This window comes from Onychostoma macrolepis, chromosome 10, assembly GCF_012432095.1.
Source record: "Onychostoma macrolepis isolate SWU-2019 chromosome 10, ASM1243209v1, whole genome shotgun sequence".
In the NCBI taxonomy this organism is placed as follows: domain Eukaryota; kingdom Metazoa; phylum Chordata; class Actinopteri; order Cypriniformes; family Cyprinidae; genus Onychostoma; species Onychostoma macrolepis.
The window spans coordinates 19,490,823-19,759,239 of NC_081164.1; the positions used below are offsets into that span (position 1 = coordinate 19,490,823).

A 268,417-nucleotide genomic window follows, 5' to 3' on the forward strand; every position below is an offset into this window, starting at 1 on the left:
TAACATTTACACAATAAAGACTGGTTTTGATTAAAATATAGAACTTTGGCAGGCCGGCCCCTAGTAATAGGTTATTTAAGGATTTGTGAATGTAAACAGGATGACAGAAGAACATCCTGTCATTTCCCCAGTGCTCATTGTGTATATACAGTACATATGAATTCTACATTATTGTTATATATAGACATACATAAAGTCAGTACATTTTTTTATTTTTATAAAGAAATCAATACTTTTATTCAGCAAGGAGTCATTAACGGATCATTTAATGTCGTAAAACATTTTAAATATTTTATAAATACTATAAAACAATATAATAAAATGATTTTATATATTATAGCCTGACAATCTTTAGTTTCTAAGAAGTTCTTTTAAACTATCTTATCATAAAAAAGAATCCAAAAAAAGTATCAGGTTTCCACAAAAATGTTTAGCAGCGCAAATGTTTTCAAGATTGATAATTATAAAAGTTCAGTACTTATACACATAATATTTGAGCAGTAAGTAATTGACAACTTCAGTAAAGTAAGTAAAGTAACTTAAGCAACCTCTTTCCAGAGAAGATAAGTAAATAAAAGGGCAGAAATGCGGTCGTTTCAGGATCTACAGTGATGAAATAACTCTCTCGATTTCCCTTTTTGTTCACGGCAGTTAATCAGTGAATGTCAGTCTGGTTAAATCTCAAGCTATGTGGATCTAACAACATGACGAAACACATTAAGCAGCGAATCAGAAAAGAAACCCTGACAACTGAAGCGAGCAGCATTCTTTCCACATTGATGCCTGAGGAATGCCAGCGCCATCAGCTGCGTTTTCACTGATCTTTACAATGTGGCCTGGAGGCGTATACTTTGATGATCTGTGCTGATAATGGTTTGAGTCTTTGAACAGTGTCATGTTAGATGTTAAGGAGAAGCGGCCCGTTCGGCCCACATGCAGCTAATGAGACCTGCTTCATCACGTCTTAATGTTAGAAACTAGATATGCAATCGATTTTAATATACAAAATTTATGAAATTCTTCCAAACCAAATTACCTGAGATCTGCTATTTACATTATAACTCCACACTGCACTCTTACTGCAGGTCAACAGTTTCTCCTTAGATAATTAATAAATACATTTTGTAATACTGTACCTCACTATATTTAGTAAGGTTTAAGCTTAAAACAAACAAAAGAAAAAAGTGCTGTTAGAAACATATACTTTTATTTGTAGACTTGTAATTAGCTGAAGCAATGGTTTAAAGTTAAAAACATCTTAATGGATTAATCTTATTTGTTTCTTACAAATATGCCCCTTTTCACTTCTCAAGATGGTAATTGATGGACTGGAGTGGTGTGAATTACTGTAATGTTTTTATTAGCTGTTTGAACTCTTATTCTGACGGCACCCATTCACTGCAGAGGATCCATTGGTGAGCAAGCCAAGTCTAAATTTCTGTAAACATTAAGAAATGTTTTTGCAGCACTGAGAGAAGGACACTTACATGAAACATTATTGAGATCCCTCAGAGTCTCCTGAGCTTTAAAAGAGCAACTTCTAACTCTATGCAATAAAATGTTCCTCTGGGATTCTTTATGCATTCCAGTGCTTCATGTTTGTACAACAGTGATATAAAGAAGAGAAAGATACATAGCATATTAGTTTAGTGCATAAAGTCTGTCTAATGTTTTTTTTTTTTTTTTGTTCGTTTTTTTATGAGGACATAGAAATCATAACGCATGCTTTATGCCCAACTAGACAGATAAAATCTCTGTTTTGTCTGCTGTCCGCTTGCAGGCCAAGACACGACCCACTAAAACGTGGCACACAGAGGAGAGAGGGAGGAGAGATTGATGGGGTGGGGGTGGAAGTAGAACAATGTCTTAGCTTCTTATTTTTACCGTTACTTTTCTAATATACTTTGCATTTTCTGAACAAATTATGAAAATAATAATAATAAAATGTAACTTAAAAAATCAAGTATTAATACTAGGTTTTAGACTAAATTAGTTTACTTCTTACAATGATATTTTTTAAATTTGATTTAATGTTAATCAGTAAATCTGGTGTCCATATTTCTGAATTACATCCACCTTTTTTTTATACTCACCTTTTTCCTTGCATGAAAAAGCACTTTAGTTTAGCCATTGTGTGAGTGTGCGAGAAGGAAAGGGGTCAGTTCCTGCTGCCTTTAGGACCTTGAGGAGAGAATTCAGTTCCCACAGTAACTAGATCTGGGGGAGGTCTCACAGAAAAACTGAACCATTATAATACTCCTTTCCCTACTTCCAGAAGTTTCTTTTCCAGACTATAAAGTCTGCATGAAGGATTTGGTGTCAGGGGAAGCCGACGGATCCGAGAGGCTGCAGAAATTTTTGGGAGCTCTGAGAGGTGAGTAACAGATAACGTTACAGCTGTGAAAACTTTGCATTCAGGCTTCATCAGCTAAAAATATGTGGCATTCCATAACAGAATCCTTCTTTTTAAATTTTGAAATGTAAAACAGAAGCTTTGTATAAGACTTTGTAACTTTAAAGTTTTATTCAAAGGTGAAAAGATGCTTATAAGCAGCTAAGTGCTTTGATTTACCGTGTTTGTGTGATGATTCAAAAGGTTTTTGGCAGACACCACAGTTCCAAATGTTCTCCATTGCTCCTTCAGGCTCTGACATGTAGGCATAATAAAAGGCCATTCATTGAGAGGGTGTGGGATATGGTGCATTTTGCATGTCCGAAGGCGACATTTTGGGCTGTTCACTGGTAGAGGGGTGGGGAAAAGCTGCATAAACTAGTCTGAAGTCTGCTGTTCCCACACTAGTGTCAGAACTTCCTGCCATCCTGGCAGTGCTGATTGGATAACAGTTATCCGGCGTAAGATGACTCCGGGAGCCGTGAAATCTGTATATGTGGCTGCACAGCTTTTTTTCCGTGAAAAGTTATGTGATATACACAACTGTTTAAAAGTTTGGGGGTCAGCACATTTTTATTTTTTGAAAGAAAATATATTTTTATTCAGCAAAGATTCATTAAATTGATCAAAAGTGACAGTAAAGACATTTATAATGTTACAAAAGATTTCTATACCAAATAAATGCTGTTCTATTCAACAAATATAAAGTTGATAATAATAAATGTTTCTTGAGTATCAAATCAGCATATTAGAATGATTTCTGATGGATCATGTGACACTGAAGACTGGAGTAATGATGCTGAAATTTCAGCTTTGCCATCAGAAAAATACATTTAATTTAAAGATATTAAAATAGAAAAGAGTTGTAATATTATTTCACAATATTACAGGTTTTACTGTATTTTTGATCAAATAAATGCAGCTTTGGTGAGCATAAGATACTTCTTTCAAAAACATTAACAAATCTTACCAACCCCAAACATTTGAATGGTAGTGTAAACAGTTGAAACATTCTTTAACATATTTTTTTTATGTTCAGCAAGCAATAAGCAAAAATATGTTATGATAAAGAGAGCTTAGTGAGCTGTGTGCACGTGGCAGTTATGTAACATTAAATGTGTGCTGCTGGACCTCCTTTAGCATAGCAGGCCTGTAATTAAAGGCTATGGGAATTTAAAATGACAGCTCTAATATATCTTGGCGCTACTCTCAGTTCTGTGGTTAGGAACTGAAACACAGTCTACAGCTCTACACATAAAGAAAACCATCTCATATTTATCTTAAATAACTGACTAAACTTTTCTACCTATATAGGCTGTAAACTTACCACCTCCGAAATCATGTTGGTGTCAAACGTGGTTCTCCTGTGCTTACTGGCTACTGTGAGTGGGGACAAGACCCTCAGCAGCCATGCCTCCATCCTGGCAGACAACAGCGCCAATTTGGCCTTCAACCTGTACCACAACCTGGCAAAAGAGAAGGACATCGAGAACATCCTGATTTCCCCTGTGGTTGTGGCCTCCTCGTTGGGTTTGGTGGCTCTCGGAGGGAAATCCAACACTGCTTCTCAGGTCAAAACCGTCCTGAGCGCCACTACGGTGAAGGATGAGCAGCTGCACTCTGGGCTGTCGGAGCTTCTCACCGAGGTCAGTAACTCAACAGCACGTAATGTCACCTGGAAGATCAGCAACCGTTTGTATGGGCCCAGCTCTGTGAGCTTCGTCGACAACTTTCTGAAGAGCAGCAAGAAGCATTATAACTATGAGCACTCCAAAATAAACTTCCGTGACAAGCGCAGTGCGGTGAAGGCCATCAACGAATGGGCCTCAAAGTCCACCGACGGCAAGCTGCCCGAGGTGACCAAAGATGTGGAGAAGACAGATGGAGCCATGATCATCAATGCCATGTTTTATAAACGTAAGTCTTGGATACCTTTAGAATTAGGAGCAATTTGTAGATTCTTTAACTAATACGTGGCTCTGTTTTCTCTCCAGCACACTGGGATGAGCAGTTCCATCATAAGATGGTGGATAATCGTGGTTTCTTAGTGCATCGCTCCTACACCGTCTCTGTACCCATGATGCATCGCACAGGTGAGGCCATGGTTAAAGCAGATGTGATTCCTGAAACACAAAATTATGTGTAGCTTAGTGGTTTTTGTGTTGTTTTTTGCAGTTTGACAAAAATATCCCTTACATTTAGCCATTATTACTACATATTGATTAATTTTAGTCAATTTATCTCAATGAAATGGCATGTAATTTTACTCAACGAAAATAAGATGATTTAAATTAAACAACAAAATTAAACTAACAATTCAAATACTTATTTATTTTATTATAATTTATAAATATTTTATATATTTAAATAAATAACAATAATATATTAGTTTTTGTGATGACAATGTCCTATAAATTTAGTCAGTATTTTCTCATCTCGTATTCTTTCATTTTAAAAAATATATTTGTATTTATCTTAAAGAATATGTTAAATGAACATGTTCCATTTTACTCTGACTAAAATGACATGTAATTTCAGTCAACAAAAACGACATTCATTTACAAAAAAATGTAATACATTTTTTTTTTTAAATATCAATATTTTGTTAGATATATTTTACATATAAAATATTTAGTTAAATTTAGTTTTAAAATGTTTTTTTTATTATTTAAATGTTTTATCTTAATTTTCATTGGCATTGGCAAGTACATAAAAAATTATAATAATAATAAAAATCTGTGTTCAAAACTCACTTACCTACAATCACTTACATCCAAAACTGCTGTTTGCTTTGACACGAAAGTTTAGGCTTCCATCATTTGCCTTTACACATTTACATCATATGTTCATGCTGTCTTTCAGGCATATATGGCTTTTTTGATGACACAACCAACAACCTTTTATTGCTGGACATGGCACTGGCCCATAAGATGTCGTCTGTGGTGTTCATCATGCCGTACCACGTAGAATCCCTGGAGAGAGTGGAGAAACTGTTGACACGTCAACAACTCAACACCTGGATCAGTAAAATGGAACAGAGGGCAGTTGCGGTGTCACTGCCTAAGGTCAGCGTGGAGGTCAGCCACAACCTGCAGGTACAGACAATCTGCAATTCTAGCAAGCTATTATATTATTCTAAATCTAAACTCACCTGTGAATTCAGTTACTAATGTAACGGCTTGCTTTCTTGCAGAAACATCTCGCTGATCTGGGTCTGACTGAAGCTGTGGACAAGGCCAAAGCTGATCTGTCCAACATCTCAGGGAAGAAAGACCTCTATCTGTCCAACGTATTCCACGCCTCCGCCATGGAGTGGGACACGGAGGGAAATCCACCCGATACTAGCATCTTTGGTACCGACAAACTCAAGAACCCCAAACTCTTCTACGCTGACCATCCCTTCATCTTCCTGGTGAAGGACAAGAAGACAAACTCAATCCTTTTCATGGGCCGACTGGTCCGACCGAAGGGTGATAAAATGAGGGATGAATTGTAATTTGCTAATTTAAATGTGATTGTATGTGGTTAATGACTGTGTATGTATGGAGATTTATGGATGTGTGTAAATGGTACACCTGAGTTCGTTCCATTAGATCTGTGGACCACCATGTGCTATCCGTTACGTTTACTTTGAAAAGTGACATTTAAGTGCATCGTGTTTTTTTGTTTTAAAAAATGCAAATGCACTTGACAAAGTATCGTAATTTTACACCTGAACCGGTTTCTGAGAAGTGCAGCATGCTTATATTAAGTATGATCTCCATGAAATTTGCTATAAATCCACACGAACAGCATTTTTGCTCAGGGGTTTTATCGTTTTCGCGTTTCGATTGCTGGAGCGCATTACTCACTATGCCAATAGTGATTTCTAAAAAAGTCTGTGGATTTTGTTACACAAAGTGTCTGCGAGTTCACCACGCCATGCTGAAACATTCCTCTCAGAAGTGCACACTTGTGTCTGCACTGAATACTGTGTCTACACTAGACAGCATGTGATATGAGCCCTCATCTGTACCATTTTAAAGCTTGTATTCACATTGTACCAAACACGGTTGTCTAAAAATGTTTGTTTGTTCCTCATTTTTTCAATAAAATCAGCATCACTGAGAGAGAACGTGTGTGGGTTTTTTATTTACACCGTACTTCTTTTATGGTCAAATAGTTTGTGGTTATGCATACTACACATATTATTTCTGAAGTATAAAGTATGTATAATGTACACAGAATGCAGATGCCAAAATATTCAGTATACAATTGACCTTAAACGCCATATTGAATTTAACGTGGATGAAAACGAGGCTCTGAAGGATAAACTATCAGCCTTTACAATGGCATGCACTGTATAAAGTATTTATTTTGTATTTTATATTATTACTTTTTTTTTTTTTTTTTTACAGCTTGGAGACTTTGTCTACTGATTTAATTTTTTTTCTTTCCTCAGAAAGAGTTAGGGTTAGGGTGCTGAGACAATGACACGTTGTTAAACAACACTACAATCCATTGAACGTACTTAACTAGAGTCTCTCACAGCCTCGTTTTCATTCCTGTCAAAACTTAAATTTGGCGCGACCCTTACTGGTCTATTTCAAACATTTTTCAAGATTTTTTATATGAATTACGCCACGTTGACTTTGTTTTTGGCATACAAACTTTAGTCTTTTGGTCTGCACAAAGCTCTGGCGACATCTAGCGTGATTCGCTGAAACGACATGTACTGATATGGGAATGTGAAGCAACAGCAATCATGATCCGGATTTATATGGTTAGAAAGAGAATCGGTTCCGCCGTACACCGAAAACTAATTTATTTATCGTTCCTTCAAGTTTTTGTCGAGACTTTATATTCAAAAGAAACAGGTTTGTCTGTATTCTTTCTCACACATGTGAACTCTTGTTATCTGATTGTGTACAACTGCACACCTATGTTTTGCCTTCAACCCACAAAAAATGATCGATGTCGTGATAAAACACCTGCATTGTGGGTAAAAGCTGATAAAATACAGAATACAGAACAGTCTAATGTTCAAGGAAAACAGCTAAAATTTCCCATGTGATATTGGCTATATATTTCTAATAGATTTCAATTTAAGGTAACACTTTATTTTAAGGTGTCCATAATACAGAGTAATTACCTAATTAAGTACTTAGTAGTAGCAGTTGTACTTACATGAAACAAAATGTACTTACCATGTAACTAAGTTATGGAACAGCCTGTACTTGCAGTTTGTAATTATGTAGATGTAATAGGCAGCTACTGTTACACATATGAGTCTGTTACACAGCTACTTATGTAACCAAAAGATTGTTACATATGTGTTGCAGACTTTATACAACGTAATTATAAAAGTACACAAACATAAGCTACTTAAAATAAAGTGTATCAAGACTGTACTTAAGTGTACTTCATGTGTATCAATACTGTACACCTTATCCAGCTGCACCTTAGTTTGATTTAACCCACCAGTGCACAGCTTAAATACATGTAGTACCTTTCTAATTACATTAAAATTACAGAATATTACACAGGCATAAGCTACTTAAAATAAAGTGTATCAAGATTGTACTTAAGTGTACAAGTAGCTGTGTAACAGACTCGGTCTGTTACATGTGTGTAACAGTAGCTGCCTATTACATCTACATAATTACAAACTGCAATTACAGGCTGTTCCATAACTTAGTTACATGGTAAGTACATTTTATGTTATGCAAGTACAACAGCTACTACTAAGTACTTAATTAGGTAATTACTCTGTATTATGACACCTTAAAATAAAGGTGTTACCAAATTTTATTTTATTTATTGGCCAATATGTATTTCTCTCAGTTTACCAATAGTAAAATGCTAATTTTGCATGTTATGATAGGTCAACAGTTTATGCTGTTACGTTCCCAATTAGATTTCTAGGGGCAAAAGGGAAGTAACATCTTAAAGTAAAGGTTTGAACCGTTCTCAGTCCCAGCACTCAGTACACAAAGTAAGATGCCAGTAAATTTATTTAAAATAAACAAACGACATAGATACAGTGCAAAAATTATCTCCAAGCAAACAATTTCAACATAAAGAGAAGCATCTCTTCAGGAGTGGGTAAAGCCAAAACAAACAAGATTACTACCTGTAAAAAAAAAAAAAAAAAAGGGGGATTGGAGGAGTCTAGCTAACCTCTAAAGATAGAAACAAATACAAATAAACAACATAATTCTTACCTGACTTCCTAACTCACAAAAACAGGAGAAAACAAGGACAAAAGAAAATGGCACCCGACTCCCTACTGCTCCAATACTAAAACAAAACAGGCAAAGAACTCAAAGCAGTGCACTACAGCCAAATCACATTTGAGTTTGGTTTTAAATTTAAGCTTAACACAAAACTGCACACTACAGCCATAACACCAATATTAAGCTTAAAACACACCAACAAGAGCAACACTCTGGGACTGGGACTGGGACTGGGACTGGGACTGGGACTGGGACTGGGACTGGCGACTTCTCAACACACTCATGCTCTTGGAAAGAGGAACCTCTCACCAGCTCACTCTCTTCATCTTCTTAAATACTGGTTCCTCTTGACATTAACTAGGAGCAGCTGGTAGGTCCAATCACCTAGTTTAGGACAGGGAGGAGCACAGAAAATAGGACAAAACATACAGCAAAAACTACAACTCCCAGAAGGCCATTGAGTCCACTGGCAGCACATCATGAATGACATACACCATGATAAAACACAAATTCATACGTAACAATGTACATTGGAAATATCATTATACTTTCGATGTTCACGAACTATTCTTCAATATGTATACATTTTATGTATTTACATAGCAGTAAGCTGTCCTTTCAAAGTGCACTAAACTAGAGCAACGATTACTCCGTTATATTGAGTTACAGAAGGCTATTGTTTGTAGTGTAACTGTTATCGCACGTAGGCCCGTTCAGATTGGATGGCGCTCTGGATCCGTTACCGTACAGGACACTCCTCCCTCCGCCTGTCAGACCTATCTGATCTCCCTCTCATCATGGCTCCGGCGGCGGACAGGCCGGGCTACTGGGGAACACCGACCTCAACTCTCGACTGGTGCGAGGAGAATTATGTGGTCTCGTATTACATCGCGGAATTCTGTAAGTACATTTTAACGGTGGGCTTGTGTTCGGTACATGCGGTCCATCGTCGTGTAGGACAGTAAACACGGATGTTAAAACGGGAGAGAGGAGCATTATCGAATCCTACTATGAGAAGACTTAATACGTAATATTCATGAGGCAAACATTCGCTATTGGACGGTTACGAGGCGTCGTCAGCATAAGCCTAATTAATATTGATAAGGCAGTTCTTCTCCATTGGAAGGATTCGAAGCAACGTCACAGTGGCGTAATTAATATTTAAAAGCCACGCCTTGTTCGTAGCGAAGTTAAAAAGCGACGTCAGCGTAACCTAATTAAAATTCATAAGCATTAGCCATAGTAGGATTCGTAACTTGGCTGTCGAGGCCAGCGACCCTCTGTCCGCGTTTAACTTGTGTCATAAACCTCAATGACAAACGACATTCAAACAAGTGACCGGAAAGGGAATGTATCATGAGACCCAGTGTTTGGCCATATTTGAGGAGGAGCTCGAGACGACGATACTAGAGTGTGAACAGAAATCATTCTTCATTTCCCACCACGTAGATGTTTTCTTATGTTAATCGTTCTTTAATTTGCTTTAATTATAAACAGACTATGAGTGTATGGTCTGAAAATGTGAGCAGTGACTCGAGTCAGAGCTGCTAGTAAGAAGTACAGTCAGTTGAACATGGTTATAAAGAACAGTGTAACCAGCAACATAACTTGTACTGTAAATATGCATGCCAGATTTAGTGAAGTTTTATAGGCTACTTGAACATTCTACTCATACTTACTATAATACTACAATAATTGCGTGGAGTTTCGTTGGTCCCTGCTGACAGAAAAACATTACCAACTGAAAATGGTTTGCAGGTCTTAGCTGGTACATTTGGTCTGATCCCAAATATGAATTAAAAATTGTGATGTCAACAAAATAATTTTAACAAATATATTTCTAACAAAAATAATGAAGAATATTTTTTCGGCATGGCCAATATGAAGTATTTATAGGCAGCATTTGTTTCCATTTTCTTTTGTTTTGTTTTGTTTCTTTCAGACATACTCATTAACTTAACAATTTAAAAATGTTCATTACCATTAATATAATTAAAATGAGAAATCATATAATGAAGGAAAGAAAAGAAAACAGCATTAAACACTAAGATGGTTTTCTGATCTAGTTGGTCCTCTCGTCTGATCAGCCAAAAAGTACCCAAAGCCACTGAACCGTGAATGTATGATACAGTATGCATTAAAGTACTATCAGTATATTTTTGTAAGAATAATATAATATTTAAACTGTTAAATTACATTGCTTTCACAATACAGACCTTTAACTGAGAGAAGTACTTAGATTTCTATGATTGCCATATTTGGAACTTTAGTTTGACTGCTGATTATATACCATATATGACAGTATGGTAGGACACAGAGTATGTAGCCATTACATCTCCATGTTGTTTGCTGCAGTAGATTTCAGGTCACTCTGTTAAGTTGGTCAAAGGGCACAAAGTGATAGTTAACACATGAGAACATGAATGCTAATAGAGCTTAAATTTCCTCTGTAATTTCCTTTGGGGTTTTAGGATAGTGGTTTTTGATTTAAGAACGAAATAGTCTGATTATTTGAGTCTCATTTTACAACATAAATGACATATTTCAAACATATGTTTAATTGCTGCTAGAACCAACAGGAATTTCAGTTTCAGATCAGAGGGGCCTTTGCTGTCCAGCGGAAACCTTTTGCCTTGTGAAGGAATGTGCTATGTTCAGTATGACGAGCCGTATATCCAAACAGTGAAACAATAGGCCTGTACACACCGTGTTAGGGCTTTCTAGCATAGGTTTAGTTTTCTTGGGCTCAGCAAAGCGGCACAATAGCAGTCTTGACAGCTGCTGGTGGTGCTAAGAAGCCAGTTTGGATGAAGTTCACATTATTCATAGAATAACTCAAATATGACTTATAAAGGAATAGTTCACCCAAAAATTTAGGTTTGCTGAAAATGTATTCAGCCTCAGGTCGTACAAGTTGCTCACCAACGGATCCTCTCCAGCGAATGGGTGCTGTTTGGACTCTCATTCTGACGGCACCCATTCACTGCAGAGGATCCACTGGTGAGCAAGTGACATAATGCAAAAGTTCTCCAAATCTAAAGAAACAAACTCGTACATCCAGGATGGTCTAAGGGTGAGTTGAACTATTTCCTAATATTTAAATTCATTAAAATAAAAACATTGTTTTTTTTTGCTTTCTACAGGGAATACTGTCAGTAACCTGATAATGATCCTGCCTCCCATTTATGGAGCCATTCAGACGTGTAAAGATGGTTTGGAAGTACGCTATGTGTGGTCCTTTTTAGGAATTGCTGGTAACGTATCTTTCACATGATTTTTTAGGAAGTGACCTTTCACCCAGTTATTCAAGACTGTTATTCTTAAACAAGCAGAGATAAAATGTGCCGTTTTTATGTTGTCTCTCTTTTCGCTACAGCCGTAGGCATTGGTTCATGGAGCTTCCACATGACACTACAGTATGAAATGCAGGTAAGCTTGACTTTTCTTCAGCCTTTCAAAGTGTGCATCTTGTTCTCAAACACATGAAAAGCTTATTTCACTTTCATTCTCATAGCCACAAAGCTGCTTCTCTAACGGTACATCCCTAAAGCAATAGCAATAGTTCACAAGCCTCTGGATTGTCTTTTGCTTTTAGTTACTGGATGAGCTGCCGATGATCTACAGCTGCTGCATCTTTGTCTACTGTCTGTAAGTTGACATTTCTTACACCTGCACACTGTCTGCCTTCAACTTTGACCTCTGAACACTCATCTTAAGCTTAATGAGGATCAGACGCTGTATTTGATGGACAGAAAATGCTTTTTTATTATTAAGATTTTGGATTTCTTCTGGGGTTGGTAAGACTTTTCAAATGTTTTGGAAACGTCTTTTATGCTCATCTAGGCTGCATTTATTTGATTATAAAAACAGTAAAACCGTAATATTGAGAAATATTATTATTACTTTATCTGATACAGATATTTTGTTTGTAAATTATGAATGTCTTTACTGTCACTTTGATCAATTGAATGCATCCTTTTTTAATAAAAAAAAAAAATTACTGACCCCAAACTTTTGAATGGTAGCGCACGATTGTTTTTTGTTTATTTAATTGTTTGAATGCATATCTTACATATTACAGATATGAGTGCTTCAAGCAAGAACGTGCCGTTAACTATTTGTCAATTACACTTTTGCTGACCTTCAGTATTATTGTTAGTGTGGTAAGTTTTTTCTGTGCTGTTCTAAATTTTCTTTAAAAAAAAGTATGTAGAGTGGAGCAAAAACATCAGAAATTTCTACAATTTTTGTTTTTTAATTTAGTACAAACCTTTTCATTTTAAATAAAATTATCAACATCGTTTGAATTAAAATAAAGTAAAAAAAGATCTTAAAATAAAATATTAATATTTCTTAATATGGTGTCTATATGATCCATATTATCGAGCATGATTTAAGAATGTTATTATTCATTAAAGGTGCAATAGGTGATTATCTTCAGAAACATTTTTTGTTATGCTGGTTGAAAGTCTCTCCACACCCCGATAGCAATCATTAAGTTAAGTGGTCTAAATGTATTTATATGTATTTGTATATTCTGTGGAAGGCATAGGACCAAGAAATATTTGTCCAATCAAAACACTCGTTCCGGTCATTTTTATTGACTTTCCTACCTGCCTGTCAACATATGCATTTGCATACCTCTGCGCACCCTGTTCGCACAGACAGGATACGTCATCAGCACGTTCACGTACGCTGTGCAGACATCAACATCAACCTGATCTTCCTTCCTGGTATTGTAGTACTTTTACTAACTGTACTGACGTTTGGCAACTCGAACCTGAACCTGGCTAGGCCACTCCGGGACCTTAATGCGCTTCTTCTTGAGCCACTCCTTTGTTGCCTTGGCCGTGTGTTTTGGGTCATTGTCATGCTGGAATACCCATCCACGACCCATTTTCAATGCCCTGGCCCTGACGGTACATGGCTCCGTCCATCGTCCCTTTGATGTGGTGCAGTTGTCCTGTCCCCTTAGCAGTAAAACACCCCCAAAGCATAATGTTTCCACCTCCATGTTTGACGGTGGGGATGGTGTTCTTGGGGTCATAGGCAGCATTTCTCCTCCTCCAAACACGGCGAGCTGAGTTGATGCCAAAGAGCTCGATTTTGGTCTCATCTGACCCCAACACTTTCACCCAGTTCTCGTCTGAATCATTGGCAAACTTCAGACGGGCTGTACATGTGCTTTCTTGAGCAGAGGGACCTTGCGGGTGCTGCAGGATTTCAGTCCTTCATGGCGTAGTGTGTTACCAATTGTTTTCTTGGTGACTATGGTCCCAGCTGCCTTGAGATCATTGACAAGATCCTCCCGTGTAGTTCTGGGCGGATTCCTCACCGTTCTCATGATCATGAAACTCCTGTTGTCACCTTCTCACCAAGCTGCTTGGCGATGGTCTTGTAGCCCATTCCAGCCTTGTGTAGGTCTACAATCTTGTCCTTGACATCCTTGGACAGCTCTTTGGTCTTGGCCATGGTGGAGACTTTGAAATCTGATTGATTGTTTGCTTCTGTGGACAGGTGTCTTTCATACAGGTAACACCCTTTAAGAGAGTGCTCCAAATCTCAGCTCGTTACCTGTATAAAAGACACCTGGGAGCCAGAAATCTTGCTGATTGATAGGGGATCTATTACTTATTTCACTCATTAAAATGCAAATCAATTTATAACTTTTTTGAAATGCGTTTTTTCTGGATTTTTTTGTTGTTATTCTGTCTCTCACTGTTAAAATAAGCTACCATTAAAATTATAGACTGATCATTTCTTTGTCAGTGGGCAAACGTACAAAATCAGCAGGGGATCAAATAATTTTTTCCCTCACTGTATGATGTATTGGATTAATGTTGTCTCTGGTCGTCCGATCTGTTCGCGTTCATGCGTTCAGGGGGCGTGGCTTTGGACGGCGATTTGCAGGGAGGGTGAGACATTCGCTTTCAGTGCTATCAGGCTAAAGTTAGCATTTACCAAGATCTCCTACTGCACCTTTAAGTGGCCATGACACTTTACATAAAAATGCTCAAAATAAAAATAACAATGGGGAAAAAGTGACCTAGAAATACTGCAAAATCTTAATAAATATTTCCTCTTTTTCATATTAAACTTTCATTGTTTTAATTTTTTAGAAACTCTACGAGATTGCTTATTTCCTTTTTTTTAAATGAATAAAATCCCAGATTTTCAATGCAGTCTCAGTCCCCACTCTTTATGTTCTGTATGTATTATTGATACTTTTAGGTATTTTTTCTCCATGCTCATGAAGTGCATTTCGTCTTTTGCAGATTTACCTGATATGGAAGGAGCCTGTGTTTCATCAGGTGAGGCCTAACTAAACATTTAATGCTGCATTAAGAACCTCTCTGTTTTGGTTTATCCTACGTTGTCAGGTGTTTTTGAGAGCATGACAATGTTGTGTCAAAACAGTTTTGCAGTCAGTATTTCTTGTCTGTTTCTATTGTTGAAAGGCATGACAGTAGGGTGTGACTCTGTTCATGCTCAGGGTCTATAAACACAATGCTGTGATCTCTTTGTTTAATATGACCAGTACAACACTGTCATGTAAAGCAAAAGTATATTGTGTTGTTTATATAGCAGATGGTGCTAAATACACAGGTTAACATCAGTTTTATAATTTCCCTCCAGGTTATGTATGCCGTGCTAGTGGCTTTCTTGGTGATTCGCTCTGTTTTCATAGTCACTTGGTGAGTGAATGAATCTTTATCACTTCCAAATCAGTATTCACTGCATTTGAAGCTCGTTTTACATTCTATGATGTGAAATATTTCCAAGTGAAAGAAAAAAGGGGTGTGACTTAATTTTATCCTTTGGGAACAGTAGCCTTGGTAGCAAAAGTATTCTTCCCATTCATTTCCCCATAGTAATTTAGAAAAAGTCTTTGTTAAAGTGTTATAAGCTATGAACCAAACCAGCCAGCTATGAGGTAAATCGCAAATTACAAAAAAACCAAAAACAATTATAAGACTGTGTCTTTAATGATAAAAAGAAATACAGTCCCATTAAACATTGTGAATGATTGGTGGAGATTTGTTTGGAGAATGATATGTAATGTAGTTTTTCTCCAGGAAATTTGCTGTTAAACACAATGATTTAAAAATTTTAATTTTAAATAACACGGGTTGACAGCTTTAACAAAAGCAAATACTGCTGGTTAACCAGCTCGTATCTCACAGTAAGTCTGTCTTTATATATTATCGTTCAATATCGATTCTCCTATGGAGAAAATGAACCCGATTGTTGCACTCTATTGATTGGATTTTGAAAAGTGGACATTCCCTACCAGAATGTAGCCAGATCTGACCGTGAGTTTGCTAAAACAATGTCTGTATTAATGTATATTGTGATTAATGCATTAACTGTACGAAGGTAAATAAGTGCATTAACATTTTGTCTGTGCTTTGCAGGGTGTATCCATGGCTCAGAGCCCTCGGCTTTACATCATTAACCGTCTTCCTGTTGGGATTCGTATTATGGAACATCGATAATATCTTTTGTGACTCTCTAAGGTGGATCTACATTTACATTATTTTTATGCATTTAGTATCATTTTAATTTTAGTTAACCAAGGTAACGTTTTAGTTAACAAGAGTGCAAAATTTAATTAAATATGAAAATATTTTATATATTCATTTTCAAAATCAACATTTAATATATATATATATATATATATATATATATATATATACACTGTATGTTTGTATATACATATATATATATATATTCCTAAATATTAGAATATTTTGTATATTTATATTACTTAGATCTGTTGTGTTCTTGAGTTGTGTTCTGTGGTTGACCAATGAAAATGAGAGCAGATGAAAAAACAGAAGAGGTCATTGTTTGTCACTGTTTTTGGTTCAGAGCCACACGGCAGCAGCTGCCCCCTGTGGTCGGAGCGGTTACGCAGCTTCATGCCTGGTGGCACATCCTAACAGGCCTGGGGTCATATTTACACATACTCCTCAGGTACGTAATTATGAAACATTAAGTCACTTAAATGCGTGATGCATGTTGCCTATGTTTATATATATATATATATATATATATATATATATATATATATATATATATTTTTTTTTTTTTTTTGCCTTAGCCTTCAGATTCGCTCAACCTACCTCAAGCACAGACCAAAAGTGAAGTTTTTATGTGGCGTTTGGCCGATGCTGCACGTTGAATCTCAGAAGGCGAGTTGAAAGGGACCTGAGAAGAGGAAGATGGACCAATCACAGACCTCAGACAGACAGAGGTCCAGCCAATGAGCTTCAACGGCAGCAGGAAGTGACCAGCGGCTGTCGGTTTGGTTCCCCCATTCCCTTGTTCTCCTTCTCGCTCCGTTTGCCAAGTGCATTACTGAGAAAGCTGCCAAACGAAGGAAAGCTTTTGTCTTTATTATAGGTTAGATGAGAGGTTTGTGGTTTTGTGATTTTGCACACTGTAATATGCATAGAAATTGTCCTATAAATCAGAGGGTCTAATTAGCAAGAAAGAAGCGGCCAAAACTAGGATTTGGTTCCGGCTGGTATTTTTTGTTGCCGTCATGAGGGAAACTAATATAGCTTTGGATCATATCTAGTCAGTTTGCCATCTCATATTTTGTACTTGAACTTAATGCATATTATGCAAGATTTTACTTTTATCTCTACATTTTTAGAGATTATGAAGGTCAAATTGAGCAGATCAGAAAAATGAATGAGTGTTAATAAGTTGGGAGTAAAGTATGATCTTTTTCATCCTGAAGATGGGGACGAGGTATTACTGTAACATATTTTTACTGTAATAATGGTCATTGTATTCAGTGTGTTTCAGAGATACCGTAGCATGTTACATAATCGTTTCCATGTTACACATATTACATAATAACATTATTAATTACAGTAGAACAGATTAACAAACGTCATCAATTGCTCTGCAAAATTAAGTGAGCCATTAAATCAATGACTCACTCATTAAGCCACTCAGAATGAATCAGCGGTTTTGAATGAATTGTTTAATTAATGATTCAGTGACTCACTCCTAAAGACAGTAATGCACTCCTCAAAACACAATTGATTCGAGGACAAACCGGAACTTATAGTTGTAAAAAAATTTATAATTAAGTGTGATCGTGCCCTTCAAACATTTCAAGCCCCTCATGTCGTCAATATGTAATTGAATTGATTTAATTTATTCTCATTTTAGGTAAACTAATTATGATTATAGTGTTAATATGAACATTTTATGAAGGAATTATTATGAGTGCTAATTTACATTGAGCTAAGACACTTAAATGCTGTAATTCAGTCGAGAGTAAATTGATTAAAATCATATAAAACCTTACTATTTTTAGTAAATGAATGTCTCATAAGCTAGATAGGCCTATCTATTATATTCTCCTCTCTAATATGAACTCTCTTGGACTGCCACTGGCTGCGCTTGCAGTCAAAAAAAAACAACATTGAAGTGTGGTTACGTATGAAGACGTGTGGGCTATTAATATTGATTCGTCATTTGTTTTATGTATTGTGCCAAGTTAAAGGTTCGACAAGAACACAATCATTTCTATGTGAAGCGCAGTTGATAAAAAGAAAATCTTAAGTAATTTGGTGAGGTATGAGGCACAGTGTTCCAGATAAAGCTTCGGTTGGAGTCGCGTTTGTACCACTGAGGGTGCCTTACGTTAAACTTTAGTTTATTCCTTGTTGCCTTGATGTTCATTATATTAAATAACTATGAATTACATATTCCATCACATATCTAATGATTCAAATAAAGTAAGAGGTCGGCATTTTCTCTAAGAGTACAAACGAACTAACAACAGCAAAATTAATGCCACTATCACAGCAGTTTAGTGCCTAAATCCACTGACTTAGTATAGGCAATACATCCTTCCCAGCATTGTTCTGTAAAGGCTGTGTAATGATTTATGTATGTTCTGTGTATTTCTTTTATGGCTCATTAAAATTTATGTTGCCAAAACATTAAACATGGTTTTAATTTAACTTGTTTGTCTGTAAGTGAAACATTTTATATTCATATGTAACGTTCCTATTTTTGAACGATTACGTTGGAAGGTAAGGACATGTTGACAGCTTTATAAAAAAAACATGAATCTTTATGAATTACTTTAAAATATAAAATTATTTTGAACATATTTAAAATAACATTTTAGTAACATTTTGCAGTTATTAAACTAAAACCTAACTTAATACACAGTGATATTAGTTTTAATTATAGGCTATTAGGCTATAGAAGTTGTTTTAATAATTCAACAAATTGAATTAACGTACTTGATTAAATACAGTAAAACCATCCTTTTAATTCCACAAATTTTCATTTATTTTCAAATATTCCATTTTATGAACCTATACGAATTTATAAACACCCCTACATTTCTCAAGTTGTTAACACGTGAGAAGGCTGTCACATTGATAATATTAATTCAGTGTTTATGCAAAAATATGCAAATGTATTTGTGCTAGAACTACATTTTAAATATGAGTTCAGGTTGGAAAGGTAAAACAGAACTGGCCACAGTAAAAACAATGGCTGTATCAGTGTTGTAACAGTAGAGGGTGCCACCATAGTGAACTCTATCCTACACACCTGTGCACACACACAGCTGTCACTGAGTCATGTAAGACAGAGATTCAGTGAGTCATTTCCCCCCCCTGGAAAATAAGCATGTATGAACATCTGGAGCTCAGACACTCAGGTAAACTGGGGAATTCTTCACGACGTCAGAGGTTTCAGGTGAACACTCGTTTTCAGTTGCTCACATAGCTTCTGACTGTATAAAAATGGGAAACGCCTTGACATCATCAGTAGTATATGTTTACATTGATTTAGAATAACATTTCAATCACAATTCATTACATATAGTTTTTGTCACACCAACTAAGCTATTTAAGTGACCTGCAAAAAAGCAATTAAAAGGTGATCAAAAGTATAGTGAAAACTACATCAATGACAAGTTCAAATGAAAAAAACATACATTTTCCACACAGTATATTTACATGTATTGTGTTGTTTGTCATGTTATTTGTCGATTAACCACATCGGGACAGGGTAAAGTGGGTAAATCTGTTTAATTTAGGCTACTTTTAATAAAGATTTATCTCAGCGGTCCTGAGACTGATCAATGAATCATTTAAGGCTGAATGAACTCTGGTCATAACCTAATATGGTCTTAAAGCTCAGTCAATGTCAAATGAAATGACATAAAGCTATTAACTATAATGAACTATTGTCTCAGTCAAAGATTGTATTTGTAAATGTGAATGAAAGGTGTGTTGGCATTTTGGGCATCATGAGCTTTTTACTGCAACCAAAAATTAACATTCACACTCACAGCTTCAGTGAGTCATTGTTTTACATAGTTTTCACAAACTGGAGGGAAAAAGCTGCTCAGATCATAGGAGGGTGAGCTGTATTTAAAAAAAAAAAAAAAAAATGTTTTTTTTTAAAAGTTTTAATAATACGGGCTGTTTGCTGTTACTATTACTCATATTTAAAGTTAAATATTAGAACACGTGCTAAAAACCACTTCGAAAACCTTATTAACCTTCATAGCAATGCTAAAAATTTAACAAAATAATAATTAATTAAATTAAACAATAACTCACATTATGAATTGGGACATGTCACCTCAATGGCAAAAAAGTGTCCCAGTTTTACTGAATTAACCCCTAAATAGAGGGGGGGGGGGCATAATGAGAAGCAGTCAGCCTCTAAACTGATCCAGAAACATGCACACACTTTATAGTACATCTTTATGTGTCTGAAATATTTGAACGTGTTAAAAACTATACTCAGAATGCCTGAGCAGCATTGCTTAAAATGTAACTTAAAAAATAACCCATATTGTGAATTCTAATGAATCAGAACCAAAAACCAGAATCAGAACCAGCCAGTCTCTAAATTCAGATGGAAGTATTTTATTTTAACAAGAGTGATTCCTATTGGGGAAAAGCCATGTTGTAAATACAAAAATTCCCTGACTACATCCTGAACCAACAGCTTTGTGTGTTAGCAGATGTAGAGGTGGTGCCAGATTCAGTGGGCAAAAGGAAGCGATGACAACCTCATTTAGATGAGCTGTTTGCAATATTTTTGCTGAGATTAGACAATCAGTGACGGCTGAGAGCATCTGTGCTTGATTTATTCTCTAGAATCCCTGAGTCATCTGAAACACTTCTGATAAACAGCCGTGACTATCAGCTCACCTTGACTGCGCTGATGTTTGGGGAGAAAACTGCAGAATTCTGCATAACACATTATGGTGAAATGTCTTAATTGGAGCTGAGAGTACGTAATAAGCTTGCATTGGCGACATACAGAACTTTGTGGCTTACAGGAGTGCAGCTGTAGATGCCAGGTGGGCTTGGCTATATGACTCCGTCTGCATTACCAGGCTTTTATGACAGTGTTATCTAGATCATTTGGTGAGATATAATATGAGTCATCTGAATAACTAATTTCCTATTCCCAAATCAGATTTACAGGCCAAAGTCCACAGTGTCAAGCGTTGTCTTACACACAGGATATTCAAACAAAACATTTATTCAGAAATCCACTTACAATGGAAATGTGGCAAGGAGGCAAATGTAAAAGTGTTTTGTTTGGGTTTACAAACTGTGAGAAAAGTCAGAATTATTTTATTTCTGTTTTAACAAAATAATTTGTTTTATTTATAAACCAAAACGTGCACAGAGGTGGCATTTTTTATAATTAGATGTATTTAAACAGGAATCACTGTATATGGATCAAAGCAGAAAAGCATTTTGAGTGTCTGAGAGTCTGAGACAGGCTTGTCGGTCAAAAGTCCATTTAGAGACCATTAGGAAGTAGATGCGGACTGAATTAAAACACAGTATCTATTAAACAAGGTGTTGGGTTTTTAAAGTTTTTTCATATGACTGATTTTTCAAATATTTTTCAAATGTTTTAATGGATATTTTTGTCCCTTTTGCTTAAAAGTGCAATTTATTTTATTTTTTATTTTGTCCCTTAAAGTGGAAGAAGCAATACCCTTGATCTTCTAAAATACATATGTAAGTTGCTATGGACACTGTATCAAAATTGTACTCAAAAGTCAAAATACCCAAAATATAGCTTTAATGGCTAAAATATTTCCAAATTTAATTGCATGCATTTAACTTGAAAAAGTAACTTATTTTCTCAATGTTTTAACATTTTAAATAGTCAGACATAATTATGTCATAAGGAGTAAAAGTATGTTTTTTACTCTAAAAATGAAAACTAATTCTCCAAAATAATTATTAAGTATAGAAAGGAAATGCAATTTATCATTAACCTAACACCCCTGCTCTATTTACAGACATAAGATCTGCTTTTATGGCACTGATTTATGGTATTATAAATGCTTTCATATTTCATTCTGATAGTGTGTTTATTGAAACAGTTACACTAATTATAGTGAAAAAGACAAATGCTTTTCAAATGCCAAAGCTTTTTTACGAGGATACAGTCATGTTCCTGCAGATTGTGTGTTGAGAGATTTCTCACTGTGCTTCTAGCAACTATATTAAAGAAGGAAAAGAAAAAAACAAAAACTCCCCCTGCACCCCTCAACACCACAGGGCTGAATCTTTACATGCACGTTTTGGCTTTAACTTTTGAGCAGTTCACGTTCTGTAACATATAATCAATGTTAAAATACCACAGTGTGCTGCTTGTTTTAACTTGAGCGTGCATTTAAATCAGGTAGTCTGTTTCATGTGTGGATGTCAGGATAGTTATACCTGTATATAAACCCTTCTGTGAGAGAGTTGAGTTCACAGCAGACATGGGGAACCTCTGGCTAGGCCTGTTCACACTGCTGCAGCCTGCTGTCCTGTGCGCCTCCCCGCTGCCGTCTCGAGGACTGTCCGCTCGTGGCAACCTGGAGTTTGCAAAGGTAATAAAAGATCTTCAAGATATTCAAATATAGTTTTAAAAACTACAAAACATCTGAATGGTGCTTGTCTGTGCAAAACTCACCACCACAATACTAGGGTCTTGTGAACGGTTGCCAGCAGTGATATGCAGATACTAGGGTTTTTGGCTGGTTGCAGGTCTCTCCTTCAAGTTAAAAAAAATCTAAATGACTTTTGGATTATTATTGTTTTCTTGTTTTTGCATACATGAAGTAATGAATTACAAATGTTGATATATATTTAATATGTACTGCATGGATCAGAAAAAATAAAATAAGGCAAGGTTCAAAAAGAAATGATTGATTTACTCAGTGTGGAAGTACTTGACTGGTCTGCAGAAAGCCAAGTCCTAATCCAAGCTGAACACCTCTGGTGTGACTTTAAATGCAGATCTTGAGCCGAAAACTCTTTATCAAACACCAATGACTTGTACATACACTATATGGACAAATGTATTGGGACACCCCCTTCTTTAGAACAGAAAAAGGCACTTCCAAAACTGTGGCAACAAAGGTGGAAACATAATTCATAATTGTATTTCCATCTCTGTTGCAGTAGTTTTGGAAGTGTCTAAAATGACTGTACCCATATGTACAAGTCATTGGTGTTTGGTAAAGAGTTTTCGGCTCAAGATCTGCATTTAAAGTCACACCAGAGGTGTTCAGCTTGGATTAGGATTTGGCTTTCTGCAGACCAGTCAAGTTCTTCCACACTGACGAAATCAATCATTTCTTTTTGAACCTTGCCTTATACACAGAGGCATTGTCATGTTAGAATAGAAAAGGGTCCTGTCCAAACTGTTTCTTTAAAATTAGAAGCACACAATTCCCTAGAATATCATTATATGCTTAAACATTAAGATTTGGAAACTCATGGAAATGACTGAAGTAGTCAAATCTGTTCATTAGAAGGGGGTGACCCAATACTTTTGGCAATATAGTGTATATATGCAGGAAGCTGTATATGATGTCACATAACGTTTCAAAACAAGTTATTTGTGACTTCTGCATGCTTCACCACAGCATCCTTACACACTTAGGGAAGTCACTAGTGTGCAGTCTCTGGGAACTTCCACTATTCAAGTCTACGTGAATAGTTACAGGATCTGTTTCACTGTGTGTGTGAAAATTCTGTGGTAAACTCATCAAGCTGTTGATGATGGTGAGTTTTTATGGGTGTGTAATTGCACAAAGAGCATGTTTCAGAATCTGATGAACTAATATAGCGTACACGTTAGCATAGGCAGACTACCAAACTTTTCTGTGCTTGTCTTAAAAAAAAAAATTGTTTGGCTGAAGTGTAAGTTTTCTCAGCATAAAATAAAAGCAGCAGCTGTGTATGTGGTGTTTTCCCTTCCCGTGGTGGAATTCTTGAAATGATTATAGTAAACAGCCCTCTGGGCAATGGATTTGTTTCTATTGTGAGTGAGATTGCGTCATTAAAACAGCTTTAACTTCGGGAATCCATGAAAGCCAAATGTATCTCAGCCAAAGCAATGAACCTACAGCAGTGATGTGTGCTTAAACACGAGACTAGTCAATAATAATCTATATAGTAATTTTTCCATAGTAAATTTACCATAATATAGCCAGACAAATATGTTGTTTTATCAAAAAAAAAAAAAAAAAAAAATACTATAGTATCTTATATTACATTAACTATAGGAAATGTAGTAAAACTGTAGTATACTATTACAGTATACTACAATCTATGACAGTTTAACAATTCACCATTCATATTTAAAGGAATAGTTCACACAAAATTGAAAATTTGCTGAAAATGTACTCACTGTTATGAGTACCAAGATGTAGATGAGTTTGTTTCTTCATCGGAACAAATTTGAAGAAATGTAGCATTACATCACTGCAATGCTAAATTCACTCTGCAGTGAATGGGTGCCGTCAGAATGAGAGTCCAAACAGCTGATAAAAACATCACAATCCACAAGTAATCCACACCACTCCAGTCCATCAATTAACGTCTTGTGAAGTGAAAAACTGTGTTTGTAAGAAACAATTCCATCAAGGGATTTTAACTTCAAACTGTCGCTTCTAACCAAAATACCATCCTATTCTTTTAAGACTGCAGTATACATTAACAAAGTGCAGTAAATCAAACAATATACTGATCGAAAATTTACTAGTTTACTAAGTATACTACAGTATTTTTTCATGTGGGACACCCCATTTTACATAACAGAGTAGAAATATTTAATAGTAGCCTACAGACTAGAGTTTTGAATCAGTGAATTTTCCTTATTGGTTCAATAAGAAACGATTCATTAGAATGAATAGGATTTTTTCAATGCTACATTTGTGGTGGGAAATGACTCATATCTTTTGAAGTTCGATTTTTTCTCAGATTCCTTCAGTTGTTCATGCATATTACAGCATTACGCCAGTAGGTGGCGACAAGTGGCTGACTTATATAGTTATATAAGCACATAAACATAGGCCCATTGTATCATTGAATCACAAATAATTCTTTAAAAAAGCATTTACCTTGGCCATCATATTGCCCTTCATTGAAATTTTCCAGAAGCATCATACGCATTTTTCTTACAAATAGCAACAAATCAGATCTACAATTTTTTTATACATTGTTCAGTGCATGGAAGTGAACGAAAATGATTCATTTACTTAAAAGATTCATTTGCTCACTTAGAATTTATTGGATTTTATGCAATGACTGCAGTGTTCTGTGTCTGTTCACTGAAATTGGCTTGGATGAAACAGGTTTACCTGGAAAAATTCTACAATTATAAGCCTGTAACTGACCGACGGAGGCGTGCAGCAGAGCCTGACTCATTCAAGGCCAAACTGAGGGAGATGCAGCTCTTCTTTGGCTTGGAAGAGAGTGGAGATGTGGATCCACAGACCGTAGTGGCTATGAGAATAGCTCGCTGTGGTCTCTCTGATGTTGAGCCGTTCAGAAAGACGATGCGTTGGACAAACAGAACTCTAACATACAGGTGAGGTTCACATAGCCTACTCCCGCGAGCAGAATCTACAGCGTTATGGCTCACATTCTCATGACTCTGTGCTCAGAATCTCCAGACTCAGCTCAAAGCTGACAGCTGCACAGGTCAGGACAGCATTCAGACAGGCATGGAAACTTTGGGCTCAAGCAGTGCCCTTGAAATTCCGCAGACAGAGAAGGAGTGATGCTGACATCGTCATTTCCTTCAATAACAAAGGTGTGGGAAGAAAAGCTGACCTTTGAAATGATGGAACTGAGTAATAGTCTTACCCTATTGTGTGTGTGTGTGTGTGTATTTTCAGGGAGTGTAACCGTAATTTATAAACAGAGTAGTCACCACAGTTAATAATCATAATGAATCCTCAATATGGGATTGCCTTCAAAACGTGTATAAAGTCACAATGGTGACTGATACCCAAATTAGTTACTTATTAACAAAACATTATACTATATATTATTAAGAGCCATTTTGAAGAATGTGTATTATATTAATATAGTAATGTACTATAAAAAGTATATATATGTATGTATTTATATATACGCGCGCGTGTGTGTGTGTGTATATATATATATATATATATATATACAGTATGTGTGTGTGTGTGTGTGTGTATTAGTGCCGTCAAATGATTAAGTAAGGAATAATTGACGACGGGCCGTTGAATTATTAGAAAAATAATGCACACTCACCTCGGGTGTGCATTATTTTTCTAATAATTCAACGGACCGAAGTCAATTATTCCGCTTATACTACGGTTGCCACACCTCAAGACATCGATCAGATGATATATTTCAAGGCATTATTTCTTCTGCATTTCATCCAACGCCTCAGTTGCTAATTCCAAAACGTCATTTTAAACCTAGTAAGGGAGGCTTGAGCCGTTGATAACAGACTAATGCAGTTAATAACTAAATTATGGGAGAGAGAGAGAGAGAGAGAGAGAGAGATTACCTTTGTGTGTCTCTCAATAGTGTTCGGCAGCAATGTCTCTAGTTATAGTGAAGTTCCTTTTGTTCACGAACCGCGCCGTTGTTGTTACCTCTCTTGTGAGAAGTCATGTATTTTTTAAGTTGTTTACTGATAAAATCGTCAGAGTAGCGCTAACAACATTAGCGCGATGTATGCTAGTGTGTGTGTGCAAACTGTTATGTATGTGCGGCCTGTGAGGGAGAGAGAGCGGGAGAGATAGAGTATGTGCTTTCCGTACATAATAAAGCATAATTTTGTGGCAAAAACATGGACTTGATCTGTCGTTTTTATCATATTGTTTACTATATTTATGTATTTGGTAAGTGTCGTTGTGGATCTTGGTTATTTTGCTGTTGTAAGACCTTTGAAATAACAGAAATCATTTGGCGAAGTGATATGGTCATGTAATGCGGTCAAGAGCTGCCTGGAACTACATTCGCCGTGCGTTTCCCTGAAAATAATTGCACACCTCAGAACGTTCGGCAGCCAATCAGATTCAAGCATTCAACGGCCCCGTAGTATAATCGTAATTAATCATATCCAAAATAAGTTTTGTTTACTTAATATATGTGTATACTGTGTATATTTATAATATATATATATATATATATATATATATATATATATATATATATATATACATAAATACAAACGCGTGTATATATTTAAGAAAAATATGTAATGTTTATATATATATATATATATATATATATATATATATAAGAATATAAATATATAAATGTATATACATGTAAATATATTTATATGTGTGTGTATTTATATATACATTAATACTGCAAAAAAAAAACTTTAAAGAAAAGTAGCTGAAACTCTTTACAAGCAAAACAATAATTGTGTGTGTGTATATATATATATATAAAATATAAGAATATAAATATATAAATGTATATACATGTAAATATATTTATATGTGTGTGTATTTATATATACATTAATACTGCAAAAAAAACTTTAAAGAAAAGTAGCTGAAACTCTTTACAAGCAAAACAATAATTGTGTGTGTGTGTATATATATATATATATAAATGGCATGCATGTAATGTATGTGTGTGTATTTTTATATTAATTTATACTATATAATGTTATGTGACATTTCAAAGATTATTAGCCTGTCACTTTAAATAATATTATAAATGTTTTTCTTGAAAAAAAAAATCTAATTCATTGTTTGTGTGTTTGTATGTATACATCACAATGTGTGCACGTATGGTAGATCATGAAGATGGGTCACCGTTTGATGGTGAGGGAGGTATCCTGGCACATGCCTTCTTTCCTGGACCGGGCATTGGTGGAGATGTGCACTTCGATGATGAGGAGGCCTGGACAACAAATGCCAAGGGTAAAAAAAGGAAGAAGACAGCTGCAGCAGTTCTTGTTCACTGATAGCACTAAAAGTTTAAAGCCTATTCACATAACTGACACAATGAAAATTTGAAAATGTATTTACTTACATTACAGGTGAGCTATACCTTAAAGACCCTGAATGAAGGGTTTCTGCTCTGTGAATACATACTTAAAATGTTTTCTGTGCTGAAGTGACATAACATATGATGGGTGATGATATATGCATCTCCTGAAGGCTGTAACCTCCTCGCTGTGGCGGTGCATGAGTTCGGACACGCTCTCGGCCTTCCACATTCATCAGATCCTGGAGCCATCATGTTCCCAGCCTATAATTTTGGCTTGCACACTGTTTTGCAACTGTCTTTCCAGGATGTCAAAGATATACAGGAAATGTATGGTATGGTATGTCCTTGAATATTCTAAATAATCATCTCTAGTTTCTTTAGTTTCAGTGTTAGGAAACTGTTATTTTAAGCTACGTATGTACAAGTTAGATTAAAGACAAGCTACTGTTTTGAAATGTAGTTAGCGACACTAAACAAAATTAGTAACTAGAGTTAAGGGGCAATAAATGCATAATCTATTTAATGATAAAACTTATAATTGCTTATAAATTTTATCTTTTTTCTTGCACAAAACAGTTTTGAATTAATAAAAAGTGAATGTATACTAAATTCAAATAATAAAACAACAGAAGCGCAGGGACTCGAATTGACATGAAACTGAACCATCTGAGTGAATCTATTCTCTAGAATGAATCAAAGTTACATCAGTGGTATTTTGATTAATTCAGAGGACTCGTTTACTTTTGTTTAGTGATTCTATATCAAAGACTATAGAATACCCAAGACATGTCACTCCTAAGGTTTTGAACTGGGAAAAAATGCAACGTTCAATATGGCCCCTCTATCAAAGGAAGCCCCGCCTTCTGAGTAAAGGAGCCAATCCCTAATCGGTAAAGTCAGCGCTTCACTGCAGCTGCCGTTAGAAGTCCCGGTTGCTATAGAAACAGTAAGAGTTCTGAGACGTGCGCCTAGGACTGCGCATGCGCACTGGCTGGTCTAGTCATTCAATCCTGTTCCTCGGGACCCACTACTCTGCACCATAAATAAATAACATCATTTTAAAATGTGTACCTTGCACTAACCGAGCGACTTCAGTTGACAAACATGAATCATGAACAAACACTATAGTGTTTAGGAGAGTGTGATTATTCCCTCATACGTTCAATAAAGCGATAACATTTTGTCCTTACATTGCTAGCTCCTTGGAAAGAATAGCTTACCCATTTACACAGAAAGCGTCTTTGCGTTTTCAGAATGCTGTCTTGTTCAACATGCAAGTGCAACAGCCAAAGATGTCCGTCTAGCTACATAGAAAAACAATGAAAAAGTATGGAATGGAAAAACACATTCTGTGGGAACCTACACTGTCTACCTTTTGTTTTTCTATCAAAGGTAAGAGGAAAATCAGTCTGGACAGACTTCCTCCGAAAACACCAGATAAATGTGATCCTATGCTGTCATTCGATGCTGTGACAGGCATGCAACAAGAGCTTGTTTTCTTTAAAGACAGGTAGTCTGGCTCCATGTGTTTACATTGACTTTACTCTCTAATGGTTGCACGACAATGTCTGACTGATACTTCTGTTGCAGGTTTATTTGGCGGGTACATCCCAGTTTTGAGCAAATAGGAATCACACTAATAACAAGTTTGTGGCCTGACCTCCCAGCTCACATAGATGCTGCCTATGAGAACACAAACAAAAACAGCATGCTAGTTTTCAGAGGTGAGGCTTTCATGGCTCAATGTCATCATAAAAATAATGGAATAGTTTTAGTGTTGTATGTCTCACTCAGGCTCTCAATACTGGGAGGTGAGCTCTCTCCAGGTAAAGCATGGATATCCAAGAAACATCTCGGAATTTGGATTCCCATCCACTGTTAAGAGCATCGATGCAGCTTTGTATTTCCGGGAAACACATCTCACAGATTTCTTCATTGGTGGAGAATGCTGGAGGCATGAGAGACTAAAAATCTCGCTAACAGTTATTTTGCCAAGTGTTTACATCTTTCTCTGAAGGATGTGCTTGTGTTTTCTGCTGTGTGAAGGTTTGATGAAGATGCAGGGCGGATAATGGAAGGTTTTCCCAAACTTATCACACATGAATGGCCAGGAGTTGACTCTCCTGTGGATGCTGCAGTAGCTCATGATGGTTGGTATCCCCTGTAGAAACAATCCCACACAAGCTCACTTGTAAAATTTATATATAGATGTAATTAGCAATTTTAAAGAACTTAGTTTCCCGTTCATAACCAATTCACTATAAAATTGATAATACAGCGGATTTTTAAATTTTTTTTATAGAGTAGATACATTTTTGGAAGAGATTTTTGTGTATACTTTTGTTACTAAAACAAAAATAAGGAAATGTGATAATGAAAAATAATTATATATTATTATTAATGTTATTATTATTATTCATAATACAACATGATAAAACCTTCTAAAAAATCTTAAGAGACCCAAATCTAAAAATAGTTTTTCCCTCCAGTATTCCCCTTTTTCCTCTAATATCTTGTGCAGTAAATTTATCTTTTTTATGTTTAGAAATTTTTACTGGAAAATGATAGAGAAATACAAATTAAAAACAGGATTTTTAAAAATTTTATACAGTAGATAGAGCATGATAGTAAAACTTTATACATGAATTAATTTATTAATTAATTTTTTTCAGTGACCCAAATCAGCAAATAATAAGTCAGGATAGATATCGTCTTTTCCCCAGTTTTTCCCTTAATACTTTGTGCAATAAATTGATCTTGTTTTAAGGATTTTTAGATTTTAACTGGAAAATTATATAAAATGCTTATTTAAATAAACATGCAATATACAATAGATAGGTTTTTGAAGATATTTTTGATGTCGTTCCATTAATTTAAAATACATCATGTAAGTACAACTTTCTAAAAAAAAAATGTGACCCCAAAACTGAATAATAAATCTGTATCTCCCCATAGGAAAACAAAGAGAATTTAAACATAACCAAACATTGCATAATTAAATCAAATTGAGGCCATGGTTTGAACTTTGAACTAAATTAATTTTCTTTATCATTGTCTAGGAAGTATTTATTTCTTCGTAGGACCTCAACAACTGGAATTCAACCCCAAAATTAGACAAGTAATGAAGACCGTGGCTGCAAACTCATGGCTTCAGTGCAAAGAAATTACAGGCAGTTGATCAGTACCACACCATCTATGGTGATGGGAACCAAATTGCGAATTATTCTGTTGCGTCCGCCTTGTCCGGCTTGATGGTTTCCTGTTGCATGATTCCAATTCATGTCAAGTTGGTTTTGAAATAAATTGCCTCAGTAGCATATGAACAACACATCTGTGTAGCTCATTGAGTGATGATGAAAGAGCGTATACATTTGGTGTATAGCCTTTTTGTGTGGGATACAGTGTCTAACTCCAACTTCCCCAAATGATACAGTTTTGTTTATAGATCAATTCAGTTTAGCTTAGTTTTAGTACATGATGAATCTGCAAAAATATTTAGCTTTTTTAGCTTTTGCAGTTTATCATTGTGCTCTTTTTGCAGATTCATCATGTATTAAAACTAAAGTAAACTAAATTTTAGGCTGTTTTGGTTCTAATGAATGGATTAATGGATTATCACCAATAATAATCTTTAATAATAAGCTCAGAAGGCATTCAGTGTTGAAAAACACTGTCAACAAACAGTTTCAAACCAGTCTATTCTGGTCCATTTCACAAATGACTAAGGCAGAGCTGTCATAACCCATCTGCTCATGTCACACACCTCATTACAACACTAAAGGACAAAGAGGATGTTTTGATTGCATTGGGCTTCCCCTGCTCAAGGTGATACGTGAGAAATAGTGGGGTTTTGTAGCAAACACAACTAAAATAATGGACTAAATGCGGATGTACTAGAAATGGGGCAGAATAAATGTTGTACAAATACAAATTTTACTTTGTCACTTAACTGAAATCTATGAACAATTAGAGTCATGCTAAATAATGTAAAAGAGACAAAAATGGCAGCTATAGTTTCTAAATGATGTCAGAAAACAATTTTACAGAAAACAGTAACATTGATCTAACCATGAGTAGGCCATGAGGAGCTGCACATTGTCTGCTTACTATGGTCGTACCACAAATACCACGGTTACTGCAACTGGAGTTATTATGCAAAATAATGCTACAATAAGTTTATGTAAGACTCCTCACGACATATTCATCTGAAAATGCATGTACAATATATATATATATATATATATATTGTAGTTTTCCTTTAATTGTTTGGTAAATTTTGGCATTAATGATAATACTTTGTGTAAATAATGTAAATCCAGGGTTCAAAAAATACTGCAAGGAGTCTTTGGATTGATATATAAATCATTTAATAAACAACAGAATTAAAAAATATATACAAATATATATATATATATATATATATATATAAAATGTTTTTATATAAATGAGGAAAGGAGATTTCATTAGAACTAATGAACTAGAACTAGACTATACAGTGCGTAGTAGAATCTATTTATTTTATATATATATATATATATATATATATATATATATATATATATGTGTGTGTGTGTGTGTGTGTGTGTATGTATTTGGTGGCACGCCATTCCCTGATTTTGTTTCCTGTGGCAAAAGGTGCAATATGTGACTCAGTCTCCTGTTGCACAATCTGTCCTTCTTTGGTGTATATAAGAGGGGAACAAAACACAGACTGTATCAGTTTCTTGAAAGAGAAGCAACATGAAGAGCTACTACAAGCTGTGCGTTCTTATCGCGTTGGTGGTTTCTGGTTACACCAGCCCAATAGCCCCACCTGCTGATAAAGACACAGAGAGCATTGCAGTGGTAATTTGCACGCTTTGAACTACTTTGACAATGCTGTTAGATATAGAATGTAAACTAACTTTGATCTTTTTTTCAGAATTACCTGACTCAGTTATATGGCCTGCCAAAGCAGACCGGTTCTAACGCTGAAAAACGCTCCAGTGCCGTGAGTCTGAGGTTGAAAGAGATGCAGCAGTTCTTTGGACTCGCGATAACAGGGAAGCTGGATGAGGAGACGCTGAATGTGATGAAGAAGCCACGCTGCGGGGTTCCAGACGTCGCAGCGTACTCCACTTTTCAAGGGGACTACAAGTGGAAAAAACACGATCTGACCTACAGGTGAGACCTGCTAACAGACAAAACTGTTCAAGACAAAACTGATTAAAAAGGACTTGTAACATTTATTTTACGGTCTTTTTCCCCTCCCAGGATTGAGAACTACACCCCTGACATGTCTGTAGCAGAAGTGGATGATTCCATCAAAAGGGCCCTTCAACTGTGGGCAGATGTCACTCCTCTGAGATTCACCCGTATCTACAGCGGCACAGCTGACATCATGATCTCCTTTTCTGTTGGAGGTCAGTTTTTTAAACTAACCATTAACACTGCAAAACGTCCTGTTTTTAATTAGTATTTTAGTCTTGTTTTCAAGTTAAAATATTTAAAAATCCTTAAAGCAAGTTAAATTGACTGTTTTACAATGCATGAGAAATGAAGAGTTTAAGGCTCAGAAAATGTTTTTAGTGCAAGTGTATTTTGTCTTTCTGATTCTTTTGTGTACAAACAAGTTAAAAAATCTGCCAGTGCATAAAGACAAACTCTATGAAATCAAGTTTTAATATCTTCCATAGAAGTATTATTTGCTTATTTAATTTTTTCAAATATTTTAAATGGAAATGTATACAAAAATACGATTTTTTTCAATACATATAGATTTTTTTAAAGATATTTCATTTTATTTTTATTATTGAAACAAGGAAATGTGATGATAATGAAAAATAATTGTATATATTTTTATTATTATCATTTTTTTTCGCGTCTGTTTAGTAGAAAAATATTAGTAGAGATAAAAGGGAAATAATTTGGATTACATTTCATTGCAGTATATTTGTACATATGAATATATTTAAAAAATGTCGTATATTTGTCAACTTCTGCCAATATTTTTATTTTTGCATGTTTTTATTTGAATTTGTTGACTGATTTTTAACATAGAGAGATAGAGAGTACTTTTAAGAGTACTTTAAAAACAAATCTCTTCTTCGTTCCAGATCATCGGGATGGCTACCCCTTTGATGGACCAAATGGTTTTCTGGCTCACGCTTTCCCTCCATTTGAAGGCCTCGGAGGTGATGCCCATTTTGATGATGACGAGACGTTCTTCTACAGATCTCCTCAAGGTGAGGGCAGATTACTTTTAAAACGTCTCCAGTTTGTACCGGTGCACAAAATAAAAACTCAGCTGTATTTACATTCCCACTTATTCCTCAGGTTACAATTTGTTCCTGGTGGCTGCCCATGAGTTCGGACACTCTCTAGGGCTCGAACATTCCCAGGATCCGGGTGCACTGATGTATCCCACCTACGTTTACAGAAACAGCGATACCTTTGTCCTCCCTAAAGATGATGTCGATGGAATCCAGTCTCTTTATGGTAAATATGCTACAAATCAGATACATCAGTCATGAATCGAAAAGACACTGAAAGTGGCGTTTCTAATGATTAGACTTTTTTATTAAACAGGCCCAAACACGGATTTCGACCCTAATGATCCAAAACCCACACCACCAGTAACCCCAAACAAATGTGATTCCAAACTGGTCCTGGATGCTGTCACTATGCTCCGCGGAGAGATCATGTTCTTCAAGGGCGGGTAAAGAGACAGAAATGCTTTCTGATGTCAAAATGTCCTCGTGAGCTGTGACGAGTCGTATCTGACCTGTCGGTTTCTGGCTTTATTTACAGCTTCTTCTGGCGCAGTTATCCTCTGAGTGCAACTGTTGAACAACATCTCATCACAAGTTTCTGGCCTGAGATTCCAGAACATATCGATGCAGCATTCGAGAGTCCATTGGAGGACAAAGTCTTCATTATCAAAGGTAAAAACCATCTGAATAGAAATGACAGAACTCTTAAAAATAAGGTTAAGAAAGGGGGGTTTGTAGGGATGCCATAGGAGAACCATTTTAGGTTCCTCAAAGAACCTTTCAGTGAGAACCTTTAACATTCATAGGACTTTTACAATGCTCAAAAGGTTCTTCATAGTGGAAAAGGGTTATTTAGTGTTTTTCACACCATGGAAAAAAATGGTTCTTTTAAGAACTGTTCACTGAAATGGTTCTTTTGAGTGCATGGATGTTAAAGGTTCTTCATGGAACCATAGATGCCAATAAAGAATGCTTATTTTTAAGAGTGAAGATATCATGAGATGTCATATGAGACATGAAATATAATTTGAAAAACTTGTCACGCCTCAGGTGAGAAGGTCTGGGCTCTCTATGGGTACGAAATGGCACAGGGATATCCCAAGAGTCTCAGCATGTTCCGTTTGCCAAAAAAAGTGCAGAAAGTCGATGCAGTCCTCTACGATGAGACCAGCTACAAAGTCCTGTTTTTCGTTGACAACCAGATTTATAGGTCAGTAAATCACTTAGTCTGATTGAGTTGGTCATCTTTTTCAAGAACCTTGAACTAACATGAATTTATTTTGTGCAGTTATAATGAGGAAAAACGCAGAGTAGAGAAAGGTTATCCTAAACCGGTGGAAGAAGTTTTCCCTGGAATGACAGGGAAGGTGACCGCAGCCTTCCAGTATAAAGGTATGTGTTTTGTGAAATGTAACACAACATTTACTTTCATTCATTTAACAGCTGCTTTTATTCAAAGTGACTTACAAACAAGAAAATCTTAAGTAAAATCCCATCTAACAGTCTTTCCTGATCATTTTTAGGTTTCAACTATCTCTTCAGTGGATCAAAGATGTTTGAGTTTGGCGCCCACAACAAAAATCTGCTCCGTGTTCTCAACAACAATTATTTCCTGCCCTGTTAGTCAGTTAATGTTGAGTTTTTCTTTAAGGCTCAGCAATATACTGCCTGCATGAAGGAGAATCTGAACCGTCAGTATTTTAAAGTAAATTATTAAGTAATGTATTGACTTTCTAACTTATTTTACAGAAAAGTAGGTAGTTTAGTATCCTTTAAAGTATTATGTACAACAAAAGAACTAAATAAAACACGTCCTATGATTGATGCAATTTCAAAATAAAGATTTGAGCAGTTTGATAAAATATCTGGTTTTTGTCTGTTTATTAACAAGCTTGACACCAAATATAGGAGGGTCATTCCGTGTCAACTCAACTAGAGGTCCCCGGGTCCTATAAGTATTATATTTTTGCAAAGTGATCCACATTTGGTTTTTGACCATTGAAAATGTGTACATTTTAACGATTTACTCCTGGAGCCATATTGAGATCCCAGTATCTCTAGAACCGAACCATATAGGGCCTTAAAAATGAAGATGCCAAAAGAAAAGTTTGTTAAGACCCAAAAGGGCGTTAAGATATCTTTAATACTTTAATACATGCTTGTTGTTCAATGATTGACATATATTTCAGTCTGTTCCGTATACAAAACATTTATACAGCTTCAGAAGAAATTAAGTATAGTGGACAAGTCATACGGACCACATTCATGATAGTTTTATTGTGCTTATGGATAATTTTTTAAGCTTGACAGCCTCAGTCATCATTGGTGTATTAATTATAATAATAATACTCATTCCTCTGACAATAGAGTGACAATGGCTGGCATTACCTACAGATCTTACATAATATCTCAAGCACACCTCACTCGCTTTGTGCAAACATGTACATTTTGTTCTCTAAATTGGGCTAAATTGTTTCTGAAATTGACCAAATTGCAATTCGTAAAAATAAACTCTAACCGAAATTATAACCCTACATAATGCAACTTTTACTATTTTAAAAGTAAATAAAGACACCCTAAAGACCTTCATTTTACATAGAAGACAAAAGAATGAATTAGCTATTATATTTGCAGCTAACTGTGTATTATATTTAAAAAGGTATTATATATGTGTTATATGTAGCTGTGTTTTTTAATCAGAAATATAACCAAAAAATATTACCATATTGCCTTTGTTTGTTTATATTACATATAAACACTTGGAAATAAGAGGTTAAATAAAGGTCTGAGGATGAGAAATTATACAGGTATCTGGGCGAGAAGGTCAAGTTCTTTCAGGAAAGTTGAAAATCCTGTTATTATTGTTTTTCTGTCAGCTTGATGGTTTACTCACAGAAGCTGAACATTTCAGATGTTGCTCAACACCTCACAGTTTTAAGGGTGACACTGATTAATCAGAAGCACATGAGGAGATTTTGGGTGATGAATAGCTTAATAATATATAGTAATAGAAATAACATGAAACATTGTTTAGTAAAATAATTATGGCAGCTAGGGCATTGAATCTTTGGGCTGAATCAATTCAATTCACAGGGTTCTGATTCGATTAAAAAAGACATTTTGCAAAAGCAGAACAGTGAAATTCATTTTGATGCATAATTCAGTGTTATTGAAATATATATTTTTAGAATTCTCTACATATTTGCCCTAATGTAACTGAGACAAGACAAACTATTTAATTAAAGTATTGCATGTTTTCTTGGAAAGTCTATCTCGAACCCTTTAGCACCACCATCAGCTCAAATTTGGTACGTGTTATTACAACCTGAGATTGTATTGAGATATGAGGGTCTGTATTATTTACTATTGGAGAAAACGTAATGGTGGACTTGGATTACATGTGCCTTGATAACAATCACATTACAGCCTTGACTTACGTTTACGGATATTATAGAAACAGGGCAAATTCCAAACGGTAGTGAGCCTCCCTATGCCCTACTCACTTCGAAGGGCAGAGCCCTTGAAGTGTGTTCTTTTAAGGTTGTAGGGCATTACTGTCTCGTATATAAGTGTTTGGAATTCCCTTGGCAAAGGGAATGCCGCAACTCCACCAGGTGTTGCAAATAAATATTTCTTCTTATTATTTTATTCAAATATTGTCTAATTGTGTCTTATTTACTATTAAACTTTTTCAAACTAAACTTGCTTAACCATCTTAAATCATATTTCTATCACTGACAAAATTAAACTGAATTAGACTATTCTACTTACATTTATGTGAAGTCGAAATCAACCCTAACAAGGATGATCTGGTTAGATTTGGTGCAGCATACAGAGTCAAACAGTACCCAAAACTGTGTCGGCCATGCTGAGCTTTGGCCATTTTGATTTTTGAATTAAAATGCCATTACGAAACTTGATATGTGTCTTCGGCACCATGCCCTGAAGCAACCTTTAACGTTTTGGGCTCCAAGACGAAATGAGGCCCAACTTCCAATCAAGAGTTTCTGGCCCAACGCTCCTGATAATATAGATGCTGCTTATGAGGATCCAGTGGAAGATATAGTTTTCATATTTAAAGGTATCTTCTCAAACAATCTGGGAATGCTGAAACCACAATCATCTGTATCCGAAAAACTCTTATTGTGGCCTGTATTTATTTATAGGTCAATGATTCTGGGCTTTCAAAGGCAATGACCTTGAGCCCGGCTATCCTAAACCTCTCAGCAACTTTGGTCTGCCAGCATCTGTGACAAAAGTTGGTGCTGCCGTCCACGACAAGAACTCAGGAAAAACACTGCTCTTCATTGACAAATATTACTACAGGTGGATCAAGTGCTGCATCATAATCAAAAACCCTTAAAATTTGCTCTGAAAAGACATAAGAATGTAAATTAAATTTCCCTTTTTTTCATAGCTATAATGAGAGGTTGAATAAGATGGACAAAGGGAAACCCAGAGAAGTAGAAGATGTATTTCCTGTCATCACTGGAAAGGTTACAGCAGCCCACATGGACGGCGGTAGGTGTTTCTAACTTTACTTTAATTTCTACAGATCTGCAACAATACAAAGAAATTATTCAAGCATTAATGTGAAATTTCATGAAGTTCTGACTTCCTTTCAGATAAGATTTCTCTCTTCAGTGGGACAAATTTGTATGAGTTCAGCTCCACCAAGAGTCTCCGGCGTCTGCTGAAAAACAATTACTTCCTGTTCTGTTAGTCAAGCTTCCCTGAAAAAAGAAATGGATGTAGCACTACAACACTTTTCAATACAAAACATTTAAAAATGAATTGTTCATTGTATCTCTGCAATCTGCTTTTCAAAGATGTCACTTGACTTCTAATTTATTGCTGCTAAAATATTAGAAGGAATGTATTTACAGAATCATTTTAATGTAATTGACTATTTTCAAATGAATTAAAGTGCAAGAGTATGTGAGCATGTTCATTTTGGAAGCAAGAATTGTGATTGGTAGGGAAACTGACAAGAAATACCACGTTCTTAAACAATTTGATTGTCCTGTTTGCAGTCAAAATCAGCCGCCATAGGAAATAAATTGTATGTACAAAATCTGCCAATCAACCACAATGCAGAAAAAGCAGGCTGAGGGAAAGGCCATTGGGTCCAGGCTCGGATGACTGAAGACCGGAAAGGAGTAGAGGCTGTGCAGATGGAGACCAGGGCCTGTATGTATAAAACTTCTCAGAAATACTCTTAAGAATAGTCTTAAGCTTTGAATTAAGTGTCAAAAAATTCTTAGTAAAAAGTAGGACTTTTCTAAGAGTAGGAGATTTTTATAAAGAAGCTAAACGCTTTAGTAAAGTCTGATTCTTAAAGGGGTCCTATTATGCTGTTTTACAAAGTCTTGATTTTGTTTTGGGGGTGTACTTGAACATGCTCTCATGCTTGGTAGTTCGAAAAATCGCATTATTTTTCACTTAATTTACATTATTACAACACCTCTCTCCCCAGCCTGGCACAAACGGCTCGATTGGTTCCGGGTTTGATGAAGGCCCGCCTTCCGAAAAACAAAATGTGTTGTGATTGGTTAGCTGTCCCAGTGCGTTGTGATTGGCGAACAGCTTAGATGGTGTTGCCCCGCCCCTTGCCAAAACAGTCAGTATTGCTATATCAATTCAGGCCCCGAGAATACTGAACAAGAGGATCGCGCAGAATCTTTGCACGCATGGATATTGCAAGACATATTAAAGTGGTAACGTTATTGTTGTTGGGTTTTTTGTGGCTAAATCACGTTTTAGATAGGATGTCAACAACAGCTTAAAAATAAGCTTAAAATAAATGTTTTTTTCTGAAAACAGTCGGAAACACCCGCACCGGGTTTTCAATTTTGAAACGTGCAGTGCTCAACCAAGCGTTCTCCCCACCCGCCAACCATTGGAATTTCCGTAGGAAGGATTTATTTGAATGATATTCTAATGGGCCAATTTGTGATATCACAAATACAGGAAAACAACTTTGAAGTCCAAACGAGCCGTTCGTTGTAGTTCTTGAAAAGGGATTTTTAAAAAATGAAATATCTCCCTTTGGAGTTGACTTTGAGATTTGTATCTTTGTAGATTTTTTTATGCCCAAACATACACACTACACACTGACTAAAATTCAAAAAGTGAAAAAGCATAATAGGACCCCTTTAAGTGTTGACTGAGGTGACACTTGTAAACTAAGGACTACAATGATGTCAACACAAAATGGCTGACCTCGACCTCTGAATCAGCCAATAGTGAGCCAGCTTATGTAAAGCCACAGCAGCACAACACCAATCATTTAATGTAATTACATTAAAATCATTTAATTAAGACACTGAAATATTTTAATATTTAAATGTATCTTTTTAAATGCTTTGCATTGTGCAAAATTATCACAAATTATTACTGATGCTTTAGTGGCCAAAAGTGATGTCTGGCCTAGGAAATTTGACATCTTCACCTTTAATAAAAAAAAAAAAAAAAAGTTCAAGATTTTGTAAGCATATTGCATAGTTGCTTAGAGTCAGTTGTTTTATTTGTGATATTAATGCAATGAAACATGCCAAATTGTGCGGTCATAATTTTCGGCCATGCTGTCATACAAAGAAATTATGAACACATGCAAAAACAAGAGGACCAATGAAATGTTAATAATTATATTGTAGTTAGTGTGTCAATGTTGCCAATTTAGTGATTTCATCTCTAGATTTAGTGACTTCCTCACCCCTTTAGAGACTTTTTTTTTTCAAAAGCCTAGCAACAAAATAAATTTCTTGGACAAACCTTATCTACATTCCGAGACTCTCCCATGATGTCATGAAGGCGAGTTTACTGATCTAAATAAATATAACTATAGATCAGTGAACTCACCTTCATGAGGTCATCTAGCAACATTAAGTGACCAGTTTTAGCTACTTTCAATTGAAAGCAGTTGGCAACTTGTGTTTTTTTTTTTTTTTTTTTAATGGTTTAAGTGAAATGTGGTGTCATAAAATAAAAAATCCACATCACTTTTGGCCACTGTTGTGTTTTGTGGGGTTAGTGCCACAATATGTAAGACTACTTTCATTTCTGCAGTTAGAGCATTGATTTGTAGAGTGGAAGAAGTTATTAAATTTCTTACTTTGTCAGTTACAAAAAAAATTGACTATCATAACGATCAAGTTTGTATCGTTTTATCAACTCCGTATCAACATATACTGTAACTCCAATACATCATATCTTCATTGGAAAGTGTGTGTCTCCTCCTCTTTGCTGCCATCTTGTTACTCCCAACTAGGTTAGGAGACCTCTCCAGCTCTCTTAAATAATTTAGGAGCTGAGACCTAGTCTTAACATTTAGGAACCTTTATGAATCACTCTTATTATTAAGTCTGGGAATGAGAGTAAAATTACGTCATTCTTAGAATTTTGACACACTTAAGACTAAAATTTTACTCTGTATAAATTGTACGGCTTTATACATAGCTACGGCCCCAGAGGTTGGCAGCGGTGGCCTGGCAGAAACACAAAGCTTGGCCACTCCCCACTTGTGGTCTCTCTAGCTAACCAATCGTCTCTGTAGCCAACTCGGCCAACGCAGGCGGAGAAGCAGTGATCTTGGTCGTCTCAACAGAGACAGGAATTGGCCCAGCAGATAGTTACAAGTCAGGAACAGACCTTATAGACTGAGGGACAACACTTGACTGATTCTTGAATAACAGGAGTACACTTAGTTGACTCTGGGAAGACAGAGGTTGACGTGGCAGACTCAGAAATGCCTGGTGTAAACTTCATTGACAGTGGTGACTGTGGTTGACAATATGCTCCTGGATAACGGTAGTGAAGGTGACTGATTCAGGGATGACAGAAGTTGACTCTGGCTTTGAATTGACTGGAACTGACTGGAGAGCTGCCAACTTGGCCATCTTGGAAATGACTGGTGCAGGGTTGACTGGCTCGGGACTGACTGGAGCGGACTTGACTGACTCTGGAGTGACAGGAACGGGTTTGACTTGCTCTGGGATGACTGGAACGGGCTTGATTGGGTCAAGAAGGACTGGAGCAGGCTTGACTGGGTCAAGAAGGACTGGAGCAGGCTTGACTGGGTCAAGAAGGACTGGAGCAGGCTTGACTTGCTACGGAGTGACTGGAGCAGGCTTGACTGGGTCAAGAATGACTGGAACAGGCTTGACTGGCTCCAGAGTGACTGGAGCGGGCTTGACTGGGTCAAGAATGACTGGAGCGTGCCTGACTGGCTCTGGAGTGACTGGGACAGGCTTGACTGGATTAGAGATGTCAGCAGCGCTCTTGACTATCTCTGGGAAAGCTGAGGTTGATTCGACAGACTCAGAAATTACTGGGACTGACTTGTATGTCTGGGAGATGGCATCAGTCGACTTGACTGGTTCAGGGGAAACATGAGTGATCTCAGTAGACTCAGGGGTGACGGGGAAGGTGTCAGAGTCATAAATGGATGTAGCAGACTGAATAGCCCTCTTCCTCCTTGCCCTTCGTTTCTGAATCGGTGTCAGAAGAGGATATTGGTCTTGACAAGGGAAGTGGGGCAGAGTGGTTGCTGCATGCTGGCTTAGGTGGAGGAGGCATTCCCTCTGGATGCGATGACCAAGATACCTGGGAGAAGTCCCAGAAGCTTAAAATCTTGAGACCATCCATCTCCCACTTAGGCAGGTGATCATCCAAACTACCATTAAAGATGTCCTTGAGGGTGGCATCATTATAATCAAGCCGCACAGACATGGTCCAGAAAAACTGTGAGAAAGTGCTTACATCCAGCCCCTCCTGGCGAAGTGCTGCAAGCCCCTGCTGGTGAGCCAGTCTCTCCTGGGCATTGATGGGTGGCAGGATTCTGATGCTCATTCTGCTGAGTCCAGTGCTGATCAGTTCACTGAAGACAGAGAAGAGAACTAACTACACACTAAATGGCAGGGAGAACTTAGTGACAACTACGAATAGTACAGCTAGCAGACACAGAAGTTAGAACAATGAACTGACAACACAAGAGAGAAAGGGAACACAATATAAAGGGGCAGAGAGCATGAGGAACAGGTAAGAATACTCAGACAAACAAGGAGAGAACAAGAGGGACAGGTGACGACACTCAGACAAACGAGGACTAAACAAGGGGGCATGGCAACGGGAAACAAGGAGGCAGGACGAGGGGAGCACATGGCAAACACAAACAAAGACAAAGCCATGTGCTCACTCACACACAACGCAAACATAGAAAGATGGAACAAAGACAAGACAGTTAGGGCAGGATCCTGACAGACGTGGCCTGAAACCTGAACACACACCACATTATGGACTTTTGTTGCAACAAAATGACAAAATAATGATGATTGTCTTATGATTGCATATGTCATGCAATTTCCAAATAAAGATTTGAGCAGTTTGACGAACAATTCGATTTTTTTGCCCGTTTATTAATGCTAAATAGGGGAGATTGAGATTGAGTGAAGTGACATGTGGCCAAGTATGGTGACCCATACTCGGAATTTGTGCTCTGCATTTAACCCATCCAAATGCACACACACAGTAGTGAAGACACACACTGTGAACACACACCCAGAGCAGTGGGCAGCCAACGCCGGGGAGCAGTTGGGGGTTCGGTGCCTTGCTCAAGGGTCTCAGTCGTGGTATTGAAGGTGGAGAGAGCACGGGACAAAACATGTCCAGCAAGTGTACCTTCTATTAGGTTTAACACCTTAACTGTCACTCACAGTTTTGAACAGAGACATTATAGTAAACAAGGAATATCAGGGGCAGCTGTCACTCTAAATGACCCCCTTGCCACATTCCACCTCTGCAGAGTACATCAGTGTCAGACAAGCTCTTGTAAGTTTTATAGTTTTATAACATTTTGATTGCTTGACGGCAAAATAAGTGGTGGAAAGGTAAAAAGCACATTTTGATAAAAAAAGAGAAAAGTTGGGAGGTTGAATCAAAGCATAGCTCAGTAGCTTAGAATCAGAATTAAAATCAGCTTTATTCGCCAAGTGTGTGCAAACACATAAGGAATTTGTTTTGGTTTTTAAGAAGCTCTTGGTACATACATGCATACATACTGTATATACATACATATCTGGCATGAGAACAGAAACAAGATAAATAATAATGTGTATGAATCTGGAACAGAAGATTTATGTACCGATTTGTGCATTATATGTAGTTTCATTTGTCTGAGTACAAGGATTTATTCTTTCAATATTGAACCCTGTTTTGTCCCACTTCTCAAGTATCTTAAATACTCATGCAAGAAACAATTTAATTGTAAACAATAAAAACTGAACACAATGACAATATGACAAAAGAGCTAATTCAAAGCAAAGATATATATAAATAAATAGAGGAGCAAAATATTTGAATAATATATGATACATTTAAGCAATAATTTAATGTAGTATAATATAATAAAATAGTGATTATTAATATTATTTACATTTTTATTTGAACATTTTCTTCACACCTACAGTGCCTTGCGAAAGCATTCATATCCCTTAAGTTTTTTCACATTTTGTTTTGTTGCCGCCTTATGTTAAACTGCTGTGACTTGATGTGACAAGCTTTGCACAACAGCATTTGGCAATTATCTGCTATTCTTCTCCTCACCTCTTCACCTCTCAAGCTCTGTCAGGTTGGATGGGGGCAGACACACATTTACAGGTTTCTCCAGAAATATTTGACTGGGTTCATGCTCAGGCTCTGGTTGAGCCACTCAAGGACATTCACAGAGTCGCCTATAAGCCACTCTTGCTGTGTGCTTAGGTTCATTGTCCTGTTGGAAGGTAAACCTTCTGCCCAGTCTGAGGTTCTGAATGCTCTGGACTGGGTTTTCATTAAGGCTATCCCTATATTTTGGTGCATTGAGCTTTTCTTCTACACTGACGAGTCCCTCAGTCCCTGCTACTGAAAAACAGCCCCACAGCATGAGACTGCTACCACCACACTTCTGGGATGGTACTCTGCAGGTGATTAGCAATACCTGGTTTCCTTCAAACATGATGCTTGGTATTAAGGTTCATCAGACCAGAGAATCTTGTTTCTCACAGTCTGAGGGAACTTTAGGTGCTTTTTTTTGGCAAATTCCAAGTGTGTTTTCATGTGTCTTCACTGAGGAGAGGATTGAGTTTGGCCACACCACCATAAAGCCCAGATCGGTGGAGTTTTGCAGTGATGTTTGTCCTTCTGTAGATTTCTCCTATCTCCACATATAATCATGGAGCTCAACTAGAGTAACCATCAGGTTCTTGGTCACCACACTAACCAAAGCCCTTCTCCATCAATTGCTCAGTTTGGCCAGGAGGTCAGCTCTAAGAAGAGTCCTGGTTGTTTTAAACTTCTTCCATTAAGGGTAACAGAGACTACATGCTTCTTTGATTCTTCAATGAAGCAGAATTTTTTTCTGAACTCTTCCCCAGATGTGTGGCTTGACGCAAACCTGTTTGTGAGCTGTTAGATCTTTTATTAAGACGTGTGTGCCTTTCCAAATCATACCCATTCAATTGAATTTGCCACAGGTTAACTTCACTGAAAGTGTAGTATCATCTACAAGCAATATGAATGCTCCTGAGCTAAATTTCAACTGTGTCAGATAAGGGTATGAATACTTATGCAATGGAATAATTTAAGTTTTTTATTTTTAATAAATTTGCAAAGATGTTAAAAAACAGTTTTTTGATTTACTATTATGGTGTATGGAGTGTAGATTGATGTGGAAAAAAAGTAATTTAATGCAGTTTAACAAGGCAGAAACATAACAAAAGGTGGGGGAAAAAATGAAGGGGTATGAATACTTTTGCAAGGCACTGTAAAAAAGAAATACTCTTGTGTATGGAATAGACATCAAAAACAAATGATACATCAACTGTTTTTCTAGGGCGATGTCAGTCATTACATTAATTAATTGAAAATATTAATTTAATGGGAGTTCATGACGTTTACTGCAACATTCTTTGCATATGTCACCCAAATCCGGAATCTCCTCTTTGCTGTCCTCCTGACTCATTTGAATCTCTGCCTAACCCACATTCTCTAATTCCATCATCCGTAATTTGCTCTGATATTCATGTCTTCACATGCTCCCACCATCAACCCTAATTTTTTTTTTTTTTTTTAATGTGTCTAAAGTGTAAAAGTGAAAACCTGTTAAAGTAAATACTGGAAGCACATTTTCTGCAGCTCTGCACACAGTGGATGTCCCACTTAATGAATGACTGACATAAATTTCTGTCTGTTCCTCACACAAAACTATCATATGTTTTCAAAAAAACTGAAAAGTCATATGGACCACTTGATAGTCTCAGTCACTGGTGTATTCATTATAAAGCATTGCTCATTCCTCTGCATTAAAGAGTGACAACAGTTGGCGTTACCTGCAGTTCTTACGTAACACCTCAAGCACACCTCACTCTCTTTGCACGTACTGTGCTTGCACAGCTTGTTCCCTAAACTGGGGCTTTCACTATGGGATCAGAATCCCGCCAAATGTATTGCAGTCACGAATAAAAACAACAAGCATGAAAACAAAATTTAAAAACGCAAGTAAAAATATATTGCACGAAATTTAAAAATGAAAGCAAAAGTTTTCAAAATAGCAAACAATGGTCACGGATCGAAAAATAATAAGTGTAAATAAAATATTTAATAACTAATTAAATAATAATAATAATAATAAGCATGAATCAAAACTTTAAACATTTAAAATGATATTGCACAAAACTGAAATATTAATGCAAAATTATCCAACTTGCACACCAAATCATGTTTTCCTTGGTTATACAGGTACGGAAAGTATTCAGACCCCCTTAAATTTTTCACTCTTTGTTATATTGCAGCCATTTGCTAAAATCATTTAAGTTCATTGTTTTCCTCATTAATGTACACACAGCACCCCATATTGACAGAAAAACACAGAATTGTTGACATTTTTGCAGATTTATTAAAAAAGAAAAACTGAAATATCATATGGTCCTAAGTATTCAGACCCTTCGCTCAGTATTTAGTAGAAGCACCCTTTTGATCTAATACAGCCATGAGTCTTTTTGGGAAAGATGCAACAAGTTTTTCACACCTGGATTTGGGGACCCTCTGCCATTCCTCCTTGCAGATCCTCTCCAGTTCTGTCAGGTTGGATGGTAAACGTTGGTGGACAGCCATTTTTAGGTCTCTCCAGAGATTGGGTTTAAGTCAGGGCTCTGGCTGGGCCATTCAAGAACAGTCACGGAGTTGTTGTGAAGCCACTCCTTCGTTATTTTAGCTGTGTGCTTAGGGTCATTGTCTTGTTGGAAGGTAAACCTTCGGCCCAGTCTGAGGTCCTGAGCACTCTGGAGAAGGTTTTCGTCCAGGATATCCCTGTACTTGGCCGCATTCATCTTTCCCTCGATTGCAACCAGTCGTCCTGTCCCTGCAGCTGAAAAACACCCCACAGCATGATGCTGCCACCACCATGCTTCACTGTTGGGACTGTATTGGACAGGTGATGAGCAGTGCCTGGTTTTCCACACATACCGCTTAGAATTAAGGCCAAAAGTTCTATCTTGGTCTCATCAGACCAGAGAATCTTATTTCTCACCATCTTGGAGTCCTTCAGGTGTTTTTAGCAAACTCCATGCGGGCTTTCATGTGTCTTGCACTGAGGAGAGGCTTCCGGGCCACTCTGCCATAAAGCCCCGACTGGTGGAGGGCTGCAGTGATGGTTGACTTTCTACAACTTTCTCCCATCTCCCGACTGCATCTCTGGAGCTCAGCCACAGTGATCTTTGGGTTCTTCTTTACCTCTCTCACCAAGGCTCTTCTCCCCGATAGCTCAGTTTGGCTGGACGGCCAGCTCTAGGAAGGGTTCTGGTCGTCCCAAACGCCTTCCATTTAAGGATTATGGAGGCCACTGTGCTCTTAGGAACCTTAAGTGCAGCAGAATTTTTTGTAACCTTGGCCAGATCTGTGCCTTGCCACAATTCTGTCTCTGAGCTCTTCAGGCAGTTCCTTTGACCTCATGATTCTCATTTGCTCTGACATGCACTGTGAGCTGTAAGGTCTTATATAGACAGGTGTGTGGCTTTCCTAATCAAGTCCAATCAGTATAATCAAACACAGCTGGACTCAAATTAAGGTGTAGAACCATCTCAAGGATGATCAGATGAAATGGACAGCACCTGAGTTAAATATATGAGTGTCACAGCAAAGGGTCTGAATACTTAGGACCATGTGATATTTCAGTTTTTCTTTTTTAATAAATCTGCAAAAATGTCAACAATTCTGTGTTTTTCTGTCAATATGGGGTGCTGTGTGTACATTAATGAGGGAAAAAAATGAACAAATGATTTTAGCAAATGACTGCAATATAACAAAGAGTAAAAAATTTAAGGGGGTCTGAATACTTTCAGTACCCATTGTATTTCTCTGTTTTTTGGGCTCTCAGACATTTTCTTCTCATATTTTTATTTTTTGTATGCTTATGCTGTTTTCCCCTTGGCTCTTGTTTCCACATTCTGCGCTTGCTTTTCCAAATGTTGTGGTTTAGAGTTTCATGTAAATCAGGGCGGGTTTATGCATCATCATTGGCCCACTAGTTCTTGATTGACAGCTCCTTCTCTAGCCAATCAGTAGAAGAGGGGCGCTTTATTAGCTGCCGATGCACAGCGTTCACTTGTACAGGTGAAAATGGATTACTGTCAGCTGGAGTAACATCTTTCCATACAGGACACCGTTATATGTGTCTGTCTGTCACTGCTGTACGCCTGCCTGGCGATCCGTTTATGTTAAATGAGTAAATTGGGAAATTAATTATGAATTAATGTAGTGTTTTTGTATTGACTTGGCTAGATTTGACTACTGAGTGATCAGTGAAAATGATAGTGTTACAGAGGAGACTGCTAGAGGCCAGGTGGATTTGATATACACAATGTTTAATTTGGATATTGTGTTTATTTACATATATAATTGCATAAGACGGTCATATTAATGTCTTAAATATATAGGGCCCTATCATACACCCGGCGCAATGTGGCGCAAGTGTTTAGTTTCAGGCCGACGCAGTTCTCATTTCTCCGTCCTGCGCCTCGTTGTTTAAATAGCAAGTGCATTTGCGCCCATTTGTGCGCCCATGGGCGTGCTGGTCTAAAAACGAGGTGTGTTCAGGCGCATTGTTGGCGCGTTGCTATTTTGAGGAACTGAAAATATTAAAAATTAAAGGATTACAGTGTAAAAGAATATTATTGTGTAGGCTACATAAATATAAAAATGTTATAATGGATAGTCATTGTGTGTATCGGAATTAGCCTACCTATTTGCTCGCGCACGAGCAGATCCGTTTGCTCTCTGGAGATGCCTTCAGTCAGGTGCGCCTTAAAATTCCGCAGTTTAAATAGCGAATCAGGCATAGCACGAGCGCAACTCGCTCTTAAAGGGAATGGGAGATAAGACTCTGATTGGTTTATTGCACGTTACGCCCAAAAAACGCCCATTACTCATTAAGAGAATGGGGACAACCCGTTTAGACCATGCGCCCGGGCGCGCAGACCGTTTTCCCGTCTTAAACTAGCAAAAGTGGGGTCGGACACGCCCTGAGTGCACTTGCGCTGTGCGCTTTAGACCATGCGCTTAGACCGTTAAAATAGGGCCCATAAAGTTTGAATATAGCAACACTATGAAAGTAATATAGCCAGTAGGTGGCAGCAAGTTACTATCTAGAGTGAGTCATTAAATCATTCATTCAAACGGCGGATTCCTTCAGTGAGGAATAAAATGAATCATTTTATATCATTTTATCAATACAAGAGGCTGCTGTGTGCTGCTTGTAGGGGACACTGTTCTACTGTGACTTTGTTTGGACTCTTCATCGAAATAGGAGCAAAATGAGAAAATAGGCTACACTATTTAACTTACTGATTACTGATTGATTTTATACTTCAGTTCAATAAACATTTGCAATGGTGCTGAAAACAACACTCTTCTTCGTGTGATATTGCTTAACTGTCATTTTATAATCTCAGAGTAACATAAAATGTGATAAATCTTACAAAACCAACAACAACCAATCAATGACATAGCCTAATGTACATGAAAGACAAAGCTGCAAATATGAGGGGAAAAAAAATCCACATGACAAAAATAAGAAAAATATTGCAATCACGAGCAATATACAGTGAACTAAACAATTGTGACTGGCACATATTACTCTTACTCATAGTATCCTTTTTCTAACAGTAATAACCATAACTGTAAGTGACCATATTTCTCATGGTGGAATGGAGTGGGCAATATGACCATGATATGAGACATTTTATTTCATTATATACAGGTGCATCTTAATGAATTAGAATGTCGTGGAAAAGTTCATTTATTTCAGTAATTCAACTCAAATTGTGAAACTTGTGTATTAAATAAATTCAATGCACACAGACTGAAGTAGTTTAAGTCTTTGGTTCTTTTAATTGTGATGATTTTGGCTCACATTTAACAAAAACCCACCAATTCACTATCTCAACAAATTAGAATACTTCGTAAGACCAATAAAAAAAAAACATTTTTAGTGAATTGTTGGCCTTCTGGAAAGTATGTTCATTTACTGTATATGTACTCAATACTTGGTAGGGGCTCCTTTTGCTTTAATTACTGCCTCAATTCGTCGTGGCATGGAGCCGATCAGTTTGTGGCACTGCTGAGGTGGTATGGAAGCCCAGGTTTCTTTGACAGTGGCCTTCAGCTCATCTGCATTTTTTGGTCTCTTGTTTCTCATTTTCCTCTTGACAATACCCCATAGAGAATCTGGTGAGTTTGCTGGCCAGTCAAGCACACCAACACCATGGTCATTTAACCAACCTTTGGTGCTTTTGACAGTGTGGGCAGGTGCCAAATCCTGCTGGAAAATGAAATCAGCATCTTTAAAATGCTGGTCAGCAGAAGGAAGCATGAAGTGCACCAAAATTTCTTGGTACAACACCAGCAGATGACATTGCACCCCAAATCATCACAGACTGTGGAAACTTAACACTGGACTTCAAGCAACTTGGGCTATGAGCTTCTCCACCCTTCCTCCAGACTCTAGGACCTTGGTTTCCAAATGAAATACAAAACTTGCTCTCATCTGAAAAGAGACTTTGGACCACTGGGCAACAGTCCAGTTCTTCTCCTTAGCCCAGGTAAGACGCCTCTGACGTTGTCTGGTTCAGGAGTGGCTTAACAAGAGGAATACGACAACTGTAGCCAAATTCCTTGACACGTCTGTGTGTGGTGGCTCTTGATGCCTTGACCCCAGCCTCAGTCCATTCCTTGTGAAGTTCACCCAAATTCTTGAATCGATTTTGCTTGACAATCCTCATAAGGCTGCGGTTCTCTTGGTTGGTTGTGCATCTTTTTCTTCCACACTTTTTCCTTCCACTCAACTTTCTGTTAACATGCTTGGATACAGCACTCTGTGAACAGCCAGCTTCTTTGGCAATGAATGTTTGTGGCTTACCCTCCTTGTGAAGGGTGTCAATGATTGTCTTCTGGGCAACTGTCAGATCAGCAGTCTTCCCCATGATTGTGTAGCCTAGTGAACCAAACTGAGAGACCATTTTGAAGGCTCAGGAAACCTTTGCAGGTGTTTTGAGTTGATTAGCTGATTGGCATGTCACCATATTCTAATTTGTTGAGATAGTGAATTGGTGGGTTTTTGTTAAATGTGAGCCAAAATCATCACAATTAAAAGAACCAAAGACTTAAACTACTTCAGTCTGTCTGCATTGAATTTATTTAATACACGAGTTTCACAATTTGAGTTGAATTACTGAAATAAATTAACTTTTCCACGACATTCTAATTTATTGAGATGCACCTGTATATAGTTGTTTTATTAACAACATAGAAGCAAATCACAAACCATAAGACAAATACGATAGAGATATAAATTAAATAAACTCATTTTTGAGATACAGTAGGTTTAACATGTATACATTTATGTAGGACCTTTTGTTTGATTAACATTAATGACAGACGTTTGTCCCTTTATAACCGAATGTATGAATGTAATATAGGGTACTGACACATACCCGGTTTTCACCCACCTTTTTACGTTTACTTAAGCCATAACAGACACTGTATTTACGTGAAATACTCCACGCGATGGACATTTTGACAGCTGTGTGTGTATTTGACAATTCATGCGCAAGGAGAACTGGGATCGCGCCCGCGCGACTGAAAGAGGCTTCTGGTGTGTGTCATTCAGCATGATTCCGCCTATCCCACCTTCTGCAAGTTAATCGATAGCGAATTGTGATTGGATAGTAATTTTATTTTATGAGCTTGGTTACCTTTGATTAGGCTGTTCTGGTATGACAGAACACTACTTGCTCTGATCACCCAGTCGTAAAGAAATTTTTAAATACGGGACAAAACATGATCAAAATAAGTCGGGACACTAAAAATAGAGCTGAAATACATACGGGACTCTCCCAGGAAAAACGGGATGTCTGGTCACCCTATTATAACAAGATCATCAACTTATCGTCATTCGGGTATGGGCGAGCCAGGCACATATAACTGACTTTGAGAGACCTGTGAATATAGTGGCTTCTCCCTTTCGCGATGTGACCTTAGGTGAATAAAGATAGGTGAATACAATAGCGACAGGTCGCTAGGACTGCTCATTTAACGTTAACGGATCACCAGGCTGGCGTACAGCAGTGACAGACATACACATACAGTATAAAGGTGTCCTGTATGGAAAGATGCTACTCCAGCTGACAGTAATCCATTTTCACCTGTACAAGTGAACGCTGAGCATCGGCAGCTAATAAGGCACCCCTCTTCGACTGATTGGCTAGAGAAGGAGCTGTCAATCAAGAACTAGTGGACCAATGATGACGCTTAAACCCGCCCTGATTTACATGAAACTCTAACTGCAACATTTGGAAAAGCAAGCGCAGAATGTGGAAACAAGAGCCAAGGGGAAAACAGCATAAGCATACAAAAAACAAAAATCTGAGCAGAAAATGTTTGAGAGCACAAAAAAACTGAGAAATATAACCAAGGAAAACATGATTTTGTGTGCAAGTAATATTAAATATTAAATATTAATATTGAAATATTATTTCAGTTTTGTGCAATATAATTTTAAATGTGTTTTTTTTTTGTATATTATATTTATTATGGTATTTTTGAATTTTCAGACACATAAACAGTACAATCACAAGACAGCACAAAACACAACTACATAAACAATAAGGGGGGAAAAAACAAACAAAAAAACACCTCCTTCAATCAGATTCAATTTTGCAGATAACCATATCACCAAGTAAAGGCAAAGGGGGATCAAAGCCACTTTTTGACATCATAGACGAGGCGAAATAATATTGTAATAATAACAATTATAAAATAATAATAATAAGTAACAACCTAGGCCTTTTTACCTCACAAGGATATTACTTAAGGAAAATGACCATAGTAACAGAGAGCGAACAGATTTGCAACAGTGTCAGCATTGTCACTAGTTTTGACAAATAATTGAGGAAAAGAAAAAGTCAAATATTAAAATGAATTTTAGAAAGAAAAAACCTGAGCATATTAAGATTGACACGGAAGTTAAAGAAGATAGCAATTACAATAGAAAATTAAATTTCAAATAGTATCAACATTATTAGAAGTTTTTAACAGGTGATTGAAAAGAGGCCTCCAAGAGGCATCAAACTGATCTATATTTCCAGAAATACTATATCTAAAGTCTTTCCACATGCAGGGTGGAGGAGAGTTCTGACAACCAAATTCTGAATAGTGGCTTCGACTTTTTCTTCCACACGCAAAGAATAAATTTTTTTGCAATCGTCATACCATACTGTATAGGCAGTCGGAAAGCATGGCTAAGACGCTTCAAGGAAGCTGACCAGCCAAGAACAGCAGTCGCAGGGTCTAAAGGAAGCTCACATGCATAAGCATCAGAGAGAAATTTAAAGACTTCTGACCAGAATTCACAGAGTTTTGGGCATGCCCAAAAAAGATGACCAAGAGAGCCCTCCGCAGATTCACACTTATTGCAGAGAGGGGAAATAGTAGAATAAAAAGTGTTCAGTTTGACCCTTGAGTAATGTAATCTATGTAGCACCTTGTACTGAATAAGCTGGTGTCTGGCATTAATAGAGCAGGTGTATATGTTTTTAAGACATTTTGCCCAGTCCTCCTCAGAAACCTGAATATCCAATTCATTTTCCCAATCGTTTTTCAGATGATTAGTAGAGATATCTAACTGACTTGTAAAGAAATCTACAAATTTTGTGATTAACTTTGGGGTATTGGGGGTGCAAGTAAGCAATTTGTGTAATTCATTATCAGCTGATAAAGTTTCAAAGTTTGGTATAGTGGAACGAACATAATTTCTAATTTGTAGGTATCTGAAAAAGTGTGAAGGAGGAAGGTCATACTTCTCTTTTAGCTGAGAAAATGTAGCAAAACTTTTGTCAATATATAAATCTCGCAAGGTAAGAATTCCTTTTCTAGCCCAACCTGTGAACACTGGATCGAAGAGTGAAGGTTTAAAGGCATGGTTACAACTGACTGGAGCAAACAAAGAGGTATTTGGCAGTTTAAATGTCTTGCTGATCTGACGCCATATCCTAAGAGAATTATTAATCATAAAATGGGATCCTACTGCAGCTTTAGATGTCTCTGGGGCTGCAAATAGCAACGAGGAAAGAGACGAATTTGAAGAACCCCGTTCAATCACAAGCCATGTAGGAAGATCATCTGAGAAGCTATCAGGGGTCATACCAGTAAGTTAAGGCTCTACAATTGCCAGCCAAGTAATAGTGCTGAAAATTTGGTAGACCTAAACCTCCCAGTGACCTTGGCTTATTACACACATGTAATTTAGAAATTCTATGTGTTTTGAAGCCCCAGACAAATGGCAATACAATAGCGTCTAAAATTTTGAAGAACTTTTTAGGCAAGTATATTGGTAAGTTCTGAAAAAGATATAAGAATCTGAGCAATGTCACCATCTTATTAGCGTTCACACGCCCCATCATTGATAGTGGTAGGGTCCGCCAGCATTTTATATTGCTCTTTAGGTTTTCTATCATAGTTAAATAATTAAGCTTATATATCTCCTTAGGGTTTCTAGGTATATTAACTCCAAGATATTTCAAGCTATTTATGACTATTTTAAAAGGTAAACTACGCATAAAAATTGGGTCAATGTTATTAGTTACTGCCAAAAATTAACATTTTTGCCAGTTTAGTGAGTAACCAGAGAGTTTACCAAATGTTTCTAACAAGTTTAGTAATGGAGGTATAGACTGTTCTGGGTTGCGAAGATATAAAATAATATCATCTGCGTAAAGAGAGATATGATGATTTATTCGGCCTATATTTGGGGCCAATATTAAGGGATTCTTTTTAATGGCAAGGGCGAGAGGTTCGATTGCAACTGCAAAAAGCAAAGGCGAAAGAGGACAGCCCTGACGGGTGCCTCTATATAGTCGGAATTGAGATGACCTATTAAAATTGGTGAGAACCGAAGCCCTAGGATGGGCGTATAACATCCTCACCCAAGAGGCAAATGTATCGCCCCTGTTAAATTCTCTAAATCACAGCTAAAATATAGTCCCACTCAATCTGGTCGAATGCCTTTTCTGCGTCCAAGGCGAGTATTGTAATACTGGTTTTAGAATCAAATCTGGTGTATAAGATATTCATTAATCGTCTGACATTAAAAAAGGAAAAACGGCCAGGAATAAAACCAGACTGGTCAGGATGAATAGTTATTTAATCTATTAGCAAGAATCTTAGTAAGAATTTTAAGATCAGAATTCAAAAGAGCAATGGGACGATATGATGATGGATCTGTATCTTCTTTACCTTTTTTTAGAATTAAAGAAATATTTGCCTCATAAAAGGACTGAGGGAGCTTGTGTTAAATGAGTGATTAAACATGGATTACCAAATGAGTGATTAAACATCCTCAACAGCAAATGAGAAAGAATCAGTGCAAATCTTTTGTAAAATTCAATTCCGAAGCCGTCTGGGTCAGGTGCCTTACCACTAGGGAAAGACTTGATAGCATCTGTTTTTGCTTAACTTTTAGCAACATATTGTTAACTTGGTTTGAGAGAATTGAGTTATATTCCAATTTGAGTGTGGAATATAAAAATCTGTAGAATCTCTGTATGTGTCTTCTAACCGAGTAAGATTATTATCAATTTCTAAGAGACGTTTTTCTCTTTGTTTTTTAAGACTGGACTCATAAGATATAATATGTCCTCTCAAAACAGCCTTTAGGCTTTCCCATAATGTTGAATCTGAAACCTCGCCCGTGTCATTAAATTTGAGAAACTCAGCAAGCAACTCACAAAAAACTGGCATCTGAGAGCAAGGTAGGATTAAAACGCCAGTTATAGCTAGGCTTAATTTCTAATAAATCTAGAGAGACTGTCACCGCTGAGTGATCAGAAATTATTCTATTATGATGTTTCATTGATTTAACACAGGGAATAATTTTAGAATCAACTAAAAAGAAATCAATCTTAGAGTATGATTCATGAACTTGCGGAAAAAAAGTGTACTGTTTGTCCATCAGATATTTTAATCTCCAGATATCAACAAGATCAAAAGAATTAATATGATCATTAAGAACAACAGTGGACTTGGGCAAGGATATGTCAGATCGTGATGGAAATCTGTCTAGAGCAGGGTCTAAAACTAAGTTGAAATCACCACCTATTATAAGGTGTGAGTTTAGAGTGGTTGGTAAAAGATTAAAAACTTTGCGAAAAAAAGTGGGGTCATCAAAATTAGGTCCATACACATTCAGCAATGTGACATGAATTGAGGAAAGCAGCCCAGATACAATTACATAACGGCTATTAGGGTCGCTGATCGTAGATATGTGTTTGAAAGGGACCGATTTACAAACCAAAATAGCTACTCCTCTGGCCCTAGATGAAAAAGAAAACTGGAATACCTGAGAGATCCAGCTGCATCTCAGTCGCCTTTGTTCAGAATGCCTTATATGTGTCTCTTGAAAAAATAATATATCAGCAGAGATAGACTTCAAATAAGAAAAACTTTAGCTCTCTTAATCTGATTGTTTAATCCATGGACGTTCCAACTGGCAAAAGTGACATTGCCACCTTTAAATAAGGGCCCCCTACCAGCCATAATGTATATAATCTGAAGTAGTGGCGGCTGCAAAAGAGTTTGAATGAATATTAATCAGAGAAGGAGATATGCAGGCAAAAATCACTAAAAAAAAAAAATTAAGATCACCCACCCTTCCCCTTTTGTCAGCTTCCCCAAAGGAAGCCAAGAGAATAACCTCATATGAACAGTGGAGCTGCTGGGCAGCATAAGGAGTTAAAGAAAAACCTGTCTATCAAATAACCTTACATAGAGAAAAACAAGTGACTCCCTCGGAGCCTCCATACAAATAGAATGACAGTTATCAAAAGAACTGCTCTATAAACCTGAACTACAGTGAGATTAGCACAAAACCCTTATAACAAAGATATAAAACATGAACTATTCATACAAATGTTTGGCAGGCTCAACATTTACATGCAAGTAAGGTTCAAATATGATCGTTAACAGTCTATGAGTGTCTTTTTTCGATTGAAGATATAGCCTACTCACAACCTCCAAAAAAAGGCTACCAGTGAACAGAAACAGTTCAAGTCTTTCAAACATAGTCACGTCAAGAGTCAGTCCTGAACTGCAGAACAGGAAGGTTCCTGTTCTGTGATGGAATTCAAAAATCTTCAGCCTCCGCCACCGAACCAAAGATTTTATTTTTATTGCTTTGGGTGACAATAAGCCGCGCGGGAAACAGCAGTCCGAAACGGATACCGGCCTCCTTCAACTTAACTTCTTTTTCACTTCGTCAAACGCCCTTCGTTGAGAGCATGTTGCCGCGCAAGCTTTAGTATCATCTCTTTGACCGGATAATGATGCATCCTCGCAATAATGATTCGTGGGCACCCTACTTTTGATGGTGAAGGGCCGGTACGATGCGCGCGGTCAACTTTAATTTCTTTAGGAAAGTTCTCGGCTCCCAGGAGGTTCGGTTGGGCGGCCCTCGAGATCATCCAGTTTAGCACGCAAGGCCTTATTAGTCGCTAGGATTTCCTGAAGAGAGCCCTCGAGATCAGAAATGCGGCTTTCATGTTTCATGTTTCAAGTTCCGTGATACGCGAGGTGGTTTCAGAAAGTGCTGTTTGCAACTGGGATAGAGTCGCTTCCAAGGAGTTAAATCTATCGTTCACACTGTTATTCATAGGTTGAATGGCCGTCAGAGTAGCAATAGAGTCTGAGGCTGTGCGAATATCACCATCAGCCTCGCATTCATTAGACGACGACTCGGACATTTGTTCACCTGCGCTGGTTGGTGAATCACCTTTTTTGGACTTAGCCTTCTTCATTTCACTCGTAGATATTGTTGAGCAAACTTTTGTAATGAAAATAGTCAGAAATATATCAATCTAAAGAGGTTTTGAAGGAGCTCTCTAAATTTACGTCCACACCATGTGGTGCTCTCTAGCGCATTGATTTATTGATTTTGTGCAATATAATTTTACTTGCGTTTTTAAAATGCAAAAATGTAATGAGTAATTTACAAGTTGACATAAAACTGTAAAAAATAGCTACTGTTTTTCTTCAGAAATGTAATCAAGTAAAAGTACAAGAACAAGAAGTCCTTATAAATAGTACTTGAGTAAAGTACAAATCCACCCAAAATAACATAAATACAGTAATCAAGTAAAAAATGTACAGCCCTGGTAATGCTTGTATCGCTATCACTATGTTTTACCTGCAATTTTTTAATCATAACATAATCTTGTTTGTGTTCATAAAACATAGTAACACTTAAAAATATTGCTGTTAAATAAAGGTATTAGAAAGAGAAATAAAACAAAGAGCTAGGCGAGGAGGAAGAGGCTGTGGCAAGTTGAAAATCCTGTTATTATTGCCCTGCCTGTCAATTTGATTATTTAATTTCATTTGTTGCTCAACACCTCAGAGTTCTTTAAGAGTATATAAACCACCATCGGACACTCGTTAGTCAGAAGCGAAGCACACAAACAGAAGAAGCAACTCTCAACATGGGGATTCACCGCCAGTTGTGTTTTCTTGCAAGTCTGCTGCTTGTTATTCACGCTGGACCGATTTTAAAGCCCACTGACGATTACGGCATTGCAAAGGTTTGTATCTAGATATATACTGTATAAGGTGTGTATATAGATATAGATATATAGATAAATATATATAGTTGTTTACTGGTTTGGTCATATTCCTAATTCTTCCAATAATTCCTTTATATAATAATTTTTTTTTTTTTTAGAAATACTTGATGAGCTTCTACAATCTGGTATATAAGCCTCCTGATCCCGCAGCCTGGGAGCAGGATCCACTTCCCAAGAAACTGGAAGAGATGCAGAAGTTCTTCGGGCTTAAGGTGACTGGAAAGCTGGACAAAGAAACACTGGAGGTGATGAAGAAGCCCCGCTGTGGAATTCCAGATGTTCCTGCGTACTCCACATTTGATGGCAAACCCAAATGGCAGACCAACAAGCTCACCTACAGGTGCGTATAATAACAGTTCTCTTGATATCATACAAAAGATTGAAAGAAGCAAATACAGACTATGGTGTTTTTACAGAATCGTGAACTACACCCCTGACATGTCGGCAGCTGAAGTGGATGAATCCATGGAGAAAGCCCTGCAGGTCTGGGCCAAAGTCACTCCTCTGAAATTCACCCGTATCTACAGCGGCACAGCTGACATAATGATCTCCTTTGCTACAAAAGGTAAGTTTCATCTATTAATTTATCTATATTCATATTTTAACAACCATGTGCTTTTCATTTTGATGAATTCTTTTGAACTAAATTTAAACTTGGTGTTTTAGTGATATAGATGTTAAAAGAAAGTTCTGAATACAGATTCTCTATGTTACATATACATACATATATATATATATATACTGTATATACATACATACATATATATATATATATATGTGTGTGTGTGTGTGTATTTAAGGAGAGAAGAAGACAAATAAACTCTTTCTTACAGATCATGGTGATGGTATGATGTTTGATGGACCACTAGGCACTTTGGCTCATGCCTTTGCTCCTGGTTCTGGATTCGGAGGAGATGCACATTTCGATGATGATGAGTCTTTCACATTCCGCTCATCTAAAGGTGCGTTGCTGTTGTTGTTGTTTTTTTGCTAAAATATTTTTAAATGCCACAGCCTTGACACCACTTTGATTTCAAGTAAAAACTTAGAGCGGTAATGAACCTTTTTTAATTTGTACCTAAAATATTCTGCTTAATTTCTCCACAGGATTTGTCCTGTTCTTGGTGGCCGCCCATGAGTTTGGTCACTCTTTGGGTCTTTCTCATTCCAACGTTCCTGGCGCTCTGATGTTTCCTACATACAGCTTTACTAATCCAGATCGTTCCCCTTTGTCCTCTGATGACATTGAAGGAATTCAGTCACTCTATGGTAATATGATCATCAAGAGAATATATGTAATTTCTGAGTCAAAAATATTAAGTTATATGTTTACTATGTGGTAATCCCATCAGGTTCACCAAAACCACTAACAGATTGTCAAAACCTGGTCTGGGATGCAGTGACAACTTTTAAGGGAGAAACAGTATTCTTCAAGGACAGGTAATACATAAAAACAGATACTAAACTTGAGTATTTTATATACAGTATAAACATAAAATATTTAAATCGAATGTCTCTCTCTACAGCTTTTTCTGGCGTAGTTCTTCAAGCAGAAGTGGAGTGCAACTTCCAATCAAGAGTTTCTGGCCCAACGCTCCTGATAATATAGATGCCGCTTATGAGGATCCAGCGCAAGATAAAGTTTTCTTTTTCAAAGGTATCTTCTCAAACAATCTGAGAATGCTGGAACCACAATCATACTTACAATCTGTATCTCCGTGCTCAGAGAAACTCTTATCATGGCCTGCATTTATTTATAGGTAAACAGGTCTGGGCTTTCAATGGCCAAAATCTTGATCCCGGCTATCCTAAACCTCTCAGCAGCTTTGGTCTGCCAGCATCTGTGACAAAAGTTGATGCTGCCGTCCACAACAAGAACTCAGGAAAAACACTGCTCTTCTTTGACAAATATTACTATCGGTGGGTCAAGTGCTGCATCATAATCAAAAGCCCTTCAAATTTACTCTGAAAAGACATCAGAATTGAACATTTCCTGTTTTTTATTTTATTTTTGGTAGCTATGATGAGAGGGAGAATCGGATGGACGAAGGGTATCCCAAACAAGTGGAAAATGTATTTCTAGGGTTGACTGGACAGGTTACAGCAGCACACATGTCCAACAGTAGGTGTTTCTAACTTGCTTTTCTACAGATCTGCAACAACACAAAGAAATTATTCTTGCAATAATGCACAAATTTACTTCTTTTCTTCCAGATAACATTTATCTCTTCAGTGGGAAAAATTTGTTTGAGTTCAGCTCCAGCAACAGAAAGCTCCTTCGCTTGCTGAATAGCAATTACTTCCAGCCCTGTTAGTCAGCTTCTCTCAAACATTGATGGAGTGCAACAGGGTGTTTCAAAATTACAGCACTTACTTTAATACATGTGCTTATAAAAAATTAAAACTAATTAAATCAATTATTCATTAATCATTCAAATTGTCATTAGACTTCTAATTTATTGCTGTTATGATTTTAAAAGAATGCATATTTACAGAATCCTTTAATGTATTGATTGTTTCCAAAATCAATTAAAGAGCTTAATTCCATTCAAAAGCAAGCATGTTCATTTTAAAAGCAAGAATTGTGTTTGGTTGGGAAATACTCAAGACTCAGAGCCTTTCAGACTCTTTTAAAAACTGAAAGATCAAATAATCTAAACGCAACAATAAATAAGCCTTTTATAAAATGTCAGATCAGCAGCACATGTTGCCGTTGATATAATATGAAGTGTTTCTACATATGAGCTTTTGAAGGAATGAATGAGTGTGTCTTGTTACCACAATGTGTTTGTAAAATAAAAACAAGTATATTATTTCTGTCACATATGGGCAAAATTCCTATATGAAAATAGTAATGGACAATTGAAAACCAAAGAAGAAAACTAAATCCTGCACTACATAAACTGTACATGCAGAGCCTCATTTCATAACCTGGGGATTTCCCTTTGGCATGTTTTGAAATTGTAAATTTTTTTACGAAACTCTAACCTTAAAAATACAACATTTGCCATTTTATAAGAGAATACAGAGAGCACTTTCCTTTTCAGGATGTAAGTGGAGGTGTTTAAGGTTTGTTTGGATGTGTATCAGCATTTCAATCCTCCATAAGTACCTGCACGCTCACACATGAACACAGTGGACATCCCAGTTGTTGTTGGGTGACTGACGCCATGCCAATGAATCACAACCAGAGATGACGGTGAATCAGGAACTTCCTCTGAGACCGTGTCTGACATGTCCATGTATGTCTATTGATTTCTTGCTGTTCTCATTCTGATAAGGGAACAATGGTTTCATTATTTTAGTGCAATCAGAGTAAAAAATAACTGCGTCAAGCGTCACTTCTGCACTTGAGGTTTTGTGATTCAGTATTACCCATAAATATGTGAACAATTTAAAAGGGCAGTACAAAAACATTTGTTATTAAAAACCTGTTAACTGGTAATTTGTAATACTTTAAAATATTGAAAAAACGTTTACATTTACGTTTACAATGATTTAAATTTCATTTAATAGTTTTAGACAAATTTAGGTAAAAACACACAGCCACCAAAATAAGATTCACAAAATGCTTGTAATAATCATCACTGTATTATGAAAGTTCTGAAAAACACAGCTGAGGGTTTAATAATTTACATTCAAGCAAAACTGTTTACATAAATGTTTAAGTGTTTACATGTTTGTGTGTATATACATATCAAGGAATATTGCTGTTAAATAAAAGTGTGTGGAACAGAATTCACAGGAATATCTGGGCTAGAAGGAAAGGTTTGTGTTAAAGGAAGCTGGTAATCCTGTAATTACAGTCTTGTCTGTCAGTTTAATGGTTTACTCACAGAAACTTGTGGTTGATGACTTCACCTGTTGCTCAAACCCTCACAGTTTTAAGAGTATATAAGCCTCGATCAAACCTTTGCCAGTCAGAAGCATAAGAGTGTAAGAAGCAGCTCACAACATGAGGATTCACGGCCAGCTGTGTTTTCTTGCAAGCCTGGTTGTTATTCACGCTGGACCGATTTTACAGCATGCTGACAAAGATGAAGCCACTGCAGAGGTATGTTTTTTTTGTTTTAATATAGACCTAATACTTGTTCGTATGTTTTGTTTGTCTTTGCTCATCATTTCTCTAATAATTCCATGTTTTTTTTTATCCTATAGCATTACCTGAAGAGCTTCTACAATCTAACAGATGAAACAGATGACACAACTGCCATCCGAAGAGAGGCCAGTCAACTGACTGAGAAGATGAAAGAGATGCAGAAGTTTTTGGGGCTTAAGATGACTGGAAAGCTGGATAAAGAAACAATGGAGATGATGAAGAAGCCCCGCTGTGGTGTTCCAGATGTTGCTGCTTACTCCACATTTAATGGCAAACCCAAATGGCAGACCAACAAGCTCACCTACAGGTGCGTATAATAACAGTTCTCTTGATATCATACCAAAAGATTGAAAGAAGCAAATACAGACTATGGTGTTTTTACAGAATCGTGAACTACACCCCTGACATGTCGGCAGCTGAAGTGGATGAATCCATGGAGAAAGCCCTGCAGGTCTGGGCCAAAGTCACTCCTCTGAAATTCACCCGTATCTACAGCGGCACAGCTGACATAATGATCTCCTTTGCTACAAAAGGTAAGTTGTCTGTCTATCTGGGTTTATATTTTGTTGAATTCTTTTCAGTTTATTAATTGTGACTGATGATAAATTCAGAGCAATTAGTCATGTACTGACATCACAATGCGATTGTTCAGTGAAATAATTATTGCAGTTAGTGCTGTGAATATTTGGGTTAAATCCAAGTATCACAACACATAGTCACAATCTATTCTGTTATCTCAAGACCACATTTGATATGATGTTCATAAAATGGCACAGGTTTATCTCAGAGAAAATAATAGCAAAGTTTGAATGTTGTGTGAGGGGACACTTGCTTTGCACTTGTAAAATAATTTATTTGATACCCATGTATTTCAAATATTGTACACTTACTTAAAGAATACAAATTCTCTCAAATTTAGCATTTAAAATGGTTAAGAGCTTAAAATTCATGATTATTCCAAGATCGCATCTAGAGTCGAATAAATCGTTATAAGCCTAATTAAAAAAATACTTTGAAAGTCTTACTGTAACTGAAGGCCAGGTTCTGTGATTTATAAACATTTTTATAACTTTAATACTGTCTATTACAATAGAAGATCTCTTTATGGATATCAAAAACTTATTTATTGAACATTAAATATGAAACAAATCTCTTTCCTTCAGATCATGGTGATGCTTACCCGTTTGATGGACCACAAGGCACTTTGGCTCATGCTTTCACTCCCTCTCCTGGAATCGGTGGAGATGCACATTTTGATGATGATGAGTTTTTCACTTTCTGTTCATCAAAAGGTGAGTTTTGCTGAATGTAGCCTAGTTTTCAGAAGTTCTTAATTTTAGTAGTGCAATAAACTCATACCACAGATTGTAACTTCAGCACCACTCACGTTTGATTTTTATTTGTACCTAAACCGTGCTGCTTAATTTCTCCACAGGATTTGTCCTGTTCTTGGTTGCTGCTCATGAGTTTGGTCACTCTTTGGGTCTTTCTCATTCCAACGTTCGTGGGGCTCTGATGTTTCCCACATACAGCTTTACTAATCCAGATCGTTTCTCTCTGCCCTCTGATGATATCAGAGGGATTCAGTCGCTCTATGGTAAGCACATGATCATCAAGAGCACATCTACAATCTTCAAGTCGAAAATATTCAGTCATTTGTTTAATATGTGGTGTTTCCTTCAGGCCCAAACAGAGACAGAACCCTCACCCGACCTGATCCAGAAGTACCAACAACTCCTAACGCTTGTGACCCAAATCTGATCCTGGATGCAGTTACAACTCTAAGGGGTGAAACAATGTTCTTCAAGGACAGGTAATACAAATAAAAATTCTGTGTATTTTTATTTATAGAAATAAAATATTTAAATTAAATGACTTATCTCTCTCTGCAGCTTTTTCTGGCGTAGATCTCCGAGTAGAAGTGTAACGCAACTTCTGATCAAGCGTTTCTGGCTCAATGCTCCTGATAATATAGATGCTGCTTATGAAGATCCAGTGCGAGATAAACTTTTCTTTTTCAAAGGTATCTTCTCAGACAGTCTGGGAATGCTGAAACCACAATCACACTTACAATCTCTATATCCATGCTCAGAAAAACTCTTATTGTAGTCTGTCTTTGTTTACAGGTAGACAAGTGTGGGCTTTTAATGGCGTCAGTCTTGAGCCCGGCTATCCCAAGACTCTCAGCAGCTTTGGTCTGCCATCATCGGTGAGAAAAGTTAGCGCTGCTGTCCATGATAAATCCTCAGGAAAAACACTGCTCTTCATTGACAAAGTTTACTACAGGTGGGTCAAGTGCTGCATCATTAACAAAAGCACTTAAAGTTAGCTCTGAAAAGCTGTTGGAATGTTAAATTTCCCCTTTTTTTGGTAGCTATGATGAGAGGGCAAAGAAGATGGACAGGGGGTATCCCCAACGAGTGGAAAGTGGATTTCCAGAGATGACTGGAGAGGTTACAGCTGCCCACATATCCAGTGGTAGGTGTTTCAAATCAGTTTTCTACAAGCATTAATGTGTAATGATTATACGTCATAAAACTGAATGATTTTTTTCTTCCAGGTTACATTTATCTCTACAGTGGGACAAATGTGTATGAGTTCGGATTATACAGTAAGAGGTACTTGCGTGTGCTGAAGAACAACTTTTTCTTGCCCTGTTAGTTGAGCTTCCCTGAAAGAAGCGGTGGATGTAAATTTAAAAAGTTATTTTACAACTTCAGCATTTTTAAAATGCATGTACATATTTAATTGTTTAATTAATTTCTTGTTTCTGCTGTTTGTCACTGGACTTAGAATATAACTTGAAGAATGTATTTTTACACAATCAGTTTCATGTAAAACATTTTTTTTCAAATAAACTAAAGTGCCTATTTGAACTTAACAGCATGTGAGTGTCTTCATTTTGGAAGCAATATTGATTTTGGTGTGGACTTTAACTTTTTAAAAGATCTGATTTACAGAGCAGACCTATATAACTATTATAAATCCTAAATTAGCTTTGTAAAAAATATCAAACTATCTAAGCTCTCAAAAATAAGTAAAACTCTAAAGCTTTATAAGACGTCAGACTTTTTGTCAAAGCATGTGACACTTGGGGTTTATATAGTATTATGAGTCTCTGAGTAATGGATGAGTATGTGTGTCATCACACCACAAAAAAAAAACAGTCACGTTTATGGGTCACTCAGACATATATGGACATATTTCCTGTGGTTACATTTTAGGGCATGAATAAGTGTTTTCCGAAGTGCCTCTGTTAAACAGCCTCAGGGGTTGTGCTTTTGTATTTTTATCTTTCATTCATGTCAGGATTTAGGAAACTCGTACGCACTGGATGTGCCCTGAAGGGAATTCCAGTGTTTATGCAAACCTGAACTAAGAAAAGAAAAGAAGAGAAAAAAAACAACAACAACCTTGCTTTTTGCCTGTCACTGGCTAGACTAAAAACATTTGATGCTTATTTAATTTTATTTCAGTTAATTTGTCAGTTTGACTTCCGAGAACCCATTCAAGTCATTTTTTCATTTTCATTTCCACTTTGGAAACTATTTAGACTTATAGAGTTTATCTTGGTCACTTTGGCACTATTTTCTCAAGTGGTACATTTTCAAATTCTTAGTCAGCAAAACTATAAAGCTTATCATGTTCACAAATGTTTTAAAATATTTTTTATGAATTGATGCCTTTTCTTAACCGCTAATCCTTTTGAAGCGGGACAATTCAGCTGCGTCAGAGGTGAAGTCATCCACAACACAAACTTCTGTCTGACATGTTCAGGCAGCAGCCAACAACATGATACTTTTGGGAACAGATACTTTTCATTTTACTACTGTAAAGTAATCTTGCAGTAGGTGAAAAACACTAGAAAAGTTCAAATACTAAAGAATTGTATATGAACTTGGTATGCACCACAATACAGTACAGTAAAAAAAATAAATAAAAAAGTACATTCAGCATCCTCTGCACATTTGGTCAAATTTCATTACAGTGTACAGTACTATAGTTTCCTGGTCTCCTGACACAAGACTAGCTATATCTCTAGGCAGTCATTCTCAGTTCTGCAAACATACAGTACACATAAAAAATGGTTACAAATAAAATTTGACAGTCACACGTCTGAAGGTGTACAACATGTGCTACAGTTTACTGTACATATAGAAGAGCGAAATTTCCATCATGTACTGGTACTGTACTGTAATTATACTGAATGTGTAAGTATAAAACCCATGTATGTTATTCGTTCAGCTCTCTCGTCTCTCCGTTGTTAGGATGCAGAGATTCTGATTTGCGTCATCGGTTTTGCTGCCTAATGTTTAACTTACTCATTGTTAAACTTTTTGAGAAATGTGTCTTTGCTAGAAAACTGCAATACAAGATTCTTACCTAACTCTGCTATTAGTTTTCGTGATCGGCATCTTCTTATTGATTCCATGTTATTGTTTCGTCCGATATGGCAGAAAAGCCTATATACACACTGTAAAAAAAATTCCGTAGTTTTTACAAAATAATTCTGGCAGCTGTGGTTGTAAAAAATACAGAAAAAACTGTAAACACATTTACAGAACAAAACTGTACAATTTACAGAATAAAACTGTAATTTACAAACAGGGAAATTTGAATGTAAACCACTACCGTCACGAATCTGGTCTGTACTTCTATTCACTCACCACCAGAGGTCACTCACTCACCATCATCCATCGCACAGATCACACAGCTGTCACATATTACAATTGCACTGATTGCACACACAGCTCTCACTAATCACACACTCTATTTCAACCCTGGACTTTCCTTCCGTCACTGCCGAGTATTGTATGCTTTATCGCTGCCCTACAGAGCCCCGTTAGTTTTCCTAGTCTTGCCTTGCCTTGCCTCGCCTTTGTCGGATTGTGTTTTCCCCTGCCTGGACTATCGCTGACGTTTTGGATTACCTCTCCTGTCTCGCCCCTTTGAATACTGTTCGCCGTCATATGACCCAAGCCTGTTTTGGATTAGTCTTTGCATTACCTCTGATATACCTGTCTGCCATTGTTTGACCCTGCCTGTTATGACCACGTCTCTCTTCAATAAAAGCTTGCACATGGATCCGCACGTCTCACGTCTCGTCAGTCCCGTAACAACTACATTCAACAACACACACTGCTATTAAAATCTGTTTTGTACCTTTAACATACTGACAACCAGCATAATAATGCAGGTGGTAAAAGAGAAAGCCACATGAAGAATCAAAGCTCATCACAGCTTCACCACAAGTAGAAGTACAGTGGGGCAAAAAAGTATTTAGTCAGCCACCAATTGTGCAAGTTCTCCCACTTAAAAAGATGAGAGAGGCCTGTAATTTTCATCATAGGTATACCTCAACTATGAGAGACAAAATGAGGGGAAAAAATCCAGAAAATCACATTGTAGGATTTTTAAAGAATGAATTGGTAAATTCCTCGGTAAAATAAGTATTTGGTCACCTCCAAACAAGCAACATTTCTGGCTCTCACAGACCTGTAACTTCTTCTTTAAGAGGCTCCTCTGTCCTCCACTCGTTACTTGTATTAATGGCATCTGTTTGAACTCGTTATCAGTATAAAAGACACCTGTCCACAACCTCAAACAGTCCAACTCCAAACTCCACCATGGCCAAGACCAAAGAGCTGTCAAAGGACACCAGAAACAAAATTGTAGACCTGCACCAGGCTGGGAAGACTGAATCTGTGATAGGTAAGCAGCTTGGTGTGAAGAAATCAACTGTGGGAGCAATTATTAGAAAATGGAAGACATACAAGACCACTGATAATCTCCCTCGATCTGGGGCTCCACGCAAGATCTCACCCCGTGGGATCAAAATGATCACAAGAACTGTGAGCAAAAATCCCAGAACCACACGGGGTGACCTAGTGAATGACCTGCAGAGAGCTGGGACGAAAGTAACAAAGGCTACCATCAGTAACACACTGCGCCGCCAGGGACTCAAATCCTGCAGTGCCAGACGTGTCCCCCTGCTTAAGCCAGTACATGTCCGGGCCCGTCTGAAGTTTGCTAGAGAGCATTTGGATGATCCAGAAGAGGATTGGGAGAATGTCATATGAAACCAAAATAGAACTTTTTGGTAAAAACTCAAAGAATGCTGAGTTGCATCCAAAGAACACCATACCTACTGTGAAGCATGGGGGTGGAAACATCATGCTTTGGGGCTGTTTTTCTGCAAAGGGACCAGGACGACTGATCCGCGTAAACGAAAGAATGAATGGGGACATGTATCGTGAGATTTTGAGTGAAAACCTCCTTCCATCAGCAAGGGCATTGAAGATGAAACGTGGCTGGGTCTTTCAGCATGACAATGATCCCAAACACACCGCCCGGGCAACAAAGGAGTGGCTTCGTAAGAAGCATTTCAAGGTCCTGGAGTGGCCTAGCCAGTCTCCAGATCTCAACCCCATCGAAAATCTTTGGAGGGAGTTGAAAGTCCGTGTTGCCCAGCGACAGCCCCAAAACATTACTGCTCTAGAGGAGATCTGCATGGAGGAATGGGCCAAAATACCAGCAACAGTGTGTGAAAACCTTGTGAAGACTTACAGAAAACGTTTGACCTCTCATTGCTAACAAAGGGTATATAACAAAGTATTGAGATGAAATTTTGTTATTGACCAAATACTTATTTTCCACCATAATTTGCAAATAAATTCTTTAAAAATCCTACAATGTGATTTTCTGGATTTTTTCCCTCATTTTGTCTCTCATAGTTGAGGCATACCTATGATGAAAATTACAGGCCTCTCTCATCTTTTTAAGTGGGAGAACTTGCACAATTGGTGGCTGACTAAATACTTTTTTGCCCCACTGTATATACAAATATATAGAAGGTGCACAGAGTCATTCATGCAAACACAAAACACCATTGTGGTAACACAAATGATACTTAAACAATGCAATAAACTTTCATTAAACAACAAAAGATGTAACATAAAGCCCAAATGTACATAACTGATAACAAAAACTATTAAAAAACATGATTATTTAAACAAAATACTTTCAAATGTGGAGTGTCACGCGGGGAATTCTGGGAATATCAGTTTGCAGTTTTTGACTGTAAATTATACATTGATTTGTTATTTTTACTTGTAAAAACTGTTCAATTAACAGCATTTTACTGTAAAATTACATGAAATGTCTGGTTAGATCCTTTACAGTTTTTCCCTGTATATAGTACAGGAACTCACTGTTAACATATTAACAGTTTTTTTCACTAGCGTTTTTACAAAATTTTACAGTTAAAATTACACTTATTTTTTACAGTGCATGATGGAGCGAGCGGTCGGAGAATCAGATCACCAAACAATTACAGGATGAATCTCAGACATATCCGGATGGGATTAGGTTTCTCAGAGGACTTCTGAATAAACCGAGAAGCAGTATCTGATTCACGAACAAATGTAAAATCAATTTGTTAGTGAATGGGCTGCGCTTTGTATTTTTGACTCAAAAAGAACCGGTTCATAAGAGTCATTTGTTAATGAATCCGACTACACTGGGCGCGCTGCGTGCGCATGCAACCATCGTGCAAAGTTTAGTGAAAGACTTGTTTTTTTGCCGTTATTTTCCGTTACGCTGTCATCGCCGCAGCTGAAAAGTAGCACATGAAACACTGCTTACATTTATATTTTATTCTGTGATAATTCTGGGGTGGCAGGTGGGGTAGATCCCGGTAGATCCGCCCCTGGTTACATAAGTACTAAAATGTATTATTATTATTATTACCATGGTAAATTTGTGGTTACTGCAGTTTTACTACAAATACTGTGGTAAACTGTGGTTACTGTAATAAAACCATGGTAAATTTTTGTAAAAGGTTGCCAGGCTGTTGTACCCCTAAAGGTGAAACTTTAGCATATATTTTTTTTCCTGTCAGATTTATTAACAGCAATTACAGAACATAACACAATCTATTTGAACTTTCAACAACCAGTTTAAATAAATTTACTTGCACAAACCAGCCTATTTAAAATAAATATTAGCCTACATGTACACAAAAGTTTGGGGTTATTAAGATTTTGTAATATTTTTTAAATAGTCTCATGCTCACCAAGGCTGCACTTATCTGAACAAAAAAAGAAAAACAGTAAAAACAGCAACATTGTGAAATATAATTAAAAATAACTACTTTCTATTTTAATATATTTTGAAATATAGTTTAAAATGCATCTGTGATCAAAGCTGAATTTTTAGCATCATTACTCCAGTCTTCACATGATCCTTCAGAAATCATTCGAATATTAGGCTATTTGCTGAAACATTTCTGATTATTTCTGCTTCATATTTGTGTGGAAACTGTGATGCATTTTTCGGAATTAATTTTATATATAACGATGATATGTAGTAATGTAATAATGCGGCAATGGTTTCTTAAGATCTCCTTTTTCAAGATACGCTTTTGGGAAACGCAGCCCTATTTGAACAAGCACTGTAACTGAGCCATGAGTGAGCAACGAACGCTGTCTGTGATTGGTTGGTTCTGTCTTTCAACATTTGCGTGTGTTCCGATGAGCAGCAGAAATAGCTCTATCCAACACGATTATTCTATAAATAGCTCTATCCTCACCATATTTCATGAGAACTGTGACTTGCTTAATAATGCGGAACAGCCTCTTTAAGTAGGGTTTCCATTTACTTAAGAAGAACTGGCAAACTATTGAACAAACCTGTCTGAGATTGATACCAGTTAACTAAAAAGATGTGAAAAACAACACAATCAAAAATCGGACTCTTTATTGTACCAAAATCCTACTGATATATCACTTGCATAATAATTTGGAATGTAGTGTGTGTGTGTGTGTGTGTGTATATATATATATATATCTTTTGATTTAAGACAGAACTTAGACAAGGGTCAGATGCACTATTCCCGGTAACACTTTAGAATACTGTTCCATCATTAATGAATAACTACACAAGAACACATGAGTAATGCAATATTATAGCACTCAGTAACTAACAAGCAACTCTGATTAATGAATTAGTAAGTAATCGTGCTTAGTCGAATGTGGTAGTTCACTATTAGCTAATCAGTAACTATTTTTTCATACCTCCCCAAGAACTATAAGAACTACTGTATACAGGTTGATAATTAATATGAATAATGCATAATGTATGATTCATTCTAAAGTAAAGGTCATGGTAACCCACTAGTAATGACTCAAGCATTACCAAATTCTTCAGAAGGAATTACTAATTTTTTGGATCTTTATTCTAAAGTGAAGATCGTGATAACTCCCTAGTAATGCCTGAAGTCATTGCAAACTTTTGAGGTTTTTGTAAGGTCCTGGTTAGTAATTCATTTAGCTAGATTTGGTAACACTTAAATCATTACTAGTGGGTTACCGTGATCTTCACTTTAGAATACTGATCCAAATAATTAGTATTTTCTTCAGAAGGATGTAGTAACACTTGAGTCATTACTATCCAAAACCTTACATATACCTCAAAAGCTCACAATGACATCAGTCAATATTAGGAAATTATGATGATTTTCCCCCCACAGTTTCCCACTTCCACCCCCAGGTGGAAGCAGAGCGTTGTAACATACAGGTAGGTTTAACTCCTTCATTCAACCAATCAGAATAGACCTGACCTGATCAGACTGAGAAAATGTGTTTCTTCTGTACAAAATGCTACTGGGATTTTGGGTGATTGATAGATAGATAGATAGATGGATAGATAGATAGACTAGGTTGTAGTCTGTAATTGGATACTAAACATGAATTGTTTTTTTCTTCTCTTAGAATAACTGAATATACATCGCAGCTGAGCAAGAGAGCCTAAGCTTTCCAAAGCTTTCCAGCTCTACAGTGATGTTATTCCACTTGACTTCAAACAGATCTACAGCGGCACAGCTGATATCATGATTCTCTTCAAAGCAGGATGTGGGTATAAATACAGTAGCCTCAAATGTTTGGAATAATTCAAATTTTCTACACTAATTTTGAAAGACCACTTATGCTGCATTTATTTGATCAAAAATGCAGTATACAGTCCTTTTGTGAAATATTATTACAATTTAAAATAACTTTTTTCTATTAGAATTATTAGAATTATTATGTTTTAAATGTAACTTATACCTTTGATGGCAAACCTGCATTTTCTGCATCATTACTCCAGTCTTCAGTGTCACATGATCCTTCAGAAATCATTCTAACATGCTCATTTGGTGCTCAAGAAACATTTCTTATTATTATCAATGCTGAAAACAGTTGTGCTGCTTAATTTATATTTTTTTGCGGTGATACAATACCATTTCAAAGTTTGGGATAAATAGGATTTATATATATATATATATATATATATATATATATTTATATATACACATATACTTTTATTCAGTAAGCGCACGCTAAAATGCATCAAAAGTGAAAGTAAAAAGATTTATAATGTTATACAAGATTTCTATTTTAAATAAATGCTGTTAATTTCTCTTCATCAAAGAAACCTGAAAAAATCATGGTTTACTCAAAAATGATTAATAATTCAGCACTGATAATAATGGAAATAAATTTAAATAGTAATATGTCACAATATTACCGTTTTAATGTTTTTATTTTAATGCATCCTTGGTGAGCATAAAATACTTCTTTCAAAACATAAACGGATTTAATTATTCCATATTTGTTTCCTTTTATAGATCATGGAGATTTTTACCCATTTAAAGGGGCTAATGGGGTTCTGGCCCATGCCAACGCACCCGGTCCAGAGCAGGGAGGAGACACACACTTTGATGAGGATGAGAGGTGGACCCTAAATTCACAAGGTGAATGCACAAATCACACAGAATCACATGCTTATGTGAATGTTAACTTTTATGATTTTTTAAATAATAAATAATAAAATGTACTTCAGATATAAACCTGCTTTCGGTGGCTGCTCATGAATTCGGACATGCACTGGGACTAGAGCACTCCAAAGACCCTTCGGCTCTCATGTTTGAATATTACCGATACGTCAACACGAATGGCTATACACTACCCCATGATGACCGACTTGGGGTCCAGGCCCTGTATGGTAAGTGTTTTTTTGTGACAGAAAACACATAAATGAAATACAATAGATCATATTGTAGGGCAACTGGAGAGCATTGTCAACTATAAAACTATCAATAAAGATGTATCCCCCCCCCATTTTGTATCATGTTTTAGGAGTTAGAACATCAACAAATAAACCTGACTCATCAAAGGTAAAGTTATATTTCCTAAAGAGTCTTTGGGTGGTGTAGAACAAGACTTTAGTAGTCAGTTGTGTGGTCTTCCACATACAGGTCAGCAGTACTGGGCAGTAAAAGGCAGAACTACTTTACCTGGATATCCCAAACCCATAACCGAATTTGGGTTTCCCACATACGTGAGAAAGATTGATGCAGCTGTATATGTAAAATCAACTGGGCGCACTTTGTTTTTTGTTGGAACCAAATACTGGAGGTAAGAAAAAAAGGAATGATTAGCTTAAATGAACCATTGTCTCCACTTAATATTGTGTTGATTTTTCAAAATAACATCAAAACTAACACAATTTTAACAATGGTGTAGCTTCAATGAAAGAACAGCTCAAATGGACAGAGGCTTTCCTAAAACTATTCGACATCATTTCCCTGGCATTGGGTCACGGGTGGATGCTGCTTTTGAAAATTATGGTGAGTTTAAACACTATAAAACAAAAACACTGGCTGTTCAATCATTCATTATTTAATGGTGTTCCCTCACTGTAATCATTTTTTTTTTCTTCTTTTTAGGTTATCTGTATTTCTCAGAAGGTTCAAGACAAACGGAGTATAATTTCACTTTAAGACGAGTGAATCGTGTTCTGTTGAACTATGGATGGCTGGACTGCTACTAAACATTTCAATGAAAATCAAAAGAAATTAAATGAATGTTAAAAATATTAATTATTATTAATGCACCTATATTTTTCCTGTTTATTATTGTTATTATTATTATTATTATTGTTATAGACAATTCCACAATGAAATATATGAAATATTATTACATATATATATATATATTAGTGCTGTCAAATATCGCAAAATAAAATTTGTATACATATGATCATAATAATGTACTTTGTATATTTATTATATATATATATATTTGCAAATCATTATCGTTCAACAACTGGTTCTTTATGTTCACGAACGAGATGTACCAGTTCATTCAACCCATTCACGAAGGAGGTCTCGTCTCTCTCTCTCGTTCAGACCCTAAAGCAATTCGGTCAGTGAAGGGCGTATTCGTTCACTACATTCAACAAATCACATGCTCCGTCACATCTCATACTCGAATGCTATTGGCTCAAGGTTTAGTCAGTCTTTGACAGGATGAAACAGTCCGCAGAGCTAACAGCGCCACGCTGATCTGAAGGGAGGAATTTCAGTGAACAAGAAATATGAGTCAATGGATTACGTGAACGAGAACGATTCGTTCGCCAAAAAGATTCGTTCACGAATTTAACATCACTAGTTGAAGGTGAAATTTGCTCTTGTGTATGCAGTTTTCCATCGCGATTATGACTACCTGTGCTTTTTTACGCACACACCTGTGCAGTAGAGCTGGAAATCGATTCCAAAAACAATCGATTCCTCGATTCCGAGGCGTTGGGAATCGAGAGTCATCAAGAGGAATCGACTCCTCATTCAGAGCTTTTTTTCAGTTCAAGCTCATCTATGGGTGCCTCTCAAACGGAACAACCTGATCTCACAGAATTCCGTGTAATGTTCACGGACTTAATTAACCCTGAATCTGTGGTGGCATCACGGAATCGCCGAAAATTCCGTGATGGGCTCACAGAAGGCATCAGCCGTGGTCCATGCACGAATTCACTGGTTCAACACCAGCGCTGCATCGGACCACGTAAAAAGAGTGACTCCGATGCAGTTACACTCTCACTGGAGTACCTGACCCCACCCCTACCCTAAACCTACCCAGTTCTGAACAATAATGATGATGATAAATTCCCCAGTATCGCGTCGGCATATTGATGCTAAGGGTTTCCGTGCGTGGAGCACGGCTGATGCCTGTCACTGACTTACATTGGTATCACTTCTGTGAGCCCATCACGGAATTTTCAGCGATTCCCTGATGCCACCACAGATTCGGAGGTTAATTAAGTCCGTGAACATTACACGGAATTCTGTGAGATCATGTTGCACGGAAGGCTGCACACATTTAAATTAATGAAAATAAACTGAAAGAAAACGAGCCGGTACTGACAGGGGCGTAAATTTCATCTAACAGTAGGGGGGGACAATACACATACAATTTCTGAAGAGCAATTTTTGAAGGGGACACAAATAATACAGCCAAAATTGTACTTGTAAGGATAGATATGCGTACACAGCATGGACCATGTTTAAATATGAGTTCGGTTCACCACGCGGTCATATTATAATTATTATTTTGCGTCATCTATAGTATTTTAGGTTTTGTCTGAAACCAAGTAACTTACTTCTCTTTCGCATTAATTCAACCGCATTAAACCCACTGATCTGCCACTTAACATCATATTGAACGAAACCCAACACATAGGACTACAATATTATTACTACTACTATTAATATCAGTTCACACACAGGCTTGTCGCCATGTTAGTTGTAGTGGGTGACAAGCTATGTATTAAGCTTGTTAACCTTATAATTGCTCATAGAAAAAACATCAAGGATATCATAAAATTGTCATGACTAATTTATTAATGATCCAGCATCATCTGTATTAAAGAGAAAGAACCATTTCACCCGATGTTTAAAGAGAATAAAATAGCCTTGACAGCCTACTTACACATAACTAACTTGCTCTCTCTCACCGGACTCGTGTGTATCGGTAAAGAAGGAAAGCAGGCAGTGGACCAAACCACTATGAGGCAAGGGAGGGGGGAATCAAAACATTTCTGAACCTAAAACGTTTTTTTTTCGTTTATTTTGTTTTACTACTCACACAATTATTTTAAGTATATGTCCATTATATTATTTTCAATACACAGAGTCGCTTGTAATGATATTTTTAGGGGACAAGCCTCAGATGGGGGTACTAGGTAACTAGTTATAATATAGCTGGGGACTACTTTCAGGCGCTGCGTAATATCACTGCGCCTGCTGCGGCCATGGTACGGCAGCAAAGTTCCTTGATTATTACGCCGGAATGAGAGTATAGTTCCTAGCCAAATCGGCCTAGAAAATCGCAAAAGAGTCAAGTTTTAAATAGGACAAATATCGAAACTCTTTGGTCATTTTTGAACGCGATGCTACTGGTCTAATCGGATTCAATGATCTATGCTAAGCTATGCTAAAAGTGCTATCGCCAGACCCAGAGATCGGCTGAATGGATTCAAAAACGGTAAAACTCAACTTATTAACTCTGGGGGAGTTGGAGAATGAGCCTATTTCCAAAAAAAGTGGAGTGTTCCTTTAAGGAGCTAGATGAGGGAGAGGAGTTCACACCTGATGACATCACAGAGCTCCGCAGAACCGCTGATTTGTCTCTCCTCAGTGTCAAAGTTCCAGGGCGCAGCGGTCTCCAGCAAGCGCTTCTCTCAGTTACTTCCTCCCAGAAACGTAGCGGAGCTGAGAGGCTCGCCGCCCCTTCAGGGGTCTCTAGAGCAGCTGATTCGGCTGTCTCCTGCCGGTCCTCCGCTTCAGGGCACCGAGCTAGCAGCTCTAACTACACCAGAGGCCAGTCTCGAGAGACTGGTTGCCTTAGTAGACTATTTGGCAGTGCGGAAACTACTGCCAAATGTGTCTCAATGGGTCCTTCACACTGTAGAAAATGGCTATCGCATTCCTTCAACGGGGTGATTCCCACACTGGTGGGCCCTGAGCAGGCTCTGACCATGAAACAGGAAGTAGACACTCTCTTGAGGAAGGAGGCCGTCGAGGTGGTCCCTCCTCACGAAAGAGAGTCCAGGTTCTACAGCCAGTACTTCATAGTTCCAAAGAAGGATGGAGGGTCGTGTCCCATTTTAGATCTGCGTCAGTTGAACCGCTCAGTCATGCGACTGAAGTTCAAGATGCTCACACTCAAACAGGTTGTGTCTCAGATCAGGTCCGAGGACTGGTTTGTTACGATTGATCTAAAATACGCATACTTCCACGTCTCCATCCTTCCCACTCACTCACAGGAAGTTCCTGAGGTTTGCTTTTGGGGGCAAAGCATACCAATACTTCTCATTCTTCCCTTCGGTCGTGCACTCTCACGTATGCCTACGTGCCTTAGACATGTGGAGACAACCTTGGTTCTTGTCTCAGGGCCTGGTGCTGGGAGCTCCTTGTCGCCTTCAGGAAGCCCAACCAGCAGAAGCTTAATTGTATGTGTCCAGTGCGAGCATAGAGGCTATACTTCCGGCATCCCTGCGAGCGCTTGCTTCACTCCTGGAAGCTGACGCCGGTTCCACCGCACGTGCTTTTAAGCTTCCTGGTCGTTTATGTCACCTGCCCGTGACGTCTCGCCCATCCATTGGACAGATTACACACGTGGTTCAGAGCGCATTCACGCTGAAGGCGTTCACAAAGCGCCTCGACGTAGCTTCTCGTTCCCTTCAGGGAACCATGGTTACATGCGTGACCTGAGACATTTTATGTTATTTAAGGTGCTGTATGTAGGATTGTTCATACCAAGTGGTCAAACTAAGTATTGCAGTCCAAATTCAAAATATTGGAGAGGGTTTTTTTCACCCGGCCCCTCCTCTTCAGACTTGACGCACACACAGGTTGCCAGATTGACGACACCAACAGGTACGAGCGCACATGACGATGAATGAAATGAAATACGCTGTGTTTTCAGCCAACTGGCAACCCCATGAGTTTGGTCACTCTTTGGGTCTTTTTCATTCCAAAGTTCCTGGCGCTCTGATGTTTCCTGCATACACCTTTACTGATTTGGATCGTTCCTCTCTGTCCTCTGATGACATTGAAGAGATTCAGTTGCTCTATGGTAATATGATAATCAAGAGCACGTCTACAATCTTCAAGTCGAAAATATTAAGTCATTTGCTTAATATGTGGTGTTTCCTTCAGGCCCAGAAGTACCAACAACTCCTAACGCTTGTGACCCTACACTGTCCCTTTTTTAATTATACAGTGAAATACCTATTATTTTACAAATATTTTCTGTATTTTAAAGTTCCCCCATTAAATTTACAGATAATTGTTTGTATTTCGGTATTACATAAATTTTCAGTTTTTTTTAAATTACAGAGTAATGTGTAATTTTACATAAAATGTTATTACAGATTATTCCTGTAAATATAGGGAAAACATTTTTTTGAAATTTTTTGAACCACAAATCATTCAGTCAAAGTGTTTTTATTAGCCTACCACTGAAGATTGTTAATCATGTGAGGGTTAAAGTGATGTTTTGTGAAGGTTAAATAATAGTATTTGTAGTAGGCCTACATCCTACTGTAAATTATGCATTGTTTCTTTTACTACTCTTTTAACATTGTCTTGTAAATAAATGCTCATTTTAATTATTATTTGATAAATTATTTGTTTTCCATTATGGTAGGTAGGTTTAAGGTCATTGCACACTGAAGGTCATTGCACACTGAGTCATTTTTCATTTTTCACACATTGAAAAATAAATAAGACCTAACGTTGCTATATCCGTAGCAAGCATTTTGAGAGGTGTTTTGACAGTTCACGGAGCGAACTGAGTGAATGGAGTGAACTGTCACGGAGCTGTAAAAATGGTTAACTAAAGGCTAGTTCACACTACAGGATTTTAAACCCAATTTAAGACAGGACGGGCTGTAATCGGGGGAAAATCAGTGGGTGATCGGCGAGCTACAATCTTTATGTGTGAACTACACAACGATGCACCAAAGAGGCTCACTGACGCAAACAAATATCTAGCATGCCAAATATCTGGCCCGGTCGGCCGACTCGACATCACATGGTGTCAGGTGTCGTGACGAGCTACAGCCAATGAAAGAGCAAGGCATGGGTTGAGGTCACTGGAAGATAAACAACAGCAGCAACTTGGCTTAAAGAAAAGTTAGGCTTTTATTTTTGCACATAAAACTTGCGTCTATTATCTATAGAATCTGTGGTAGATGCTTCATCCTACAGAGCGTCTTTCACTCACTTTCACAGGCTTTTGGCTGCTATATTTTTTATTAACCACCAGATGGTGCTGTTTTTGACATACTCGAAGCTTTGAATCTTTTCCCGAAACAGTCAGAGGAAAGCCTCAGTGCATCACGAGGCTTCATTTGCCCATCGCTACCGTTCTAATTCTTGCATGTGTTTTCATGGCAAAACGTGGTTTAGGGACCGAATAGAGTCATTGGGTGACAGAGTTGTTGTCAGCTCGTGTAGTGTGTAACCCCTGGTTGCGGATCATTTACATAGAGTCACATATGGCGCTTTTCCACTGCGTGGTACAACTCGGCTCGGCAAGGCTCAGTTTGGCTCGGTTCGGGTTTCCACTGCAGTTTAGTACTGCTTTAGAGTGGGAGGCATTATTCACGTGTCCTTATAGTTGCGCCGCCTTTACTGCCGTGACTCCTGAAAAACTTTTTAATTCGGCGTCGCTCCATCACGCTTTCGCTGGATCCACTCCTCAGCTATCAACGAGAGGACAGTCTGTACTTCCTCAAAAGACAACGAAACAGCCATTTTTTGGTTATTAAAAGAGCTCATTCAAAACAGTTGCGTTCAATCGCTGGCTGTGCTGATTTAAATCTAGCGGGCCTGTTTTGTCTTGTGCCGCAAGTTCAATGACGCAGGCAGTAACAATTTTCTCCGGCCAATTAGTGATCAGCAGAGTTCTCACGTCACATTTTGGTAATGGTACGGTTCGCTTGGAACCTCGGCCGAGGTGGTACTAAAAAAAGTACCAGGTACCAGGTACTGTACCCAGTGGAAAACCCCCCCAAAAGCGAGCCGTACTGAACTGTACCGTTAGGTTACTGACGTAACCCCGGTTCTCTGATAACATGAAGTGAGGTATCTCACTATGGGAACGCCTCCTGACTGATTGTGGAAGCACCAATAACAACACGTCTGCCAACTATGGCAGGCCAATCGCTGCAGCGATCAGGGAGTCTCGCCTCCCTGTATATAAACCGCAGCTACCTGCCGTTTCGTCATTCTCCGCATATCTCTTCTCCGTGCAGTAAGGCAAGGAGGGCAATGTTTGTGAGATACCTCACTTCATGTTATCAGAGAACCGGGGTTACGTCAGTAACCTAACGTTCTCTTTCGAACACTCATTCGGTATCTCACTATGGGACATAGACCACTCCCGTATTGCCGATATGCTGACGAAGCAGACTGAAGAAAGAGTAGGTTATTGTCTGAATCATAATCCCCGACTGAAGTGAAACAGAATGCAAAGAGGAATTCTCTCCTTAATAAATTGCATTATACCCCCTGCCTACTCACTCCCAGGACTGAGATGGTTCTGTCACATCCAGTCTATAGAAATGAGCAAATGTGTGCGGAGAAGACCAGCTGGCTGCCTCGCAAATTTCTTGAATAGAAATGCCCTTAAACAGAGCCCATGATGTAGCCATACCTCTAGTTGAGTGTGCTCGTAATCCTATTGGGGGCTCTTTATTCGTATTATTGTAACATAACACGATGTGGGAAAGGCGCTGACGGGAGATAGGCTTTCCTTTGTAAGAGTCAGTCCACAAGACAAATAACTAATTGCTCTTACGAAGTGTGCAGGTTCTCTGAACATACGTATACAGAGTACGAACCGGACATAAACTGTGTAACTTCTCCTCCTCTGGGGATGAAAAGGGAGGTGGATGAAAAGCTAGCAGGTCCACTGATTGAACTGCACCAGCGTGATCAAACACTTTAGGCACAAACGCTGGGTTAGGTCTAAAAGGTACTTCAACATCATACATGAGGAGTGAATAGATAAAGCATGTAGCTCACTCACCCTTTTTGCTGTAGTGAGAGCAAGTAACAGAGCCGTCTTTAAAGCGAGCAGCTTCAAGGCAATGTTATCAATGGGTTCGAAAGGGGCTTATGAGAGCGTGTTCAGAACTACGGACAAATCCCAAGGCAGGACCAGCGGCTAACGATACTGGGTGTAGCCTACGTGCCCCTCTCATAAATCGACAGAGGAGAGGTTGTTGGCCAATAGTACCCGTGTTAAGACCCACATGACATGCCGAGATAGCTGGCAGATAATTCTTAACTGTAGAAAAGGCTCTGCCCTTGTCCAGAAGGTCCTGTAGGAAGCACATCACATCCGATGCTGAACACAAGAAAGGAACATGTTTCTATCGGCGCACCATCCCTCAAACACCCTCCATTTGAGATTATATAAAGAATGTGTCGAGGCAGCCCTCGCGTTCTGAATTGTCTCTATCACTTTCAGAGGTAACCCAGCTGCATCCAGATTTAGCCTCTCACGGGCCAGGCCCAGGGAGCTAGTTTCTGAGGGGAGGGGTGAAATATTTCCCCCCGTGCTTGTGAGAGGAGATCCCTGCGTGCTGGTAACGGCCATGGCTGGTCGTAGAGCAGTTGCGCAATCTCCGCAACCCACAGAGGATTCCCCCTGGACAGTAAATCCGCTCCCCTGTTCATTAATCCTGGAACGTGTGTCATGCGTAACGACAGGAGGGTCCTGCTGCTCCACATAATTAGTTCTTCCGCTAACAAGGGAAGCTTGTGAGAACGAACTCCTCCCTGCCGATTTATGTAGGCTATCACCATTTTATTGTCCGTCCTGACCAATACATGATGATTCTTGAGAAAATGCACAAAATGTCTCAGAGCTAGTAACACTGTTAGTAGTTCCAGAAAATTGATGTGCTTCTCTCTCAGTGCGGGAGACCAAACTCCTCTCACTGTTCTGCCCTCGAACACCGGCCCCCCAGCCCGTGAGAGATGCATCTGTCGTCACCACTTTCCTTAACATAACAGGACCCAGAGGGCATCCTGTTCTGAGAAAAGACGGAGCTCTCCAATGATGGAGAGCGCTCATGCATTCTGGTGAGATGCGCACTCTGCGGCTGAGACGGCTCTTTGGGCGAATGCCCTGTGACGCTGTCCAGTTCTGAAAATCCCTCATTCGCAGCAGTCCCAGGGGAACCACTGATAGTGTTGAGGCCATCAGACCCAGTAGACGAAGACACATTCTGAAAGAGACTGATCTCCCTCGTTGAAAAAGGGAGAGGCAGCTGTGAAAAGTCTTGATGCGATCCTCTGATTGGAAAGCTCGAAACGTCACTGAATTCAACCTGAGACCCAAGTAGACTATTTCCTGTGCAGGAGTTAGACAACTCTTCGTCTGGTTTATCTTGAAACCTAGTCTCTCCAGATGCGTCACTAGTGTGTCCGTATCGCTCTCTGCTTGCCTCGGGGACGGTGCGCAGATGAGCAGGTCGTCCAGATATGATGAAACTCTGATCCCTCCATTCCTTAATGGCGTCAGAGCCGCTTCCACACACTTGCTGAAAACCCTGGGGGCCAAAGCGAGGCCAAAGGGAATTTTTGTATACTCGTATGCTGTGCCCTGATAAGCAAAACTCAGATATTTCCTGTGAGCAGGAAAAATATCTATGTGAAAATATGCGTCCTGGAGGTCCACTGAGGTGAATAATCTCACTGACGAATACTCTGACACAACGTTCTGAGCGACAGCATTTTGAATCTGTATTTTCTGAGGTGTTTGTTGAGGACCCGTAAATCCAAAATGGGACGGAGACCTCCCCCTCTTTTGGGAATCACAAAGTACCGGGATTAAAAACCTATGTGGCTTTCTCTCATTGGAATCACTCTTATCACTCCTTTTCTCATTAAAGAGGATATTTCTTCCTCTAAAACCTGAGCTGCTTCCCCTTGGGCCACTGAGATTACCACTCCATTGAACATAGGAGGTTTTACAGCGAATTGAAGTCTGTAACCCCTGTCTATCAAGGTTAAAACCCAGGGATGAACTGCGCATGCACGCCAGTTCGCTGCCTGAGCTGCGAGTGGGCCCTTCTCGTCTTCGCTCACTAGCGGTGTTGCGGCACACTCTAGTGGCGAAGGAGGGGAATGCCGCTCCAGTAAAGGAGTAAGATTCGTCTTTATTTGTGATTGTTTTAATTTTTTGTGATCCTTCTTTATTTTTATCCCACTCTGCGCCCTCAGTCCTTGGCTTGGATGCGTCACAGAAAACTTTATTTGTGATGGGATGCTTACGAACTTTTGTCCTTCCTCCCTCGGAACAAACCCTGTAGGTGGAGGGAGAGACAATTCTTTGGGGGGCACCAGAAGAACATGGGCCATTTCCCCACAAACATTGGACTTTGAACTGACCTCACACGTCCATTTCACACTTAAATTCCTTCTCCTTTTCCCCGCGAGAGAGAGAACGGAATCGTTCTAAAGGGATGGGACAGAGAAACCCTGAGTGCTGTCTCCAAACCCTTCCTGATGCCAAGCTGACATCTCAGCTCGCCCGCCTCTTTTTGTTTCCCTGAGGGGCTGCCGATCAGTGTTTCGCTGCTGCGGCTGCGAAAGACTGCTTTGGTTTCACGAAACCGGGTTTTGACTGAGGGCCCGCGTTTCCCGGCTGTTGCGGTGGAGCTGGACGGGAAGGTTGATAATCAGAATGTCCCCCTCTCCCTGAAGGTCTGAAGTTCGGTCGGCTTGGGTGATAAGGCCGAGCTGCCGGCTTTCTGGGGAGACAGACCTCGAATGCCTCTCCCTCCTTTTTCCGCAGGTCACATTGCTGACGCATCGCTGTTACCGTCGCGCCGAACATGGCCTTTGGATCAATAGGGGCATCCAAAAACTCCACCTTCTCTTTGTCAGAGAGGCCTGACAAACCGAGCCATAGCGATCTCTCTCCCACAACCGCTAAGCCCATACTCCGACCGCAGCTTTGAACTGCTCCGCGGGACGTGTGCAGGTTTAAATCTGCAATGACACATATCTTCTCCCAGATCGCTGGGTTGGGAGATCCGGAGTCCAGCAGACACCCCATCTCCTCTAATAACTCCGTTTGGTAGGCAGTAAGGAGGGACGTTGCATTCAGAGCACGAACGGCCAGTGCAGATGACTTATAGATCTTTTGAAAACAGAGGATGCGAAGCGCTCTGTTTTCCCTGGCAGCGAGGCTCCGGTTGAAGAGAGCGCTGCCCGGCGACCTGGGTGCAAGTGATTAGCCACAGATGATTCGATAGGGGGAGGGTTCGCCATCCCCACATCCTCCATACCCTGAACATCTAGCCTCGAGAAGCCCTTAACAGGCACTCGGTGGGAAAAAGGCTTGTCCCAAAACCTCTTCATTTCAGCCACACAAGCCGGGACGGCTGGAATAAACTGCCTCGATGGAGGGAGACGTGACGGAAGTCTCTTTCCATCATACAGATCTCTTTCAGCCCCCGGACCTGCCGGTTGGGACGGCCAGTCGATCGACAGTCTAGCCGCGGCCCTGCGACAGACCTCGAGTAGATCTGTGTCCCTCTGTACAGGGGAGGGTGAAATCGCCTCCTGTGCACTCGGCAGACACGATTGATTTGGCCGACAATACTTCATCCTCGTCATCTTCCTCTCCTGCTAACGGATCGAACAGCGGGGGAAGGACAGGCAACACCCTCTCCATCATCTCTCCCCACGAGCTGCTGGCCTGCGGACAGTCCATCGGTTCCTCTCTGGGTTGAGTAGAGAGGCATGGGTCCGACTTACCAGCTACTGCCACGCGGACTCTCCGCTCTCGGGTCTTAACCGAGAACTTCAAGCAGTGAGGACAGCCCTCGGGGTTGGACAGAGACGCCTGAGCGTGTTTTGCGCCCAAACAGGAGATGCAGAGTCCGTGTGAATCCTTCGCAGAAATCCACATTCCGCAAGCACACGGATGGGGAGGATGACCTTTTCCTCCAGGGCTCTCCGGTTCTTTCGTAGTGGCCATGGGGTTGCATTTGGGACGTTACCTTGTGGCTCCGTCTTTAAACGGTTGAGCAAATGATTCCCGAAGTCTGCTGAGCCAGCTTCCGAAGTAGGCAGGTAGCTGCGGTTTATATACAGGGAGGCGGGACCTCCTGATCGCTGCAGCGATTGGTCTGTCATAGTTGTCAGACGTGGTGGTATTGGTGCTTCCGCGATCGGTCATGCCTGAGGCGTTCCCATAGTGAGATACCGAACGAGTGTTAGAAAGAGAACATGTCGTACCATGCAGTGGAAAAGCGCCAATAGTGTGAACACCACAACGACTTAAAGACAGACAATCAAGTCATCTGCCGACGTGTAAAGTCATGTAGTGTGAACTTGGCTTAAGTGAATGGATCGCGTTTGTACCGAACTCTTATTACAAAGCAAAAACAAACACTCTCCTTCAATCCATGAACTTTTCTCTCAGTTAATGTGCGCGATCTCACAGTCTGAAGCATCTGTCATAGCAAATCAACACATGCTGTTGTGAATAATTAAGCTAAGTGTCTTCTCATAGGATAAGAACACGCAGTCTCATGAATAATTTAATAGACACCAACGTGTCATCGATGTACTATAGTCCATTGCCACGTCACTTGACGTCAACACAATGTAGATTTTAAACCTGGAAGATGAAAATAGCATAAAAAAGCTTAAAATTAATCAGTTTTCTCCAACAGTTAAAATGATCGGATGCTAGATTGTCATCTATGATGTACAACACAAACACCTCTGCTAAAATCTCAGAAAACGTAGTCTGGGGTTTCATGACCCTTTAATAAGGAGGGGGAACTCTCCGTCCTCTCTATATTTTAGGATTGGACGGACCCAATATTTCCTTTCTTTTTCTTTTGTTTTTTTAAGAAGCGAGAGGACAACAAAATCACCCTCAATGCTTGAAGACTCCATTTAGTAGGCTACTGTTTTGCTAAATTTTTCGCAATGGATTAATTAATTCGCATCGGTCTCAGTGTGCAAGGTTTCTCTGCGTGATGAATTTTTAGGATGACGAATATGAAAAAACGCATACAAAAATTTCGGATTCAGTGTGCAATTTGAACTTTATGGTGCGTTTCCACTGGCATGTAGCGAGCGGAGCGGAGCGAGAGTTTTCAATTCATTCCTATGGAAGTTGAGCATAAACGCTCGCGCGTTGTATTATCAAAGAGTATAGAAGCCCAAGAGGCGAATCTCAATAGAACGCTCCATAGCAACAGTTGCACCCATGACGTGACTGTGCCGCCGCCATTTTGGACTGAAAACTACACTAAAACGCCGTAGCATGGAGCCAGTCGCACTTGACCAACTTACAATAACACATATGTACTCTAAGTATATACTCTTTGTCGGCACTCCACTATATTCTACCTGTCACTATGGCAAATATCAGCAGATTTGTTTAAAAAAACGTGCATTAAAGCTGAAATACAGCCTGAACGATGACATCAATAACGTAAAATCACTAGACTAGTGATCATCAAATCCTTTTAACAGTTTATTTTAAAGTCTTCCCCTTTTTTTCACAAAACCTTTTGCTCTCTAGAAACCATGTCAGTTTCGGCTGAAAATATTTCAAGTTCAAGTGTTAGCATTATAAACACTGAATTAATAACAATAATATGAAATTAATTAAATTAATGACAGAAAATTAGGAATGTTGGACAATAAATATATATAACAGGAATATAACAGCTTGACAGTAAACTGTTTTTGCAGTATTGTCTTATATTAATGTCCGTTAAAGGAAGACTGTAAAAAAAAAAAAAAAAAACGTTTTTATGTAAAAAACAAAACAAAAACACATGTACAGCCACTTTCTCCAAAATTGTTTAATTATTTAATTATGACAGACACAGCAATGCATCATGTTCTAGATCATCATGTAGTGTGTTCCAGGGGATTCAAACGTACAATATATATTTCAGACCTAGTGGAGTAATAGTAAATGATAATATAGTAATTGTAAATGTGTAAAGTCGCATAAGCCCATTATGACTTATGCTGCCTTCACGTGCTATCGGAAATTTCCTATTTCCCACTTATGAAGTCGTGATTACGAGCTTGTCGTATTCAAGTGCTTTAATGTCTGAAAGAATAAAATGTAGCTGTTACGTGTTTTCCCTTCTAGTTTCCTGTTTGCCCTTATTTGGTGTAGTTCCGGTTCTTGTCGTTAGTTAATCATCGTTTATTTTCTCCACCTGTTTTGTATTAATCATCTCGTTTACAGTGATGGGAATAACGGCGTTATAAATAAATGGCGTTACTAACGGCGTTATTTTTTTCCAGTAACGAGTAATCAAACGAATTACTGTTTCCCCCGTTACAACGCCGTTACCGTTACTGACAATAAAATGTGGCGTTACAGTATTATATTATTAGAATTAAATTTTTCAGTTCATCTGAATGGATGCGCAGTGTAGCTGTATTTGATGTACCATAAACTCTAGTGTGAAGCGCACGACTCGCCGTCGCTTTCTCTCACAAACACGCACGCAAAGAAAAATACAGAGCAAGAGAATCTTTCATAACATGCAGAATTGACGCGCTACATGTAAACTATATCCTTTGTTGTATTTTCCTGTCAAAATAACGGAGTTCCTTTGGAATTCTTCAGCTTTTAAGAACTGCCGGTTTCTCTGGTAGTGGGTGGGACTAATGCGCAAACGACAATCTCATTGGCTGGCGCTCACCTATTATGGTCCCTGTTTTGATTTCAGCAAATCTATTCGAGCGAACGCAGACAGCGTGATTAATATTCATGAACCCAGCAGCTCATTAATCCTTAGTGCGTTTTATATTGATGACAAATATGCATTCATACTTGGTTATTATAATTACTAAAGTTCTATCATATAATATTAAATTATCATAATATTATATTATAATGACTGACTGATACTAAGTGTCAGTAGATAAATAGTGTAGATTAATGTACAATGTTTTATAATAATAATTTATTCTTTTTAGTGTCCATTTCATTAATTTAACATACCGGTATTTAATATTGGGGGCAAGTTATTTGACATTTGAACATTTTTTTAAAAAAGTAACACAATAGTTACTTTCCCTGGTAATTAGTTACTTTTATAATGATGTAACTCAGTTACTAACTTAGTTACTATTTGTGAGAAGTAACTAGTAACTATAACTAATTACTTTTTTAAAGTAATGTGCCCAACACTGCTCGTTTACTCCTTTGTTTCCTATTCAATATACTGTAAGCATTCGGTTTCTTTGAAGTTTTGTCCGATCTCAGTTACGTCTAGGTGTGTATTTTCTGTTCTCCCGAGTGTTCTATTAAATGTTACCTCCTACAAAACTCTCCAGTTGTCTCAGCGCCTTCCTGCCTGACACACCGTTACAGTAGCATCCCATTGGTTGACAATCATAAACATTCACCGAGCTATACATGCAGTTCTCTGACAGTTCTGGAATTTCGGTCAAATACATGCTTGGGACCTGCAGTTCCTAAAAGGATTTAAGTTTACTACTAGACTAAAAACAGTTAAAGTTAGCAGATGCATAAGACAGTGCTACGCCCCACTTCAAAACACAGAATATTTTTACACTTTTGTGAATATTCACCTGTCAGGGTCTTTGAAAAAATGATGAAAGGCAAGATTTTTACTGTCACACTGATAGTTTTTGCAGTGGATTGCCCAAGATTGCGTTCTTTTACTCCACTTTGACTTCTCTTTCGTTGATATTTGGTCTGTTTTTGTGTATCTGTGCTGTTGTCCAGTAGGAATTTTCACCCCAAAATGCGCTACCGAAAACCCAAAATGCATCAGAGTTTCGCCTCTTGGTCTTCTATACTCTTTGGTATTATGGGATTGAAAGCGGCGCGGAGAAAGTGTTGAGAGCAGCTGAGAGCGTCAAAAATGTTGGGCATTCCACGACTTTATGCAAATGTCGAGCGAAAAATGCCGGACGACAACCAATCGCTGTGAAACGAGGAAGATGAAACGCAAACACGGGTGTAAACATTGTTTTAAGAGGCGTTCTCTGCCCTAAATTTGACACACACCAAAGCAGTGGCGTTGTAGTGCTGCCAGCGGCACTGAGCGCAGATTTGACGCTGTAGTGGAAACTCACCGTAACGTATGTTTATGAAGGATGGATGCACTTTCTTGAGCTTCAAACTCATGGCAGCCATTCACTACCATTATAAAGCCTGGAAGAGCCAGGATGTTTTTTGATATAACTCTAATTGTGTTCATCTGATAGAATAAAGTCATATACACAGAGGATGGCTTGGGGGTGAGTAAATCATGGGGTAATTTTAATTTTTTGGTGAACTATCCCTTTAATACTAACTCTTTCTGTTTATAAAAAAAACTGCTATGTCTACTGTGTTAGACTAACTGGGACTTTGTATGTTGCTTTGGATAAAATGTCATTGTAAATGTATAAAGGTATACATCAATTGCCATTTAATGTAGGTATTTTTGCATGTTCTAAATTATTTACTGAATGTATTTCCTATAATTTTATTATTAATTTAACCTGACATAATGCTTCTGTACAATGCCTAATACTGTGAATGTGCAGGTTCCTTTAATAAGTACAGAATACATTGTTAATTTTACAGAAATTGGCTGAAAATGTTGCTTTTTTATTTACTTTTTTTTTTTTTTTACATATTTCTAAGTACTATGCTCATTTATCTACTGTCCAAACATTTTAAAGCAGGGGTGCCTGGAGGGCCGGTGTCCTGCAGAGTTTAGCTCCTACCCCAATCAGACAAACCTAAACCAGCTAATCAAGCTCTTACTAGGCATACTAGAAACTTCGCAGCAGGTGTGTTGAGGCAAGTTGGATCTAAACTCTGCAGGACACTGGCCCTCCAGGACTGTTTGGGCACCCTTGTTTTAAAGGGGTCATCGGATGCAAAATTCACTTTACAAGTTGTTTGAACATAAATGTGTGTTGGAAGTGTGTGTACACATCCATCCTATAATGATAAAAATCCATCTAGTGTTTTTTTTTTTTTAAATCCCCTTTCTCAAATCAGGCTGTTCTGAGATTCCTGTCAGAATGACGTAGTTATGTACAGGCCCCTCCCACGATAGTTGATTGACAAGGCCATCTTACCTTAGACCCACCCCGAGTGAGCTTTAAACAGTCCGACTGACTCCGGTGCAGGGGAAGACAAGATATCTCCGATTAAGCGATTGAAGTGTTTAGTTGTTCGATGTAATAATGAATATAGCAGTCTCATTTACTCCTGACATCTGAGCTGCTGAAGACGCAGAGGATTAAGGTTACTTTTGCTTTGAAGTGAATGTGCCGATCCCCGATCTACATGAATGCCATCCGTTTGCCCGAATCATTCGTGATCCAGCTTTATCTACAGAAGAAGTGAGTATAAGGTTTTTTTATGAATCTTTGCAAATCGCCTTTCCTAATAATGTGCTAGTTAGCTATGGAGCGATTTTTGTGCCAATATTCATCAAACAAATCCAGTGTTTTGCAAATAATCACAATCTGCTTTGCAAAGAAAAACTCGACTTGCAAACAAACGCAAAGTGATTCGCAAATACAAAACTCTATTTGAGAGAAAATGCAGAGGTATGGACAAATATATGTATTGTGTGTTGCAACTGTGAGACTCGTTTGCCTTTTTATGAGGAAACTTGGCTTGATTTTTTCACACACGTGCAATTGAGCAACTTTCTTTTCCAAAAACAGCAGATGGCGCTGTCGGTCAATTTACGCTAGTCTCCCGAGACCTTTTCAGACCAGTATGAGTGGGGAACAGGTGAGTTTCTGTCTTACTATCTCTATAGTTAACCATTTAGATGTTTTCAAAAAGTGACCTGTGTCAGTGAAATTCACGACAAGTGCTGTAAAACTGTTAATATGATTGATTAGTTCAGAAATCAGGAGTGACATGGCTAAACATTTAACTAGGCAGTCTTTCCCTATAAAAACTTATCCATTCCATTTGAAGCTGCGGATTCGGCTGACGTTTTATCTCATCCGCACATCACTAATATCTACAGACATTTGTCTTTTGTATTACGAATTTACTACATTTCTTGGTTATTGTAATTAATTATATCTGTATTTTAACAAGATTATTCTAGGTAGACATAAAATAACTTCTAAATACCTTTTAATTTACAGAGATTGGTTGAAGTTGTGAGATTGTTTCTGTAAAAAGAAGGATTAATCCTGTAAATGTACAAACTTTTTTTATATATAAATATGTACTTATGTAATTACTGCATTTTTATAAATGATTTCTTAGTTACTGTACATGGAAAAACTGTACTTTAAAAGTAAATTACTGTAGATGGACTGATCAGTTTTATAAAATAACTAATTAAAACCTGAAATTTATGGCGATTAACCTGAAAATTGGTTTTCTATGTAATTTGATATAATTTATCAGTTTTTCTGTTTGTTTGTTTTTTTACCGTAAAGTCTATTCTGTATTTTTACAGTTTTTGCTTGTAATTTTGTGAATTGGTTATTTTCTGTAATTTAAAGGAATATGTCTGGAAGCCCTGCTGCCAGTCTTTTTACCGTTTTTAAAAAATTTTTGTAATCTGATCCTGGATACAATTACAACTCTAAGGGGTGAAACAATGTTCTTCAAGGACAGGTAAAACAATTAACAACTGAATGTATTTTTATATATAGACCTAAAATATTTAAATCAAATGAGTTCATGTCTCTCTCTCTCTGCAGCTTTTTCTGGCGTAGATCTCCAAGCTGAAGTGTGACGCAACATCTGATCAAGAGTGTATGAGTTCGGATTATACAGTAAGAGGTACTTGCGTGTGCTGAAGAACAATTTTTTTCTTGCCCTGTTAGTTGAGCTTCCCTGAAAGAAGAAGTGGATGTAAATTTAGAAGGTTATTTTACAACTACAGCAGTTTTTAAATGCATGTACATATTTAAACAAATTAATTGTTCAATTAATTTCTTCTTTCTGCTGTTTGTCACTGGACTTCTAATATAACTTGAAGAATGTATTTTTACATAATCAATTTAATGTAATTTTTTTCAAATAAACTAAAGTGCCCATTTCAGCTTTACAGCACGTGAGTGTCTTAATTTTGGAAGCAAGATTGATTTTGGTGTGGATTTTATCATTTTAAAAGATTTACAGAGCAGACATATATAACTATAATAAATCCAATATCAGTAATCAGCTTTTGTAAAAATATCAAACCATCTAAACTCTCAATAATAAGTAAACCTCTAAAGCTTGATAAAAGGTCAGACTTTTTGTGAAAGCATGTTGACACTTGAGGTTGATACAGTATTATGAGCCTCTGTTACGTTTATGGCTCACTCAGACATATATGGACATATTTCCTGTGGTTACATTAGGGCATTAATAAGGGTGTTCCAAAGTGCCTCTGTTAAGCAGCCTCAGGGGTTATGCTTTTATCTTTCATTCATGTCAGGATAAGAAACTTGTACACACTGGATGTGCCCTGAAGGGAATTCCAGTGGTTATGCAAACCTAAAATACGAAAAGAAAAGAAAAGAAAAGAAAAGAAAAGAAAAGAAAAACAACAACAACAACCTTGCTTCTTGCCTGTCATGGGATAAACTATAAACATCTGGTGCTTATTTAATTTTATCTCTGTTCATTTGAGTCAGTTTGACTTCCGAGAATTCATATTCAAGCCAATATATATATTTTTTTTTTTCATTTTCAGAAAGCCCACTTTAGAAACTATTTAGACTTATAGAGTTTATCTTGGTCACTTTGGCACTATTTTCTCAAGTGGTTCATTTTCAAATTCTTAGTAAACAAAACTATAAAGCTTATCATGTTCACAAATGTTTTAAAATAATTTTTATGATTGATGTCTTTTCTTAACCGCTAGGATACATTTTGTGATATTTAAATGTAGAAATTTAGACAACGTAGAAATGCAGTGTAATTCTTACAAAATGCAAAATACAGAAAATATTTGCTTAAATTGAGATTAAATTTCAAAAAATTTCTTAAAGTTAGATTTCTCTCTCTCATAGTGTTGCGCATGTTTTATAGCTGCTTGCAACGTTGAAAATATTTATGACGTAAGATAAAATAAAAATCTGAGACCTGAACTTAAAATTAATATAAATTATTCCTTACTGCTCCACTTGGAAGCTTTCTTTCTTTTCTTTTTTTGAGAAAACGTTTATGACCATTTATTTTTGGAAATGGGAAATGCATACATTCCATTTCACCAGAAACCAGGGGGTTAATCAAAAGCAGAGGCAGGGAATAAAAAAAACCCAAATCCTTTTGAAGCGAGACAATTCAGCTGCATCAGCGGTGAAGTCATCCACAACACAAACTTCTGTCTGACATGTTCAGGCAGCAGCAAACTAAAACCCCCGAAACCCAGTTTCCCACTTCCACCCCCGCTAACACAGCTGCTGATTGGAAATGATAAAACACTGGACAAGCCCCTTTTTGACCATATAGACTTATAAAAGTCACAAACAGAGACTGTGGAGATCAATTTAACTTCCCTGCAGAGGAACGAAACCAAAGTATGGAGCACTTAACAGCTCTCAGCCTGACACTTGCGGTGTTTTTGGCTCTTTGCGACGGCGCTCCCACGACAGCATCACCAGAGGACCATCAAAGAGCAGAGGTCAGTACCCATAAGTAAATAAATAATTATTTAATTATTGACTTTTAAATATTTATTTATCTACTAACTTGTGCACATTATGCAGGTTTTTTTTTAATATTTACTTAAAAAAAATCTACAAATCTAACTTTGTGATATGAAACTATGATCTTTATCTGTGCTATTTTTAATAAGTTTAAAAATGTCCCTTCCTCTGTCTTCCCAGGCCTATCTGTCAACATTCTACAGGGACCTAAACGCGACTAAATTCCGCAGCAGAATGATGCCAGATCTAGAAGATGAACTGAAGGCCATGCAGAAGTTTTTTGGACTGGAGGTCACGGGTAAGCTGGACTCGAACACTCTTGAGACGATGAAGCTGCCGCGCTGTGGAGTCACTGATGTGGCTAGATATGCACACTTCCAGGGGACGCCCAGGTGGAAGCAGAGCGTTGTAACATACAGGTAGGTTTAACTCCTTCATTTTGTTTCCAGAAATTCAACCAATCAGAATAGACCTGACCTGATCAGACTGAGAAAATGTGTTTCTTCTGTACAAAATGCTACTGGGATTTTGGGTGATTGATAGATAGATAGATAGATGGATAGATAGACTAGGTTGTAGTCTGTAATTGGATACTAAACATGAATTGTTTTTTTTTTCTTCTCTTAGAATAACTGAATATACATCGCAGCTGAGAAAGAGAGAGGTGGACGCCACCATCGCCAAAGCTTTCCAGCTCTACAGTGATGTTATTCCACTTGACTTCAAACAGATCTACAGCGGCACAGCTGATATCATGATTCTCTTCAAAGCAGGATGTGGGTATAAATACAGTAGCCTCAAATGTTTGGAATAATTCAAATTTTCTACACTAATTTTGAAAGACCACTTATGCTGCATTTATTTGATCAAAAATGCAGTAAACAATCCTTTTGTGAAATATTATTACAATTTAAAATAACTTTTTTTCTATTAGAATTATCATATTTTTAATGTAACTTATACCTTTGATGGCAAACCTGCATTTTCTGCATCATTACTCCAGTCTTCAGTGTCACATGATCCTTCAGAAATCATTCTAACATGCTCATTTGGTGCTCAAGAAACATTTCTTATTATTATCAATGCTGAAAACAGTTGTGCTGCTTAATTTATATTTTTGTGGTGGTACAATACCATTTCAAAGTTTGGGATAAATAGGATTTTTCATATATATATATATATATATATATATATATATTATATATTTTCATATAAAATATGCACTAAAATGCATGAAAAGTGAAAGTAAAAAGATTTATAATGTTATACAAGATTTCTATTTTAAATAAATGCTGTTAATTTCTCTTCATCAAAGAAACCTGAAAAAATCATTGTTTACTCAAAAATGATTCATAATTCAGCACTGATAATAATGGAAATAAATTTAAATAGTAATATGTCACAATATTACTGTTTTAGTGTTTTTATTTAAAAAAATGCATCCTTGGTGAGCATAAAATACTTCTCTCAAAAACATAAACATATTTAATTATTCCATATTTGTTTCCTTTTATAGATCATGGAGATTTTTACCCATTTGATGGGCCTAATGGGGTTCTGGCCCATGCCAACGCACCCGGTCCAGAGCAGGGAGGAGACACACACTTTGATGAGGATGAGAGGTGGACCCTACATTCACGAGGTGAATGCACAAATCACACAGAATCACATGCTTATGTGAATGTTAGGTTTTTATTATTTATTATAAAAAAAAAAAAGAAAATCATAAATCTACTTCAGATATAAACCTGCTTTTGGTGGCTGCTCATGAATTCGGACATGCACTGGGACTAGAGCACTCCAAAGACCCTTCGGCTCTCATGTATCCAACTTACCGATACGTCAACACGAATGGCTATACACTACCCCGTGATGACCGACTTGGGGTCCAGGCCCTGTATGGTAAGTGTTTTTTTGTGACAGAAAACACATAAATTAAATACAATAGATCATATTGTAGGGCAACTGGAGAGCATTGTCAACTATAAAACTATCAATAAAGATGTATCCCCCCCATTTTGTATCATGTTTTAGGAGTTAGAACATCAACAAATAAACCTGAACCAAAACCAAATCCTGGACTGACCCCACCAGAACCATGTAAACGTGACTTGGTGTTTGATGCAGCGACCAGCATCCGTGGAGAACTGTACTTCTTTAAAGATGGGTAAGAATTTTTTTTTTTTATATTTAATATATTTGATTACATGCACACACACTGTGTGTGTGAGTAAAAATATATGATTTAAAAAAAAAAAAAATTAAAGGGGGGGTACAATGCTGTTTCATGCATTCAGAGTTGTTTACACTGTTAAAGAGTTGGATTCTCATGCGAAGCATGGACAAAATTTAAAAAAAACAATTTGGACGTATGACAGAGTATTTCTGTGCCAAAAATCTTACTTCCGGGTTCGTACAAGTTTCTGAGAGTTTTTTTGGATCGTGGCTCTTCATGACGTAAACGAGGGTGGAACTCCTTATATGGGCATTTCTTCCGGAAGAACGCGCCAGTGCATGCATCGACCAGAGCGAGAGCGAGATCGCGCCCAGCTACGCGCTTCATCCGGCGGCAGCACTGCACAGGACTCGCTCAGGAAGAATGTCTCCAAAGAAGTGTGTTTTTGATTGTAAGGGAAAGATAACTTTGTTCAGCTTCCTAAAGAACCCAGCGTTATGTAAACAGTGGATGCAGTTTGTTTTTCGGGGCAGCAACGGAGTTTCTCAAGTGTGTTTGTTGACGAACATTTTATAAACAAGGCCCAGTTCGACGCTGGATTTGTACGTCATTTGATAAAGATGGAGCAGTCCCAGCTATAAAGATCGCGGTCATGATTCAGAACTGCAGACGGCAAGTGAAACTGCATCAGATGTCTGTGTTTTGTTGGCAATCGGCGCAAGTGCTCGTCACTCTTTAGCTCCGCCCACACGGCGCGCCTCCAGGAGCTCGGCTGTTTTCAGAGAGAATCGTAAAGCTGTATCTTTCTTTTAGAAATATGATAAAACAAAAGACTTTTCGGAGATATGAAGGATGCAGTACTACTCTATAGGTACTGAAGATTAACATGAGATTGGGTGAAACTGTGTGTCTTATGTCCCCTTTAATATTTAATTCTTCATTTCCATCAGATATTACTGGAAGAAGGGCTACTATAGTGGACTTTCAATGCATGAAATAAAATCTACCTGGCCATCGATTGACTCTGTAGATGCTGCTTATGAGTTCAGTGGCAGAGACATTAATTTCCTCTTCAAAGGTAAAGTTATATTTCCTAAAGAGTCTTTGGGTGGTGTAGAACAAGACTTTAGTAGTCAGTTGTGTGGTCTTCCACATACAGGTCAGCAGTACTGGGCAGTAAAAGGCAGAACTACTTTACCTGGATATCCCAAACCCATAACCGAATTTGGGTTTCCCACATACGTGAGAAAGATTGATGCAGCTGTATATGTAAAATCAACTGGGCGCACTTTGTTTTTTGTTGGAACCAAATACTGGAGGTAAGAAAAAAAGGAATGATTAGCTTAAATGAACCATTGTCTCCACTTAATATTGTGTTGATTTTTCAAAATAACATCAAAACTAACACAATTTTAACAATGGTGTAGCTTCAATGAAAGAACAGCTCAAATGGACAGAGGCTTTCCTAAAACTATTCGACATCATTTCCCTGGCATTGGGTCACGGGTGGATGCTGCTTTTGAAAATTATGGTGAGTTTAAACACTATAAAACAAAAACACTGGCTGTTCAATCATTCATTATTTAATGGTGTTCCCTGTAATAATTTTTTTCCCTTCTTTTTAGGTTATCTGTATTTCTCAGAAGGTTCAAGGCAAACGGAGTATAATTTCACTTTAAGACGAGTGAATCGTGTTCTGTTGAACTATGGATGGCTAGACTGCTACTAAACATTTCAATTAATATCAAAAGAAATGAAATGAATGTTAAAGTATTAATTATTATTAATGCACCTATATTTTTCCTGTTTTTGTTATTATTATTATTATTGTTATAGACAATGCCACAATGAAATATTGTATGAAATATTATTACATATATATTAGTGCTGTCAAATGATTAATAAAATAAAATTTGTTTACATATGATCATAATAATGTACTTTGCATATTTATTATGTATGTGTGTGTGTATATATATATATATATATATATATGCAATTCAGTTGTAACTCATCTTCTAATATAATAAATAAAAATAAATAGGAAAAGGTGGATGCATTTTTTTGTAAGCTGCAAGATCTTTTCTATATAAAAACGAGTGGTGTTGCTATTAATATAATGTATTAACTTGTTCAAAAATACTTAAAAAAATACTATTTAAAGTGAGTATAAAAGCATATAAAGTAAAAATTTCTGTAGGCGTAAGCCCATTTTTTTTATTATTTTGTCTAAACAAAAAATAAGCAGTGAAGCAATGTTGTTTTATGTTATTAATAATATGAATTTTACCTGACAAATAAAAATGAGAGAGGAGTGTGTGTCACTACCACTACATTAAAAAACAAAAACAAAAAAAAAAACCATTTAAACCATTTTATAAAAAGTCATATTTAATTCAGGTTAAATTGAATAAATTCAAGAAAACTTTCTCTACCAAAAATATAATAGGCTAGCGAAATAAGTGAAAGAAAGAAAGATATAAGCGAAAGGTTTAAGAAACCAACGCTGAGACAAATGTGACATTTTTAAGAAGGTTTTGCAAGCCAAAACCCCCCCCGAAAACAAAACAAAACCAAAAAAACACGTAAGGTGTATTTTGACACAAACTACATTACCCATAATGCTTTGGGCGACGCCATGTTACGCAGACACACCTCTTACTGTGATTGGCTGCTCACTGTCAGCGTGCACTACACTCTCATTCGGAGGGTTGAAGGTGAAATCTCTTGTGTCTGCAGTTTTCCATCGCGATTATGACTACCTGTGCTCTTTATAGTACACGCGCACACCTGTGCAGACATCTGGTGAGTTTGACCTACATCGATATCGATATCGATAGCCGATATTGACTATGTCACGAGACTTGCGGAACAAGCAGCAGTTTGACTGCAGGCCTGTTTCATTATTTACTCTTTAAACAGTGCACCTCACTTCTTAAAAAGTAGATGTTCAAAATGTAAGGCGTTCATATAAATTCTACAGTCATTTTATTATGTCAACAAAATAGTTTTTGAATTTGCCTTTGCAGGCACATAAATATCTGAGGAGGACATACAGCACAAGACCGTCTCTAAATGTGAGTAAAATATTGTGTGATTTTATCAGTTTATGGAGCCAGAGCGGTTTCCTTCAGGTGTGTATTATTGAGTGAGTATTTATTCCTCTTTCATCTCTGTCTGGACAGGAAGTCGTCATCGTCAGTGCAGTCAGGACACCTTTGGGGTCTTTCAAAGGAAGCCTTTCCACGGTCCCTGCCACTAAACTGGGTTCCATTGCTATTAAAGGAGCCATTGAGAAAGCAGGTAAAATTCTGGTGGTCTTAGGAGGAATTCATATTTTATCATATATTTTATTTAATTATGTAGTGTAACAATATAAAAGTTTAAAAAAAATTAAAATCTTTTACATTTTTTATTACAATTTTTACAGTTATGTTTATATTATTATGATTATTATAATATTATTAATATATTTTTTAAATGTACGCCATCATTCAAAAGTTTGGGGCCAGTATAATTAATTTTTGATAGAAAATAATACTTTTAATTAGCAATAATGTATTAAATTGAGCCAAAGTGACTGTAAAACATTAATAATGTTACAAAAATATATTGTATATCGTATAAATGCTGTTCTTTGGATCCTCTATTTATCAGAGAATCCTTAAAAATTTCTAATTTTCCACAAAAGTATTCAGAAGCACAATTGTTTTCAACATTGATGATAATAAGAAATGTATCTTGAGCACCAAATCAGCATATTAGGATCATGTGCTTTGCCATCATAGAAATAACTTATATTTATTAATAGAATATATTATATTATATTTAATAATATATTAAAAGAGAAAACAGTTATTTTAAATTGTAATAATATTTCACAATATTACTGTTTTTAAAGTATTTTTGATCAAATAAATGCAGCTTTAGTGAGCAGTAGATATTTTTCAGAAACCTTTAAAAAAGAAAATCTTAAACCCCAAAATATATCAAAGAAATTGTATAAAATAATAATATAAGCTATAATAAAACCTCATCAGCAAATTTATTTTAATCAGAAAGGTGTGCTATTTGTTTCTACAACAAATGCAACATAGTTTGATATTTTGTATTCTAATGCAATGATATTCATATGTGTGTGTTATTATTTCTACATTTTTAAGACTTATTTGTATGATAAAATGTGTCATCTACAGGAATTCCTTTTGAGGAGGTGAAAGAAGTTTATATGGGCAATGTGTTGCAGGCAGGAGAAGGACAAGCACCAACCAGACAGGCTCTTCTTGGTGCAGGTGAGTCATGTATCACACACACAAACAAATATAACAAAAAATGCACCTTTTATTTAGGAATTTACAATGCAACTTCTCAAAGAAAAGTGTGTGATGTTTGTGATCTTCCTCATGTAGGTCTCCCTCTGTCCACTCCAGCAACTACCATCAATAAAGTGTGTGCTTCTGGGATGAAGTCCATCATGATGGCCGCTCAGAGTCTCATGTGTGGTCATCAGGTAATGTGATAGACAGGAGATTCAGAAAATGTTGTGTGTGAAAGTGAGAGCATTTAGCATCCTAATACAGCAGAGATAGTGAATCTACATGATGTCTTCCAGGATGTGATGGTTGCTGGTGGAATGGAAAGCATGTCTCAGGTTCCTTATGTCATGGCCAGAGAAGTGCCCCCTTATGGTGGAGTGAAGATGGAGGATCTGATTGTTAAGGATGGGTTGACGGACGTCTACAACAAATTCCACATGGTACAGTTATTATAAACCAGTAAAACCGATTGTATTGTATTTGCATAATAGTTAAAGGGATAGTTCACCCAAAAATGAAAATTTTATGTTCATCTGCTTACCCCCATGGCATCCAAGATGTAGGTGACTTTGTTTCCTCAGTAGAACACAAACGAAGATTTTTAACTCAAACCGTTACAGTCTGTCAGTCCTATAATGCAAGTCAATGGGAACACAATCTTTGAGATTTAAAAAAACATGCACAGATAAATCCAAATTAAACCCTGCGGCTCGTGACGATACATTGATGTCCTAAGACATGAAACGATCGGTTTGTGCGAGAAACTGAACAGTATTTTTATTATTTTTTACCTCTAATACACCACTATGTCCATCTGCGCTGAGTGCGTGCACGGCATCTGGTGCGTGACGTCTGTATGTGCTCTGGCGTAGTTTACTCATTGTTTACACTCCTGGATGAGTTCGCGCGAGCAAACGTAATCTTTTAGGTTTAAGTCGGTTTGAACAATCAGGATAAGTGCAAGTAATTACCATTTTGATTAGCCGTCATACCCACAATCTCTGTGCACTGTGTAAACAATGAGTGACGTATACGTGCAACATAGTGGTGTATTAGAGGTAAAAAATTATAAAAATACTCTTCAGTTTCTCGCACAAACCGATCGTTTCGTGTCTTAGGACATCAATGTATCGTCACGAGCCGCAGGGTTTAATTTGGATTTGTCTGTGCATGCTTTTTTTACTCTCAAAGATTGTGTGCCCGTTGACTTGCATTATAGGACTGACAGACTGCAACGGTTTGTGTTCTACTGAAGAAACAAAGTCACCTACATCTTGGATGCCCTGGGGTTAAACAGATAAACATCAAATTTTCATTTTTGGGTGAACTATCCCTTTAAGCCTGAAAATAACTATTGAGTCAATATAGGAAGTGAGTGTGGAAACATTGGACAGCAAATGTACTGTACATTTAACACTGGAGAGGCCATGATTGTGTCAAACGCCTCCGTTTTCCCCCTTTTTTAGGGCAACTGTGCTGAAAATACAGCCAAGAACAGCGGTATCTCCAGGGAGGAGCAGGACGCATTTGCCATCAACTCGTACAGCCGCAGCAAAGCAGCATGGGAGTCTGGCATCCTGGCCAAGGAAGTGGTTCCTGTGAGCATCCCTCAGAGAGGTTGGTTTCACTGCTGTAGCTGTTAAGTTCCATATCGTTCCCCAAGAATTCCCTTTTATGTGCTAAAATATTACACGATTTATAAATATGATACATAATTACAATAAAATATGCTCTCTCACTACATAGGAAAACCAGACATCGTTGTGAAGGAAGATGAAGAATATAGGAAGGTTGACTTCAGCAAAGTCCCCAAACTGAAGGCTGTGTTCCAGAAAGAGAACGGTACAAGGTTATCATTAACCCTAGTGAAAAAGTACTTAACATAGTGGACTTCAAATTTTAAAAGTTATATATATATATATATATATATGTGTGTGTAAAAAAGCCTAAAGATAATATATAAAATTTTGCACTTTGTAATCTCAAATGAATTGTTTTTTTTTACTATAAAATATATTTAAAATCATTGTTTTAATAATTTTATTCACTTATTTTGATGTGTTGACATAGCAAATGTAGGGTACTTGATTATGACATAACTGTACTGTTATTCAATATTACATTTAATAGATTGTAAATGTTTTTCATCACAGCTTCATCAGTACAAATGTGTAATTGCAAATATATTTATATTATGACATGCAGGTTTCAGCAGAATATATTTGAGTTTACCATAATTGCTTGTTAGTACCTTCAACAGCACACTTTAACCATATTTCAAAGACAATACAAGTAATTATGAAATTACACATAAAGATGAACTATAATACATTTTCATGTAATTGCAAAAAAACATGCAATTAAGTGTCTGAAAACATTATATTTAGTGTTCACTTAAGTATATTGTTTTAAAGTATATTATGCTGTTTTTAAAAGTACTTCTTTTCCATAAGTGAGGATATTGAAAAAGTGTTTTCAATTCAAAAGACAAGCGAAACTTTTGTTTTTGCAGGCACAGTGACGGCAGCTAACGCTAGTACGCTGAACGATGGCGCAGCGGCTCTTGTGCTCATGACAGCAGATGCGGCAAAGAGGCTCAATGTCACACCGCTTGCGAAGATCGTTGGTGAGGCAATTCACTCCTCTTAAATTAAATTCATTTTTATAGTGTATTTTGTTAATTTGAACAGATACTGCGATGGTTGACAGTTTACATAGGAATGTTTTATTTTTTAATCCCCAAATTTATTTTTCATGGATTTACCGCAACAGCTAAAGTCTGTCTCCACTGGACGCGACAAAGCGACCGTTAAAAATCATTTCAACTTTGTGTCAGCATGTCATAAATAAAACGAGGTATTAGTTTGCTGTCGGGGATTTGTTGTGCCGCGCCGCATCCAGTGTAGACACGGTGTAAAGGAAATGCCATGTATGGCGTTTGAGGTAATTTGTGAATTAACAGTCTAAATAAAACAATTTACCGCCAAATGGTATATGCTATAACTACCGAGTTCTATTGCAACTGTTATTGCACTTGTATACAAAACTTTGTATTTTATGCTTGTTATAGAGTGTGTGACATCACACGCATTACCGCCGGTGGCAATCAACCACTGCGGTGACGCGGTTGTCATGGCGACCATCACAGCCCTAGTTGCAACCCTAATTTATAGCATTTTTAAATGTTACAACACTTTTTTTTTTTTAAATAAGTCTTATTATTGGTAAAACTACACTATTTTGACTGAAAAGTTGTGTTACTGTCATGCTACTGAAAAATATAGTTGACTTGGTAGCTTTGCTACTTATAGTTAGCAGCTGAGATGTAGTTAGCTACTCATTCATGGCCTGTTTTGTCAAACAACTATGCTTGCTAGCTTCACATCTAGATCACCATTTTATCCTAATTCACAGCTTTTGCTGACGCTGCTGTGGCCCCCATCGATTTCCCTATCGCTCCAGCCTTCGCCGTCCCCAAGGTTAGCTGATGTTTATGTGTTTATTGCTAAGCTAAAGTGTTTTTGAAGTCCTTCAGTGTAGTAACATCTGTTTCGCACAGGTCCTAAAGGCAGCCGGTGTGAAGAAAGAAGACATTGCCATGTGGGAGATCAATGAGGCCTTCAGTGTCGTGGTTCTGGCCAACATCAAGATGTTAGACATCGACCCCAACAAAGTCAATATCAACGGAGGAGCAGTTTCCCTCGGACATCCAATTGGGTAAATATATTCAACATGCTTCTCATGCATCATGGCTCACTATATTGACATACTGTAATTAGATTTGCGCAATAATTAATGTGCCGGTTTTGTGGTTTCTAGAATGTCAGGGGCGAGAATCGTAGGACACATGGTGCACAATCTGAAATCGGGACAGTACGGACTGGCGGGAATCTGCAATGGAGGAGGCGGCGCCTCTTCTATTCTGATCCAAAAATATTAGGACTTGAACTTTAATCCACAGAATGTGTGTAGGATTTGGTCCTTGAGTCAGATATATCTTCGTCATTAATGAGAGGTCAGTCCTATTTTTCAATTAAAATAGGAAACAAAGTTGTCAATGTTCATACAATACAAACTTCTCAAATTGTAGCATTTATTCTGTGCTCTCAATGCATATTTCGTTATGTGGTGTCATTCTCAAAATAATGTATTAATAAAAGGGTTTAGAATGTAAAAATCTGTATTTGCAATAAAATAGAATATTGATTGTTTTTGTTGATGTTGAATGTGATGATTATACTCAGAAATAACACTGCTTTTCACCTGAATGAACACCAGATGGCGTGTGTGCTTTGAGCTCTGTTTGCTGATTGGCTAATGGACGCTTTTCACAGACTATAATGAAGTAATAATAATTATTATTTTTTTGAATGTACTGTTATAATATTTTATCCTGACAAAAAGAGCTGCGAAGGAGTTTTTGTGTTGGTAAATAGATGGTAAATTTTACAACATTCATTCTTCTGACTTCCTTTATCAATCTCTCTATACACAATAGAGGTTTTTTTTTTTTTTTTTTTTTTTGTGTGAAGTAAATGGGAAAACAAGTTATATTTGCTTTTGTCTACGATGCGCTACTAAGTTTACCTACGACAACTTTGGCTTCTTAGAACCCTGGATAAGTGAAAATGGTCTATTGAGACAGGTTTTGACCAACCTGGCTGACAGTGACCTGAAACTAATTTATGTGACAAGATTTTGTAAATTGGACAAAAAAAAATAGTTTGAACTATAATATGTTTGAAATGTGAATTATGTTCCACAATATTTTGGAACTTACCAAAAAACCCATCCAAATTGTTAATAATAACAGAATCCACACATGATATATCACTATTATTTATACCATAACATTGGTTAGCATCTTTCAAGCCCATTTTTAAATGACATGCTCGTAAGTGCAATATCTCAAGTTTCATAATTAGATTTTGTTACTTACATGATGTTCTGGTGATTCTCAGATGAGTCCTTGAGGATCTTTTTTTCCTTTGTCCGAAGGTATGTTCATTTATGTACTTGATTTGTTAATGTACCGGTGTTATTAGATAAGTTGTTAAATAATGATTTGCTAAAGGTCTCTGTTAATTAGTAAACACAATTAGATGCAAAATTAGCGTTGTTGGTGACATTAAAGAGATACTCCACCCAAAAATTAAATTTCTGACAAGTTATTCACCTTTGTCATTCCAGACTTGAATGGCTAAGAACAATTTTAATTACTTGCATATTTTGGCAGTCAGTAATATGGGTACTCTAGTCTATATATATATATATACAGTCACGGCCAAAAATATCGGCACCCTCGGTAAATATGAAATTCCTTGGCACCCTTGGAAATTCTTATGTGAAAAATATCTCTGAAGTATATTCCCAGTCATATTCACAATTTTGCGCACTCCAGGGTGATTATGAACATGAAATTATCCAGCCATGGCTTCCTGTTTCACAGAAATATAAATAGGAGGGAAAACAAAGCCCGGATTCCCTTAATCATCCACCACAATGATATATTTCTGATGTGCAGCAAAAGATAGTTGAGCTTCACAAATTAGTGAAGTAGCTTTAAGAAAAGAGCTAGAGCAGTGAAAATTGTTATAAAAAATCTCGGGGGCAGAAAACCTTTAAAAAAAAATTTGTCAAACAGCACCTACATCATCACATGTTGTTTGGGAGGGTTTCAAGAAGAATACTCCTCGCTCATCCAAAAACAAACTCCAGCATATTCAGTTATCAGACACGACTGGAACTTCAAATAGGACTGGCTTCTATGGTCAGATGAAACTAAAAAATGAGCTTTTTAGCAGCAAACACTCAAGATGGATTTGGTGAACACAAGGACATAAAGTACTCCATGTGTACAATGAAATATACTGCTGTATGCTTGATGTTGTGGGCCTATATTTCTGCTGGAGGTCCTGGACATCTTGTTTAGACACATGGCATTATGGATTCTATCAAATACCAACAGATAAAAAAATCAGTAAGTGACTGACTCTGTTAGAAATCTTATAATGGGCCATGTTTGGATCTTCCAACCGGACAATAATCCAAACACAAACCTCAAAAACAACACAAAAATGGGTCACTGAGCACAAAACCAAGCTTCTGCTGGCCATTCCAGTCCTCTGACCTGAACCCTGTAGAAAATGAGTGGTGAACTGAAGAGAAGAAGCACCAACATGGAGCTGGGAATCTAAAGGGTCTGGAGTGATTCTGGATGAAGGAATGGTCTCTGATCTCTTGTCAGGTGTTCTCTAACCTCATCAGGCATTATAGGAGAACATTTAGAGCTGTTAAACTGGCAAATGGAGGTTTCAAAGAGTACTGAATAAAAGGGTGTTGTTAATTGTGGCCAATGTGTATTAGAGAAAAACATTTATTTCATAATGATATTTGCCCCCATTTTAAATTCTTATTATCCAATAAAAGGTTAGAGTTTTGTGAATTTTTTTAAATAAAAGATCAAATGGATTAACAATGCAGATTAATTTTCACAGCCTTCTTTGATCATATTTACCAAGGGTGCCGATATTTTTGGCCATGACTGTATATATATATATATATATATATATATATATATATATTCACACATTATTTGTGAAAAAGCAAATTCTAAGTGAAAATTGTTTTTAAATAAATATGAACAGCACTTTCAGTCACTTGACCTCAAAGATGCCTGTTTACTATCTAACACAAATGAGTTAACTATTTTTCTAGGTTGTCAGCAGGATTCCAGCAAGCGATCAAAGGAACGTTTAGTTGTTCCAGGGAACTTGACGGAGACTCTTTTCCAGGTCTGTATAAATAATCCACCTGCAGCACCTTGACCAAAAAAAAAAAAAAAAAAACTCAGACGCCGCTCTTATCACGTCACTTAACACCTTATGTTTATTCTACTGAGTACTCAGAGACTGTTTATCAAGTTCTAATTTTAAGTTTCTTCCTTCTATTTGTCATTGAAATGTTATTGTGCTTCAATCTAAGAGACAGACGCACGAGTCAAATATTTACAGGATGTTGTAAGAGCACTTGTAACGTCATGGATGTCAAAGTATCGGCCCATTGACTTAGTTACTGAATAACAGCAGGGCCGAGACTGATCCCTGTGTAAGACCGGAATTTGGATCTTTACAGCTTGTTGTTAATGTGGCAGTTTTGTGAACAGTGCGTCGGGAAATTGAACAGGAAGTCTAGTTATCTACATCTTGTAACCATCATATAAAGCCTTGTAATGGTTTTATAACTTTTAGCTGTTCAGGTGATTCTTGCTAATATACTAAATGATTTAAATGATAACTTACAGTTGTAAATTCATAATCCTCTCTATATATTTTCATATATGCCATTGAAACTTTAGCTAAAAAGAACAGCACTCTTGTGTAACATAAGATTTAGTTTTCTCTGATAAACAAAGTTGAAAGGTCTGGAAAGGTTGCATCTGTTGACACACATTGGGGATAGTGTTTGATTTGCTATTCGCTGTGAAGGGGTAAAAGGGGTATTTAAAGGAATAGTACACCTGATAATTCATATTTTTGTCATTTACTCATCCTCATGCCGTTCTCTGTTGCTGTTTTCCTTATAGTGCAAGTAAATGGAGACCAGCAGCTGATTTTTCAAGCTCCAAAAGTGTTGAAAAGCACCATTAAAAGTACCATAACATTACATTTCAAGTCTTCTTAAATCATACAATAGATTTATGAAAGGGAAGACTGGAATTTAAGACATTATTTACTCATTATCATCTGCTGCTGCTCTCTTCATTCACTGTCAAATATATTCAAATTATAGTTAACTAAGATGTAAACTAAAAAAATCTTACTTGAAATTAAGTCAAATGTTAAAGGATGACACAAACATTAAATTACTTAAAAGACTGAAAATATAAAAATAAAAACTAATTCAGAATATTATTATTAAATATTAATAAAACCTATGTTGTATATCAGTGATACTATAATAACATTGGTGCTTCAACAATACCAAACCTTGTAATAGATTGTTACCTGCCAGATTTCCCATCTGCAACTAAAAGGCAAATTACCTGCATGCTTAATTTTTACAGAGATTTGAGCTATGAAGTGGAAGGTTTCCATTGTAAACAACTAAACTTTTGGTTCAGTTCCCACACAAAGTTACCATATGACTTCAGAAGGCTTGAACCATTGCATTCAAATCACAGAGAATAAAGTTAAGGAACTTATGGTGATGTTATGTTTTGAGAAAAAGGCAACTTGAAAATGTGCATTTGCATTTGCAAGCCTAGGAAACGTATTTTTTAAAGATAAAAACCCATGCAATCTTATATGTTGCAGTTGTACCTCATTCAAAACTCACTGTGAAATTAAGTGAGCAAGAAGGAAGTGCCTTTAAGAGGATGTATATTTTCCATTATTGACACGCCTTTGTTTGGTCAGTAATTTACAATGCAAAGTTGTGTTATCTGTGTTAGAGAAATGCAAGACCAGTTTATTGTTGAAAAGAAAAACAGTGGAATGCTCTGAGTTATAAACACTTAGTTCTGGTCACCAAGTGGTATTTTATATTCACCTGACTGGTGAGTGTTTCAACTGGTTTACCAAGCAAAGGTGTGTCTTTGGCTGCTCATTACACATACAGAGGCACGCAAACACAAGGAGAACCCTCTGTCAGGTGAGTTTTACTATATATTATTATAATTTGTATGGCATTACATATCATTTCATACAGACGCGTTGCTGTTTCTGAGACTAATGCATGTTTTGCTGTATGTTCAGTCAGCAGATCTTAGTTTGAGATTCAAGTTCAAGTGTTTTTTTGGATTGCGTTTTGCAATTCAAACGAAACCAAAGGCAAACGATGCAGACAACAGATACGGTAATGACACAATATAGTTGTTTTTCATTTTCTTAACTCCTATCTGAACATATTTATCCTCTTCTGCCATATTTGGATCTTTTAGTCCTTGGTGTCTTTTGATTGTCATTCATTTTTACGAAACAATACAGACACTGTCAGTCAACAGATAAGCTATATTTGTAAAGCATTAACTATCCTGAGGACAAACTGAGCACTTAATGAATAATTCATCAGAAAGGTAATTTGCTCTTTTAAAAAAGGAAAGGCAGTTAGGTTTGAATTCATGAAAAACACTGATGAAAACATTAAGCGCAATTGTTAATGGGCTGGTTTAGGTTTTTGGTGAGTTTCTGATTTGTTTATGGGAGCAATTTGTTATTTCACTGGTTATAAGGAAGTATTTTCTGAATAAGCAACAGGTAACTTCATTATTGTCCCCGAGCAAATTTATGCATAAAATTAAAGTGAAATCAAAATAAACTTTCTTTATTCAGATGGGAATGCTATGCTAATTGCTATATCTATCTATCTAGTTGTTGTTAAGATGGTATTTGATATTCACCAATGTAATATTAATGTTTTTATATAATAATACACACACACACACATGATCCCTTCCACAAAATACAACAACTATTATTAATAATAGCAACAATAATAGTTGTATTTACTATTGTGTTTTTTTTTTTGTCTTCTGTCACCAAAAAAAAAAAAAAAACTTATATAAAGAATATATATTTATTCATTCATTCATTTTGTGTATGTAATATAATATTTAATTTCAAGTAGTCTATACTGGACATTTAGACTTGAGTACATGAAATCAGAATTTTTTACCAGTGTTGTAAGATAAAAGCAAGTACAGCTTATTTCCTGTCTCTACTGCATGTAAAATGTTGATGAAATATTGAATTACTAAAGGCATGTTAAATACCTGAGTTAAAGGGTTACTCCACCCCAAAATGAAAATTTTGTCATTAATCACAGGCTTGTGACTGGCCCATTGACTGCCAAGTAATTACCACTGTCAAGGCACAGGAAAATATGAAAAGCATCGTCAGGATAGTCTATCTGCCGTCAGTGGTTCAATCTGAATTTTATGATGTGACTAGAATACTTTTTGTACGCAAAGAAAATAAAAATAACGACTATCCTGACGATGCTTTTCATGCTTTTCTGTGCCTTGACAGTGGTAATTATTTGGCAGTCAATGGGACAATTACAAGCCTCCCGGTTTTCATCTAAAATATCTTAAATTGTGTTCCGAAGACGAACAAAGCTTTTACGGGTTTGGAACGACATGGGGGTAAGTGATTAATGACACAATTTTTATTTTGGGGTGGAGTATGCCTTTAATTGTTTGAAGAGTTTATTTGCAAAAACAGATAACTCAGTTTTTAACAATTTTCGAAAATCATGTTTTTTCATTGTGCATTCCAATTAATCTCAATCAAACTGCAGCTGGGTTATTTTGATTAGGTTAAAAAATTACTAAAAAACAGATAATTAACACACACAACAAAAAAAAAAAATCAGTAAAAAACATGATTTTTGACATTTAAAAAAAAAAGGAGTTATCCAGTTTTTTTTTTTGTTTGTTTGTTTGTTTGTTTTTTTCAAATTTCATTTATTACACAGTGTCATTAAAAGAGTAAGTAGTGAGTATTATTGTTCAAATAAGGATGATGTTTACTGAATAGGTATGCATTTCCTGAAACAATCTGCACATTGTTGTTATTCATTTTGTAACTGTTAACATGGACACAGTATTCTAAAGTAACCTTTTTTATGTATATTTTTCTAATTTGCTATCCTTTTCATTCTAATTTGTTATCTTTTTCAAGCAAAACGAGTTGCGGATGCCTTTCAAACTTGAGAAACTGACAAAACCCTAATTTCTTTCAGACTTACGACAATGTTTCTCACGTGAACTATGGTTTCCAACATGAAGAGCAGCGGCCTCCTCCATTTGCGCCGCCTTCTGGAATAAACCCGGCATTACCTCAGTACCATGGTCCCCAAAACCCACAATATGTACACCAGAATTCCCCTCCGCAATACTTTTCAGAGAGATACTCGCCTGCTCAGAGCCTGCATCAGTATACGCCACAAACAGCACCTGTTAATACACACCGCACGGTCACACCTGGACCCTACCTTGACGTTAATCCAGTTCACAAAGGTACTTAATGCTTCTTAAAGGAATAGTTCACCAAAAATGAATCATTTACTTACCCTCAAGTTCTTCTGTTGAACACAAAAGATGATATTTTGAAGAATGTGTGTAGCCAAACTTCTTCTGGTACCCTTTAGTATTTTACTATGGATTACTATGGAAGCCAATGGGGACCAACGACATTCCCACATTCTTCAAAATATCTTCCATTTTCATGTTCTAAATATTGGTTCTCATGAACTTTGGTTCTTCGACAGCTTCCAGGAGAAAGAAATGGCCATTTATCCTTGGCATAGTCATCACCCTACTGGTCGTTGCTGGGGTCATAGCTGTGGTGCTTTGGTTTTATGGTAAGAAACTCAAACATTGGATGTCCTACAGTGCATCTACCCGGTTATTTCTTGCTCTGATGTCCTTTGTCTACTCCAACAGGTATTTTTGATTGTTTGCAAGGGCGTCGCTGTAAAACAGATGAGAAATGTGTCAGCTTCTCGCAGTGGTGTGACGGTGTGCAGGACTGTCCATCGGGAGACGATGAAACTCAGTGCTGTAAGAATCCCTTACGCATATGGTCCGACATGTTGAACTGATCCCATTCGAAGATCTTTACTGTACTGTCTGTTGTTGTATTTGTAGCTCGTCTGTTTGGATCTGATTACCTTCTTCAGATGTATTCAAATATGAACCAAAAATGGGAGAATGTGTGTTCAGATGGATGGAATGACAACCTCGGAATGCAAGCGTGTGAGGAGATGGGATACGAGAGGTAATGCTAGAAGTCTTTTACTACTACTGTATAATGACCTTTACACAAGATTTCTGTTTCAAGTGAATGCTGTTCTTTGAAACTTACTATTCATCAAAGAATCCTGAAAAAAAAAAAATGCAGTTGCCACAAAAAATATTAAGCAGCAAAACTGTTTTCAACATCAATAATAATAATACTAAGTGCTTTATGAGCACCAAGTCAGCATATTAGAATGATTTCTGAAGGATCGTGTGAAAAATGATACTAGAGAATTTAGCTTTGACATCACAGGAATATTAGTACATTTACAGAATGTGTTTTGTATGAGGTGATTTGTAATATGTGCTGTGTGTTTGTGTGTGGTTTATCTCTCAGGAACACTTATGTTGGTTATGAGGAGATTTACTCTAGAGCATCGACTGACTACATGCTGGTGAAGACAGATTCTCTCGGCTCTTCCAATCTGACAGGTTTTCACAGTAAAACGTGCGCAACAGAGTTCTGTTAATACAGAAATTTCTAGTTCTTCATATCTAAAAGGTTTAGGTTTTACATGTTGGTTATTTTATTGCAGTTAACATTAATTATTGGTTAGTAGTGTTCTCCATAATCGGCTTGTTTAAAAATTCTTCTTTTTATATTTCTCTTATGATAATTCAGTTCAGACTGTCCATCTAACAAAGCAGTGGCACTCAAATGTATAGGTAAGATAATGCATGTCTTTTTTATTTTATTTTATTTATTTGTGTGTGTGTGTGTTTGTGTGTGTTCTTTTTTGTCGTGAAATAAATATTTAGGGTTTTTCTTTTTTTGGAGGTGTTACCATTAAAAATAATAATGGTATGGTATGCTTACCGTATATAAAACTGAAATCAAATAAAAATATTTGATATAATAATAATACACAGTAATAAAAACGAAAACATACTAAAAGATAAACAAAATCGAGACTAAAACTTAAATAAAATTCAATAGAGAAGTTGTCTAAAAAAATAAAATAAAAGTGAATGTTAATATAACTGAAATTAAATTGAAAACTGTAAAATATAAAAATAAACACAAATTCATTATATTATTAAATATTATAAAAGTACATAAATAATACAATAACACTGATCTCAATGTACAAATTTGTTATCTTTTACTCACTTTCATGTGAATGATGACTCTTTTCATTTTGGGGTGAACCATGCTTTTAAATATTATAATTATTATAAAATATTAATGTGAAGTATAGCTAGGAAATAACTTTCCATATACGCTGACACTGATCTCTGAATCCTCTTGTAGATTGTGGACGGAACAGTGAGACCCGAATCGTGGGAGGAACCATGGTGACCTCTAAGGGGGTGTGGCCATGGCAGGTCAGCCTGCAAATTTCCAGAAGGCATTTGTGTGGCGGGTCTGTCATTACACCGTACTGGGTCGTCACTGCGGCTCACTGTGTGTATGAGTAAGTACTCTTGTTTAGTACTGTCTCATTTGACAACTTATGTTGAACTCTAATAAATGACAAACTGGTGTAGGAATTCAGATGCAAGGGATTGGACTGTGTATGCTGGATATCTGACTCGTACCGAAATGCAGTTGGCTACTGGCAATTCTGTTAGCCGAATTGTCATGCACAACTTTGACCCGAGAACCAACGAGAATGACATTGCCCTGATGAAGCTAAACCTTCCACTCACGATTACATGTAAGACTGAATTTCACAATTTTCCCCTGACCAATAAGAAAATTTCATGATCATTTACTAATACGCTCTCAGAAATAAAGGTACAAAAACTGTCACTGGGGCGGTACCTTTTCAAAAGGGACATGTTTGTACTTAAAGGGTCCATTATGGTACCTTATAGGTACATATTAGTACTTAAAGTGTGCATATTTGAACCTAATAGGTACAAAAGTGTACCTTTTGAAAAGGTACCACCCCAGTGATAGCTTTTGTACCTTTATTTCTGAGAGTGTACTGACACATTAAGTGACAATAAATTAAAACAAAGTGTTTTTGTTTCACACACTGTTATTTTAGTATTATTTACAGTATATACTATTATAGTGTTTATTAATATTTAAAATGAGCTTTTATGTTTATATTTTCAGTTTTCATTTTTATGTGATTTTGTCATTTTTATTAAAACTTGAAGTTTTTTCCCCCCTAATTCTTTTCATTAGTTGGCAAGGGAACATTTCTTATTTTTTATTTAATAAATATATATTTAATATTTATAAATCAATATTTTTTTAGTTAATATTTTATTTCAGGCTTATTTCTATGCACAACTATGATTTGTAATAGTTTTAGTTTTAGTTACACTGTAAAAAAGGATTTTTCAAAAGTAGTAAATAGATTATTGGAGCATGTTTTGCAATAAAACACTATTTAAGTTTTTCTATTTCAAAATTTCACGTTTAATTCAGTGTGTTTCTTTCTTTGTGAAATTTACTTTAATTTACCAATTTTTATAACGACACTGGTTTCATGCTTGCTTTAAAAATGGTTTTAATATACAATGTGTCTCCAAAAATTTAGTTTTAGTGTAAAGTTTTAGTTGACTGAAAAATCATAATTTACTCACTATCCATTTGTTCAAAATTTTCTTTGTTGTGAAGAACCTAAAAAGAGGGATTTTTGCAGAATAGTCAAGCTGCTCTTCCATATAATGGCTTATGTATCAGCCTATCAGATGACTAGGAATGAGTTGAATGGACCATTTTGTGGTGCTTTTTTTAGAGCTAGATAGTGTGAGCATCAGTTTCCACTGTGTGGAAAAGAGCAGCTTGAACATTCTGCAAAATATCTCCTTTTTTTGCTTTACAGAAGAACCACACACCTTTGGATGCTGACAATTTCTGTGTTGTTTCTTGTTTCAGCGAACGTCAGGCCAGTGTGTCTGCCCAATAAAGGCATGTACTTCACTGCTCCGCGGGAATGTTACATCACTGGATGGGGGTCACAGTCTAGTGGAGGTTTGAAACTTTTTGAAGAACATACAGATCCAAATGCATGTGCAATGATTCACGATTCATGCATGACAAGCAAATGTTGTTTTCTTGAAGGATCTCCCTCACCAACCCTACAAGAAGCCAAAATCCAGCTAATCGACAGAACGACTTGCAACAGCCGACCGGTGTATAACGGACAAATCACAGAAACCATGATCTGTGCTGGCAAGCTGGAGGGCGGTGTGGACTCCTGTCAGGTCAGAAACACACTCTATATAAACACAGTTAGAAGCTGCTTGATCATTCAAAAGAGTAAATTAGAGTACTGTAAATGTACCAAAGGCCAAATTAAATAAGTGCTCTTCCACACAGGGGGACAGTGGGGGTCCTCTGGTCATAAAAGAGAATTCTCTATGGTGGCTGGTTGGGGACACTAGCTGGGGTGATGGATGTGCTTTCAGAAACAAGCCCGGAGTCTACGGAAATGTGACCTACTTCCTTGACTGGATATATGAACAAATGCGGGTAAGATTTCAAATATAAATCCAAACTGTGTCACAGAAAATGTATTATTATGATTATCATTATTATACATGGCAGAAGAAAAACACCTCTTTTTCCCCAGAGATATTAACTTTAATATAAAGATTTTTGAGAAGAGCAACTGATCCAAATCGCTGACTCACAGGAACTGTGACAGGGTCCAAGAGACTTTTTTTTATAGTCTTGTTTTTGGTTATTTTACTTTTTGTTTTCATATAAATGTTTTCACATAAATCTAAAAGAACCAGTTATTTATGTTCACCAGTGTCAATAATGAAGTGAATTGAACATTATGCTACAATATGCACTTTTCTCTTTTTTTTTGTTGTTGTTGTATGTTTTGTATAAAGAGCACAATTAAACAAATGATTTTACAAAAAAAACCATACCTGACAATCTCACATCACTGACATGTTTGTTCTCTGGCTTTCTTTGCCACCACAACAGTTCACATTTGCATTATTACAGTATTTGATAACAGGATGTGACAGGCAATAAAACCGCTCTCCTCAGAACTGCGGACAGACATGGTGTAAACAAATGTCTTTATTGTATAGCTATATAGATAGCTAAAATTGTTTTTACATCAAGATTTTATGTTAAAATCTATATGAATGTCTGACTGGACACCATTTCTTTTTTTTTTCACTGTTTAATCACCTTTTTGTCTTCACATTAAATTCATTTTTTATAAATATACGTATTTAATGTTGTCTCTGATTTAAAATGAGCACAAAAAAGCTGCATGTATAATCATTAAAAAAGTACAATTCTCTTTTCTAATACATTTTCATGTCTGTTACCCATGTTCAATCTTAATCAAATTTCTGCCACATACTCCATACTACATTTTATTACACATTTTATGACTTGAACTTGATTACATTTGAAAGATTTTGTATGTATTAAGAAATAAATTGAAACAGAACATTGAATATGAACTTGGATGTTGTGATATATATTCCTCAAAATATATTAGTGTTCAAGGTCATATACATTTGTAAAAATGTTGAGTCCATGTATAAAATTGTTGAAATATGAACATTTCAAATGATGGATAGATAGATAGAGAGAGAGAATACTACTATATATTCCTCAAAATATAAAATTATTGCAACTAAATTAACTTTAATATTTAATATATCTAAAAAATAATTACAGTATTTTTATCTGTGACGGAATGATTCCAGATAACTTTAAGAGATCTAAAATAACTATTGGATATATATACACATCGTCTTTTTTGGCTTTATGGAGCATTAAGGCTCACAATCAGCTGACCAAACCACAGGAGTAAAACTCCTGTGACCCATTTTCCTCAGCTTTTCTTCACGCCTAAAAAAATGAATTCACACCAACCCTCGGAGTCCTCACGGTTCCTGGCTCTCAGTTAATCACCATTATGAAGTGTTATAGCATATTCAGCAGCAGTATTTAAACCTCTCCTTTGCCATTTTAGCAGGACCTTTAATCACCGCTCATTGAATTTGCGACTCTAATCGGCAGATGCTCAGTGGAGGAGATCAGCGTCTGCTACCTGTTTGTACCAATTAGCAGATGCGTGACACTCGGCTGACGGCTCTTCAGAGGGTTAACAGATGTGGCAATTACGGCCTCATTTGAATGAATGCTCAAGGGGTTCAACATAAGGGCTGCGCAATTACACGGCAGCCTGGGAACCCATTTCATCTTCAGCTTTATTCTCGGTCTCTGTGAGAGGGAAGTGTTGGCAGGGAACCCACCGTGTGTTGACAAACAAACCTGCTTCCCGTGAATTTTATTTTATTTTTTCTACCGGGGTAAATATGCTGAGAGGTCCATGAACCCCAAAATGTCATGCTGATTTAGCCCGCTCTGGCCTGACTCGGGCTGTAGGAGAGCTTAGTTATGATAATGAATGAATGAATGAGATTTTAAAGGATATATTATTGTCCAGGAAATGTTTTTATTCAGATAGTAAATGATAGGAAAATAGGGGGAAAAACCATTTGAACAATGTCAAATGAATTTTTAATGTAAATTAATTTTATTTTGCATTGCATTATTATATGCTGTTTTTATTTATATATTAATAAATTATTATTCATTTATTTATTTATTTATTTTTTGGTTTGGTTTTTTGTTTAGTTTCAATTTGAGAAGAGCAACTAATTCAAACCATTTTAACAATGTCAAATGGATTTTTAATGTAAATTAATTTTATTTTGCATTGCATTATTATATGCTGTTTTTATTTATATATAAATAAATTACTATTATTAATTTAATTGTTTTTTTGTTTTGTTTGTCTTATCTACTTATCTACTAAGTGCATCAGGTAAAGTTAAAGGCTAAAAACAGAAATTATTTACACACCTTGTGTCACAAACAAAATATATTTCATAGATGTATTGCCTAAATATTTCTGTACAATGAAGGTGCAATCAAGCTCCACAAATGATAAAAGGACCATAAATGTACTATAAAAATCATCGGTCACACTTTATATTAGGTGGCCTTAACTACTATTTACTTACATAAAAAATAAGTACAATGTACTTATTGTTTTCATATTGTATTGCAAAACACTTTTGCTGCTTTGAGGTGGGATACGGGTAAGGTTAGGGACAGCTTTGGTGGTATGGGTAGGTTTAAGGGTGGGTTAAGGTGTAAGGGATGGGTCAACAGTGTAATTATAAAGATAATTACAGAAATTAATTACAGATGTAATTACATATAGGTATTTTTAAAAATAGAAGTACAATGTAAACACATGTATATACACAATAAGTGCATTGTACCAAATTATTAATTTAAATGTAAGTACATAGTAGTTAAGACCACCTAATATAAAGTGGGACCAAATCATCAAACTGCAGCTTTGATATCAATGTCAATCAGTCAGAAGATGCCAAAGAACCAGTAATGTTTGACTTAACTGACATAAAGCCTACTGTAATGTCTCACCATATATAAAAGAGATTTAATAGCTTATTTTCAATCATATTGTGTCCTCAGAAGACTGTAAAGTGCACAAGTCAGATAAACCAGTGTTATGCTGCTGTTTTGTAATACTTGCTTGTAATGTAAACTAGCTTATATTAGTGATCAGCTTTAATCTGCTAAATGTGACTACAAGGCATGAGGATTGTATTCTATGGTAAACAAAAAAACAATGCCTTACATATTCTTCTGTTACAGGGAAGACAGGGTTTGGGAGTAGGCTACATAATGACTAAATCTTCATTTTTTTTTTTTGTGCAGCATCCCTTTAGACAGTCACCCAGGTGTGAGCAGGGCACAGATTCTTCAGACAGGACAGATGCTGAGGTCTTCCTTTGGCTCTCACATGAGGTTTAGTGTCTGCCGATCAAACAGAGTGTGTCATTTAGTCTGAGGGCCTGATCAAATACACTTGTCTCTGCAGCCAATGAGGGGGGAGAGCTTGTTACTGGGCAGTTATAGGTTTAGTCTCTCTCTCTCTCTCTCTCTGTTCTTGAGGTCGATGTCATACATCAGCGTTCATAGATTCCCTGTGCTGCTGTGTGCGATTCTACTGAACATCAGCAGTCTGTGCTGCTTTTAAGTTCAGCTAATAGCATCAACTATCAGCTCACCTCAGCAACACGAACATTATTAGGCTTATTAGAGGAACACTACCTGCTGACATCAAATTATTTCTGTATATAGGGAATGTCAAATGATAGATTCATATTTATGTTGCTTTCTTTTCTTTTTTCTTTTTCTTTTTACTCTGCGTCTTTAACGTGTGATGAATTCTAAAATAGGCTACTTATGATTTGAAAACGTCTGTAGCTAAAATAAAATATTTTCTAGTTATAGCCTAACCGGGATACTTTTTTAAATGTAATATTAAGTTGATTTTAATCGCAAACTGTAGAGATTTTTACATACTGCATTGTAGATGCTAAAACGAAATAATAAAAGCGAAAAGTGTGCGATGCGCTAGTGTGTTTATGCAGTTCTCCTGACAAACAGCAGGCGGCGTCACGGACTGTCAGGATAAACAAACCGCCTCAGATCGGTGTTTGTGGGGGTTCCCTTCATTTTCTCTCACAGGTCTGCTTGAAAATAAGATTAAGTATGATAAATCAAGCTAATTAAGGAATCATTAGTAAGCATAACAAAGTGTTTTTAGTCGATATTGCTACAGAATGGCTGGAAAAGCATGTTTGAAGATGTTTTAGTTCAGTACTTCAGTGCAAAACCCTCAAAACAAATACTAGGCTATTAATAGTTCAATAAGTAAATAGAGAAATCATAAAACATTATTCATAACGCATGTGCCAAGTCCTGTAAACTCAGTAATTTATGCCATTTTGACAGCAGTTTTGATTTAATAACCATCGAGAAAGATTTTCTGTACACTTTCAATACATGATGTAAGTACACATTTGATTTATTATTTTACAAAGAGGTTTCAGACTTGTTTTTCACGGTTTTATATATAAATATATATATATATATATATATATATATATATATATATATATATATATATATATATATAAAATTTGTGTTTATATACCATTTTTGACATGTCCATTATTTTAAGGTGTCCTTGTTACAGTGTAATTATACATTTAATTACTGAGTATTATTAATTAACATCATGTACTTACTATATGGTTAGGTTTAGGAATAGGATTAGAGTTTGGTTTAGGGTTTATGCATGTAATTATGCATAATTTTGTGCTAATACTATAGTAAGTACCTGTAACGTGTAACAAGGACACCTTAAAATAAAGTTTTTTAATCTTGTTTCCCAGGATTTCATATTTGAGTCATAACACATGTGATTATTAATCTTAGTATTCATATACTATTAATCTTAATATACATTGACAAAAGTTTTGATTTAACATATTTATTATTTTGCAAAGAGGTTTCAAGCTTTTTTTTCAGGATTTTATATACATCATCTTAGTATTCATATACCATTTTTGACAACAGTTTTGATGTAATATATATATATATATATATATTGTTATTTTACATATATATATATATATATATATATATGTATACATGCCTTGGAACCTGGTATAAGTAGCAGTGATCACATTTTAGTTCTCCTGTATGCTGTATAAATAGAAGTGTATGCATTGGATAATCCAAGACAGAATATTCTCTGCGATTCTCTTCAGCTTGTTCTGTGTTGGTCAGTCTTTCTGTTGACAGTTTTGTATTTAGGTCACACAGGAGCCCTCGGGCAGCAGTAAAGCATGTCCTCTACAGGAGTGATTGACACCTTCTCTGATGGTGAATGAAGTCTCCAGCTTCTCTGGGCTCCAGCCACAGTAATAAACCAGCGCTGCACACTGACGGTCGGTCCTCGTCTCATTTCTTTAATTCGATGTTTTATGTGATACATCGTAATTGAGGCAAATAAATTGAGACAGTTGTAGAATAACACAATTAGTGTTTCATTTTTGTTTTTTTCTCTAGGATGCAATCATCTTTTATTTCCCATTAATGAAACAACAACTCATTTTATGGCCTACTGAACCGAACAGCATGGATTGTGAATTAAATTGAGAGGTAAATAAATAACAAGAAAATCTTGTTACCAAAACTGCATTGCATATTTACACTGAGCTACAGCCGGGCATGTGTAACCGCCACGGAAATGACCTTTAAAATTTAAATTAGAGCTGATTTGCTAGAATTTTCTATCACCTTGCTTTCAAATTACACTATCTTCATCAACAAGCATCCCAAAATACATTCAACAGGGTGTCATTAAACCCATAATGCCTGTCTTAAAGGTTTGGCTTCTATTAGCATTGCCAGCATTGAATACAATGCAGTATATTCAGCTGCAAACACCTGAAAGCTTTCTAGGACTATATAGAACAATAGACTTTCTGTTGCAAAATGTAATTTCCTGCCTTTAGAGAGACCAGCTTGGATTTGAATTGCCTTTAATGTTGAGCTGAAGTCCGTCTGTGTTGCTTTAAGATGAAAGGAAAGATAAATCTGGTTTTGGATCAGAGGAAAAGCTGTGGTGGTGCATGTCAGTCTCACTCTCCCAGTGTTTCTGTGAGAAAGAAAAGTCGTACAAGAGCTCTTCAATCTCACTGTCAGCAATGAGATTAAAATGGAGAGAATGTGAGACTTTTGCTTAAGTCGATGTTTCTCCTGAGAAATAGATTCAATAATTTGACATGCATCTCCTCTAGAATTTAAGAAAATGTCTCATTAATGTCTCATACTTTACTTTGATTTCCCAAAATACTAACGTGTCAGAAATTCCAGTCTAATTATATAATAAAAATCCTAAAGTCTGCAGTCAGGAATTGCAATATAAATTCAAACTCTTAAAAGCAAATTGGTTGTGCTTCTGCTTTGTCTTATTATTTAATTGAATTTTATTAATTAATATCTTATTTATATAATTATATAACAATAATAAAGATAATTTAATATTTTTTAATTTATATAATTATTAGTGCTCTCAAACGACTAATCACATCCAAAATAAAAGTTTTTATTTACATAATGTGTGTACTGTGCATATTATATATATATAAATACACACACATACCATATATATTTTGAAAATATTTACATGTATATATTTATATTCATATAATTTATATTATATATAAATATATTTAATTGTCACAGTGCACACAGCAGGGAGGAACGAGGAGACGAGGATAACTCAAAATACAGTCTTTAATAAATCCAAAACAGACAGGGCAAGACAAGGCAAGGCTGGGACACACAGGAACCCCGGGGAGTAACGAGTAGACCAGACAAAATCTAGTGGCGCTTTTCCACTGCATGGTACGGTTCAGTACGGCTCACTTTTGTGGGATTTTCCACTGGGTACAGTACCTGGTACTTTTTTTAGTACCACCTCGGGCGAGGTTCCAAGCGAACCGCACCGTTACCAAAACATGACGTGTAAACTCTGCTGATCACTGATTGGCTGGAGAAAATCGTCACTGCCTGCATCATTGAACTTGCAGCACGAGACACAACAGACCCGCTAGATTTAAATCAGCACAGCCAGCGAAAGATCGAACGCGACTGTTTTGAATGAGCGCACCTTTCTTTTAACAACCGAAAAATGACTGTTTCGTTGTCTGTTGAGGAAGTACAGACCGTCCTCTCATTGATAGCCGAGGAGCGAATCCAGTGAGAGCTTGATGGAGCGATGCAGAATGAAAAAGTTTTTCAGGAGTCACGGCAGTAGAGGCGGCGCAACTATAACGACAAAGTGAATAATCCCGCCCACTCTAAAGAGGTACTAAACTGCAGTGGAAACGCAAACCAAGCTGAACTGAGCCGTGCCGTTCTGAATCGTGCCGAGCAGTGTCGTACCACGCAGTGGAAAAGTGCCATAACTAAACAGGCAGGAACTAAATACACATGATAATTAGACAAACACAGTTGGACAAGAATTAACTAATAATCACACTGAACAAGGACAGGAACATGACCAAATAAGGACACACACGACAGAGGACTGACATGGGGTGGGCACTCTGGAGGCCCCTCAGGACAGACATGGACAGGAAGACAGGACGGGAACCTTCAGAGCGGAACAGACAGAACGGGCCAAGGCGGAGCTGGGAGCTCTGGAGGCCATGGCAGGTGGTCTTCGTGGCCGTGGCCTCCTCCCTCGCCCCAGCCACCACAGCCGGAGCCTTACTACCCCCCCAAAAAAATTCCATGGGGCAGATAGGGGGTATCAGGAGCACTCCGGGGCCAAACAGACAGGACAGGACAGCCCACCAGGGCTCAACATACAGGAACACGATAGCCCACAGGAACAGGAAGCCCTCCTGGGCTAGCTTGGAAGCTGAGGCTTCTTCTGGGCATGACAAGGAGTCAGGGGCCCTCACAGGGTCCCTCAGCAACCGCTTCCACTTCCGCGACTGGCCACGACTAGAGGAGCCGTCTGCCCTCGACGAGTCTCCGTGGACTTTGACTGACTGACCAGACATGACTGGGTTAAAACTGCTCCTGTGGGCACGACAAGACTTAAAAACGGCACTCCTGGCCGTGATGTGTGGACTGGATCCACGGGACAAGACAAGAGTCAGCCACAGACGACAGACGGCGGCGATGATATCCCCGCGAACGGTGGGCTTGAGGGAGCCGCGGATGGCGACAGACTTGAGGAGCCGCGGCCAACGGACTCGCAGCACTCGCGACGATCCCGAACTCCCACGCCGACTTGCCGTGGGCTACGGTGTGATGACGAGCGGCAACTTCCTTGCAGACAGGGAAACAAACAATAAAAACATTCCAAAACGAAAAACAAAACGAGGTGAAGGGGCATCGCTTACTTTGTTGGTCTGGTCTTCTGTCACGGTGCACACAGCAGGGAGGAACGAGGAGACGAGGATAACTCAAAATATAGTCTTTAATAAATCCAAAACAGACAGGGCAAGACGAGGCAAGGCTGGGACACACAGGAACACCGGGGAGTAATGAGTAGACCAGACAAAAGCTAACTAAACAGGCAGGAACTAAATACACATGATAATTAGACATAATTAGACAAACACAGCTGGACAAGAATGAACTAATAATCACACTGAACAAGGACAGGAACATGACCAAATAAGGACACAAGAGGCAGGAACTCAAGACACACAGGACAGAGGACTGACATTAATATATAAACATATATTTTTCTTAAATGTATACATGCATGGATGTGTATTTATATATATATATATATATATATATATATATATATATATATATATATATATATACATAATAAATATACACAGTACACACACATATACTATGTGAACAAAAACAATTTTGGATGTGATTAATTGTTTGACAGCACTAATAATTATATAATATATAATATCACTAAAGTATGTAATTAGAAACCTGAAAATGAATCAAGCTCTTTCAAGAGCAAATTAGTTGTGCTTTGCAGTTTTTTTGTCTAGTTGTTTGATGTTAATTTTTATTTGCTTTATATAATTATATAATATAAAACATGTAATAACATTAATAATTAAAATATTTTTATTATTATTTTGTTCTAATTTATATAATATATAATAACAATAATACTAAAGAGTTATAATAAAGTCTGCAATCAGAAATTGCAGTATGCAGAACAAATTTGTTGGGCTACTGCTTTACATCGTTTTAGTTTACAAGTTTTATTTTACTTATTATTTTTTATTATTATTTTATTTATTTATTTATTTTTTACAAATTATCTTTTATTTTATTTGTCCATTAAGTATGCAACCAAACAGAAAAATCACAAATTGTGCAGCACATTATGATGTTCACAAGGATAATTGGAGCATTATTTCTTCTACTCAAGTTCACAGCAGAGACTGTCTGCTCTCAGCAGCACGTACGAAACGCAGCTCTGTACATTCATCTGTCTGTCATGTTGACAGGTCTTCAGCCGCAGCGATGTTAACGTCCCGTGGCTGTTCTCCAGTGATGAGTCCAGATGGAGGATATGTTGGTACCTGCCCTTCTATTTCCATTGCCAGCTCACTCCCTCCAGCCCTCGGTACACCTCCACGCCATCTGTGCCAACCTGCCGTCTCTCCGTCAGACAGTTGCAGGTTCCGTGGTGCGTGGCAGGCCTACAGCTGTGCAGACAGCCAGCCCAACATCTGTGTGTCCTGTGGGACAGACGGGGGGGGGGAATGTCCCGCTGATCTTCTCAGCTGCTGCTGGCCTTAAACACAGCCATGGGCCGGCAGTTCTGCGGACAGGATGAGTTTTGCAATGTAAGTGTGAAATAGAAAGGCACTCTCTGTTCAGTATTTACTACTGAACTTTTCCTAACCTTGCAAAAGTATACATTATGTAAAAGTAGTAGTAGAGAAACAGAGAGAGAGAGACTTCCCTTAAAAACATTAAAAAATATATAAACATTAATATATATAAATATAAAATACACACATGCAGATTGATAGTTTGATAGATTTTATACAATTTTTCTTTTATGCTTTTAAGTTTCTTATGCTCACCAAGGTTGCATTTTTAAAAAATAAAAAAACAGTCAAAACATTAATATTGAGAAATACTTTTACAATTTAAAATAAGTTGTCTATTGTAATATTTTTAAAATTTAATTTATTCCTGTAATGCAATACTGAATTTTTAGCAGCTGCAATCTTCAGTGTCATATGATCCTTCACAAATCATTCTAATAAGCTGACTTGCTGCTCAAGAAACATTTTTTTTATTATTATTTTTATCATTGTTGAAAACATTGGATGCCTTTATTTACAATAGAAATCCTTTTTTTTTTTTAACAATTTAAATTTATTTATTTTAGTGAAACACTTTATAAACAACAAATTATTCATTTTTCTTTCTATATATACAGCAGAATATAATTATTTTTTGGAAAATTGGTTATATTACTTGTATGGTTTACAAATAAAAACTTGGAAATTAAGAAATAACTAACACAATAATATTTGAAAGTGAAAGTGACGTGACATACATTGAGGTGACCCATACTCGGAATTTGTGCTCTGCATTTAACCCATCCAAAGTGCACACACACACAGCAGTGAACACACACACCGTGAACAGACACCCAGAGCAGTGGGCAGCCATTTATGCTGCGGCACCCGGGGAGCAGTTGGGGGTTCGGTGCCTTGCAGTTGTGGTATTGAAGTGGAGAGAGCGCTGTACATTCACTCCCCCCACCTACAATTCCTGCAGGCCCGAGACTCGAACTTGCAACCTTTGGATTACGAGTCCGACTCTCTAACCATTAGGCCACGACTTCCCCTTAATATATATTAATATATATTTTAATTACACGCTTTTATTTTAATTATATATTGCATACACGCGCACATATATACATGCATATATCAATATACAGTCATGGCCAAAAATATCGGCACCCTTGGTAAATATGATCAAAGAAGGCTGTGAAAATTTATCTGCATTGTTAATTCTTTTGATCTTTTATTTAAAAAAATTCACAAAAATCTAACCTTTCATTGGTTAATAAGAATTTAAAATGGGGGGAAATATCATTATGAAATAATTGTTTTTCTCTAATACACGTTGGACACAATTATTGGCACCCCTAGAAATTCTTATGAGTAAAATATCTCTGAAGTATATTCCGAGTCATATTCACAGTTTTGAGCACTCCAGGGTGATTATGAACATGAAATTATCCAGCCATGGCATCCTGTTTCACAGAAAAATAAATAGGAGGGAAAACAAAACAAAGGCCAAATTTCAAATTAATCATCCATCACAATGAGAAAAACCAAAGAATATATTTCTGATGTGCAGCAAAAGATAATTGAGCTTCACAAATTAGTGAAGTGGCTTTAAGAAAAGAGCTAGAGCAGTAAAAATTCCCATTTCCACCATCAGGGCAATAATTAAGAATTTCCAATCAACATAACATGTTACGAAACTGCCTGGAAGAGGACGTGTGTCTACATGGTCCTAATGCACGGTGAGAAGGAGAGTTTGAGTGGCTAAAGACTCTCCAAGGACCACAGCTGGAGAATTGCATAAAATAGTTGAGTCTCGAGGTCAGAAAACCTTTTTTAAAAAAAAGTCAAACAACACCTACATCACCACATGTTGTTTGGGAGGGTTTCAAGAAAAATTCTCCTCGCTCATCCAAAAACAAACTCCAGCATACTCAGTTATCAGACACGACTGGAACTTCAAATAGGACTGGCTTCTATGGTCAGATGAAACTAAAAAATGAGCTTTTTAGCAGCAAACACTCGAGATGGGTTTGGTGAACACAGGGATAAAAAGTACCCCATGTGTACAATGAAATATACTGCTGTATTTTTGATGTTGTGGGCCTATATTTCTGCTGGAGGTCCTGGACATCTTGTTTAGACACATGGCATCATGGATTCTATCAAATACCAACAGATAAAAAATCAATAAGAGACTGACTCTGTTAGAAATCTTATAATGGGCCATGTTTGGATCTTCCAACCGGACAATAATCCAAACACAAACCTCAAAAACAACACAAAAATGGGTCACTGAGCACAAAACCAAGCTTCTGCTGGCCATTCCAGTCCTCTGACCTGAACCCTGTAGAAAATGAGTGGTGAACTGAAGAGAAGAAGCACCAACATGGAGCTGGGAATCTAAAGGGTCTGGAGTGATTCTGGATGAAGGAATGGTCTCTGATCTCTTGTCAGGTGTTCTCTAACCTCATCAGGCATTATAGGAGAAAATATTGAGCTGTTAAACTGGCAAATGGAGGTTTCAAAAAGTACTGAATAAAAGGGTGCCGTTAATTGTGGCCAATGTGTATTAGAGAAAAACATTTATTTCATAAATTTGCCCCCATTTTAAATTCTTATTATCCGATGAAAGGTTAGATTTTTGTGATTTTTGTAAATAAAAGATCAAAAGGAATAACAATGCAGATTAATTTAGATCATATTTACCAAGGGTGCCGATATTTTTGGCCATGACTGTGTATATATATATTTATATTATATATATATATATATATATATATAATTTAATATTATATTATGTTTGTGTTCAAATTAGAAGTAAAAAAAATCAGCTATACTATTAAATTATAAATATTTAAAAATATAATTGAACAATAATGATCTGCACACAGTGATTCTGCTACTGGTGAGACGCTCCATCTGCAGAAAGTGAGATAGGGAATGAAACAAAATCAAGAAATAAATAAATAAAAGAACTTCATACATTTTTATGACCACACATATAAGGTCAGCCATGTGCTTTGGTTACTAAGCAACACAGTAAGCCTGTGTGAGGGTTTTGTCAGAAGTTGACTCAGATGTGTTGTACGGCTGTGAGAGTAACAATCAGGCTTTGATTACTGTGCAGAGTCAAGCCCGACAGCAGCTGCCTGTGAGCTCAGTCCTCTGTCAGTCTGTCTCCTGCTCAAAAATTCAGCATAAACTCACAAATTATTAAGGAATCGCGAACATCACAGCAGAATGTTTTTAATAGTAGCTATTCTCTGGCAGAAATGACTCTGGTGGAAATTTTAAATAGACATATCTAATTTTAAATAGATTTAAATAGAGCCAATCCTGAATACAGACATTTATCAGTTTTCATACGTTTTGCATATGTTGGATGAGAGTTGTCTCATATCTCATCTCAAGCATGCTCTTTCCTGACACATTTGTCTACTTGGTAAAAAAAAACAAAAAAAAAACATGTAAACATTATGAAGGTTACATTTCTAGTAAATGTGTGAAATTATTTTTATATTTTTTCAATATTTGTTCATTTGCACTCTCTGTTAAGATTATTATGGTAATATGTGACCCTGGACCACAAAACCAGTCATATGTCACATGGGTATATTTGTAGCAGTAGCCAACAATAAATTGTATGCGTCAAAATTATCGATTTTTCTTTTATGCCAAAAATCAATAGGATATTAAGTAAAGATCATGTTCCATGAAAACATTTTGTAAATTTCCTACTGTAAATATATCAAAACTTAATTTTTCATTAGTAATATGCGTTGCTAAGAACATCATTTGGACAACTTTAAAGGCGATTTTCTCAATATTTAGATTTTTTTTGCACCCTTTAGATTCCAGATTTTCAAACAAACAGTTGTATCTCGGCCAAATATTGTCCTATCCTAACAAACATCATCAATGGAAAGCTTATTTATTCAGTATTTATTCATGTATAAATCTCAATTTCAAAAAATTGACCCTTATGACTGGTTTTGTGTTCCAGAGTCACATATATATTGTTAAATAAAAATCAACCTCTGCAACATAATAGTGCCCTTATGTATTCACATCTTAAAATATTATGGCTGTTTACAACATTTTTCTTACTTCTGATGTGCAAACAAATGTCAAATCTTAAGTATTTTAAGGAAGAATGTGAAACAGAAATAATTTTATGTTACATAATTTGCTTTTGATCATGTTCTGAAATATATATATATATATATATATATATATATATGTTATTACTAGCACATACCATTTAAAAGAATAGACCACAACCATTATTTACAGTCAACTGAGCATGATTTACTTTTTTATTTTTAATTTTAATAATGTCCATGACACTGAAAAATTACCTAAAAAGTGAGGAATCCTGAAATGTTTCCTGGACTATTTGTCTACATTATTCTATAAAAAAATGATAGAATTTCCTTTAATTAAATGTAATAAAGGGGATATTTTGTTTTAATTCAATTTAATATATTACATATACATGTACTATATTTTTATTATTTTTAATTAAGTGTATATACTATAGAATTATGAAATATTATTTATAATATATATTAAAGTATTCCACCACATTTGAAAAAAAAAAAAACTTTTCAGAATCCTGAAATGTGTTTCTGAACTATTTTTTTTTTTTTTAAAACCTCTGCAACATGTTCCACAACTTAAATATTTAAGCAGTTTGCTACATTTTCTTATTTCACTTATTGTTTTCTTATTATTAATATTAGTATTTTACATTTATATTTCAGTGTATTATTTGCTAAATGTCATTTGAAATAGTAGTGGAAATGTAGAGTCACAAAATGAAATTGTAGTTGCAATGACATATTATGATGCTGTTTAATGCCTCTTTCATTCAGTGGCTCCTTTCATTCTTTCTCTCCTTCTCTCTGTTTTATTGCATCGCGCCTGTAGAGACCTGCTGGGCGTGGATCGGTGTGGACAGCCAATAGCAGGCCGGCAGATGGGTGGCGGTCAGTGGCCAATGAGGCAGGGTGGGGTTACTGTGTCACAATAAAGGAAAGGGTCAGCACTTCTTTATTCACACTCGCCCAAAATCATCATACAAATTTCAATAATTATAAACCTGCAGAACAACAGACCTTTTTCACATTTACCTTTGAACAGAGATCAGAAGAGATGCATTATACATATCAAAGTGGTTTTATTCAGCGCTGCACTGGAGGATGACATCTGAATGAAGACGCTGCTGCACTGAGCATTCAATATATATGATCAATACATGGATTCCCAACAGCAGGTCATTAAGACTGTTCAGCCCAATCAAGCGCTTATTCTCCTGTGTGGGAGAGATTCGCCGTTTCATTTAGCTCCCAGTGATTCATGGGAGTTACCTTATTAGGCAGGATCTCTCCTGTAAAACGAGCTCATTCACATGAGCACTCGGCTGCTGGTATTAATGAAATCAAACAGACATCAAATCCTAAGCATTTGTGACAAGAACGTGGAAGAGAAGTCATTTTGTATGTTATATATTCTGCGTTTGATCATATTCTGGTGTCTGAAAGCCGGTGATAAGATAATATTGGTTATTACCAGCCTTTAACATTCAAAAGTACAGACTGCAGCCATTATTTACTGTCGTCTGTGAATGATTTTTTTTCTTTTCTTTATTCAGAAGACATGCATCTCATTAAAATTCAATGTCTATGATGCTATTTTTTCCTTAAAAGTGTAACTGAGAATAAATGTTTTACTTTATTCAAATTTTTATTTATTTTAAATTCTTTTTATTTAGTTTAATTTTTACATTTTAAATGTAATTTTTAAAATGAAATTTAAAATAAAAATTAAGAAAAAATATTAATTTGAATTAATAAATTATTAAATTAAATTTATTTTTAATTTAAATGTATTATAATTTAATAATGTTATTAAATTAAAAGCAAACGTTTTATTAAATTAAATTAAATTGAATATAAACTGTAGAATATTATTGCAACCATATATATATATATATATATATATATATATATATATACTGTTTATATATTTATGTGTTGTAACTGAGAATCTTGAAATGATGAACTACTTGTTTTTAAAAAATTAAATCTCATTTAATTTCTTGTTTATTTTTAATTTAATACTTTATTTTATTACATTCAGTTTAAATTAAATAACACTTAATTAAAGAAATGATAATATATAGTAAAATGTTATAGAATATCACTGCATGATTTTTGCAAATTCTGACAGCCAGGAAATATTAAAACATTCAGAGATCTGACTAAAATGTATCGCATTTAATGATAATTTACAATCCAAATCCATTTTTAGGAGGAAAAATATGTCACAGAATTAGAATAAGAAAGATTTAGAAAATTACATTTCTTAAAAGTATTCTATATGTATAGTATCTGTTTAGCAAATTAGTTCATTTATTAGATTCTCAAATTTTATACTGTGAATACAGACACATATTTTTATTTCTCAATCTTCTAGCTATACAAATTTTTACTTGGGTGATTGGATGGAATTTTGACTCCTTTTGTTCTTTTTCTCTCTGTTGGCATAGATAGCATCCATTCCCCATGCAGAGGAACATCCGGACATCCGGTAAGATTCTGTCATTTATTGGAAGCCACATTCCAGATGAAATAAAGCAGTATGTGAGTAGAGTCCGGGGAGAGCTGTAGGCATGTGTGCTTTTGTAAGGGATTCTCCAGCCCAACAGCTGCAAGAGCGGCAGCTCCGGTGCTGATGCTCCGCCACAGAAATGCTTGTTAGGGCAGAATATAGCCAGAGCTCCAGGGACCATCCAGACACAGTGACTATTCATAACTGTAATGGGTATCAACCACGTCAACAAAAAAAAAAAAAAAAAGCTAGTGAAGGAGAGCGAGAGATCTGCTGAAAATACAAATTTATGGGAAACACTTGTATCAAAACTAAAAAATGCTGTCCGAAAGCATCATCCTAGACCCTTGCATAGAAATGATATCACGTTAAGAAGTTTAGTGTTGTTCCAGAACAAGCATAGAATAGGAACTAAGGTACTAAAGAGCATGTTTTACTGCATAAAACATTTTACAAAACTAAAGCGCATGCAAACGTTATCAGAAATCCCTGAGAGTCCTGAAATGTTTCCTGGATAATTTTGTTCTTTATTCTAAATGTTAAAAATAAAATGTTATTTCATTTAATGAAATTTTAAAAATGTTTAATATTTTATTTTATTTTTTTAAATTAAATTAAATTTATATAGAACTATAGAATATTATTGATAATATATTCCACCACATTGGACGAAATGTGTAACTGAGAATCCTGAAATGTTTCCTGGCCTTTTTTATTTTTATTTTTTAATTCTATCAAATTAATTTTTAATTCAATTGAATTGTTTTTAATTAATTTAATTAATTTTTATGTTTATTTTAGTTTAGTGTTAAATAATTTTTTTATTAAATTTAATTTATATAAAATTATTGAACGTTACTGATAATGAATAGTAACATGTTATAGAATAATACTCCTTTATTCATACAATTTCTGAAAATATTAAAGCATTTAGAGATCCATACAAATATATGGATAAATATACATCCATAAAATGCATTGCATTTAATATTAACTTGCAATCTAAAGGAAAATAGGAGCTTAAAACCACGTTATAATGCAATTTACGAAATTAGAACGCATGCTAACATCATCCAAAATCCTGAAATGTATATTTATAGAGTTTATATATATATATATATATATATATATATATATATATATATATGTATAGAATACTTTATTTTATAAATGTAATTTTAATTTAATTTTGTATTTAAATTGAAGTTATATAGAACTATAGAATGTTATGGATAATAAGTAGTCAAATATATAATTTTTTTTAATTAAAATTATTAATAGTATAACGTTTAGTTTTTAAACTTTAAATGTAATTTTTTAAATGAAATTAAATTTATGAAGAACTAAAAATTAAGAAAAATAATGAATTTAATTTAAATTAAAACTAAATTAAATTCAAATGAAATGAAACCAAACATTTTATTACATAAAATTAAATTGAATTAGAATTTTACTGCATGATGTCTGCAGTTTCTCGCAGCCAGGAAATATTAAAACACCTAGATATCCATATTGCCTAAAATGTATTGCTTTTAATGATAATTTACAATCAACATGAAAACAGAGGAGCTATAAGGTACAAAACAGTCTACGAAAGTAAACCACATGCAAACATCATCCCGAATCCCTCCTGACTACTGCCTGTCCTGCTCATAATTAGCTGTTCTGTTTTATCCGCTCCCTGAGGTTCTCTCCCATCCTCTAGGCTGGAGTCACTCCGAGAGAGCGAACCGCAGGAGACGTGTCCATAGGCAACGCCTATCCGTGGACACAACATCCTCGGCGTGCCTGGTGCACATGACTAGCCCCCTGAGAAACAACAGCGAGAGCCGCCCTGATATCTGCTCTGTGATAGCAGCCAACACGACTCCCCTCGGCTAAACCCGCCGCACCATCCGCGGCTGTCTCGTGTGGGCTGTGCGAACCCAGCGCCAACATTGTTATTGGCTCCAAAAGCAAAGGAAACCGTGGCTTTTTCTGTGTTTGGTGTCTCGTGACATAAGCCTGTCTGCTCTGTGAATCAATGGCTGCTTCAGACAAGCTTACGGTGCATGTGGAAGCTCAGTTATGCTGCAGTGAAGCAGCTCATGCATGGAGAGAATCAGAATGAATGTTGTAGACAGTTATTAATGTGACAAACACGTCTTAAAAGGAAAAATAAGACAGAACTGTGCGTATAGAAAGGGAATCCTGGGGGGGAAAGATGGTCTGTAATTCAGTAAATGGTGCAGAGGTTGTGCTGGGCGGTGGGTGGAGGGAATGTAATGAGTTGTGCAGCTCACGTGAAGACAGCCGTGGAAAAAACACTACCGGACACGGTGAACGGGAACAATACGGGCGCCTTAAAAATCACAGGGCTGTTTGAGAAGAGATTGATTCCTAAAATGCGAACCGCCCCAGATTTTCGTCTTTATTTGCCAGTGGAATATTTCATGCCGCCTGTTGAGTTAATCGTAACAGCAGACTTTCTAGTAAGTTGCGTGTGTGGAGGGGATTTGTGTAAATGTATGAGGATAAGCGAGCGTGTTGCGGTGGCTGAGTCTAATGATGTGCTGTGGTTTTGGCAGTGACGAGTGACAGCTCCTGTATTCTGCAGCATGCACAGATCTGTGCTGAATCTGAACACCACTGGCAGAGCCTGTGCAGGCAAGAAAAAGAGCAATTTGTCTACAAATCGCACTGGAGATGGAAGATCAGTGGATACAGGAAAAATAGAAATGATTTTGTAATATGATTAGAATTTACTGTAAAGAGGAAAGAGAGCATGTGATAAGGCAGATGCGAAACTAACACAGCCAAGTATGAAAGGTTGCCTGGGCCAATGGTTTATTATGGTTTTATTGGACATTAAAATTATTTGCTGTGATTTTCCAATCAGAATAAAGCATTTCGGACAGACTGACTAATAAATAATGTAATTTAAAATGATATGTGTCATATTAAATTTTATGTAATTTATATAATATCTTAAATGAATTTAAGATAATTTATCATCATGTTATGTGTGTGTGTGTGTGTGTGTGTCTGTGTGTGTGTGTGTGTGTGTGTGTATATATATATATATATATATATATATGAAGAGTACATTTGCAAAAACAGATAACTCCGGTTTTAAAAATTTTCAAAAATCATCATTGTGCATTCCAATTAATCTCAATCAAACTGCAGTTGGGTTATTTTGATTAGGTTAAAAAATAACCAGAAAATGCAGCTAACTAACACAAAACAATAAAAACATGATTACATCATAAAAACATGAGTTTTGAAAATTTAAAGAAATTGAGTTATCTGTTTTTGCAAATAAAGTCTTCATATATGTATATGTGTGTGTGTATAAATACATAATACTTAAAATATTATTATTGTTATATTACTAATCATTTAGTTAATAATACATTCAAATATCACATAATTTATTATTTTATTTAATATTAACATTAATATTATTACTACACTTTTATATACACACATATAAGTATCATTATTGTCTTATTATTATTATTATTATTAAGTAATGTCATTTTTATTTCTTCATTTTTAATTGCATATGGTTCCAAAACATCAACTTTATTCATAACTTTAATCAAAACTAAAAAATGCTGTCTATAAGCATCATTCTAGACTGCTGCATACAAATAATATCAGGTTGTTGCACAAACAAGCACAAAATAGGTGACATATTACTAAAGAAAATAATATAATGCATAAAACAGAACTAAAACGCATGCAAGCATCATCCTTAATCTCCGAGAATCCTGAAATGTTTCCTGGACTAAAAATTATAATAGCATTATTTTTAAAATAGAAAGAAATATCACATTTGTGTATTTCCTTTATTTTTAATAGAATATAGATACAGTGGTTCAAAAACATCAAGTATACTCTGTTATTATTAGATAGAACATAGGCTACTCAAATCTAATTAAAGGTTAATGTTTTTTCATGAAAACGCAATGAGTCGGCCCAACGCCTCACTGCGCAGGAGGCAAATGCTCTGATTTGTCAAGGTCAATTAATGAAGCCAGCTTAAAAAAAAAAAAAAAAACTCACACGCCCTCGGGGGTCCGGAATCCTAACACAAACCACATTAAATTGCATCAATTCATGTCCACCAATTAAGCTCATTTAGAGGAAGTTGTCATACACAACTGTGATGTTACTGTTACCTTCATTCCATGCGGTTTATTGTTCACTTTAAATATGCATGATGTGCAGTTTCTAATGAATCGATGACAAATAAAGATAATAAAATGATTAAAAAGGAGATATTGCTTTAAAAATCGAATTCAAACCATGCTTGTTTTGCGTTCTAGTTACAGTCATGTTGGTTTTATTAGTTTTTGAAAAAAGCTCATATCATTTAAATTTTTTTTTAAATGTTTAAAAAAGCAAAAAAAAAAAACTTTATGCACTGTGGAAACGTGAATTCATGTACTGCAATACATTTTTTTCCAAATATATTTAAAATATTTTTTTATATTTAATGAATTTTAATGAGTTATAAACTCTCTCTGGTTACTCAGTTTTACTTGTACAAAACATACACTGTAAAAAAATAAAAATAAAATTGTTGTTGGAGTATGTTTTACAAGAAAAACTATTTCAGTGTTCAAATGTTCAGTGCTGAATTGCTGTTTTTTTGTATTTATTGGTGAAATTTACTAGCAATTTCTTGGTTAAGATAATTTCTACACTTTTTTTTTTTTTTCAGAGTAACTATTCATAAACATGTCAAAGTATTTGATATTAACGACACAGTCATGAGTGTCTAAAGCAGTCTTTTCTTTTGTCACATGATGACAAAATGGCTTCCGTTAAATGAGACTTTTTTTTCTTTTACCAGATAGTTACACCACCTAGACCTTTTTTACTTGCCAAACACTCACAAAAAAAATCGCGTTTATATGGTTTGCATTTTTAATTTTTTTAATTATTATTATTATTTTCCAATAAACATGAGCGTCACATAAGTGGCCCTAATATGTTGCATACGCGAGACGATCACATGGTTTCTTAGAGTTGCTTTTGGTGCGCTTGGACTCTTTCTTTAAGAGCAGCACCCCTGCACCTTTAAGGCTGCAGAGGAGAGAGAGTGAGAGAGAGAGAGAGAGAGAGAGAATGAGAGGGGGGTGTTGTGTTGTGTGATGCTCTGGTGCTGATGCTGAGCTCTGGAGTGATCAGTGCAGCAGGGGAAGATGCGCGTGCTTGCTGACTGCTGGACGGTGCGAGGTGGTGAAGAGGGATGTTGCTCTGAGTACAGCTAACAGCCATCATCGCGATCCATTTCCGCGCTGGAGTTTCAGAGCTTTTTCTTTTTCCTTTCTTTTTTTCGTTCTTTTCCTTTCTTTTCCGTAAAAGTTTCCGCTATGATTTCGACTCGTTAATAATTGAGTGGATTTACTTTCCCGCGGTTTTATCCCTCGCACGCGGCTACACCTGTGCGCAGTGCCCTCAGTAAGCGTGCGCTCTGACTCAGCATCGCACCTGCCCGCCGCTCGCTCACCGTGTCGCGCCACAGCTGGATCTCAGCTCGGAGACAATCAGCCCCGGAGCGCACGCTTCGTATGCATCCCTTCCGCTGGAACTACTAAGTACAGATCTCCATATTCCTGCGCAACGGCTGTTTCTGGAGGAAAAGTGTGCAGTGGGCAAAGAAAAATCTTAGTTTGGAGATTGAAAGGAGCGGGGCATGTGGATATTGGCCATCATCTTTTTCCAGTGCATTTTGAATGGTGAGTAGTGTTTTGTTTTATTATTATCACTATTATTATGCAGGCTGTAACTTCATGGAAATTAATTAACAGTGCAATGCATCTATGCATGCTTGAAAAATAATGCATTGTGGTCCATTTGAATTTGTCTCACACCACCTTTAGTGTATAAGGTTTACAAATATAATTTTAGTGCATGTATCATGCATTCAAGTGCATGCAATTTTTCCCCAACAGTTCATTATAAATATAGCATATTAATTTGAGCAAGCAATTCAGAAGGAACCAGACTCCTTAATAAGCATTTTATGATTAGTCACTTTATTACATTTCACAGCTCATAATACTAAACAAACATGCATGCATTATTATGCAAACAGTGCATCAGGAATGTCAAAAATATGAATCTGGACCAAATGTGATTTGATGTGACAATTTTTTTTGCTTTTATTTATTTTATTATGACCTTGGACAAATTTTTGTATTAAGCGTTAGAATAACAAATTGATCTGCTGATATACTTTTAAAAAGACAATGCACTAAATTTGAGAAAATTAAAGTACTAAAGCAGCTTTATGAATTAAAAAAGGGTACCAAAAAACCTTGAAAATTAGCTTAAAAACACACAAAGAAAAAGAAAGAAATTAAAATTTGTTGTATTGTGGCATAGTGACACAGCCGCCATGTTTCACGAAGAAGCACTGAAGCATTGAATAAAAAAATAACTCGCAGTCACTCAATTGGCACTTTACTGAATGCTTTCGCTGTGACCTTTTCACAAAACATTTATTCTAACATTTTTTTCCCCCCGTGTGGGTGTCTGAATCATATTGACCTCTAGAAAATAAATAAATAAATAAAAATGTAGCGCAAATGCTCGACAGGAGGCGAGTGTGTTGATGGCTTTAAAATGGAGAGACAGTGAGTGGGTGCTGGTTGCTGGGCTAAATCAGGATGGGTGTGTTTGTGGTGGAATAGAGATAGTGAGAGGGGGGTATGAGGGGAAGCGAGAAGAAAATGGGCCATTTAGGTGGATTTAACAGAGTAACGTTGTGGGACGCTAATATCAGACCCAGGTCACTCCAACGTAGACTGACCGCCGATGGCAGACGCGTTTTGATAGGATGCACAAAAATAAGGGGACACGGCGATGCTTTAGCACAAAGGGTGTTGGAGAGCAGCGCAAGGTGCTCAGCGATGATCTTTTCCCAAGCTTTGTCAGTTTTTTCCGCAAGGCAGAAATAGACACAGTCGTTTAACCTCAATTAATGGCGTATCGATGAAATTGATTATCATTTCAGAGGGATTTGGATTTTGGCCGATTGAGTGCTGCATGTCTAGCCAACTGTGTTCAAATGAGCATTTCTAAAAAGCATTTTAAGTGTTTCTCTTTGAATCAATACGGTCCCATTTGTGCCGCTGTGTTCTGGCCGTGTGTATGTGGGTCTCTGAGGCTCCATTGATCAGCGTTCTGATGCAGTGCCGCTGCTGTCAGTGCAGTGAGCCTCTCTCTCTCTCTCTTTCTCTCTCTGGCCAGTGTAGCATGTTTCTTGCGGGTGTGTGTGTGGGGGAGAGAGAGGGAGAGAGAGAGAGGAAAAGAAGCCATACAAAATGAGCCTTTCATGATTTGGTTAAGCTCACAGCCCAGTTCTCCGCTGGTCTCTATGGAAACCCCTGAAATGTATGTTGGTGCAGTGGCCTTGGAGCTTCCTGAGCAGGTGACCCCGGAAGTGCTTCTGTAATTGACTGGCTGCATGTGGAAAACGTGGCGTGCTTGTTCGCGAAGCCGTTTGGGATTTTTATCTGGAAGGGACGGATAAATTAATTCCCTGGTTTCTTCAGTATCCCTTGTGAGATTTCACATTTTTTTCTTTGCGGCTTGTAGATCCACAATTAATAGAATACATTTGTATCATTTTTTCCTAATAAAAGACATCTGCACCATTTTTCTAAGCTCAGTTCCTTGGTACAGTGATATATTATAGTTTTTAATAATACTTTGAATTTGTTTTTATTTTTTACATTTTCAGTTTTAATTTTAGTTAAACTTTTAGTCATTTTATAGCGTGTTTTTGTTCATATTTAGTAGTTTTTGCCATTTTAGCTTGTAAATGCACAATTAATACAATTATTTTGTATTATTTATTCCTAATAACAAACATTTGCACCACTTTTCTAAGCTCAGCTCCCTGGTAGAATTTTATTTTAGTATCAGTGAGATACTAGTTTTAATTAATATTTTGAATCCTTTTTTTTTTTGTTTTTTTTAGATTTTCCTTTATAATTTTCATTTTGATTAAAGTTTTAGTCATTTTGTCATGTGTTTTTGTCATTTTTAGTAGTTTTTTATACATGCATGTTTAGATTTAAATTTTATTTTTAGTGCAGATTGAGGTTTTTAGTATCATTTTTGATACTATTATAGTTTTTATTAATATTATGAGTCAATTTTTATATTCATGTTTGCCATTCTCATTTAATTTTAGTTAAAGTTGTGCGTTATTGTCATTTTTAGTAGTTTTTGTTATTAATTTTTATTTTAGTCTTAGTGCCATTTTAGCTTGTAGATACAGTTAAAAGAATTTTGTATTATTTAGTCCTAGTAATGAACATGTGCACCATTTTTCTAAACTAAGCTCCCTTAGTATTTAAATATTATATTTTTTATTAATGTTGAATCAGTTTTTATTTTTACATTTTCTGTTTTCATTTTAATTTCAGTTGAAGTTTTAGTAATTTTGTTGTGTTTTTAGTAGTTTTTTTATACTTATGTATATAGTTTTCATTCATTTTTATTCTAGCTATTTTAGCACATCAAGTTAAACTGAATTAAAATGTCAAATGTTGCAAGTGTCTGAAATATAAAGTATGTTTTATTTCATGTCAGTGAACGTTCATTTCAAGTAACAATTTTTTTTTTTTTTGAATGGTTTTATTTTAAGTTTCAGTTTTAGTTAATTCTAATAACCCTGCCCTGATACTGAACAATGAATGTTTTTGCATGTAAAATCATGCGGAGTTGTTTTCAATGGCTCTTGTGTTGGTGAAGAGCACTCGAGACTGTGCGCATATTAACACACAAATGTAATTGGAACAACAGAACCGTCCTCGCACAGACGGAGCGGAAAGTAGGTGCGATGTTGTTTTTGTAAACTGATGCTAGGGGCCAACTCTGACATACACTCAAATGGACACGGGTAAACAGCACGGCGTAGAGCAAAGTGCCCAATCAGCTGTCGCTTTCCATGAGATGCTTTTTAAGAGAGCTTTTAGCTGAGTCCAGATCAAACAGACAAAAGTGTGTGGGCATATCCATTTGTTTTGCTCAACTGTATGCCTGGGTTTGAAGACCGCATGCTGCACTGTGATGTGCTGGAGAGAAATCAAGGCCATGTTTGCAGTCCTGAAAGCAATGCAAACTGGATATTGTTCTACAAATCATTTGAGATGTTTTAAAATCAGCTTTGATTCAGAACGCTGTAGATTCATTGTGGTTGTTTTTTGAAAGCTCCTGAAATGTGCATGAATGTTATATTTAATGACAAACAAACATATGCTTTTGTTGTATTTATATAATTATGGTTATTATAGGCTTTGCCTGACCCATTTTATTTATTTATTTATTTTTATTTCATTAGTATTGTTTTGCTTTTTTTTTTTTTTTTATTAAATTGAAAATTAATCATTATTTTCTTTTATTTATGGAATTGTTTTTGCAGAAATTTGTTTATTTATTTATTTTTGGCATACATAGTTTAATAGCTATCAAAATGAGGACTTATCATGCATATATATCATATAAATTAGCAACAAATTAGTCCTTAACCCAAATTGCATTTTAAAGAGCATTTTTTAGGATCACTGTTCACATTAGTGTTCAATCATTACCTTTGAGACATTTCTAGAATTCAAATTTTATGTTTAATTAAGATTTATTCTTGTGAGAAGGTTTTTTTTTTGTGCTCAGATAAATAAATAAAACCTTTTGCATTTTAGATTTTTTTTTTTTAATCAAACAATTTATGTACTTTATTTTTAATTTTGACATTTATATCACTTAACTTTGGAACAATTTTGTCTCTAAAATATATTATATAAACAAAATATATAATATAAACCTTGCCATAGATGATACAAATAAAAAAAAAAAGGTCTAGGATACTGTGAACAAATTTTCACTCAAAATGCTGCTAGTAAATTTCACAAATAAAACAAAAAATTGAACACACTGAATTAAACGTGAAATTCTGAAGTAGAAAGACTAATATACATTGTACAGTATATTACATACTCCAATAATCGTAAGTTTTATTCACAGCTTTGAAAAATGATTTAAATGTAAATTAAATCAATTATTTAAAATTAATTTTCTTTTAGATGAATTTTCACATAATAAAACAAAACAAAAAATCCTTTGCAAGGACTTTAAAAAAATCATATCTGTTTCATCTGTTTTGTACAGTAGCAGTATGGGTATATTTTAATTTTGTTCTAGTTATAAAGTCAGTGGTTGGGAAGGTTAAAGCTGTGTCACAGAAAAGCACAATGTGCATTAGAAATAGACATAAACAGATATGTGGTGTGAGTCAGATGCACACACACACACACACACACACACACACACACACATACACAGCACCACTCAACCCAGTAGCTCTTTCTCCAGCGTATCAGTAATTCCAGGAGTCGTTTGGCATAATGGCATTTTGATGATCTGCTTGTACTAACTGTTTAGCCAGCAGTAAGGCTGATCAGTGTTCATATTTTCCATCAGCACAGCTTATTGTCAATCAGCAGGAAATATGCCTGACAGACGGCCCTGTGCTGGTGGCCGTAATGTGTATTTATTTCCTGCTTTGATGACTTGGCAAGAAAAAGCACGTTCGTATTTTTCCACTGATGAGGACTTTCAGGCTTTTTTTTTAGTAAAGAAGCTTGATGACTTTAGCACAAACCTCTGCGTTCCTCCAGCCACTGTGTCCAGCTTAAACAGGGAGTTTTTCCTGTAAGTGCAGCAGTGGAGCTTTTTAGTCTGTTGTTGTGAAAGAAATAAATGCTAGAGGTTGTTTTTGGTGAGTCTTGATCAGAGAATAGATGGATTCATGTGCTTCATGGTTTTTGAGGTCTTGCATGCAGTGTTTACACCTGTCCTTATATATATATATATTTATTACTTTCTTAGAAGTCATTTCAGTACAAAATAATGTATTTAAGATTTAAAGATCTAACATCTATATATATGTAAGATATTATATTTTTACATCTGAATAATAGATAAATATATATTATTTTAGATAATATCAGATATTATTTTTTTGTCTCAATGAGTCTTTAAGAGAATTTAATACAACCATTCTTACGTATAATGTTAGTTCCTAAATAATGATTTCTAAATCATGACAAAATGTATATATTTTCATATAAATCCAGATTTGAATATTGCAGAAATGACATATTACAGGCTGTAGATGTTTACAATGTGAACATTGTAAATGTTCTTTTTTAAAATATAAAACAACAACATCACTGTCTAGTTAATGATTTCTATTTGATTTTCAGTCACTAAATAATGTCTTATATTAGTGATATTTAATAATACTGGTTAATGTTAATTCAGGTAAATGAAGTCGAATGTCAAATGAAGCACATTTTAGGTTACTTGACAAAGTATTAATAAAGTGTTAATGATATTTAGAGCGAATGTGTTACTTTAATTTTTTTACAGTCCAAATGAGTTGTTAACCAACATATTTTTAACCTAAATAAATATAATGCACATTTGAAGTTGCCTCCAATATTCATATTAGCGATCATCTAGGTTTTACAAATTACAGTAGTAAAATAAATTTAAATTAAATTATAATCTATAACCTAAGGTGGTTGTGGCCCTGACAAAAAAATGTATTACTGTATGATTCTCTTCTGTATAGAACTCATGGAGAAAATGGGTTAAATATGGTCCCCTCAGTCCTAGATATGTGGTTACATTCTTGATTTTTGTCCATGAGTTAACAGGGTCTGTTTGATCACTGAATGTGTCCGTGTAGCCGAGCAGACAAAAAATTGGGCAGAATTTCAACAGCCAGAAATGTGTAACATTTACAGAGGTCCCAGCAAATGTCTCATTAAAGCTGCTCTCGCCTCAGGTCTGTTCTGTTTCCATTGCATTCTCTATCGGCCCGTCCCCAGAAGTGATTATGCTAATTGCTGTTTGATCAGATGATTAAATTATAATTCGATTAATCCTGAGCACTAAATGCTCTGAATACATTTACATCTGCTTGGCTGCGTCAGAGCGCAGGGGCGCGAGCTTTCTGCCATGCAGCCAGTGAGGAGAGGAGACGAGCTCTGACCTGAGACTCGCACCCAAATATTAGCACATGCACATGTTTGGAAGAGGGCAGGAACTGAGACACTGGGATACTGTAAGCTGTTTAACAAAACAAAACAATAAAGAGTTTGAATTAATTATAGTACAAAGTATTTAGATTAGTGGTGAACCAATCGATATACGTATAAATAAACTAAAATAAATAAAACTGCTGAAATTATTTAAATAACATAATATGCTAAATAAGTTTTTAAGTTAGTTTTGTCTGTCAATCATTCAGATCTGGTTATTTTTTGGGCTCAGTTTATTTTGGTTGTCCAAAACGACCTTTTCCTGTTATCTTACAATGTGGAACTGATAATTACCCATCTTCGTTTTTTTCACTGCCTATGCTTCCATGGGGAAATTATCGGACCGATAAAGATGGCATGATTCTTCACTGTGGAGCTGCACTTTGTTTTGCATCATAAACACTTGATTTTAGAGGAAATAGGTGTCCTAAGTAAATCACACTTGTCTCTGTGAGTTTCCGACTATGTCAACTTTTTTTTTTTAGCTATTCAGAAAATTCGTATGGGACTCATACAAACACCTAACACCTACAGTTCGTTCGTACGAATTAGCCACCTTGTAAAATCCGTACGAATTGTCTGTGAGATAGCATTGCTATCAAAAATGCTTCTTCTATGGCTACGTTTACACTACTGCGTTTTCGTTTTGAAACGTGTCCGCCATCTAAATACTTTGGTACCTTCCTATACATATCTATGGTTGTACCTGCATGAATTGTCATGTGACATGCGTTTTCGGGTCGTGTAGTGTGGATGGAGATTGTTTCTGAAACGGTGAAAATGCAAGTGTAGACGAGGATCATTTTCATTTTAAAACGAAAACTCACTAGTGTAAACAGGGCCTATGGCGTCACTACGAAAACCTAGTGTAGGGGGAGGGACATTCTAGAGGGAATTTGATTGGACAAATATCTGCGTAGTGCAGGATGAGTCATCAACATTTTTGTGCTGTTTTCCCAATATGGAAAGACTTGTAGTATATATTATATTCATATATGAACACAACTGGTGTAGAATGTACTTTCAAAGAATAGATTTTTTACTCAGAAATTGTGGCAATTAACGCATTGAATTAAATGTGAAATTTTGAAGGCATTTACACAAATGAAAAACGTTTTATAGGTTCTGTCCGTTCTTTTACACGACAATGTCCTTTTGAAAATGTGTTTCAGTGTGTATGTTTTTGAAAACAGTGCCATTATTGTTTTTGTGTGAATTTGTGAAAAGTGTTCAGTCTACCGGTTTGTGCGCAGACGCATAGTGTTTCTGTACAAAATTACATTGCCAACTACTGGTCTGGCATAATACTGCATTTTTAGTCATTTTCGCAGATCCATGTGAACAGATTGTTTTGACAATATTGTTTTGACAAAGAATGTTTTACAGTCATGTAAACGTACTCTTTTCTTGTAAAATGTACTCCAAAAATCTGTTTTATTTACAACTTCACGTACGTATTATAAATGATATATTATTATATTATATAATTTTTTCAATAAATCAGTCATTTGATTAGTTGTTTAATTAAGTATAGCATAGATTTGGTTCAGTTGAGAATATGCAATCAGTATGAGTTGTTGTAGTACACGTGTCTCTGGGATACGAGGGGACGTCAGCCCAGCGTGAGCAGCCACGACTCGTTTAGCTCTGCCTCGAGTTCCCTCATCATCCGAGTCAGCGGCGCTTTAGATTCAGACATCAGCGGCGTCAGCTCTCGTAATTGATGTAGATCCACGGAGGCCGTTTGATCTCCTTCTCACCACCAGGGAGGCTCTAAACGAACGTTTGCTCTGACATTATTCAGATGATATTCAAATCATCTCACTTAAGAGATGAGAAAAAAAAGAGATGAGAAACTTCGCTTTTCCGGTGGGACTCGCTCTGCTCCCACTCTCACCCTTTCCTCGGCATCTGGGGGTTTTCTTCGGCTTTACATATTGGCAATGAGCGGGGCTCCATTAACCCAGACACGGCTGGGTTGTGCTTAATATTCATGAGAGCAAATTGCAAGCTGGTTAAATTGCGGTGCTCCACTACAGCTCCCTGACGCCAGGCCCACTATAGCCTCGGGGCAGGGACTGGAATTCTGACTCTCCCGGCTGCTGTTCCGGGCTCCCCTGCACTCTCTGCCTTAATTACCTTGAGCCCGTGACGTTCCGTCAAGGTTCCGCAGCCCGCGGGGGGGAAACACCCCTCCTATCTGCTGCACAGACAACAGCCCAGACACAGCCGGCCTGCAGCCAACAGAGTGACCCATCCACCCACACCAGAGCCAAGATTTCATCCTCAGAGAGCTGCTGATTTTACGCTTTGCACCATTTAAAGACATTCTAACGCGGCGTTGGATTTAGAAAACTGGTCCCTTTATACATTTCAAAATTTGTTTGTTTTTATGAATTATACATAAGAATTCATCACAAAAATATTTAATCGGTCTGAAAATGATTCATTTTACTAAACATGCAGATTTAGAATAGAATGATGGAGCATGTTTTACTTACAAAAAAATGATATGCTATTGCTACATTGTTCTCTTTTTTTTGACAGTTTCCATATGTATTTTTTCTGAATTATACAGAAGCAATTCATCACTAAAATACTCAAATTATCCAAAAAAAAAATTATATATATAAAAATGTTTTTTTTTTTTTTGTGAATAATATACCTGCGAAAATATTCAAATCATCAAAATATATTTGAATATTTGATACAGTTTTGCAAGGGTCAGGGGATATTTCAATTTTAGGCATTACCGTGTTTAACGTATTGAGGCAGTTATTGTATTTATACATGAGCAATTCTTTATAGAGTATCCCAAAAATATCTGAACTTTTCTTTTCTTTTTTTTTAAGTTAAAGAAGGTAATATCGTGATATACTGTAAGAATATGGTAATCATTCAATACCATAGTGTACATTAAACTGCCATGGGAATCATCTGATAGTGAACAGTGGTACTGCAACATCTTTTTGTATGGGTTTATTGTGACTTAATGGTTGTAAGGGTTAATACCCGAGCCACCCTTGCGGTTTGCAGGGTAAATATTGATCGCACATTACTTAAATAAATCGCCTGGCTAGTTTTGAAAAGAGTCCCATGATGGCTGGTTACACACTATCAGTGGACAAATGCTGATGTGTTTTCAAAAGACAAACCCATATTTCTGCTCGCCCTAAATGCAATTGTCATTCCGCTCAAATGCTCCTCATTACAAACATCCAGTCAGACCTGTCACACTCATATATAATGAACATTTATTTTTGTTTTCAAAGATTGACTTCTCTTTTTGCAACACTGGCTTTTTATAAAGCTGCTTTCACAACACTTAAATGAAATAAAACTGCACTGTAAAATCTGAAAATATGATTAATGAATATAGTGCGATAAATTCAGTTATTTTAAGTATTTAATATTTTGTTTGACTTTAAAATATTTATATTATTATATTATATTTATAAATATTTATTATAAGCCACCTTTAAACTGTTTTAACAGCACTGTAAATGATGAAAATATGATTTTGCTTTAAAAGCTTTACTTAATCTTTTAAAATGACTTTTGGTGACATTTAATGTACTGGGATGAATTGAGTTATATTAAATAATAATATTTACTTTTTAATATTTTACTTTTTCAAAGTTACTTTGAAAATATTTATTTTACTTTTATTGCTATCATTTTTGTGGGTTTCTAGCCTAATACATATATATTTATATAGATATATTTAATATATTTATTTAAAATGTTCACCTACTGTATACTGTATGAAACTACTCATTACTGATCAGTACAGAGTTATTATTTAAATAGTGAATATTTTAAAAATAGTCTTATTTAAATAAAAAGATTTTATTTGATATTATTTTCATTATATACATTGTTAAACGTTAGCCAGACCTTCATCGTAATCGCATAGAATAGATTGTTAAAGCAAAACGTGCGCTCGTCTGACCACCCTGCCCCTAGATCAGCTTGACTTTAAAATGGTCTCTGCCCTTGAGCTGTCACATGCTCACCCCATAAATATCACCCTGAGTCAAGCCCAGACAGGGCCACAGAGGGACAGCGCGTTAGACACTCTCTCAGCGGGAATACAATGATCGACTCTGAAAGACAGAAACAAGCAGCGACAAAGAAAGCGCTCTGTCCGTTATTTCAGGCAGATAAGAATCGCTGTTAATCAAACAGCCTGCAGCACTTTCTGAAAAAGCCAGATTAATTATAAATTCATTCAATTCATATTTGAAGAGTCGTGTCTGGTCGCTCCTATCGTTTAGATAATTGAGAGCAGAATGATTCTGACGGCGTCGCTAAGCATGTGCTGAGTTTTACTATCTGAATTGAATCAGATTAACAGATGCTGACCATGCAGATTTTTAAAGATGAAGAGTGCATCAGTGCTTGAATCCACACACATGCTTTACTGCATGATGTCTGAGGTGCTAAATCACATGCTTCACGTCTGGATAACAGCTGCTGGCTTCTTTACGTCGTCTTCTTGTGTCTGAGGGAATGGGCTGTTTTATAGTGAAGATCTTTTTGGTAGCTGCATATATTATGATTTTTTATTAGATAGATGTAAAAAGATATATAATAAATAGAGATATTTAATAAATACTGTTGTAAATTGTATTTAATATTACATAAAATAAATTAGAACATTTAAAATGTTCACCTAATTGGTTTATTTATCTTGACTTATTTCAAAGATATGTGACCCTGGAGCATAAAACCAGTCATAAGTAGAACTGGTGTATTTGTGGCAATAGCCAACAATACATTGTGTGGGTCAAAAATAATAAACTTTTCTTTTATGCCAAAAATCATTAGGATATTAAGTAAAGATCATGTTACATGAAGATATTTTTTTTTTATTTCCTACCATGAATATATCCAAACTTAATTTTTTATTAGTAATATGCATTGCTAAGAACTTCATTTGGACAAATTTAAATGCGATTTTCTCAATATTTGATTTTTTTTTTTTGCACCCTCAGATTCCATATTTTCAAATAGTTGTATCTTGGCCAAATATTGTCCTATCCTTACAAAAATAAATGCGCTTTCCATTGATGAATGGTTTGTTAGGATATGACAATAGACCTAAATTGTCCTATCATAAATATCTTCATGGAGCATGATATTTAGGCTACTTTAGGTTTTTGGGCATAAAAGAAAAATCAATAATTTTGACCCATACAATATTTTGTTGGTTATTGCTACAAATTTACTCATGCTACTTATGACTGGTTTTGTGGTCCAGGGTCACATACAGAGATATTTAATAAATACTATTATATGACAAGTATTTATGAGAAATATTAGATTAAATAAATCAGAACATTACATTTTTTATTATTATTATTTTTGATCCTGACTTTTTATCTAATAATAATCTAGTAATAATACTGTTTTAATGGAATTATATACAGTGGTAGTGCATATAATATCTGTTAAAATGCTGCAGGGTATCACTGTATAATCTCAGTATTGACATAAAGTCTTTTAATATTTAATGATTCTTCTTAAGATCCAAAGTTCTTTTGATCCTTCACTGATTCTTTGCCTTATGTTTAGTGTGGAAAAAAATTGTTGGATTGTTAGTGTTATGTTAAATGTTGAAAGGTGTGTGCTAAATACAGATTTATAAATTGAAAAAAAAAAGAAAAGTTTATTGAATATAAAATATGAAAATATTTTGATATGTATCTCTCTTTGTCCTATTAACTCTCTGACCTTTAAAAAGGATGTTGGGACATGAACATGAATTGTGCTGTGATTGAGAGTAGATGTTGACCACAAACGGTCAAATGGATAAGAAATAGCTTGACTTTCTATTGTCATTTTTCAGTCTGCTGATTCCACTTGTGTTCTATTTCCATTTATCTGTGTTTTTTATCTTGGGGAATCAACCAGAGAAAGGGTATAAATATTTTATTTTTTATGTGCTTTTAGACAATAGTAGCTTTATCTATGGCCCAGAACTGAGCTCCATTATCTATAAAATACCCCAGGGCACTGAAATTGGTTTTCATGCCCAGCATGTCCATCTGAAAATGTAAGTTATAAGTGAACAAATCCATTTAAATTCAAAATGGCTTTACTGGCATTACTGTGTTGCAACACTGCCAATGGCCATTAAAAATGTAATGAATTAATACAAAGTATTAAAATACATGAGAAATTATGTGGTTTCATTAAAACAAGGTTCAGGACTCATTCTGTAAATTAAATCATTTTAAAAGTCCCAGTGGAGAAATGTGGCTGGATTTGGCCTTGCCTGGCTACATTTCCAGTACAATCTATATCAGTTTTATTTGAAAGATTAGTACATTTAGAAAGATTAATACAGTACATTTTCTGAGCTACCTGAATCTTGCAAGTCGGCAAGAATTTGAGTTCCAAATCTGAGAGGTTTTTGCATCTATGTAAGTATGTATAATTCTGAACCGTGAAATTAATAGACCAGTGACTAAAAAGTGCCAAGACTAACTGTTTTAATATATTTATGAGCTGTTAAAGTAATTCATCCCTGGAGATGTGTAGACCAGCTGTGACAAACAAGCTGTTAGTTCTTTCATATAGAGAAAAAGAGTCTTGCGTTCTGATGAACTCTAGAAGCACTAACCACGCATCCTCTCCTGTCTCCTGCAGTTCTCAGTGAAGACCTACATTCCAGCTTGTATTTTGTCAATGCATCTCTGCAAGAGGTAGTGTTCGCCAGCACCACGGGGACTCTGGTTCCCTGTCCTGCAGCAGCGGTGCCGCCCGCTACCCTGCGCTGGTATCTGGCCACCGGCGAGGAGAGCTACAACGTCCCAGGGATCCGCCATGTCCATCCAAACGGCACTCTCCAGATCTTCCACTTTCCTCCGTCCAGCTTTAGCAAAGTGATCCACGACAACACTTACTATTGCACAGCGGAAAATCCTTCAGGGAAAATTAGAAGCCAAGATGTTCATATTAAGGCCGGTGAGTGTTTAAAGATATTTACAGATTGTTGCAAGATTGTTTTAAAGCCAAATCGAAATGAGAGTTTTGTGAATTTTAGTAACTGTCTGTTTGCTTTGAATTGCATATACTGTAAAATTGCCAGTCATTTAGATTACACAGTTTTGGCATAAACATATAACATAAATACTACAACAAACTAAATTATCGGTGCCATTGTGCTTCGGGCGTCGCAAGTTTGAGTCCCGTCTCGCAGACCTTTCCCAATTCCAAAAATCTCTCTCTCTCTCTCTCTCTCTCTCTCTCACTTTGCTTCCTGTCCTCTCTACACTGTCCTATCAAATTAAAGGCAAAAAAAAAAAATGAAATTAGTAAACGTAATGAGATTTCTGTAAAAGTACTAATAAACTAAATGCATTTTAAACACAACCAGTTTTATCTATTTATCATCAGTAAATCCTATTTGTTTCAACTATCTTACATTTCAACTAACTGAAGATTTTAACTGTTCAAGGTTTTTAGATGAATAAATTCATTATGAAAAGATTTATGCTCATTCTAAATGATTTGAATAAAACAAACAATTTTGATTGCAGTATATTTTGTTAAAATAGTCTGATCCGAATGGATACAAATTTTCGGTAACACTTTATTTTAAGGTGTCATAATACCTTAAGCAGTAGCCGTTGTACTTACATGAAATAAAATGTACTTACCATGTAACTAAGTTATGGAACAGCCTGTAATTACAGTTTGTAATTATGTAGATGTAATAGGCAGCTACTGTTACACATTCGGTATGTCACTGAATACACATACAGGCCGAGTCTGTTACACAGCTACTTGTACACTTAAGTACAATCTTGATACACTTTATTTTAAGTAGCTTATGCCTGTGTAATATTCTGTAATTTTAATGTAATTACAAAGGTATTACATGTATTTAAGCTGTGCACTGGTGGGTTAACTCAAACTATGGTGCAGCTGGATAAGGTGAATAGTATAGAGATACATGAAGTACACTTAAGTACAATCTTGAAATACACTTTATTTTAAGTAGCTTATGTTGGTGTACTTACATTTATAATTACGTTGTATAAAGTCTGCAACACACATGTAAAAATCTTTTGGTTACATAAGTAGCTGTGTAACAGTAGCTGCCTATTACATGTACTGTACATAATTACAAACTGTAAGTATAGGCTGTTCCATAACTTAGTTACATGGTAAGTACATTTTGTTTCATGTAAGTACAACGGCTACTACTAAGTACTTAATTAGGTAATTACTCTGTATTATGGACACCTTAAAATAAAGTGTTATCAAATTTTCTATGCAGCTCAAATACAAAAATCTTAAATACATGCCTAAATATTGTTTCTGAGTGTAAATGTTGGCAAAATTTATGAAATTTTATGAAATACAAATTAAATTTGTTAATGACTCATCCTGCACTACACACATTTTTGTCCAATCCAATTCCCTCTAGAATGATAACGTCCTTCCCCCTAATATAATTTGTAACTGACTGGGAAGTAGCAAATCATTGCTCATAAATAAATAAAACAATAAATTTCATGAGGTTTATGTGTAAAATGTGAACAGAACAAGCATAATACAACCCGAGTTCCGGAAATGTTGGGGCGTTTTTTAAATTTGAATAAAATGAAAACTAAAAGACTTTCAAATCACATGAGACAATATTTTATTCACAATAGAAAATAGATAACATAACAAATGTTTAAACTGAGAAATTTTCAAATTTTATGCACAAAATCAGCTCATTTCAAATTTGATACCTGCTACAGGTCTCAAAAAAGTTGGGACTGGGGCATGTTTACCATGGTGTAGCATCTCCTCTTCTTTTCAAAACAGTTTGAAGACGTCTGGGCATCGAGGTTATGAGTTTCTGGAGTTTTGGTGTTGGAATTTGGTCCCATTCTTGCCTGATATAGGTTTCCAGCTGCTGAAGAGTTCGTGGTCGTCTTTAACATATTTTTCATTTAATGATGCACCAAATGTTCTCTATAGGTTCAGTTCAATTCAGCACCCGGACTCTTCTACTACGAAGCCATGCTGTTGTAATAGCTGCAGTATGTGGTTTTGCATTGTCCTGCTGAAATACACGTCGTCTGGAGGGGAGCATATGTTGCTCTAAAACCTTTTATACCTTTCAGCATTCATAGTGCCTTCCAAAACATGCAAGCTGCCCATACCGTATGCACTTATGCACCACCATACCATCAGAGATGCTGGCTTTTGAACTGGATGCTAATGACACGCTGGAAGATCTCCCTCCTCTTTAGCCCGGAGGACACGGCGTCCATGATTTCCAACAAGAATGTCAAATTTGGACTCTTCTGACCATATTACACGTTTCCACCTTGAAACGGTCCATTTTAAATGAACCTTGGCCCACAGGACATGACAGCACTTCTGGACCATGTTCACATATGGCTTCCTTTTTGCATGATAGAGCTTTAGATGGCATCTGCAGATGGCACGGCGGATTGTGTTTACCAACAGTGGTTTCTGGAAGTATTCCTGGGCCCATTTAGTAATGTCAATGACAGAATCATGCCGATGAGTGATGCAGTGTCGTCTGAGGGCCCGCAATTTGACGTTGAGGAACAATCTTTTTACGCACTCTTTCACAGATTGGAGAGCCTCTGCCCATCTTTAATTCTGAGAGACTCTGTCTCACTAAAGGCGGGCATACACTGTGCGATTTCAGCAAGGTATCAACTCACACTGTACGAGAAGATCGCATGCGATGTAAAGCCAAAGCTCACGATTTATGTGCTTACACTATACGTGCGAAATACTCGGGTTGCACTTGCGTAGATGATGACACCGTATATGGACGATAGCCAGAGATAACTTATCGATAAATTATCGGTGATATCGTGAGGATTTGGCATTTCCAATTAGTGTATTAAATTATTATTATTATTATTATTATTATTATTATGGTAGTTTTATTATTAAATTTATAGGTCTACTACAATTAATTTGCCCCGAAATAATTGCGCATTTACCGCAAAACTGAGAAATAAATTTAGATATATTCCACAATTAATAGGCCTATAATTAAAATTCTCAACCGTATATAGCGTATGTCTGGACTCCGAACACTGAATGAACAGCTTAATGAATATTCAGTCAATGAAAATAAAACCTTTATTACGGACAAGGAAATTCTCAAAACAACTTGTTTAACACTTGTTTAATACTTCGATTCTGTTGTTGTTGTTTTTTTCACTATGTACAGTATATCAGCCATAAGAGATTTTTATTTTATTTTTTTGAAAATAAATTAAGACAATACCCAATACTACCCTTATCTTTCGTCTCGTCTGAGAGAATATGTGCCATTAATGCAGCGACAGATGCCGAAAGCTCGGTCAGTTTTTACTTTCACTTTCACTTTCTGTAGCTAATGAATTGACTGGATTTGAAAACTTCTTCTCGGGCATTACACTTATGCAGTTTGTAAATTGTTAGTGTGGCATGCACTGGCTCGCCTTCGTGGTTTAAAACTGAAATATTTATAATTTTGCGACGTGTTTGTTTTTATCACTGATTGCAAAATGATGAAAAAATATTATTTCATCTAAAGATCTCCCTCTTTTTGTTTTCTTTCTTGGTGCAATAAAGTTTAAATAGTTAAAGTACTGTTTCCGCGCTGGCGCAGTGAGGGAAAAAGCACTGCGTTTAAGGCAGTCGGTTCGTAGCTTTTTTCAATTGTGCGATACCCTCACGAGGAGCGACCAAAATCCCTGACAAGTCACAAATTCATCCGACTGTCCGATTGCCTGTCGGGAGAGGCTAATCGTTTCTTGTTTCCCCCTGTACACTGAACGAACACTGTACAACAAACGACGCATGACAAAGCTGAAATTCGTCCCGACTCAAAAAAGAGTCGCACAACTCAGAATTCGACTCAAAATCAGATGAAAATCGCACAGTGTATGCCCGGCCTAAGACATCCCTTTTATGTTACAGACCTCATGTCATATAACTTAATTAGTTGCTAGATGTTCTCCCAGCTGAATCTTTTCAAAATGTCTTGCTTTTTCAGCCCTTTGTTGCCCCCGTGCCAACTTTTTTGAGCAGGCATCAAATTTGAAATGAGCTCATTTAGTGGATAAAAGTGTAAAATTTCTCCCTTTAAACATTTGTTATGTTATCTATGTTCTATTGTGAATAAAATATTGGCTCATGTGATTTGTCCCAACATTTCCAGAATTCGGGTTGTGGATATATGTTCACAAACAGATATATTTTCAACAAAATATTTTGCTTCTCAGGTCACTTTATCTTGTTTTTTAAAAGGCCAAAAATGTGTAATTTCTGCACCACTATTGTCGCTAAACCAAACTGCAAAACTAATGACTGTATTCAGACAGGTTTGACTCGTGCCATCTGTCATTGGCAGAGGCGGACAAAGTACACAACTCCATTACTTGAGTGAAAGTACAGATACTGCTGGTCAAATTTGACTCCATTGCAAGTGAAAGTTGTAAAGACAGATTTTTACTTAAGTAAAAGTACAGAAGTACTTGCTTTTAAAAGTACTTAAGTACCAAAAATTTCCTTTATGTCAATGCACTGTTTTATTATTGTTGTATGCAATACTTGCAATACCTCTGAAGCAACTTACAATACATTACAACTACTGAATACACTGACACCCCTACCCAATCCCACAAAAGCAGGATGGTAGTGATCTCACACAGCTCTGGCAGTGAGTGCACACATCTATGTGTAGCCATTCATCCACATTTTAACAGAGTGGACAGTGAAATTGCTGTAAATACAGAGTGATAAGGAAGAGAAAAAAAATCAAACCTGTTTTAAAACCCAGCAACACAACTGTAGCTGAATAACTCTACAACAACAACACTACTTTAACAAAAAAGAAAAACAGCAAGACTTATTTGACATCAAAACAAAAATGTCAAAAATGCTCTCTAATCACTCTCGCAGTGCTTCGATGTCATACACAGAAAGATCTGTGCAGTGCTGCTTCAAGTCAAACATCTGTGTTTTATTAGGAGACGCACAAAAGTTCTTCTGTGGCTTTATAGGTAATATTTTCACTTACACAGCATGTAGCCCTACAAGAGTGATTACTGATAAACTGTCTGAAAAAAAGAAAGTCACGTATTAGAGAAGGAAAAAAAAAATCACCCACTGACTTTCAAAGCTGCTACATAGTAACAACTTTCTACTTCGAGCACCTTGATAGAAATGTAGTGGAGTGAAAAGTACAATATTTGTCTTTCAAATGTAGTGAAGTTAAAGTCATAAGTTATCAGAAAAAATAATACTCAAGTAAAGTACAGATACTCAAAAAGTGTACTTAAGTACAATACTCAAGTAAGTGTACTTAGTTACTGTCCGCCTCTGGTCATTGGTCAGTCAAACGGATAGTTCCTCCCCAAACTCACACCATTGGCTGAGCCAGTGTTGCTATGCGTGGCTAGTCGGATTCTCAAAGAAATAAAAGATTGTTTTACTAGAGCCATAGAGGTTTAGCCTACTTTTTGGTGAAAGACTTCTTGTCTGCATATTAAGATAGAAGATACTATTAAAAACACAACATATATCTGCAGTCCATATTTATTTATTTTTTTCAAACAATGACAATTAAAGTATCAATCAACATGAACCCTTTCTCTCCAGTGTTACGAGAGCCCTATACGGTCCGTGTGGCGGACCAGACCGCGATGAGAGGCAGCGTAGCGGTCTTCAAGTGCATTATTCCTCCCTCAGTGGAGAACTACATCACTGTTGTGTCATGGGAGAGAGACACCGTACCACTCGTCTCAGGTAAGACACTGGAGGCTTTTGTGCAATTTTATGTTACTTTAAAGGAACAGTTAACCAATGTCATCCCATGTTGCTCCAAACCATTTGCATGAACCACTTGTTTCCATATAATGAAGGCAAATGGGGACTCAAACGTGTTTGACGTCAATGCTGCTATTTGATTTGAGGTTGCATCCACTCAAAGTAATTGTATGGCTTCAGAAGACTTGGCATATAGTGCATGAGTCATATAAACCTTTTAATGATACTTTCATGGTGCTTTTGTGGACCTTCACAGATCCGGTCCTCATTTACTTTCATCATATTGGCCTGGATATTTTTCAGAACTTTTGTGATCCACACAAGAAAGAAAGTCAAACTGATTTGCTATATGAAAATGAGTAAATTACAACATTTTGAGGTCAACGATGTGATGATTTTAAACACACCCCTGAAAATCGGTGCAGTTTTGATCTTCCTAAGCGAATTTTAGCCAATTACAGTACTTGCTTTTCTTGGTTTTTCATCAGTTTAACAACCCCGAGCCTGCTCTTGAAAACACATCCACATCTTTAAGTCGTTTCTTGTCCTGTTGCTGACAACGTGAGATTTATTAGTCTCTAACTTGGCATGCTGTCACAGTAACGCTCTTATAAAGAGCTCCTCTCTCGGCTCACGGCTGTCTAATCCTGAAGAAGTGGACGGTGGCAGTCGTGTCACTGGGATCCACTGTACTGACCTAGTTCCCTTCCAGAGGCAGCGCGGTTTTGAAAATCCGTATCAGCTAAATGGAACACTCGTCTACACAACTGTTTCCTTCCCTCAGGGCCGTCGGCTCGTTTTATGGGGCATTTAGCAAATTCAATAAAGAATCAGAAGTCGTTTAGACTGGGGAGCGAGCAGGGACATTTTCCATAGATGTGTCGCGTTTTTCTATTTGGGTAAAAGACACCAATGAGATATATGAATCTTTTATTCATCTTCAGGGAGTAATGTGACAAATGTTCGCCTGCAGTCTAAATTACAGTCTTTAAATTCTTCAAACATCGCACGTATAATGCTCAATCTCAATTTGTGTGCACATTATATTCCTATATGAATGTCGGAGCCCAAGACGGGTCTATTTCAGCGTAGAACAGAGAAAGTGTGCAATGAATCTGACAGATGTCTGTCATTTAATAGCGACTGTCACAAAACATTAGCTTGCCGCTTGTCTGCACTTCTTTTCCGTGGTAAATATTTCATAGGTAAAGCAATATTCCTGCAAACAACAGTTTAAACACAGTTCACTGCCTGTGGAACACTTTCACCACGCTGTCGAGGGCATTTTGAAGGAATCTGTGTGTGTGCTTGGCGTACATTTGCTAATGGCCCCTCTTAAATTTTCTAAAACCTATTCTTCTGCGCTATTCTATAAATGAAAAAGCTTTCTATGTGATCTCGCATGAGGAAAAGTGAAGCTGCTGTATACTTTTTTGTTATAAAATATTCATTTCTATCTGTATTTCTGTCTAGTGCATTTGGACTTCATCGGGTAGTGAAACGTTTTTATTTTCAAATGTTAGAATTCCACAACTTTGAGATTTGTACTATTGGTATTGATATATGCCTAATGTCCATTTCTAATGTCAGTCATTCAAAAGTTTAGGATCAGATAAGATTTTTAATGTTGTCTCATGCTCATCAAGGTTGCATTTATTTGATCAAAAAACAGTAATATTGTGAAATATTATTGCAATTTAAAATAATGAGTTTATATTTGAATATACTTTAAAATATAATTTATTCCTGTGATGCAAAGCTGAATTTTCATTAGCCATTACTCCAGTCTTTAGTGTCACATGATCCTTCAGAAATCACTCTAAAATGCTGATTTATTATCAATATATATATCTTTTTTGAAACCTGTGATATTTTTTCAGGATTCTTTGATGAATAAAAAGATAAAAAGAACAGCATTTATTCAAATTATAAATCTTTTCTAACAATATAAGTTTTTTTTTTAGTTTTTTTTTATAAATTTCTGCCATTTGTGTAAAAGGTAAACATTGCAAGTCTGATTGGTGATGCATTAGTCCTCCTTTAAATAGAAGATTTGAATTATTATTTTTTTTTTTTAAGATTTGAGTTATCCAAGTCCATAGTATAAAAAGTGTGGGATAAATTACACCTTGATGGTTAGAGTTTGTGAAAAATGCAAATAATGGGCAATAATACCAGTAATCTTTGCCATAGCAAGCACCACTAACTCTGGTTTCATGGCTGAAGTACATGCAGTATTATTTGGTATTGCACAGGTGTTTTAGTCGCAGGGGATTCTGGGAAGATCTGGTTGCAGGCGGCTGTGTTATGCAGCGGTGAGCCACAGAACAAACCGCTACAGGCGCTTTAGAGAGTCCTTAGCATTCCACACACATGCCTCGCACTGAGACCTCTGGCCAGAACAACCACTAAAGAGAGAGAGAGAGCGTGCCAGCGATACAGACCCTTTCTGTTCTGTTTTTTCCTCTCTTTCTGGTTCCACCCTGCTCATATTCCGCAGTGAGCAAATGCATTTTGGTGCAGACAGATTGGCGAACATATAAAAATACATTCTACTCGGAGAAGCTTGTATGTATTGATGTAGATTAAATGCCGTAAAAATCCCACCTCAGGCTTTGCTGTGCATCAACTGAAGCTGGTGGCATGCCGGAGATTTTCCTTACCATGTTTTCCAGTTATGTTGTTGACATTTTGCAAACCATTGAGCAGCAAGCTGACCATTCACTGAAAATCACATTTGGCGCCCAACGTGGGGCGTAGCGCTCATTTAACCCAACACCAATTTAATGGAGTGAATCTAACAAGGCCCAGCAGTAGCGAATAGATTCATTAGCACTAATCTGCTTCATAAATACTCATAAATGCTCAGTATTTTGAGATCGTTTAGCTGGTGAGGCTGAAAGCAATCAATACACTCCTACATTTTGACAAATATGGAAAGCAGAACACAAGTTTTAACCTTTCAAACGTGTAGATATGCTTGAAAACGAAAGAAAAATGTTGCGTGGCATTCAGAAGGATCGTAGAGGAGCGCTAATGTTTTCAACTGGTCCCACTGCGGCTTTTTTCCTCCAAGCTGGGTGAGGCTGAGCTCTCGCCTCTGCAGTCCGTGTTTCTGTTTATGACAAGCAGGATTGGGGACTTTTGTCCTCGGTTTTCCCTGTGATTGGTTGAGGTATTGTTATCCAGAGAAAAATGGGTCAACCAGCCCGCCGAGGACAGCATGTGTAAACAGGCAAACCGGAGAGAAAGTGGCTCTGGGGTGGTGAGTGACGCTCTCTCCAGCCAAACTGTTTAAAAACCTTTTCTGTACATCAGTGCTCAGTGAGCAGAATTCCCAGAATTCCCAAACCTCTCTCAATCCCTGCGTCTTTTCCACTCTGACAGAGACAAGCAAGGCTTAGCCAGATAAATAAAAGGGATACTCTGAAAAAGAGAAGAAGAAAATCAATATCGGTGTGCATTAATCATGCTGCGGGTGCCAGAGAGAATTATGGGTACACAGACAGAGAGATGCATGTGTGCTTTCGCATAGGAACGGTTCTCAGGGCTCACTGGTTTCTCAGGCATCCGATTAAAGTGATTGTGAGGAGTTTGTGATTTCTTAAATATTATGGATTATGTTAATGCTGAATGTTGAAATATTTATGAACAGATGGTTGATATTCGTTGTTGTTTAAGAAATGGTTCTTCATGAAATGGTACTTCATTTACTGTTATAGTCAATGTGAATTCAAAACGAACCCTTTTAACTTTTTTAGAGGTTAAGTGTATAATTCCTAAACCACTAGCAGCAAGTTTTCCTGAAGTTTCCTAAATATTCTTAGACATGGCTCAGTGGGCATCATTCATGAAACACGAGCAGAGCATTTCTTTTGTGTGTAAATCGTATGTAAAGCCGTTCTGACGTAAACTTTCGAATTCATGAAGATGTATGCATTTTCAAAATATTAGTTATTTTTATATTCAGTAATATTCTTCAAAATGAGATTCTAGCAATACTTTACTGATGTGGATCATAGCAACAAAAGCGTCTCAGCTGGAGATTAAATCAGTGTTCACAATAGCTAAAAACTATTAAGTGGACACACGTTAATTGAATATTTATTGCTAGGCCTATTAGTCTTTTTTGCATTTATGCAATAAACTGGAGCCAAACTTGAAAAGAAAGTACAGAATATTCCACGGCATTCCTGGACAAGAAACTTACGCATACACACACACACACACACACACACACACACACACATATTAGCCCTTTCAAATATACATATATAGTCAGTTCTTGGTCATTTGAAAGATATGCGGAATCCAGTCTATTCTGATTTCAGTTTAATCTTTGTTAAATCGCTCACATGCTGGTGTTGATTACAGTTCTTCCCACACAGATGATTAAACCCCAGCTTCAGAATGGATCATATCCAGCTTAGAAAACACATCATAAAAATAACATTTTGCTTCCCTAAAGACTTAAATTGGAACATAAAAATTGTCCCCCAATCTGGCTAATTATGATGATGTCATAATCCTCATTTGACCTTTGACTCCTTATTCTTCATCTGCAAATCAGTTTCCCCACAGCAGCAGCTAATCACTCTTGAGGAGCGTGTCCATGAGCCCTTATCGTCAGCGGACAGCTGCCGCAGTGTGTTTGAATGGAGGCGACGTTTGTTCAGTGTTCATTGTGCTCATGACCACAGCCCCATAACACACCGCTTCCCTGCTATTGTTTACAGAGAGAAAAGGGAAAAAACCTGGCAGGCGCTTTCATGATAATCTTTGAAATGTTCGTGAGTAGGGGAAGAGGGTGAAACGTTTGGTAAAGGAAGAGTAAAACGCTCAAGGTTGTTTACGTGGCAACACTATACCACGCTATTCGAAAACAAACAAAGCTAACGGCTAACAGCTACAAGGACTTAGCTGTTATTGCGCTTAACTCTGCAGTTCACATCTGATGTGTGTTTATTCACCGATTTATTAGAAATTCACTGCACTGGAGACCTGCTAACCTACCTTAGGGTGGATTTTGGTGTTTTTATCGGCAATCAAGGATGGTTTGCGTTTAAGTAAAAGAAAAAAAAAATCATTACAAAATTATAAGACAATAGCATAAGACAGAAATGCATTTTGGGATGAGGATAAAACTTCTGTATTCCTCAATAAATAGAAATGTTGTTGCTAGGGTTTTCCGCTGTTAGCTACACAGGTAAATGATTGGCTGACACATTGCATGCCTCTTCTATTTGTAGCCAGTAAAATCTTCTGCGCCATTTTTTTTAGTAAATTGCCTGGAGAAATTGAACAAAATAGCTGAAAAGGGAGAGGGGGGGGTTGCGTTTCATCTAATTGAGAGCTTCATATTATCTGTGCGGAGAAGATAAGCCCTGTTCTCTTAACAGTTATTACTCACTCTGTTTGTAAGTATGTTTCATCCTTTCTCTGGCGCTCTGAGGTTTCAGGCCTGCCATCTCTCTTCCCCCCGCCACAAAGCTTTGCCGCTAGTGCAACTGCTCAAACATGCAAACTCCAAAATGGAGGCCAAATCATGTGACGGTGAGCAGCCATCTTCTGTGTGACTGTGCAGTCAAGTTTGAGTCAAGACAAGGCTGTTCATTGACACTGCTGAATGAACGTTTTTAAGGATAAAAGGATAGATTCATTGTGTTCATCATTGACATTGTAACATAGATGTGCATGAAACCTGATATGGTTTCAACAAATTTATTGTTCTTTCTTCATGCGTTCATGTACACTGCATAAAAATAAAATAAAATAAATTTAAAAGTAAATTTGAAAAAAAAAAGTGCTTACAGAAGCATTTTTACCAATGTGGTAAGAAAAAATTTTTAAAGTATTTTTTTTTTTTTTTAAACAATAAATCTTTTTTACAATTAAAAAAATTAAAGTAAACTTTAAAAATACAATAATAATAATAATTAATATTATTATTATTCATAGTATTATTATTAATGCTTCATCATTCCCACAACCCTAGACAAGATAATTAATTAATTATTAATAATAATTAATAATAATAAAATATATTTAGTGGCACACAAGGTGACATTTTTGTAGACTCATTACTTGAAGCCAGAGGCACCAGACACCAGTTTCTTTCCACAGATATGAGTCCTGATATGAATATTGTGAACATACGGTGAATAATTTATGAATGACTAACCCCAGATGCTGCACTTGTTAAAATGTGTTAAAATGTATAAATGCGTTCTCATCTGAACCTGGATTTATAATTGATGACATCTGAGTATTTGTTTTAAGGGTATTTTTGGCTCAAGTTGTTTTTGAGACTCTGTATGCCCATTGCACAAATGAAACCACCTGTGAGTGCTGTATTATTTTCCGGGATATAATGACATTGACAGGTGTGCCGTTTGGCTAATTAAAACCTGTTTCTATGTAATCAGTTAGTGCTGCGTTTCCCTAAAACATTGAGTGCCTAAATGGATCATCTTGGACTGATTCATTTATATCTACATATTTATTTGATTTAATTCATTAATTGAATATATATTAATTACTTAATTAATTTGAAATAATATTAAATCTACATAAAATATATGTTAAATTAAAAAAATGATTGTGAAAAATAAACGAAAATATATATTTAATGTATATGGAATTTTAAGTTTGCTATGTCAATTTTTTCACTCTGACATTTAAAATGGATGTTTTGATGTATAAATTGTGCAATGACTTTGCACCTGTCGTTGAGGTTAGGTTTTGAGCGAGTCAGCATCTAGACTCTGGACAAACACTGGTGAGTGATGGGCGCACTCTTCAAACAGCTTGTGTTGCTGTTGTCACGGTTGTGCTCTGCTCTTCTGTGTGGGGTGCACTGAGCAGATGGGTCTCGGCAGATTAGATGGACAGATGAGTGGAAGTCGGGTGTTTGTGGGGGAGGGGTGACCCTTGAGATATAAGATTTAGAGGAAAAGAGGAATACATTGTACCAACAAGGATGTGTACCGGGAAGTCATTCTGTGTACAAGACCATCATGTCCCCCCTTTTCATTTTCATTATGTAATTGTAACACACAATTGTGTGTTTTTTATTCTTATATTATAATTATGCATTGTAATTATTCTAATATTATAATTATAGATGTTGAATGAAATATTATATATATATATATATATATATATATATATATATATATATATATATGTGTGTGTGACCCTGGACCACAAAGCCAGTTTTAAGTCGCTGGGTATATTTGTAGCAATAGCCAAAAATACACTGTATGGGTCAAAATGATCGATTTTTCTTTTATGCCAAAAATCATTAGGATATTAAGTAAAGATCATGTTCCATGAAGATATTTTGTAAATTTCTTACCATGAATATATCAAAACTTCATTTTTGATTAGTAATATGCTTTGCTTAGAACTTCATTTGGACAACTTTAAAGGCGATTTTTTTCAGTATTTTGATTTTTTTGCACCCTCAGATTCCAGATTTTCAAATAGTTGTATCTTGGCCAAATATTCTCCTATCATAACAACCCATACATCATTTCAGATGATGCATGAATCTCAATTTTGAAAAATTGACACTTAAGACTGATTTTGTGGTCCAGGGTCATATATATATATATATATATACATACACAGTATTTTTGATCAAATGAATGCAGCCTTAAATAAACATAAGAGACTTCTCTTAAAAACATTAAATAAACTTAATTAATGCAGACTTGTATATGTTAATATTAAATTAGAAGATGCTATATTATATATTAAAAAAATAATAATACATAGTTTTTGTGTCTTTTTCATTACAGTGTTAGGGAAATATGTGAAAAAACTAATTTCAACACAAATTATTAATAGTCTTGATGTTCATTGTTTAGTTTAAAATGGAAATGTTTCTAATCCACAATCATTAAACATCAACTTTTGTTTTATCCTTGCTCTGTCTTTGGACTTTAGTTGAAGATGGCACTGCGTACAGTTCCCTTCTGTAATGGTGATGCCACTTGTCTCATAAGTAGGTTGAAAAATGGACCCCTGGGACGCAATCCAGGGCCACACAGACAGGGGCCACACGGAGTAATTAAAGTGTCCACATCCAGACAGCAGATCTGTTGGTGTGCGGTAATCCGCCTGGCATATGGAGATGAACAGAATTAACGCAGAGACGAAAACAAATGAATTAAAGCGGCCAGAAGCTTAAAAGCAAATATTTGGTTTTTGGTGACCTGTCAGGATTCTCCTCTGAGCTGAAGTGGTTTAGACGGACGGCCTGCTGAAACGTTCGCTGACCCAGAGCACAAGTGTGCTTCAGGAGAATCTGTGACATAGCTTTGATTCGAGCTTGATTGTTCCTGCAATTGATCATATGTTGCCTGTATAATATTGGCATTGATGGTTCCATAAAGAACCTTTAACATCCATAGAACCTTTCCAATGCACAAAAGGTTCTTTACAGTGGAAAAAAAAATTTCTTCACACTAAGAAAAGTGGTCCTTTTAACCCTCTGGTGCTACTTGCGTGGGGGTAATTTTTTTTTTTTCATTTCAATAAATATTTATTTACTATATTTTTGTTCAGTAATGTTTTGTTTTGTTTTTGTACTTAATGTTTTGTATTTTTACTTAATGTTTTGTATTTTTAGGGTATTTTATGGTAATAAATTATACTTATGAAATAATTGATCCATTTATGAAAATGAAAATAACATTTCCAATTTAAACGGTCATAAATCTTAAATTTGGTCTCTTTTTAAAGAAGACACCTGGCAGATTATTGCAGAAGTGAAACACACAAAAGTTATAGAAGTTTAAGTTTATTATTATAAGAAATGCACATTTATAACACTATTATAAATTTTATATGAAATATATTTTCCAAAATGTGTCTTACTCTAAACTGTGTAAAAATCAAAGCTGTAAATCTTAATGCTGTGTTCCAAATTTGAAGTTGATATCTCAAAAAATTTGCTTCCAGTAAGATTTGGTTTAAGCACAGTACCAAACATTTCCATTAGATGAAATTCACTTCACTCACTTGAAATTCACAGACATTTGTTACCACGAACATTACAAGTGGGACTATTTTTCCAGGAACATTTAACCTTTTCGAATCATGTCCATGAGTTTTGTGTACGTTCACATACTAAGTGCCAAAATCCTTACCAAGTTTCGTAACATTCTGATGAAGTAGAAAATTCTTAAAAACCAATGTTTCAGTCAAAAATGACTGAACAGCACCAGAGGGTTAAGAAATGTTCACAAGAAATGGTTCTTTTATGGCATTGCTGTGAAAATGCCTATTTAGAGCATAAATTAAGAGTATATTGTCTAAAACAGCATCAAGGTTTTATCGAAGAGGTTTGTGGTAGTCATTGCGATAGGTGCATATTTTGAACATTTATTCGCTATGTGCTTCATTGACTTTTCTGTAGTAAATGAGCCAGATCTGTGTGTTTTAAAAAAAAGAAAGAAATCATTTTAAAGTAAGAAAACATACCACAGTATGTATTTGCCGTGTCTGGGTCTGTATGGTGACCGGGGGTGGGCAGAGACAGATCACTTCTCTCCATGGCAGTAAGTCAGGCCGTTAATGTCTAATTGGCACCTAATGAGGGACTGCGGTCTGACAGCCTCTGAGATCCGCTCTCATTACCTCTTCAGAGCCCACAACATCTCTGACTGTGCTCATCTGAGCGCCGCGGTTCATCTTTAAACCCTTTAAACCAGCAGGTCAGTGTGTGATATTAATCAGCCCAATCAGGATAAAATAGTCTTATTATCATCATCATCGTCCTCTGTTAACTCACAGATTCCTAACTTGCAGAGTATATTAGGGATGTAATTAAATCAGTTTTACACGGATTTGAGGATTTTATTTGAAATACGGCAATTTCTTGTTTCCGTCAAAAGCTTCTTAGGTTTATTTTAAACTCGTCCCTGAGCCAAAGCAAATATAATACGTGTATCTAGTTACATACTATAGGATTATAGAGATCAAGCTTTCGGTGTATCAGCCGATCGTAAAATAACATGTGTTTCAATGTTCTCAAGCCTCTAATCTGACTATTTTTATTTTTTTTTGCAGATTTTCCACAGGATAAGACATCTGCTTTAAAAAAAAAAAAAAAAACTCCACAATAATACCTAAATCTCTAGCAAGGATTAACTGAAGTGAATTTAACCGCTGTAGATTTTTGTTTATGTACTGTAAATAACACTGATGTAATCTGTATTGAAGATACACAACTCCAGTGTAAAGACAAAACATGCCCTTTAACTACTATTTTTCACTTTATGTTAGCAAAGAACATTAATATTGTGTAAAAAAAAAAAAAAGTAAATGGAGTTTTGGAGTTATTAGCATTGTTGCTAAAGCTAACTGAAAATCTCAGCTGTTTCTTAAACTGTTTAGGCTGCTAGTTCAACAAACTGCTAGTCAGTTGCTACCTTGGTTTTCCTAAGAGACACAGCCTCCAGCCTAGCTGTGTTTAATGAGTAAAACTGGGTCAGCAGGATTACATGAATGTCCTAAAATTGATCTAATTCACAAAACAATGTTTGCTCGCAGGCAGAAGCTGAACCTGCACTGGGTTTCTCATCTAGCTGCTTTCTTAACTCCGCTGTATGTGCGCTAACGTGCCTCCCGCACAAGTTAATCTGCATAAGATGATACAGTAGCGCCTCAGGATATGAACAGATGGGAGTGTTTAGCAAACTCACAGCCCACCTTCTCCCCCCGCCACAGTGCGGCGCCCCCCACGGGCGGCTCTGTTAACCTGTCACTTGTCATCACAAGAGATCCAGGCACCATATGCCCAGAGCACCAGAACCTCACCAGACATGAAAGCGGATGTGGTGAGGAGCAGGGGAGCTTCTTTTTTTGTGGCGTCTGTTGTCGCGATCAAAGATCTGTCAGTTTGCTCTGCATAATGTGGAAAACTGTTCTGATCATGCCACGTCTGCTTCTTAGATTGATCTCTGGGTGATGTTACTAGCTCATTGATCCACCGCAGACACCTGTGAGAAACTCCTGTTGACTAGTTCAGATCTGAGAGGCATAAATTGTGTCTCTCATCAGCATTTGTGAGTAGTCAAACAGGATAAGTGACACCCTGATCTCAGCTTCATTTATTTATTTATTTTACTACTATCAATTTGCTAGTATTTGTGGTTGTTTTAGATTTGTAATACAGTGTACTATATAAATAGTGTAAATGGTAAAAAATAGTATTGGTTTATTGGCGCCATTGGTTTAAATAGTAAGTTTAAATAATATTTTAAACTTGAGTTAAATATTTTATATTTATGCAGAAAATGAAAATTTTGTCATCATTTGCTCATGTTGTTCCAAACCCATATGGCTTTTAGAAAAATAAAGAAAGAAAAGAAATTAGAAAAATGTGCAAAGCACCAAAACGATAAAAAAGTGGTCCATATGGCTATGACTAAAATCTAAAATGACTTGTGATATAGCATGTAAGCCAAATAAAATCAAGTCGTATGACTAAGTCATTATTCACCAAAATTCTGGACAGTAGCCTTATATCTCCTTGCCATGCAAGTATTGTTTATGATCCATAAACAAATTTGTCTATTGAGTCCGATCTTTTGTGTAAATATGGTTCTGGAGAATTAATTCCCAACAAAAACCAAAACATTCTTTGATTAACTAATTCCTCAAATATGACTGTAATGCTTGCGCTTTATCAGTCATATTCAAAATTCAATATTTGTATTTTCAGAAGAAAATGTGGCTGGTACTGGCCTGTGCAAAAGCTGCGAGTTGTTGCCATTGATAAGCAGTTGCTAGGGTGTTCCGTGTGGTGTATTCTCAAAAAGTGACACGCTTATAAGTGTCATTCATGTTTGTATCACCAATGATGTGGGACGACTTACAAACCCATGTTTTAATATTTAGTAGTGCTGTCAAGTCGATTAATCGTGATTAATCACATTCAAATTAAAAGTTTGCATTATGTAATATGTGTGTGTACTGTGAATATCTATATGTAAATACTCACGTACTGTATATGTATATATGTAAGAAACATTATATATGTGTGTGTGTGTGTGTGTGTGTGTATATGTATATATATATATATATATATATATATATATCATATATTCATATTTACAGTGGGGCAAAAAAATATTTAGTCAGCCACCAATTATGCAAGTTCTCCCACTTAAAAAGATGAGAGAGGCCTGTAATTTTCATCATAGGTATACCTCAACTATGAGAGACAAAATGAGGGAAAAAAATCCAGAAAATCACATTGTAGGATTTTTAAAGAATTTATTTGCAAATTATGGTGGAAAATAAGTATTTGGTCAATAACAAAATTTCATCTCAATACTTTGTTATATACCCTTTGTTGGCAATGACAGAGGTCAAACGTTTTCTGTAAGTCTTCACAAGGTTTTCACACACTGTTGCTGGTATTTTGGCCCATTCCTCCATGCAGATCTCCTCTAGAGCAGTAATGTTTTGGGGCTGTCGCTGGGCAACACGGACTTTCAACTCCTCCAAAGATTTTCGATGGGGTTGAGATCTGGAGACTGGCTAGGCCACTCCAGGACCTTGAAATGCTTCTTCTGAAGCCACTCCTTCGTTGCCAGGCGGTGTGTTTGGGATCATTGTCATGCTGAAAGACCCAGCCACGCTTTCATCTTCAATGCCCTTGCTGATGGAAGGAGGTTTTCACTCGAAATCTCACGATACATGGCCCCATTCATTCTTTCGTTTACACGGATCAGTCGTCCTGGTCCCTTTGCAGAAAAACAGCCCCAAAGCATGATGTTTCCACCCCCATGCTTCACAGTAGGTATGGTGTTCTTTGGATGCAACTCAGCATTCTTTCTCCTCCAAACATGACAAGTTGAGTTTTTACCAAAAAGGTCTATTTTGGTTTCATCTGATTCTCCCAATCCTCTTCTGGATCATCCAAATGCTCTCTAGCAAACTTCAGACGGACATGTACTGGCTTAAGCAGGGGGACACGTCTGGCACTGCAGGATTTGAGGCCTTTGTTACTTTGGTCCCAGCTCTCTGCAGGTCATTCACTAGGTCCCCCCGTGTGGTTCTGGGATTTTTGCTCACAGTTCTTGTGATCATTTTGACCCCACGGGGTGAGATCGAGGGAGATTATCAGTGGTCTTGTATGTCTTCCATTTTCTAATAATTGCTCCCACAGTTGATTTCTTCACACCAAGCTGCTTACCTATCGCAGATTCAGTCTTCCCAGCCTGGTGCAGATCTACAATTTTGTTTCTGGTGTCCTTTGACAGCTCTTTGGTTTTGGCCATGGTGGAGTTTGGAGTTGGACTGTTTGAGGTTGTGGACAGGTCTCTTTTATACTGATAACGAGTTCAAACAGATGCCATTAATACAGGTAACGAGTGGAGGACAGAGGAGCCTCTTAAAGAAGAAGTTACAGGTCTGTGAGAGCCAGAAATCTTGCTTGTTTGTAGGTGACCAAATACTTATTTTACAGAGGAATTTACCAATTAATTCTTTAAAAATCCTACAATGGGATTTTCTGGATTTGTTTTTCTCATTTTGTCTCTCATAGTTGAGTTATACCTATGATGAAAATTACAGGCCTCTCTCATCTTTTTAAGTGGGAGAACTTGCACAATTAGTGGCTGACTAAATACTTTTTTGCCCCACTGTATATATGATTTATATTATATACAAATTTTAACTTAAATATATACATGTATGTGTGTGTATTTTCATACATATACAATATACACAGTGCACACAATAGGTAAACACAAACTTTTATTTTAATTGCGATTAATCAATTTGACAGCACTAATATTCAGAGTTTAGGGTTTTGCATACATATACAACATGTATATGCACAGTCGCGATAGTGTAATGTAATTATTTGTGAAATTTTAAAGTGAAGATTGCTTAAGTAAATCCTACACATTTTTTTCACTGTACACTTCCTGTTTGTAGAACAAACGAAGTCACACACTAGGGTTTTGTATTAGTATACGATATGTACCTAACAAAAATATATTCTACAAATGTTTTCTAATGTTCACATTGAGTTATGAAAATGTTATTTCTGAATGTTCTGTGAACATTCAAAACGTCCAGTTTTTTAATGTTGTAAAAGCATTGTTTCATATACAAATGTTGAGGGAACATTCCATTTAATTTTGCAAACATAATGGGAATGTTACTTTTGGATGTTCTCTGAACATTCTGAAACAAGTAGTAGCATTTAAAAGCGGTAAAAAAACAAAACATTTCATTAAAGGGATAGTTCACCCAAAAATGAAAATTTGATGTTTATCTGCTTACCCCCAGGGCATCCAAGATTGCCTGTATCAGAGGTAAAAAATGATATAAATACTGTTCAGTTTCTCACACAAACCGATCGTTTCGTGTCTTAGGACATCAATGTATCGTCACGAGCTGCAAGGTTTAATTTGAATTTATGTGTGCATGTTTTTTTTTTCTCTCAAAGATTCTGTGCCCATTGACTGGCATTATAGGACTGACAGACTGCAACGGTTTGAGTTAAAAATCTTCGTTTGTGTTCTACTGAAGAAACAAAGTCACCTACATCTTGGATACTCTGGTGATAAACAGATGAACATCAAATTTTCATTTTTGGGTGAACTATCCCTTTAATGGTGCATAAATAACGTTTTTGTGCTAAACTTTGAACGAACATTCCTGAAAGAATGTTTGTTTGCAACTTCTGAGAACGTACTGAGAACTTTCTCTGTTAGCTGGCTAGTATGTGCAGTAGTGAGAGTGATGTTTGCCTAAACAGCCACTACTAATTAGACCAAGCAGTCGTCTTATTTATTTTAAATTTCCCCCACAGCGCCATCTTGATGTGGTGAGAAACACGCCAAGGGATTCTCGAAGCACACAGGCCTGCGCCGTCCAATTTCAAACGGCCGAGTCCATCAAAAGCGCTCCATGTATAACATGTATAATGCATACAAAATTCTATTCCGAATGTTCAGTCGCATGAATTTTGAGTAAGACATTGCTGGGGGCTTGACATCCTCAGAGGCAGGACCCTAAAAAGGGATTATTTTCTCTCTCTCTCTCAGAGCTTATTCCTGCGAGGAGGAGACGGCGAGAATGTCTTGGTGCAGTAGCCCAGTGACACATTGCTCTGATCTGCCTCCAGCAATCCCACCGCCCCCCAACCCCCCTTCTCCACCCGCTAATGTCACAGCCTACGAGTCACTCTGCTGGTTGCCATCGTAACCGACTCACCTTCCTCTCGCCTGTCACATCACACCTAAAGAGACCGATACGTCTCGTAGTGAAGAGTCAGATAGAATGCAAACCGCCTCTGAAATGGCTAAAAGCTCTTTTTTTGTTCACTACGTAGCCGGCAAAAGAACAGCTGTCAAGGAAAGAAAAAGAATCACGGTTTTGCTCGAGAGAGGCTGCGGAGGGAGGGGTGTTCTGGGTAGAAAGTGGGTGTATCAGACATGACAACCCGACTTTTGCAAATTTGCAAGCTTCACAGGACAGCTGTATTCGGCAAAGGAGCGTCTCGCTCTATACTGTCTGTCTGCTGCACGAGCGCAAGCTGTCTTGTGCATCACAGCGCTGCGGGCGGCAGCCACAGAGGAAACACAGCCTTTTGGCACCTGGGCGTTTAACCTGCATTTTACTGCATGTGCTGACAGGCAATTAAACTGTAGCCAGGGGCTAATTACCTCAGATAGCAGCAGCTGCAGTTAGGACGAGAGGTAAAATTCGAGCACGTCAAAAATGGCGTTGTTCGCTTAAATTACGAAGATGCATGTTGCTGTGTCCGACGGCGTAAGCCGAAAGATCTGTGATTTGGTGATTTATGCGATGTGGGTTCTTGGAAACTTTCACACGTTTTTGCACGAGGGCAAATGTGGCTTTTCGAGGGAAGATGTAGAGAGCTAAAAGAACAATGTCAACTCCACAAAAGCGTAATGGAGTAATTGTCGGTCTCCACGGTAACATTCAATGCACATTGTTCAGGTGGAGCAGCTGACAGACCATTACGTACTAACCCTGAGAGAGAGAGCGTCTCATGTGGTTAATACCCCCATTTTTTGTGTCCTTTTCATCATGTGCAGTGCAGAACTGAAGTATGAACTGTTTGTTTTGCTATAGAACTAACATTTTCTGGTTAGTTGAGCTTTCTACTTTGGTTTTAAAAAGCAGACCCTTTGACATTTTGATATGACCTTTAAATTTTGTCGATATAATGTAGTCAGTTTGATTCAGTCATATATATTGTTAACTGTTTATTTTTGAATGAAACTTATCATTTAAATTGACTATTTAAATTTTTTTGCCTTCACACACACACACACACACACACACACACACATGACCACAGCTGCATAGTGTCACGGTGAGTTTAGCATGGGAACATGCAACCCATATTTTCTTTAAAATATTTAGAACTTGTTTGTAATGATAAATGATAAACACTATTTAATAATAAATTGGAAATAAATAAATCAATAATAATAATAAATAACAAAGACAAAGCAAGTGTACTGTTTTTATTTATTTATTTTACACATTTATTATGTTTTTTTTGGGGGGGGGGTGGTTTCTTTCATTTTTTATATAGTCAGTTTTGCATGGGAAAGTGTGACACATTTTCTTAAAATATTTAGAAATGGTTTGTTTTAAAACATGGTAGATAGTATTTAATAATAAATTATAAATACTAAAAAAAAAATAGACAAAGCAAGTGGACTGTTTTGTGTTTGTTCATTTACACCAAATATACACCAAATTATAAATATTTTATTTATATTCATAAAATATAATATATTTTTGTATATTGTATGTATTAAACAGTCATTTATTTATTATGATTTATTTGTTATTTCCTTTTTATATACAACAAATTATAAATTGTAATATACATTTTATACAAAATGTAATATACAAAAAAATCTAATTGGATGAAACAATCCACTTGCTTTGTCTTTTTTGAAAATCGTCAGTCATTTTGTATGCAGACTACTGCGTCTTGTTGACATGGGGAAGTGTTGTCCGGAAGTCCCGAGATGCACATAGCCGTCTGTTCCTGTTTACTCTGACGGGGATGGCAGTCCTGCCAGCAGTCACGAGGGGATGGAAACTTCCCCCTGGAGCAATTAAAACCTGAGCATAATTGACAGGGTGTTATCACACTTCATCTCTCCACTGACTCCAGGAGAGAGAAAGGTGCACAAGGATTATTTGCAAATAAACCTGGTCATCAAATATCTATTTAACAGAAAACACATTGAGGGCCGCTGGCTCCTTTAAGCTGATAGAGATTCTGTATCTTGTAATGTGTGGGCGTCAGAGTAGAAACCTATTTATTTAAATTTTATCAGTATATGCCTTTTTCAGGAATCGATCACATGACCTTGCCTTTACTACTGCCATGCTGAGCGTCGACATGTAGCGCTGTTGTGCTTTGGACGTCCCGTGTTCGAGTCCCGGCTTGTGGACCTTTCCCGATCCCATCCCATCCCTCCTCTTTCTCTCCAACTTCGTTTCCTGTCTACCTACTGTCCTATCAAATAATAGGCAAAAACGCCAAAAATAAATCTAAAAAAAAAATTTTTTTATCAGTATATGCCTTTTTCAGGAATCGATCACATGACCTTGCCGTTACTACTGCCATGCTGAGTTACAGGAATAAAAACAAAATTTCCCCATCTAAAAGAAGGCTAACATTTTTATTTGTTTTAATTTTAGTCCATAAAGCTGTACTGTTTTATTATCAACTCCTCACTGTAAATGAAACTCGTTTCCCAGTAAACAGTGTTATAAAAGATTAACAGGATCTAATTTAGCACATGATTTGACATTATAGGCTTCAATTCGCAGCAGGTTTTTTTTTTATTTCCAGGAGTTTAATGAACTGAGCGCAATAGCAAGGACACATGCTCTCACACTTACTGTCGCAAGCTTTCATCTGTCCATCTATCTTTCATTTGTCTCGTTCTACCCTTTTTCATCACTCTCTCTCTCGCGCGCGCGTTCTCGTACTCAGTCTTGAATATTTAATGTCTTTGAATTACGGTGCCTCTCATCCATAATGAAGAGATATCAGACAAATGGAGCTTCTGTTTTCAATCGCTCGTTTCGCAGCTGAGAAGCTAAATGATTTTAAGGGTCAGGCTTGTTTGAATATCTAATCCAGATTCGCTCTCAATGTGTGTTCCCTGACTCAGCTGGATGAATTTCCTATTAGCTGCTAATAATCACTGAGATGGGATGCTAAAATCAAACCTCAAACTGCTGGGAAGTTAATCATGTTATGTAGAAATTGACAATACTTTATATACTATATAATTAATACGGTTTAATACATTCATAATGCTTTATAATGCCTGGAGCAATATTCATGCACTGTTATTTTGGTTTAAATCGGTGCTGTGTGTATATATATATATATATATATATATATATATATATATATATGTATGTAAATGTACATACAAAAATCAAGATTGTATAACTAATTTCTGTCTGCGCTGAAAGACTTGTGGACAGAGTGTCGACATGTAGCGCCGTTGTGCTTCGGGCGTCCCGTGTTCGAGTCCCGGCTTGTGGACCTTTCCCGATCCCATCCCATCCCTCCCCTTTCTCTCCAACTTCGTTTCCTGTCTACCTACTGTCCTATCAAATAATAGGCAAAAACGCCAAAAAAAAAAAAAAAAAAGATTGTATAACTAATTTCTAATTTTATTTTATAGAAATACACACACATACATACATATATATATATATATATATATATATATATATATATATATGTTATGAAATAAACGTTTTTTTCTCAAATACATGTTGGACACAATTACTGGTACCCCTAGAAATTCTTATGAATAAAATATATCTGAAATATATTCTCAATTTTGAGCACACCAGCTTGATTATGAACATGAAATTATCCAGCCATGGCTTCCTGTTTCACAGAAATATAAATAGGAGGGAAAACAAAACAAAGGCCAAATTCCAAATTAATCATCATTAATGAGAAAAACCAAAGAATATATTTCTGATGTGCAGCAAAAGATAATTGAGCTTCACAAATTAGTGAAGTAGCTTTAAGAAAAGAGCTAGAGCAGTGAAAATTCCCATTTCCACCATCAGGGCAATAATTATAAGCATGTGTCTATATCATCCTAATGCATGGTGAGTAAAGTTTGAATAGCCAAAGACTCTTCAAGGATCACAGCTGGAGAATTGCAGAAAAAGCTTGAGTTTCGAGGTCAGAAAACCTTTAAAAAAATTATCAAACAGCACCTACATCACCACATGTTGTTTGGGAGGGCTTCAAGAAAAAAGATCAAGAAAAGAAAATGCTTTCGACAAAAAAAAATCTCCAGCATACTCAGTTATCAGACACGACTGGAACTTCAAATGGGACTGGCTTCTATGGTCAGATGTAACTAAAGATTTAGCTTTTTAGCAGCAAACACTCAAGATGGGTTTGGTGAACACAGGGATAAAAAGTACCCCATGTGTACAATGAAATATACTGCTGTATTCTTGATGTTGTGGGCCTATATTTCTGCTGGAGGTCCTGGACATCTTGTTTAGACACATGGCATCATGGATTCTATCAAATACCAACAGATAAAAAATCAATAAGTGACTGACTCTGTTAGAAATCTTATAATGGGCCATGTTTGGATCTTCCAACCGGACAATAATCCAAACACAAACCTCAAAAACAACACAAAAATGGGTCACTGAGCACAAAACCAAGCTTCTGCTGGCCATTCCAGTCCTCTGACCTGAACCCTGTAGAAAATGAGTGGTGAATGGTCTCTGATCTCTTGTCAGGTGTTCTCTAACCTCATCAGGCATTATAGGAGAAAATTTAGAGCTGTTAAACTGGCAAATTTTTCTCAAAAAGTAAAGGGTGCCGTTAATTGTGGCCGTTAATTTCATAATGATATTTCCCCCCGTTTTAAATTCTTATTATCCAATGAAAGGTTAGATTTTTGTGAATTTTTTAAATAAAAGATCAAAAGGATTAACAATGCAGGTTAATTTTCACAGCCTTCTTTGATCATATTTACCAAGGGTGCCGATATTTTTGGCCATGACTGTATATATATAAACTCATTTTTTATAGTAAACAGACACTATGATTGAGTTTACAGTAAATCTGTTGATTTAAACCAGTGTTGTACTGTAACATATTACAGACACTATGAATGTTTGTATGAACAGCTGGATTGAAGATCAGTCCTCTTCAGATGTAGAGAGTAGACAGGGAGTGTGCGTGCGTGTGTGTGTGTGTGTGTGTGTGTGTGTGTGTACAGTATCAGGATGGAGTGCGTTACCCTGACAACAGCAGCTGCTGTCAACATCTCACTCTCTGACAAATGATGCTTTTTACAGCCATGTTAATTGCATTCCATCTCTCTCTCTCTCTCTCTCTCTCTCTGATAAAGACACTGATCAAACTGAAGCTCACTTATTAGCATGATTAGGCTTTATTAAACGCCTGGGTCTCTTGCGCCGTTTTTTTCTTCTTCAGGAAACTCTCCTGCATATTATTTCATATAATGTGGTCTCGCAAGAGGACTTGTATTTTGCTTTTGTGCTTCTGTTGTTGTGTAAACTAAGAATTAATCAAACTCCTAACCTATGCAAGCTTAAGTGTTTAGCTTAGTCTTTGAGGTGTTTAGAGTTATAAATCACCTGATCTATAGGTTTAGTCTAGATTGTGATGGTCATCAGTTCAAAAAAAGACTTGAGGAAGTGTGTTTGGCGTTTAAGTGAGCTGAGTGGATATGAGGTGTATAAAATCATGTGGTGTAAAATGTCATTATGTGTTTGTGTGAATCAGCTGATACCAGAATACCAAAACTTGATTTCTGGGGTGAATTGGTAAATGCCATGTTAACAATATCAGCATCAGACATGAAGTTTCCACTTTTAAGCATGGTCTTAGTGGGCGTGCAAAATTAGTGTGTTTTATTATAAATAAAGTGTTTTTGTATAATAAAGTGTGTTTTATTATAAATTAGCCCATGATTTTATGTGAACAGAGTCTTTAAGTGAAGCAGGGACTAAATGTTTGTTAAAACATCTGTATGATATACTGTACATAGCCTTCAAAAGTTTGGGGTTAGTACGATTTTTTTAAACAAATTAATAATTTTATTCCGCAAGGACACATTAAATTAATCAAAGGTATCAGTGAAGACATTTATAATGTTACAAATAAAAAAAAAAAAAAATATTGCTCACTTGAATTTATTATTCATCATAGAAGCCTGAAAAAAGTGCATCACGGTTTCCACAAAAATGTAGCACAACTGTTTTCAACATTACTATAAGAAATATTTTTTAAGTAGCAAATCAGCATATGAGAATGATTTCTAGAATCACACTAAAAATTCAGCTTTGCCATCACAGAAATAATTACATTTTAAAATACATTCAAATGTTATTTTAAATTGCACAATATTGCTGTTTTGGTTAAATAACATCTTTCAAAAATATTTAAAAAATTTATTTTTTGAACATTAGTGTAATCGTCTTAAAGGACAACAGAAACTGTAAACAAAAATAATTCAGTGACTTGTTAGACATCGGCATAATCAACAGTTAGCTCCTTAGCAGGCTTTACTAACTAAATATTTATTTGACCACAAATGCTTGATGTGAAGACTCAAAAGAATCAGTGAATCGCCTTTTGAACAGCTGCATTGAAACACTTCACTATAGTGAATCAGATTTCTCAGCGTTATCAGATACTCACTGAAGGCTCTTCTTTGCAGTTCACATTGCAGACAGGCCGCTGTCAGAGGCGAGGTGGATCGTTACTATTGATCTCACGCCATTGTTCAGTGAACACACTCACACACACACAAACCAATTAACTGCTCAAATACCTTACAGGATGTCGTCAGAGCCAAGGGAACAGATTCATGTGGATTGTGTTCAGTGTTTTCGTGTGTCATTTAGAAGGTGACACGTGTGTGATATTTTAACTCTACAATGAAAAGCAGAATTTCCCTTGCTCTTACAGAGCGTAAAGTAAAGGGTTAAAACTGTATTGTGGGATATGCATTGAGGTCAATGAGGAGCATTGTGTGGCCTGGCTTTGCTACTGTATTTAAAGGAGATGGGGAAAATGTGAGAGTGCTAGAGGGAGAAACTGAGAAATCGGCTTTACAGGAAGAGAAAGGAAACCAGTAACCTGTCATTTCGACACAGTTAAAGCACCTCAAGAGCTCCTGCTATCAGAGGAAGAAACTGGGGCACAAGGCTCCCCTATCAGCTCTTCTGTAAGTATATTCGTCCTCGACGCCTGGCCTTTCGTTGCACCATCTCAAATACAAACGGCACGGGATAGCAGTGCTACTGAGTTAATAATCTCATTCTAAATAACCTGAAACGTCTTCTCCTCATTCTCAAGACAAATACAGCAGCACATTAAGTGTGACTGTTAGTAGAAATGTAATTTGCTCCCGCTGAAGTGTATGTTTGAGTAAATGGGAGATAGCTGCAGAGCCGGGCACGTGTGTGTGTGTGTGTGTGTGTGTGTGTGTCTGCTGCAGTCAGTACACATACACAGTTATTTTCCTTTTGTCACTGAAGACAAGCTGTCTTATACTAGCACTGCTCGCATGCAAAGGAACAGATAAACAAGTACTTCACATATCTCTGCAATGTGATGTGTCTTGCTGGATTCGGACTGACGGGATGGAAAAAAAATGAGTGCAGAAGATTGTGATGTGATGGGTTTTTCTTAGTCTTTTCAGTTTCTTTGTCTCAAAGTAATATATCTATAATTATAATGATATTTTTTAATAATGTATACAGATTTTTAATTAGAATTTATGATTTTTATAATGTATAATGTATGAATTAAAATGTTTAATAGTGTTGATAATAATTTGTGAGTGACTATTCATATTTTTTCTGATATTTTATTTGTATTAATTTATATTTATTTTTAAAATACTATTTTATTTAAATACTGTATTTTTACATTTAAAAAGTGTGTATATATATATATATATATATATATATATATATATATAATTTAAAAATATAATAATAATATATAATAATATGTATATTTTACATATTATTATAAATTAATATTATTTATAATATTATAAATATTAAATATATGCATAATATACATATATTTAGATTGTTAAAGATTCTTTATGTAAATAGATTTTTATTTACGTTTGTTTAAATTATAATCTTAATTGTTTTATTTGATACATTTAAAAAAAGAATGTGTGTACAGTATGTTTATATGTATAATTTTAATGTATATAAATATATGTAGATTATAATTTTTAAATTATTATACAATTCAGGTGATTAATGTTAAAGATTTTTATGTAAATAGATGTTTTTGTAAGTATTATTTTAATTCTTTAAGTAGGGTATTTCTTTTATACATTACTTGTAAAACAATTATACATATATATATATATATATATATACATACATACATATATACATATGTAGTTAAACTAAATATAAAGTAAGTAAAGTAAATTTAACTCCAATTTAATAAAATAATTTAAAATGTAGATACTTACAGTACTTCCTCATGCTCGTGGTTTAAAAATCAGACAGCTCATTAATCTTTGCTTAGACAAAACGAACACTTTTCGTTCTCTCTCTCTCTCTCTCTCTCTCTCTCCACCCACTCGCTGTGTAAATTGTAGCTCGTCACACTCCACATTAAGTCCACGACTGGCAATGCCTGCAGGACCTCAGATCTGCGGTGTGTCATCTCTAACTGGGTCAGAACTCACAATAGCTGCATCTCGCCTTTTGGCTCGATGTAGCTTCTTTTATTCATTGCTAAACTGTTTACTTATGGTACTTGATTTAACACACAGACAGTAACAGACTCGCATGCGCATAAATACACACACAGAGAGGCATTTTGTAATAAAATGGAGCTTCTGTTGGAAAATAGCCCAGACAAAGCCCACAGGAGAACAAGAGCATCAGGAGCAGCTCACAAGGGCATTTGAATATTTGTAATCTAGAGGGAAGCATCATCCTTATAGCTGCTCTTTAAGGCTTGTGATTTTGTACTGCAGGAATAGTTCACCCAGAAATGAAAATTATAATTTACTCACTTTCATCTTGTTCCAAACCAGTCTTTCTACAGTAAAGCGTGCTCCTGGTCTCGCTTTTCCATACAATGAAAGTGAATGAGGAAGTATATTAAAATATATGACATTTATTTTTAAGAAATTTAATTTGAGACTGTAATTGTATGTAATTTATAAGAACATATAATCTTAGAATTACCAGTATTAACCCTATTGAAATTAATGGAATTTAATTAAATTAATTTAACTGTATAACTCACGATTCCTCAAAAACAATCCAAATGTATGAAGCCTACATATTTATTTCTCATAAAAAAAAAAAACAAAACATTAATATTAGGTTTTCAAACCAAATGAATACATTTTACTTACATAAACATTTACTTTCAGATAAAAAAAAAGATTTAAAAAAATTTCATGCAGCAATGGATAATCATCATAATCATCAATAAGCGCACATATTATTCATGTTAATCAACAAAATTATGTCCCAAAACTGTGTGATATGGGGAAAAGCTTACAAAAGTTTTTGCTGCTAATATAACTTCATAGATAATTTTACAAAAAAGTATTTCTGACACCTAATGGTACTCCATACATACTCTGGTCCAAAATGACCTAAGCACAAAGCATTTTATTAACATTTTATTTTTAAATGGTTTTATCTTTTAAAATTTAATAATAATAATGTTTCATATTTTGAGGGTATTAAAATGTTTTGTAAATTTAATTCCCTTACTAAAAATGATGCATTTTTAAAACTTTTTACGTATCTCTTCTGGGTCAAAATGGACCCAAATTCATTATGAGAGTGAGAAGTGCATTTAAAATGTTCATTTATTTTTATAAATTCGATTTTAAAAAAAGTATTTTATGTATATAGCATCTAAATTCACTCTCTACACTCTAATACACCAATTCTATTTAGAAGTGTGGGAATTCTAGAAAACTGAGCAATTCTCTAGCTTTAAATGATGTAGTGGAATTACCTTATTTGAGGCCTGTGCAATATGTTCTTGTTACAGGAAGTGAGACAAATTCCACCCCTCCGTTTTAGTCATTGCATAGAAAAGAGAGCAAATGGCATTCTCAATCAAATGTGACATAGACGTCTCCTCTGAGAGGCATGGCAGAGCATGTGGCGGCCCTGGCACACATTATTCCTCATAAAGTTTTACGATCCTGCATATTCTGTGTTATCAAACCATTAGCATGAAATCAGTGCTTACTGGTACACGAGCGGCGGGCCAATCAAAACTGCACGTGACCGGCAGGAATAGCTGCGCTAAATCAGCGAGTTCCTACTGAGGCTGATTGGGAAAACAAGATTCTGTTAACCATGCCCGTAATGTCTCATTATGACATACAGATGCTACTGATTAACTGTGTTTAACGCTCACCAATTAATTAAAGTTTACAAAGATGTTTACCTCACCCTAATTATATCGTATTTTGTGATTTTAGGGCCTCGATTTCTCATAACGTCCACGGGGGCCCTGTACATCTTGGATGTGCAGAAGGAGGACGAACTATTCAACTACCGCTGCATGACGAGACATCGCTACACATCTGAGACCAGACAGAGCAACAGCGCACGGCTATTTGTGCCAGGTAAAAGTGTTTAATGATATATAATTAGTCTGTTTGATCAGACATTCATCATTCCTGTTGTTTTAAAGTTTCAGTGAAAGCCAGAGACTTGCGTGTGTTAGCTAGACTAGCTACTTTACACTAACAGTGAAATTACAAGGAGACTTTACTAAAATTAGATATATAACTTATAATGTCTAAAAGGAGTCTAAAAATGTCTAATAACTTTAATTCAAAGTGACTTGCAGAGTATTCATGGTGTATCACAGTTTTGTGAGATTTCAACTGATGTTGTGGGAATGTAAGATTGAAAATTGTCAATTCAGGTGGACAGATAGATAGTTGCATAGATTGAAGTATGGATGGATGGATGGACAGACGGATGGATGAATGGACAGATGGATGGATGGATGGATGGATGGATGGATGGATGCATGGATAGATAGATAGATAGATAGATAGATAGATAGATAGATAGATAGATAGATAGATAGATAGATAGATAGATAGATAGATAGATAGATAGATAGATAGATAGATAGATAGGTGAACAGATGGATGGATGGACAGATGAATAAATAGTTGGATGGATGGATGGATGGATGGATGGATGAATAAATAGTTGGATGGATGGGCGGTCGGACAGACAGACGGACGGATGAATAAATGGTTGGTTGGATGGATGAATGGATGTATAGATTAATGGCTAGATGGATGGATGGATGAATGAATCAATAAATAGTTGGATGGATGGACAGATGGATGGATGAATAGATAGAAAGAAATTTTAAATCAAATTAATTTAATTTGGATGGATATATGGATGAATAGATAGATGGACAGATAGATTAACTTAAATTACACATTAAAATAAATTAAATGAACAATTTTCTTGTTAATAGATCCAACAAACTCTGCGCCTGCGATCCTCGATGGGTTTGAGAAGCGGGAGGTCATGGCGTCCCACAGAGTGGAGCTCCCATGCAAGGCCTCCGGACACCCGGCACCAAAATACCGCTGGCTAAAAAACAACAGACCGCTAGAATCAGACTCCCGTTTCCGTCAGAGCGCAACGGGCCTGCTGATCGAGAGAGCCCAGCCCAGTGACACCGGCAGCTACGTGTGTGAGGTGTGGAACAGCTATGGGAACGCAGAGGTCATAGGTCGTCTCACGGTAAAAGGTAGAACTCAAGTTTCTCCTGCCATATTTTTTTATTGATTTCTAAGTATCTTATTGATAAAGTTAACACAAGCAATGTCACTGTGTTGTTCCAGAACCTCTTAAAGTGGTGGTCAGTCCGCGAAAGGTGAAAGGCAGCGTGGGTAGCCAAGTGTCGCTAACCTGCAGTGTGACTGGCTCAGATGAGTATGACCTCTCGTGGTACCGCAACGGCGACAAGATCAACACCGGCACCAACGTGCGGATGAACGGGATCAATAAGGAGAACCTTGTGATGGACGGGATGGCGAAGAGCGACGGAGGAGTGTACCAGTGCTTCGCCAGGAAGGCCAAAATGTCAGCTCAGGATTTTGTGCAAGTCATTTTAGAAGGTCAGCACCATCCCTGCCTTTTAATTTTTGGTTCGTTTTGGTTTCTTAAACTTCATAAAAATGTCTCTGTCCACAGATGGAACCCCTAAGATCCTGTCCGCCTTTAGCGAGAAAGTTGTCGGTCCGAATGAGTTTGTCTCCCTGATGTGTCACGTCAAGGGAACTCCACAGCCTGCTGTCACCTGGACGCTGGATGATGACGTTGTCATGAAGGACAGTCGGCACCGCATCGGTCACAGCATAACGGCGGAGGGGAACGTGGTCAGCTACCTGAACATCTCCCACACCCAGGTTCGGGACAGCGGGGTCTATCGCTGCACCTGCAACAACTCGGCGGGGACGGTCTCCTACCAGGCTCGAATAAACGTAAGAGGTGCTTGTCAGATCAGCTCCTCCAAAACACACACATATATTTCATTCTGCTTATCTCAAGTTTATACGTGAGACGAGGGCCTGACTAACATCTGTTCTTATTTTTATTTCTGTTGAGCTTTCTGTGCTTTTATTGCTTTTTTTGGTCATGTTCACTCTTTCATATGGATTGATGTGTATTTGTTTTCATCTGTGGGATTCCAACCACACTCTTAATAGTGAAAAAAGGTTCTTCAGATTATTAAAATATTCTTCATACTAAGAGGGTCGTTTACACAACAGTCTTCAACTAAAAATGTAAAACATTTTATGTGCTTTGGCTGTTTATTTACACAACAATTGCATTTTGGGGACCTGAGAATGCAAACTTTTTAAAACGGGTTTCAGAATGCAAGTTTTTGAAAATGATACCATTATTGTGCAGGCGCATAGTGTTTCTTTGCCATGTGACATCGCCAACTACTGGCCTGGCATGCATATACAGCATTTGTAGTCATTTTCGCAGATCCGTGTAAATGGGGACCGTTTTGACAACACTGACGTCTGTACATAAAACTGATCAAAAACACAAAGGAAGAAGTTTTTAGTACATCGTTTTTAGTACATCGTTGTCATGTAAATGTACCCACATGACATTTAAGCACATTCATTGAACGCTTCTTTGGGGACATTAGCTTTAAATGACGGACGGATGAACGGATGGACGGATGAATGGATGGATGGATGGATAGATAGATAGATAGATAGATAGATAGATAGATAGATAGATAGATAGATAGATAGATAGATAGATAGATAGATAGATAGATAGATAGATTGATTGATTCATTGATTCATTGATTCATTGATTCATTGATTCATTGATTGATTGGTTGGTTCTTTGAGGTTTTTTTATGGCATCGCTATGAAAACTCTCTTTTGGAAACTTTATTTTTAAGATTTTAGGGCAGTAGTTAGTGGCTGTAGTGTTTGTTTGTGATCGTTTTACTTTTTTGTGTGTGCTTCTTCATCATTAATTTATATTTTACACTCTTTTTCTTTTCCTTTTTTAGAACAAATTATGTTGGAATTCTTGATTTACTAATTCTGCAACAACCTGGCAACCACCCACAAGACTCTAGCATCACTTTTGCACTGAAAAACACAACTCACATTTTACTTATCTAGTTTTGATTTTTAATCAGAGTTTGCAGACCACACACAGAATAGCATATTTGTACTTCAACTGTATAATATGTACTTCAAAGAAAAATATTTAATTTTTATTTCAATGATTTTATCTTATCTGCAAGTACAGTTTATCTTTTAAAATATACTATTAAGGTTTGAAGTGCACCTTCAATATAACACAATGTAACACAAATCTATAAAGGGATTAAATGTGTGAGAAACAAGCCATTTGGGAGTATTAAAATAGCCATCCTAAACTTTTACTTTCTGTTTCTTTGATCTTAGAAAGGCCCTCATCCATAAACCATAAATCTACATTTTCTTTATTATTTTTTGCTACATTTACTGCAAATTGGATTTTCATTCCAATGTCAATATTCTTTTAAAGAGAAGTGTTTCTTTTTTGTACCCTGAAGGTCCTGCTGACATACGACCAATGAAAAACCTCACAGCAATAGCTGGGCGGGACATGTACATTCACTGCCATGTGATTGGCTACCCGTATTACTCCATCAAATGGTATAAGAACTCCAACCTTCTCCCTTTTAATGACCGTCAACGGGCGTTCGAGAACAACGGCACGCTGAAGCTGCTGAACGTGCAGAAAGAACTGGACGAAGGAGAGTACAGCTGCCATGTGCTGGTTCAGCCCCAGCTCTTCAAGAACCAGAGCGTCCACATCACTGTGAAAGGTAGCGATACTTGACATCTGAAGTAAAATGAGTTGCAAGATGTCATTAGAATAGCTTGTTTATTTGGTATAACAATATTTACCAATGTTCTCTGGTTGTCGTCAGTGCCTCCCTTCATCCAGCCTTTCGAATTCCCACGTTATTCCATCGGCCATCGCGTCTTCGTGCCCTGCGTTGTGCGCTCAGGTGACCTTCCCATCTCTATCACCTGGGAGAAGGATGGAAAGCCCATTAACGCCAGCCTGGGGGTGACCATCGACAACATCGACTTCACCAGCTCCTTGCGCATCTCCAACCTCCAGCGAGTGCACAATGGCACCTACACCTGCATCGCCCAAAACGATGCCGCCGTCGTCAAATACCAGAGTCAGCTCATTGTTAGAGGTAAAACTAAATGTTAAGCATCCTATTTTGAACTACAATAAAAAAAAATTTTTTTTTTACAAAGACAGAACTTGAATGTGAATTTGTGGGTTTTGTAGTTCCACCAAGGTTCAAAGTTCAGCCTCAAGACCAGGATGGAATCTATGGTAAATCTGTCATCTTGAACTGCTCTGCGGATGGAGAGCCACGGCCTACCATTGAGTGGAAATACTCAAAAGGTACATGGTTTCATTGACAACTATGAACTTGCATGCAAAAATCCCTTTCTTAATTTGTATTTTGTCGTGTAAATAGGGCCTAAAATTAACACTGACACTGTTACACATACTCGCCAACGCTGATTTTTACTCTCATTTGGTGCTTGGCGAGTATGTGTAACAGTGTCAGTCGCCAGTTGGGGGGTACAACTTTTACGAAATATAACAATGCAATGTAGTGAGAACAACAGCCAGTTTTTAAAGAGATTCGCTGTTTCTGACATAAGCGAATAAAATAATCTTTTCCAAAGACAAGATCATCTTGATTAGCTATTCTGTCATAAGTGACAAGAGCGAATCAAATAATACAAACGGACTGATAAGGTCAGAGCAGTGTGATGGCCAGCTTGTCCCTAGACACGGTTCTAATAACTTTTACCTGAGAAGATTTTGCTGCTTTATTTCGGAAGATTAACTTTTCCCTTCTTTATTCTTCATAACCCAAGAATGTGGCATCACATACCAGGGGTTTCGCCGCCTAAACGGTGCAGTGAAGTATAGTTTGAAAGGCTGCGTGTTTGACTGTACATATACACCGAGCCGCTTTAGACAGTAGTCTTAAATGAGTTATAAAGTCTTAAATGACCGTAAAGAGTTTGGAGAAAATAGGATATGTGTCAGATCCGCGTCATGTGCATCAGGTTTTAAAAACCTGCTGAAGTCTGTCATTGATGTAAATCAAAGAACAAAAGAAAAAGAGATATCATTGGACTGTTCTAGTCGCTGATTAACTTTTGTAGCTTGAATAAAGATTAATCTGTATAGTTTATGCATATACAATTTATTAGCGCTGTGTTCGATACATTGATACGACGATGTATCATCACAGAGATTTGATGGTATCGATACAGCTGGCCCTGTACCGATATTGTGGCACGTGTGCAGCAGTGGACCGTGCTTAATTTGAATAGAAAAACATCATTTAAAAATAGAAAAGTGCGAGTTTTCTAAAAATAATGAATAGAGCATGATACATAGGCTACAACAAGGTTTAATCTGGCCACAGAGGAACACAACTGGGGTTGCCTGATATAAAGAGACATAATCCCTGAAACAGAGCTTCCCACTTGCGCAATACGAAAATATCTGCTAAGTGTGTTACTTATCTTTGTCTACCTGGCAACCATGTGTGCTCGCGCTCTCCACTGTGGATAAACGCGCTTGCTTTCTGAAAACACTGGTTAGCTTGCAGTTTAGCGATCTCCACTTCAATATTCTATTATCAGGAAAGTGTAATTAATCAACTGTTCATTTATGAGAGAGAGAGAGAGAGAGGCAGTGTATGTATGAATTAGAATTAAATATCGCATGCGATATATCGTGCAGCCCTAAATTAGATGAATCTTGATTTTTTTTTTTTTTTTGTATCTAGGTGAGGGTGTTTGCATGCAGGTGACTGCATATAATGAGCTCAGATATGGGAAAGACTGTACCTTGCTTTAGTTTCATACGGATTACATAATCAGAGATTATTTTCTAATAAAAGTAGACACTTCAAGCTTTCTATAGACATATTTCTCATGTCTCTGCGTCAAGTATTCGCTGAGTTTGTTATGCGTAGAAAGTTGCTCACGGAGACCTAGACGGCAGAAAGCACACCCTGTTTGTTTTGTTTATTTTACAAAAGCACAATGTTTTGTTGTTATTGTCAGTGTACACAAATAAAAGTAGGTCCTTTTTAGATTCGATTGATTTTAGTCTTATCTATATCTGAGTATTTAAGGTTTCTCTGTGAATCAGGAAAAACTGAAAATGAATGTGCCGGCGCACAGAGGGGTAAAGGCGCTGCATTCAATTTTATCTTTAAACTGTAAATTTAGATTTCAAATTCAATATTGATTTTAGAACTGTTTAAATTATTTACAGTATGTAACGCAAGTACTTTATAAGTAACTGTAATTAAATTACCTAAAAATGAACAGTAATCTCTTACTTGACTTTTTCAGTGGATAAGTAATTTAATTACAGTAATTCGTTACACCCCAACACTGATTCCAACATTTACTAATACATTATTAAAATCAAACGTTTTATCTATTAATGTTATTTAATGGACCTGAGTTAACATGAACTAACAATCAACTGCTGTATTTTTATTAAATAACGTTAGCAAAGATAAATAAATACTGCAACAAATTGCTCATTTATAGTTAATGCATTAAATATAGTTAACAAATGGAACTTTATTGTAAAGTGTTGCCAAATAAACTTAAAATTTTTTGATATTTTACCAGAGGAGAAAATAAACTTCAATAATAATAATAATAATAATAATAATAATATAGTAGAAATAATTCCAAATTTATTCACTGAAATTGAGTTTTCTTGGGTATTTTTACTAAAAATCAAGATGAAATGATAGCTATTTGCCAGTGGGGAAAAATAAACTTCTATATTAATAATAATATATATTTTTTTAATTCTACATATAAACAGATATATCATCTGTATGAAAATCAGTACAAAATAGCTTTTATTTTATTTAATTCTATTTTTTAAAGAATAGACTTCACATTTTGTGCATTTTAAAACAATTTGCCAGTGGTGAAAAGAAAAGTATGATGTAACTGAAGTGTTTTAGCACTTTAACTAGAGGATGTCTTCCTCTCTCTCTGTGCCAGGTGCTGGGGTGCCCCAGTTTCAACCCATCGCTCTAAACTCGGGCTTCAGGGTCCAGCTGCTCGGGAATGGCTCACTGCTGATTAAGCACGTTCTTGAGGAGGACGCAGGTTATTACCTGTGCAAGGTCAGCAATGACGTGGGAGCCGATGTCAGCAAGTCCATGTACCTCAACGTAAAAAGTAAGAAAACAATATTGTACAGATATAAGATGATCGTCTTGACAGTTCACTTTGCAGTTCTGCTAAAATTCTAACTCTTCAACCATACATTAATATTTAGGTGTCTGTTAAGAGGTAAATAGCTAGTGAGACACTTTTGTCCATTGCATCTGAAGCAAGCTTGTTTTTTTTTGCGTTACTTAAGGACACAGTGAAGAAAGTTCGCACAGTGAGCGTTTTGGGGCTCGAACCAACAACCTTCTGGTTACAGCCACTTTTGATCCACTTGCAAAACCAATCAAATGTGGTCACAGCTTTTTTTTGTTTTGTGCAGGCTTGGAATTCTTTTTTGCAACATTCTTGTCAATATTACGACTAAACAAGAGTGGATTGTGTCAGGTGAGAGGGTTTCTGCAGTGGAGTCTCTTTGTCTGCCTCAGCCGCGTGTGGGTGTTTATCCACGAGTAGCCAAAAACCTTTTTCCCCCTCATTACACTGTGAACTCCAGTAGGAGCTGACATGTGGAAAAGCATGTGCTTTCAGTGTTCTTAATGTGTGTGTGCATGTCTCTCTTTTTCTGTTTCCACCCACTCTCTGTTACACTCTGTTACCACGCACATACAGTATAAACGCACAGGGAGAGAGAGAGAGAGCAATAGAGATTACCTCAGACTATAATTTCATCAAATTCTTCTTCATGGGGCTTGTGTAAGAGGTATTCAATTACAAACTATCCAAAGAAGATGATAGGAACAGAAATAGGAACAGTGGTGTTTATTTTAAAGACAACATGAAACTTGTCCACAACCCATTTTACATCCATAATGCGATGCATTCAGATTAAAACAGAATATTTTGAGGGGGAAAAAATACCGGTAATAATTAATAGTGCTGTCAAACGATTAATCACATCTAAAATAAATGTTTTTGTTTACATAATATATGTGTGTGTACTGTGTATATTTATTATGTATATATAAATACACAGCATATGTTTTGAAAATATTTACATATATTTTTAATATATAAACATAACATTTAAAAAAATATATATATATATCCATGCATGTGTGTGTGTGTGTGTGTATGTACATATACATAATAAATACACACAGTGCACACACATATACTATGTAAACAAAAAACTTTTATTTTGGATGTGATTAATCGCGATTAATTGTTTGACAGCACTACTATAAACGTAACATATTTTTCTTAAATACAGTTGTGCTCAAAATTATTTATACCCTTGGTAAATATGATCAAAGAAGGCTGTGAAAATAACTCCGCATTGTTTATCCATTTGATCTTTCATTCAAAAATGTTAGAAAATCTAACCTTTAATTTAAGCAAAAAAAAAAAAAAAAGTAAAAGTGGGGGAGAATCACATTATGAAATAAATATTTTTCTCTAGTACGCAATGGCCACAATTATTGGTACCCCTAAAAAATAAAAGTATATTCCCATTCATATTTGCATTTTTTATCACACCAGGGTGACTAGGAACATGAAATTATCCAGCCATGGCTTCCTGTTTCACAGAAATATTAATATGAGGGGAAACAAAGGCCAAATTCACTTAATCATTGATCACAATGAGTAAAATCAAAGAATGTATTTCTGTTGTGCAGCAAAACATTAAGTTTCACAAATTAGAAAGTGGCTGTAAGAAAAGAGCTAAAGCATTAAAAATTCCCATTTCCACCATCAGGGCAATAATTAAAAATTTCCAATCAACAGAAAATGTTACAAATCTGGCTGGAAGAGGACATGAGTCTATTTTGTCTTAAAGCAAGGTGAGGGGTATAGTTTGAGAGGCCAAAGACGCTCCAATTATCACAGCTGAAGAATTGCAGAAAACAGTTGAGTCTTGGGGTCAGAAAGCCTCAAAAAAATATCAAACAGCACCAACATCACCACATGTTGTTTGGGAGGGTTTCAAGAAAATTCTAGAAAAGAAAACACTTTCATCCAAAAACTCCAGCATATTCATTTGCTAGACACTGCTGAAACTTCAAACGGGACTGGATTCTATGGTCAGATGAAACTAAAAAACATCAAGATGGGTTTGGTGCACACAGGAATAAAAAAGTATCCCATGTGTACAATGAAATATACTGCTGTATCTTTAATGTTGTGGGCCTATTTTTCTGCCGGAGATCCTGGATATCTTGTTGGCATCATGGCATCAAGGATTCTTTCAAATACCAACAGATAAAAAATTTTAAACTGACTGTCCATGCTAGAAATCTTACAATGGGCTGTGGTTGGATCCTCTAACAGGACAATGATCCACAAACAAACATAAAAATCAAAACAAAAATGGGCCACTGAGAACGAAACCTAGATTCTGCTGACCGTCCCAGTCCTCTGACTTGAACCCTATAGAAAATGAGTGGTGAACTGAAGAGAAGTACTAACATGGAGCTTTGAATCTGAAGGGTCTGGAGTGATTCTGGATGAAGGAATGATCTCTGATCTCTTGTCAGATGTTCTCCAAACTTATCAAGAATTATAGGTGAACACTCAGAGCTGATATCTTGGAAAAAGGAGGTTGCAAAAAGTATTGAATAAAAGGGTACGATTAATTGTGGCCAATGTGTATTAGAGAAAAAACACATTTTTGTAAATTTTTTAAATAAAGGATCAAAAGGATTAATGATACAGATTTATTTTCACAGCCTTCTTTGATCATATTTACCAAGGGTATGAATAATTTGCACAACTGTATATACATGCATGTGTGTGTATTTATATATACATAATAAATATACACATTACACACACATATACTATGTAAACAAAACTTTATTTTGGATGCAATTAATTGCAATTAATCGTTTGACAGCACTAATAATTAATAATGTTTATTTATTAATCATTTAAATAATCATTTTAATATTTATATTTAGGCTATTGTTCAAATGTTTGGTGTCAGAAAGATTTTCTGTTTGTTTTTGAAAAGTCTCCTTTCAAGGCTGCATTTGTGAAAACAAAAAATATTATAAAATAGTACAGTTTAAAAACATTTTTTATTTATTTGCTAGTTTATTTATTTATTTTAAAATGTAATTTATTTCTGTGACGCAAAGCTGGGTTTTCTGCATCATTACTCCAGTCTTCAGTGTCACATGATCCTTCAGAAATCATTATTAATATGCTGATTTGCTGCTCAAGAAACATTTCTTATTATTAATGTTGAAAACAGTCGTGCTGTTTAATATTTCAGTGTAAATCGTGATGTTTTTGTTTTTTTTCAAAAGAAGAAAAGAACAGAGTTTATTTGAAATGTAAATCATTTGTAACATTATATTATTACACAACATTAATTTATTTTTTAAAAATTGTATTGACCCTAAACTTTATTCTATTCTATTATGTTCTGTTCTATTCTAATTATTTTTAAATATATGTATTGACCCCAAACTTTCCACAGTAGTATATTTGCTTGTTAATAAGCAATGCAAAATAAAATATAAAAAACATAAATATTTATTAATAAGATTTATATTATATTTATTAAGATTTATTATAGTAAAACCTGGAACATGCTTTCCAGGTAAACTGGGTCAATTTTGATTTTATGTTGACTTCTTCAAGTATGTTTATTTAAAATGTAGTAAAATCTTTACACATTATGTGACTCAAATAAATGCTGAAATCCATTTGATTTAACAGCATTTTCTACAGCGTGTGACACAGCAGCTAAATGAACTGTTTTAATGTCGGGTTATCCGACTATTCCCTGTCTGCCTATGCATGCGGCAGCGGCTGCGTTCTCATTTGATCAGAGTGTGATGTTAGAGAGGCTTATTTTCACACCCTGCTCTTATCAGCACGCAGCAGGAGCTTCCCTGCAGAGCCACTCTCTCTGCCCAATACAACCTCTTCTTCATCCTCTTTCCTTTCCTCCCTCCCTCACTCTCTCTGTCTCTATTCTCTCTGCCGCTCTCCTTCCCATGTCGTGTAACAACACACACACAAAACTGTGTTCTCCGAGAGATCGATCAGGCTGACAGGTGAAATACTGTGTCGTGTTTGTGCGGAGAGCTCTGCTCCCGGAGGCACGGCTCTGTTGTTGTGGCTCGCTCTTGTAACTCGAGTCTCCCTGAGAGGTTTGTTTCAGAGTCCACTGTGATCTCTCCAGTTTACCGCAAACGAGCTCCTCATTAAGATCAGCCGTGATCAGCGCCGAGAGTTCAGGTCGTGTCCCCGTGGCCACAGAACAGAAGGAGAGAATTCTACCTTTCTGGAAGAAAACAGAAAAAAATACTTAAATGCATTATTCAATACTCAAATCTAATTGCTAGAAAAAAAACTGTAACTGGTTTGAGTTTGTTTTTTGGAATTAAGAGATTTAACTTAGGTTAACTTCTTAATGGGAAGTTCATATTTAAGTGTTGATTTTGAAAGATTTGCATGCGAATGTATCTTACCTAACTGTGTTATGTTATTGGCTAGTTTTAGAATGGAATACACAGTAAAAATAATTTTTTTAAGTTGTAAATGGAACAAAGATTATCGGAGTACATATTACAAGAAATAGTGAACTGCTGTCCAGAGGTGGGTAGTAACGAGTTACATTTACTTGAGTACATTTTTTGGGTAACTAATACTTTTAGAGTATATTTAAAAATGGGTAATTTTACTCTTACTCAAGTACATTTTTAGTGAAAAAACAGTACTTTTACTTCATTACTGTGGGCGACGCTCCTCTCGTTACTTTATCTTAATGCAATACAAGTTAAAAATCCTTCAATTTATTCCAAGCGCGCCATCTACTTTTTTTCTGGGCAATGAGCGATGCCCGTTCGTGAATGATTCATTATTTTGAGTCAATTCTGTTCGAAGGCTTGATCAAACCAGTTGGCAAACCAGTGAATCGGTTCGCGAATCAGTTTGAATGATTCGTTCAGTTCTCTGCCGCACGCGCTGAGTCGTCTGAAGTGGTTGTAACATCAAGAGCGTTGAAGACGTGGCTTTGGATCTACAGTCAGTTGAAAGCAAATCTGCAAAGGCTATGGTTTGCTAGCTATGAAGATCTTTATTAGACGAACACCGCGTGTGCTGTCGGTTCCACAGGTATAGATTCGATTACAGTACACGATACCACTATGACATTACCAGTTTGTTGTACATGTACCTTACACATTAAATACAATGTATCATGTATTCATTAAATAAGCTGTCACAGAGTATGAAATGAACACCCGCCAAACCCGCGTTAGTTCCAAGAAGAATGCCTTTGCCTAGACACAATTAATATTGATATTTTCACAATATTACGCTTGCAGAAATAAAGGCTACATTTGTTTACATTTTGCAGAACAGACGGAAGAAGATCCGTCAATGTGCATTTGTTTCGTTATGTTCAGATGTTCTGTAGCAGTCATCATGTGAGGAGTTTTCACTCTTCTCCGTGTCAGAGGTTATATACATATATACATTTATAATACATAATTAATATACTTTAAAATATAATTTAATTTAATTCAGTGATGCAAATCAGAATTTTTATCAGCTGTTATTCCAGTTTTCAGAGTCATATGATCCTTCAGAAATCATTCAAATATATTGATTTATTACCAGTGTTGTTGAAAAAACCAGCATATGCTGGTTAGGTATGTTTTGGAGCTGGGATGCTGGTTTAAGCTGGTCCTTTGCTGGTTGGACCAGCATAAACCAGCTAAGGACCAGCTTAAATCAGCTCAAATCTGCATCCCATGCTTCAAAACATACCTTACCAGTATATGCTGGTTTTTTCAACAGGGAACAGTTTTGCTGCTTAATATTTTTTGGAACCTGTGACATTTTGTTCAGGATTCTTTTATGAATAGAATATGTGTGTATATGTGTATATACATATATGTACACAGTATATGTATAAATGTACAGTATATATAAATGTAATCTAAATATCTATAGATCTACATAAAAATAGACTATATTCAATATATGATCCAAAGTAACTAGTAACTAACTACTTGAGTAGTTTATTTATCCGGTACTTTTTTACTCTTACTCAAGTAACTATTCAGACTATTACTTTTACTTTTACTTGAGTAAATATTTCTTCGAGTACTTTTACTTTTACTTGAGTACAGTTTTTGGGTACTCTATCCACCTCTGCTGCTGTCTATGCAGTATATCAGTTTATACATATTTTATCTTTTTTTTAATAGTATCTGAAATAATATTTTATGCATTTAATGTGTTACATTGTTGCAATATGATCTCATCACATTGCATATTTAATTCATTAAATGTGTGGTTCAGTTAATAGAAATAAAAAGGACAAAAATTTTAAATCAAATATAAATACAAAATAAATTAAATTAAATATAAAAAAACATTTCCAGTGTAATGAATTAGTAAGTAATTTAATTAATTCATTTACTTACTAAACGAATTAGTAAGTCAAACAGCTTGCATTAATAATATTATTATATTATATTATATTATATTATATTATATTATATTATATTATATTATATTATATTCGATTATAATTAATATTATAATATTTAAATTATTTTATTTTATTTTACTGGTTTACTTCTGGTTTGTTTATCATGCTGGAATTGTGAAAGGTATAGAACTCCATTTCCACCTCTGAGTAAAAAAAGAAAAGAAAAAAAGGTGAATGGTACAATAAAGTTTAGCATATGAAATTATGTCACATTGTGAGATATAAAAAGGCATTGTGAGATAAGAAGTCACAATTACTACAAATAAATAGGCATATAATGATATTCACATTTATGAGAAATAAATAACTTTTTATAAATTACTTTTTTATTTTTTATCAGCATAAAATTGGTGGGAAAAGGCTTCCATAGGAAGGTCAAGCTGAGTGCATTGCATTATGGGATTGAATATTCTGTGCATTGCATTCTATTGAATAAATTTAATGTGTATTATGCACAGTATACATACTATATACTGCAGAAATAGTAAAAGTAATATGTGACCCTGCACCACAAAACCAGTCTTAAGTGTCAGTTTTTTGAAATTGAGATTTATACATGAATAAATAAGCTTTCTATTGATGTATGGTTTGTTAGGATCAGACAATATTTGGCCGAGATACAACTATTTGAATATCTGGAATCTGAGGGTGCAAAAAAATCAAAATATTGAGAAAATCACCTTTAAAGGTCCCATGGCATGAAAATCTCACTTTATGAGGTTTTTTAACATTAATATGAGTTCCCCTAGCCTGACTATGGTCCCCCAGTGGCTAGAAATGGCGATAGGTGTAAACCGAGCCCTGGGTATCCTGCTTCTCCTTTGAGAAAATGAAAGCTCAGATGGCCCAATCTGGAATCTTCCCTTTATGTCGTCATACGGGGAAAGGTTACCTCCCCTTTCTCTGCTTTGCCCGCCCATGAGAAAATGAGCTACTACCGTGTGAGGCGAGCGCAATATTTTTTTTTTCTCGAGAGACAGTTGCTCAGTGTTTGGATGTACAAATGAACACCGAGGTATGTGTATAGTGTTTCCCACAGACTTGGATTCTATTTGTGGCGGCTTATATGCAAATTCATTCTCTGCCAGCGGGAGGCGCTTTTAGAGCGTGGAGATAGCGGTTTCCGCGGTAACGCTGTACACAAAGCAGAGCTCCACTCACAAACGCTGCTTTATCAGACATTGCATGCAAAATGAAATGAAAATGATATCCCAAATTTTCTGAAAACACTCGGTTTCCTTCAGAAATACAGTAATATAAAAACACCCGCACTGTTTTGATTTTGAAAAGCTGGTTAAGGCCACACACCCACCCTCCACCTTGCCCCGCCTCTCTCCTCCTCATTAGCATTTAAAGCTACAGACACCGAATGGCACGTCCTAAGCAAAGCTCATTGTGGGACTGGCTCGTAGTGGCTGAAATTCTGCACTAAGGCTGAATTTCGGGAAAGAGACTTAAGATACAGTACTAGGGACCACTTAGGCCTATATAAAAGCATCCAAAAAGCAGCATGTCATGGGACCTTTAAAGTTGTCCAAATGAAGTTCTTAGCAATGCATATTACTAATCAAAAAAGTTTTGATATATTTACGGTAAGAACTTTACAAAATATCTTCATGGAACATGATCTTTACTTAATATCCTAATGATTTTGGGCACAAAAGAAAAATTGATCATTTTGACCCATACAATGTATTTTTGGCTATTTCTACAAATATACCCCAGCAACTTAAGACTGGTTTTGTGGTACAGGGTCACATATGGTCTTAGAATATGCTACTTAAGACTGTATGAACTATAGCTGACACAGAAATCCTGCTGATAAAAAAAGCTATGATGATCCCATGAAACTCTCTATATAACAAGACATAATGGAGTGTCACATCAGTGGCTGTTTTACCAAGATCCCTCCCCTCTTTCGCTCTGATTGGCCGCGCGCTTTTCCATTTTCAGCATCATGATGCGGCTCATTCTCCACGCAAAGCCCAATGGTGCAGTAAAGGAGGATATCAGGCTGTGGTGAACACGGCCACTTAACCAGTCAGCTCACTGTTTACCCCGGTGCATCGTGGGGCAGGAGCTGCTGTACACATGCGTGTAATCTGCCTGCCGGCCCAGCGAGGCGGAGGGTCTTGGCCTACATCCCCCACACACGGCCCTGAGCGCTGATGCAATAGGGGATGATGGGTGCCCTCAGAAAGCCTGCGGGGAGCCAGGAGCCGCTATGAGACTGAGACAGGAGAGACATTACACTGCAGGACGACTCTGTCTCCAGATCCACTCGTTCCGGCTTCATTTGTAGCATTGTGCGGCCAAGAAATTGAGCAAATGTTAGGCATAATATTTTTTTGTGATCTTACGAAAAGCTATCACAATTTATATATTTATAAGATTTATTATATATACATTTTCTGTTAATTGTAATTTTATATCAGAAATATTAAATATATAAAATGATAAAATGTAGGTAACACTTTACAATAAGGCCGCATGTCCACCAAAGCGTTTTTCCGCGAGGCTAGTGTATTTTTTCAGTTTTTCTCAATTAGAGCGCTGCGTTTTTTAAAACGCCAGGAGTGTGCCGAGTGCTGAGCGTTTTTTTCACACTGAACGCTCAGGCGTTTTTTCCTCAGCACCGAGATTTTAAGAATGTTCAACTTTTGGTAAAACGCAGCGCTCATCACTGTCACTGTTTAGTAAGCTAACCAATCACAGTGGAGGAGGGGCGGGACTAATACCGACCAACCGTCACATCCTGCTTGTACTACGACAAGTTAATATTCATTTCATTCATTTCATTCATTTCATTCATTTCATTCATTTCATTCATTTCATTTAAATATTGCTTGATGTCTTTACCAGATGGAATTGCCGGACTACAGTATTACTGTTATGAAAAATAATGCTCGGAGAAACATTTCATTCGTGATGCATCTGCGAGACGTGTGCAAGACTTCTGGTTCATTAGCCGCTGTAGGGAAATAACGAGAAGAATAACAAAGTGCAGTAAATGGTAAAACTGTTTGCACTACAAACCAGTGTGTTCATAATTAATATAATACATTAAAATAATATAGTAAGACAAAAACGAGCTGTTTTGTAAAGCTAAAAATAGCTGGAAGCGGATGAGACCGGAAGCCAGACACAGTAAATTGACAAATGACCGTAGCCGCTCTTACAGAAAAAATAAGGTGGATATACCAAGGCTGCATTTATTTGATCAAACATAAAAGAGTAATATCGCTAAATATTAATATATATATATATATATATATATATATATATATATATATATATATATATATATATATATATATATATATATATATATATATACACACACATAATTTTATATATATATATATATATATATATATATATATATATATAAAACTTTTAATAATATAAAATTATATTTTGTAACAAAACAATAGTTTGATACATTGAGATTTTTTATTATTTGATATTTGCATGTTTTATTATTATTATTTTTTATAATTTCTTTACTGGTTAAGTTTTACTGAAAAGCTGTTAAATGGCAAATTCCATTGTAACAGCTAGAGCATGTTGTCACTGAAGGTAAATGTGTTAAGGTTTTTTTTTTGTTTGTTTTTTTTTTGGTGAATTTTAAGGAACAACTTTATATATTCATTTGTAAAAAGTAAGACAGTTTGCTCCGGTCTGCCCTGTTTTTTCTTTTTGTTTTAGAGACTTTTTGTATAGGGGAAACTGGATCATATCCCTGTATCTGCACCCAACATGCGGCAAACGTGTCTCCGATTCACAGATTTATGTGTGGATTGATAGTTTGGGGTCAAATGCCATAAAGCTGTGCAAAGCAAACTGTCAATTCTGACCCCTCGTGACCTAATTAGACTGATTAGTTTGACAACCTCTCCAGCCTTATAGACATCAAGACATTAAACAAACACGATCCTTCTTTTCCCTTTGCACTATTTTATTTTATTTTTTCTTATCCTGAAAAAGCACAAGATTACCACTGTCATCATCCTCCCAGAGAAAGATATTCAGCTTGGATCCATGATACAAACATGCAGGCTCGTAACCGCTCTCCTCTGAAAATCAATTCTGGATGTTTGTTCTATTCTTGTCCTCCATTGACAGCACCCTCTTACAGCTGGGGGAGAGCAGGCAGGCCGAAGCTGGTTGGCATGGTAACGTGTCCAGGTGAAAGGGAGATGCAGGCATGGGCTCTCATGGGAGGGAGGGAGGAGGGGTGAGGATAGCAGCCAGGATTCCCTGCGGGCTGGATATAAACCAGAGACCACAGACTCCCACTGCATCTCAGTCAGCAAGACCTGTCAAGGACACACATCTGAAAAATCACCTTTGCGTTTAGACAGACAGACAGACAGACAGACAGACAGACAGACAGACAGACAGACAGACAGACAGACAGACAGATAGATAGATAGATAGATAGATAGATAGATAGATAGATAGATAGATAGATATGTCAATAAATTAAAACAATTGTAATAATTTATATATACACATATATATATATATATATATATATGTATATATATATGATTTTAATAGTATTTATTTCCTTACATTTCCTTTCAAAATGTTGTGCAAGCAGTTATAATGCATTCAGTTTCTCGTAACCAAAGAAAACAAACTAATTTGTCACAAAGATTGTGAAAATTATATTTGAATATTAATATTCATTTGTCAATCACCTAAAATAATACGTCGTAATAATTAAACTTTTTTAATTATTATTTTATGTATTAAAATGAAATTTGCCATATGAAAGCTTTCAAATCTTTTTTTATTTCAAATTTCATAATTATCAACAATAAAAAATGCTTCAAAATATTTTAGTTTGTGTGTTATGAGTCTTAAAGGTGCAATAGGTGATTATCTTCAGAAACATTTTTTGTTATGCTGGTTGAAAGTCTCTCCACACCCCGATAGCAATCATTAAGTTAAGTGGTCTAAATGTATTTATTTGTATTTATATATTCTGTGGAAGGCGTAGGACCAAGAAATGTTTGTCCAATCAGAACGCACGTTCCAAGCGTTTTGATTGGCTTTACTACTTGCCTGTCAATGTGTATTTGCATACCCGGTTCGTGCAGACGGGATACGTCAGAGCGAGAATGGCAGGCAAACATCAACAGCCTGATCTTCCTTCCTGGTATTGTGGTACTTTTACTAACTGTGCTATAAAGTTTTCTCACCGGTGAATGACACGTGATGTATTGTAGTAATGTTGTCTCTGATCGTTGATCTGTGTGCGTATATGTGTTCATGGGGCGTGGCTTTGAACGGCAATTTGCAGGGAGGGTGGGATGTTCGCGTTCAGTGCTATGAATGTAATACAATTTTAATACATATTATTTTTAATACATTAATAAATTTATTTTTTAAACATTTTTTCTTTCAAAATGTTGTGTAATCTGTTCTAATATATTCAGTTCTTCTTAATGACGGAAAACAAACTAATTTGTCTCAAAGATTGATGCTGCAGATGTCATGTGGTGTACACTAGTACAAGTGATGATTGTTGAGCTTCCGTAATTAAATTTGGTTACACTTTATTTCGATAGTCCACTTTAGACATTCTACTAACTATAAGTAACTTTGTAACTACATGTTAACTAATTCTCATTCATTTGCAACTACATGTTTACTAACTCTCAGTAGGGTAGGTTTAGGGTTAGTAGAATAAGTTGACATATACTTGCAAAGTTTCTCATAGTCTGAATGTTGTATGTTGTGGACCCATCAAAATAAAGTGTTAGAAGATATTAAGCAGACAGTCTACTAATACTCTAACGACTGCTAGTTGACATGTAGTTGCAAAGTTACTTACTGTTAGTAGAATGTCTAAAGTGGACTATCGAAATAAAGTGTTACCTTAAATTTTGTCAAAGATAGACTGCAAATGATTTTACTCTTGCTAGAAAGTCCCTAGATTTATTTTATAAAGAAATGTGTTGTGACCTTTCAACTGTTGTAGGATAAACTAGTATCCGGATTGGGTGTGTATTGAACATGAACTTTAGAAGTCACACAGAACAGAAAGAAATGGTTAAATGTCAATTTGGATGAAATAATTCTGTTAAATATACAGAAAACCTTAAAAAGAAATTGTCAAACAGCACCTACATCGCATGTTGTTTGGGAGGGTTTCAAGAAAAATTCTCCTCGCTCATCCAAAAACAAACTCCAGCATATTCAGTTATCAGACACGACTGGAACTTCAAATGGGACTGGCTTCTATGGTCAGATGAAACTAAAAAATTAGCTTTTTAGTAGCAAACACTCAAGATGGGTTTGGTGAACACAGGGATAAAAAGTACCCCATGTGTACAATGAAATATACTGCTGTATTTTTGATGTTGTGGGCCTATACTTCTGCTGGAGGTCCTGGACATCTTGTTTAGACACATGGCATTATGGATTCTATCAAATACCAACACATAAAAAAATCAATAAGTGACTGACTCTGTTAGAAATCTTATAATGGGCCATGTTTGGATCTTCCAACCGGACAATAATCTAAACACAAACCTCAAAAACAACACAAAAATGGGTCACTGAGCACAACACCAAGCTTCTGCTGGCCATTCCAGTCCTCTGACCTGAACCCTGTAGAAAATGAGTGGTGAATGGTCTCTGATCTCTTGTCAGGTGTTCTCTAACCTCATCAGGCATTATAGGAGAAAATTTAGAGCTGTTAAACTGGCAAATGGAGGTTTCAAAAAGTATTGAATAAAAGGGTGCCGTTAATTGTGTCCAATGTCTATTAGAGAAAAACATTTATTTCATAATGATATTTCCCCCCATAATCCAATGAAAGGTTAGATTTTTGTGAATTTTTTAAATAAAAGATTAAAAGGATTAACAATGCAGATTAATTTTCACAGCCGCCTTTGATCATATTTACCAAGGGTGCTGATATTTTGGCCATGACTGTTTAGTTCAGTCATGAAACTCTTGATGGCGCAGGCTGATGGGTTGTTAATTTAACTGATGATATTCAGAAAGTTAAATGACTTGGCACAAGCTGATTGGTTCATGCTGCATATGCAGCCAATGAGCTTACTGCCTTCGCATTTATATGGCTGGCTAGCATTCACTTAAGATTCCTGCAGCGCGCTTCAGAGTTTCTCTGAAACCCTCCACCTTCCCCAGTTCCACCTGTATAGATCTGCTACATTTTATTTTATATGCTATTTGTGCAGCAGCAGTGTGTCTTAAATACTCACGGCACCATATCACCATATGCATTGGCAGTAGCAAGTTCCTCTACTTGCTTGCCGCAGCAGCAATAATCTACAACTATAGCAATAACCAACAGCAGCAGCGTAGCAGATCTATTCCGCCAAGACCAAATACATTAACATTGTCATATCCATCACCATGCTAAAATCGTCCGAGAGTTGTCATGATTGAAATACGTTAAACATATGAATTTTGGCAGGTATAATGTTTTAATGCACATGTAAACATTTAAATATACAGTTTGCCTTGATTGAAGTGAACAGAAGTTATGCAGTGTTTGATACAAGTTTAGAAATTCATTTTTCCTCTCAGGTAAATAATGCTGAATCTACCAGTTTATCATCTCCGTTTGTCTCTCAGGATGAGTGAATCTCACTTCTTCTGCTCCTGATAGAGCAGGGAATAAAAGCTGCTACCCCGAGAGACTGTGTAAATGTGTGCATTCGTGACACATGCAAAAATAAAATAATGCTCAAGCGCACAAAGCAGCCAAACACAGCTCATTTTTGTCCATTTACAACCCCTAAATGAACGAGTAAAATGAGCCTGAATCAATCAGAGAGGATTCAGAAGAGACGTAAATCACTCCTACAGCCGGAGAGCAAGTTCCTGCCCAGCAACACACAGTTCTTCTGTCTGTATCTCAGGAGAGGAATTAGCACCTTCCCTTTCAGTCCAACTGCTGCTTATAATTCAGCTGGATATTAAAGAAATACATCAACACAGCAATTATGCAGTCATGATGAAGACAGCTCGCAGCCTGAGGGAAGATACAGCTGCCCCTCCAACACAGAGACTACTTCCCTCTTTAGTGTTTTATTCTGGATAATCACATAAGCAGCGAGCGCTCGGCCGGGATAAGAAATAGGATGCCGGTTTAGGCTTTCTGCGTCTTTTAGTGGGGGACTGTGCCTCTTCATTTTTACCTTCTGATCAACTGTAGTGGTTTTAAGAGACTTTGCATGTGGCTTCTCAGTGTTTACAAATGAAAACGCTAGGATTGCTAACAGGGTGGACATCAAGGGCTAGCGTTAGCCAGTGCTCAGTGACAGCTTACAGTACATGATGATGCCATTTTTAAGTTCATCTTTTGAAATGTTTAGATTAATCATACTGATAATCATACTAATTTTGGTAACTTTTTTACTCAAGTCATGCTAAAAAATATATTTTTCAATTTTATATGTATATATATATACTGTCAAAAATTAATACTTTTATTCAGTAGTTGTCAGCGAGGATGTGTTAAATTGATAAAAAGGCGTCGTAAATATATATATATATATATATATATATATATATATATATATATATATATATATATAGAATATGCTGTTCTTTTTAACTTTTTATTCCTCAGAGAATTCTGAAAAAAGTATCACAGGTTCAAAAAAAAAAAAAAAAAATATATATATATATATATATATATATATATATTAGTGCAGCGCAACTGTTTCCAACATTGATAATAAATAAGCATATTGATAATAAATCAGAATGATTTCTGAAGGATCTTGTAACACTGAAGACTGGAGTAATGGCTGATGAAAATGGAATTCACAGAAATAAATTAGATTTTACAGTATAATAACATAGAAGACATATTTTTGATCAAATAAATGCAGCCTCAATGAGCAAAAGATATTTCTTTAAAAAACATAAAAAGTCTTGCTGATCCCAAACTTTTGAACGTCAGTGTATGTATATATGTATATTGTTATATTTTAAGATTTATCTGTAGATTTAAAATTTTTATATTTATTTTTACATATTTTTATTTATTTTTAGTAATTTTAATACTTGACAACATTTATCATTTTAATTTTTTTTAAGTTAGTGTGTTTATCATCTAAAATTTATATTTCATTTAATGTCTGCTTTATTTCAGTTCACTTTTTTGCCTCTCTTGTATTAGCTACTGACATTTGTCCTGTTGTTTTCCCTTTAATAGTGATGTCACTTCCTGGAGAATGATGTCATGAATATTTTAAAAAGAAACATTGGGAATATTTCTTAGAAATGGCTTTTTTCCCCTTGTTAAACATGCAGCACTTGGGTAATGCTGCTTAAAATAATGTGACAAGAGACTAAAAAAACATTTTCATAAAAAAAAAAAAATGGTTTTAATATTTAAAAAAAAATATATATATATATATATATATAATTATTATTTTTTTAAATCTGAAAATATACCATTTTTAATTCAGGCATGGATTTTTTTCTTCTTTTTTTGTTGCTGCTGAGCTGAGAATTGCTGGAGTGAATAAGAGATGACATGTAAACGGTCGGGACTTTCAACCTGACACACTCAATCACATCACACGCTGTACCGCCGCTGCCACGTACCCGCCTGGTGCTCCGCTCCCCCAGTGAATGCCTGTGAGGAACCGGGACATGAGTGTGTGTGTGTGTGTGTGAGAGAGAGAGAGAGAGAGAACGGAGTAAAAACTGTACCTCTGCATAAAGCATCACATTCAATCTTGTTATTCCCATAGAGCTGTAAAACATTTACCTTGTCTGGGGTAGTACAGTGTTCTGATCCTCGCTGTTGCAAAGCGTTACATGGCATTTGCACGAATGTAAGTTAAAAGTCGTTGATGTCTTAAGAAAAACTTGCTCGGCTTGATCCGCAGTGATGGCATTTGGCTTCATAATGTTTCTTCTTTTCTCTCCCTCAGTTCCAGCCATGATAACATCGTATCCCAACAACTCACTGGCAACAAAAGGAGAGAAGATAGAGATGAGCTGCAAGGCTCATGGTGAGAAGCCCATCATGGTCAGATGGGAGAAGGAGGTGGAAAAGGAGAAGCAGTCACACATGATCAATCCAGACATGTGGCGGCACACGGTTACGGTCAAGAATGTCGGCGACGAGGTCGTCTCCACCCTGCAGGTCAGATTCTTCATTTGTGCATTTTCATTTTTCATGCTTGGCCTCTGATACTTTGATACTCTGATACTTATTAATGTTAAAGCTGAATTTCCAGCATCATTACTCCAGTCTTCAGTGTCACATGATCATTCAGAAAAATCATTCTAATATGCTGATTTGGTTCTCAAAAAGCATTTATTATTTTGAAAACAGTCGCTTCAAATTTATGTGGAAACTATGATACTTTTTTCAGAATTCTTTGATAAATAGAAAGTTTAAAAGAACAGCATTTGTCTGAAATAGAAATTGTTTGTAGCATTTTAAATGTCTTTTTTGATCGATTTAACGCATACTTCTTGAATCATTCAGACCCCCAACATTTTAAGTGTGTTTTTGTTTAATATATATATATATATATATATATTTATATTTTATATTGAATTTATATTTGACTACCAAACTAATTTTAAACACATAAGCATAGCAGGTCCTTCAGGTATCTGAACTTTCTTTATAAAGTTTGATGTGAATGGTTTGTGATGAGCAGGGTCATTTAGTGTATGAATGTCTTTTTTCTTGATTTCAGATCTATCCAACAATGAGAGAGGATTCTGGGTTCTTCTCCTGTCACGCCATTAACTCCTATGGTGAAGACAGAGGCATCCTTCAGTTAACAGTTCAAGGTAAGCAGCCGGAAAATCGCCTGGGCTTGGCTGGAGATTCGGGGGATTTATTAGGCATTTGAAATGACTCTTGAGGGAAATCTCCTGATTCAAATGTCACTGTTTAAATGTGGGGAGGGTTTCAACGCCTCTGAGAATCTGAATCATTGAATTCTCAGAGCCACCAGAGCCTCCGAAAGTGGAGATTCGTGAGGTGAAAGAGAGGACCATCGCCCTCCGTTGGACCATGGGATTCGATGGGAACAGTCCCATTACCGGCTATGATATTGAGTGCAAAAATAAAACAGGTACATGATCCAAACCAATACAAGCAACAGTAGCTGTTTTGACATGAATAGATCATCACAGACATTGTAAAAGACCTATAAATGAAGCTGATCAGCTGTCAAATGAGATCCAGATATGTTCTCAACCATCTCTCCAACCATATACAGAAACTTGGGAACGAGCTCGCAGGACCAGAGATGTGTCTCCCACCCTATACCAGGCCACCATCATAGAGCTTCACCCATCGTCCACCTACAACATCCGCATGTTCGCGAAGAACCACATTGGCGATAGTGAACCCAGCAATGAGCTCACAGTAACCACCGATGAAGCAGGTATGATATACTAGTCATATTCATGTTCCTGGTATTATTATGTACAGTTCATCAGTGCATGTTACTGTTTCATCTTATTTCTGATATTTAAAATGTACTGTACAATCTTTTAGAAGTTTTTGAAAGGCTTTCCTACTTATAGAAACAATATTGTTAATGTTTCACTTCCTGTTCCATCAGTGGACACACAAGAAGGAATTATGTTGCAATACTGCCAACTGGTGGTCAAGGGTGACATTACAGGAGTGTGATTGAGATACTGATAACTACTGAGGCCACTGTTTATGAGAAACGTTATGGCAGATATCAGACCAGGCTAAACAGAGTCTATGTTTGACCACTCTAGATCCTGAAGGACCACCCCAAGACGTCACACTGGAAGCCATCACCTCCCAAAGTATAAAAGTTACATGGAAGGTATGGCTGCACAGGTTATTGTGACTGTATCAAGTTTGATGTAATATAAACATACGCATACACATACATACACATACACATACACATACACATACACATACACATACACATACCAATTAAAGGTATTACTCATTCTATATTATTATTCTTTATTATAAATATATATAATACACATGAAAACTAATCATATATACATAGTTATATTTTTATGTATGTAAATCATTTTTGTTATAATTGTTTTGTAATATTTAATATTTATATTATTAAATAAATATAGATAATTTATTTATTTTATTATATTTATTCCTAATATTTAAGGGGAGACACTGCAGGCAAAAACACAGTTTTTTCATGCACCTGTCAATTTTGAGATTTTGGGCTTTTGGTTTTCATAAAGTGTTTTTCAGACTAGTAGAACGAAAACATCCAAAAGACACTGTTAAGTGTTTCTTTTATAGCACTTTATCTATTTGTGTCAATAGATTTCCATTACAATACATATTTTTAAAGGCCGTTTTCTCAAAATGAGTTTTTTCTCCTACACTGAGCCATAAATCTCCACTTCAGTAGCACTTACAGACACCAAACTTCACATTTTTATTCCTGTCTATATCCTGAAGGTTTTTACAGAGGGATTTGTTCATATATAATTTGCTTGATTATATACAACATTTTAATTCCCCCAAAATTGTCAAAATATAGTGTTTTCTGTCTGTTCTAAGTATTTTCTGAATTATGGAGTCACAAAATGAGATATCCAAAATTCCCTCTGTAAAAACTTTTGACTGTAATATGTCAAAAAAATTAAACAAGAATTTTGAAACTGACTTCATCCAGTGTTTAGATTTTTGTACTAGCAATGTATGCAAATTAGTGCATATTTCATTAAATAATGCCTCATTTGCATATTTAAACCTAACATTTTAGAAAACTTGTAATACAAAAAATTTTGCAATTATCAGTGTAATCAATCAACTAGGTAAGTAAGGCGATAACTATTAGTAAAAAAAAAATTACCCTATTCACCTGCAGTGTCTTGCCTTAATATACTGTATATAATAGATAGATAGATAGTAGGGGTGTAACGGTACGTGTTTTCGTACCAAACGGTTCACGGGACAAATTCCAAATGGAAGTGATCATCCTTATGTTCTAATCCAGGGGTCACCACACTCGGTCCTGGAGGGCCGTTGTCCTGCAGAGTTTAGCTCCAACTTGCCTCAACACACCTGCCTTGAAGTTTCAAGTATACCAAGCAAGACCTTGATTAGCTGGTTCAGGTGTGTTTGATTAGGGTTGGAGCTCAACTCTGCAGGACACCGGCCCTCCAGGAACAAGTTTGGTGACCCCTGCGCTAATCCCTTCGAAAGGCAGAGCCCTTGGAGTGGAGACTTTGGAGTAAGCAGGGCACATGCATGCCATTATTATAGGCCCTGTCCCAAATGGCACACTTTTTGTGCACTTTCGGTCTTGAGGACTTACAATGGCCGCTGCGTGCGCGTGTCCGTTAAGTCCACAAGACCGTAGGGTGGCCCATTCGTCATTTTAGCGTTCAGAAGGGTGCTCGCGAGCGTCGCCTTTGCCAAGTACATTCCAAACGGCTACATAATGGCACGCACGTGCCCTGCTCACTCCAAAGTCTCCACTCCAAGGGCTCTGCCTTTCGAAGGGATTAGATCAGGGCTATTCAGTTGGCGGCCCGCGGGCCCAATCCGGCCCGCAAATCATCTTCATTGGCCCGAGGAAGAGTGCGCAGGTTGCACATTCGCCTTGAATTGTTCTTGCACTAATTAGTTTGTCCACAAGGTGGCAACACTGGCCCGGGCCAGCCAAAAAGAAAAGGGAGAGATGCAATAACAACAATCTACCAGAGACAAATAGTTTAATCTAATGTGTTATTTCGGCATCTAGCGGCTAAGCTAGTTTAATTTCTCAATTTTAAACGCAGACTCTGTCTGGTCATTGTGCTACAGGTCCATTTAAGAACACTTTAGTATACTTTTTTTTAAAGTACTTATTATGGAAATAATTTAAAATAATATACTTAACTGTAACAACATGTGGTGCTTTTGGACACTTAATTGCACGTTAATTGCAATTAAATGAAAATGTGTACTTTTGTTGAACCACTTAATCTATCTTTATCTTTATCTTTATCTTTATCTTTATCTTTATCTTTATCTTTATCTTATGTAATTTCACAATTATTCCAGAAACTTTAATTTGACATTATTATAAAGCGTACTTTTAAAATTTTCTTGTTTGTTAAGAATCGTAGTCATGAAATTGTACACTCAGGTGGCCTGTTATTAAAATTATTAATATTATCTGTAAGTGAATTTAACATCACAATATTATAATATATATTCTGAAATTTTCACAAAAAAAAAAAAAAAAGATTTAACTTGTTACTAAATTATTAGTGTTTTTGAAGACTATCTTTAAATGAGTGTTGAGATGAAGTCCAAGGTAATCTAAATGCAAAAATAAGGTAATGCACAATTAAATATTCAATATTGGATGTTATATACACAATAACAATGATAAATAAAATAAAACCTCTAGTATTTCTAGTACCACTTTTTTTCAAAAACATTTTGATATCCAACAATAAAAGCCATTCCAGCTAAAAACGCTTAATTTGCCACCACTTACCTGCCTACTGTAAATGTTTTCATTAGATTTGAGTAACATTAAACATGAATGACCTTGGCTGAATCTCTAGGAACATCAGGAACACTGAGTTATAATAAGTAATATGATTATAACATGAACAAGAATGCATGCAGTAACCCGAATGGGGACCAGCAAGGTAAACTCACCTGCCAATTTTAGCCACTGTTTTCATTACATACTACTTTAAGAGTTATATTAAACATGAATTACCTTGGCAAAATCCCAGGGACATTAGAAACGCCGGGTTATTAAAGTAACGTTAACACACTTATAATTGTGGGTTTATCAATCCTAGCTTCACCATACACTCAAACTGTGAGTTTTCTCAGCATTCCTCATCATGGACCTGTAGCACAATGAACAGACATCACCTGTGCCCTGATCTTTATTAGAAACTGAGAGGGGGAGATGTTTAATACAATTGATAATACAATTATCACCAAAAAAAAAAAAAAAAAACGAACAGTCTGCGTTTGATCATGTCGCTAGCTTAGCCGCTAGTTATAAAATCCTAAATGACCGGAAAGAGTTGGGAGAAAATTGGATATGTGTCACATCCGCGTCATGTGCATCAGGTTTTATTAAAGAAACAGCGCTGCTTTTAAAGTGAAACCTGCTGCAGTCCGTGATTGATGTAAATCAAAGAACTAAAGAAAAAGAGAAATCACTTGACTGCTCTGCTTGTTGATTAACTTTTGTAGATTTAATAAAGAATAATCAATATAGCTTATGCATACAATTTATAGTTTATGTGAAGATTTTTTAAGTTCACTTATAAAAAGTTGGGTAACACTTTATTTTAAGGTGTCCATAATACAGAGTAATTACCTAATTAAGTACTTAGTAGTAGCAGTTGTACTTACATGAAACAAAATGTACTAAGTTATGGAACAGCCTGTACTTGCAGTTTGTAATTATGTAGATGTAATAGGCAGCTACTGTTACACATATGTAACAGACCGAGTCTGTTACACAGCTACTTATGTAACCAAAAGATTGTTAAATATGTGTTGCAGACTTTATACAACGCAATTATAAATGTAAGTACACAGACATAAGCTACTTAAAATAAAGTGTATCAAGATTGTACTTAAGTGTACTTCGTGTGTATCAATACTGTACACCTTATCCAGCTGCACCTTAGTTTGATTTAACCCACCAGTGCACAGCTTAAATACATGTAGTACCTTTCTAATTACATTAAAATTACAGAATATTACACAGGCATAAGCTACTTAAAATAAAGTGTATCGAGATTGTACTTAAGTGTACGAGTAGCTATATAACAGAATCGGTCTGTTACATATGCATTCCATAACTTAGTTACATGGTAAGTACATTATATTTCATGTAAGTACAACGGCTACTACTAAGTACTGAATTAGGTAATTACTCTGTATTATGACACCTTAAAATAAAGTGTTTCCAAAAGTTGTTATATTTTTCAAAGCCTATTAAATGTTAAAAATAATATCATAACATTTCAATTATACTGTGATATTAAATGGCTATAATTAATGGCTAAAATTAAAGGAAAAAATGGATTTAATGGAGACAACAGTAACATTATTTGTATCAATGATACTTCGTCATTAATAGTAGGCTAGTAAAAAGATGCCATTAAACACATATTTAAAATATACCATCTTTATGTTGTTTCTATATTAATTTGGAAGTTCAGTGTGAAAATATGACAACACAAATATATTATATTAATGCGTTTAGTCACATTTTTTTAATTAATTACAGAAAAAATGTGATTGTTTTTTTAATTGAATGGCAGACAGCACTAATGTTAACCTTTTATAGATGTCACTGTTGGTAATATTAGTTAATTTTATGGCTGAATATGCATTTAAATTTAATTTCCAATTTTATAAGCTCCCCAGAAAAAGATCGGAACGGCCCCCCACCCCCTTTGCCCCCTTCAAATGTTCAATTCGATAATCCGGCCCTCAAATGAAGTTAATTGAATAGCCCTGGATTAGAGCGTAGGGATGATCACTTCCATTTGGAATTTGCCCCGTGAACCATTCAGTACAAAAACACATACTGTTACACCCCTATTAGATAGATAGATAGATAGATAGATAGATAGATAGATAGATAGATAGATAGATAGATAGATAGATAGATAGATAGATAGATATATTTTTATACTGTATGTATATTTGACTGAAAAATTAATTTGAACTAATTTATTGTTATTGTTATTATTATTATTATTAATTATAATAATAATGATGTTTATTTTATGCATATAAAACTGGTTATTTGTTTTATTATAATTATTTATATTTAATATTTATATTACTATAAATAAATAAAATAACAAATTATATTATATGTATATTATATGTAATGTGCATGTTTTTTATTCTTCCATGTTTTTTCATCTTTTTATGTAATAATATTATTTAAATGCTAATTTCATAAAGATATTGATATTAAATCAAAATGTGTTTTTATAAAAATAATTTCAAGCATATAAGCATAAGCCATAAATGCAGGCATAAACTTTTAAGTGTTTTTATGTGTGTATATATATATATATATATATATATATATATATGTATATATATATATATATATATATATATATATATATATATAAAAATTATTATTATGTGGTGATATTTATACACGGGTATAAATTCAAAAGTGAGCTTTTCACAGCAATGCCAAAAAAAGAACCATTTTTGTTAAAAGTTCTTTATGGAACCTTGGGTTCAAATGAAGAGCTTCATTTTTAAGAGTGCATGCCAGTAACTGAGGTCTTCTAAACACTATCATTTCATCACCTGCAGGCACCGCTGAAACATCTCCAGAATGGTGTGATCAGGGGGTATCAGGTGTGCCATCGAGAACACTCCATCAACGGCAGTCACCAGTTCGTCTGCATCAGCATGGAGGCCACGGGAGAGACCGAGTCCCTGAGCCTCAACAACCTGAAGAAGTTCACCGAGTATGAGGTGGTGGTGCAGGCCAGTAACAGTGCTGGTCCAGGGCCAGCTTCCAGTGAGGTCCGGGCCACAACAATGGAGGACGGTAAGCCACCGTTATCATTCACATGATGCAGCAAATTTTAGTCCCTCAGTGTAAAGTTTTTATAGCTTTAATTATTTCTTTTAAAAACTATTCATCAAAATTACCATGATATGCACCAAGCACATTTGTAATATTTGCTGCCATCTAGTGGCTACTGGAAAAGTTGACAGCGCTTGAAATGGCTATAAGAACCCAGTTCAAGTTAATTCATCAATTTCAGTTTCTTTCACACCTACTGTACATGTTCCGAGCCAGTGAGTAATTAGGTTATTTATGAGATGATTTTCTATATTTCTCTTGTACTCTCAGTACCCAGCAGAGCTCCAGAGAAGGTTCTGGCCACCGCTGCTTCCCCTGAGAGCATCTCTTTATCCTGGCAGACTCCGTCCAGGAAGCTCTCAACGGCGTTCTACAGGGTTTCCGCATCATCTACTGGGCCAATCTACCAGATGGAGGTACAGCTCAGACCCCAACCAGTTTAATGTGCCTATTAGAATTATATATATATATATATATATATATATATATATATATATATATATATATATTTATATATGTAAAATTAGAATTTATATTTTGGAAAAAATCTAAATATTGAGAATATCGCCTTTAAAGCTGTCCAAATGAAGTTCTCTACATTGCATATTATTAATAAAAAATTCAGTTTTAATATATTTACGGTAGGAAATTTACAAAATATCTTCATGGAACATGATCTTTACTTAATATACTAATGAATTTTGGCATAAAAGAAAAATCAATCATTTTGACCCATATAGTGTATTGTTGGCTATTGCTACAAATATACCCGTGCTACTTACAACTAGTTTTGTGGTCCATTTATATATATATATATATATATATATATATATAAATATGAGAACAAAATTATAAATAGTTCATAAAATCTGAATAATAAATAATAATAATAAAAGAATTTATATTCTTTATATAGTTACTGATAAATAATAAATTATAAATATTTACAGTAATAATAAATAATAGTAATATTATATATACATACAATATATAAGATTTGAATAATTATAAATAATAAATTGTAATTTGTGTGTATATATATATATATATATATACAGAGAGAGAGAGAGAGAGATTATATAAATAGTATTATTATTATTATTATTATACATATTTTGCATCCATGGACCACTAGGGGGCAGAATGTACCTTTTCAACTGGGAGGCCAAAACAAGACTGAATTACCAATATGTATAGTATATAAGCATTATGGATATTGGTGTTAAGTTTTTGTTTTTTTTGTTTTTGCCTTTAAAAGGAAGAATTCCTAGTTGAAAAGGTATATTGGTATATATTATATAGTGTGACAATATTGCATCCCAAATTATAGCACATTATATACTATTTTCAAATTTTAAAATATGCTTTTTAGGGTAATGTTATCCACAACCAAGTCTCTGATATCAATACATGCAGCTATGCAAGGGCTCTCTAGTACCAATATGTCCAGTTTTATGTCCAGTATTGACATATACTGGCTTACTACATACTAAAAAAATACATACTACACTATCACCAATGCAGTACATGCATTTTGCAATTCAGCAATAGTCTGTTTTCATAAGTGTTGTGCCAGCATGCATACTTGAATAGGCCTTTGTCTGAACAGGCCTCTCATGAGTGATTTAGACTGTGAGGTTAGTTAATCGATCACTCAGCGCTGCAGCACGCAAACCAGAGAGCAACATAACACATTCTGCACACCTGTTTAATTGGCTGCTTTATGGCTCTCGATCAACTTGTGCTCAGTAGAACAAACTCACAGCACACATTATGTCGATCCGGCTCTTTCCAGGAGCTATTTGCTTATAAATTGCCTTATTATGATGAAGCTCGGGGACAAAATTCAGCACCGAGCAGCAAAAGACAGCGGCTCTTTTCCGTCCGCCAGCAGCAGCTAGAGTGCTAAAGGAATGATAGATAGCGGGAAAAAATGGAGACATTAAAAATGTAAAACTTGCAACTTTGCTGGAGAGCTGCAGACAGTCTCAATGTCTGCCCTATATACTGCATGGGTATACATTGTTCATTATTTAATCATACAATAACAAATTCCTGGTGAAAGAGCTGTTAAAGAAGTCATATCATACATTTAGTATTATTCTTTTGACTAATAAAAGGGATAGTTCACTCGATAATGAAATTGTTGTTATCATTTACTGACCCTCATGTTGTTCAAAACCTTCTGTTAAACACAAAAGAAGATATTTTGAATAACTCCAAATAGCTTATTATTTTAGTTGTTCTTATTTTCCATCAACCCATTAAAATTTGCTACGCTGACAGCAGCAAAAGCAGCAGACAGGATGAATGAAAATGCAAATGCAGTCTCTGACATTAGGTGGTGCTTTTGGACAAGCAGAAACACAGTGTAAACAAAACAGCAATGCGCTAATAAACACTTATTTTTTTAGGCATCATACGGAGATAACATGAAAAAGATGTTAAATATATTCTATAAAAGCCTGGTGTATCAAATATGACATGAAATGAATTTTTCAATTTTCTTTTAATATTTTGTCTAAAGATTTTTTTCAGACTATTATATCGTATGTCAGGCTTTACAAGGTTAAATTTGCAGTTATATTTGTGAATTTACAGTAAATATTGCATAAAGTCAATGTTCACTTAATTTTAGAAATCTCATTGGCTGTCACTCAGTAGTATTGTGTTTATCTTAGCACTGTCGGCTACTGTATATGAGCTGATAGCAAGTCTTAAGCAAGATTTTAAAGTCTTGTTGTTTATGCCACTACAGAACTAGGGGAAATCAGAAACGTCACTACCCAGAAGGCCCAGCTGGAGCTGGAGGGTCTGGAGAAATACACCAACTACAGTATCCAAGTGCTGGCCTTCACCAGAGCAGGAGACGGAGTACGCAGCGACCAGATCTACATCCGCACCAAAGAGGATGGTACGACCCACGGATATCCATTCTTTGAAGTCACAGAAAAAGATCTGCTGTCAAATTCTGTCCTTCTGTTAGCCAAAAAAAGTTGGTAAAGATCTCTCCAAACAGCCTGAATCTTTTCTCTGCAGTGCCAGGTCCGCCCGGCGGGGTGAAGGCAGCTGCAGCCTCCAGCTCTGTGGTGTATGTTTCTTGGCTCCCTCCGCTGAAGCTGAATGGCGTTATTAGGAAATACACAGTCTTCTGTTCCAGCTCGTATCCCACGGTAAGACTCGGCCAACTGCTCTCATACTAACAGGAGAGAAATCAAGCTGGCTATTAAGACAGTGTTAAACAGCGTGTGGAAGTGCAAAGCATTTTAGTGCAGAGCCAGTACTACGTCATCGAGCTAAAGGTGACGTTTAAATAGCTTCCCAGTTTAAAATGAGAGAACTACGTGACGCAAGTTGTCAACTGATGGAGCTGATGGAAGACACAATCGTTTATTTTGGGTCTCATTTAGGTGGTCAGTGAGTTTGAAGTGGCCCCAGATGAATTCCTGCACCGGGTTCACAATCTCAGTCGCAACAGGAAGTACAGTATCTGGGTGATGGCAGTGACTGCGGCCGGCCGGGGGAACAGCAGTGATGTCATCACCGTGGAACCTCTGGCCAAAGGTGAGTCGATTTGGGATATTTTTAAGTTAGACCTCTTGTTCATCCATTCTGGAGTAATCAGTCGTATTTTGAGTTCTCGTGGGCCTTCCCATGAGGAGCATGACAAATAAGCCATGAGCAATCTAAGATACAAAATACGCCAAAGTGTAAAAATATCCTGAAACGTACAGTGGACCCACAAGATATTAAACCAATTGTTTTTTTATTTGAATAATTTTAAAAAGTAATTTATTCCCGATTCAAAGCTGAATTATCAACATCATTATTCCAGTCTTCAGTGTCACATGATCCTTCAGAAATATAAAAATAATATGCAGATTTGGTGCTCAAGAAACATTTCTTATCAATATTGAAAATAGTTGAGCTGCTTAATATTTTTGTATAAACCGTGATACATTTGTAAAGATTCTTTGATGAATGAAACTTCAAAAGAACAGCATTTAGTTGAAAGAGGAATCTTTTGTACAGTTATAAAAGTCTTTACTGTCACTTGATCAATTTAATGCATCCTTATTAAATAAAAATATTAATTTATTTTGAATAGTATCATAAATATGGTGTAATTTACGATGATTGTGTATTAGGCTTTCCTAAATCAATAAAATAATAAATTATGGTGTTTTTTTTTTTTTAAATGTTTTTAAACAGCTCCTGCCAAAATCCTCACATTCAGTGGTACTGTTACAACGCCATGGATGAGGGATGTTGTTTTACCCTGCAGGGCGGTCGGAGACCCGCCTCCTGCCATTAAATGGCTGAAAGAGAGGTAAATAAACCTGTTTCATGGGCGCAGACTAGAATGTATAGAACATACACTCTCAAAAACATATTAACATGAGTATGAGCATGTGATTTAAGACAAACAGCTCCATATTATAGTGAAAAACATACCGCATTGCAGATCTAGCCTTTTGTTAAGAGCAAACACAAGCATCTGAATACCTATGAGTAGAATCAGTCACTGGGGATTGCTGGGAAATGTCAAACTCTGCCCTCTTCATTGAGGATTCACACTGTTTCTCGCCAGCGGGAGCCCGGCCCCTGCAGTCATTGATGGAAGACGCAGTATCCATGGAAATGGCAGCTTCGTCATTAAGACGGTGAAAGCAGAGGATTCTGGGTATTACACGTGTGTCGCCAGCAATAACTGGGGAACGGACGAAATAATTCTTAACCTTCAGGTTCAAGGTGAGGTGTGAGAGTCAGGCAGGATGGTCACTTTCTGTATAGCCTCCTCTAAGTGTCAGTTTCATTTCCTTTGAGTTATTACGCACTGTTTCTCACTGTATAAATATCATCTTCAGTCCCCCCTGACCAACCTCGTCTCACTGTGACCAAGACAACCACCACATCCATTACTGTGTCCTGGATACCAGGAGACAACGGTGGGAGCTCCATTAGAGGTGAGCTGCTTCCACCTTCAGCTGTTTTCCTGCTGGAGAAAAACAAAACAGAAAAAACGAGAATAAAACTATCGTTCAACTGATCAAAATTTAAGCAAAAATCTTTCTTTTTTGGCATATTGTATTCAAATCCATTTAGTATTTTGTAGCCTGAATGGAAAAAAATATAATAAATGTGTGTTTGTTTTTAGAAACCCAGTCCAAACATTTGTGGGGGGTTCAAAATCCAATTCAAATCAGATATTTTCTCCTAAATTAATATAAAATGTTATTAATATGTGATTAAAGTTCATCCAACCGAAATTTAGCATCTGAACTAAATTTAGCATCTGTTTAAATTAAGTTGAAGAAGAATAAGAAAAATAATCAGATAAGATTGCATGTACATTTAATTCATAAATTATTTAAATAACTGGATTGCCCCCCACACACACACAAAAACTACATGCAATTTAAAACTTTTTAAATACAAAAGAAGGTTTTTTAATATTGTAATAATATTTCACAATATTACTGTTTCACTGTATTTTGATTAAATAAATGCAGCCTTGGTGAGCATAAGAGACTTCTTTTAAAACATGGAAACATCTTATCAACCCCAAACTTCTGAATGGTAATGTAAATATAAATCAGTTTTACTTAACTACCATTAGAGAGATATACTGTAAATCCCTCATATCATTTGAAATTTAAAATACATTTCATTGCATTAGTTAAGGAAATATAAAGTGGCAACTGTGTTTAAGTACATAAAATATAGCAATGTCTGCAACTCTGTTGATGTGGAAGGAAAGTCATTACTATAGCAACTGATGTGGATGTGCTGGAAATAAAGTGCACTGAACAAATGGATTCGATTGCATTGCTTGAAAAATGACAGTCAGTCCTAAAAAATCATATACAATCAAAAACAGAGATTTATCTTTATAAATGAATTCTGTGTCTGTCTTTATCCAGGATATATTCTGCAATACTCAGAGGACAACAGTGAGAAGTGGGGAAGTATTTCTATCAGTCCTAGTGAGCGTTCTTACCGTCTGGAAAACCTCAACTGTGGCACTTGGTACAAGTTCACGCTAACGGCCCAGAATGCTGTTGGTCCAGGCCGAATCAGTGAGATAATCGAAGCGAAGACTCATGGGAAAGGTGTGCATTTTGTATTGTATTTCCAATTTCTCAAATAATGGTGTGTAATTTTGTTGAAAATAGTGATCACAAACACCGTTCCTGTTCTCCTTCATCGTCTTCACCCATCACAGAGCCACAGTTCTCCAAAGAGCAGGAGCTGTTTGGTAGCATTAACGGAACATGCGTTAAACTCAACCTGATTGGCTGGAATGATGGCGGTTGTCCAATCACCTCCTTCATCCTGGAATACCGTCCTTTGGACAGCCCCGTGTGGACCAAAGTGAAGCGCACCTCTCTTACGAAGAGCTACAACCTGCCAGACTTGCAGGAAGCCACTTGGTACGAGCTGCAGATGAAGGTGTACAACAGCGCAGGGTTGGCTGAGAAACGTGTCAAATTTGCTACTTTGAACTACGACGGCAGTAAGCGAAGTTTGATGGATCACCTTTAAAGTAATTGTCAAATTAATTGTTTGCGCTTTTAAATATTAAATGTGTTTGCAAAAGGCACCATTCCTCCGCTGGTGAAGACCGCGGTGAAGGACCCGGTGAAGAAAACCAGCAACGAGGGGATGAAGATGATGGTGACGATCTCCTGCATTTTGGTGGGAATGGTGCTGCTCTTCGTCCTGCTGATGGTGCTGAGGAGGAGGAGGAGAGAGCAGAGGCTGAAGCGGCTCAGGGGTCAGAAGTTTTTCACAGCTCTTAGCTACAGATCAGAGCGTTTTCAAAGAGAAGGTGTAGATTCGTAGGCGTAAATACAGACAGCATATGTTGCCGTTTGAGATTTTACTCATGCCAGGCTTATTTTTCATGACTCGATAGTACGTCCATTTTCTGTTTATGTTAATAAAGCTTATTGTTTTTTCCACAGATGCAAAGAGTTTGGCTGAAATGCTTATGAGGTAAACACTTTGATGATTTTCAGATTTTTTTTTTTTTTTTACAGCAAAAACACCCCAAAATAAAAATCCTGTCATTTATTTGCCATCATTTTGTTCCAAACCCATAAGAATGTTTTTTCTTCTATGTAACAGAAAATAAGATATTTTGAATAGCCTCTGAGCTGCTCTTTCCATTTAGTGACAGCATAATGATCCAAAATGACTAAAAGCGTCATAAATGCAGTTCATACGAGTCACTAGGTTCCAAATCTTTTGAAGCCATAATAAAATCAGTGTTTTTAACAGATTCATTTTAACGGACAGTTACTAAGCATATTATGCAAAAATGAAACAAACTCAGCATTTTGTGAGAAAGCATCAAGTCATTCATGACTCATATGCCATATCATCTGATGCAAACCAACAGAATCAGTTTCTTTAAACAGATTCATTGTAATGGCTAGTTCAAGCAGAATTGAATCAAACTTGTATGAATCAAACTATATTAGCATCATTTTAAATAAAAACAAGCACCAAGTAGTTCATAGGACTCACTATATTCCAAAAAAAAGTTTCTTTGAACAGATTTACTATAATGGACAGTTCTATAGAATATTACACACAAATAAATTAATCAAGTGTTCTATCAGCATTTTGTTAAAAAGTCAAGTCATCAAGTCATTCATACGACTTCTAAATCTTATAAAGCCTTACAGTATAATCAGTGTTTCTATTAAAGCATTTTATTAAAAAGCCCCCAAGTAGTTCATATGACTCACTATATTCCAGATCTTCTGAAACAAAACACTAGAATCAGTGAATAAATACACTCTAATAGACAGTTTTAAAGAATATTATGCACAAATGAATCAAATCATAAAGTAATTCATACGCCTCACTATTTTTCAGTTCTCCTGAGTCATACAATAGAATCAGTTTTTGAGAAGATTCACTATAACAGACAGTTCTGAAGAACATTATAGAGAAATGAATCAATAATAAATAGATTTGTGTGATGAATGAAGCACAAAAGGCTGTCACTTCAGAAGGATTTAGGATGATTTTACGATGACTCTCTTGTCATTTGAGTTTGACAGTCCTTGGTTACCATATTCTTACATTATATAGAAACTGCAGCTGGGAAATTCTTCAAAATTCTTGTTTTGTGTTCCACAGAGAAAAGAAACCGTATAGGTTGGTGAGCAAATAATGAACTATTTCTCTGATGGCTCAAATGTCATGCTGACCTTGTACAAGCGGAGTTGTTATTCACAGGCTTGTTTGTGTTCTCCTCCAGTAAGAACACAAGGCCTTCAGATACCATGAACAAACAACAGCAGACCCTCCGCATGCACATCGACATTCCCCGAGCGCAGCTGCTCATCGAAGAGAGAGACACCATGGAAACAGTGGGTGAGTCGTGTTCGCTGAACCAAATTCAAACCTAAACATATATCTGAGAAATAATGATACTATTGGGGTCTCTAATAGTTCCATCTCTCCCTTCCCTGTTAGACGACAGATCAACCGTGCTATTGACCGATAACGATTTTGGAGAAACTACCAAACAGAAGTCGGCCACTGTCACGCACTCTGTCCACTATCAGTCTCTGTCGCAGGCCACTGGCCCGCTGGTGGATGTCTCTGACGTCCGACCTGGGACGAGCAAGAGCAGTCTGTCGAGTAAGAAAGAAACTTCTTAATGCAAAAACAACAGAGTGAATATGTGATCATGCTATTTAACTGAGTGTTTCATAACCGTCCCCAGATCCCACCTCTCGCCGTACAGCTAAAGCTGGCCCTGCGGCCCGTAACCGCTATGCCAGTCAGTGGACGCTAAATCGCCCTCACCCTCCTGTCTCTGTCCACACTCTCAGCACGGACTGGAGGCTGGGAACGCCCAGAGTAGCCGGCTCGGTGGACAAAGAAAGCGACAGCTATAGTGTCAGTCCATCACAGGACACAGGTCAGTCTGCTACACTGTCTGTACATCTTCAGCTTTTGTTAGGTTCTTTTTTGTTGCCTTGGCATATCATTAAAGCTGGGTACTTCAACAACTTTAAATATTATGGTATAAATAATATATATTTTTAATTATCTTGTCAGCTTTTTTATAATATTTAGTATATATCTTAATATGTATGTGTTTGTTGTTTTTAAAAATGTTGAACACAATGAAGAGTGGTATTAATTTTTTTATGCATGAATATAAAACTGCAAAGAAATAAACAGTAATATTTACATACTTAAACTGCGATAAAACATTTAAAGCATATAATAAAGCATAAAATGTCATGCAGGAACATCCATGAAATTTTTAAGTGATGACAAATCATTCAGTCAATTTTGAACAGATTCATTGAAACAGACAGTTGTAAAGAATATTATGTGGAAAATTAACCAAACTAGTCTATCAGCATTTAATACATTTTAATTTAATTTTTAATTATTTTAAAATATTTATTTTATTTTATTACAGTACTGTGAAAACTTTTGGGGTCAGTAAGATTAATTAATTTTTTATTTTGAAAGAAATTAATACTTGTATTTAGCAAGAACATATTAAATTGATCAAAAGTGGCAGCAAATACTTTTATAATGGTACAAAATACTTTTATTTAAAACATTTTTTTTTTTTTTACTTTATATTAATCAAAGAATCATGAAAAAAGTATTATGTTTTTCATTAAAATAATAATAAAAAAAAAATCTCAGTGTGGAGGATTTCTAAAAGATCATGTGACACTGAAGACTGGAGTAATTTCTGCTTTTCCATCATAGGAATAAATTACATTTTAAAATATATTAAAATAGAAAAAAATTATTTTAAATTGCAACAATATTTCACAATATTACTTTTATATTTTTAATCAAATGAATGTAGCCTTGGTGAACATAATGTGTTTTTGAAAAACAAAATTAAACTTTTGAACAGAAGTGTATCTGTTCTTATTTCTCCTCAATGGCCAATTTATTTTAAATGATCACAAGATTCACTGTGTTAATTTTATATCAGCAACAAAATAATATCAAATATCATATCAAAGCTAATACATGTTAGAAGTGCCTATTATTAATGATGAGTTCTGACCTGCTGTGTTCAGACCGCGCTCGCAGCAGCATGGTCTCCACTGAGAGCGCTTCTTCTACGTACGAGGAGCTGGCCAGAGCCTACGAACATGCCAAGATGGAAGAACAGCTGCGACACGCCAAGTTCACCATCACAGAGTGCTTCATCTCAGACACATCCTCCGAGCAGATGACCGCCGGCACCAACGATTACACGGACAGTCTGACCTCCAGTACACCATCAGAATCAGGCATCTGCAGGTTCACTGCCTCACCACCCAAACCCCAGGACGTCTGCAGGGTGATAAACATGGCTGTACCCAAGGCCCACAGACCAGGTAAGACTACTGGTGGGAGGTAATGACTCTAAAACTTAATTTCAGTCAATGGAAGCCTATTAACCTTGCATTAATAGCAATAAAGCCAGTAAAGCTGTTGCATTTAGGGGCAGCATTATAAGCAATTATATGCACTCTAAAGAGGAGGTGACATTTATCATTTTCAGCAAAGTTTTGTGGGTAAAATCTGGAATTTCAATCAAGTGTGAATGATTTTACAATGCAAATTTCGCAATGGTTTCAAGTTGGTCACAGTGTTGACCAACAGAAAGCAGCTTGGTTTGAAAGGAACTTGTGAACTATGCTTCATACTTCTCAAAATTATTGACTAAATTAAAATCTCACCAGTTTGACCACACATTAAGTATAAATTATGCTCCTACCAAAATTTACCCAAATTCCAAAAAAGAAATGCAAAACTGCATTTATTCTTTCAGTGACACAATCCCAGAATGGATTGCGATGTAAAAAACATAGTTAAATCTCATTAAAAAAATTACAGTTTTATACAATATTTCTGTGCATTGTGGACTTTTATGCCTATTAGACCTTTACATTATTAGATTAGAAACATTCTAATGTCAAACTTTATTCAAAGTCAAATGTATGAGTCCGTGCTGAAAAACATGAGATGATTTCCTAGCTGGTCAGGCTAAGACCAGCAAACCAGCTGAGTAAAGTGTATTTTTTTGCAGTGAGCATCTTAAAAATGAGGTGCTCATGCTGCAAGATGCTAAAAAACATCAACACAGCATTCAGATATGCCTACTTTCATACTATATAAAATGTAAAAAAAACTACGTCTGAAAAGCAGTATGTCAGAATTCATAGTATTCGAAAAATGGCAGGTGTAAAGTACTTTAAAGACCTACTGTTTCCGCCAAGAGTCCACTTTCAATAGACACTTTAATATCCCATGAGAGAGAAATTGTGATGCAACAGACGCTGGTAGGTCATGGTGGATGTAGTACATCCAAATTTCATTTATACTACCCATGTTCATACTATACAGTACATGTATGTTGCAAGTATGCAAGTATGTTGCGATCACGGTTGAATTGACATGCTAAGTCTTTCTCGTTATCCTGCAGGAGGGGAGCTCGTACACCTGCCTCCGTACCTGCGGATGGACTTCCTTTTGAACCGGGGTGTGTCGGGAGCGTCTCGGGAAGCGGCGATGGGCCAGGCCTGTTTGGAGCCACAGAAGACCCGCTCGCTGAAGCGCCCCGCCTTGCTGGAGCCGACGCCCATGGAGGTGCCGACCAGCAGGGACGTGCAGCAGTGGCAGCCAGGCACGGCCTCGACGCTTCCGCAGAGAGAGGCCGGAACGGACTTGGCGCAGGCTGCCAAAATCAGCACCTCCCAGGAATCGCTGCTGGACTCCAGAGGACACTTAAAACAGACCAACAATCCCTACGCAAAGTCCTACACACTGGTATAACAAAGATCGGACAAAAATAAACATCGAGCAAAAAGCGAACTCTTCATGCGCGGTTGTATATATGTTTCCACTTCTACTCCTAACAGTTTCTTTATTTTATGCTTTTTTAAACAGTGAATTCACTTCTTAAACAGAACTCCACACACCCAGAGATTGCCAAAATGATTTTATTATTATTATTATTATTAATGATGATGAAATTGATGATTTACTAATTTACTTATTTTAGCAGTTAGTGTGCACAAACTAATGAATGGGAACCCATTTTCGTTTTTTTTTACTAAAATTTCTTTGTGTAATTAGTTTGAGATAAAGCGTGAGAGTGATTTCCATTGGTCCAAAGTTGTTAGCGTTCTGTTTTGAAGAAATCCTGGGAGTGCATGAGGACGAACCAATTTAAGATGAAGATGACAGTATGAATACCGACCACTGGAGGGTCCAGCCCAGAATTTTTTGACTACGAAAATATTCAAATGTGAAGATTTCGTATTCTTATGAGTATAAATATATAAAAAAATATATATATAAAATGAGAAATCACTTTTATTTGTGGGTATTACAGGGAAATTTTTTGATTTGGTTAATAAAGTCCTTTAGTCATGTTTGCACATATCTTGTTTAACCTAGAAAAGCAAGTCTTGATTGACAATTATTTGTGTTCCATTCTCTAATGGTGCAATATGAAAATCCATGAACCACGTTTGCTTTCTTCTGTACTGTATCTCGCCCATGACGTGAGCTTCTGAGAGCCGGAGCGAATGAAATGACAGATTCAGGTGTAAATCAGCTGCGGTGGAAGCAAAAGTTGATTTAGCATGCTGCACGGGGGGAGACTGGACCACCTACTGCACTGACAGTGTGGCTCTTTCACCTCCTATGTGTAGTGCACTAGAAAGGTGTCTTCAGGGCACGCTCTCTCGTCTTCATTAGATTTATTTTTGCTGCATTGCAGACATGCTGCACTACAGGGAAACTGAGACAATCTAAAGAGATCCCCTAAAAGAATAACAATTATGATAATATTCATAAAGAACCACAAGCAGTTCTATATGATTATGGGCCGTATGGTAGCAATATGTTATTGTTACCGCTCTGCACCAAACTGTCTTGCAGGGAGAGTTATGATGAAGAATTGTGAGATGATATTTCGCTATATTTGATTAGATAAATCTATTGTCCTCACTATACTCATTTACAAATGTTTTTGTTGTTTTTCACTTTTTTTTCTATTTTTGCTTTTTTTCAACAGAGTGCTCACGGTTGTGACACTCCAGAAAAGATTTTCCATGATAATCCTGTCGACTAATAAAAGGTTGATCCCCAAACGAATCTGGCAGTTTGGTTAACGCTTTTCATTTTGCTGTGGGATATAAAGGGATCTGAGTGTATGTGATGAAGGGTGAAAATTAACAGCTTAATATCCAAACCGAGATGGCATTCACTTCTGAGAGATGAACTTGAAGCAATAATTCACCCCATTTATGTCGTTACAAACTAGGGTTGCTCCGATTGATCAGCTAAGTACCGATCACTATCGGCCGATAATCGCGTAGTCACTATAGTTTATAAATTGCATTTATTTTTAATTCTTGCCAGTGTTTAAACCATTCAGCACTCGCGCGCTCTCCTGGAGACCGTGCGCTCATGCACAAATATGAACACAGACACACACATACACACACACACACACACACTCATGTCTGGTTTGCTATCCTTGTGGGGACTCTCCATAGGCGTAATGCTTTTTCTACTGTACAGACCGTATATTCTATTGCCCTACACCTAAACCTACCCCCTACAGGAAACTTTCTGCATTTTTAGATTTTCAAAAAACTTCATTCTGTGTAATTTATTAGCTTGTTTACCCATGGGGACCTCAATTTAGGTCCCCACCGTGACATGAGTCCCCATGAGTCTGTGTGTATTCAGGTTTAAGTCCCCACCTGAATAGAAAAACAGGTACACACACACACACATACAACGGCAGGTTCACATCCATTTGCAGGTCAACACATGTGGCTTTTTGGCTAGGTTTAAAGGGAAAGAGCACTTTTAGATAAACAAGGCAATAATAAATGGTACTCTTTGAGGTAGAAAACAAAGTTCTTTATGAACCGCAGGATTGCTTGTAAGAAAGATTTAAATGCGAAAGGAAAGACAGTAGAGCTGGCTGTTTCTGTCAATGGTAAGTTTGTGATATCGTAAGAAAAGTAGTTTAAATGTTTTGCCACTTGAGCAACTTAATATATAAATCTAGAAGTAAATGCAAAAGTAAAAAGCATTGAATAATGTGTTGCTTTGCTTATATTTATTGTGTATAAACACGTCTATGAAAGATTGTATTACTGTACTGTGTAAAAAATAATAATAATCACAAGGCTGAAAAAGCATTTTCAGTGACAATGTTTGGATTTGAAATCAAAATAATGGATAAATGTTTGTGGTAAACAGCCACAGATCAGTTGCAGACTCCTATGTGAAAACACAGTCAGGGATGCTTCTGGACCGCTTATGTACCGCACATGGACTGTAGGCCTATGTGTGAACCTGACATAAAAGGCCAACTCACATACAGCACACAAAATCAGGCTTGTGCTGTGTGTAAGCTATTGCACGATTGTAAAAACAAAAATGCATTGTATGATCAAACATTTAGGTGAGATAAATATATATTTTTGAAAAATGTCTAAAAAAATGCCCCCTCCACCCCTCAAATTAAAAAATTCCCTCTCACAAGAGTCACCTAAGAGGGGAATTCATTCTCAAAAATGAAATTCAGGCCCTGAATAAATGTCTAAAAATCCTGATTGGAGTATCGGCAATTGGTGATCGGCCTCAAAAATCCTGATCAGAGCACCCCTATTACAGACCTTCAGCATTTCTTTTGTGTTCCACAGAACAAAGAGTCATACAAGGTTTGGAACGACATGAGGCTAGTAAATGATTTTCATTTTGGGTGAAATATTGGTTTAATCACAGCAAAGACAGAATCACTGTTCACTGGATCATCTAAATGAATACTAGAGCTATTTCGTTTTGGAAATCATACTCAAATGAAAGACAGAGAGCTCAGCAGGAACACAATGAAAGTAGAACCACAAATCCTCCTGAGAGGAAGCAGAACTTTCCTTTTCTTCTTGGTGTGCTGATTTTCCTCAGCTATGGTGGCCCAAGGGGTCAACAGAACATTAGCAATGCAAACAAAAGTTAGAAATAGTCCACAACGAAACCGAAATAAACCACAATACAAATAGTCCATATATCACAATGGAAATAATCAGTGCAAAAGAAATAAGCCACAAATTGCTGAACTGAAAGTGACTATATGATATATGCTGGATTTCTATATGTAATCCGTTTATAATTCACACTGTTTGGATGACAAATGGTCACATAAATGTTGAAAAGTTTCAGGAGTAACAACTGCAGTTATGAGTCAGTCACAATTTCATAATGATTGACACAGCAACAGACTAAACATCAAAATAAATGTAATAAAAAATAGTTAACCTAAAAATGAACATTTGCTGAAAATGAACTCACCCTCAGGCCATCCAAGATGAGTTTGTTTTATTCATCGGAAGAGGTTTGGAGAAATTTTGCATTAGCCTATATCACTTGCTCACCAATGGATCATCTGCAGTGAATGGGTGCCGTCAGAATGAGAGTCCAAACAGCTGATAAAAACATTACAACAATCCACATGACACGGTCCATCAATTAACATCTTGTGAAGTGAAGAAAAAAATGTGTTTTTAAGAATGAAGTACAAACCATCATTAAGGCATTTTAACTTTAAACTACTTAAATACCAGCCCAGTCTCATGAGAATGCGTATAAATAGTACGCCAAATAAAAACAGAAAATCGTGGTATTGATACGCATTCGGCGTGCATATAGTACGCATTTTTCGCCTACAAATGATACGCAGTTTTCGCGTACATAGGTTATGATACACATCTACCCCACAACCCAATTCTACCCATTGCGTATCATATGCACGCCAAAGTCAATTTCTGCGTATTACTCCAAATCGAAACATAAACTCGTGTTATTGATATGCACTTTCATGAGATTGGGTTGTAAATACCCATAATACACAGTCCTTAATAACACTTCCTCTGGTGAAAAAGTCACATCAAAATCCAATAACATATATGTTTGTAATGGTGCTTATATTTATCTCCTGATTCAGAGAAGATTACTGGACAAAGCAATATTATAATGATACTGACCACTGAAATTTTGGTATTGTGACAATACTAATTTGTTATACTCGACACATTTGTAAAAATATGTGATTTGATTCTGGCACCAGTCTTTGGTTAATGTTACATGAAGAAATTTGTTTTATTCTTCAACATAAATTATGCCACACATGGAAATTCCAGAGGGAACCCACGTGCTCGAAAATGCTTATTCTCTTCCATAATTTAGGAGTAGCTACTCCACCTGAAGTTAGTTGGAGGAAAAACAATTAGTTGCGTTGTTTTCATCTTTTGTTTACTATTCTAATTTTGTTCAGCCCCTTTAGACCACCGTACCTCACAGTATGTCCTTTGGTGAGCGAATTCCCGCGCGGTCTTCAAAGAGCGCGAGTGACTCTCTCAAATTGCTGTATTGATTCAGAGGCTTTCACTGAAGAGCCGGAAACAGCCACTCTTCCTCGAGTACTTGGACAGAAATTGGTTTTATAGTGCTATGTCAGCCCGGTGGGTAATAGGGGAACACGTTAGTCATTGTGACAACTATATTTTCCATCTTCGTCTGAAGTGGGCAACAAATTAAGCGTCGCTGGCACATATTTATAGACAGTCTCGCTCAGTTGTTATTAACCACCGTCATAAATAAAGCAGCAGTGTGCTGAATTCTGATCTCCCTCAGAAACACACAGCTGTCAGCAACACAAAACTGATGGCGTCTGAATGAAAAGAAGAACCTGGCTGAGTTCCTCTCATTCTGTTTGGTTAATCTTCATTGTTTCGGCTTGAGAACAATTTGGCTGTGATCTTTATGGAATATTGGCAAACTGTGAAGTATACTTTAAAAAGTGTGAAAATGTGAAATAAAATATGTTTTATGAAAATATAATGGATTATAAACACTGGGTTGATCTTCCTATAATCTACTCTTTCTGAGGCGTCAAGGTTAAAAGCTAAAATGATGGCCTAGTAATGTACATTATGTTTTCGCCTCTGCGGTCAAGGCACAAAAATACCATTAAAATTGAAATTTGAAGAATATATTATGCCTATATTAAACTTTTGGTAACACTTTACAATAAGGTGTCATTTGTTAACATTAGTTAATGTATTAACTAACATGAACAAACAATGATCAATACATTTATTACACTATTTATTCATCTTTGTTAACGTTAGTTAATAAAAATAGAGTTATTCATTGTTAGTTCATGTTAGTTCACAGTGCATTAACTAATGTTAACAAACACAACTTGTGATTTTAATAATGCATTAGTAAATGCTGAAATTAACATTAACTGAGATTAAGAAATGCTGTAGAAGTATTGTTCATTCTTAGTTCATGTTAACTAATGTTGTTAACTAATGTTAACTAATGAACCTTATTGTAAAGTGTTACCAAACTTTTCTTAAATTAATTTTTTTATCTTGCATAACGTAACGAAATTTAACAATCTCAATGTTGATCCATTTTCAGCTAATTAAATTTTCTGAATTGAAATCTGTGCAAAGGATTGTGGGTGACTGAAGGACGCAATTCTTGATGCATTCTTCAAAATAGGGCTGAATGAAATGAAATGAAGATTGCTTACTATGGAGCTTTCAAATCGAGATGGAGCTTTATGACATGGCAGCCTATAAGAATGTGTCCTTCCGTTTAAGAAGCACCCATTATAAACATTACCATTAGCATTAGCAAAGCATTTGGGAAATTGCATTTTTAATCCAGTTTTCTATATTAAAAAACACAAACTTGGTGAATACTATTTATTTTTATTTATTTATTTTTTTAAAGTAGGCACTCCAAAAGAGTAGCACACTACTGTCACATGACTTCAGATTGCATGGCGAGGTCAAGTCTTGTTGTCAGGTTGGAAATAAAAATTGTTATTTTGCATTTTTATTCATTTTGAGTACAAACATTTTTTTTACTTTTGGAAACCTAAAATGTCAAAAAAATGTAAAAAGTCAAGTTGAGCACATTACATTATGACATATAGCCTAATATTTCTATACTGCGCATTTTGACAAATTTAGGTTGTAATACTCACATACTGTATTCCATTTAAAACATAGCTTCACTCATGAAAAATTTGTGAAAATCAAGGCTAATTCCAGTAACTACTTCCAGTTTAACCTCACTTAAAATGGAAGTTTTCAGTCAAGCACTTTGCCTTATGGGATATTTAGGGATATTCAGAGATAGTAAAAGTAATACGGTGGTAAGAACATCGCTTTTGTATGTGGACTTGCAAAACTTGATCTGGTTTTGCTCACACAGGCTGTTTGACTGCTCACATTATTTTCAGTGTGTATTTCACAGTTTGGTTGTGAGCAAAACAGATTAATACACATTTCATCTCAATGTTTTTCCTGTGTGAGCAATAGCCTTTGGATCAACATGAATCCCTCTGTTTTCTTTCCTTTACTGCGTACATCAGAGTGTAACACCCCCTCCCAGCTGAAACCTAATGAACCTGTCAGACCTCAGCATGTGGTTCTGAACAGAAAAACTACCGTAATTAGACCCATGAGGGGGATTTTCTCTGAATCTCTTTGAAACCTCCTATACATGACTCACAGAGCTCAGCGTTTGCTGCACATCCTGGAATGACACCACAAAACAGTCAAATACAGCACAGTTTTAAAAGATTATAATAGTCAGCAAGCTGTTGATGAAATGGGCTTGTCTTCTCATTCTCTCTCTCAAGTTTAAATGAGTGTTAATTAATTAAAGTAATTAATTGAATCACTTTCACAGATCAATAAACCAAGACTTGGATCCAGAATGAATTCATCACAACGGCTGTGTCCGAAACAGAACCAGTGACCTCACTGCCCGATCGATGTCTTAACGGATAGCATTTTGAATGAAGATGCCGCCTGAGGAAACTAGTTTTCGATTGGCTTCTACTCTAATGCACCAGTGAATTTTAAGGAGATATCCAAGTGACTGGACACAGAATCATATGTTGAAAAAAAAGATAGAAATGAATTTCTGTAGCCTATATTTCAATGTTTCAAGTATGGAATTTGTAAAGGATTTAGCAATTTCCTGAATTCCCCAATTATTAATTCACTATATAATAATGACTATTAAGTAATTACATAATTCATAATTATACCAACGAGGGGTTTTGCATTAATGGCAAACCCCAATTAACACAAAATTTGAACAGATAAAATTTACACTAAATATAGAACTAGAAAATGTCCTATTGTATTTCCAAGATATACTTATTTAAACTTGAATCAGTGATCATTTCAGAATTCCGTCTGAAAGAACCGATTCGATAGAATGAATTGCACTTTCCAAACATGAGAGAGAGAGAGAGAGAAATTGAATATGCCACAAACTACACATACCTCGGGCTAAAAAAAGTGCAACTGGTAAGCTAAATTTGGCTGTGAATGAACTGAAAGAGAAAGCAAGAAGGGCCTTTTATGCCATCAAAAAATCTATCCAAATTGAAGTACCAATTAGAATCTGGCTCAAAATATTCCAATCAGTCATAGAACCTATTGCATTATATGGCAGTGAAGTGTGGGGTCCTCTCCTAAATCACGAATTTGAAAAATGGGACAAAAATCCGATTGAAGCCCTGCATGCTGAGTTCTGTAAAAGTATCCTCAGAGTACAGAGGAACATACCGAACAACGCATGCAGGGCAGAATTAGGCCAATACCCTCTACTAATGCACATTGAGAAACGAGCCATCAAATTTTGGAAACACTTAAAAATGAGCGACCCCAACTCTTACCATTTTAAAGCCCTTAAAAACCATGAAGTGAACCCTGAAAAAGGTCCCCTGATTCAGATGGTCCTGAAGCTGCAAAAACAGACAACATCCAGCATCAGAACACTGAAATATTCATCCACAAAATTCGGCCCAACCAAATTATAAAAGCACAAAAAGAAAATTATCTAACCTACTGGAAAGAAACAACAGAAAAACAAAGTAAACTTGAATGTTATTTGGCCCTAAATAGAGATTACACAACTGCAGAATATCTGAGTACAGTGAAAGACTGTAAACTAAGAAGACAAATGACGAGGTACAGACTGAGCAACCATACTCTCACTATAGAGACGGACAGATATCGACAGCACTGGCTGCCCAAAGAGAGCCGCATCTGCCCATACTGTACCCATGGGGAAGTGGAGACAGAGCAACACTGCCCTATCTATGAAGAAATTAGAAAGAAATTGTATCCCAAATTTGAAACACTTTGCCCTGACTTCAAAATGTTAAACAAGAAAACACAACTTCAATATTTATTAGGTGAAAAACAAGATATCTTACTAGCAGCAAGATACATTGACACAAATCAGTGATACGCCCACAAACACACACACCACACTAAATTTTTAATTGTTCATAGAATTCTAGAATTCGTAAAATTGATTTGTTCTATTTTGTTTTAATATATATATACACATGCATGTATTTATTTTTATTAATCTTTTCTTTAAATGCATATTTGTTCTATATTTAATGTAAACACTATGCTTTGGCAATACATTGTAACAATTGTCATGCCAATAAAGCACATATTGAATTGAATTGAATTGAATTGAATTGAATTGAATTGAATTGAATTGAATTGAATTGAATTGAATTGAGAGAGAGAGAGAGAGAGAGAGAGAGAGAAATCCGTTTAGTAATAAATTCACTAAAATGAATCTGACTTTACCTCCGTTCGGATGGATGCTTACCCTTACCAAAAAGAAGTATACTTCAAGTTTATTTTATTAAGCATGTATACTTAAGTAAAGTTCAAGTATACTTTTGTATAAAGTTTTGTATAAAGTATATACTTATAAAGTTTTGTATACCAGTGTACTAGTAGTATACGTGTAAGTATACTATTTCAATACTCCTTGGGACTAAATTGGCCCACTTTCTAGTATATAAAAGTATACTTTTAAGTATACTTTAAGTATAACAGTAGTAAACTTTGAGTACACCACTAGTTTACATCTGTTTTTAGATTGTACTGCAACTACACTAAAAGTGAACTTATAGGTGAACTAATTTACTAAATAAATACTTGTAGCATTTTAGTACACTTTGAAGTATAGTCTCATTAAACTACTAGTTTAGTAGTTTTATACTTTAAGGATACTCGTAAGTTTTCTTTTTTCTAAAGTGAACTTTACATCATACTTTAAGTGTACTACTATGTCCCTTAATTTGGGTATATTTTGTTATATGAATATCTGAACACACAAAACATCAAAAGAAAGAGCTGTATCTGCTTGTAAACAAAAACATTTTATGTGGGTAAGTTTTATAAATTAAAAAAAAAAAAAAAAGAAATCAATAAACAACATTTACAACAAAAAGCTGAAAAAAGATTGGAATTGGATTCAGAATGATAATTAAAATGTAGATGGGAGTCGATCAACACACCGAAGCTTGCCAGTCATTATTACCTCTTCATGGGTCGACATTTTATTCCATAACAACATAGTTTTGATGCTGTTTATGTCTGATGATTGTGTTAGATTACATGTGGAATCTGTTGACTCAGTTTCTTTTTCTGTGTTTTGGAAATTCTGTACAGAAGATGTGCAATAGCGCTCCCTACCATATAATAATGAAAACATGGATTTTAGGAGTATAGCTCAAATATATTTAGACTTTTTCTAAGTATAAGTCAAGTATACTTTAATGTAATTTTAAGTATATTACTGAGAAGTACATAAAGCACATTTCTGAGAAGTACATAAAAAGTAGACTGATAGTATACTTTTCTATTTTTTTAGTTTAAAAGAAGTATACAGGTGCTGGTCATATAATTAGAATATCATCAAAAAGTTGATTTATTTCACTAATTCCATTCAAAAAGTGAAACTTGTATATTATATTCATTCATTACACACAAACTGATATATTTCAAATGTTTATTTCTTTTAATTTTGATGATTATAACTGACAACTAAGGAAAATCCCAAATTCAGTATCTCAGAAAATTAGAATATTTACATTTGAGTTTGAATAAATGACCATCCCTACAGTATAAATTCCGGGTATCTCTTGTTCTTTGAAACAACATTAATGGAGAAGACTGCTGACTTGGCAATGATCCAAAAGACGAACATTGACGCCCTCCACAAAGAGGGTAAGTCACAGAAGGTCATTACTGAAAGGTGTGGCTGTTTACAGAGTGCTGTATCAAAGCATATTAAATGCAAAGTTGACTGGAAGGAAGAATTTGGGTAGGAAAAGGTGCACAAGCAACAGGGATGACCGCAAGCTTGAGAATACTGTCAAGCAAAGCTGATTCAAACACTTGTGAGAGCTTCACAAGGAGTGGACTGAAGCTGGAGTCAGTGCATCAAGAGTCACCACGCTCAGACGTCTTCAGGAAAAGGGCTACCAAGCCACTTCTGAACCAGAGACAACATCAGAAGCGTCTTACCTGGGCTGTGGAGAAAAATAACTGGACCGTTGCTCAGTGGTCCAAAGTCCTCTTTTCAGATGAAAGTAAATTTTGCATTTCATTTGGAAATCAAGGTCCCAGAGTCTGGAGGAAGAGTGGAGAGGCACAGAATCCATGTTGCTTGAAGTCCAGTGTGAAGTTTCCACAGTCTGTGATGATTTGGGCTGCCATGTTATCTGCTGGTGTTGGTTCACTGTGTTTTCTGAAGTCCACAGTCAACGCAGCCATCTACCAGGAAATTTTAGAGCACTTCATGCTTCCTGCTGCTGACCAACTTTATGGAGATGCAGATTTCATTTTCCAACAGGACTTGGCACCTGCACACAGTGCCAAAGCAACCAGTATCTGGTTTAAGGACCATGGTATCCCTGTTCTTAATTGGCCAGCAAACTCGCCTGACCTGAACCCCATAGAAAATCTATGGGGTATTGTGAAGAGGAAGATGCGATATGCCAGACCCAACAATGCAGATGAGCTGAAGGCTACTATCAGAGCAACCTGGGCTCTCATAACACCTGAGCAGTGCCACAGACTGATCGACTCCATGCCACGCCGCATTGCTGCAGTAATTCAGGCAAAAGGAGCCCCAACTAAGTATTGAGTTTACAGAGTGCTGTACATGCTCATACTTTTCATGTTCATACTTTTCAGTTGGCCAAGATTTCTAAAAATACTTTCTTTGTATTGGTCTTAAGTAATATTCTAATTTTCTGAGATACTGAATTTGGGATTTTCCTTAGTTGTCAGTTATAATCATCAAAATTAAAAGAAATAAACATTTGAAATATATCAGTCTGTGTGTAATGAATGAATATAATATACAAGTTTCACTTTTTGAATGGAATTAGTGAAATAAATCAACTTTTTGATGATATTCTAATTATATGACCAGCACCTGTACTAATAGCACACTTGAATAAACGTATTTTTCGTAAGGGTAGGATGCCACACTCTGATGCAGTAGAGGTCATCTCCTTGTAAAGTCTTTATTTTACAAACAACATTTATTGTGGAAGAAATTATTTCTCCATTATTTCTCCGTATTATACGTTTTATTCATTAAAATTAGCGCTTGGGATGTTTAAAGGTGCAGAAAGCCAGAAACACTGTTGAAAAAAATGAAATCCAAGACAAACTTTTTTTGTGTGGGTATTTGCTAGTTGTCTTTTCTGCGTGCGTGTGTGTGTGTTTTTACATTTTTACATAGTCCTGGCTGGGTAAATAGGAGAAAAAATAAAGTGGATCGGGCCGATCAGACCGAACTCCACAATTGTAGCCAATCTGCAGCAACAGGTGACGTTTATTGACGGTGAAGAAAGCGTGAGCCTAACCCTAACACGTGAGTAACATCGGTTTTGCTGCATTTCACAGAACCAAAATATGCTGTTGTTGTAATATTGGTTACAGTAACAGGATAGTTTTGTGTTTGTTTGGTGTCCATTTCAAATATCAGTCTCTCCACTTGACCACTGTAATTATTGGGTCCAAGTTTTCAAGACAGTGTCTCTTTTCAAGATTCAAGATAAGATCTTGTATACGAACAGATCACAGAACAACTCTTTTGATGAACAAATGTGACATGCTTACAATATAGTGTAAAGTTTTTACATAGCTTTATTTATAGCTACATTTTGAACTTGTAACACTTTGCGATTAATAATAAACTTATACATTTCTGTTCCGTAGTCCCTATGAATAGCAATTTAATTGGTGATTCTATTTATGTGATAAGAAGAAGCTGCAAACGTTTTACAAAATACACAAATCCATCCACAAAAGCTGTTTTAGAGATTTAGTGTATGTTAAATACACTAAAATCATGTATAGATATGATTAATACAACAGATATGATTGTTTTCTAATTTTATTTCCAAGCCATTTGGATTTCTGGCATGTTTGGGTGAAGCAGTGCCTGAGTTTTTCCAAATACACTTTCTCAAATCTTTCCTCCGCCAGATTTGGCTGGAAAAATGCATGTGTGAGAACAGTTAATGAAATATTTGGTTTGTGTCTTTTCTTGTCTTTTTTTATTGAACCAGTTCTGAACAAAAACAAAGAAATATACAAGAATTTGGCATATCATAGTCTTAAAACCTAAAGGATAAATATCCTAATGGACAACCTTTTGATATTTGTAAGGTTTTGGACACAGCCAGTGTTGAAAGGTAAACAAATGGTATTAAAAATATGGCCAAATAACCCATCAGTCATTGAGGTCATCCCAATTTTTATTGAGTTCACATACAATTATTTCCAACAGTTTGGTGTCAGGAATATTACAATACACTGCTTTCTGACAAAAACACTGACTGGTAATGATAAATAATGATAAACCACAAACACAATATCAGTTCATCTATACAGACAAAAAACACAACATAGGTGAAAGGTTAAATAAGTCTGTGTGAATCTTAATGATCTTTATAGTTTCAGATACCATTCAGGATGTTTCCTTGAGCAAGATTCTTGATCATTTGGCAATAAATACCCCTGGTTTCTGGTCTTAAACAGAGGAAATACTGTCACACAATTGGTTAACACTTTAAGGTGGATATTTTCAAACACCTTCACATTAATGATGGATCTGTTCGTATTTATCAAAAAATAACAAAAGTATTTTAAAAGGAAAGTATTGTATTGAAAAAATCTATGTACTAGTGGGAACCAGAATATCACATTTTATTCCTGACAGATGATAGCAAAAGGCAAATTGCCTCTTCACCTCTCATCTGCCCCCACCCTCACCCCAATCAACCCATGACCCCCCCACCCTAGAACAGTGCACTTTATCTGACATGCAACTCCCTGCCCTAATGGTGCCATTGGGCCCGCGCGGGGCCAGGGACACCCTGCATGGGCGCGATTATGATTTCACCACCTGCTTCTTCTTCTGGAACTTTCTGAACTGCGATTGGATGGCGACGGCCGCCTTCTCCGTCTCGGGGGCGCCCATGTCGATGTCAAAGTCCTCAGCTGGGACGTCCTTCTTAGAGGGGTCTGTGGGAACGACACATTGTGTATTGGATCGATATTATGCACTGCATTTCTGTTGCAGTTCTGCAGTCAGGCTTGACTCTACTTTTTTCATGGTTGATCAGGTTTGACCTTTACATAGACCTTTGTGCTCTGCGGTAGCTGTACGACATGAAAAGGTTTCTTTAGTGGCATCAGTCGTTTTATGAAGAACCTTTAACATCCATGAAAATTTTTAATCGCGCAAAAGGTTCTTTATAGTGGAAAATTTGGTTCCTTAAATTATTAAAATGTTCTGTACACTTAGGAAAAAAATGGATCTTTTAAGAACTGTTCACTCAAAGGTTATTTGGGGAACCAAAAATGGTTCTTTTATGGCATTGCTACAAAAACTCCCTTTTGGAACCTTTATTTGAAAGAGTGTATTCCTGAATTTAAAAAAAAACTAATCAAAAATGATTTACTCCCTTTAATGTTGTTCTAAACTCACATGACTTTCAAAAGTCAAAAAGAGATATTTTTAAGTGTATTCACTCATATATTTGCATTTTTAGAAAATAACTTTGAAAATGTAATTTTGTTCCTCACACAAAGCTGCTGTGATCTTCAACTTTATTTTGAAAAAAACGAATAAAAGTAACGTAAATACTTTACAGTAAGGTAACATTTTACTTAAAGCCTTTATGTATAATGCATTATAAAGGGTTATTAAAGGGTATAATGCATCATAATTATTTATAATATGCATTGTAATGCATTATATTTTGTTGTCATAGATAATTATAACCGAATTTAAAATGCATAGTGTAACAATTAATTGATAAGTATTATATAATGTATTAAATGTGGTTACAATTATTAATGAGATTGTACAATGCATTATAAGGTGCATTACAAGCCATAATTAATGCATTAAAACTACTTTTATAATACATTATACATAAAGGCTTTAAGTGAAGTTTTAATACTTGTACAACATTTATTCATATTGTTGATATTGTTTAATAGTCCTGACCTAACATGAACAGCTGTATTTATTATTCAACGTTAACAAAGATTCTTAAATACTAAAACAAATGTCTCAAATGTTAAATTCATCTTAAGTTAACATCAAGCCATCCTAGGTATATATGATTTTCTTCTTTCAGACGAATACAATAGGAGTAATTCAAAAAAATATCCTGGCTCTTTCAAGCTTTATAATGGCAGTGAGTAGTGGTTGAGATTTTAAAGCAAAATAAAGTGCATCCATCCGTCATAAAAAGTACTGCACACGGCTTCAGGGGCTTAATAAAGGCCTTCTGAAGCGGAAGCGAAGCATTTGTGTAAGAAAAATATCCATATTTAAAACTTTGTAAATCTTAATCTCTAGCTTCTGCTAACTGTCGTATGCAGTTCACGAGAGAGTGGCGTTCCAGCGAATGACGTTTCGGACGTAGGCGTAGCATAAGCTCCGGTGAGAAGTGACGAACACAGAAGCACATAGGAGAGAGCAAAACAAAACACAGGTCATGAATTAGAGGTTCAAAACGAGGATTTGTAAAGAAAAGTGTCCAAGAATGTTGATATACTACAAGTTTTTCCTGTGGCTCAGTGGTAGAACATTGCGTTAATAGCGCAAAAGGTTGTGGGTTCAATTCCCAGGGAACACACACTGATTAAAAAAAAAAAAAAAAAAGTATAGCCTGAATGCACTGTAAGTCGCTTTTAAGCGTCTGCTAAATATGACCCTGGTCCACAAAACCAGTCATAAGGGTCAATTTTTTTAAATTGAGATTTAGACATCGTCTGAAAGTCGAATAAATAAGCTTTCCATTGATGTATGGTTTGTTAGAATCTGACAATATTTGGTCGAGATACAACTATTTGAAATGGAGTGTTTAATCTAATCATTATACATTACTGACACTCTGTCCTCCAATTTGATACTGTTAAGTGCTTTGACACAATCTGTGTTGTTAAAAGCGCTATATAAATAAAGGTGACTTGACTTGACTTGAAAATCTGGAATCTGAGGGTGCAAAAAAAATCAAAATATTGAGAAAATCGCCTTTAAAGTTGTCCAAATGAAGTTCTTAGCAATGCATATTACTAATCAAAAATTAAGTTGATATATTTACAGTAGGACATTTACAAAATATCTTCATGGAACATGATCTTTACTTAATATCCTGATGATTTTTGGCATAAAAGAAAAATTTATAATTTTGACCCATACAATGTATTTTTGGCTATTGCTACAAATATACCCCAGCAACTTAAGACTGGTTTTGTGGTCCAGGGTCACAAATGTAAATGTAAAGTTTTGCTGTAAACAAACGTGTTATGCTACGCCTACGTCCAAAACGTCATCCGCTGGAATGCCACTCTTGTGAACGCACATACGTCAGTTAGCGGAAGCTAGAGATTACACTTTATAAAGTTTTAAATAAGGATATTTTTCTTATACAAATGCATTTCTTCACTTCAGAAGGCCTTTACTAGCCTTGTGGAGTACTTTTATGATGGATGGATGCGCTTTGTTTTGCTTCAAAATCTCGACCACTACTCACTGCCATTATAAAGCTTGGAAGCACCAGGACATGTTTTAATATAACTCCGACTGTATTTGTCTGAAAGAAGAAAGTCATATACACCTAGGATGGCTTGAGGGTGAGTAAATCATGGGGTAATTTTCATTTTTGGGTGAACTATCCCTTTACGTTAATGTTAGTTAATGCATTAAAAGTGTTTCCAATAGTACTTCAATTTCTCATTTTTCATTCATGTGATAAGAACAACATGCTGCTGCTGATGATGATGATGATGATGTGTTACCATAACCGTAAGAAGAAGTCATTTAAAACAACATGAGGCTGACTAAATATTGACAGTTTCATTTTTGCGAGATCTATTCCTTTAATTGCACACTTTATTAAAAAACAGTTTCTTTAATCTAATCTACACTTACCTTCAAACACAAAATCATATTGCATTTTCTACAGATATTGTTTATACTGTGTAAGAGAGAAGGAGAGGTAAAGCAAACTTGCAAAAGATTCTGTCATGACTTTATCCAGATAATAAAATGCACAATTCCACTGTGGAGTAGTGAATTATACCTTGTCCACCTGAGGGTTTGATGTTTCCAGCTGATCCGGATTCTTGTCTCTGTAAACAAACAAAAATAGAACGGAGATGAATGTCTGTGGATATATTCAGAAGAAAATCCATATAGCCAATGAATGATGAGACAGGCATTGAAGATGTCAGTTTTCTGTCTCATTAGCTGATCACAATTTAGTGCTTCATATCCTGAATTAATAACTCTGTGTGTACAATGAATTTCAAACACTTCAGAAGAGCTTTGATGCTCCGACACTAAAGCAATCTTCCTCGGCGCGCGCGCGCGCGTGTGTGTGTGTGTGCGTGCCGCTCGTTTTCTGCTGATGGCATTCTGTATGGATCTGGTTACAGTGGAAAGCGTGTCATTATATGCAGAGGGATTATTCCACACACATACTCACACACACACACACACTGGCACAATTTAATCATATTAGTCTCTCTCTCTTTTCCTCTGTTTCCTTCTACCTCAATCAATCCTCTTGTGTTCAGTTCTATCTTTGTCTTACAGGCTCTGATAAACGTGTGGAATTTGCATAAGAATGTTTGGCTGGGGAAAATCTGTGAACACTTCACGTTGCCCAAATACAGAAAGCTCGGTTATTGCTTTGCATTAAGGAGCCGATGCAAAGAAGTCATCCTGCTGGATGGTGTGGCGTATAGTTTCGTGGCTGTTGCAAGGATGGTGAAGGGTGCTGCTGCATAAATTACAGTCATTTGAAATGTCATACAGCGTAGAGAGTTGAATGCATATGCACTCGGTGCTACATTGCACGATTAAAGCTTGAGAAATTAAATAGATGCTGAAATGTGAGTCCAAATTCCCAATCAGTCAAGTCAAGTTGGTTCAAATCAGCTGCACACTATTAAGCAGGAAAATAAGAGAGTAAATGTTGAAACTGTATCGAATTTCAGACAAAATTATGCTGTAAAGCAGCTTTAAGTTAGTTCAATGTTGGTTCAGTTCAGTTCAATAACTGTAAACTTCAATTATGAAACAAATATTCAGCAGAAGACAATAGTGTCGTTATTCAGCTCGAGTCAGTTCAATGTTGATTCAGGAGGAAATATTAGAAAGTTCTGTAAAAAAAGAAAAACAATACAGGTATTGAGAATGATTTGATGCAGATACTGGACATTTATTTGTGCATTAATCTTTATATTTAAGTTAGTTTTGTTATAAAAATATTTAAAAATATATATGTATAATTTAATAAAACTCTAAATATAATCTTTAGCAAATTTCAAAATGAAAATCCCTTTTTCATATTCTACATTATAGTGTTATAATAGAAGAAAAATAATTGCATTGTTTTAAAAAAAAGATAATCAGATTTAGTTTTACATGAAAATGCTACACTGGAAAAAAATACTATGAAACTTTTTTTTTTACTCAGAAATGTAACAAATAATTAAAGTAATTACAAAGAAAAGGCAGGTAACACATTGAATTTAATTTTGAAGGTGAAAAACTGAAATAGTATTTTCTTTTAAAGCATACTCCAATAATTATTTTGGGTCCAGATGGTGTAGTTGCAGCGTTTTCCAGCAGGGGAATTACTCACCATGCTAATGTCTGCACAAATCATTGCACAAAGTGATGCATTCCCAGCCAATAAGAAAATAAGAAAGTTTTAATGTTTAATGTACAGTTACATAGAGCAGAATTTTGGACCAATCAGATTTTACTATGGGCGGGGTCGTCTAGTTTAACACCACATATGTTGGACGTGGCTGTAAAGAAAGAAAAAAAAAATCACTTGTCGTGGTGTAAAGGTCAGGATGAATTAATGTATGTCAGGGCAGTTTATTCTGCTCCAGCACTTCTCATTTTCAAACACATTTCTAACCGCGCTGTAGGTACAAACCCGCAGTGAGACCCCCGCCCTGCTTCAGTTTCTGCTTGGAAAGGGGTGAAATGAGGGAAATCTCCTCACTGCAGAGGAACGCTCTCCTGTTTCTAATCCTGTTTATGTGAGGAAACTCTGGAGTGAGGAGCAGAGGGAGACATTTTCTGGCAGAATCAATATCAGCAGGGTTACATACCTTCGTCCTGACAGTCTCAAACCACACAGACTCTGAGCTAATGCCATTAAACTTGGATTATTACATTGGGCTCCGGGGAGGCACAAACAAACACATTAATTGGAGTGAAGTGTCAGTCAGCGGTGTGGTGGCATGTGAAGATGTGAGTCTGAGTGTGGTCAAATAAGGGCGAGAGAGAGATTTTATTCAATTTATTTAGCTAATCAGATGGACATCTGAGCATAGCCACTTTAAGGCAAGTCAGATCACCCGGCACCCAGCTATCTATGTAGGCAAGGATTTACTTTATTTACAGAAATATGTTACTCAAAATTATGCTTTGATCAGTGTTATTTTAGTATTATTTATATACCGTTATAGTATATATATTAAGAATTTTAATTAGCCTTTACTTTTATTTTATTTTCAGTTTTCATTGTAATTTTAGTTTTAGTAATTTTATGTCCTTATGATGTTTTTATTTGTTTTCTTCTTAAATATTTCTATATAGGGATCCGATGCATCTATATTTGTTTTTAATTAAAGTTTTAGTAATTTTAGTACTTGTATTAAAAGGGATAGTATATCTATATAGCATATAGATAGCTATGTTCTCTGAACATTCAAAACATCCATTTTTTTATTAAAAATTTTTCAAAAATGGTTTTCCTGGTTATGTGAATGTTAAAATTCAGTAACATTATCATTTTGAAAACATTTGCATTTTAGTCACTTAGACATCCAAATAAAACCTTGAACAATGTATAAATACTTTATATTTGTAGCACAAAATAGCGCAAAATTATACTATATTTTGCTTGAACATTCTGAGAACATTATTACAGAACATTATTACAGACCACATAACTTTGAATAAAAGTTCTATTAACATTACTGGAAGAACATTTGTTCATCACTTTGAAAGAGCCTTTCCAGAAAGATCTGAGAGCATTCCCTGTTACCTCTGCAGTCCAACAATGCAAATGACAATCTTAGTTATCCGAAAGAAAAGCAGGGACACAAAATCACATTAATGAGAGAATGACTGCAGGAAATAATTAGTTAATGCATAAACACCGGCTCCATTTGGAAGCGGCGAGCAGAGAGAAGCCGTTTTGGATGAAGCGTTTTCACCCTCCTCGTTCTCTCTCTTTCTCTACCGCCATATGCCTCCCCCATATTGTGTGTTCATTATGAACAATGATGAAAACGATGATTGCAATCATAAACTTCATTAGCTGCAGTGAAGCAAGGACTGGCAATGAAACCCATGTGTTCATCACGGGGCAATTAAAATTTTAAGAGAACAGGATGTTTGCTGCTTCTCAGTGGACAAACACGCTAGGACCCAAAGGGCTGCAGCGGACGAGAATTACGGCATGTAAAAATATGAATAAAAACCCTTTTACTTGGCATTTAATGTCAGGGGTGGAAAATAAATCTAATGTCAAGCATGACTCAGGTGTCAGACTCAGACTTCTGCAGATCCAAGCTTTGCAGTGAATTGAACCTGATGCCACAGAGATGCCCTGAGCTCAGCACACCAGTGCCCTTCAGAGCAGCGCTTGGCACTGCCACTCGACGCCGCAACAGCATCCCTCTCCTCGCAGTTTGAGCATGCACTGCTGCGACGCTAATGAAGAACCTCATTTATTTCCACTCACTCTGACAGCTGGATTCACTAATTAATAGAAATGTGTTTTAAACCCCATTTACAGACGATCATTGAACCGAACGCTGACAGCTTCCTCCTCAAAGGTGATTTATGGACATTCTTCTGGTTTCCAAAAAGCTTTTCTTTTTTTTTTTCAACCAGCAGTGAGTACAAATCATGCAGCTGATAGCTGTGTCTATAAAAGTGCGAATCAAACACTCTAGACTAATGATTCACACTCAAAATTGCAGCAAGTTTTACACCTCTTCCAAATTATTGTTGTGTTAAACAACTAAGGAATTGACAAACAAATTTAAAAAAATAATACTGTATTCCATCTTTTTTATTCGAAGCCATTTGGAGAGCTATTTTAAATTCATTTGGCAGCTTGAGATCTTGGAAAGGCTTCCATGCTGTTCTCAACATCTATTAAGAATTTAAGAGAGAAACACACAACTAGGACACAGACGGCTAAAGAGGGGGAAAAAATTGGGATCCGATGCGTCATATTTGAAGGCTAACAGATGCTCAACTGAATGTAGGAAACAGGCTGGAGGATGGGAACGCATACGGTGGCTTTTATTTGAGTGCCTCGCCACCAGAAAACACTGCAGGACGTAAATACTGAACTGATGAATGTGTGAAACCACATGCTGATGATTCCATAAATGATTATCTCCAAGCAGATCTCGCTGCGGGAACGGATCGCAACTTATTTTTGGCACAGAAATGTCTTGTATTCCATAGCATTCATATTAACTGCAGTCAAAAAATCTTTAATAAATGTGTAGAAGATGGCTTGAAACTAATTGCTAATGGTTAAACAAGAATTTTTGGCACTGATACTTCTTGTATTTACAGGTATTCATAATCAAATGCAGTCAAAGAGTAAAAAAAGAAGGCATGCAGCATTGCTAATTGCATTTATTAACAGCTAACTACTTAAATTAAACAAGGATCAACAAGAAAAGAAACAAGAAAACAAATTCCATTGGACAAACTAAATTTATATATTAAATGACAATCTTTCATTTTGATCCGATCATTTTATCATTTTATCAGTCCCCTGGTGAACATAATAAGGAAAATAATAAATAATTATTTTAAAATAAATATATTATATAAACTTACATATATAAATGCATTATTTATAAACAAAATGTACTATCCAAATTCTGATTTTCTATATATTTAAATTTATTTTTATAAATAATTTAAAATATATTATAAATCTACTTATTTGTAAATTGTCATTAAACAATTTTTTGTTTTATATATATTCACTGTAAAAAAAAATTTTTTAACTTAATTTCATGTTTAAATCAATGTGCTACTTGCTAAAAAAAAAGTGAAAAAGTAAAATTTTCCTGGCTGATGTAAAGCAATGGGTTTTTCACTCTGCATGTTCTATTGCTCCCCAGGTGAACATTTTACTATATTCTTATCTGTTACTGTATATATTTTGACTAAATGTCCATATATCAGTTTTCATGCCAATTCACTGACTAACTTTCTGAAGGGACAGTTATTCTTGTGCCAGAGCAAATTTGCATATCGATATGAACTCATATATCATATGCATTTCACTCTGATGTCTTCTGAGCTCCGTTTACGACTCAACTAAAATAATATGCTGCTCAATGCAGAAGAGTTTGTGTGATTTACAATATTATCTCCAGGAATCGCACTAGCGCTGAGGCAACACACTGTTCCAGAAAGCTGCGCCTCTGTTTTATTGTTCAACAAGCCTAATGAATAAACATCACGATGGGGAAAACAGAATGAGAGCACGAAATCAGGGGAAAACACTGGGAAAACAGAGAAAGACAGGTGAATAGCTAATCACACTTGAGGAAACGAGTACAAATGATTGACAGCTGCTTTTGTTAGCCGTCTTGTTGCATGTACATCCTGTTTCATAGACTTACTTCCTTTTCCACCATCCTGTAGCCTACATGAATTTTGCGATAATGGAATCTATTTTTCCTGCTGAGATAATCCAAGCAAGACTAATGACGGTGACTGCATGGACTCCTCATCAAATATTTAGCGACATTAGCAGTGGCAGCAGCCTGCCTTCAGGCGCCTCCCACCACGCGCCTCCCTTTCCCCGCATAAGAGGACACCACCACTGCAGGGGTATTTCCTTCTGCCCTGACACGTGCCCCCACCCTTCACACAGCACACTTCTGTGGCAGGAAGATTCTACCACCCGGCAGAACAAGTCAGAATAATAAAGCACACCCCATTTGCCCATCCGCCATCTTAAAGCAAAAGTTTATGTTAATATCACACTTCACCACAGGAATTTTACCCTCCAGTCACTGTCACAGTGCCAGTACTACAAAAAATAATAAAATAAATTAAAATAATTCTGAATTCAACTTAATTAACATGACAAGGTTACATAAGAGTTTTTTAAATATACAGTTCATCATTAAACATTGCAGAAGACATCCATCACTAAAATGTGTTTCAGGTATACAGAATATTACTTTCAATACTTAATATTATATGTACTATATTAAATATATAATTTATATAAGATTTTAATATATATATATATATATATATATATATACAGTCATGTGAAAAAGTTAGGACACCCTATTGAATTCCATGATTTTCCGTATAAAGACATCATAAAAAAATATCTTGTCCTTGGCAGGTCTTAAAATTTGGAGAATAAAACCTCCGATGAACAACAACACATGACATATTGCACCATGTCATTATTTATTTAACAAAACTAAAGCCATGTGTGACAAAGTTAGGACACCCTTACTGTTAACATAAGAGTTAAGAGGGTAAGTAGCTGTCAGGTACTGCTAATCAAATGCCTTTGATTAACTGATCATCAGCAAGTGTGAGCACCTCTATAAAAGCAGACGTTTTGGCAGTTTGCTGGTCTGGAGCCTTCAGGTGTGTGTTAACACAATGCCAAGAAGGAAAGACATCAGCAATGATTTTAGAGAAGCAATTGTTGCTGCCATCAATCTGGGAAGAGTAATACGGCCATTTCCAAACCATTTGAAGTCCATCATTCTACAGTGAGGACGTTTATTCCAAAATGGAAGACATTCAAAACAGACACCAATCCTGGAGTGGACGTCCCAGGAAATTCACCCCAGGATCAGACCGTGTAACGTTCAGAGAAATGGCAGACAAGAACTTCACTGCAGACTCTGCAGGTCTCAGTTAACATGTTAAATGATAAAGTTCATGACAGTACAATTAGGAAAATATGAGACAAGAATGGCATGTTTAGAAGGCTTGCCAGAGGAAAGCTTCTTCTATCTAAAAAAAAACATGGCAGCATGGTTTAGGTTTGCAAAGATGCATCTGAATGAACCATGAGACTTCTAGAATAATGTCCTTTGGACAAACGAGACCAAGTGGAGATGTTTGGCCATAATGCACAGCGCCACGTATGGTGAAAACCTAAAGCGCATATCATCACAAACACCTCATACCAAAAGTTACACATGCTGGTGGAGGGCTGATGATTTTGGGCTTTTGTAGCCACAGGACCTGGGCGCCTCACAGTCATTGAGTTGACTGTGAACTCCACTGTATACCAAAGTATTCTAGAGTCAAATGTGAAGACTGTCTGACAGCTAAAGTTAGAGAAGCAACATTAACTGGAGCAACATTGTAAAGAAGAGTGGGCCAAAATTCATCCAGAATGATGTGAGACACTGATAAAATTATACAGAATTATTACTTCAAGTTATTGCTGCTAAAAGTGGATCTACAGGCAACTGAATCATAGGGTGTCCTAACTCTGTCACACATGGCTTTTACATTTTGGCTTAATTTTTGTTAATTAATTAATAACACGGTGTGATATGTCATGTGATATTGTTCATCTGAGGTTTTATTTTCCAAATTTTAAGACCTGCCAAGGACCAGATCATTTTTTTTTATAATGTTCTGTTACAGAAAACCATGGAATTCAACAGGGTGTCCTAACTTTTTCACATGACTGTGTATGTAATATATATATATATATATATATATATATATGTACAGTTTCAATTTTGCTTGGTTTATAAAAAAAAAAAAAAAAAGAAAACTGTTCATAATATTACTGTTTTTATCAAATATTTTTGTCATTATTACTGTATTTTTATCAAATAAATAATGCATATGTGTGTGTGTGTGTGTGTGTGTGTATGTATATATATATATATATATATATATATATATATATATAGTTTATATTATAAATCTATAAGTGTATATATATATATATATATATATATATACATACACACACACACACACACACACATATATGCATTATTTATTTGATAAAAAATACAGTGATTAAAGTATTTCAATTAAATTATTTTTCAAAGTATATATTTTTCAAAAAGTATATATTTTGTCATCACACTCAAAATACCAGACAACCAAATTCTATTGATTTCCACTACTCAGTGTGCAGTGAGCAGTGAACACTGTGTAGAAACAAGAGTGCAGCTTTAAACTTGAGCCAGACACTAGAAGTGTGTGGTAAAATCTTCTTCATGGACTCTTTAATGGTCTATTTTTTCTCTCTATCCACATCTAATCCTCCTCTTGCCCTAATATGCCTTCTTTCATTCATTCATCCCTCTTTCTATCCTGTTCAGTGACATTTCCCTTTCAGAGCGGCTGCAGGGATTACTGCTCAAGCGGTGAGGCTGGGCAGAGAGCTGCGGTCCGACTCTCTCTGGCACTTTAGAGGGATTACCGGGGATCCGAGCGGAATCTGTGTGTGTTGTCAGAATGATTATGGTTTGAGGGGATGGTGAATCACAAACATGACTGTGATAAACAGCAGACACATTACAGTGGACGTAATTCATCACACAGCGGATGCAGGTGATGCATCAGACATTATGAAGCAGGCGCAGAGATTGAGGGAGCATTTCATGTGATTTAAAGTGGAACGGATCACATCCGACGCTTTACAATTTGACATGTTGGGAGATATTTATACAGCCTATCATATAACGAGCCCTAAAGCCAGGTGCACGTCATACAGTTTTTTTTGTTTTTTTTAAAGGCTGATTTTTTGCTTTTGCAACAAATCAAATACTCATTTAAGCATGAAACAAGACAATCTGGGGTAAGAAAGACTGTCATTAAACAAGATATATTTTCTGACAACTAGTTTTAACCCTATGTGTCATATTTGATATGCAATCATCTAAGGCCTTTAAATTATCACCATGATCAAAATTTGATGATCCATGCATCATATTTGAGAAAAATCAGGATAAAATGTGAGCATCAAATATAGGCTTTTGATTAATTTTTTTGTTTGTTTGTTTCAATCATCATTGTATTGCATTGCATTATAAGATATTTATATGCATTTTATGTAAATAGTCTGTAACACTGCTATCAGATAGTGTTATTTCTGTATCATTGAGATACTATTATAGTTTTTATTCATATTTTGAATCATTTTTTATTTTTATTTATTGTATTTTTAATTGTAAGTGTTTTATTTTTTTTTTTTAGTACTTTTTTATATAGTCAATAATATAATTATTAAGTTAAATTAAGTCATGACATATTGTCAAGTATGGTGACCCATACTCGAAATGGTGCTCTGCATTTAACCCATCCAAGTGCACACACACACAGCAGTGAGTAGTGAACAAGTGCACACACACACACACACAGTGAACACACACCCAGAGCAGTGGGCAGCCTTGCTCCAGCGCCCAGGGAGCAATTAGGGGTTTGGTGCCTTGCTCAAGGGCACCTTAGTCATAGTATCAAAGGTGGAGAGAGTGCTGTTTATTCACAATCCCCACCTTCAATTCCTGCCGGCACAAGAATCGAACCAGCAACCTTCAGGTTACAAGCCCGACTCCCTAACCATTAGGCCATGACTACCCCATATATATATAAAACGAACAGTAAAATAATAATTATATATATATATATAATTATTATTTTACTGTTCGTTTTAGTTCTTTTCTTATAAATCAAGTTAAAGGGGTCATATGATGCGATTTCTTGTTTTCCTTTTCTTTAGTGTGTTATGTAGCTGTTTGTGCATGTATACGATCTGCAGAGTTACAAAGCTCAAAGTCTCCCACAAAAGGATTTATTCTATCTAAAAGAGAAGGCTGATCCAGACTGGGCTAAAACGCTTCATTAAAACTGAACTTGTCTACGTCACAATGTGGAAATATTTGTGTAATGATGCCCAAATGTTCACGCAAAGAAAGAAGGCGTGGTTTCAGTGACCGCAGTAGTGTTGATGCAGCCATGTCAGGGAGACGCTGTGTTTCTATGCTAAAGCAAAAGCACTTTATATGGCCTTCAGAAAGTAGATGCAATTAAGAATCATTGTTAAGATTTGTTTACAACAGAACAGCACAACCCAAATGTTGTGCAACGCATTTTATGGAAGACAGTTTTGTGAACCTAGGAGAGTACAAGGCTGGATGTGCACAAAAGCTATGACATGCCATGACAATCTGGCGCTTCTGAATCAGCGACTGTAAGTATGTTTTGTTATTAGTTTAAGTATTTGCTATTGACTGTTCAAATGGGGAGTTTTGTGCAGTGTAGAGTAGCGCGTCGTGTGTGTGTGTGTGTGTGTGAGAGAAAGAGATAGACAGGGTCACATCACAGAGGAGTCACATGACACTGTTCCCCTCTCGGGCTTGAACTGATTGTAAAACTAAGGATATTATTAACTGTCTTCATATTTACTTTGAAAGCTGAAGCTCACGATTATGGTAAGGGGCGTTATATTTCCGACGCGCGCTTGTGGTGTTTGGCCAATCACAATGCACTGTGGCAGCTGGCCAATCAGAGCAGACTGCACTTGTCGGAAGGAGGGGCTTTGTAGAAAACGACACGTTTGAGAGAGGCAGGGCATAGATAATGTACAATAACTACAATAATGTACAGTATTTTAAAAATAATGTGTTTTTTTAACATTAAAGCATGTCAACATATTCTGTTACACCAAATACACAAAATAATGATCTTTAAAATAGCATCATATGACCCCTTTAAACTAAATTAATAGGAATGTTGCCTTGGCAACTAGCTAAAATAATAAAAAAATTTTGGAAAAAAGTTTTAATTTAGTTTTAGCTATCTGATATAAATTTCTCATTGATTTACATTACAAGCTACAAGAATTTCATCTTACCTTTTGGCCATATAAATAGCAACTGCACCAAATTGCATGTTTTTGTTCAGTTTGAGCCTTTGAATAAAAATTAGGTGTTTTTTTCCCCCCTCTTTGAGTATGAGATCCATATTCTCCTATATCATACTATATGAGCGATTAAAACCTGATATATCAAATATTATACTCAACAAACACATGCAAAAAATTTTTGTATATATTTTAATTAGTGCTGTCAATCGATTAAAAAATTTAATCGCAAATTTAAAACACTAGGATTTACCTGTATATGTGTTGAAATAAAGAAATGCATGACAAACTAGTTTAAGGAAACAGAATCTTTTATAGCCCCCCAACACTTCCGCCAGGTATGAGACATAATCCTTATTATTCTTTTATCATTATTCTTTTGGTTCCATTGCCGCTGTTGCCTCTGGCTTGCTCAGTTGGGGACACTTAATTTCTAGCGATTATCGTCAATTTGATTGCACAGATACTATTTAAACTAAACTGAGCTAAACAATGACATCTCTGAATTCAATAATGAAATGCCATTAACTGAAAATTGAGTGTTTAATCTTATCATTATACATTACTGACACTCTATCCTCCAATTTGATACTGTTAAGTGCTTTGACACAATCTGTGTTGTTAAAAGCACTATATAAATAAAGGTGACTTGACTTGACTTGACTTGACCTGTTCTGCAGGTGCATTAGAGCTAACATTAGCATCATGCTACATAAGACAATTTATGAGATTAATAGTACACTTTTACTCAAAACTCACTTTAAACCACCATTGAGTGTTTGTAATAACTTCCGATCTATATAACTTTACGATCACATGTGGAATTTGGTCGTTTACTGTTGTTAAAATATGCTATTTATAGCCTTTTTTGCCACTGTACAAATTAGCATTTCAGATGTAACGTACACATTCATTATTGTTATGAAAATATCCAAATCTCAAGAAAATCACATACAAACCATATCCTATCGTAATCGTGTGTTTATTATCTTATATAATACATAGTGGCTGTTGTCATGTTTATTTCTGCTGTGTAAAAGCCTTAACATGTATGCTCTGGCTGAAACTTTGTGATTCACATTAGTAAAAGGATCTATTTTCATTTTTATGTATACACTTTGGGCGGCCCGCGGTACATTATAAAAGTAGCCCAAAAAACCACAACCCACGGTTCTGTAATTTTTCCCGCGACTACATTTTCAAAATTGTGCTGGAAAACCGCAACCCAGGCAACTTCGCGAACCCGTATCACACTATGATAGGTAACCTTCTGCGCTGCGATGATGGCAGGTAGTTGGGGTCAAACCTTATCAAACGATTAATTTGCGTTAAAAAATATTAACGCGTGAAAATTTTTTGACTAATTGCATGCGTTAACGTGTTAACGATGACAGCCCTAATTTTAATATTTTGACTAAAGGCTCAAAAACAGTTCACTAAACAGTTCAATTTTTTCCTTACTGTTATTTCATAAGCCAGGTTTTACAGGGTTAATATCTTGCAATTTTGCTTCTCAAGATTTCTTTTTAAATAATGTTTAAATGTTATTTTTAAACAGATTTCAGTCATTTGCTTCATCATTTGGAAGCAAAAGGCATTGTCAACTGGTAAACATTACAGCCCCTCTGGTGATTGAGTAGTTTTGTAGGCAGTTGGCTTAAGAACTGATCTTGTCTTCTGGTGTCAGCAGCTAGATCAAATTTGCATGTGAGCATCTGTCTCAGAATTGCTGTACACTCAAATTTGTCCATCAGTGTCCTCCAAGGGTGGATGTAATTAACTTACAAACCCCTTTAATCTGCAGATTGGGGGTTCAAAAAGGTGAGACGGACACAATCAGTCCGCCAACCATCCTTTCTTATGCCAGTATTTCAACATTGCCGCTTTCCATGAATCAATAACCCTTCAGACCCCAAGCCTCTTCTGAGGAGCGAGCGGCACAAATCCCTTTCTGCCGATAATGGCTCCAGGTTCTGACAGGCGGTTCAATACTGTGTACACATTGCTGATACATCAGGGAAACAAGTGCAGTGCTGAGTTGCAGGAGAGTTTGCTTTGGAGTCTGCTCAGGGCAACTGACCAAGGAAATAAACAGTAAATCTGCTCCTGTGCAATGCGGGATCTGAGATCTAGTGCCGTGCCGTCAGATGTTTAATGCGGCGAGAGGAAGATGAAGACATAAACGAGCAGGAGGAACAGAACCGTGTGCCCCGGACCGCCGTGTGCAGCGCGTTTGGGGAGGTCATTGTTTATGCGTGTGCAGTCTGGTTCCCCCATGCACACAGTCGAGCGCGCATTTCCTCTTTATCCGTGTGGAAGATGCAGAAGCGCTGGGCCGTAATGTATAAAAATCAATTGTCAGGCCTGATTACATCCAGTGTTTGCACCTCGAGGGCCATAAGTTGCTTTTGATCTCCGTCAAGTTCATAGCTGCGTTCACCACAGCACATGGAGCTGCTCAGTTCAGATGTAGCTCCAAATATATCAAGCACATTGTTTAGGTTTACGAGGGTAACCAAGTTATTTCGCGTTATTTTGCATATTTTAAACCTCATTCTGCAAAACATCTTCCAACGTTATTTTGAGCCCTGCAGCAACTCTACTGATAATGTAACACCAATATCAAAATCACCTTTTAGTCTAAATAATGAGCACAGATGTACACTTTTACCAGCCATGAAAGCCTGCAGATATTAGCAACATGGCCCAGTAATCTAAGATTGTATTTTACACAGTATCACAAAAGATAAAAAAGTTATACAATCTGCAATGACTTCAACTTTAAAATCTCACTATAGGGTCATATCGTACAATCTAACCAGAAACAATCATAAATGCAAAATTGTTGATTTTGATGGCTTCCATTGTCCTCGTTTGTAAGTCCCTTTGGATAAAAGCGTCTGCTAAATAACTAAATGTAAATGTATGTATGTATATATATATATATATATATATATATATATATATATAATAACAAACTAAATTACAAATACATTTAGTTATTTAGCAGACGCTTTTAATAATTTTACGCTTTTAGTAATTTAGTTTGTTATTATATGTATATATATATATATATATATATATATATATATATATATATACATATATATATACATACATATATGTATATATATATGTATGTATACTAATTACAAATAAATTACAAATACATTTAGTTATTTAGCAGACGCTTTTAATAATTTTACGCTTTTAGTAATTTAGTTTGTTATTATATGCATACATACATACATTTACATTTAGTTATTTAGCAGACGCTTTTATCCAAAGGGACTTACAAATGAGGACAATGGAAGCCATCAAAATCAACAATTTTGATAAATATATATATATTGTATTATTCTTATTCTTATTATATATAGCTTATTATATTTATTTAAACGCTTTCATTTTTATTTTGTATTTAGGAAAATGGTTAATTTGTAAGCATATTGAAACTGAAATATAAACTTTATCATTTAAATGTATATACAAATGTTTATTAGTAAGCAAAACTATTTATTAAAAAAATACTGCCTGAATATTTATCTAATAAGTACATTTTTTATCTTTGAATATGAAATATTTTAACTTTTAAAACTACATTTCCCATGATTCTCAGCAGCATTTTGCTTTTCTTTTTTTCTCTTTTTTTTTGCATTAGCACAAAGAATGCTTCACTTCTCAGTAAGATGAAACAATAGAAAACATATGAAATTACTTATCTCATTCAATTTATTTAGACTAAAACCACTTGAGTACACTTCACACTGCAATTATGACTTCTGATCTACACGCAAGAACTTCCCAGGAGCACTTTATACCAGATGTCAGAAGCGGACCCCTATTATAGTTCAAATCCAAATCCACCCTGTGTTACATAATCCTACACAGCAACAAAAGTCATCTACAAATCCGCTTAATATCTCAGTGTGGACAGCAGTTCAATCTCTGGTCTGCCCTCCAAATCTGGACCTTTTGGATTTAGTACCGTACCCGCATTCTGTAGCTTTATGTACAGATTTGCTAACCAATACACAGCTGTAGCTTTTCTGGGAATAATGGGAAGGTAAAGAGAAAAAGTGATTTCTCCACTCTCAAATGTCGGAAAGACCAATCAATCCATACTAACACGGTGGAGGTCATCGCTGATTGTGACTAATCCTGATCTCTTTGTCTGATCTCATCAGTCTGTGCAGTGTATTTTCACTGCATATTTATTAAATACCTGTTTAAACAATGACTCAGATATCTAATCAGGTAAATGTGTCACAGAGCCCATTTCAGGCATAAGAGATTACACTCCAAAACATATCAAATCCTAATGATCCTAACGCTCAACCTCAAATTCAGACAGACTCTTGTAAACATGACAGCTGTTTTGTTTTGCAGTCTCTTTTTTTATTTACTCACCCTCATGCTATTTAAAAGCTGTTTCCTACTTGAAACTTGGGCTACCAAACCCCAAAATGAGTCAATGTATTGTAAAGGTGGTTCATATGATTCATACAACTAAAATTCAGGTTTTCGCTTAAAAAATTTTATTATGAACAATTGAAGGTGATTCTATGTGCATAGTAATGAAACAATTTCATATTTTAAATGATTAAATGAAATAGATTTAAAAGATAAATAAAATAAATAATGCAGGATCCATTCTTTCCCTTCCTTAAGTAGCTATGCTCATGTATTTTCTCCTTGTGCAAATAATAATTGTTAAAAGTAATTTTACACAAATTTTACAGTAGTGATGAATGGCTATATTGACACATTTTGTCCCCAGAAATTGATTTATCAGTATCATTCATAGTACTTTGTAAAAACTATTTTCATGTTAATTTGGAGATTCAATGTGAAAATGTTTGATTGCAAATTTTAATCCCCCCCCCCCCTTTACAGCATGACAATACCAGTCTAGAATCACTTTCATAACAATTCACAGACGAAATAAAATCAAACAGGCACTGAACATCATGAAGTAAATAAAGGCAGAATTTTAATTTTCAAGTTAGCTAATCCTTTAAGAATAAAATACCAGCTATTGTGTTATATTGTTTTGAGTCCATAATGAGCATATCTAGGATTCTGCCCACCTGCGTTTTCCCTCGTTCCCACCCGTATCTCTGGAATTCCAGCAATATTTCTGGACATGCGAACACTTCAGCCAGTCTAAATTTGTAAGAGAGCGTGAAAATCTTTCTTTTGGCTCTTAAGTGAGAAGAACATACTGCTGGGACAGGTCAAGGGAAGATCTTAAATTATTCAAGAGTGTTGTATGAAGTCCATACTCCACTAGCATCTGCATGGAGGAGTACCCAGCTTATCCTGCTCTATCTAGCATTTCTGGATTCCATGTGCTTCCTCTGTTCATTTAACTGACAGATATGCTAGAATGGGCCAGCAGATTTGTTTGAAGATGTGCAGCACACCATACGCCTTATTGAGCTCTTTTAACAAATACTACGTTCAAGCATGTTTTTAATCGAGACTAAAATGATCATTTATATAGCCTAACATTCTTACATTTCCTGCTCCTGCTATGAGGGAAGCTCCTCATCCACTGATGCTGCAGTGGGTCGGCGCGCACTATGCACAAACGCGCGCGCTCACTATCAAAGACAAGACGCGCGCGCTTCGGACATTTCGAGCGCGTGAGAGGCAGTAGACGATGGTAAGTCCGAATCATTTCTGGAATCGGTTCTTTCGAACACTCAAAGAAAAAAACGTTCTCAAACGATCCAGTTAAGTATATAGCTAAATTGTTGTTTGACATTTCATGTCTAATTGTTAAGTTTATCGCAGCCACGATTCAGCTCATTAAAAAACAAGACGCCATTTAGAACCTAAATATAATTAGCATTTAATACAATAGCAAAAGGTAGGCTATTCTTACTTAGGCTCAGTGATGGGAATAACGGCGTTATAAATAAACGGCGTTACTAACGGCGTTATTTTTTCAGTAACGAGTAATCAAACGAATTACTGTTTCCCCCGTTACAACGCCGTTACCCTTACTGACAATAAAATGTGGCGTTACTATATTATATTATTAGAATTTAATTTTTCAGTTCATCTGAATGGATGTGCAGTGTAGGTGTATTTGACGTACCATAAACTCTAGTGTGAAGCGCACGACTCGCCGTCGCTTTCTCTCACAAACACGCGCGCAAAGAAAGATACAGAGCAAGAGAGTCTTTCATAACATGCAGAATTGACGCGCTACATGTAAACTATATCCTTTGTTGCATTTTCCTGTCAAAATAACGGAGTTCCTTTGAGCTTTTAAGAACTGCCGGTTTCTCTGGTAGTGGGCGGAACTAATGCGCAAACAACAATTTCATTGGCTGGCGCTCACCTATTATCGTCCCTGTTTTAATTTCAGCAAATCAATTCGAGCAAACGCAGACAACGTGATTAATATTCATGAACCCAGCAGCTCATTGATCCTTAGGGCGTTTTATATTGATGACAAATATGCCTTCACACTTGGTTATTCTAATTACTAAAGTTCTATCATCATATAATATTAAATTATCATAATATTATATTATAATGCTTGACTGACTGGTACTAAGTGTCAGTAGATAAATAGTGTAGATTAATGTAGAATGTTTTATAATAATAATTTATTCTTTTTGGTGTCCATTTCATTAATTTAACATATTTAATATTGGGGGCATACAAAGTTATTTGACATTTGAACATTGTTTTAAAAGTAACGCAATAGTTACTTTCCCTGGTAATTAGTTACTTTTATAATGATGTAACTCAGTTACTAACTCAGTTACTATTTGTGAGAAGTAACTAGTAACTATAACTAATTACTTTTTTAAAGTAACGTGCCCAACACTGCTTAGGCTATATCGTTGTAGAACTTGTTTATTAAAATAATTTTCTTCCTTAAAACGAAATCTGTTTATTAAACTGTTATAATCTATTTTTATTTGTTAACATTGCTGCTTAGGCCATTTTTTTTTTCATATCGGTTCAATGAGTCGTTGAATCATGGACCATTGCGAATCTAACAGAGGGTTTTAGGTTGTCACTGGGGATACGAACGGGAAAAAATAATAAAAACAGATGATTCTCGGTTTATCGAGTGAGCTTTTAACCCAGGTGATGATTATGAGTCGGATATGTCCACAAAGAAACGATTCTCTGTTTAATGAATCAGTGCGTTGCTGAATCGAAAACAACTCGATTCCGATTCAGTTCGTTTTTAGAATGAATCGTTTTGACTTGTTCTGTAAACCAGTTCAGTGTAGGCTATTAAAAAGGTTCAACGGAAATAGTCTACTAAACGGCTGTGGTTAAGATTTAGACTCAAATATTTTAAAATCAGCCCTAATTTAAAGATAAATTTAAAGAGTCCAGACAGCTAGGCGTAGGCTTAAAAACTATCTGTGGTGGCTTCATGTTCATAGTAGCTAAGTAAAAACTAAAACGAATAAAACGAATTCTATATATATATATATATATATATATATATATATATATATATATATATATATTATGCAAACATTATCAAAAGCGTTTGGTGCATCAAAATACTACAACTTCGACTAATTCGAAAGATCATGAGAGCAAATTTACTAGCCGCTTATCATCAATAAACATCACAGTGTCATTCCATGTTAGTGTTGAGTCTTAACTGACAGCTGTCATTTGTTGCATCATTAATCAAAGCGTGGATAATGCTGATTCGACAATCTGCCTGCGCGCGCAGATGCAACAGAACAATATTCCCAATCCGTCGCGCTCTTCTCAGCTTTACTAAGCATGTTGTTCTGATAAATGGATGCCATTTCAGTTTTTAAAACGATTGTTTGCGGTTGTAGTGAAGAAAGCATGCGCTCAAACTCCGCAAACGGGGAAATATTAGACTGCAATCAATGGAAGTTCAAGGCATTGTCTTAATGTAGCATTTTCAGGTCTCCCCAACACTGAAAGAGAATTTCCTCCTAGGGAAACCCCATTAGCTCGTTACAGTAGAGTGATGCATCGTGCACCGAGGGTTATAGTATATGAGGAAAGCTCACCTCACTCATGCTGGATGATGAGTATGATGATGAAGGGTGGATTCGGCAGAAGAGCAGCAGTGATGCAGTCCTTCAGTCCGCGCGCTGCGTGGGTTTGTGCGCCTGCTGGAGTTTTATACTTGGAGCTCCAACTCCCTTTCATGTCATCACGTTTGCACTAAACCAATGGAAAGCTGCCGGTGTCAACGCTTCTGATGTCACCACTTTAATCTTCTGAATAATCACTGAAGCGCACAATTGCAGCCTTTACGATTCCTATAGAAATGTACAGCATGATAAATGACATATTTTGATGCATAGGAATTCAACTTCAATGCATTAAACATATAGCTTATACAGTACTATATATTTCTATCTATCAACATATTTAACTTAACGCACCTTCATTGCATTGAAATATATAATGTGTATAATATATAATGTATCACTAGCCTATATATATGTGTGTGTGTGTTGAGGGTTAAGGATAAAGAATTAGTAGCTCATTAAAAGACATTGGAAAGTCTCCACCATGATAGCAAAAATTTGGAATTTCTACTGCTTTGAAGAATAAATCATTATAATAAATAAATAAAATAATAGTAAAATAGTACATTTATGTATACAACCAAGTAACTATCCCCACTAAATGTATTCAGTTTGCATTACAATTTGCAAAAATGAGGTGTTCCCTCCACGACTGGACAGCAAATGTGCTTGTGCACCTCGGTGCAGATCCGGTATCTCCCTCCTAGAGAGTCAGCATGCAGCCCTCGACTCGCATAGATTCAGATGAACGCCAGTGCTAAAGCTTCACTGCAGCAGTGGTTCTTGGCATACATGAAGTTTGGATCAATGTAATCTTTAAAACAGCAGCAGGAAGATGCCTCACCAGCAAAAGACCTAGAGCCAGCCCTGTTGAAGAGAATGGTCCTTAATAAGGGGATATCTTAATAAATCATTTGTGTATTAGCATATGCATTGATTGTGCATGTGCAATGGAGGGGGGAAACGTGCAGTTTTCTCCTTCGCTGCAGCATGTGAGCTTGGGGAGAGTTCCTGTTTGCGTGCTGCCACCCACAAACTAACACAATTTCAAACCGTTTTGGGGCTTGGTGCATCAGATTCACATACGGTCTTTATAATCTCTGAGCAGCGAGTTTGGTTATCACAGATGTTATCATCTCTCTCAGCAGATGAGCTCCATTAAACACAAGCTATTCCTCTGGTGCCGTGCAAGATAAAACCAGCTAGAGCGATGCAACTACAGCCAGATCAGAATTGTGTGACATCTCTGTCTTTGTTCCTTGAATTCCCATAATATTTTTTATTTGCTGGCTTGTTAAATGACAATCGATTGCCTTCCATTAACGCAAGCTGGATGACCAGTTTTAACAGAGACATTTTAATGGAGATTGGAAATTTAAAGGCAGTCTGTGGTGTTCTCTATTGACTCACACTTGGCCAAACAGGCCTTACAGGGCACTTGTCACCATTCATTTTGTGATGAACTGTGTATAAATGAAAAAAAAAAAAAAAAAACATATATAGTAAGAAAACCATTTTATATTCTAGTTTTTGCATTTTCAGCACTTTAAAGAAATAGTTCACCAAAAAACAAACAATTGCTGAAAATACTCACCCTCAGGCCATCCAAGATGTAGATGAGTTTGTTTCTTCATCGGAACAGATTTGGATAAATTTAGCATTACATCACTTGTCCTCTGCGGTTAATGGGTGCCGTCAGAATGCGAGTTTGAACAGCTGATAAAAACATCACAATAATCCACAAGTAATCCACACCACTCAAGTCCATCAATTAATGTCTTGTAAAGTAAAAAGCTGCATGTTTGTATGAAACAAATCATTAAAGTGTTTTGACTTCCAACCATGACTTCTGGCCGAAATATGAGTCCAAAATCTATAATGCTTCCTTCAGTGAAAAGTTCATACCCTGTTGTCCTCTCACATCAAAATCCACCTACATCTTTGTTCAGAACTGTTTGAACTGTTCTTGCTTGCAAAGGGTGCTTGATCTGTGCATATTTCTTTCCTGATTCAGACAAGTTGACTTTTCCTCTGATGAAATCAATATTATGGTTAGAGGACTTGTATTCTGGCAGGCAGTAATGAAGCAAACAATGCTGTTTGAAGTTAAAAATGCCTTAATGATGGATTTGTTTCTTACAAACAATGTAGCTTTTCACTTCACATTAATTGATGGACTGGAGTGGTGTGGATTATTGTGATGTTTTTATCAGCTGTTTGGACTCTCATTCTGGCGGCACCCATTCACTGTAAAGTATCCATTGGTGAGCAAGTGATGTAATGTTCAATTTCTCCAAATCCTTTCCGACGATAAACAAACTCATCTACATCTTTGATGCCCTGAAGGTGTGTAAATCTCTAGCAAATTTTCATTTTTGGCTGAACTATTCCTTTAATTCAAATTACAGCCCTGCAGAGGGTCACTGCTCTTTTCTTTACATAAGAGAATTGTGCTCGGGTCTCTGTATTTTTGGTCTTTCTTGAGTAAACAGTGCCGCAGACAGTTCCTGTTTAATGGCGCTGCCTGGTGTCATATAATGTCTCTGCTGCCCCCGAGCTCTGAATTTGATAATGACCCACACTGCCTCAAAGTTACACTGCAACACTTTAGTAAGATCCGCAGAAACGACTGACTGTGTTTTTCAAAGCAGTCTCTAGAATTTTCCTGGTTGATGTTGAGTATTTGACGATCCATAACCGCCATCCAGCCAAACCTGACAGCAATAGCACATTACTGTACATATTCAAGCAAATGCTTAATTAAAGTCTACTTCTCGTGATTACTTTTCAGCTATTCGTTAGACTGACAAGGCTTTGAGAATGGTTAAGCCTTAATTAAGGCCATTCCTGATAGACTATCAATGACCATTAGCAGAATCCTATGAATCATCTCCAATGCACTGCTGGCACAGAAACTGCCTACACTAAGAAGAGCGCAGGAGATAGAGGAGGAGGAGGAGGGGAAACGTTCACTGGCACTGATACAGCTTGGCTTATATTATGAACCTGCTTGTGTCTGAACCCTGTAACTACAGAGGAAACCCCTCTCAGACCTTCTGCGCAGTGTTATTCTGTCATTGCTTGTGCATATTATATACTGACAATGCAATCTTATGGCAGTTCGTAACTATTTTAGTTTTTTGTGGGTAATTCATAATGTACACTCTTATCTCTGTATTTTTGTATGATCTGCTTACACCCAGAGACGGTTATTATTAGAGGTGGATCTTCATGCTTAATTTGATAAAACTTAATTCACACTGTATGAAATTGACAACTCATTATACATTTTCTGGCTTGATTCATGCCGTGATGTGCATATTACATACTCTCTATGTTTTACAAATGTGCCTGTGTTTTTATCTTAACAACCACCCAAAACACCCTAACTGCACAGCAATGCAATAAAAAGCAACCACATATCACCCTAGCATCATGGTGGTGCGTTTTGCATTTATTTTCTTCATAAAATTGAAATTACAATTATGTAAATTATGTTAAGCCTTATAAATTAATAATTATCGTTAACTATTCAGTGAGGACTTCATAGTGACCTCAGCACAATATAAACTTGTCATGTTGTCTGTCATGCACCTCACTTTGATTTTCATTAGCTGTGTGTTGTGATGAAGTGTTCAATTCACAGTGGGCTCATTTGAAGTAAATGGCTCTCTGACACTGAATCACGCTGAATTATTACTGGCCTCCAGGAAAACTTGAACATTTTGGTGGAAGAGCAAGAGTTGCTCCTCATTCCAAATAACCCCATGAAAACATGTACAATACAGTTTTAATTGGCACTAACTAATGATGCAAATTATTGATTGGCAAAATGGTGGAGTTGTGTTCATGGATCTTCAGTGCTGGTGAGAGAAAGATCTTGATTACAGTATGCCTGCATGTTTATTGGACTAGAAAATTTAGATTAAAACATAAGGGTTTACATGATGCACTACATGAATACTAACTGCAAACAGACCAATGGGATCAGTGCAGTTCCGAAATGCAGTCTTTGTGCCTCAACTGAGCCAATCTACCTGACTATTCATTAAATAAATTAATTTTGGTTATATACCAAATCTAAATACACTTAACAAGAGTTAAAAGAGTTTATGAAAATGGATTTGCGGGGCTTTAGGATGCAGTGATTGTTGGGATGGGAGCCCACCATTATGGGTCAGATCCCAACCACATAAAGCTCAGCATTAAACCTTAAAGGAAAAGTTCATCCAAAAATGAAAATTTGAAGATTTGGAAAAATTGAGCATTACATCACTTGCTCACTAATGGATCCTCTGAAGTGAATGGGTGCCGTCAGAATGAGAGTCCAAACAGCTGATAAAAACATTGCAATTATCTATACAATACACGACTCCAGTCCATCAATGAACTTCTTTTGAAGAGAAAACCTTTGTGTTTGTATGAAACAAATCCATCTTTAAGATGTTTTTAATTTTAATTGTTAGCCGAAAGAAACAGTTTGGAGTACTGGATCCATAATTGCATGGATCCATAAAAAATTGCATGGATCAAGCACTGTTTACAAGCAAAAACAGTCCAAAACCATTCTAAACAAATATGTCGGTTAATTGATGGACTTCAGTCATGTGGATTATTGTGGTTTTATCAGCTGTTTGGCTCTTATTCTGATGGCTCCCATTCACTGCAGAGCATCGATTAGAGAGCAAGTGACGTAATGCTAAATTCCTCCAAATTTGTTCATATGAAGAAACAAACTTGAAACTCACCTATATCTTGGATGACCAGTAAAATTTCAGCAAATTTTCATTTTCATTTGAACTATGTATTCCTTTAAGAAGTAATATGAAAAATCTGTCATTGACATAATTTCTCTAATGAATTCATCTGCATCGGCCTGCTAATCAGCATTGCTTTTTCTGCTGGAAGTACAAAAATAGCATGTTATTTTAAATAATAGGCAGACAGAAATGGGTCTCAAGTGAGTATGCACTATGCAACCACAACAGAAGCATTTCCATCGGCTTGTAGGGATATATATAGAGAGAACAGACAGTTTTGCTACTCTCTGGAGGTTTTATTGTGAGAAAGTCATAAATCTTTAAAAGCAAGGTTGTGAGCAAAGGTGATAATATTACCTCTCCAATCATTAGCTCCTAAATTTTGCCTGAGACCAAGCTGTATCTTCTGGCAAGACCACCCTGGTGTATCAGTTTTAGAGGTTGCCGTATTTTTGTCTGGTTTTCTGAAACACAACGGTGGTTCATTAACTCCCGGAGTGCCTTTAGCAAAAGATCCAACTAGATTGTGTGGACAAATAAACTGTGGAGTCTGGCTGACCTTTACGCTTCTCACATCCATGATCATTTGCTTCAGGAGAAGACAGTCATTCAGACCAACTGAATTAAGCAGCTATTCTGAGAGGTTGTTAATAGCGGGCCAAGATCTATGGAGAACTTTACATCTGCTCACTCTCTGAATATTTCATAACAGTAACTTTGAAGGTCCATGTTCTTGAAAATGCTTTTGAAAAGGGTTTGACTTTAATGGCCATTTTATGACTGAACAAGACGATTTCTGAAAGTTATTTTAGTGCATTACCACAGTGAATTTAGAGTAGAAAAATAATGGGAATGTCTAAATGCAAAATGCCAAATAACCCAAATAATTCATTTTATTAATCACTTAATTTAGTAAAAAATTAATTATTAATTATCCAGTAGACTCACGAATTCTGGCGTTTTTGGTGACGTACCAAAAACAGTTCAGCAGTATATATAATTGGATAATTATAATTAATTTTCATGTGGTAGCCTAATAAAAATAGACCTTATAGCGAACAATAGCCTTTAAAATGACTTAAAATACATATATAATAGCAATGAGTTAGTAATAATGGGTTCAAATAAAGCATCAAAAGCAAGTAATCATATGGTTTTATTGAACAAAACTGTTAAAATACATAATGTGTCATAAACAATAGAGCTAATGTACATTACGCATTATAACAAATGCCTGCAATTG

The 268,417-nt window shown here is 36.2% G+C and overlaps 12 protein-coding genes and 5 long non-coding RNA genes across 22 annotated transcripts; 13 read left to right on the forward strand and 4 right to left on the reverse strand.

Annotated features, from left to right (window-relative positions):
- Window positions 1-2,143: 2,143 nt before the first annotated feature.
- Window positions 2,144-6,704, forward strand: serpinh1a (serpin peptidase inhibitor, clade H (heat shock protein 47), member 1a). The gene is made up of 5 exons (XM_058790433.1): window positions 2,144-2,374; window positions 3,707-4,309; window positions 4,387-4,485; window positions 5,255-5,487; window positions 5,586-6,704. The coding sequence occupies exons 1-5, from the start codon at window positions 2,305-2,307 to the stop codon at window positions 5,886-5,888; spliced, it is 1,308 nt and encodes a 435-aa protein (XP_058646416.1). The 5' UTR covers window positions 2,144-2,304; the 3' UTR covers window positions 5,889-6,704.
- LOC131548831 (uncharacterized) lies at window positions 4,378-5,681 on the reverse strand. Its single transcript, XR_009273246.1, has 3 exons — window positions 5,544-5,681; window positions 5,150-5,364; window positions 4,378-4,515 (listed from the first exon to the last, which is right to left on the reverse strand). It is a non-coding gene; the product is annotated as an uncharacterized LOC131548831 (long non-coding RNA).
- Window positions 6,705-8,915: 2,211 nt separating the features above from the next.
- acer3 (alkaline ceramidase 3) lies at window positions 8,916-18,596 on the forward strand. The gene is made up of 10 exons (XM_058790144.1): window positions 8,916-9,507; window positions 11,751-11,861; window positions 11,984-12,036; window positions 12,203-12,255; window positions 12,689-12,770; window positions 14,883-14,918; window positions 15,244-15,302; window positions 16,023-16,124; window positions 16,480-16,584; window positions 16,712-18,596. Exons 1-10 carry the CDS (start codon window positions 9,330-9,332, stop codon window positions 16,809-16,811), a joined length of 879 nt encoding a protein of 292 aa, XP_058646127.1. The 5' UTR covers window positions 8,916-9,329; the 3' UTR covers window positions 16,812-18,596.
- A 3,761-nt stretch (window positions 18,597-22,357) lies between these two features.
- Window positions 22,358-26,673, reverse strand: LOC131548709 (uncharacterized). The gene is made up of 3 exons (XR_009273230.1): window positions 26,464-26,673; window positions 22,597-22,677; window positions 22,358-22,498 (listed from the first exon to the last, which is right to left on the reverse strand). It is a non-coding gene; the product is annotated as an uncharacterized LOC131548709 (long non-coding RNA).
- Window positions 22,392-31,129, forward strand: LOC131548708 (matrix metalloproteinase-18). Its single transcript, XM_058790203.1, has 10 exons — window positions 22,392-22,513; window positions 25,268-25,503; window positions 25,580-25,728; window positions 27,716-27,841; window positions 28,082-28,243; window positions 29,304-29,421; window positions 29,502-29,635; window positions 29,706-29,865; window positions 29,958-30,061; window positions 30,971-31,129. The coding sequence occupies exons 1-10, from the start codon at window positions 22,403-22,405 to the stop codon at window positions 31,087-31,089; spliced, it is 1,419 nt and encodes a 472-aa protein (XP_058646186.1). The 5' UTR covers window positions 22,392-22,402; the 3' UTR covers window positions 31,090-31,129.
- A 1,493-nt stretch (window positions 31,130-32,622) lies between these two features.
- On the forward strand, window positions 32,623-36,024 carry LOC131548707 (collagenase 3-like). Its single transcript, XM_058790202.1, has 10 exons — window positions 32,623-32,756; window positions 32,833-33,074; window positions 33,165-33,313; window positions 34,007-34,135; window positions 34,227-34,388; window positions 34,479-34,608; window positions 34,701-34,834; window positions 35,213-35,372; window positions 35,451-35,554; window positions 35,686-36,024. Exons 1-10 carry the CDS (start codon window positions 32,652-32,654, stop codon window positions 35,784-35,786), a joined length of 1,416 nt encoding a protein of 471 aa, XP_058646185.1. The 5' UTR covers window positions 32,623-32,651; the 3' UTR covers window positions 35,787-36,024.
- A 23,507-nt stretch (window positions 36,025-59,531) lies between these two features.
- Window positions 59,532-61,676, forward strand: LOC131548386 (collagenase 3-like). The gene is made up of 9 exons (XM_058789643.1): window positions 59,532-59,701; window positions 59,778-59,926; window positions 60,195-60,323; window positions 60,469-60,681; window positions 60,714-60,801; window positions 60,888-61,018; window positions 61,122-61,281; window positions 61,380-61,483; window positions 61,576-61,676. Exons 1-9 carry the CDS (start codon window positions 59,550-59,552, stop codon window positions 61,674-61,676), a joined length of 1,227 nt encoding a protein of 408 aa, XP_058645626.1. The 5' UTR covers window positions 59,532-59,549.
- Window positions 61,677-63,307: 1,631 nt separating this feature from the next.
- Window positions 63,308-66,238, forward strand: LOC131548385 (collagenase 3-like). Its single transcript, XM_058789642.1, has 10 exons — window positions 63,308-63,415; window positions 63,520-63,767; window positions 63,845-63,993; window positions 64,624-64,752; window positions 64,896-65,057; window positions 65,144-65,273; window positions 65,353-65,483; window positions 65,587-65,746; window positions 65,835-65,938; window positions 66,021-66,238. Exons 1-10 carry the CDS (start codon window positions 63,317-63,319, stop codon window positions 66,119-66,121), a joined length of 1,413 nt encoding a protein of 470 aa, XP_058645625.1. The 5' UTR covers window positions 63,308-63,316; the 3' UTR covers window positions 66,122-66,238.
- A 6,733-nt stretch (window positions 66,239-72,971) lies between these two features.
- Window positions 72,972-75,385, forward strand: LOC131547928 (macrophage metalloelastase-like). The gene is given in 9 exon segments (XM_058788715.1): window positions 72,972-73,036; window positions 73,231-73,263; window positions 73,265-73,371; window positions 74,127-74,252; window positions 74,342-74,503; window positions 74,638-74,697; window positions 74,757-74,916; window positions 75,025-75,128; window positions 75,228-75,385. Coding segments are annotated over 9 exon segments (921 nt in total). The 3' UTR covers window positions 75,332-75,385.
- Window positions 75,386-91,501: 16,116 nt separating this feature from the next.
- LOC131548387 (uncharacterized) lies at window positions 91,502-93,386 on the forward strand. Its single transcript, XR_009273138.1, has 4 exons — window positions 91,502-91,724; window positions 92,055-92,124; window positions 92,859-92,973; window positions 93,060-93,386. It is a non-coding gene; the product is annotated as an uncharacterized LOC131548387 (long non-coding RNA).
- A 1,480-nt stretch (window positions 93,387-94,866) lies between these two features.
- Window positions 94,867-99,017, forward strand: LOC131548384 (collagenase 3-like). Its single transcript, XM_058789641.1, has 10 exons — window positions 94,867-94,975; window positions 95,181-95,419; window positions 95,628-95,776; window positions 96,517-96,642; window positions 96,741-96,902; window positions 97,035-97,167; window positions 98,127-98,254; window positions 98,336-98,495; window positions 98,604-98,707; window positions 98,802-99,017. The coding sequence occupies exons 1-10, from the start codon at window positions 94,874-94,876 to the stop codon at window positions 98,903-98,905; spliced, it is 1,407 nt and encodes a 468-aa protein (XP_058645624.1). The 5' UTR covers window positions 94,867-94,873; the 3' UTR covers window positions 98,906-99,017.
- An 815-nt stretch (window positions 99,018-99,832) lies between these two features.
- Window positions 99,833-105,703, forward strand: acat1 (acetyl-CoA acetyltransferase 1). The gene is made up of 12 exons (XM_058789705.1): window positions 99,833-99,981; window positions 100,206-100,253; window positions 100,362-100,479; window positions 101,373-101,468; window positions 101,586-101,686; window positions 101,789-101,932; window positions 102,959-103,109; window positions 103,239-103,334; window positions 104,005-104,118; window positions 104,907-104,971; window positions 105,052-105,209; window positions 105,312-105,703. The coding sequence occupies exons 1-12, from the start codon at window positions 99,931-99,933 to the stop codon at window positions 105,430-105,432; spliced, it is 1,263 nt and encodes a 420-aa protein (XP_058645688.1). The 5' UTR covers window positions 99,833-99,930; the 3' UTR covers window positions 105,433-105,703.
- Window positions 105,704-106,092: 389 nt separating this feature from the next.
- On the forward strand, window positions 106,093-117,697 carry tmprss2 (transmembrane serine protease 2). The gene is made up of 15 exons (XM_058789704.1): window positions 106,093-106,490; window positions 108,210-110,144; window positions 110,249-110,348; window positions 112,236-112,512; window positions 112,764-112,856; window positions 112,939-113,055; window positions 113,143-113,272; window positions 113,630-113,740; window positions 113,915-113,958; window positions 114,545-114,707; window positions 114,781-114,950; window positions 116,129-116,224; window positions 116,315-116,457; window positions 116,573-116,725; window positions 116,826-117,697. The coding sequence occupies exons 3-15, from the start codon at window positions 110,331-110,333 to the stop codon at window positions 116,832-116,834; spliced, it is 1,524 nt and encodes a 507-aa protein (XP_058645687.1). The 5' UTR covers window positions 106,093-106,490; window positions 108,210-110,144; window positions 110,249-110,330; the 3' UTR covers window positions 116,835-117,697.
- A 2,476-nt stretch (window positions 117,698-120,173) lies between these two features.
- LOC131548360 (uncharacterized) lies at window positions 120,174-135,990 on the forward strand. 5 transcript variants are annotated; one of them, XR_009273131.1, is made up of 9 exons: window positions 120,174-121,125; window positions 121,925-122,070; window positions 122,192-122,284; window positions 126,139-126,209; window positions 126,303-126,480; window positions 131,380-131,490; window positions 131,593-131,725; window positions 133,001-133,041; window positions 134,768-135,990. It is a non-coding gene; the product is annotated as an uncharacterized LOC131548360 (long non-coding RNA). The 5 variants fall into 5 exon arrangements; XR_009273127.1 differs by having other exon boundaries at window positions 126,139-126,480; XR_009273128.1 differs by having other exon boundaries at window positions 121,937-122,070; window positions 126,139-126,480.
- A 2,190-nt stretch (window positions 135,991-138,180) lies between these two features.
- On the forward strand, window positions 138,181-228,083 carry dscama (Down syndrome cell adhesion molecule a). Its single transcript, XM_058790142.1, is given in 34 exon segments — window positions 138,181-138,794; window positions 151,830-152,147; window positions 157,815-157,961; window positions 183,542-183,688; window positions 184,570-184,848; window positions 184,943-185,218; window positions 185,295-185,591; window positions 187,177-187,452; window positions 187,558-187,836; window positions 187,935-188,054; window positions 190,715-190,894; window positions 207,281-207,495; window positions 208,061-208,157; window positions 208,316-208,444; window positions 208,592-208,759; window positions 209,106-209,176; window positions 214,660-214,900; window positions 215,210-215,284; window positions 215,287-215,355; window positions 217,698-217,853; window positions 217,979-218,112; window positions 218,350-218,503; window positions 219,152-219,269; window positions 219,531-219,691; window positions 219,808-219,906; window positions 220,864-221,052; window positions 221,166-221,456; window positions 221,541-221,717; window positions 221,908-221,938; window positions 223,215-223,330; window positions 223,433-223,600; window positions 223,686-223,883; window positions 225,022-225,324; window positions 226,416-228,083. Coding segments are annotated over 34 exon segments (6,072 nt in total). The 5' UTR covers window positions 138,181-138,751; the 3' UTR covers window positions 226,766-228,083.
- Window positions 219,700-231,441, reverse strand: LOC131548656 (uncharacterized). Of its 2 annotated transcripts, XR_009273207.1 has the most exons (4): window positions 231,310-231,441; window positions 230,309-230,442; window positions 221,545-221,674; window positions 221,247-221,380 (listed from the first exon to the last, which is right to left on the reverse strand). It is a non-coding gene; the product is annotated as an uncharacterized LOC131548656 (long non-coding RNA). The 2 variants fall into 2 exon arrangements; XR_009273208.1 differs by lacking the exons at window positions 221,247-221,380; window positions 221,545-221,674 and adding an exon at window positions 219,700-219,938.
- An 8,742-nt stretch (window positions 231,442-240,183) lies between these two features.
- pcp4a (Purkinje cell protein 4a) lies at window positions 240,184-262,523 on the reverse strand. Its single transcript, XM_058789706.1, has 3 exons — window positions 262,388-262,523; window positions 243,489-243,537; window positions 240,184-240,411 (listed from the first exon to the last, which is right to left on the reverse strand). The coding sequence occupies exons 1-3, from the start codon at window positions 262,394-262,396 to the stop codon at window positions 240,278-240,280; spliced, it is 192 nt and encodes a 63-aa protein (XP_058645689.1). The 5' UTR covers window positions 262,397-262,523; the 3' UTR covers window positions 240,184-240,277.
- Between the last annotated feature and the right edge of the window lie 5,894 nt (window positions 262,524-268,417).

What these genes read in the sequence shown, in the direction of transcription:
- acat1 (XM_058789705.1), top strand. Translation starts at nt 99,931, where the DNA reads ATGACTACCTGTGCTCTTTATAGTACACGCGCACACCTGTGCAGACAT. An exon ending in GCACAAGACCGTCTCTAAAT is followed by an intron (nt 100,254 to 100,361) that starts GTGAGTAAAATA and finishes CTGTCTGGACAG; the next exon opens with GAAGTCGTCATCGTCAGTGC. An exon ending in ACAGGCTCTTCTTGGTGCAG is followed by an intron (nt 101,469 to 101,585) that starts GTGAGTCATGTA and finishes TTCCTCATGTAG; the next exon opens with GTCTCCCTCTGTCCACTCCA.
- serpinh1a (XM_058790433.1), top strand. Translation starts at nt 2,305, where the DNA reads ATGAAGGATTTGGTGTCAGGGGAAGCCGACGGATCCGAGAGGCTGCAG. An exon ending in CAATGCCATGTTTTATAAAC is followed by an intron (nt 4,310 to 4,386) that starts GTAAGTCTTGGA and finishes TTTTCTCTCCAG; the next exon opens with CACACTGGGATGAGCAGTTC. An exon ending in ACCCATGATGCATCGCACAG is followed by an intron (nt 4,486 to 5,254) that starts GTGAGGCCATGG and finishes GCTGTCTTTCAG; the next exon opens with GCATATATGGCTTTTTTGAT.
- acer3 (XM_058790144.1), top strand. Translation starts at nt 9,330, where the DNA reads ATGGCGCTCTGGATCCGTTACCGTACAGGACACTCCTCCCTCCGCCTG. An exon ending in GTATTACATCGCGGAATTCT is followed by an intron (nt 9,508 to 11,750) that starts GTAAGTACATTT and finishes TGCTTTCTACAG; the next exon opens with GGAATACTGTCAGTAACCTG. An exon ending in TCTGTTTTCATAGTCACTTG is followed by an intron (nt 15,303 to 16,022) that starts GTGAGTGAATGA and finishes TGTGCTTTGCAG; the next exon opens with GGTGTATCCATGGCTCAGAG.
- tmprss2 (XM_058789704.1), top strand. An exon ending in GAGGAGATGGGATACGAGAG is followed by an intron (nt 113,273 to 113,629) that starts GTAATGCTAGAA and finishes TTTATCTCTCAG; the next exon opens with GAACACTTATGTTGGTTATG. An exon ending in AGTGGCACTCAAATGTATAG is followed by an intron (nt 113,959 to 114,544) that starts GTAAGATAATGC and finishes ATCCTCTTGTAG; the next exon opens with ATTGTGGACGGAACAGTGAG.
- LOC131548386 (XM_058789643.1), top strand. Translation starts at nt 59,550, where the DNA reads ATGCAGAAGTTCTTCGGGCTTAAGGTGACTGGAAAGCTGGACAAAGAA. An exon ending in ACCAACAAGCTCACCTACAG is followed by an intron (nt 59,702 to 59,777) that starts GTGCGTATAATA and finishes GTGTTTTTACAG; the next exon opens with AATCGTGAACTACACCCCTG. An exon ending in TAAAGTTTTCTTTTTCAAAG is followed by an intron (nt 61,019 to 61,121) that starts GTATCTTCTCAA and finishes ATTTATTTATAG; the next exon opens with GTAAACAGGTCTGGGCTTTC.
- pcp4a (XM_058789706.1), bottom strand. An exon ending in CAAACCCTCAGGTGGACAAG is followed by an intron (nt 240,412 to 243,488) that starts GTATAATTCACT and finishes TCGTTCCCACAG; the next exon opens with ACCCCTCTAAGAAGGACGTC.
- LOC131548385 (XM_058789642.1), top strand. Translation starts at nt 63,317, where the DNA reads ATGAGGATTCACGGCCAGCTGTGTTTTCTTGCAAGCCTGGTTGTTATT. An exon ending in AGGGATTCAGTCGCTCTATG is followed by an intron (nt 65,058 to 65,143) that starts GTAAGCACATGA and finishes TGTTTCCTTCAG; the next exon opens with GCCCAAACAGAGACAGAACC. An exon ending in TAAACTTTTCTTTTTCAAAG is followed by an intron (nt 65,484 to 65,586) that starts GTATCTTCTCAG and finishes CTTTGTTTACAG; the next exon opens with GTAGACAAGTGTGGGCTTTT.
- LOC131548708 (XM_058790203.1), top strand. Translation starts at nt 22,403, where the DNA reads ATGGGGAACCTCTGGCTAGGCCTGTTCACACTGCTGCAGCCTGCTGTC. An exon ending in AACAGAACTCTAACATACAG is followed by an intron (nt 25,504 to 25,579) that starts GTGAGGTTCACA and finishes CTCTGTGCTCAG; the next exon opens with AATCTCCAGACTCAGCTCAA. An exon ending in TGCTGCAGTAGCTCATGATG is followed by an intron (nt 30,062 to 30,970) that starts GTTGGTATCCCC and finishes ATCATTGTCTAG; the next exon opens with GAAGTATTTATTTCTTCGTA.
- LOC131548707 (XM_058790202.1), top strand. Translation starts at nt 32,652, where the DNA reads ATGAAGAGCTACTACAAGCTGTGCGTTCTTATCGCGTTGGTGGTTTCT. An exon ending in AAACACGATCTGACCTACAG is followed by an intron (nt 33,075 to 33,164) that starts GTGAGACCTGCT and finishes TTCCCCTCCCAG; the next exon opens with GATTGAGAACTACACCCCTG. An exon ending in CAAAGTCTTCATTATCAAAG is followed by an intron (nt 34,835 to 35,212) that starts GTAAAAACCATC and finishes GTCACGCCTCAG; the next exon opens with GTGAGAAGGTCTGGGCTCTC.
- LOC131548384 (XM_058789641.1), top strand. Translation starts at nt 94,874, where the DNA reads ATGGAGCACTTAACAGCTCTCAGCCTGACACTTGCGGTGTTTTTGGCT. An exon ending in CAGAGCGTTGTAACATACAG is followed by an intron (nt 95,420 to 95,627) that starts GTAGGTTTAACT and finishes TTCTTCTCTTAG; the next exon opens with AATAACTGAATATACATCGC. An exon ending in TGGGGTCCAGGCCCTGTATG is followed by an intron (nt 96,903 to 97,034) that starts GTAAGTGTTTTT and finishes ATCATGTTTTAG; the next exon opens with GAGTTAGAACATCAACAAAT.